The following is a 243844-nucleotide window of genomic DNA, read 5'->3' as shown; positions in this document are numbered from 1 at the left end:
ATCTTCTGACACTCACTTCAGTTTCACTCGTGCCTCGTGAAAGCTTCAGCACATGAACACGTAGGTAAACTTTTTTTTATTCACACTGTCGCTGGGCAGCATGGATGTGGTTAAGAGCATCGTGACATTAAAATGCATGTAACCTATTTGTTGTTTTACTTTACTGTAAAACTCAAACTTACTGCTCACTCCGGTCATGGCCTGGCAGGCCGCAGTTTACGCGCAGGGGCCAAATGAAACGATCATTGTTACAATGACTCCTAAAAAGTATTCTGTCTTTCTCGGGACACCTGGCTGCCAGTCAGTCACAAGAGAAGTAGAGCACGAGGTTCGCCAGGATCAGTGCTGTTGAAACAACGCGCTTAAAATCCCGGGGAATTGCCTCGGTGGTGACGTCATCGCTCATGCTTCTGAAAACGTGTTGTGCAAAAGTTTTTGAAAACCACAACAGTGTCTAAGAAGCCGGAATATGTACGAACACCTGCATGAGCTGTGGGCTCTCCGAAAGAGCGCTGACAACGGCTCAGCTGGTGTCCTTCTACATGTCTCTCAACAGTTTAAAAAACAAGCGATACCAGTCGCACTGTGACTGGAGCGTCTGCGAAGTGAATGAATGAAAGCGCTACGTAAAGGGGGGGGACAGCGAGAGAACGTGGGTTCGATCCGCGCTCAGTCTGTGTGGAGTCTGCATGTTCTCCGCGTGGGTTCCCTCCGGGTGCTCCGGTTTCCTCCCACACTCCAAAAACATGCTATTCAGGTTCCCCCATAGCGTGAGTCTCACAGAGAGAGTGTATTCCACTGGTGTATGGAGGAGTGACCCCTTAGACTAGTGTATGTAGCAGTGTAGTCACCTTGGTGAAGGTGTGTGTGTGTGGGCTAGTAACACTACATAGTATCTGTTGTAAGTCGCTTTGGACAAAAGCGTCTGCTAAGTGAATAAATGTTAAAAAGAGATGTAAACGCTTTCACTTTATCTGCACGACCGACTAGGCTGACGACGAGTCCCTTTTCCGCCACACTTGCGCTGCGCCTTTAAGAGCGAAGCCTCGTTCGCGGCGGGACCGGTTTCAAGTGACGTCACCGCTTTATTTTTGTCCCAATGACCTCATCTCTGGGTTGAAGTTTACTCTAGTCTTCGGGCTCCGTTTCTCGTCCCTCCTTGTTTTTTTTTTTTGCCTCTACTTTTCTGTAGCTTTTTTCCTACCGAAAACGTCACGGAGAGCGTCTCTGAGCGCCGGAGCGGCCCACGCGCTGCCGGGACCACCTTTGGGACCCTTCCGTTCCGTTCCGTTCCGTGACGTGACGTGACGAGACGAGACGAGAGTAAGTGTGGAAAGTGGCGCGTCGCGCTCGCTGCACCACTGGGCCGCGGAGCTCGAGCCGCCTCCAGACCAGGCGGCACCAGCGCGCTCACACGGAACTCATGAACACACACGAACACACACACACACACACACTTGTGTGAAATTGAGTCGCTCTCTGTCGGCGGAAGGGGGTCGGAGCGACGCCGAAAGGCACAGACAGAGACTGTTCTGGAAAGGGGGAAAAAAAAAAAAAAAAAAAAAAAAAGTTGTGCAGTGAGTGAGTGAGTGAACGCGTTTCATTGTAACATTAACACACAGACGCGCGCGCACTCTGTGCGGCACGAGAGGCGCGAGGCGGCGCGTGTGACGCTGCTCTCTGCACTCAACCACTGAGAGTCGAGGCGCTACGGGCGGCGCGCGCTGCGTTTCGTTCGTCGGGTCGGGGGGGGCTCTTACTGGACTGAGGAAAGAATTAAATTAATGTGTTAAATATATCGTCGTTTTAACGCCACTTTACACACTTGTGTAACAACAACAACGACCTTTTCTGCTGCTCAAACTCGTAACTCCAGTAAATCGATGATCAAAGGATTTTTCTCCTGTTGTAATTGTGTACAATTAATAAATACGCAGTCCAGTGACATTTAGTAGCTCCTGCCCCTTACATTTATTTCTTCATTTGTCACACACTTCTCTACATGTGGTAGAAAATACAGTGCTCATCATTACATCAGGAGGAAGAGACACACTTGGATACAGACGCGTCATTAAAGTACAGTTAGTTTGTTACTTTCCACCATATAAACCAACGTTCAGTTTCTTCAGCACGTAGGAGAGTGCTGCAGTTTGTGCAGCTGATCCAGAGAGAAATGATTCTGAAAGCTGAGAGGGACTCAGCAGTTCTGAGTAAAGAGGGGGAAATCACTGCACTGCACTGAGGCCAGAAGCGGGAACTTTGGGCTTTTCGTGCTGGAGCCCTTTTGCACGGAACCTCCGCGACTTGGGCAAGTGTGGCCGGGAATCGCCGACCTGCTACACGAGTACCGTCCATCGTTCCGCGTTCAGAGACGTCGAGTGCAACGGCGACGGGGTAAACGTGGAGTAAACTTAGCTAATGGGAATGTTGGTGAAAATTATTCAGTACAATAAGTTGATTTACCTGCAGTATGTAGAGTAACGTCATGTCTCGAACTCCAAACACTGTGGAAGAGCATCCTGTCATAGTGACCATCAGGGATTAACGTCAATATAGCAGCACAACTAAAAGAGTCTGGACTCTAGGCAGCGCGTCTCAGCTGAGCTGCACGTGTGTCCACACGCTCACACACGCGCACACACGCGCACTCTTGCCGAGTGTTTTGAGTGGCTACGCTGCTGCATCCCGCCAGGTGACAGCAAGCCTGTGCTCAGCTTCCCGGCTGCAGGAGACCTTCCCGTTTCAAGGATGGATGCAGCCGCTCCTGTTCTGTTACCGAGGACGGCGTGGTACCGGCGGGGCCTCTTCAGCGTCTCGTTGGGTCGTTATGTAAAGGTCTCACTGGAATTATTCTTTTAATGTCTCATTACCTTCCAGTAGTCATGAGCACTGCTCTGGTTAGGGTTCAGTGATATTTGTTGCTGTGTGTGAAGCGATTGCCCCATTTTGGGCACTCATCTATCCATCCATCCATCCATCCATTCATTCATTCACCTAAAATCTCTAAGGCATCCTGCAATGTTGGTTTGTACTGTTCTAGTTGCGGTTATTACTGGCGCACCTCGCTCAAGGGTACAACAGCAGGAGCTCAGGTCCTGTTCTGTATAATCAATGCATAGTTAAATTAAATAACAAAACAAGGGCTGTTTTTGCACGTGCTCTGATTTCCACAGCCATTAAAAGTGCAGCTTTATCACATACCTACTGAACACTTTGTGTAACGTCACTCAAGTTCTTCCGTGATTTAAGAGGCTCCGGCAAATTGAAAAGTGCACAATGTTCTGTGCCACACGTTCTCAGTGGGACACGGGTGCGCGCTGCAGGGATCTCGGTCCGGCGGCCGCGCCCTCGGACTGCCGCAAGACACGCCGAAGGTGGCTGGCCGTCGCCTCGCTGGAAAAGGTGTCGTCCGCACGGCGGCACCCGTCGCTCCGAAATGCGTTCGCCTCCTTCGGCTTAACGGTGCCGGTTGCCTGTCGTGCGGGCGCTAACACGCCCCCGTACACCTTGGACTTCGGCGCTGCTCGCAACGGGGATGATCTTTTCCCTCGTTGGCCTGGAGACACGACGTGCGTTTTGCCCAAAAACGAGCTGAAAGGGGCGTCAGTCCATCTCAGCTGAGCTTTTAGTCCAAAAAAGTCGGCGCCGTTTCTCCACCTTGCTGATGCGCGGCTTTGGCCTTGCGTCGTAGGTGGAGAGCCCAAGTGTGTTTGCGGACGGTGGTTTCCGAAGCACGGTGCTGGTTCCGCACACCAGCGTGTTGGAGTGACGCTACAGACCCGACGTGGTGAAACACCTCAGTCCCTTGTCCCGCGCTCGTGCCGTACGTAGGGAAGTGTCGGTTCGAAACGATTCGCTCGCGACGCAGCCCTTCCAAGACGCTCCTTTCGTAGCCAACGATGGGAGCGCCGGCCGCTCTCTTGCGTGCCGGCGGAAAGATCCGAACGGCTCTTTTAATAACACGTTCCGCGCGTAAACGGGGACCCAACTGCCCCGACTTCTGCGGGACGCGTCGCAGGCGTCGCAGGCGCAACGAGCTTCTCTTTACATGTTTATTTTCACTTTATGTGATCCAGCATCAACTATCTTGTCTCTCTGCTGTGTTCGGTGAAATCGGTACAGGAGGGTGTGGAAATAAGTGTCGCCTGCTTCTGTCTGCGTTCCACGTGCCGTGTCGACGTTCGGGGCCGCGCAGCTCGAGTACCTGATCTCGCCGGTTGCGTTCCCATGGCAACAAGGGCAGGTCAATAGAGAATGGGGGGGGGAAAGACCCCAAAAAGTGACTTGTACCACAGTACAAAAGGTAACGGGTCTTCCTTGCAAATTCCACAGATTAAGACCTTATGAACAGGAAGTTCATTCCTAACTCGCTTGAAGCTGGAGTCGTCTCGTGGGGAGAAACTGTGTCTTTGAGCCACTCGTTTGACTGAAATCGAGGGGGTTGAAGAGCTCATGTCCACGCGTGGATTGTCCAGCTGTCCAGCTGCGTGTGTCTCGCTGGGAAAGACACTCCTTGTGTACTCCTTCCACAATGCGGGGATTGATCGGAAAGGCGCCGGAAGGTTTGCTGTGTCAAGTTTCTTCTTTCCTTGTGAACAAATCCCGCGCAGACCTTCTTCCTGGAAGAAGTGAACGAAAAGAGTTGTGTTCAGCAGTAGCGCTGCTGTCTTCGGGGCCACCTGGTAGCGTAGTGGTGCCACTGGTGCCTTTGGGGCCCAGAGGTCGCAGGTTCGAGTCTCATCTCCAGCTGCGATACCCCTGAACAAGGTACTTACCCTGAAATTACTCCGCTTGGACTTGCCCAGCTTTGTTGAGTGATGTGGCTGTTTTTGGTTATTCTTTGATCATTTTTTGTCTGCATTTGGATTCCATATTTAGACGAGCTCTTCAGACGGGGGAACATGCTATGTAACGCAGTCCGACTGATGTGTGTACTTTTGTGCAACTTTTGTCTTTCAGATCAATAGAAGCTCATGAAAAACAGGATGTAATTAATCTTGAAGCCCAAGGGAAAAAAGCCTCGATTTGTGGCAAGTGCTCAAGAACCTGTGCTTCCTGTATGCGAGGCTCCCCAAACAGGGCGATTGGGACACTGGAAGGGCTCCTGTTCACGTGTATACACACACACACACACACACACACACAGCCTGGGGTGTGGAAAAGCCTAGAGCATCTCCTCCTTTGCAAGCGAGCCGTCTCGGCGTCGCTCTGGTGTCTGTGCTGTTAGTTGCCACCGGGATGACGACGCACTTGAGCATCTCCGTGCAGCGCTTCTTCTCCTGAGGGCCCTCGGGGGTCGCGTCCCCGCAGCGCGTCGTACCGGGAGCAGCCCGGGGGGTGGGGGGGCGGGGTCTCCGGGGTGGGGGAGATGTCGGCTCGGCCCTCCGCTAGAGGGGTGCGGCCCATGGGAGCGGAGGGCCTGGTGGCGCTCCTGGAGGGCGGGTTGGACCGAGTGCTGCTCATCGACAGCCGACCCTTCGTGGACTACAACACGTGGCACATCCTGGAAGCGGTCAACATCAACTGCTCCAAGCTGATGAAGAGGCGGCTGCAGCAAGACAAGGTGCAGATCACGGAGCTCATCCAGCACACGGCCAAGAAGAAGGTAGGGTGGGGGCGGGGGCGGGGGCGGGGGCGGCGGGAAGCGGGACGCGGGTGAGCAGGCGCACGCGAACGGTGCCGCGCACGCTGGAGCTTCCCGTGGGGCACCGGGCAGCGTAGTGGTCGGAGCCGCTGCCTTCGGAGCCCCAGCTTGCAGGTCTGAACCCCACCTCTGAGCAGGTACTTCCTGTAAAAGCTTTGGAGGAAAGAATCCGCTGAACTCGTCGTTCGTCTTGTAAACGTTAAGCGGCTCTTGAAACGTAACCCCGAGGAAAGACTGGGACGCGTGAGGTGCTCCGGGGCTCCGTCCGCCGTCTCACAGCGCAGGTTCCCCCCCCCCCCCCCCCCGTACTGCCCCGCTCTCTTCCCGGACGCGGTTCGTTTGCCGAGAACCTGTAAACCGGATCGACGGGGAAAATTCGGGTTTTTGCACAAACGGGGCTACGAGGCAGGATGGTGAGACCAAATGAGGGCAGAAAGAGTATTTGTGACTAAAGGAGTGTCACACGTTTGCGTCGCGTTCTTTCCGCTGAAAGACTTTCGGATGCGGACGGGCGATTGTTGACTAGGGCGCTAAACCGGCATACGGTACGTGAGCGTCGGCTTCTGCGGACATTCCCGTGGTCGAACACGTGGTTGTTAAGGATGACGAACGCGTGCCGTACGCCTCTGTTACGGAGCTCTTGCGAGGTCGGGAGGAGGGGGTGAGAAAGAGGTGAGTTTTGAGGGGTATTTACCGTTACTTTACCCAGCTGGGTGATGTAACTGGAGCAGTTTTAGGGTAAGTACTTTGCTCAAGGGTACTAGAGGCGGAGGTGGGGCTCGAACCTGCGACCTTGCGGTCCAAAGGCAGCAGCAGCTCTCGGCACCGCGCTACCGGCTGTCCCCTTACGCTGGAGAGGGACGTGACGAAGAAAGACGAAAAAGGAGAACGTTTCTGTAAACTCTAATAGAATGAGTAGAGAAAGGACGCCGTTCTCCATCAGCGGGGAAACGCGTGCGGCTCACGGGCGCGGGACTTGGACACGGTTGAGAAAAGTGTCCTCCGAACGCGGCCGACCGTCGCCTCCGTGGGGCCGCCGGTCCGTTCGCGCGGCCGTTGCCCTTTGAGCAAAGGGTCCGCTTCCTGCCGCCGCGTCAGCTTGTCGGCGTTACCCCGAAGGGCGTCGACGGGCGACGCGATGCGCCGAGGGTCCCCGTCGCGGGGGCCGGTCGAGCGTGGCGACTCGTTGCCCTCGTTTCACGGTGAAATCTTGTCCGCTTTTGTGCTCAGCTGGAGCCCCCGGGTGGGCAGGAGGTGGTCGTGTACGATCAGAGCTCCACGGACCCCAGGGCTCTGTCCTCGGAGGCCTTCCTCGCCGTCCTGTTGGCCAAACTGGAGCAGAGCTTCCCTTCCGTGCACCTGCTCTCAGGTGAGGCTCCCGCCGCGCCCCTCGCCCCTCTCAGGAAACCGGCCGGTCCTTCTCTGCTCACTCGCCTCCCTTTTCCCCTTCACGGATCTCCTTAGTGTTGCTTCATCATCGCAGCCAATTGGCTTTATATTGAGCGCAGAAGAGAACCCTGCGAGTTCTCCGTTTACACACACACACACACACGCACACACACACACATTTTCGGAACCGCTTGTCCCATAGGGGGTTGCGGGGAACCGGAGCCTAACCCGGCAACACAGGGCATAAGGCCGGAAGGGGAGGGGACACACCCAGGAGGGGACGCCGCTTCGTCGCAAGGCACCCCAAGCGGGACTCGAACCCCAGACCCAGCGGAGAGCGGGCCCGGGCCATATGAAGTAACGAGCAGGGGCCGCTGGAAGGGAACAAGAATAGATAAATGGGCAATATTAGTAAGGCGGAGCATTGCGCCGGACGCCCTCTAAAGCACTTGTACGTTCGAGGCGCTCTGCGCGTCAGCTAGAGTTCAGAAGGTGCCACCGGCTCCAGCTGATGGAGCGACGCTTTGGACCCCCGCGGTGCCCTCTGCTCACGGCCCTCAGGTAAGCACGGCAGGTAGGCGGGTAGACGGAGCACACCGTGCGCTCGTGTGCCCTGTGGAGCAGCGCGCTTCACCTCTGCGTGCGTACCTGCACCGTGACCGTGTGCCACACTGGAAAGCACCTTCGCTCGTGTTGCACGTGAGCGACCGTGCGGCAGTGTGGGGGCGAAGCCGAGGACGGCGACGCAGCTGCGGCGATTGGAAACTGCCAGGAGCGCGTCGGGCCGCTGGCTCTAAAGCCGTGCGATGACTTTGTGGGCGAGATCACGTGGCCGTCCGCTGAGGAGGGGATGTAGGCGACGAGCAGCATGGAGTGGACAAGTCGCGTGGGACGGATGGGCGTATCGATGGAGACGTTTCTTCGCACGCAACACGACGACGAGAGCAATAGCAGTAGGACAAGAGACCAACGGCACGGTGTTTTGCACCGTTATTTAGCGGTGGAGATGCAGAGGAAACCCTGTATGGTGAGGGGAAAGGGAACGATGGAAACATTAAAGGGAAAAAGAAGAAAAACGACAAAAACGCCTAAATGCAGAGTTGCTGAAACGGTTGGCTACGAGGGTGGCATCACGTTTTATTATTGTTGCGTGAAAAAGTAAACTTGCCGTGGTCATGTATGCGGACCGCCTTCGGAAAGGTGTACATCCCACGAAAATGAATAATATTCCATGTATTTACTTATTTTTATAGAGCTCTTCTCACGCAGTGACACAGAGCGCTTTAACACGGGCATAAGGCAAGAAAAACAAACACATCAGATAAAGAAAGAAAGAAATAAAGAAAAAGAAAGAAAGTCGACTAATGACTACCATAATCCAGTACTTTTATGGAGCTATAAATATAGCTACTGGCCACAGAGGAAAGGAGCAAAATCTCCCAACTGAAAATCGAGGGGGAAAAACCTCTGGGGGTCCAAGGGCCGGTGGCTGCCTCCCCCCCCTACCCCCCCTGGACATTCTAAGTCGAAGTATTAAGTAACAATTTTAAGCCACTTCAGCAAGTAATAACAATATTATTGCTGTAAGGTAACTTGAATCCCCAGCTCAGCATGGAACGTCTCGTCCATCATGGTAGCTGGTCATCATCCTCTGTCAGCTTGGGATTCGTCCGTCGCCACTGGCCGGCCTCCTCAGGTCTTATGTAGCGAGACGGCGCTCAACAAGAAGGAAGAACAGAGTTAGTAATTTGTCACTTAAACAAGTCAATTTAATATGCATTGGTACAGAGGTGGGGAAAACAAACACAGCCAAGCGGAATTACATTTCGAGGTGGAATGCCTGAGTGAACGTGTAAGTCTTAAGCCTGGATTTAAAGGCTGAGAGAGACGGGGCATTTCTGACAGTAACTGGCAGACTGTTCCACAGTTTACGTGCTGTATAACTAAAGGCTCGACCTCCTACTGAGGTCTTGTTGATGGCAGGTACTTTAATGTAACCTGCATCCAATGAACGGCGATATCGTCCTGGGTTATAAGAATCGATGATCTCACAAAGGTAAGCCGGAGCAATGCCACGTACTGCCTTATAGGTGGAAAGTAGGATTTTGTGACCGGGAGCCAATGCAGTGATTTCAGTACCGGTGTTGCATGGTTGTACTTCCTAGTTCTAGTGACAGTTCTCGCAGCAGCGTTTTGCACCAACTGTACCGGATACAGTCTGGTGCGGACATTCTCGGCTCAGTTTTCAGATGCGATCCCGCTGCATCGCAACAAATGTCGACCACCCGCGCTGGATGAGACGCCGTGCGAATGACAATCCGGTCCCATCAAGGACAACTGGTGTTAACAGTCTTGGACTGGATATGTGGACAAAGTGGGAACGGGACACGGGAACGGGCCAAATAACGGGCTAAAGCGAACTGTGGATGACTTTAATTGGATGACGCTCTGCTTTTTCCTCAGGTGGTTTCGCAGAGTTCTCCTATCTGTTCCCGGGCCTTTGCGAGGGCAAATCCGCCGCGGTTCCCTCTTGCATCTCCCAGCCGTGTCTGTCCGTGGCCAACGTTGGCCCGACCCGCATCCTGCCCCACCTTTATCTCGGCTGCCAGCGCGACGTGCTCAACAAGGTGAGCTGCCCCCCCGTGACTTTGGCAGCTTGGGCGTCGCGCTGCGTTCTCTCGGCTCGCGGCTCCTCCTCGCGTCGGCGCGCCGGACCGTTGGCGTCGAAACCCAGCGCTCATCGCGCGTTTCATTAGCGTTTGTCTCGTCACTGCAGGAACTGATGCGGCAGAATGACATTGCGTTTGTGCTCAATGCCAGCAACACCTGCCCGAAACCTGACTTCATCCCCGAGTCGCACTTCCTACGCGTGCCTGTTAGCGACAGCTTCTGTGAGAAGATCCTGCCATGGTTGGACAAATCGGTGGAATTCATAGGTGAGTCTGAGGGACCGGTGCTTTTATTGCCCCGTGCAAGCAAACGTAGAGACCTGCTGGGATTTGGTGGCCTTTGCTGTTTATGAAGGTTAAAAAAAAAAAAAAAAGAGAGAGAACTGACATAACATCATAAGCACGTGAGTAGACTTGTTAAAGCAGGTGCAGCTAAGGGAATTTAGTAAACCGTTCGCATGGTTCGTTCTGCACTCTCTTGTACACAGCCGTGCTTCTTTTGTTATTTGCTGGGGAAAACAAAATTAATGGGTAGCTCACTTCTTGCCGTTGCAGAGAAAGCGAAAGCCTCAGATGCCAGGGTCCTGGTCCACTGCCTGGCGGGAATCTCACGATCTGCCACTATTGCAATTGCCTACATTATGAAAAGGATGGACATGTCCTTGGACGAGGCATACAGGTACAGTCACAGCAGCGTCGCGACTCCCAGAACCTGCGGTAAATACGGGACGGCTTTGCTTGCGGACGGAATTCGGTTACGAGAGTCCGCGGTGTCCTCTTCGGATCGGGATACCACGGGAGAGGCGTCGGCTTCTCCTTGAGCCGATGAACTTCGGTTATGCCGACTTAACTCGAGCGTTTAGAAGGTCCAACAAACATATGTGTCACATGTCATGAATATTATCCAACAAATGTGTCATGAATTAATTCCCCTACAGATTTGTGAAGGAGAAAAGACCCACTATTTCCCCCAATTTCAACTTCCTAGGCCAGCTCCTAGACTTTGAGAAGAAGATCAAGTGTTCCCCAGGGCAGCTGACAGCTAAAGTTAAAGCGATGCGCCCGGACACGTTAGCAGAGTCTCTCTCGCCCTCGGAAGGAGGTATGCCGTGCAGATCCCCGGGACCCCCTCTGCTCTGGGGAGCTGTTAGAGAGGCCGGTGGCTTCTGTCAGGCAGATGCCCTGACTTTGCCCTGTGTGTTAACAGACGCCCAGCTGGTCAACAGGGCAGAGGAGGAGGTGCTGTCCCGAGAGCTGGGGGGTTTGCAGCTGGGCTTTGCTTCCGACAGTGCCAAACTCAAGCGCTCGTTCTCGCTGGACATCAAATCCTACGGAGGCGACGGCGGCAACCTGCCGGCCTTTGCTCCCGCCGAAGATGACGCGGAGTTCTACAAGCCCCCAGCCTTGAAGGAGCCGGCCAGTAAGCCCTGCCAGTTCTCCCCCGTGGAGGAGGTGTCCGAGCTGTCCACCCCGGAGCAGAGTCCTCACGGGGAGAAGGCGGGTTCCGTCACCCGGAGCGCAGCCGCCGCCGCCGCCACCGCTTCCAGCTCCGGTGCCGAGCCCAGCGGCTCGGCCGGCGGGTTCTCCGGCCTTAATCGGCCTCTCGCGCACTCTCAGCCGCACGCCCTTTACCGCAGCGGCAGCATGGAGGACAACCCCAGAGCTGCCAACTTCTTGTTCGGCCTCTCCAGCAGCCAGCAGCATCTGGCCAAGCCGGGCCTCGGAGCGGCGCTCAAGGGCTGGCATTCGGACATCCTGGCTCCAGCGGCTACCGCCGCCGCCGCCGCCTCCTCCTCCCTCGCGGGCGGTTGGTACTTCTCCGATTCGGCCTGCTTCTACTCCACCTCGGCCGTGTTCGGCGGCGCCGGCTTCTCCGCCTACGGCTGCGGCGTCGGGCTGGAGGCGGTGCGCCGGAGGCAGAAGAACGGCGACCGTGGCGACTCGCGGCGCAGCTGGCATGAGGAGAGCCCCTTCGAGAAGCAGCTCAAGCGGCGTAGCTGTCAGATGGAGTTCGGAGATGGCGTGGCGGAGAGCCGCTCGAGGGAAGAGCTGGGCAAGGTGGGAAGCCAGTCGAGCTTCTCTGGCAGCATGGAGATCATCGAGGTGTCCTGAGATGGACGAGGACCGCGGGGCTACGGCTCCTCCTCCTCGCGCTTTCTACTTGTGGAAGGCGAGGCCTTCGTCGGTCTGGACCGTTGGGTTCGACTTGTTCCGAAGCCGTTTTCCGCCTTGGCCTTTCGTGCAGAAGTGAAACGAAGAGGACGTGAGTGTGTGTGTGTGTGTGTGTGTGTGTGTGTGCGCGCGCGTACGTGTGTGCGTGCGCTGCGTAGGTCTCATCGTGTGCGTTGAAACTGAAGACTGAGCCCATTCTCGTGTTCTCTGCGGATCGGCGCGAGAAGCGCAACGGTCCTGCAGCCGAAGCGTTGTGCCGAACGCGACTCCCCACGCGGCCTTCGTCGGCCGCGCGGTTCTCTCTTAAGTAGCGGACCCGATACCTCGCGAGATCCGCAGACGTTGACGTTTGTTTCGTTTTCAACTCGCCGACAGCTCAATCTCAGGTTTCTGGTGTGAGCGGCGCAAGGAGATTATTGCAGGCGGACGGCGGATGTACCTAAGAGGACAGGAAGGGGTGGCAGAAGGACACCGATTTCTTCAGAGGTTTTCTTTTTTCTCCTTTTTTTTTTTTTTTTTTTGTAAACAATTTCAAAAAGAAAGCGCTGGAACTTCTGTCGCCGTTCGCTTCCACGATGATGGTTCCCACTTTTGCCTCGAACGGCAGAGGCGGCATATTGTTGAAGAACATAGAGAACGGAGGTCCCGCCTCAAGTTCCCGTGTCGTTTAATATTTGCGGCGTGCAGCGTATTGTAAACCTTTTTAAAGTAGTGTAACTATTAGGCGTTTGTCCTCAAAGCGCTGGGCAGCAGTTCTGGTTCACACATCCATGCGTGCTTGTGAGTGTGACAGCTGGGAGGGAAGGAATGAAGGAATGAATAAATGAATGAATGAATTGTGCTTTTGTTTTGGCCTTTCAAAATACCATCTGCTTTTAAAATAATCGCCAGTATTTGCAGTGTGAGAGCAGAAGCCGGTTCCTGCGCGATCGGAAAATACTGCGCTCGGTTCAATCTTAATGTGAGTTTATGGCGTAACGAACGAAAGCGAAGAAAGAGGTAAACGAGCGCCTGTCCGCCGCGGAAATGTACGTTTACGCTTTCGCCTCCCGTTTGAGAGACGAAGAGCAGCGACGCGACCCTCGTTGCGAGCGGAAGTAGAAATGTTGCAGCCGCGATGCGCGGAGGGAGATCGGCGCTACCGGTTCGGCGGCAAGCGCGTAACTGCGAGCCCGGCGCTCGCCGCTTTTGTACGGAGGGCAGGAGGAGCAGTCGGAGCCGCTGGCGCTGGATCTCTTCTGTAGCGGCACAAAAAAGTTCACCCTTAATAACGTTACGTGAAGCGGCGCTTCCGTTTCGTCCGTGCGGCGATTAACCGCGGTACGTTGTAGCCCGCTGCCAGGTGGCGCTTCCGTGAAACATCGGTGTTCTTGCACGGAGCGTACGGTCACGGCGATGCAAGTAGCTGGAGCTCAATGAATGAGGCTTTTAAGAAAGAGATGCTGGAGAAGATGGAGCCTCTGCGGACGCGGACGCGCGCGTTTATGCGAAGCGCGGAACGGGTCGGGCCGTCGCCCCTTGGACCGTCACGCAGGCGTCGTGCCGTTCTTGTATTTATTTCAGAAAGAAATAAGCATCATCGTACGACACGGCAGCGATGCGGTCGAGAAGCGGCGACGCCCCTCTAAGTTTTACCCTCGGAAGCCGATCTCATACAATAATACACAGGGAAAGATGTTCAACCCCTCGTGCCAAAAACCAAGGGGGCTAGACAAACCAACCATGCCACAATATACCATCCCTCCCAAAACCAACCAATTCCCTTCACAAAAAAATATCATGGGCAAACACCATCCTCCTTGCCGGGAGCCACCGCGTGCACTTCGTTGGGGTTGTCAAGTGGGCACCTTCCTTCATTGATGTTTCATTGAATTGAGCCCACTACACCTCCAGAAGGCTCAACGGCGAGATCTGGCGTCCCAGACCCACCCCCCTCCATGCCCACAGTGCCATCCCAGCGACTCCACCCACCAAAAAAAAACCCACCCCAACCACCAACAACCAACCAATACACCATACCAGCATATGGAGGTGACAACAAAACTCAAACCATTGACGTTCACCTAGGTGAGTACTCCCCACTCAAGTGTGCTTCCCCCAAACACCCTGGTGCCTTCTCATCCACAACCACTGACTAGATCTTTCTGCTACCTCTGACAAGCCTTTAATGGCTGCTCTTAACGACTGACCCCTAAAACCAAACTCCAACAGCAGCGACGTGGTTGATTTTGCAACAAACCCTCTAGTACCGATCTCCACTGGTCTAATAACGCACTGCCAGCCTCGCTCCCTCACCTCACCAGCCAACTCAGTGTACTTCAATTTCTTCCTCTCAAAGGCATCTTCCAATGAGTCTTCGAAAGGTATTGTTAATTCAATAAGTTTTACCCTCAGAAGCCGACCTCAAATCCTTCTCCCGAGACCTCGTGCCTTTTCTCTCGTTCCCTATTTGTGAATTTGTCGCTTTTTCTTTTCTTGGCGGCGGGCAAAAATTCGTCGAGCGAAAGGTTCGCCTCCAGAGAGCCGTGCAAACGTGCCGGAAAGCGTCGAGGGCGAAGGGCGACGCGCGGCTTCGCGAATGAAGGTGCGCGACCGGCCGCCTTAGTTTGAACCTGTGGGATATTGTGCGCAAAAAAAGTTCTTTTCTTTTCTTTTCTTTGTTTGTTTTTTAAAGAAAAGTTGCCAAAACGACAAAACCGAATCGCTCAGCCAGCGTGGTGCTGGTCGAAGAGCACAAATCGGGATGTTGGAAGCGAGACGACGTCCGAGAGCAAGAAGCGTTTCAACTGTTGGCTTCAATCGTTCCGTTCCGTTCCGTTGCTCATCTGCGAATGTTTTCAATATGGAGCTCCTGTAAAAGCACATCTTTTCTCTCTCTTGCGATATCGTAGTGTGATATTTATTCCGAATATGTACATATGAAACGAAACTCGATGCTTCCGCCCAATGATATGACGACGATCATCTTTCTTGTGTTGTAACTTCTCGACGCTTGAAACTTAAGTCATTTATTTGTCGTTTGCTAGTTTTTAATGGGAACTAAATGGACGTGATGATAATTCTCTCGGGGACATTTTTCCCAGGATGGCATAAGTAGAGCCTTGAAAATGAAATTTCCAAAGGCTTATCCAAGAGATACTATCGTCCTTCAAATATTCTGGGTGTAATTATTAACTCTAACCCTAACCCTCCATTAACCCTCCATTAACCCTTCATTAACCCTAACCCTTGACACATTCCCTTTCTGGCCTGGGCTTTGAGGAAAATAATTCATCCGGCACCGACCGGTTACACTGTAAATATTCAAATACGGAAGTTTCCGCACCACTGCTCATACTATGCTTTGTTGATTTCCCCCCCGAAAGCAAAATTTGACCTCTGCAGTGAACAAATAAACATATTTCTGTGACTGTTAATTCACACTTGGTATTTATTTGCTGAACTTAATAGGATAAAATAAAGCGCAAAATGTGACACGGGATCCTCGGGGTAACCCCTAACCCTAACCGTAACCCCTAATCGTAACCTTTTTTCGCTTGGAAAAGGAGCCGTGACGAATTTGGCGAGAGGTGCGCAAAGCTGAAAAAGCAAAAATAGCTCACTAATCACGCCCTTTATTTCTTGTGTAGTTTCTCATCAGATGTTGGATCCAGCACTAATAAAACATAAAACGTGTTCGCTCAAACTGAGCTCAAGTCTCTCCCCCCACGGCACCGTCTCTCCGTTTCACTTCCATCTCGGCGTTTTGCTTCCATCTAATGGCGCGAGCGGGAACGTGGCCCACGTTTCTTCGACGTTCTCCGGGAGGAACGGGAGAAGTGTCGGTAAGGGTGGCGCACCGTGGTAAATGCGCAACTAGGATAAGCTTAGCAGTGATTTTGTTCAGTGCCTTTTTTTTTTTTACAATTTGTACTCAATTTTTTTGTAGCAGCGTAATAATACAGCCTTTCCTCAGTCTGTTAGGTTCTATAAAAATCCTGCATACAGCTATAATAAAGAGAAATTATTTGTGAAGCTTTTAAGCCTTTTCGCAAGCCAAGCAACGTCGAAAGGGCGCGGATCTTCCGGCGCAGCGGTGATCGGGGAGCTCGAGTTGCGTGTGGGGACGATACGCTGGAGGTGGCTGTGGCTCCGGGTCCAAGGTCCGTAGAGCGGGTTCGGTTTCCGAGGCGTGATCCTGCATTTACAGGCACTTCTCTCCACAGCGACTTCCAAAGAACTCTATAGCGTCATCAGCCCACACGCCTTGTCCACCGCGGTGACTCACACTGCTAGATACACTACTTACACTGGGTCGCTCATCCATACATCAGTGGAGGGCGCACACACACACACACACACACACTCTCTCTCTCTCTCTGTCACTCACACACTATGGAAGAACCTGAACAGTAAGTCTTGGCACTGTGGGAGGAAACCAGAGCATCCGGAGGAAACCCACGCAGACACGGGGAGAACATGCAAACTCCACACAGACTGAGGGGGGATCAAACCCATGTCCTCTCACACCACGCAGATACTGGGAGACAGCAGTGCTACTCACTGTGCCACCCAACCTACTGCCCTAATAGTCTTGCTGGTGGTGCAAAGAGTAAAGGTTGTCATCCAAGGATCAAGGAGCGAAGGATGATCGCAAGGAAGGGCGTTGGTGTCCCGTTGAGACTCTGACCACCTAAAGTCCAGAGTGTACGTGTGGAGGAAACCAGAGGGAATCTGTGCCGCAGCTCGCTAAATCGGAACACGGACTTCCCGACTCGTGGGCGGCACGGCGCCTGGGTGGCGCGAAAGAACGGGGGTTCGATCCCCGCTCAGTCTGGGTGGAGTTTGCATGCTCTTCCCGCATCTGCGTGGGTTTCCTCCCACAGTCCAAAGACATGCTGTTCAGGTTCCCCCATAGAGCGCGAGTGGACAGCGGTGCGGAAGTGGAACGCGTGGAAGCCGGAGGCCGACGGGAAACGCCCGGCAGGGATCGATGAACGTGGAGCGACAGCAAAGGACACGCTCGACAGGACGGGGCGTTATTTATTGCATTTGTCGGTTCTCTGTTCGGAGCTCTGCTGAGCAATACGTGACGAGGAGCTTTGGGAAAACTCTCTGTACTCTAGTAGAGTTCGTTGAGCTCTAGCTTGGTGTAACCCTTCGGGTGGGACGATTCGGCAGCTTTCTTTCCCAGGTAAGTCGCAGCGAGAGCCAGCAGCACGAGTCCAACGAGAAGAAGCGCGGCCGCCGTTCCCGAGCCGCCGTCGGCCGGAGGGGCGTCCGTCACGCCTGCGGCGCCGGCCGCGCCGGCTCTCGGTAAGTTGGATGCGGCCCCGGCACTGGCGGAGGTTCCTGCTCCTCTACTTTCGCTTTGCCCAGTTGCTGAAGTTGCGGTGGGACGCTTTCGAGGACCATTTGTTCGTTCCGCGGCCGCCGTCGCCGCTTTTCTAACTGGACCCGTAGTCTTCCTGTTGACTCCCGCAGCGGTACTGGGGGTTCTGCTTCCGCTCGGTTTGGCAGCGGCACCCGGTGGGGGAGGCTTTCCGGCGGCGACTCTCGCGGTGGTGTCCACGCGCGTCGCTTCGCCGGCTCCGACGTCCATCGATCGAGTCGCATTGCTCTGCTGCCTGGCGCTCGGGGCTGTTTCAGCGGGGAGCTGTATCGCGGTGGCCGTTCCTTCCGCCCCGCTCGTTACTTCGGCGGTCCTCACCATTGTGCCAAAGGTCAGCGCCTTCGCGGCGCTCGCAAGTATTCCGCTTGCGCTGCTCACGCCGGGTGGCGCTCTTGTTCTAGAGCTGGAAGTCGGTTCCGCCGTCGACGCGGATGCCGTGGCGACTCTTACGCTACCGCTCGGCTCCGCTGTCGTTTTCCCTCCGTCCGGCTCCGTCGGACCTGCGAAACACAAAGTCCCCGTTGTTGCGCTTTGACGTCACGTAGCGATGCGTCCGCGGCATTATGGCAGCATGTGCGCAAGGGCGAGTTTGCACGTTCTCCACGTGTTCGCTCTGGTTTCCTCCCACAATCCAGAGACACGGACTTTACGTGAACTGGTGACTACATTACATTGTGTGTGTGTGTGTGTGTGTGTCAGGGAGAGAAAGTGTGTTGCTCAGGTGTCCAGATGAGACCGAGAATGTTCAAATATCCTCTTCGTGTGCTTAAAAGTGCGAAAAGTAGTTCGTACCGTAGTTCGCGGTAAAAGTTGTCGCCCCAGGAGACAACGTCAGCGGACACTCGTTGACCTTCTCGCAGCGAAGCAACCAGCAGTTTGGAGAATGAAGCGTTTCGGGGCTCTTGTGTACAGCCATGTTGCAGCTGATGCCTGTAAGAAAGTCACTTTTTCTTGTTGGACCCCAGGGCTTCGCTCCGTCCACTCGCACCGAATACTCATTAAATAAATAAGTTAATAATCAATATTTCAACTTTATGTGACGCAGACATGCAGTTAAACGGTGACGGAACGGAAAGCTTTTAGTCCCGACTGTATTGCAATCCATGTAGTGTTTTATGTGTAATTAATCGTTTTAATTTGCTGTGAATAAAGGAGGGAAAATATCCCGTACCTTTGGAGCAACATTCTCTGATGCAGTCCTGCTGGGACCCACTTGTGTACTTGATCCAGCGTGAAGAGTTTGTCTCCGTCACGTTCGCGGTCACGCCCTCGTGCTCCCGGACGCGACACGTCTGCGGTCGTGAGGCCGAGGTAAAAGCCCACGGCAGCACCACGGTAAACAGAAGGGTCGCGCAGGACCTGCGAGCGCACGAGTCCATCGGAACTCGTGCCGTGTTCCCGCCGAGCTCACGGGTCGATCTTCGGGCCTTTGCGGGAAAACGACACAAAGACATTCGGTTAGGGGTGGCGGCAGGGTGGTAAAGCACGGAAGGGCCTTGACGGGTAGAAGGGAGGGGCTGACGGTCGCCGGCGGAAAACGGAACGAGCGGTTCGCACGGAAGGAGCCCTTCTGAGCAACGAGCAGCGATTCTGCGAGAAAAGTGAGCCGCGCGTGAAGCGCAGCGGACGCAAAGAGCCCGGGAACGCGGTGAAATACCGTGGGAAGGAAAGGGCGCGAGTGACGCGAGAGGTGTTTCGACGGCTCCGAGGTAATGAGATCTGAGCTTTCGATCGCGCTCGCGGGGAAGAGGTCGCCGCTCTGTCCGGACCGTCCAGCCGCACCTCGTCCCAGCGGCGTCGCGAGACGGATGAGCCCCGATTCGTACGTCGCCGTCCTCGTTCTTTTCCTCGCGCTTCTCGGCAAACTCGCATCGTCTGCCCGCGTTTCATCCTCCGAAAGTCTTCGTCTTTTCCCGTCGCCGTGTTTCTCGGCGTCCCTCGGTGTCCCCGCGTGTCCCTTCGCGTCCCCGTGCGGGCGGTGGCGCGGCGGGTCGGACCTCGTCCCGCGGGTCCGGTGGGCCTGGGGTTCGAGTCCCGCTTGGGGTGCCTTGCGACGGCCCGGCGTCCCCTCCCCGGGCGCGTCCCCTCCCCCTCCGGCCCTACGCCCCGCGTTGCCGGGTTAGGCTCCGGTCCGCCGCGACCCCGTGCGGGACGAGCGGCTCAGATGGTGCGTGGCGTCCCTGAGTGTCCCTGCCGGCGACTGCCGTAACAAGTGCCGCGTCGGCTGCCCTGCCCTCCGTCGCCCCACTGCCTCTTGCAATATTTCAAGCTGTAACGGAAACATCCCCGGATAGCGGACCCCCCCCCCAGCACTCGGAGGGTTTTGCTGAGAACCGTAGAAAAACGCAGCGTCGTTACTGAGCTGCGGGTGAAAACGAAAGCCGTCGCAATATATATTTCCAGCGAGGCTCGCCGTGAACTTGTAGCTCTGCAATCGGCCGCGGCTCCAAAAGCCGCAATCGCTTCAAAACGACGTTCGTCCAGCAGCGAGCGGAGCGGCGCAGGAGGCGATACGCCACCTACCCGAGTTCGCCTCGAAGGGCTACGGGGAAAGTAGCTTTTCTTCCAGATGAGCTCGGTTCAGAGGGCGAACGTCCCCCGCGGGACGGCGGCCGAAGACGGCTTTTCGCGCGGCGACGAGGGACGAGTCCGCGGTCCGCGGCAGACTCTTCCTCGGCACCCGAGCCCGAGGAGGGAACTTTGACCTCCTTCCCAAGTGTCCTTTCCACATTTTGCGTTACTCATTCACTAGGGCTCCTTCTCCTTTCCGGCTCCTCCGACCGCTCGGCTTTTCTCGCTTTCTAGCTCCGCGGCCCACGTCGTTGCGGATGAGCGGCAGGGCGGAATCGTCCGAAAAATAGCGACAAAAACCCTCGAGAGGTAACGGGTGAACTTTGTAGAAAAATGACGTGTCGCAGGAGAGAGGAGTCGAGGGTCAATCAGGGGGGTCAAGGGGGGTCATTCGGGCTCGACCGTTACCGACGCGTTCGCACCGCGTGTCATTTTAGTATTTTATTGCAAATGCTGATGGTAATATCATACGATAATTATGTTACGGGGCAGATTACATGTGTTCCGTGTGATGGAGGTAATTGCCTGGTTACCTATTGTTAAAGTAATATTAATAATAATAATAATAATAATGATAAAAATTAAAATGACCTCTCAGTGCTCAGGCTCCTCTGCAGTGAGTGAGTGAGAGAGAGAGAGAGAGAGAGCGAGAGAGCGAGTGTGTGTGTGAGTGAGTGAGAAAGAGTGAGAGACTGGGTGAGTGAGAGGGCGATGAATGAAGTAGCTTATATATGAAGTAGCTAAACATTTTTTCCAAACACAGCCATTTGTTGTGGATTACAGTTGCCGTGTGGGTATATTTCCGTGTAAAATGAATGTCGCTTCAATGAACTAATACGCAAATATAATACGAAGAGACTTCCGTATTTCCGGACAGGAGCTCTCCTCGTTCGCACCGAGTCTACGATCGCGTACGTCGGAGATGAATAACGAAATTACAAAGAGAGAAAAGCGCGCCGCGGTCTTCTCGCGCACCGGATCGTCGTGTTGGACTCGGAGCGAGAAAGTGCGGGAATTCGAACGGAAGCGGGCATAATGAAGGAAGTTCGGTTCGCGCCCGACTCCAGAAGGCGAAGGTGCCGAAAACCTGCAAGTTACGCGAATCGCGGCGTCCGGCTCCCGGGTTCCTTTCCCCCATCGTGTCGTTGCGGCCTTTTTCTTTTTGACTCGCGCAACAACGGCGCTTCGTGCAACTGATACGTGGAAGATTACGTTTGCACAGGTGCATCATCCCGAGAGAGAGGGACGCCGGGGACGCCAGGGAGGCCCTGCCGCTCCAGGGAGGGAGCCGTCGGCCAGGGAATGTTTTCGCTCGAGGCGTTTCCTACATGGCCGCCGCCGCCTCCGCTCGCCAAAGTCAGCCGGGGCGGAGAAGCATAACAGATAAGCGAAAGGGGCAGCGTTACGTTCGTTACGAACGAAGGCGGGCGGATTTTCGGGAGCCTCGGAAGCGCGGGGTCAGGAGTCGTGCACGCGGCTCTCGGCGTCCGTTCCTCGCGCTCGCCGTTCGTTCTCTCCTCGCTCGGCGCTTCAAAGTGCGAAAAGCTTTTAAATGAGATCAACGCCCGGCCCGAGAAGGCGAACGAGCGAGGAAATGAGATCGGGCGCTATATCGCGGCATCGTGCGGTAACGCCGAAAAGGTGTCATTTCGAGACGCCACGTTGAGCCGGGGGCCCCGCGGCCTTCCGTCCGTCCGTCCGTCCGCCTGCCGCGCAGCGTCGGATCCGGCGGTGCCAAGGTGCCAAGGTGCGACCGTCATGCCGAAATCCGGCGGTACTTGGGGAGTAGCGAAGGGAAGCCATCGTGGCTCTTGTAGCCTCAGAGTTGTCCGGTAAAAACTTAAAATAAAATTAAAGAAAGTTTAATTAAGCTGAATTAAATTAAAATAAAATAAAATACCATGCTGGACAAAGTTATTTTGTATCAGAAAAAAATCTGGGAGGGAGAGAGGAATCCAGGATCTTTTTATTGCAAGTGTAGCTTGTAGGAGTGAAAACTCTGCAGCCTGTTGCCTTTCTTGTGCTGCACTTTCAAAAGCGAAAATAATAATAATAATAATAAGACATACACATATTTAACATAGACCGAGCTGCTGTACCCCACTGACTTAGTGCCCTACAAACCACGCAGGAGTCCACGGCAAAGCGCCGTCACAACAATCTACTGTCCTTGCTCTCACACACACACACACACACACACACACGGAGAGAATCCCTGAGACGCGGCGAGAGCGAAAACCACGAGCTCCACATGTGGATCAGGTCCATAAAGACGCGTCGTACAAATGGAATTGGTCTTTCGCTCCAGTGTAAGAACATGCGGCTGCTGTGAAGAACTTTCGCGTCTTCTGAGATCCTCCTGATCCAGGAGCTCCAGGAATCAGGTGCTTTTCCAATAAACTTTCATGAAATTCCCCAGTAACTCATGCTGCAGTGTTTATGTTTTTGTTTTTCTGGCGCAGCATCTGTGGCTCTTTGTTCAGCTGCCTGCCAGTGTGTGTGTGTGTGTGTGTGTGTGTGTGTGTGTGTGTGTGTGTGTGTGTGGGCAGCCCTGACAAAGTAAAATACCTTTTTCGTTCTGCTGAAAGTACAATCAATCAGTCGTTCAGATGTTTTACAACCCCCTTGAGGTAGGAATAAGCGTAGGAATGTAGAGTTTAGGAAAAGCCCCGAAAATGACACGCAAACACGTGTGTTTCTTTGACTGTATTTGCATGTGTGAGTAAAACGACGACACACGGTGTGAACACAAGTGTTTGCGTTCAGGAGAAACGTTCTGATCTCCACGGATGTACCTGCGCGCACATATTCATGGCACAATTGCGTGCCCCTGTTGGACTGGGCAAGCCTGTATCTCGGTGTGTTTGCTGAGGAGAAGGTGTGTGTGTGTGTGTGTGTGTGTGTGTGTGTGTGTGTGTGTGTGTGTGTGTGTGTGTGTGTGTTTACGCACGCCCATGCATGGGACACAGATTTGTGTGTTTGTGCAGCTCTGCGTGGGAGAGCAGCGCATGTGTGGTCAGGTCCCGTCCCGCTGCCTTTCAGCGTCGCTCTAAAGAGATCCCTGGAGCTCGAGCCGACGCCGGCCGTGCCGACGAGAACCTCGCGGGCGCGGACGGAATTAATTCCGGAATTTTCCGTGGCCCCGGAGCCTTGGCAGGTGTCCAGGGCTGTCGCTTCGCGCCTGGCCCGCCGAGGGTGCCGCCGCGACGCCCCCACTTAGCGAGGAACGAACGGGCCATTTACAAATTAAGCGCTTCTGCGTTTGGAGGGACGAGCGAAGGGTTTTCCGCGTGGATGAAACGCTCCGGTACATCTCCTCGTATCGGACGCTAACGGTGAGCGTTCGTCCTTCCTGGGCGACGCTTTCAAGGTTCGCCGTCAGCCTCTGAGAAGTGCGCTCACCTTCCTCCGGTCGCCGAGGTCACCTTGGTGCTGGACACTGAACATGAGTGGTGCGGAAGTGTCCGTACAGATTTGTGCTCATACAGTACAGTAACGTAAATATTACCCAAATTCTCAATATTACACACACGCGCAGTGTCTGAACCGCTTGTCCCGTACGGGGTCGCGGGGAGCCGGAGCCTAACCCGGCAACACAGGGCGGGGAGGGGACGCACCCGGGACGGGACGCCGGTCCGTCGCAAGGCACCCCGAGCGGGACTCGAACCCCAGACCCACCCGAGAGCAGGACCCGGTCCGACCCACCGCGCTACCGCACCCCCCGCAATATTTCACTCTTTCGGTGAAAATGAAACGTACAAAGGCGTGCTGCTGTTGCTTATGAAATGTTTTTAAAAATAAAAGAAATTACAAAGGGTCCAGCGAGCGTTGATCACCGTCTGCACGTCTCCCCACTGTTGTGTGTCTCCGGTGCCCTGCGGAGATTTTATAGCTCTTCTCTCCCACCTCAATAATCGCTTCTCTCTTTTTCTCCACCCACCAGAGCAGATGGTCAGGAATTTAGGGCCTTTTCACACGTTTGGCAGCCAGAACGCAGCTACAGGCCTACCGAAATGTGCGGGAGAAAGTCAGTCATTCTCGGAAGAGCAAATTGTGATGATAAGAGCAAAAAAGACCATGTCTGTAACGCTGTGTCCGGACGAGGCGGCGACCCGCGCGTCGTTTACCGTAAGAACGGAACGCGGATGAGTCGGGGGTGGGGGGGTGATCGCCACAGCAGAGTGAGATACAAGCGGACGGTGCGACCTGGCAAAGAAAGTGCCAGCGTGATGGAATAAACACGGAAGAAGGGGATGTAGCGAGGGATTATTCACAAGAACGTGAAATGAAAGAGAAGCGCAAGACGAAGACTTAGACACTTGCTGCATGATGACAACAGGACTAAAGGGAGGGAGCGGGAAGGGAGCGGGAGCGACTGGAGCGGACAAGACAGAAGGCCGGGACAAGAACAAGACAACCGGTATTAGAATTGGGGAAATAAGTAAGGGGGGGAGAAAGGAAGGAAGGAAATGAGAGATGGATGGAAGGAAGGAAGGAAGGGTGATACTATGTGTACTATGGTACTGTGCGCACTGTAAAAAAAGAGTGAAAAAGAAAGAGTGAGACGCTTCTCCGCCGATTGATTCCATCTGTGCTCCGCTCGCTTTTCTTCTTTCCTCTTCTGGTTTCCTTCTTCTAAGCCGCTAAGCCACAGTTTGCTGAGAAAAGCAGCTCTTCCTGACCCCCCGCTTTCAGGCCGATTCTCTCAAACGTATCGCTTACTTCGCACTTTGTAGCGATTACGGCGACTCCCTTCTATTCAAAGGTCGCAGGTTCCGATCCCTCCTCTGGCTGCGGTAGCCTTGAGCGAGGTACTTACCCTAAAGTGCTCCGGTAAAAGTACCGCGCTGCGTAAGTGGGTAAATAGCCGTAAGCGGATCGACGTGTGAAGTGGCTTCAAAGGAAAAGCGGAAGATAAAGGCGAACATTTATTTGTTCTCAAATTATTAAACGTTCTTCCATATCACAAAAAGTAACACTTTGGCTTTATTTGGAAAAGCAGGAAAAGACCGGAAATGTTTTCTCAGCTCGACTGCGGCGGTTCACCGAGGGCTTGTACCTTACTTTGTTTTTACTCTGCCCGCGTTTCCAGAGCCACTCAACATTTTGACACACGCCGCACGTTATAAGCGCGTTTAACCGCGTCTAACCACGTATAACGAAAAGGATGAAGCTGTGTTTTTGCGCAGGTGGTTTGTGGAGGAACAGAGAAACAAAGAGTAAGAAAACGCGATCCGAGCCAGAGTCCCTTCGGCCCGTTTTTAACAAAATCTTGCTGCAAAGTTTCTCGGAACTCAAAGAGAAATGAATATATCCGGCGTGACCCGAACCTCGAACGTCTGCGGAAGTCGTGTGCGGGTTAGTGATGGATCGTGTTTTTGTGGACCGAAACGAATGGATTGAGGAGAAGGACGGAGCAACAGCTGGGTGTGTGTGTGAGAGAGAGAAGGTTCAAGTTCAAGTTTATTGTCATAGATACAAGTACTATGTTACGTTCATGTACCATGAAAATCTTCCTGAATGCTTCTCCACAGACTATGGACAAGGACAATAGAAATACTGCACAAACGAAACGGTGTCAATGACAGTAAAGAACAATAAATAATGGTAACAGTCAGAGATGTTTCCCCAGTGAGGACAACGTCCACTCAAAGCATCCTGGTCCAACGGGACACAATGAGTGCCACGTGTCTACGTCTAAAGACACGGTGAGAGGGACTTCTGCACCCCCCCCCGCCAACCCCCCGCAGACCCACCCGGCCCCGGCGGTGGCCCTCGTTCTCCCGCTCGAGTCCGAGCTCGGGCGTCCCGTCCGCATCCCCAGAGGGACCAGGCCATCGAGAGGAGAGCGGAGCGGGTTGAGTCGCCCTTCCCGCTCCGTGCGGCGACGCGGCCGCTCGGGACGCTCTCGGCGGCGGCCCTGTCCGAGGTGTCGCGACCCCCGGGAATTTGGCGTACGGCAGAACCGTCGACGGTCGGAGGGGCGACGGGTACGAGCTCTCCTGAACTCCAGGACAAACCCCTTCGTTTCCCCCACGCCGAGGAGGGGACGGCAATAAAAACGGACGGCGGCAGATCTCATCGAGCAGATGAGCAGCGAAGTAATTACAGGAAAGTGGGAATTTGTCACAGCACATAGGAGCAGTGCAGGTGCTACCATTTACGCTCGGATGTTCTCTAATTTATTCTTACGAACAACATACGTTCATTATTAGTAATAGAAAGTGGTCTGCATTGTTTGTCTAGGTGTTTCTCGCTGAACTCAGTGACAGTGTTAAATACACTCCAGTACAGTGTAGCTTCCGTGGAACAAGAGATCAATGCGAACAATTTCCTGGAAACCGTATCACAGCGATGGGGGGTGCGGTGGCGCAGCGGTTTTGGCCGGGTCCTTCTCCATGGTAGGTCTGGGGTTCGAGGCCCGCTTGGGGTGCCTTGCGATGGACTGGCGTCCCGTCCTGGGTGTGTGTGTCCCCTCCCCCTCCGGCTTTGCGCCCTGTGTTGCCGGGTTAGGCTCCGGTTCCCCGCGACCCTGCATGGGACGAGCGGTTTCAGACAGTGTGTGTGTGTGTGTGTGTGTGCGCGCGCATATATCAATCACAGTGTGAACCTGTTCAACGTACTCTAGCTTCCGTGAGCAAAAGCCGAGTTTTATCGAAGAGTTATAGATGAGCTGGAACGTCACACACTTTCAGCAGAAAAGCCCCGTAAGATGCGAAAGGATCGGCGGGGAAACGCGTTCGGCCGTCGGAGCGGCGGAGCCACGAAGGGTTACGCGAAGAGGAGCGGAGCCACGTCGATCCTCCGTCGACATCACGGGCCGCACGGCACAAAAACGTTTTGTTTCCGAGCATCTGGTGACGGATAATTCCGGACCGCACCTAAAGGAGCTCGCGAGGCCCCCCCGCCCCGCCCCGCCCCGCCCCGCCCCACCCCACCCCACCCCACCCCACGCGCGTCTGTCCGGCGCGGCCGAAGCTTTGCCGCGCTCGGCTGTCGCTCGGCGTTTCCGGAGCCGCCCACGCGACTCGGGCCCCCGTGCTGCAGGAGGGCAACGAGCCCTGAATCACTGCACCCTTATTTTGTAGGCTTTTCGAAAAACAAACTTTTAAAGCTCGGTTCCCCCCACGCTCCTCGCTTGCTGGAGAAGCCATGAAAGCCGAGCCTTATGTAGCCCACCCTAAGCAAGGGCTTCGGCCGACCTGAGAGTGTGGGTGGTGCGGTGCCTATGGCGTCTCTCCAGCGTCTCCCCAGCGTCTCCCCAACGTCTCTCCAACGTCTCTCCAGCGTCTCTCCAACGTCTCTCCAGCGTCTCTCCAGCATCTCCCCAATGTCTCCCCAACGTCTCCCCAGCATCTCTCCAGCGTCTCCCCAGCGTCTCCCCAGCGTCTCTCCAGCGTCTCCCCAGTGTCTCCCTAGCACCTCTCCAATGTCTCTCCAGCGTCTCCCCAGAGTCTCCCCAGCATCTCCCCAGTGTCTCTCCAGCATCTCCCCAACGTCTCCCCAATGTCTCTCCAGCATCTCCCCAGCGTCTCCCCAACGCCTCCCCTGTCCTTCTCCAGCCTCACTTTCTCACGGAGATGAACATCCAAGACAAATGATGTGACGTGATGTTAATGACGTGAGCATCAAGTCACACACTAGTTAAGGAGGGAGAAGGAAATGCAATACATTCAATATCCTACAGCAAACAACTCTCGGCCACTTTATCCTTTACCTCAAGTGAACTTTTTTACTCAGAAAACAATTAGCTGACACATATTTAAAATCACCTGCCATAATCACGTTCCTTGTTTTGCTTCACCGATTTCGTTCCAGCGTTCGTGCCCAGTACGGGAAGTCACCTGCGTGCGAGGGTTTTCTTAGAAACTCGACAGCGATCGTCATTATTACCCAACAGCGAGTTTTATGGAAGAAGCGAAGCAGCCAAACGTTCACTTTTTCAGCTGAGAAGCACTAGACGCAAAGCAGCAGTAACATCTGAGACGTAACGAATTATAGCCAAAGTGTGCCAGAAAAGTGCTGCCCTGCCGTAGTTTTCAATTAAGTCCAGACATCTAATTGGAAAGTGAAATTCGGGGTTTGGGGAAGTCGGAACATGAAAGACCGGATGACATCCCGTACGAACTTTGGCTCGATCGTGTCTCATGGATGAAAGCAAAAATGTTGCTGCTCCACCACCAAAGCCTAATATAACAACTTTAAGCCCTTCCTGTTATAAAATTGCAATCTCACGTATTTCCAGACTGAGCGCCTTCGAGACGGGATATTTAGACCAAACATTAATGTAATTCCGCAGGATTTGTTTTGAACTTCATCAGAGGATGTGTGCTGGGCCCAGAATCCCCTAAACACTTATTAGCGCACATTCGGGAACTTTCCCCTTCGTCGGACTGTAGGAACACACGCTACTCGTCTGCTCTCCTCTTCTGGCCGCCGCCATCACACCCGTCCAGTTCGTACATAATCCCGCTGCGTCGGTTGTGTGTCGCCCACCGAAGCGTTCCCACGTCTCCCCCCCTCCCTCCGCCGGCTTCCTGCGGCCGCTCGCATCGCGTTCGACGCTCCGATTACGGCCCGCGGGATCGTCGACTCGCCCGCTCCCTGATACCCGTGACCCAACCGGGCCGCAGACTCACTCGCGCACGAAACCGCACCGGTGGCGTAGCGGTCGGAGCCGCCGCCTTCGGACCCGAGCAGACCTCCTTTTGGCCTCCGTGGACGGCGAACATCCGGAGCAACTCCTACGGCGGACGCAAGTCCGAAGGCGGGAGTCGAGGGACACCCTGACGGTCGCCCGGCACGCGAGGCCCTGGCCGCGACCGCGACCGCCAGCCTGACAAAGAGAGCCCGGCCGCGGCGGGGAACGGCGAGGCTGAGGGTGGCCCGAGAGGAGCGCCCTCCCGTTCGTTGCGCCTTCATCGAGATTGCTACTGTCGAGACATGTGAAGGTTCGGTAAAGAGCGCTGGTTTGGAACCGTAACTCCAGATCTTCTTTCAGGTAGTACTTCTGGAGAGTGGTGTACAATACACGCTGACCCTTTCGATAAACGCGCCCCCCCGAGGCGATATTTCGAGGCCCCTGCTGTATTCCTAGTCACGTACGACCGCGTGTTGAGACACGGCTCCAATAGCATCGTTAAATTTGCTCGCCACATCGGCATCACGATCCTCAGGGCAAACAACGAAGAGACGGTGTTCAGAGAGAAGATTTGCCTTCTGGAGCAGTGCTGCTAGGACGAGAATGACTCTCTCGACATCATCCAAGCATCCGGCATCCAGACTCACCGATGTCTTTACTTCCCGGGAAGTGTCAGCAAAGTCTTCATGTCTCTATATTTGCCGATCAACGCGTGTAGGTGCGCAGCGGAGTCCATCCTGAGTGGCTACATCGCATCCTGGAAGGGCATCTGCTGAGGCCGGGGCTGCGAAGCAATATGGGGGGTGGCGAGGTCGGGTGGGGTCGGGTGAGGTGACGTGAGGTTGGGTGGGGTCGGGTGAGGTCAGGTGAGGTCTGGTGGGGTCAGCCCATAATATCACTGGAACTCAGCTGTGCGTTATACAGCATGTCTATAGCACAGGCTGCCTTAGAAAGGTTTATTACAGTTTTACTAAAGATCACAGCTACTCTGCACAGGCATTTTCCTCCCTCCCCTCAATCTGGCAACTTACTTTCACACCACAAAACTCAGTGACAGCTTCTCTCCACAAGACAAAGGATGTCGAACAGCCCCCGTACTTGGAGCTGCGGAAAAACACGGCCTCGTGCGTGCGTGCGTGCGTGTCTGTGCGTGTTGTCTTCTTGTATGCAATGTTTCAGCGCTATGTTCGGTGTGTGTGTTTCTTGCTGTTGTGTTTAGTGCCCGTCAATTTATTTATTGCATAGCTGGTACAGTATTTATTACTTTTACTGTCTGCGGGAGGCGCAAGCAAGGGTTTCGGAGGTCGTCTATAGCCGCAGTGTGTACAAATGACAGTACGCTTATTATATATACAGTACGTATGTGCAGATACAAAAAAATAGCAGACTAATCCAAATATTTCTGTGGGGTTGTGGGCACGGAGGAGACCCAGCAACCTAATCCCCGGCAGGCCTCAAGAACCACAACAGCCCGCCTACCCCGGCTCCCTGGTCTAGAGGGAAACCCGTGCGGTTCGTCCGCGCGGGGTCCGTCCGAGACGCGGCCGAGAGCCGGGGGGGGGCGGCGCTCGCGATGCGCTCCGGTACCTTGCTTCCGCTGAGCGGCGATGCCGGGACTCTTCCGTGTTCGCCACGCTGAGGAGGCATAAGGAGGATCCCACACGTGGCACGAACCGTCCGACGTGAGACGGAGCGCTTTTCCTCGGTCGGCTCGTTACGTATAGAGCTCAGACGATGGCGGAGGACGCGAGACGAAAGCCGCTGCAGCGACTCCGGGATCATGGCAACTCGTGTCAGTTCGGCGCCGCTCATCCTGTACATAGAAACTTGCACTTCAAGTGAACATCTGAGTTGGGAACTTTTGGAGATACAAACATTTCCACTTTTAGTTGACAGCCAACCGCGCTCAGGAAGAATAGAAATGCGGACTTTGGTGGGGGGTACGGTGGGATGGAGCTTTACTGGATGCATTTCATTCAGTGTATTTTTAATTTACTGTAGTTGTATCCCAGGTAGGGGGGCACGATGGCGCAGTGGGTTCGAGTCCCGCTTGGGGTGCCTTGCGACGGAGCGGCGTCCCATCCTGGGTGCGTCCCCTCCCCCTCCGGCCCCACGCCCTGTGTTGCCGGGTTAGGCTCCGGTTCCCCGCGACACCGTATGGGACGAGCGGTTCAGAAAATGTGTGCGCGCGCGCGCGCGTGCATACCAGGTTTTATCGAACCTGCGACCTTGGGGTCCCAAGGCAGCAACTGTCATGCGAAGCTCCCCAGAAAGAGTCCCGACAAGGGAGGCCCACCGGGTGGCCGATGCGAGGTACGGCGAAGGACTACGGGCCGGGAAACCGCATCAGTTTGTGCCGAACGTCCGAATACTTGCCGTCCGAGAGAAGTTTCCGGAGCTGCGATAGAGCGAGCGGCAGGATGGACACGTCCGAAAGACATAAAGTTACATCGAGAAACGCTCAACCGTGAGATACAACGTCAAGGGTCAAGAGAGGCTTTATCGTCACCGGGGCCTCATGCAGGCGGTACAGTACGGTAACACGGTGCGCGAAACAATGTGTAACGCGGCGAAAGGAAACGACGCTCCTCCGGCACCCCGGGGCCACACGGAAAGGGCAGAGCGAGCGACGCACCGTGTGTACGCGACGTCTTTGAGTTCAATAAAAGAAGGTGAAATATTTTTTTTTACTATAGAGACAAAATGGATAAACGGTTCGCGGGCCTCAAAGGGACGTGTTTCCAGGCCAGAAGTGAGGGAAGTCCCAGCGGTACCGCGGTAGAGCTGTTCAAATAAGCACTTGAGTAAAACCCACGATGAATCACCAGTCAATTACTCTGCGTGAAAAGTCTCCGGGGCTTAATTTTCCCGACGTTGGGCAACGGCTTTCCTGTACAAAGAGCAAACAAATCCTCACTTACACACGTTTCCTTCGTTTGATTTCATAATTGTTGCTTTATATGAACTCCTGGCGATCCTTCGTGTTTTCTTCTGCGAGCGAAATATGCCAATTGTTATTTTCCCCTTTTGAATCTTCGCCGTCGAGAATAACGGCGCTTATTGTCCGCGGGAGACGAAGACGAACTGTGAGAGTCGAGATGAAAACCTCTCACGTAAATAGAAAGTGGGAATAATGCGGCCGCATAAAGAACATAAGAGCATAAGCATTATTTAAAAAAATGTTGTTAACCCCACACCGTTCCGAACGTTCGGCTCTTTTCTACTAGGACTTCTGATTAATGCCAGTAGGATTTTGTGCCGATTTTGATTAATGTCACGCAATTAACTCACTTCTGGCAAAACGGTCACGTTTCACGGCCTCCCCGTGTTGCCCGGAGCGGCCGGTCTGCACGAGAGCGCGGGGACCCCGCCGCTCGCCTTCCGGAATATCCGAGCGCACCGGCAGCGGCAGCGGCAGCGGCGGCGTTAGGGGATCGAAGCCCGCTCCCGCGTGGGACCGCGGGCCTCGTCGTGGCCCCGAGCCGGCTCCCCCGAGGCGCCTTCGCTCCCAATAAGCCACGGCAAGAAGAAATAAATAAATAGCCCGCGAGGAAAATAACGACGAGCAATTAACGGACTCGACCGAAACGCAGGCGGAGTAGCGGAAAAAGTGCACCGGGGCCATTTGTAGAGGCTGCGCTTTCATGACCCTTCCAGCGCTTGCTTGATTCTTCATACGGTTTGGGAAAGTTATCGGTGCGCAAAATGTCTTTCCGAGCGAGCGTCGTACCGCGTCGTTCCGCTAGCGTCGAGCACGATGACGGTAACCGAGGGCCGTGCGGGTCTCGCGTCGCGTGAACAAATACAGAAAATATGCAGGAGTCCGATGCTCTGCCGGAGGAGACGGGCGGAGGGAAGAAGCACATCCCGGAATCGGGCGCCTTTCTCTCATCGCCGCGTTCCCTCGGTCCTCGTTGCGGCAGCGATGCCGTCCGCGTCTCATCGTTGAAAAGAAGCCATGCGTTTCAATAGACTAAACTCCATATTTTCATAGATACATTTCCATGATCCTTAATGAAATCATGGAGTGTGAAAAGCTTGCGATGATTTACACCGCATTACATCAAAAAAACTTGTGCAGTGAGGAAACGGAAAGTACACTGCACAAACCACACACACACACACACACACACACACACACACACACACACTGGCCGAAACCGCTTGTCCCGAGCAGGATCGCTGCGAACCGGAGCCTAACCCGGCGAGGCTGGATGGGGAGGGTCACACCCCGGGCAGGACGCCAGTCCGTCGCAAGGCGCCCCGAGCGGGACTCGAACCCCAGACCCGCAGGACCCGGTAACCCCACCGCGGCCCCCGAGAGCCGTACGATCGAAGTTCCTTGGCATAATAGCGGGGGGCGCGACCCCCCGGCGTGAGGGAGGCGAGAGAGGAGAAGATTTCTATAAAGCCTGTTTACACACAAGCGTTTCTACAATGGGAGATGATACAAATAGAGTCCCGACCCGACGCCGAGCCTCTCTCGCTCTCCCATCACCTTGGGCACTGTGTTCGCTGGCAGCTGCTCCCTCTGATTTGTCACAACAATAAAACTGTATTCGAGCGAATAGGAGGCCAGCAGGAAATCTCTTCGCTGTACAGGAGCTTCGGAAATCTGAGAAAAGTAGTTCTGTGCGGGCAGCTCACAAAGACCCCATTGTTTCAGTTCAGTTCCGTTAATTCCGATCTCCTTGATCCCTCAAAATGTACTTTTCTACATCAACACGACTGCAAACTTACGCAGCAGGTAACACCCGGCTCAGCTCGGCACAGAATACCCCCCCCCCGTATCACCAGCCGCCCCTTTGACCACCGTGAGCGGCCGCTGGTCCCAAGCGGCGGGGTCATGGCGAACCGGAGCCTGGCGCGGGGCCGAGGGGGGGAGACGCACCCTGGACGGGACGGGACGGGACGGGACGGGACGCCAGTCCATCGCAGGGCACCCTAGGTGGGACTCGAACCCCAGACCCACCATACAGCGGGGGCACCGGCTGAATAGCGGGAGGGAGATTTTTGTTTGGAGAAATTGTTTCAATGTTGATTCTAAAACTTTTAATATCATTTGATATTTAATATTTTATGTGTCTGTTTACTGTGTTGGATGAAGGTTTGTGTGCTTTAATGTCACTGAAAACGACTGAGTCGTGTTGCAATGTTCATGTTCAGATAATGCTTGGCTACATATGGGTAAACGGCAATTTGTTACCGTTTTTCTCAAAACACTTTTAAAGGTACAGGGTTAAAAAGTCAAAGTTTTATTCTGATTGTGATTAATTATAATTGCTTTTCATCTCTGATGTTTTTCACTTTCCATATTTGGAAGTATGACTTTATGTCCAGATGACTGAATAATTTCTGCCATGTCTATGATGAGAGATTTTAGTGATGTATGATGTGGATGAGATTTTGTTTTTTCAATTTTGAAGTTTTTTAACTTTAATAAAGAAGAAGATAAAATACACACACACACACACACACACACGTTGTCTGAACCGCTTGTCCCATACGGGGTCACGGGGAGCCGGAGCCCAACCCGGCAACACAGGGCGTAAGGCCGGAGGGGGAGGGGACTCACCCAGGACGGGACGCCAGTCCATCGCAAGGAGAGAAAATACAGTGAAACGCAAATGAACGTGTTGCAGCCTTCTCCCTTCATGATAAACATGTTCGTTTTACCTGTTGAACAAGTTTAAAAAAAGCCCACATACAGCTACTTACCTGATGCTTTTTTCCAAAGCAACCTTACAGTGTTGAGGTTACAACTATTTACCTATTTGTACAGCTGGGTAATTTTATGGGAACAATTTAGGGTGAGTACCTCACTCAAGGGTACTACAGCTGGAGGTGAGGCTCAAACCTGCAACCTGTGGGTCCAAAGGCAGCAGCTCTAACCGCTGCACCGGTAGCTGTCACGGTCACCGGGCGGCCGCTTGCGTGAAGTGCACCGCTTGATTGTACCGTAGGACCGTACGCTACGTAACAAGTGGACCGAACCCAAGAACCACGTGTGTGCATTCAAATGTCTCCTTTTGCGACTCGAACGCACTTTGTCTCTTGTCCTTGGAGACGGGCGTCGCTTTGAAGAAAAGCGACTGCTAAAGGAGTAAATGTCAATGAAATGATGCCGGTTGCGCCGTGCGAGCAGTGGCTGAATAAACGTCCTCTATCTGAGGATGCGCCGAGCGGTCTCGAGAAGAGGTTGCAGGGCGGTCCAGTGTGAACGGGAGCGGTTATCGCACCATGGCGTGATGCGGTACATTCGGAGGCTCTCGAGTAAACCGCTCGTAGAAATTAGCAGCTCGGGGGGGCGGTTGACTCTCTTCAGCCTGAGCCTTAGAAAGAAGAGACGTCGCTGCGCTTTCCGAGGCGTTAAGGGACCGCAAGAGGTCTTCTGTCACGTGAACAGCGAGGAACTACAGGCCCTTTGAAAACCGGTGCGCTTGCAGGGTGTGCTTCTGTAAATGGAGCTAAGTTGTTCGTGAATACAGTCAGTCTACCCTTGGAGGTCTTATCCCATTATTTGAAATTAGACCAAAAATATTATGGACGCACCTAAATTTTTCCACAAACGCTCTCCAAAGGTTTTAAAAGTGCCCAAAGAAGCGTGAGCAGAGCCCGGCCGATAGGAGGGGATGTGGGTTCGGTCCCCATTCGCTGTGTGCGGAGTGTGTATGTTCTCCCTGTGTCCGTGTGTGTTTCCTCCTACGGTCCAAAGACACGGCGTTTCCGTGGATCGGCGGCTCTACATCACCCGCAGCGTGAGTAACGGAGAGGAAGAGTACTGTGTGAATGAGTGACTCATTGCTTCGCCACGGAGCAAAGGGACAAAAACTCTCAGGAGAAACGGAAGTGAAAATCCTCGACAAGAAAGAAATGGTTAGTAACTGATGACAAGAAGAGATTACAGAGTTTTATACGCTTACAAAAAACAACAGAGCAAACAGAAATTACATCAGTCGTGGATGTGCCGGAGCCAACGCATAAGTCTTAAGCCTGGATTTAAAGGCTGAGACAGATGGGGCATTCTTGACAGTTACTGGCAGACCGTTCCAAAATGTAGGCGCTCTGTGGCTAAAGGAAAGCCCTCCTACTGAGATCGTCTTGATCCCAGGTACTTTAAGGTAACCATCATGCAACATTCAGAGTTCTGGAACATAAAAATGAATAATCTCACGCAGGTAAGCTGGAGCGATGCCATTTATTGCCTTATAGGTGAAAAGTCTTTATAATCAGTTCTGAAAGTAAATGAATAATATTCTCTTTGTGTTTCCATATTTGTTCAGCTATCGCCCAAAGCAGAAACTGAAAATAGATTTTAAAAAAATCGATATTTTCAGTCAAAAATCATTCAGTAGATCTTCCCCTTCACGTTGGCACATTTTTCTGCCGACTTCTGGCCACGAATCAACGTGATGAAAATCTAAAGCAAACAGTCTCCGGAGACCCTGGAGATTTGGGCCAAGATTAGAATGAGGGAACTTCTCCTGTACAGCGTGTAATGGGATTTCCCAGAAATGAAATTAATTATATTTTATGATTTTAACTCTTTTGAGCACATTGCTGGACTCCAATATTTGGATTCCATCCGTAAGTTTAAATACGACAGGAGAAAAGAACGAGGCGCTTTGATATTTATCTTATTTTCTTACTATTTGTCTTACAAGAAGAAGTTACAGCTGTTCAAGGGGAAGGTGATCATTGATGTGCTACATTAGTCATCATGACAAGACGAAGTTTTCACGCTCGTTAAATTGTCTATTCGACAGAAATGAGGGAACGCACATAAGGTGGAGGAGCGCGCACCTCCGTGGAGTAAAAACAGTGTAACTTTGAACGACGGGAGCAGAAACACCGGTGAAACATTGGAGAATCACAGCACCCTCAAGTTGGACCACGGAGAAGCAGGTGAGTCCTGGACGACTCCCAGCAGGAGAACTCGGTACCTCTGCGTCTCAGAGGATCGTGTTGATCGTTAGTACTTGTAAGTACTTGAAAATAAGTACTTGTTTCATTCCCAGACAACAAATGCACGCACACGCGTGACGCGTGTTCCCAAACACAAGTCCTGTGAGGCAGAAATAACTGTAGTCTGCGGGACACAAAGAGCGAGGATTTCGCAGTGCGAAGACCCCCCCCCCCACCCCCACCCCCTCCGGGGTCACTCATGGGTCACTGATGGATCACTGCTCAGATCCAACGGAAGCTGGAGGACCCGTCAGTGCCAGTCCCACTTTACTGTAAATCCAAGGGAAACGTTTTCACTTTTACATTTTCGTGCTGTTTTTGCCGTGAAATACTTACTGTACCGTACTGTACCGCACTTACCGTCTCCCGCTGAAGTATTATACAAACTGGTGCTATAAGGCAGCTTCACTCGTATATGAGCAAAACTCATCACCGGTAATATTCTCTTTAAATACAATGAAATAGAAAGTAGCTCATTGCTACTGAAGATGAAAAACGTAGCCGCAGATACAAGTCCAAAGATACCACGGTAAAAGTCGTAACCGTGCTCTGCTGCACGTGTGGTCCCGTTGTTGCGGCCAAGCGCTGCCGAGTCAGTGTTGACCCTTTGCAGCTGCATAAACACATGAGCTCCAGAAAGTTCTGTCCTCCACTTATGATACACAGGTGACTTGGGGAGAAAATATGTGCGGAACCTTCTAAAAACACAGCAGCGACTTGTCAGCGAAAGGGCTGTAGAGCCTCAGTCTCGCAAGCGTCTCCTACTCGCAGGGGCTCATCAGCCAGCCTTTCACTGAACCTTCGTTCCAGGGAACATCGCGCACCTGAGGCCGCGTCGCCGTGCCCACGTCGGCCCCCTCGACGCGAGCCCTCCCGCGCCCCCCCGAAGCCCCGCTCGGCCGACCCCCTCCCGCACGCTGCTGCCGGGTGCCCCTTGGGCGCCACCTTCCTGCCGCCGCTGCCTCTCGGCAGTCGAGCGAGAGGCCGGGGGCAGCTGCGGGCTCCGTTTCATAAGGCTCCTGGCACCGGGGCCGAGCGCAGAGCGGCGCTCCGAGCCTCCCCATGACAACTGCTCCGGCTGCCGGAGCCGCAAGTCCCGCCGGCGAACTGCTGCCGCCGCACGCCCCGCTCGCTCCCCCCACCCGAGGCGCGCGCGCGGACGAGAAGGGAAACCTCGGCTGGAGACCTACTCGTTTTTCCGTGCTCTCTCGCCGCTTTTCTCCCGGGAGCTTTCGGGACGGTAAGTGGCTTCCTTCACGCGTCTGGAGACGAGGGGAGAAACGACCTTGGATTTATTGCTCTGCGCTTTTTCCCGCACTGATCTATGCATGAAATCACCTTGATTTATTTGTGCAGGGGAATAATGACCTGGAGTGACCTTCAGCACTCTTCTTGCGCCCCATGTCACCCCGGGGACTGATGCAGGCATTTTCTCTTACAGGAGCCGCAGGAGAGAACAAACCAAGCGTCCGCTGTGGAAAAGTAGGGTTTTTGCCTCCTTCTTCTTCCTTCTGCTCACTTTCTTCTTTGGCCGCACGTCTCGTACGATTCGGCTTCTTGCTGCGTGTCATACATCCGCACTTTTCCTTTCCTGATAAATGCGGTGGGCTTTGTTCCCTTTATCAATCACTGCGCTCATATTGTCTGGAGTGCCGTGGTACAACATGGTACAACGTGGTACAACGTGGTACGAGATTCTATGTGTCAGAGCATTTTCACCAGTCACTTATTTATGCATTTCCATGCTTATATGATCGGCTCTAAGTTATTTACTACACGGTTAAGAGCAGTCCAGTGTGGACGTTCCTCTTCCCGTGCTCCCTGTCCACTCGATACACTCAATACTTCCTCCGTACGCTCATATATTCACTATATACAGTATGTACTCTATATGCTACCTGATTATGAATTAATATACATATATATACAGTATGTATACACTATATACAGCATATACTCTTTATACTGTATACCTGAATTCATTCATTCCTCTGAAACTTTCGCAGCTGATCGACTGGCCTCAGGCATCAATTCTAGTAATAAATCAGTAATGAGTGAAATCGGAAGGAACGCAAACATGCTTTTTACTCTTATGACTCTCGATGAGTAACGTGACATTTTGTTCCCTCCTTGCAGAATGTTGTCGTCAAGAAGCTTCTTTCAACAGTGGGGTTTTGCCATTTTCCTACTCTGTTCCCCGGTGCCTCACTACGGGAAACCGGTCGCTTCTCTCACTAGCCGAACGTGAGTGAGTCTTACGGCAGCGCATCATTTACGCCGGCTCTTCTTTTTCTTCTTTCTTCACTCCGTGGTTCTGTAGTCGAACGAAGGAGCCTTTTGACGGTTGAACGGGTTATTCCGGTGCTGTCGAAAAAATAACGACTCGCTAACATCGGCTTCGTCATATTACTGCCGTGTCCAGTCATATTCGGTATTGTGATGTTACATCATCATGACACATGATACCCAAAGACAAGAGGAGGAAGAGAATTTCCTTCCCAACGAGACACGTGGCTGTGCGGATCGATACAGTTCACTTTAGTACCTGTGAATTTATTTTTGCAAAAAACGCTCGCAGAGGGTGGTGCGGTGGCACAGTGGGTTGGACCGGGTCCTGCTCTCCGGTGGGTCTGGGGTTCGAGTCCCGCTTGGGGTGCCTTGCGATGGACTGGCATCCCGTCCTGGGTGTGTTCTCACGCCCTGCGTTGCCGGGTTAGGCTCCGCGACCCCGTATGGGACAAGCGGTTCTGAAAGTGTGTGTGTGTACACTCACAGATGCTAAATAATTTTTGCAAAGCTTTATTACAGACAACTTCATCCTCCCGCAGTTTCATTCGTACTTAATGCCTTTCCTTTGTTCAAATGTATTGTGTTATATTGTATCACTTCAGCTGACCTTTCTTTCGGGCATCAGCCGGAAATCCTCCTGAAAAATGTACGTTTCCCCTCGAAATGCATTGGCCATTATTATGGGATGCTTATTATTTAGGGGCCCATCATCCTGTACTTTGCTTTGAAACAAGGAGAAGCAGCACAGCTGAACAGCAGACGGAGGGAAAGTTCAACACTAAAGCAGGGCGAGAGTTTTACGTCACGGACCGCGATGAAATGGAAATGTGTGAAAATCAGAAAGAGGAATAGAGAACAAATTGAGTTTGTTTTTATTTCTGAACACGCTCGCTTTTGGGCTTCACTGTCCCACTTGGGAAAGTGTTCGAGGTGCAGCGGTAAGTGCGGAGAGATGTGCTACAGCATCGATAGCCTCGAACGCCTCGACGGGGCTTTTCTGTTCGAGCGCATCGCTCCTCGACGCAGCGATGTGTTTTAGCGGAAAGATACGTGGAGGGACGTTTTGTGCCGACCGACACTCATATTGTGCATATTGCGCACGAGCTGGGAGCACATGGGTCTGCTGTGCGTCTCGGTGACGCTTCAAAGCGCACTTTGAATGCGCCTCTTTTGTACCGGCGGGTCCTTCATTCTCCTTCATCACCTTGCTGCACTCAAATACACCTACGAGCCATTAGACTGTCGAGACAAGAGAGACGGAAGAACGGGATTTGTTGTGAAACTGGTGAAAAGAGAGAAAAAAGTGAGTCTCAGCAAACGATTGAGAGTTTGACACCGTGGTGCAGACAAGTGAAAGTGACTGAAGGCGATGGTGTTGGACACCAGGACATGAGTAACGCAGCATAAGTCACAGTCTGGGAGCTTTGCGCCAATAAAAGCACGAACGACAGCTGCTAGGGATGCGGTGGCACGACAGGCGATGCAGGCGCCACCTGGCGCGCGTGGGCTTCGAACCCCGCTCGAGGTTCCCGAGTTCCTGCCCGTGTTTGCGCCTCTCAGACGTGCACAGAAGAAGGTGATGGGAAACGTCACTTTCTCCCTTAGCACGAGGACAAGGGCAGAAATACTACGTAATATTTACACTGCTATGTACTGCGGTACACTCACCACTTACCCTGGACATGCTTGCAGAGGTCCAGAGCCTATCCTGAGGCTGAGGGGGACACCCTGGACAGGATGTCAGTCCATCCTAGAGCAGCCACACATGCACACACTTGCTCATCCATTGAAACACAGCGCAAATGTAGCATCACCAGTTGCATGACTTCAGAGTGTGGGAAGAAACCAGAGCGCCCAGAGGAAACCCACAGAAACTACGTATGTAAATTGTGCAAACGCAGAGCTGTTATTATCTATCCATCCATCCATCCATCCATCCATCCATCCATCCATCCATCCATCACCAACAACCGCTTGTCTCCAGCGGGGTCGCAGCGAGCCGGAGCCCAACCCGGCAACACAGGGCATAAGGCCGGAGGGGCAGGGGACACACCCGGGACGGGACGCCGGTCCATCGCAAGGCACCCCGCGCAGGGCTCGAACCCCAGACCAGGGTACTGACTTTAGATGTTTCTGGAAAAATGTAAGAAGTGCATCTTTTTCTCGGAAACACTGACTAAGGGGACGTGACCAAACGCTCATGTTTGTCACATCGGACACAATACCGCAACGCATCCACTTTTCACGTCACCGTTCACGAGCAGCCAGCTCTTCGGTATCACGCGCACCTACTTACTGTATTTTACCACACGCGTGCAATGGGCGGCTAAGAGCCACAGTTCACCCGAAATCCGCGTCTCTGGACTGTGGTAGGAAACCAGAGCACCCAGAGGAAACGCGCACGGACACGAGGAGAACGTGCAAACCCCTCTCTGACTGACCGACCGGGAATGAAAGCTCTGCTCAACAGCTCTGCGAAGCTCTGTGAAGCACCTGCACTTCCTGCTGCGCCACTTAACTAAAAGCAGCGTGCAAGAAGCGAGCGCCGGCCACCACGAACAAATAAGACGTTCGAAGCGCCTGCAGCTGGAGGGCGAACAAACTAAAGGGGCCTTCAGAAACTCGCCATTTCCTCCCTAGGTGGCGAAGAGCAGCAGGTTTACTATTTCCAGAGTTGCGCTTTGCTAGGAATGAGAGCGGTGCGAGGGGATGCGACCCCTGGTGTTCCGGTAGAAAAGAGCGCAGAGAGGAAGAGCAGACGGAGGCGGGTTCGGCTCCAGGAGAGGCGTTCCCCGGGTGGCGCCGGGCCTTTCCCTCACGTCTCCGACGGCGCGCTCCTTCCAGAGCCGAGCCCCCTCTCGGTTTTTCGGGGACTGGAACGCAGCCCTCGGCGGAGGGATCGAACCTGCCGCCACGCGGTGCTCCCTGCCTTCCAGCTTGTCCGAGCGACAACCTGCATGTCGGCCGGCTCGCTCGAACACTTCTTGAAGTTGTATTGCTTTCCAAATAGTATGGAAATGAAGGAAACGATAATATATGGCGATGATGCTGCATTTCTTTCGCATGATGTTGCTTATAATATTGGCAGGAGCATCATCTGCCGAGCAGGTACGTCGTCGCTCCATTTGCCGACGCTGCAGATTCTGATGGGCGAGCGAGGAGTGTTGAAGAAAGAAAGTTCATATTATTTGCTTTGCTACTCGATTAATTCATACGGACCGGTCTTTATTTATCACTTTATTTATAGTCACGGGGGCAATCCCGCACACAGCCCGCATTCATTCACCGATTCATTGACGCGCCTCCTCGGACCGGAGGGCAAAGCGGACGAGCGAGACGACGGGCGAAACCGAAGCGAAGGCGGCGGCACGCGTTGCTCGGCCACCCGTTGCCAGCGTTGGTTCGCGACTCCAGGGTTTCGGGCCCCGCTAGGAAGCGGCCGGGCGAAAGAAAGGTGTCGAACGTCACGATTTTTCATCCCTGGGCCGGATTCGTTCGCCGTTGCCCGCAAACGCGATACCGATACCTCGCTCTGCTTTCTTGAGCTCGGACCACGTGACCTCGAACGCACTTTCCCCCCCCCGTGCCGAAGACGACGCGACTCGTGTCGGACTCGGAGATGTAGCAGACGAGACGTTGTTGAAAATGACGGGACATGATGATATTTCCACAGGGTTTGAAGAGAGAAGCGTAAACGCTGCGGTGCTGTGACAGCTGTGAGGGTCAGTGGCGCCGGCGGGGTTTCGGACTGTATGTATTTCACCGTTCGAGATGGACCATTTGCATTTGATTTGCCTCGACTGAGCGAGCGAGCGAACGAGCGCAAATTATGTTCGTGCCCAACGTCTGCAATTACTTTCCAAAACTAGTGTGACGAGCACTTGCTTTACTTACCGCAGTACGGCGCAAGAGCAGCGTAGTAAAATCTCACCCGGTGGGGCGGCGAGAGCCGAGAGCCGAGAGCGAGACACATCCCTGCTGCACCTGTAGCAGCTCCGCCGCTCGCACTTGTTCCGTCTTCTTCAGAACACTTTACTAGGTTTACCCGAGCTCAAACTGTCGGACGGCACAGCGCCGGGGGGGTGCGACAGGACATGGGTTCCACCCCCCCCCCCCCAGCTTGCGTGGAACTTGCATGGTTTCCTCTGGGTGCTCTGGTTTCCTCCCACAGTCCAAAGACATGCTGTTCAGGTTCCCCCACAGTGTGTGAGTGACAGATAGAGAGAGCGTATGTGTGTTCTACTGATGTATGGATGAGTGACCATTTGTAAAGTAGTGTATCTAGCAGTGTAAGTCTTTGGGTGCTCTGGTTTCCTCCCACAGTCCAAAAAACATGCTGTTCAGGTTCCCCCGTAGCGTGTCCGCGTGTTCCACTATGTACGAATGAGTGACCCAGTGTAAGTAGTGTATCTGGCAGCGTAAGTCACTGCGGTGAATAAGGAGTGTGGGCTGATGGTAACACTACGTAGAGTTCATTGGAAGTAAGTTTGGAGAAAAGCGTCTGCAAAATAAATACAAGCAAACTGTAGAAAGTTAAGTGAGCTGAGGTTCCCTTATTGCTTTGGGCAAATGACGCTGAACTAGATAGAAGAGACTTGTGCTCCACAGCTCGAGCGAACGCTGTTCCTACAAGGTGTCGCCGCTGCTCTGCCCACCGCAGGAAGCGCACCGTCACTCACGCTCAGCTGATGCACGACAAGGGCCGCGCGCTGCACGACTTCAAACGGCACGTGTGGCTTCAGGAGCTGCTGCACGGCCTGCACACGGCGGAGGAGCGGGACCTTCCCATCCAGAGCGGCTTCAGCAGCAGCAGCAGCAGCAGCAGCAGCAGCGGCGGCATCGCGAGCTCGAGCATCACTAGCAGCCTCCAGCCCAAGCCCACCGGCAGCACGAAAACGTACCCGAGGGGCTTCCCTCTGCAGGAGGAGGAGGAGGATGAGGATGAGGAGGATGAGGAGGAGGGTGGCGGGGGCACTAACCTGCCGCAGGAGACCGACAAGTTGCAGACGTACAAGGTGCCGGCGCCGAAGACGGCGAGCGGGAGGAAGAGGAAGGGGCGCTCCGGCAAGCGGCGCGACTGCGACAAGAGGAAGCCGAGGCTGCCGAGGCTCCGGTCCCTCGGGCTCCCGGGGCGCGAGAGGGGCCCGTGCCCGGAGCGGGGGCCGCACGGCAGGCCGCGGGGGGCGCCGCGCTAGGACGCCGTCGGCGTGCCGACGAGATGCGCGAGCGGCGTTAGGAGGGCAGGCGTCGCCGCGGAAACGGCGGACGCAATTCGACGCGTGCGTTGTCGAGCCACGTGAGGAAACGTACCCGCCGACTCGTCTCCTCGCGGATCCCCACAGACGCGGTAACAAGACGCCGAACGATTCGTGTCGCATGTACTTCGGAGAACGATATTTATTGTCTGTACATACAGTGCATGACGCAGCTGGGTAGCGAAAATAGTCAAGCATGATTCCACGCTCTGCGAAGCGTCACTTTCACTCTTGGTGAGGAGCACGACAATTGGAAATGGCAGAATAGCAATAATTTATTTTCTTTCAATGGTTATTTATTGTATTAATGTTTCACGGTGCTGCTGACTGGATTTTTTCTGACAATGATGCACTTTTCTATACTGTACACCTGTAACGGACTGTACGCATCGCGACGCTACCTATATGTATCTTGAACGGGCCCAATAAAGCGTTCTGTGGTCCATTTGGATGAAGAAAATGTTGTTGGCCTCTCGCTCACTTGTGCGCTGCACTGTTTTCAGCCCGCTCATCCATCCTTCCTGGGGGCGCTTTCTTCCTCGTCTACGACCGGGTCGAGCTGCGCGTGAAGAAAAAGGCAAAAGCTGCTCCTGGCGCCACCCGAGCCGACGGAACCGTCCGTTTCCAAACGGCTCCCGTTCGCCGACCCTTTCTCTCCAGCTTTTTTGTTTCATCACGTTTTTCTCGAGTCGCTTCGCTGTCCGTCGACAACATTCGCATCTTTTAAATCTCAGTCGCTCTTTGCCATCGCGATCCTCAGCCCGTGTTCTTTTCCTCCTGCGAGTCTCACTCCTACCGCGCGCCGGACACGCTGCGCGTGACATGAGCTCACGGACAGAGTCGTCCGAACTTGCGCAGAAACGTTTGTGTCTCGCGTGCTGCTTCGCCTTTTTCCGACCTATTTCTTACCAACGGTACGTGACTGACTACATGGACGGAGAGGAGACCCCACCTTGCCCGGGAGAAGCACGCGATATGAACGGTCGCGGTTCGGAAGGTGTGAAAGCAGCGCGGAGCCGATAAATGGTCCGTTACGAGAGGAGGGCAGAGCACAAGGGAGCAGTGCTTGGAAAGCAGAGTCTCAGTCTGTCAGATACAGCATCTGCAGGGAACAGAACGGCGGAGGGCAGGAAGATGAGTGGCAGAGTGCTGGTGTTTCAGTCTTTTAAGAACCTCTTATATTTTTGTAAGACAGGGGAATGATATCCATTTTCAAGACAAAATTTCCCCAGCTTTGTTAAAGTGCTCTGGTTTAACAGCACTTTGTACAGCTTGTTTTACTGCTGCCTCCTTTACCCACTGGCATTTACAGCACATGTCCTTCACCGAGTTCTCTAATCCACTCTGAAGGTATTACATTAGTATCGTTTTTACTGCTTTATTTGAAAATCTGCCCCGTTGGGTTTGCTTTAAATTGATACATATGCCAAACACATTTTCACCTCTAAAGAATCAAAACAAGTTTTTTTTTTATTATTCTGCAGCACATTTTGAAAAGGGCTGACACTTTTGTTTTTTTTTTTTTTTAGAAAAAGGTGTTGGGTCTCTTGGTGGTGAACCGGGGCTTGTGTTGACGGCGCAGGACTCTGTGTGGCAACGGGAACTTGATCTTGGAGTCCTAGAGAGAAAGACTTTACTCATAAGAAACGGAGACAATGGCAATTTCCACCTCTACACAGTACAGTATGAAATAATGTACTTAAACACTTGCTCAAAATCCAGCAATAAGGAAAACATTTAGAGTAACTTATGAACAATAAAGCACATACATTTAGAGCACTTTAATGCCACTGAACTGTAATATGAAGGTAACAGATTTAAATCTGCTTAAGTTTAACCCTAATGTACAAATCTAGTACACGGTGCAAAACCTAAGGTGTGAAAGTAAAAACAACAGTTTGTAAATATGCAAACCTTTAAATCACAAAAGATGTCGCCTAGGCAACAAATCATCAGCAACGATAAAGTTTTTTGAACGCACACAAGTTCACTCAACAAAAAGGAAAAAGTAATCGATATTGAAAATAGCCACGACTATAGATAATGCTTTTGAAACTGGAAGTACAGCATTAATCATCTGGTAGAGCAGAAATAACTAAGCAACAGGTACTAGTGCATTTAGCAAGATGGAAGTTCGGTGCCTTTAGACAGTACATTAGACACTGGAGAACTACAACTTCACCCGTTACAGAAAGCTACAAAATGAGTTGTGATTAACCTGCCACGGCATTCCCACATCTCTACACCCTCATCCCTCTCCATCCGCTTCTTGGAGCCGCCCACATCAAGTTCAGCACTGGTTATGGTCTATCACCAGGTACCCACAAAAGCTGATCCACCCCTACACCTCAGCAGGAATGCTGTGCTCCTCCACTTTTGGTTGCCAGCTAGTCCCACTCATAAGGGGCCCAAGGCCTAGACCAATGGTTCTCAATTTTAACCCCAATGTGGTGGAACAAATGTCCTATGCCCCTCAGAACTGCTGAATCCCTTCTAGGATTCAAGGGCATCTTCTGGACTCCATTTCCCTTCCAAGCTCCTGACACCTCAATTAGTTACTGCTTTTTAAAATCAATCCCTTTAGCAATGTTTGCCTAGGGCATCGTGTGATACTGCTGTACCGTGACATGGCACGTGCTCATGGTTAGAAACCACAGCAGCCAGTCTTAGAACTTACTGACTGCACCAGTTCTACATGTAGCTCTTGAATATGTGGTTTATGACAATGGTGATACAAGCTGTGCTTCAAGAATCATGCATGTCTGTAAACCCTTTATCTGTTATGAGAGCCACAGCTACTTTGGAGACTAACAAGCCAGGTGCATGAGTGTCAATATAAACATAAATCTGATGCCACTTACGTGGAACTGCTTGATGGCAGGTCTGCGACACTTGTTGGCAGCAATCTCCTGGACCTTCATGATCTGGATGGCATGAGCACGAGCACGGTGACGCGCTCCCATATCCCGGTCTGAGGAAAATCAAAATCCTTTTAATGAATATAAAAATATCAAACACTGGATTTCTATCCAAATTTCCCAATGTTTATATGCAAACATAGTCTCAGGACTAGAACAGAAGGGTTACACCCAAAGGGTCTTAACACATATTACAGGCCATCAAAATTAAGTCGGAAAAATAAATCTGGATTCCTTCCAGTCATTCACCATCCTACGACTGTTCTTTCGTCCATTTTAACCTATTTATGGCAATAAGATGCACTGAGCAGTAACAGCCGTTTTCAACATTACTCATGATGTCTTGGCTATATTTTTAACATTGATTCAATGGTATGTTGAATTTCTTTTTGGTAAGTCAGTATTATTTCAACCATGTAAAACTTGCTAGCCATAAAAACTGACAACTCAGAACACTAGAGATATACGCTTGAACTGAAGTGAACAAAAAAAACCTGTGGTATCCATTTTCAAATTAGGGTTCGTTTGAACAGCATTAAGCAAGAGAGCCAGTGCCCACGTAAACAGAACTTTTGGCATTCTTTTAAATAAAAACACTTTTTTTTTTTTTTTTTACACTGTGGAAGCCATAAGCCACGCACAAAAAATCTCCCAAAGAAGCAGGTGCAACCGGGGAAAATTTCAAAACCAGCAATAGTTCAAGTTTTTATTTGTCACATACACAAAAGGTCCACCTTCTCCAACCAATTGAACACCTTTTTTTTTTTTTTTTTACAAGAACAGCTGTGACTGAGCTGTGGGTTTTGGATGTGAGATTTAGTTTGTTGTCCGAAATTCTGTGTCTTTGTGTTAGATCTTAAATCTTCCAATTTTGCTACTCCTGCTGCGGTTTTATCCTTTCGTGGACTCAAAAGGCAACGTCATTAAAATCTTTCCAGGCCAGGCCTTCAGTTTCTTCTTCAGGATAGGGTTTCCTTGAGTATAGTAAATGTGGGCTCTAAATAGACGCTGTCAATCCAGTTGGTGCCACCCCATGACTAATGTGTTCAATGTGCCTTTGTCACACAAACGCCTGTTTAGCAAAGATTAACTGTTTATATATGTTCTTTATAAAACGCAATTTCATGCATTTCTACAATAAAGGAGGAAGTTGCCGTTTTTAAATCGCAGACAGTTTGACACACCACTCTTCATTGTAACAGATAAAGACGTAAGTACGTGGAAACCCCGTCGATATTTATACTCAACACACAGATTCTTCCATTTTGAGAGGAAACTGGCACAGCAACATTTCTTTCAGTCCTGTTCTGAGGAACACTTTTCCGTCCCTACGTGGTTTACACTTTGCTTGCTGAATTCAAGTGGTTGTATCTCTTTCATTTCTTTATTAGCAGTTCTTTTGGCCCTAGAAATTTTTCATGTTGGTCGTGTTTCTAAATCAGCTTTAAGCAACTGTTGAATTGAATTGAACAGATCTGACATACCCTGACTGAGGTCTGTACGCTGCAAAAAGTTGGAAAGGAGCAACTAGTAACGAAGAACCACTCAATGTCATGAGGAGGGTCACAGTGATCCAGACCCTATTCCAGAAGGACTGGGTATAAGGCTGAAGGTGGGTACACCATGGATGGGACAGCAGTCCATCGCAGGGTAGCCACACATGCCCACACTCACTTACCCATTTACACAATATGGACTATTTAGTCACCAATCCACCTGAATTGTGGGAGGAAACCAGAGCACCTGGTGGAAACCCAGGCAGGCACAGGGAGAACATGCAAACTGCACATAGAGTGAACATCAAAGATCAAACCCAGATTCCTCGCACCACTCAGGTAACCAAAGTTAAAAGGTGTGCTGCCTGTGGCCCAAAGTTAAGATTAACAGCGAGTTCAGGAAGCAGTTATATTATATGAGATTGAGTCAAAACGCTGCAGTCCGGTTAGAGTTAATGCTTCACTGAATGTGCCAAGGTACTTACAGCACTGAGTTACAGCCCCAGAGGTGCTCAGATCCCTATACTCCCTGTACATGTTGTGGGTACCGCTGCGGGAGTCGTAGCGCAGCCAGATGCCAAAGTTTTTCACCTTCAGCGGAGTCTTTTCGTGCACCTGCGGGAAACACGGTGCGTTCACAAGGCGTACAAGGTACAAATATGCAATCTCATTAAAAGACATTTCTCAGCAGCTAGCACTTAACGCGAGTCGTCTCGCTCTCTCTCAGCGCACACACGCATCGTCTCGGAAACGTTAAGCGTAACGACGAACGCAGCCGGAACGCATTATTGAAGCGGACCAGAGAGCTGCGTGCGTGCGTGCGCGTTTGTCCAACCAAACAAGTCCTCACCGCTCCACAATAGACGGTCTCCCCAGAGGCCTTCTTCATCTTCCTCAGCTGAGAGACAAAATACCAAAAGCGAGACTTGGCCACCACATGATTGGGAGCGAAGATCCTCATGCGGTAGAGCGGAGGGGCAGGGTTCTTGGCCGAGGGCAGGAGACGCCCCACTACTTTGTACTCCTTAAGCTGGGAAAAAACACGCGTTACATGCAGTTAATATGAGATAATCTCAGTGTCTGCTGACGGGTCCATCGTGCAAAAAAGACACGGTGATTCCAAATACCAACATTTGAAGCTGGCTAAGGAAGCAAAATTATTCTCTCAAATATGTATCATTATAATTAAAACACACACAGATAAAAACGGAGAGATAACGCAACGACACACACAGGCACAGCGTGAGAGCTGCTAAGTTCACCATCCATCGCTCATAAACATTACCAACTTGGCTTATTTAGCCTCTAAAAGACAACGCACGTGTGTGCATAAAGGTGGACATCTGAGCCCTTAAGCCCAAACCACATGATGATGATGATGATCATTATCATCATTATTATGGTGGTGATGCTTCTGCTATTCCTGACGCACGACACGATCGTGACATGATGATCATGATCATGATGATGTTACCATGATAGACTACTACTAGCAGCAGCTTTCATTTCAACAACAGCTACTTTTCACACAAAGGCTCTCGTAAAAGACTTTTGACGTTCTTAATCGCTGACATGAAAAGGGAAAGCAGCATCTGAAGCACTTATGTACGCCATGGACAACTTTAAATTAATTTAATCGACGCGTACGTACTGTACCGGACGCCTTCATGCCGCCGGCTCGCCGCCACAGCACAGAGGAAGTCGAACGGCGCTGCGTCGTGACATCACAGCGCAGACCGGAAACACGAGGGCGAGGCGTTTGTACTATTGGTGGCTGGCGCGCGGGGCTGAGCCTAATATGATGGTTCCGTGCAGCGTTTCTTTTACAGCTTGTAATAGTAGTAATATTAAAATTTTGCCTAATAAATGTTTAAAACATTCAAAATTGTGTAAGCTATATATTGCAATGGAATTAATGTAAATAATCGAATATTGTTCTGAACAGTTTGATACAAAGTTGAGCTCGCGTTGCATCTTATTATATATGTTAATATCAGTATATTTGCTAACCGTGCTTGTAGCCAGCTCATTAGGACGGACTGCCAACACTGTCGCGTAAAAACGTGCTGACTGAAGCGCCTGTGAGCGCTCGTTGGAATCACTTCCGGGGGTTGTGACCCCAGCGTGGCGTGTGCGTCTTCCACTTCCGGCCGCACCGGGACGACACGCAGCGCGAATTCATTCGGCACATGAATCCTGTGTCTCTGGGCTCGTGGTACGTCTGCGGATTCGCGCTTCGTTGCGTAGCGGCGGCGGGAAAAGCGGCACGATGACGAGCTAAAGCCCTAGGACCGCCAGGAAGGTACTGAGCGTCGTGTTTTAATAATTAATTCTCTCTCTCTGTGGCGGAGCTTAACTCAAGTCATTGAGCCTCAGCGGCCTGCCCTGTGTGTGTGTGTGTGTGTGTGTGTGTGTGTGTGTGTGTGTGTGTGTGTGTGTGTGTGTGTGTGTGTGTGTGTGTGTGGACGGACGGACGGACGTGGGTGGTGGAGCTGCTGTGGGGTCACAGTCAGTGTGGAGACACACTGACTGACTGACTGACTGACTGACTGAGTGTCACTTTCTCTCTCTCTGAGTGAGTAGCTGGAAGTTTTGGGGCTCGTACGGGTAGGCAGAGTTAGGCATCTCACTTCACCTCACCTCACCTCAGCTCACCTCACACCACCTGTACCTCACACCGGTACCTCACTCTCACGCCGTACGCGCTGCGCGGACACACGGTGACTGTGTGTGTGTGTGTGTGTGTGTGTGTGTGTGTGTGTGTGTGTGTGTGTGATGAGCACCGTTCGTTAGCCCAGAACTGATACCACTAACACCTAGCAGTAGCTGGTCAGTAGTAACGGGAAGATCCATGAACGTTGAACCTGTGTGTGTGTGAGTCACTCTCTCTCTCTCTCTCTCTCTCTCTCTGTGTGTGTGTGTGTGTGCGCGCGCGCGCAGAGTCAGTGCTGAGATTTGACCAGACTGGAGACTTTAAATTTATACTCTAAAAAAGAGACAGACAGTGAGTGGTGGTACCGTGGGTGGTAACAGTGTTATACCTGTGTACCTTGCTCTCACTGCCTTACTGTAGCTTTATGAGTAAACACGGTAGAATGTGTCGCACTTACGATTTACTCTTCTCTCCAAAGTGGTTTAGGGTTCAGTTACTTACTAAGATATTTACCCATTTATACAGCAGGGTAACTTTACTGGACCGATTCAGGGTACTACAGCTGGAGGGGGATCGAAGCTGCAACCTTTGTTTCCACCAACTGTCCCAATCTGTCATATTTCCGTGTGTGTGTGTAACCTTAACACCTTAAGTCGCTTTGGAGAAACATGTTAGCCAAGTAAATTGCTCCAATAAAATGACCTTTTCTCACTGTATAAACCAGTAAATAACCAAGTACCTTTTGAGGAAAGCATGTTGTCAATGCGAGTAGCGACCAATAAGTACAGAGATCCACAGATTATACTTGGAGCTTTAGGCACATGTGTTCGCTGCTCGTAGTATTGTGCTCGTTTGCTGAGGTAAGCGGGGCCATTGTTGGCGCGCGCCCTCGTCCCGCGCGCTCGTCCCCGAACGGTCACCCCGGGAGCTTGTCCGTTTGTTTCAGATGTGCAAAACCCCCAAGGGGAGAAGAGTGAGCGAAGCTACATCAGAAGAGACGTAACCCTTTGCTCCTGAGTCTAGGGCCACCATGGATGAGCAGGCCTTGTTGGGCTTGAACCCGAATGCCGATGCCAGTTACCAGCAAAGGGTAAGAACGCGGCCGCCGAACACATTTACGCCGCAGGCGTGATGCGATGCGAGATGATGCTTGGACAGAACACGGTGGTTTCTTTGTGGCTTTCAGAACGTGTTTGTTACAGGATTGTAGTGTCCTCCTGCTCTCTGTCGGGGTATGTAAATCATTCTGGGGCCTCTGAAAAATTAACAATTAATTAGTCCATTGTCAAGAGGAGCCTGCGATGGTGGCTATTTTAATATTGATTACAGCACTGTCTTCTGTGTTGATCGGTGTGTGATGGGCGTGTCACAGCTGGATGGGCTAATTTGGCCGTAGTGCGACGAACGTTTGAAAGCTGCGTTCTCTTTTTCGGCGATGATCAGATAGTGTGAGCTTGCAGGAAGTGAAGCTGCAAATGGGTCTCCTGTTCTTGTCGGGAGAATTTCTGAGGCTTTTGTAAAATGTCCTCCATCACTTTCAGGCACTGGCATATTTTGAGCAGTTGAAGGAGTCGCCGGATGCATGGCAGGTGTGTGCTGAGTCTCTGGCCAAAGGGCTCTACAGGTGAGTGATCAGTGGAACATGGTTACTTTTTTGTGTGTGTGTGTGTGTGTGTGTTGGGGAAAGACACCTTTTCCTTTACAGGTGCTCATAGGAATCTAACTTAATTTATTTAATTTCTATTAAAATGTAGTTTAGTAGGAAGTCTTTACTTGTTGTCATTTGTTTTTTCACATTGCAGTTTTTGTCACGGCACATTTCTTTAGCCTAGTAAACCTTTTTACATTGTTTTGGTTTTACACTTCCACTAATCTCTTAACACTTCTTCTCAGCGATGACCATGTGAAATTCTTTTGCTTTCAAGTTCTGGAGCATCAGATCAAGTTCAGGTAGGGAGCAAACTGAAGTCCATGGGGGGGCCCTGTTTCTTCTCAATTACTGTATCATTCTATCTTTGGTCTATGACACATTTATAAGGGATCACATCCATGTGAAAACTCTGCTTACATTTTTCAGGGCAAAATTTGCTTTTGGTTGATGCAAGTTCGGTTATGTTAAATCCAAAGCAAGTTGGTAACCTTTTGCAAATTTCCCAGCCGTGTGCTAGCAGTTAACATACAGCGCACCCATGGGTGGTATAAAACTGTGGAAGCTGTTGGTATTAATGTATCCTTTTTAAAGAAGTGACCATTTTAAGGGTCTTCATTGTTGCGCTGACAGATGTTTTGGATTTTGTGCCTGTTTAGAGGGAGACTGCTGCTAATGCTGAGTGAATGTGTCTTGCAGACATGGGGCCCTCAGCGCAGCTCAGCAGCAGCTCTTCAGAGAAACCCTCATGAAATGGCTGCAGACACAGGTGTGTGTGTTGTGTGTGTGCTTTTTTTGCTATGTTTAATGCATGCCTGCATTACCCTGTGTGCTTTGTTTGGCTTCCCGTCCAGTTTCTTGTTGTGATTGTTTTACCCTTGGAGCACCGCAGTTCCCTTGTTCACTTCTCATTCATACTTGTGGTACTTGCTTCACACCTGTAACACTTCGCAGTGATGTTGCTGTGTTATGTCTTATTCATAGAAGCAATTGACCCTTATGTGACCTTTAACTTTGTTGTAGATGATGAACTCCCAGCCAGAGAAAGCCTTCATCCGCAACAAGGCAGCCCAAGTGTTTGCGTTGACCTTTGTGGCTGAGTATCTTACTCAGTGGCCCAAGTTCTTCTTCGACATCCTGTCACTTATTGGTCTGAATCCCCGCGGTGTGGACTTGTACTTGCGCATGCTCATGGCCATCGACGCTGAGGTGGTGGACCGTGACATACACCACTCTTCTGAGGCAAGGCCAACCTTTAAAGTCAGTCTGTTTCCATTGACCCAGTCCAAGTCATTATGTAAACAAGACCAAGTAACTGCTTGACATGTAAACAATTTCTTTCACAGAATTTCACTTTATTACGTCCACGTGTTGGCCAGGTGTGTTGAACATAATGCTGTGCTTGAACGTAGTATGATTTTCATGGAGGATAAAGCATTGAGTGGGTTTTTTGTGTTGAGGCTTGAAGGACCTGAGCCTCTTGGGATCTTCTGTCACTATCAAATCTGTTGGGTTTCATTAAGCATCCTATTCAAGGTGAACGCACGTTGGTGTTTGCTACGGGATCCTCCGCCAAGCCCCAAAGGAGCTTGAGAACTGGTTGCCTGTGTGACCTGGGCCCTTCGAACCCTTTCTATCCTCAGGAAACGCGCCGAAACACCCTGATCAAGGACACCATGCGGGAGCAGTGCATCCCGAGCCTGGTGGAGTCCTGGTACCGGATCCTGCACACATACCAGCACACCCACTCTGAGCTCACCTGCCAATGTCTGGAGGTGGTGGGGGCCTATGTGTCTTGGATTGACCTGAGTCTCATTGCCAATGACAGGTTGGTGCTCATGAAGGAACGGGGCCTCTCAACCATGTCGGTTCAGCTACCAGTAACATGGGGTAACGTCTCTACTGACCTTTTGAATGAACAAAATGGGAAAACTAATTGTGTCTGTTCATTCAAACAGTTAATGCACATACAAAATTGGGGTTTGCTCACTTTTGGGGCAGTGGCTATTTCTTTAGTGCTTCAGTGTTTCACTTTAAAATTTCACCTTGAGACCAGTTGCGGGGGGGGGGACCTGCTTTTTGATCACTGCATGTTTATACTGGCAGGTTTGTCAATTTACTCCTGAGTCACATGTCTGTGGAGGTGTTGAGAGAAGAAGCCTGTGATTGCTTGTTTGAGATTGTCAACAAAGGGATGGACCCTGTTGACAAAACCAAGCTGGTGGAGTCCCTGTGTCAGGTGCTGCAGTCTGCTGGGTTCTTCAATGTGGAGCAGGTACTGCGGGCGTTCTCTTGTATCCTCAGACACGCTGAAATCCTACACTTCATTTTGCACTTATGCGCCATGGACATATCCGCTCGTCAGCTGGGTCCTATTCAGACATATCTCTCTCTGCACATTACATTTTATTCAGTTTAATTGTGACACTTACATTTTTCAGTCTTGAGACCCTTTTTGTTCTTAATATTACCTGTGTTCCTAGCAGTATGATAAATTTTCAGGGTCCTGTGTTGTACAGCTAGGCTAGAGCGTGGGAATGATCTGTGTATCTAACTAAGGATGATGTAGGTAATCTAAATAATTGCTCAAGTATCTAAGGGTCTGCCGTAAAACTAGTGTTTCTGATTAGATTTTTGTTTTGGGACATTTTCTCCTAAAGCCATTTTCCATATTAGCCATAGTGGTGCCGTGAACAAGACTGGTTCTTCTCGTTATTCAGATGTTAATTTTAGTAGTCTTTGGTAGTCCGGCACTTTCTGCTGTGTGATGTGTTCCGTTATCAAGTAAGAAAATACCTTACTCGGGCTTATGTTCAGTAGAAGCGTGTCCAGCGCAGTGTCTTCGTAGTGGCATCTGGGTGAGGTGGACTTCTGTGCTATCTGTGTACAGCTGCATCTTCCTTCTCCAAACTGACTCGGTGTTCATTCTGACCTTCATTCCCAGGAGGATGACGTGGACTTTGTTGCCAAGTTCTCAAAGCTGGTGAATGGCATGGGTCAGTCGCTCATCACCAGCTGGACCAAGCTAGCTAAGGCAGGTGACATGAAGAACAGCCAGGAGACACTGCGAGCCCTGGAGACCAAGGTGCCCCTCATGCTGCAGCTCCTGGTGCATGAGGACGATGACATCTCTGCCAACATTGTGGGTTTCTGCTACGACTACCTGCATGTCCTTAAGCAGGTAGGTGGTCTTAATAGTTCAGCATCCTGGATGGCCTATCCCAGTATAGAGGGATTACAGACTGAGGCCCAAACTTTGAGCACACTGCTAGGTTGGGCTGTGCCTTTTCTAAGCTTGTTCTCACTTCTGCGCACTGCTTGTACTTCCAGCTTCCACTTCTAACTGACCATCAGAAAGCTAACGTAGAGGTAAGTGATCTGTCATTGAATAAGTGTACTTGCCTAAGATGAACCTGTGGTTTTATGACATTTACTGAAATACCCTGTTATTCATGTGAAATGCCCTTCTGTATGCCCTGAATTGTGTATCATTTAAAAAGTGTCTGCCAAAAAAAGTAAATGTATTATTTGATCCTTTTTTTACATTAGGCAATCATGCTAGCTGTAATGAAGAAGTTAACTTATGATGATGAGTACAACTTTGAAAATGAGGTAAAATTTTTTTTTATTATTATTTATTTATAAATAAAACTTAATGCTGTCCCTGGTGCTCCTTTTAGTGCTCATTTTCGCTCCTTCTAACCGGGATTGCACCGTTTCATATCTCCATATCACTCAAACTCACCAGTAGAGAGCTGCTTACTTTCACCCTGCTGCTCTGTGCTACAGGGGGAGGATGAGGCTATGTTTGTGGAGTACAGGAAGCAGCTGAAGCTACTGCTGGACCGGCTGGCACAGGTGTCTCCAGAGCTGCTCTTGGAAGCTGTGCGCAGAGTCTTCACATCCACCATGCAGTAAGCCCCCCCCTCCTAATCCTTTTCATGCAGAATTCCAAGGATCACAGCATCTTCACCACCATGAAGCACGTGTGTCACATTACCTACGACCAAACATGTTGGCAATGTACTACCCACTCTGGATAGAGGCCACCTGTTGGTACTTGGAAATTTTATAGAAACCTTTCCTGAATAAAGAAATGAAAAAGTTCCCCTTCTTACATTTCTTCATTGAGCTGAAGCTTTTCTCCAAAGCAATTTACGATGTCACCCTACTTAAAATGATTCACCCATTTATACAGCTGGGTAATGTTACTGGAGCAATCTGGGGTAAGTACCTTGCTCAAGGGTACTACAGCTGGAAGTGGGGATCGAACCTGCGATCTTTGGGTCCAAAGGTAGTAGGCAGGATCTCTAACCACTTTGCTACCAGCTGCTCTTCTGCAGTGCAAAGTATCATAAAACATTCTTTATGATCATGCTGAAAAGTTTTTGGCTCTGAATCGCAGGCCCATTCAACAGCTGTGGCTCTGCTCTGATTCACCGGTAAGAGCTCATGGTTATACCACAGTTACCATGCCTGTGAACAGTATGCACCCTCTTGGACCTGTTCCATCATTTATTGTTTCGCAGCTTAGAATCACAGTGCAGTCGTGTTCAATAATTGCAATTTAAATCAGTTTGTAGAGATTTGTTTTCACTTCGACATATAATAGTCTTCTGATGATCAGCTGGAGAGCAAATGTCTGAAATTATGTTCTTTTGCCAAATAGTTCTGGAAAGCGTTGAATACTTTGTCTGCATGTTCACCCAGAAGCTGGCAGACGGCACCGTTTATGGAGGTGGAGGTGGCAATCCGGCTCTTGTACATGTTGGGAGAGGCCCTTCCAGCCTCTCAAGGGGCTCACTTCTCTGGGGATGGGGCCAAAGCTAGTGCTCTGCAAGACATGATGAGGATGGTGGGTATTCTGTCGTGGTGCTGGTGCTGCTGCTTGGCAGTGGCTGCAGACTAGAATGACACATTACTACTGTAAATATGTGACAATATTTATGTATAAAATTGAAACAGACCACACTTTAAGTATAGCATGTCTGCATCGTCTCCATGTGTTCGCGAAATGTACTTGTTTTCACCGAGTTGCGCAGCATTTGCTAAATGAATAAATGTAAAATGAGCAGCAGCACTACTAATGATCTGGCAATGAAGCAACATCTCAAATTTTATATAATTGAAGATTTATGTCCATCAGCAGTGGTTCATGGCAACTCACTTTCATTTATATACACTCAGCAGTACATTGATGCAATAAATATGGCATTAAAATTGGCCTCCAGTTTGTGTGTTGTGGTTTGTTTTGGAATAATTTTCAACATGATAAACATCAGACTTGGACTTAAATGGGAGTATTCTGTTTGGCTCATACTCGGTTTGGTATCTCAGAGCATGTGAAAGTGAGACAAGTAGTTGAAAAGCTTGTGTTAATCTTCAAGTGTAACTTTGTCATTGCAGCTGGTCACCTGTGGCGTAAGCGAGTACCAACATACGTCTGTGACGCTTGAGTTCTTTGAGACGGTTGTTCGCTATGACAAGTTCTTCATTGTGGAGCCTCAGCACATCCCAAATGTCCTGGTGAGAGCGATTCTCTCCTGTTTTTGCACAGGCTGCCATTTTGCTTGGATTTCGTACATTTTGGTTATTTCTCTTCCACCTTCCCAGATGGCATTTTTGGACCACCGGGGCCTGAGGCACAGTAGCCCAAAAGTGAGGAGCAGGGTGGCATACCTCTTCTCCAGATATGTCAAGACCCTCCAGTAAGTGTTGGCCGCAGGGGGGGTGAACATCCTGGATCATTTTGTGGTCTAACTCATCTGAAAAATGAACCTTTTGCTCTCTGCATGTAGCAAACACATGAATGCCTTCATAGAAGACATCCTCAGCCAGTTACAGGACCTCCTGGACCTTTCACCGCCAGTAAGCATAAGTGGCCCAACATTTACTTTTTTTTATTAAAAGATTTGCAAAGGATTTATTGGGTGCTTGTTCAGTACATTCCAATGCTAGCGTTGGTTCTTCTGGTAACTTTTACTGCACACAGTGTATAGAACGAACGACACATGCAAACAAAAGAAGGGAAAAAAATTTTTTTTTTTTTTTTTTTTTTTTTTAAAAATCCAGGCAATGAAAAAGCAAATCGCATAACTTGTGTAGACATCTTATAAACACAGTTGGTTTGAAATCTGTTCATAACTCATTTTGTTTATTGCGCTGTAATTTTTACATCAAAATATTTCATGCAGATTTCCTTTATTCATAGTTCAGGTTGTATACAAGTCTCAGGCATCTGTAATACTCTTACAGAATGCACCCACTCATCATATTAGTTCAAGTTTATTGTCATAGGTACAAGTACCATGTACAAGTATCATGAAATTCTTCCTGAATGCTTCTCTACAGACTTTGGACAAAGACAATAGAAATACAGCACAAACAACACAATGACAGTGAGTAGTGCAACAGCAATAGCAATAAATAATGGTAACAGTAATAACAATAATGCCAATAGACAGCCAGAGAACTCGGAATGAGAGGATGAGAATACTTAAAGTGGCAGTGTAATTTACCAATGTGCTTGGGTGGAGCAGTTCAACTCTAGTTACTAAAGGTGGCACATTGGTTAGTGTTGTATAGTCTTACAGCAGTGGGGTAAAAGCTGTTCTTGTACCTAGCAGTGCGGGTTCGAATAGACCTAAGCCGTTTTGCAGATGGCAGGGAAGAGAAAAGTGCCCGTGCGGGGTGACTGTGATCTCTCATGATGCGCAGCGTGTGGTATAGGTGTCCTGGACTGCTCGTAGCTATGTCTCCGTGATTTCCTGAGCCGTTTTGACCACCCTCTGTAGGGCTTTCTTGTCCTGTACGGAGCAGCTGCCACCCCAGGATGTAATGCACCCTGTGAGGACGGACTCCACAGCACACCTGTAGAAAGTGGTGAGGACTGTAGTGGACATCCTGGCTTTCTTCAGACGTCCGAGGAAGTGGAGACGTCGATGGGCCTTTTTGGTGGTCGATGCTGCGTGCTCAGTCCATGTGAGTTTGGCAGTGAGGGTGAAACCTAGGAATCTGAAGCTGTTGACTCTCTCTACAATGTCCCCTCCTATGTAGATGGGTGCATGAACCGTATCCTGTTTCCTGAAGTCAATCACCAGCTCCTTAGTTTTACTGACATTGAGAGACAGGTTGTTGTCCTGACACCGCTCTGCCAGGAGCCTCACCTCCTCTCTGTAGGCCATCTCATCGTTGTTGGCGATCAGACCCACAACAGTGGTATCGTCGGCAAATTTCACGATGGTGTTGGAGCTGTGCCTGGCCACACAGTCATGTGTGAACAAGGAATATAGCACTGGGCTCAGGACACTTCCCTGTGGATTGCCAGTGTTGAGGGTCAGTGGGGAGGAGGTATTACTGCCAATCCGCACACGCTGGGGTCTGTTGGTGAGGAAATCCAGGATCCAATTGTACAATGCGGCACTCAGTCCCAACCCTAGTAGTTTGTGGATCAGCTTGGTTGGGATGACAGTGTTAAATGCTGAGCTATAGTCTACAAACAATAGCTTTGCATAGCAGTTTTTATTATCCAGGTGAGACAGAATGGTATGAAGTGTGTGTGATATTGCGTCTTCGGTGGATCCGTTGTGGCAGTAGGCAAACTGCAGTGGGTCCAAAGTGTCTGGGATGGTGTCTTTAATGTGTCCCAGCACCAGCCTCTCAAAGCATTTCGTTGCAATGGGGGTCAGTGCCACTGGGCGATAGTCATTAAGGCAGCTCACTTTGTTTTTCTTAGGAACGATAATAGTGGTGTTTTCGAAACAGGTGGGTAGAGTTGAGCTTTTTAAGGAGGTGTTGAATATGTCTGTGAACACAGCAGCCAGTTGCTCACTGCATGTTTTTAAAACTCACCCTGAAATTCTGTCCGGACCAGCAGCTTTGCGGATGTTGACACGGCTAAAGGTTTTTCTCACTTGTGCTACAGAGACGGTGAGACTGGCGTTATCATGTAGCACCATGGGAATTCACACCGGGGGGTCTTTGTTCGCGATCTCGAAGTGACCGTAAAACACGTTCAGTTCGTCAGGGAGAGATGCAGCAGCACCTGTCAATGTCCGCGTCTGTGGTTTATAGTCTGTTAAAGTTTTGGATTCCCTGCCAGAACCTACGTGCGTCTTGAGTGCAGTTTAACTCTGATTCTGCCTTCCTGCTGTATTCCCGTTTCTTGGTGACGATGGCTTTGCGGAGCTCGTACTTACTGTTCTTGTCCGTGTCTCTGGACTGAAACGCGCAGGTTCGTGCACGGATCTTATTTTGGATTTTGGCGGTAATCCACGGTTTTTGGTTGGGGAATGAGCGGACTGTTTTATGTGGTATGCAGACACTAACACAGTACCGGATGAAGTCCGTGACCACTGTGGCATACTCGTCCAGATTGGAGGATGAGTTTCTGAACATGTCCCAGTCTACGGAGCCGAAGCAGTCCTGCAGCCTTTCCTCCGCTTCTGGTGTCCAGCGCTGCACGGTGCGCGTCACAGGCTCCTCTCGCTTCAGTTTGTGCTTGTAGACTGGAAGCAGTAGAATAGAGGTGTGATCTGACTGCCCAAGGTGTGGATGCAGCAGGGACCGGTACGCACCTTTGTGTGGAGTGTAGCCCTGGTCGAGGGTGTTTGAGCCTCTAGTGGGGCAGGAGATGTGCTGATGGTACTTTGGGTACATATTCCCAAAGTTGGCTTGGTTAAAGTACAGAATTACAGGGTGTAATTCTTCTGTTACATATCCCTGTTTGTCAAAGTGTCACTGTGCGGGGGGTCAGATATAATTAGGGACAAAAATGAATGGATTTCCACATGGAAAATGTCACCTAAAATTGTGATACAAAGTAACCCTGGATAGAGACTTTCTGATGTTTATAGTACAGAACTGAGACCTATCAGCTCTCCTTGTAAATACAGGTTGCATTTTAGACTTTAAGAAAAGAGATGCATTTAAAAATAAACCAGAAGATATTCTCAATGTTACAGAGATGTTAATCTTCTCAAATTTGTAATGTAATTTGATCCAAATGTAGTTTCCAAAGTTTGTGACCATTTGTAAGATGAAGACCCGGTGAATTGCGTAAACATTTTGAAGGTGAGGTACAAAACTGAGTAAACTGTAAAATTTTGAAAGTTGTCCTGCATGTTTTTCCACACAAGTCATTGTACTGTGTTGATGTAGACTGACATGGCATGTAGTGTTCTGTAGCGTTTTGGCTTTTTTAAAGATTAATTGCTGTAGCAAAAAAAAATTTTATCTCCTTGGGTCATGCATATACTGCTTTTCCAGAAGAACATTCAACTCATACAGACCACAACAGCAAAACATTACTGCATCAGTAAAGCTAAAGGAAAGGAAATCAGTGTTGAATTCCTCCCATGTTCAGTTATGGTAACATCCCAAGTAGTAATTTTAAAATGAAACGCAAATGATTAAACGGTAAAACAACGTCACCCCAGTAATAGTCTGTGACATTAACAAAAGAAAATAAGACATTTCTGGGAAAAGTTTCTTAAAGCATTGTTCCTGCAGATGGAATGACTGTGGGTTCTTCATGCTTTTTTTTTTTTTTAAATTCTTGTGAAAGTGTCCTTTGTTACCAAGCATTCAGAGTTTAGTGTCTTAATTAGGATTTTTTTGTTCTTTTCATGCTGGAGCTACTGGGAAGGGTAGACAGGGCTGTTTTTTCATGCTGTGGTTGCTGTACGCTGATGTGTCCCTCTCTGCCTGCAGGAGAATGGCTATCCTCCACTGCTGACCAGCGACGATCAGCTTTTTGTGTTTGAGACGGTCGGTGTGCTGATTGTAAACAGTGAGTACACGGCACAGAGGAAGCAGGCCTTGATGAGGAACCTCTTGGACCCTCTAATGGGCACTTTCAAGCTGTTGCTGGGGAAGCTGCTTCTGGAGCAGGACGAGGAGCGGCAGTCTGCTCTCGCTGACTGTCTCAACCATGCCGTGGGCTTTGCCAGGTAGCCCCATTCGTAGCTATATCCATATCTTTCCTCATATCTTACATCCCAGGCGCTACAAAGGGCCACCCCTGCTATGAACCTGGGAGTTTATCTTGTTGGGTATCAAGCAGTAGCTTATAGACCCACCTTGGTTTACTTCAAGTTTTACAGTGCTGCACACACATGTTTCTGAAGCATTTAAAATACAGGCTGCCTTTACTTATATATATATACACACACACACACACACACACAGAGGCTGAAGCCACTTGTCCCATACTGGGTCGTGGTGAGCTGGAGCCTAACCCAGCAACACAGAGCGCAAGGCTGGAGGGGAAGGGGACACACCCAGGACGAGTGCCTTTACATAATGAACACAGATTGTTTCTGGAAATCTGTTTTTAAGGTGAAGGTAAAAAACACACCTACCTACCTATAATTTAAATAGGGGAAAATGTGTTCCTGTGTCATAAAAAGTTTTAAATTATTCACCAACCATTCAAAATTCCTGCCTTTGCTTAAACAGAGAAAATCTTTCAAACCCAAGTCCAGAATATCAGAACACTACCCATCCATGCATTATCAGTGCTTGTCCAGGGCAGGGTCACGGTGGTCTGGGAGCTATCCCAGAAAGACAGGGTTTGAAGTAAGGTGACCCTGGAAGGGATATTAGTCACACCTATGTACAAACAATTGGGCAGCTCGGTGTCATAAATTCTTGTTAAACTTGTTTTCTTACGTTGTTGTTGTATTTCGCTCACCCCTTTGTCCAAGGCAGCTTAATAATAGTAGATACACTACGGTAAGTTGCTTGGCTGTCTACCTATGTGCACAACAGCAGTTTAACACGCATGCTCACTCTAGCTATTTAGATTGTCGTTCAGCTCAAACACATATTTGGGCTGTGGAGAGGAGCAGAGTAAACCCTTATAAACACAGGGAGCTTCTGTAAACCTCACACAGTCTGAGCCAGAGTGTAACTCGTAAACAGCGAGTTGTGAGGTACTAGTGGTACGTACCCCCATGACACTACCTAACGAGGCAGTTCTTGTAATTACTGCAATCGCTCTTAACGCTCTCAACCCCTCTGCTGAGTTATTCATGCAATATTAATGAAACTTAAATCAAATCAAATAGTAAACCAAATCAATCTGTCCATCCAATTTCAGTAAGCACTTGTCCTGACAAGGGTTGCGGTGATGCAGAACACCTATCCTGGAAGCATTAGGCAGAATGCTGGGGGGGTTCTACCCTGGAGTGGACACGAGTCCATCGCGTGGTAGCCATTGACACGCAGTCGCCCATTTGCACACTACAGGCAATTTAATGTCAGGAATCCACTTGAACTGCATGTCTTTGGATTGTGGGAAGAAAGTGGAGCACCCAGAGGAAACCTTTGCAGACTCCACACAGGCTGAGCAGGGATGAAACCCACATTCTCTTGCTGCAGCAATCATGCTGTCGTAAATCAAACCATGTGTGTAACATCATTGCCTTTCAAGAGAATACATGATTTGTCCAGTGTGTACAACATAAAGCTTCAGTGTTGTCACAAGCACAGGCAGACCTGAGTAAATGCTTTCTTTTTGTCTGCCGGCACAGTCGCACTAGCAAGGCCTTCAGCAACAAACAGACAGTGAAGCAGTGCGGCTGCTCTGAGGTCTACCTCGATTGTCTGCAGACCTTCCTGCCTGCCCTCAGCTGCCCTGTCCAGAAGGAAGTGCTACGGAGTGGCGTGCGCACGTTCCTGCACCGCATGATCATCTGTCTGGAAGAGGAGGTGCTGCCCTTTATCCCTTCAGCCTCAGAGCACATGCTAAAGGATTGTGAGGCTAAGGACCTGCAGGAGTTCATCCCGCTCATCAACCAGATCACAGCAAAGTTCAAGGTACGGTTCTGCACAACTGGCTAGTTGCACGTTATGCTTGTCGTCATATTCAAAGAATTGTAGAACTAGTTTTTGGGCACATTTACATATTAGTTATAACCAATAAGATTCTACAGCAGGTTTTTCTGACTGGATCACCGACATGCTTAATATTTGAAGCCTAAAGTCAGCATATGTTCTGCTTCCTAAGGAAGCACTGCCCAAACATCTCCCCTACTGCTATTGTTCCTTGGTCCCTATAGGGCCAGGTGTCCCCATTTCTGCAGCAGGTGTTCATGCCGCTGGTCCAGGCCATCTTTGAGGTGCTGGCTCGGCCAGCTGAGGAAAATGATCAAACTGCAGCTCTTGAGAAGCAGATGCTGCGCAGGAGCTACTTTGGCTTCATCCAGACCATCACTGGCAGTGGCATGAATGAGGTCATGGGCAGCCAGGGTGAGCATGATATGAAACATTTAATGTGGTCATTAATGGCTGTGTTTCTAGGCAGTATGTTTTGGAAGCAAATAGCGTTCCTTGTATTTACATTTATATTCATTTAGTAGACTCTTCTTTAAAGTGATATACATCTCAGGGAAACAATACAAAACTGCATTGACCTGTTCATTCTTGTCTTACATTTATTTAAGACACTTTTCTCCAAAGCAACTTCTAATGAACTCTATGTAGTGTTATCAGCCCACACACCTTATTCACCACGGTGACTTACACTGCTAGATACACTACTTCCCATGGGTCACTCATCCATACATCAGTGGAACACACACACACACACACACACACACACACACACACACACACACACACTCTCTGTCACTCACACACTATGGGGGAACCTGAACAGCATGTCTTTGGACTGTGAGAGGAAACCAGAGCACCTGGAGGAAACCCACACAGACAAGGGGAGAACATGCAAACTCCATGCGGACTGAGTGGAGATCGAACCCACGCCCTCTCACACCACCCAGGTGCTGTGAGACGGCAGCGCTACTCACTGTGCCACCGTGCCACCCCGCTTTGTCTTGCTTCAAGATTGTGGCTCGAAAACTCAGGGTAGTTTTCTGTCTCACCAACTCTGATTCTTCCTCAAGTTGTTCAGTTCTCTGCAGGATGAGCAATAAACCAGGCTGGGACCCACTGGACACATTGTGTTTGTGAACAGCTTTCAAAAATTGTCCATATATATCCAAAAATCCATCAGCTAGACGTTGATCGCAATACTCTATTTTTGAAACTCATGCGTGCACTCTTTTATAGAGAGTCGTGATTAGTTTAGCCTCACATGGTGCTCATTTTCCTGTTAATGAGCTGTTTTCATCATGAGCTGTCAGTTTTGAAGACTGGGCATCACCAGGCTGGAACATGTTAGAAAGGCATGAATGTTAGCAGCAAAAGCACACAAAGGTGCTCCTTGACAGATTGTGAGTTCCAAATGGGATATCAAAACCAGATGAAATTATTTTTTAATCGGTCAATAAAATTGGCATAGAATACATTTCTGGTGACAAGATACATTTTATTTTGAATAATTTTTAAATTAGTTTTAATTATTATGTAGCTGAAATTTAATAATGTTCTTACAGTATTTTTTTATATTATAGATATATCCAAGACTTTTACAGAATCTACCCAGCAAATAAATTGAGGTATATTTCTATGACACTCTTTATTGTTCAGATAATGAAGCAAAATAGCAGGTTGTGGAGGGTTTTTTTTTGAATCCAACACATTTCGGATCTGCCAAAACCTTTCAAGTTGGGCAGGCCCGAAATCGAGCTTCGTCTCATCTCTAGAAAAGTTTTATCTCTTCGCTGGCTAATAAGTCTGACCTTGTGTGCTTTTATTTTCACGTATTTCCCCAGGGGTGGAGAACATTGAACAAGTGCTTTTCACCATTATCCAGGGAGCAGTTGACTTCCCTGATCCTATAGCACAAAAAACCTGCTTCATCATCCTCTCTAAACTGGTGGAGCTGTGGGGTGAGTCCCCTTTCCTGTGTGTGTGTGTGTGTGTGTGTGTGTGTGTGTGTGTGTGTGCGCGTGCGTGTGTGTGTGCGCGCGTGCGTGTGTGTGCGCGCGTGCGTGTGTGTGTGCGCGTGCGTGTGTGTGTGCGCGTGCGTGTGTGTGTGCGCGTGCGTGTGTGTGTGCGCGTGCGTGTGTGTGTGCGCGTGCGTGTGTGTGTGCGTGTGTGTGTGCGCGTGCGTGTGCGCGTGCGTGTGCGCGTGCGTGTGTGTGTGTGTGTGTGTGTGTGTGTGGTTTTTTCTTTTTAATTCAATCACAGCAGTTACTTTTTAAGACTGAAACCAAAACCATAATATAACATTCTGTACTGTACTTCATATAGTACCTAAGAAATCATTTGAAAGCTTATACAGTTCAGTCATTCTAGCCAATGTCAAAGTAACCTCAGACAATGGGTCACACACACAAGTGTTAGAATGTTTTCTGGACAACCAGGATTCTGATTTGAATAAGTAGAATGATGCACTGCCCAGCCAGAAAAAAAGGTCATCACCTGGATTTAACTAAGCAAATAGGTAAGAGCCTTCCGTTGGATAATTACTGCAGTGATTAATATGTTTCAGCTGGCAACAAGTTATTTAACCCTAACTGATGCAGTGAGTAGCTTCTCATTTCTGAAACAACCATGTCGGAAGACATATCTTGTGGTCGTGGAAAAGATGTTACTCTGTTTCAGAAGGGTCAAATTCCTGGCCTCCATCAAGCAAAGAAAACAACTAAGGAGATTGCTGAAACTACTAAAATTGGGTTAAGAACTGTCCAACGCATTATTTAAACCTAGAAGGATAGCGGTGAACCATCATCTTCGAGGAAGAAATTTGGTCGGAAAAAAATCTTGAATGATCGTGATGGGCGATCACTTAAACATTTGCTGAAATCAAATCGTAAAAAAACAACAGTAGAGCTCATGGCTATGTTTAATAGTGAAAGTAAGAGCATTTCCACATGCACAATGCAAAGAGAACTCAAGGGATTGGGATTAAACAGCTGTGTAGCCTTAGGAAGACTACTCATCAGTGAGGCTAATCGGGGGGGAGAAAAAGGCTTCAGTTTTCTAGGGAGCATAAAGATTGGACTCTAGAGCGATGGAAAAAGGTCATGTGGTCTAAGTCTAGATTTACCCTATTCCAGAGTGATGGGCGCATCAGGGTAAGAAGAGAGGCGGATGAAGCGATGCACCCATCGTGCCTAGTGCCTACCGTACAAGCCTGTGGGGACAGTGTCATGATCCGGGGTTGCTTCAGTTGGTCAGGTCTAGGTTCAGCAACGTTGTGTGCCCAAAAAATGAGGTCAGTTGACTACCTGAATATACTGAATGACCAGGTTTTTCCATCAATGGATTTTTTTCTTCCCTGATGGCACGGGCATATTCCAAGATGGCAATGCCAGGATTCATTGGGCTCAAATTCTGAAAGAGTGGTTCGGGGAGCATGAGACATCATTTTCACACATGGATTGGCCACCAGAGTCCAGACCTTAACCCCACTGAGAATCTTTGGGATGTGCTGGAGAAGACTACGCAGCGGTCCGACTCTCCCATCATCAATACGAGATCTTGACAAGAAATTAATCCAGCTCTGGAAGGAAATAAATGTTGCGACATTGCATAAGCTTATCGAAACGATGCCACGGCGAATGCGTGCCGTAATCAAAGCAAAAGGCGGTCCAACAAAATATTAGTCTGTGCCTTTTTTTGGCCAGGCAGTGTATATTAATTTAATCACCTCTCCCTTGCACTTAATTCAAATAATTATTACAGGAGGCCAGCAGTGAGCATTTAAACTTAAGATGTTTATCCAAACAGTATTTCCTGTTTCCTGTTTACAGGTGGAAAGGACGGCCTTGTGGGATTCCCTGACTTCATCTATAAACACATTGTACCAGCCTGCTTTTTGACTCCCCTCAAGCCAACCTTTGACTTGTCAGATGCCCAGACTGTATTGGTATATAGTCAGTTTGTCATGCAATTGTTGTCGTCGTCGTCGTCGTCATCACAAAACCTCTCATTCTAACCTTTGACCTTTTCTCCTCCAGACGCTGTCTGAGTGCGCTTTAACGTTAAAGATGATCCACCTGAAAAGGGTAAGTTTTCTTGCTAACTTAATTGAAAATGTGCACAATTTGCACAAATAAGTTATTAGCCAAATTTGTGATTGAAGTGATCTAGGTCTGTTTTCACAAGTTTGGGCAAACATCTCCTTCAGAATTGTGTTCCAAGTATGTAAGAACGTGTCTTGAGACAGTTTATATTTATACGCTTGAATGTTTTCTGTTCAGCTTCATTGTTGATGCTGGGAAATGGAAAAGGGAGAAAACGGCACCTAATTCAACTGTTTCTGTGAACTTTGCAGGGACCAGAGTTTATTCATTATCTACAACAGGAGTACTTGCCCTCCTTGCAAGTTTCACCAGATATTATACAGGTATGATGAGTACCAGGATGAGCTATTTTTGTCCAAAGCAATAAATACATTCCCTCTCCCAACAATCTTTTCTGTAACTTGCAGGAACTTTGCCAAGTGCTGCAGCAGCCAGATTCAAAGGTCCTTAAAAGTTATTTAAAGGTATGCTTGTAGATCACAACTTTGCATATCATGCTCCGCAACTGTAAACTGTTCTTTAACCATGTTCCTTCTTTTTCGCCTCTCTGTACCAACAGGCATTTTTTCAAAGAGCAAAACTATAGAACTGGAATTTCAAGGATGGAGGAGAAGAGTATGCAAGAATAAACACGGTTGTCAGTGCCATTTTAAAAAAAAAAAAAAAAAAAGCAAGACGGAAAAGCTTAGCATAGGAGATGCTTTTTGCACTTAAACTTTTGCATAACAAAGCCCATCCTGTCGAAGTGTAGGTGAGCACCACAAAGGACTTATGCTAAGGACCTTCCTCAGCACCATATTCACGCACGCAGTGGGGTTTTGCCATCTGGTTGCAGCCATGTGGGCTGGACTCTCATTTGGTTTTACTCCCTTGATAGGACTACAGTCCTTGAAGACTACAGGAAGAATGAGTGGGAATTTGGCAAAGGAGGAAATTCTGTGTGTTCTGTCAGGAATTGTACCTGTTGCCTATCCTTTTTTTTTTTTTTTTTTTTAAATAAAGAGAACAGCTTGATTGTTCAAAATTAGTTTGCGGGGGAGGGGGGATTGGAAATAGTTCGGTTTGAGTATTGGAAGGCAGGCAGGTAGGTAGAAAGGCTGCTATCGAAGATGACCTTGCAGCCTGGTGTTACGAGAGAGTCAATTTTGAGAACTTATTTAATGATTATATGGATTTTATGTTTAAAATTTTTGTAATTTTTTTGTTGCATTTGTCATGAATGACAAGAATGGAGTGCTTCTGGCTATGGCATATAGTTAAATTTGCCTTGAGTATTCTGTCATCCAGGGTGTAGACTGCATGTTCCTCCCTTACAAGTCCATCATAATTATTGGAAATTACCTTTTTTCCTGAATAAACAACTAGATTTGTTTATGAAATATGGTGTTCTTACACTGTCTAGGAGTAAAAGGGCAGTCTTTCATTGTTCACAGCTGTACAATTGTCATTTATATTCTTGTTCCTAATGGAACATCTTGGCTTGTACAGTGAGTAGATAAGTTCAAACTGACTTTGCAGGTAGGAACTGTCGAAGTCCCATTTCCAAATGGAAATGAGTATTTTTAATAACCAAGAGAAAAGGGGTGTTAGTCCCAAGGCAGCTTATTTCAAGCTGCAGTTAGTCTTAAAACATTCCTCTTAAATGTTAAAATACAGTGGTGCAAATTTTTCAATGCTCGTGTAGTTAGTGAAATCCAAAGGATGCATAACATGAATTCTTCCAGCTTTTGTTCCATCTGTGATTATACAAATTTTAGCTTTTTTGCTGCATCAGTAAATCAGTGCTATTAAATTCAGCCAGATCTCAAACATGTAGCTTTGTCATTGTCTTGGTTGATTTCAGAGTTTTAATTTCATTTCCTTCTCCAGTAGACAGACATTCCTGCTGTAATGTACAGATGAAGATTCACACTTTTGCTTAATAGTTAGGATTGTCAGCTGCTAATATTAAACAGCTTTTTGTTTGAGTTAGTATTCTAGAAGGGTTATATGAGTGTGGGCCATGACAATTAGGAAGCAAGTGAAACCAATGTGTTTGCAACCTCCTTTCATATGTATAAACAATGTGATTTTATGTCATAGCACAGACTTTTCCTTAGTCAGGTAATTGCTGGGAATTTTGTGAAATGATTTTATTCAGATTACACACAGTCTTCAGTTGCTGGTCCCAAGTGGGGTCACGGCAAGCCAGAGCCTAACCCGGCAACACAAGGCACAAGGTTGGAGGAGGAGGGGACATCCGTCACAAGGGACCCCACGGAGGACTCGAAGCACAGACCCACCAGAGAGCAGGACCAGGTGAAACCCGCCATGCCAGCAGGTCATTGAGATTCCAAGGGTCCAAAATATTGCCTACTATAAATCCTCAATTTGAAGTGGACATTGTCAGTGAGTCAGATAACACCTTTGTTTGTGTAACTTATTAATATTGCCCACTTGCTAGTGCAGGTAAAACATCACCTTATCACACAAAATTTAGCCAGTCTTGAATTTACTCAGCAGTAACTAAAAGGTTTGAGAATGACAAATGGGTACCAAACATTTTACACTGAAAAACTATGGTATTTTAAAATGATATATGGAAGCCTGGGCCATGCGCTTTTCACAATTTATAAAAGCCAGTTTTACTCTTCCATAAGGAAATCACTGCAAACAATACATTAGAACATTCCTTGAACCGGAGTACTCTATTTTGCCTCTTTCTACAGCAGTTTACTCTGATGCACAAACCTTGGATTGAACATTGTGGCTACGGTAACATGTCTTAACTTTAAATGTTTAAAATGGGGGAAAATGTAGTCAGCAATCTGTTTACCAACATGTGGAATCTTTGTCTGAAACAAGTGACCATGAAGAGCTGGTGTGGTTTCACGCCTACCCACATTTTGTGGATAAACCATTCAAAAAGACTGCAAAACAGAATCAATCTGTATTGAAATAGTGGAAATAGGTGTCAATTGAAGCTCACACACTTAGGACTGAAACTGTAAGTCTCTCATGTCACACTCAAAATCTCACTACAGCTTGATGATCACACTTGTCATTATCTGTTCATTTTCAGTTTCCGGTCTAAAAACATGACAGCCTACCTATTTCTATAGTAGTTTCTGTAAAAGTCTTGCATGTAGCTATAATACATAAAAATAAGCTTGGTGCAGTAACACCTGCCCAGCTCTGAGCCACTGCACCCCCTAGTGCTGTCAGTTTCTATTTTGAGTGTGTTTTGTACTTAAATGGCAGAAAGAGGAAATTTATATTTAGTCTGCAGAGCAATTTTAAAAATAAAAACAAGGAAAAAAATGCTATCAAATATAAACCAGAAACTGATCATATCTTCAATTTCATAACTTGGATTTTCATACTGTACAACCTTACAGTATAACCAAAGGTTCAGTACACTGATTTTAAAAAAAGCTACAGCCACTACTAAGAGTATAAATTAGGAAAATTAACTTTTCTCTTGAAATATTAGCAATTTCAGTTTTGTGCCCTACGAATAAAAATTTAGAATGATGGAGGAAAAAATTAATACTTGCAGTAGCTACATATATAAAATCTTATTTTCGAGAGCCCTGTGGTCGCATTGCTCTAGTCTGACCCCACCCTCCAGTGAAGGTCCCTGGGTTTCTTGGTTTTGTTTACTTGGGTGAAGTGCCTTTTGTGCGTCATCCTTCGAGGAGCTTTAACCTTTAATCACCGCGATGGGCCTCAGCTTGATGGCTTTCTTACTGATTCCAGCATCATGGCAAGTGTCGACTACATCGGTCACGTTTTTGTATGATTCAGGTGCCTGTAGTAAACGAAAAAAAACTGCATGATTATTCCGACTTTTGCATTCTTACTAAGTAATGTCTAGTAATTTTACCAAATTTAGCTCAGTAAATATGTGAAGTGTTAAGGTGAAAGAAGAGCTTTTAATGCCTACTTTTAGTGAAAGGTTAAGTAACCGTAAGGAGGACTTTGTTTTAACCCCAAGATTGCTCAAGTTGCATAGTTATGAAACGTGCCGAGGAGCCGTTGCTAAAATAGGCCCTCCACCGTGTGCCCACAAACCTCTTCCATGACCAGTTTGGGTGATGCGACCCTGATGGCAATTCCCATATCTGCCAGTCTATCGAGAACATCCTGAAAGTCTAGGTTGCGGCGAGACTTGGCCCGGGACAAGGCACGACCCTGGAGGCAGGGAAAGAAGAGAGTTGAGCTCTGGCGAATCTGAGAAATCGGTGCAAGAATTAGAGTACCAGTGACTTGCAGGGAGAGGCCACGCTTACCGCGCCATGGCAGGTGGTGCCGAAGGTCTCCGTCATACCCTGCTCAGTGCCCGTTAGGACGTAGCTGCAGGTGCCCATAGTGCCCCCAATCAATACAGGCTGTCCAGTCAGCTAGTTAGAGGAGAGGACCGACACAACATACTGCTGAGACAAGTACCTTTTCGCTACCCAGCAACGTTTATAAACGACCAGTTCGAGTGGGGGAAAACGCCCAATTCCCCAGAGCCTCTCAATACACTGGATTTCTCTTGCCTTCCTCTGTTTACATTTGCACTGAGGCTTTGCTCTGAAGCAGCTTACGATAACCTATTTACAGTGTTTTACCCAATTTTACTGCAGCAATTTAGGGCGAGTACATTGCTCAACAGTACTAGAGAGACCTGGAATTTGAACCTGCTGCCGTTAAAACAATCATACACAGAGATAAACTCGCTCGAGTTACAAGGGTTCAGCCGTACCTGGACTTTTACACCCCTAACCCACCTCACGAGGCCTTTTCTTCACATTTACCAGAACCAAAACTGGACTTCACACGTCTTCGAACTGTTGAGCGGCATCTACTCTGTAGGTATAGTTCAGCTTGTGCTCAACTTGTCCATCTCTATATTCTGTTTTCAGTGCGTGTCGTAGCTACGAAAGAGTTGAACGACCGCAAGTAGACAGCTATACGACATCATAGCGTAATGAAAGGATTTATGTCCTTTAATGCCTTAAGTTGTATTATGATAACTAATGTTCCCCATGTAAACATCCACTTTAACTGGATTTGACTATATTTTTGCATAAATAGGTGTCAATTTTGGGACTCAGGAATGTATTCAAATTTTTCCTGTTGAAACAAATGCCTTTGTGTGTGAATTCACCTTAAAAAGAGATGTTTAGGGGGAGGGGGAAAAAAAAAAAAAAAACCTTCATAGTATATTTGGATAATATTTTACCTGGTATTTCAAATAGATCAGGCACCACATTAACTATTTTCAAAAAAACTTCTGAAAATGCAGCCTTTGAGGACTGCTGAGAAATTTAAGAAAAAAAAAAGGACCATTGGTTCTTAATCTGTAGATAAACATTTGAGTGTCTCATCTAAAAGACTGAAGTGATTTTAAAATGTCAATGTTAAAGTGCAGTAAAATAGTATTTCACACTGAGTTTGATAAAGTCAGTTCATTATAAAACAGTAAAAGCACAAATGGAAATAACGTCAAGAGTTCTGTGATGTTGAATGAGAAGCTTGGCGGAATGTAGAAATCTTCAACTTGAACAAATAAGCTTTTGGTATCGGACAATATGTAATGGAGCTGTGAAAATGGTAACTAACAGGTGTAAAATGAGATGTGCCTGGGGGTCTGGGAATTGCTGCTCTCATGAGATACCTGGTAGTCAACAGGGATAAGTGGATGGTGAGGAGGGAAGGCACGGGTGGAGCCCTTGCGGTGCACCAGCAAGGTCTTCTGTTTGCCATCCACCATGTGTTCTTCCACCTTGGCGATGTTGTGGGACACATCGTAAATCACGTGCATGTCAAGGTCATCCGGAGTGGTGCCAAACACCTTAGAGAAGGCCTGTGGAACAAATACAGGGATGCAAGAAGTGAGAGAGCTTCAGGAGAACTGCGCTATGCTACTGCCTATGGGTGCAGCTCTCAGTGTTGGGGAACAAGCATCCAAACCTTCTTCAGGGAAGGATCTGAAATCCTTGTCCATCTCTGTGAGAAACACGTCCACACTGCATTCACATTTATCCATTTAGCAGATGCTTTTCCCCAAAGTGATGTACAGTGATTAAATTCATATTTGACCACCACTTCTCTCCAAGGTGACAACTACTAGAGAAACTATAAATGCCCTACAATCATTCAGCCTTTTGCACAGTACAGCTGCATAACACATTCCGCACACATCTCTGCATGGATGTCTGATCACCACCTCCAACTCAACCTCTCCAAAACAGCGATCCTTCACCTCCCAGCTGGCCCGTCCTCCTGTCACGATCTATCGATCAAACTGAACGGCTCACTCATTTCGCCTGTCTCCTCAGCTAAGAGTCTGGGAGTGATAATTGACTCAAGTGTATCTTTCTCTCAGCAAATCGAATCCACAACCCGGTCCTATAGATACATCCTGCAAAAAATCTGCAGGATCCATCCTTACCTCACAACTGACTCTGCACAACTACTTCTCCAGGCCATGGTGACATTCCGTCTGGACGCTGCAACTTTTTCCTGTGTGGCCTTCCTGCTACTGCTGATACAGAATACCATGGTACAAGTTGTGTTTACCCTGCCAAAGGATTCCCATGTATCTCTTGTACTCGTTTCTCTGCACTGGTTTCCTATAGCTGTCCAAATGAAATTCAAGACCCTGGTTATTGTGTACAAATGTATCAACAGAACTGCTCCCAGATATCCACAGGACTTGATCAACTGCTACACCCCAGGCAGACCACTTCGCTCGTCCACATCTGCCCCCTTGCTGGTCCTCCGCACGAGAAGCAAGGTTCTCAGTTCTGGCTCCATTGTGGTGGAATGGCCTCCCCCTCTCACTCAGAACTGCTGAAAATCTGTCCACATTTAAAAAGGGTCTGAAAACTCATCTCTTCTGGACTCACTTCAGCCATGATCTAAGTTCATGTAAGGTATAAATGTTCATGATGATGCTCAGATCAGTCCTTTATAGAGCCACTTCTGCAATGCAACGTGAATGTTTATATGCATCTCACAAAAAAAAAAAAAAAAAAAAAAAGGCTACTAGGAAGGTGATCAGGATTCAGGGAAATTCTGGTAAAGTTTTATGCAGCTACTTGTGTGATGAACATCAATTCATATGGTGAAGGAAACTAACTGTACTTTAGAATCACGCATCTAAGTGTCTTTCTCATGTAATGAACACATTGTATTTCCTATGAGATGTACATCACTTTGGAGAAAAGTGTCTGACAAATGAATACATGTAAATGTAACACACCACAGACCATTTGGAAAGAAAGCCACACGAACAGGGGGAGAAATGTCGCTACACATGGATGGAGCCCGATTTGAAGCAGCAACTGTCTATCCAAGGTACGGCGAGATACCAGCGCCACCTACTGAATGACCGTGCTGCCCCATCAAGCATCGTCCAAAGAACAAGGCAACTTCAACCTTACAGCAGTAATTCCAAAAACGTGTAGGACACAAACATTCTGAATTGTGATATATTGATGTAACACACTCTTCGGTGGCCTCACCACCTGCCAGAGAGACCGTAAGGGGCCGGTGCATTGTGATTTGGGCGGTGGTTGGGGCCGAGTGCCCGGCTGACCCAAACCTCGGGCGCCAACTATGGTTTTTGCGACTTGGAATGTCACTTCACTGGCGGGGAAGGAGCCTGAGCTAGTGCAGGAGGTTGAGAGATACCGTCTAGATGTAGTCGGGCTCACTTCCACTCACAGCTTGGGTTCTGGAACCACTCTTCTCGACCAAGGGTGGACTCTCCACTATTCTGGCGTTGCCCAGGGTGAGAGGCGGCGGGCGGGTGTGGGCTTATTAACAGCCCCCCAGTTTAGCCGCCATGTGTTGGAGTCTACCCCGGTGAATGAGAGGGTCATCTCCCTGCACCTTTGGGTCAGGGAACGGTCTCTCACTGTCGTTTGTGCTTATGCGCCTAGCGGCAGTGTAGAGTACCCGGCCTTCTTGGAGTCCCTGGAGGGCGTGCTGGAAAGCGCTCCCAGTGGGGACGCTGTCGTTCTACTGGGGGACTTTAACGCCTACGGGGGGCAGCGACAGTGACACCTGGAGGGGCGTGATTGGGAGGAATGGCCTCCCTGATCTGAACCCGAGCGGTGAGTTGTTATTGGATTTCTGTGCTAGTCACGGTTTGTCCATAACAAACACCATGTTCATGCATAAGGGTGTCCATCAGTGCACTTGGCACCAGGACACCCTAGGTCGGAGGTCGATGATCGACTTTGTAGTCGTTTCTTCTGACCTTCGGCCATATGTCTTGGACACTTGGGTGAAGAGAGGGGCTGAGCTGTCAACTGATCACCACCTGGTGGTGAGTTGGATTCAATGGCGGGGGAAAAAGCTGGACAGACCTGGCAGGCCCAAACGCATAGTGAGGGTCTATTGGGAACGTCTGGCGGAGGCCCCTGTCGGAGAGGTCTTCAACTCCCACCTCCGACAGAGCTTCAACCAGGTCCCGAGGGAGACTGGGGACACTGAGTCCGAATGGATTATGTTCCACACCTCCATTGTCGGGATGGCGGTTCGAAGCTGCGGCCATAAAGTCTCCGGCACCTGTCGCGGCGGCAATCCCCGAACACGGTGGTGGACACCGGAGGTAAGGGATGCTGTCAAGCTGAAGAAGGAGTTCTATCAGGTCGGGCTGGCTCATGGGACTCCTGAAGCAGCTGACGGGTACCGGCGGGCCAGATGTAACGCGGCTCTGGCAGTCGCCGTGGCAAAAACTCGGGCCTGGGAGGAGTTCGGTGAGGCCATGGAGGAAGACTTTCAGTTGGCCTCAAAGAGATTTTGGCAAACCGTCCGGCGAGTCAGAAGGGGGAAGCAGTGTTCCGCCAACACTGTTTACAGTGGAAGTGGTGCGCTGCTGACAACTGAGGATGTTCTCAGGTGGTGGAAGGAGTACTTTGAGGATCTCCTCAATCCCTCCAACACGCCTTCCGTAGAGGAAGCTGAGGCTGGGGACTCGGAGGGGGACTCGTCCATTACCCTGGCTGAAGTTGCTGAGGTAGTCAAAAAACTCCTCGGTGGCAAGGCTTTGGGGGTGGATGAGATCCGCCCCGAGTTTCTCAAGTCTCTGGATGTTGTGGGGCTGTCTTGGCTGACACGCCTCTGCAGCATTGCGTGGGGCTTGGGAACGGTGCCTCTGGACTGGCAGACCAGGGTGGTGGTCCCTCTTTTTAAGAAGGGGGACCGGAGATTGTGTTCCAACTACCGGGGGATCACACTCCTTAGCCTCCCTGGGGAAGTCTATGCCGGGGTACTGGAGAGGAGAATCCGACCGATAGTCGAACCTCAGATTCAGGAGAAGCAATGCGGTTTTCGCCCTGGCCGTGGAACACTGGACCAGCTCTATACCCTCACTAGGGTGTTGGAGGGTTCATGGGAGTTTGCCCAACCAGTCCATATGTGTTTTGTGGACCTGGAGAAGGCATTCGACCGTGTCCCTCGTGGCATCCTGTGGGAGGTGCTTCGGGATTATGGGGTTCGGGGCTCGCTGTTACGGGCTGTTCGTTCCCTGTATGACCGGAGCAGGAGCTTGGTTCGCATTGCCGGCAGTAAGTCAGATCTGTTCCCGGTGCATGTTGGACTCCGCCAGGGCTGCCCTTTGTCACCGATTCTGTTCATTATCTTCATGGACAGAATTTCTAGGCGCAGCCAAGGAATGGAGGGTGTCTGTTTTGGTGGCCGCAGGATCTCGTCTCTGCTTTTCGCGGACGATGTGGTCCTGCTGGCTTCATCAAGTCAAGACTTGCAGCATGCACTGGGGAGGTTTGCAGCCGAGTGCGAAGCGGCGGGGATGAGAATCAGCACCTCCAAATCCGAGACCATGGTCCTCAGTCGGAAAAAGGTGGATTGCCCCCTCCGGGTTAGGGGGGAGTTGCTCCCTCAAGTGGAGGAGTTTAAGTATCTCGGGGTCTTGTTCACGAGTGAGGGAAAAATGGAGCGGCAGGTCGACAGACGGATCGGTGCGGCGTCCGCAGTAATGCGGTCATTGTACCGGTCTGTTGTGGTGAAGAGGGAGCTGAGTCGTAAGGGGAAGCTCTCAATTTACCGGTCGATCTACGTTTCTACCCTTACCTATGGTCATGAACTCTGGATCATGACCGAAAGAATGAGATCGCGGATACAAGCGGCAGAAATGAGTTTCCTCCGCAGAGTGGCTGGGCGCACCCTTAGGGATAGGGTGAGGAGCTCAGTCACCCGGGAGGAGCTCGGAGTAGAGCCGCTGCTCCTCCGCATCGAGAGGAGCCAGTTGAGGTGGCTCGGGCATCTGTTCTGGACGCCTCCCTGGGGAGGTGTTCCGGGCATGTCCCACTGGGAGGAGGCCTCGGGGCAGACCCAGGACACGTTGGAGAGACTACGTCTCCCGGTTGGTCTGGGAACGCCTTGGGGTTCCCCCAGAGGAACTGGAGGAGGTGTGCGGGGAGAGGGAAGTCTGGAGGACTCTGCTCGGACTGCTGCCCCCGCGACCCAGCCCCCGCTAGCGGAGGAAGATGAATGAATGAATGAATGAATGATGTAACACAGGCAAAGAGCAGAGTAAAGCTGCCCCCTGGGTCATGCTGTTCATATTCAATAATAAAAGATGTTCCAATTTGTTCCTGTACCTCTGAAATCTGACCAATCCAATTAAAGGTTCATTTCTTTTTTGACGTTTCTATAAATACATGGCTCCTGCCTTTCATGTTCCAACTAAGTTTATGCAGACAAATAAAATATTAAAAATTAAATATTGTGCATATGGGTCAGAATACACTTGTACCACATTGCTTTTACAGTTCCCCCTGCTTTTTCCATTTTAAACAGCAGCATTTATATATTAATTTTTAACAGCCAAATATCAATGCTTTTCACATTCATTAAACAAGTTTTTCAAGTTGTAAACTGTGGAGAGGAAAGCTCTCTGTTCAAAATACTTCTTTGCTTTTCACAATTTAATGAAACATTTTAAGATGTCGGCAAAATAAAAAAAATTTTAAAGAAATCTTACATTACACATTAAACAATAAGAAGAGAAACGACCGTGTCAGAACACTGAGGATATTCTGAACGGGATGTCTGTTGCGCAGCGATACGTTGCTAAAACCCTGCAGGACCGACCACCCACCCACCTGTCTGGTGAGGAAAGTCATGGAGGAGCGGTTCACCCAGGCATAGTTCCCAGCAGCAGCCATGCCCTTTAGGTAGTCCTGACCCTCGGGGGAGGTGATGCGAGCACAGGCCAGCTGCCTGTCGTTCACTGTGATATTGTCCCTCTTCATTGCCTTCTCCATGGCAACCAAGGCATCTATAAACAAGGCAGTTCGTGAGAATCCCTGCACGGCCAGCAGCCGGCTTTCTGTTGGACGACAGCGCAAAGCTTTCCTCCAAACTCTTTGCGTCTTAAAGTACACAGGATGTACGCAGAGTACCGCCTCGGATGCTTCTGGCACCACATGCTAAGTTCATGCGGCAATGACACATGTGACAATTATTCCACGGCAGGATTACGTCCAAGTCGCCATCCCTGGGGAAGCGCTCCTGACTGACGAAAATGCTCACGCTGATTGCCGACACCTGTCGTGACTTTGGCTTCCCAAAAAGAGAGGGGAAACAGAGCACCCATTAAGCACCTAAACAGTAAGAGGCTGCGGGGCGGCTCACCTGTGGCAACTTGATGGCCCAGGCCTCGGCTCCCGCTGTGGATCATCACGCACACTTGGCCCTTGTGATCGATGCCCATCTTCTTAGCGGCATAGTCATTATAGATCTCGTCCACGACCTGAATCTCTGCATAGTGGTTTCCTGCACCTAATGTTCCCAGCTGGTAAAATTTGAAGAAGAAAAAAAAAAAAAAAAAGGGCAGCAGCCAGGTTTATAATACAAATTTCTTTTTCACAGGCAGGCAGAACAAGAAGCGGCACTGAAAACATCTGGATGTTAAGTAGAAGAAAGGACACACCCGATGCATCAGACCACTGTGGATTCAGCGTATTGCGGACGGGACAGTGTCTAATTTGGCCGTCAGTGTTGCAGAGGGCCCGCAGTCATTGCCCTCATTGTTAGCCAGGGTCGGTGTGACGCCATCAGCAGGTGAGCTGCTGGATCGCGCTGTAGGTGCAACGTTACCGCTTCCCCGGGTAGCTCCCGCTGTGGGACAGGCATCATGCATATCTGTGCAAGTGCCTACAAGGGACTGGTGTGACTGCGAAGGCCACAGCAGCACGTTTACCTGGGGCAGCCCTCGCTTTTTTGCCTTGGAGGAGACCTTTGTGGGGTCAGCTTGCAGCATGCGGCCATATTCCTCGCAGTGCTCTTTATCCTCTGCCCAAGCATAGCCCTCCCTCAGAGACCAGTCCACACCCATCTCGAGGGCCTCCTCCAGGTCCCTGCGCAACAGCGTACACCACGTGCGTGAAGTAAGACGGCGAAGGGATGAAAGAAAGGTAAAATGAGCACGATGGAGAAATCAAGTGATGCGTTTCAATTCTCGCAAGTTCTTGCTGACAAGATAACGTGTGAAAGTGGTGAATGTGCTGCACGTGGGTAATTCACCACACACACACACAGCGACAGCGGTCTGCGACAATGCCGATGATGTCGCCGGGAGGCTCCCCTTACTCACTTAGCCCCCATGGGGATGACGCCCTTGGATCCCACCCCCACAGGAATGTGGTCGAAGAGGGACTGGGCCAGCTGCTCCTTCACCGGCTGCACATCCCCCTCGTCCAGGTTGGTCCGCAGGAGCCGCACCCCGCAGTTGATGTCGAAGCCGACGCCGCCTGCGCACAACGATTCGCTCGGTGCTTGTCGTTTAACAGCAGAGCGTCCGCTGGATTCGTGAGCCGCTGTTGAGCTCTCACCACACGCACGCACGCACGCACTCAGGTGACAAAAAACGTGCAATAATGTCGACCGACACTCAACGTCGCCTAGTTCCGGAGCTCTTCCTACTTGCGACAAATCCTAACGGATGTTCTTCCGGACACCTGAGAGAACAAACGAGAGACGGTTGCCGGGGCGACGGGACGTACCTGGAGACACGACCGCGGCAGGATTGTTCATGTCGAAGGCAGCCATGTTTCCAATAGCAAAACCGTATCCGGAGTGGACGTCGGGGAGGCCGATGGATTTCTACAGCAGCAGGCAGCAGCAGAAGAAAGCTCTCATTTAACCAAATGTGAACCTTCCTGAGAATTTATGGCAGTGCAACCTGAAAACGTGGACTAAATGCTTCCTGAACAGCGCGCATGCGCACACACAGTGACAGACAGAGAGAGAGAGAGAGAGAGAGAGAGAGAGAGACTCACGTGCACGATCCCAGGGAGAGCAGCAACGTTGCCAATTTGCTTCATGGCGGGAAGAAATCCACCGAACCCTGGAATTTGGAAAGACACGATTTTTCCTTCATTTCGATTCATAAGCGAGAGTTGCTGTGGAACCACGTCGAGGGAGGGAGGAGAGTAAATCAATCAAGTAAGTTAATTAATAATTACCTCCCCCTCGACACGCGTTTCGAAGCTCCTCAAACATCAACTTCTCCAGCGGCTCGTTCACGTAGAAAAGTCCCTCGACCTGCAGGAGGAAGCAGCAGTAGCAGCAGAGTACTTTACCATAGTTTACCACACTACTAGTGTGACGTACAGCCCGGAAAGAATCTGGGGTGGCGCGCGCGCGTGTGTGTGTGTGTGTGTGTGTGTGTGTGTGTGACCGATGACAGAGAGAGAGTCAGTTAGAGAGAGTGACGAGTTACTTACACTGAGTGAGTGTGATTCGCCTACCTACCTGCATGTTGGGAACAAATCCTTCCCGAATTCTCCAGCAGTTCGTGTTCAGTTTATCCAGAAACTGTAACTCGTCATTGTAAGTCCGACTCATTTTGAAAGATCTTTTCTCCCTGTTAATTCGAGCAATAAAACGCGCTCTAACTGCTCCTCCGTCCCCAGTCGATGCACACTACTGTGACCTATGACCTGTGACGTGTCCGGGCTACGACCGCACTACGGGAGCCTCCATGTGTCAATTTGTGCGACCAAAACTCAAAGGCGTTTGCACAAACACTACTGAACGTAGTGTTTCATTTAGAAGAGAAACAAAAAAAAAAATTTTTTTTTTTTTAGTATACATCACCTGTATTTGTAAACGTAATCCGTTATCTTGCTAGGATTTTCTCTCGTATTTTGGCCTTTACAGTGGGAAGCGGTCTTTCCGGTGCCGGTGCCGTTTGTCCCTCGTCCCGTCCCGTCCGCAGTACGTCCATGATCAGTGGCGCAGCGGTGTCGCATTTTTATTTGTAACAAACAAGTTTAATTGTTTCAACAAACGATCTCGTGCTTTGACGCGACAGCATGTTGATCATGTTCTTCCAGTTGTGCTGAATCTTTTCGTAGCGACGCTTCTTACTACTTGGGTAAGTAGTGTGTTACACACACTGACTGACGCGCTAAAATTATTATTATTATTATTATTATTATTATTATTTATCTTTTATTACTGATTATTTACATTTTCCTACACGGGACGGACAATAAACAACAATAATAATTTGCACAAACCGATAATTTCTGCATGTCGCACTTAACGTTCAGCTGACATTGGTTGGTTGGAGGCAGAAAAACCGAAAATGAAAGTTTTAGTTTATCAGCTTCGCGAATCTTTCTCTAGTAACGACGTTATAAAATCATCATCATGTACAATGATTAGTAATGGAAATATGTGTCGAATGATGAGAAATATTCCTTTAGCCCTGTCTGTCTGTGCAGCCCTGGGACTCGTGATTTGATTGATTGATTCACCTGGCTGAATTCAGACACGTTGAGGCTGCAGCCACTTTTCCTTTTGTTTTCAATGATTAATAATAAATGTATTAAATTAGTGCAGGACACTTTCCTCCTGCGGCCTTAAACAGTTGTTTACATGATTTGCATTTAATATTAATGTAACGCCGGAGTCCACTGGTGCTGCTGTCAAGAGTTTTTAAATCCTACTCAAAAAGCCTTGGAATCAGTCGTCCACCTCCGGTCATTCGCCTGCATCACTTTCCGGGGATCGATAAGTGATCAATAGAGTGATCGATAGTCATCATCTGTAGTAGCTGTCTCCTTTGTTTCCTACTCTGATATATTTGTTTCTTTATTTACATGTATTCATTTATCAGACACTTTTCTCCAAAGCGACGTGCATCTCAACAAAAATACAAATTTGCGCATCACATTAGGAGAAAGAGACACGGCTGCAGCCGCCATTCTTAAGTAAACCCACCCAGTTTGCTTCTTTCCACCTGATGCATGATCTGATCATCATGTAGGTGCACAAAACTCGGGTCGGGACGGACCGGCCCCGATCACCTTCCTACAACATTTTTTTTTTTTTTTTTTTGAGATACACAAACATTAACATACAATACAGGAGTAGCGGCTGCGTAAAAGGTTATCTGGGGACGATCGTGAAGTTACGTGCGGTGCGTGAACCTTCACGCCATATATGAGCTGGAGAGATCATGTGGGAAGTGAATCCGGAAAAGGGGAGTTTTCAGACCCTTCTTGAATGTAGGCAGAGATTCAGCAGTTCTGAGGGAGAGGGGGAGGTCGTTCCACAGCAACGGAGCCGGAACCGAGAACCTCCGCGCTTTGCTTTTTCTGTGCGGGACCAGCAAGCGACCAGAAGCAGATGAGCGAAGGGGTCCGGTTGGGTGTAGCAGTTGATCAAGTCCTGTAGATACCTGGGAGCAGTTCTACTGATACATTTGTAGGCGATAGCCAGGGTCTTGAATCTGATCCGAGCAGCTGTAGGAAACCAGTGCGGAGAAACAAGTAGAGGAGATATATGGGAGCGCTTTGGCAAATCAAACACAACCTGTGTAGCAGCAACATTCTGTATCAGCTGTAGAGGTTTGATGGCAGTAGCAGGAAGGCCACACAGGAGAAAGTTGCAGTATCCAGACAGGATGTCACTATGTCCTGGAGAAGTAGTTGTGCAGAGTCAGTTCTGAGGTAAGGACGGATCCTGCGGATGTTATGCAGGCTGTGTCTGCAGGACCGGGTTGTGGCTTCGATGTGCTGAGAAAAAGACAGACTCGAGTCAATCGTCACTCTCAGACTCTTAGCCGAGGAGGTAGGAAAATGAGTGAGTTGTCCAGGTTGATCAATAGATCGTGACAGGAGGACAGGCCAGCTGGGAGGTGAAGAATCTCTGTTTGGAAAGGATGAGTTGTAGGTGGTGATCAGACATCCACGCAGAGATGTTCGACAGGCAGGCAGCAATGCGCGGAAATGTCTGATGCTCCAGGTGGAAAGGAGAGGAAGAGCTGGGTATCGTCAGCGTAGCAGTGCTATTTGAATCCACGGGAGGCTATGAACAGGCTGAGGGAGGAAGTGTAGATCGAGAAGAGCAGAGGACCCAGTACCGAGCCCTGCGGGACACCGGTTGAGAGAGGCAGAGGAGAACAGGAGCTCTGCCGGACCACTTGATAGGATCTGTCAGATAGGTAGGACTGAAACCGTCTTAGTCCTGCTCCTTTGATCCCAAGCTGACGAAGAGAGGAGAGTAGAATCCGGTGGTTGACTGTGTTCAAGTGCTCTGTGTCACTGCGTGAGAAGAGCTCCATAAAAATACATTGAATTGAAATTGAATCGAATGAGTGCGGTGATCAATACAATGATGTATACAGTGATCAATATAGCGATCGATGGCTTGTGTTGGCTGAAATGTGGTGGAATAAACTCTCACTCCCATCATTTAAGAAGGGTCTCTGAGCAAAACTCACCTTTTGCGCCATTTCTGTCCCGATCTTCCAATAAGTACTTAAATGCACCCGACACCATCTGCTATGATTATATGTTTATTTACAGTCTGGATCTTGAGTCTCTAAGCGGCTCCTTAAGTAGCGTGCGCCAGCGGTATGACACGGACATGCTCTGGTACTCGTGTTCTCTCTCTCCCCGAAGCGCTTTGCTACTCGCTTCTCGTTCGTATGCTCTAAATCGTACTTTGCTTTGGAGGAAGGAATCTGATCGCTGAACACGTGTCAAATATAACTGAAAAACATCCATTTCCCTCACTGCCTGCTGCTCTCCGGCTTAGTTCAGAAAGCATGAGGCTGCGAGTGAGACTGCATAAACACACGAGTCGCCTGGAGCTGGACGGAGACGCGCCCTCGCTGACGGATCTCGCCATCCACGTCAAGGAAATCATCCTGCCATCCTGCGGCCTTAGGTCAGCCCCCCCCCCTCGCGCAGCGGGATGCCGCAAGGCTTTGTAGGGTGTTAACTTGTCAGGCGTCTGTCATTGGCATTATTGTCCACAAGCATTATGGCAGAATTACTTTCGACCTTTAAAATGTCAATTCAAGACTGTTGACCGAATATACTGTCTTTACTGTATACGTATGGACCGTTGTCAGGATTTTATGACGGCAGCAGTCAGCTTTCAACCGCTAGACAGGAGAAAATGAACTTTAAACCTTGTTTACCCCACCTGAAGATATTCGCTTTCCGCTTTGCTTTCATCTTTACAAAGTTACAGACTCACTGATTTGATTCTATCGTCATCCACAGCCCGGAGACAGAGTTTAGCCTCTCCCTGAATGGCAACGAGCCTCTCATCGATTCGGGCCAAAGTCTGTCCTCGTGTGGAATTGTTTCAGGGGACCTGATCTGCGTGATTCTAGCCCAGGTGGACAGACCAGCCCCATCCGTCGTTTCTAGCCGCGGGAGCAACAGTGATGCTTCACCAACGAGGCAGTGTGAGAAGCAACCCCTGGCAGCTAAGCATTCCGCCGAGGTGAGCAATATTTGTCATGGGCCCGTCTGGCCTGCCCAAAATAATAGCACTGCGGGTAAAATAAAAAAAAAAAAAAAAAAGAGTCCAGTAACTTAAAAAACTAAATGTGAGTGTGAACATTTAGGTTCTGCAGTGAGGAAATGGTTTTACTTCTCTTGAAGCTCATATTATGCACGAAAGTGAGTTGACAGGAGGGGCCAGAAATGATCTCTGAAGCTTCTAATGTCTCCATCCACTTCATTATTTGCAAGCTGAAATGTTACGAAGTGACTTACTGGAAGAAGTGCTGCCGTTTTTAACTTACTCTTTACTTTCGGTACTCAACTTACGAGCACAACTAAGACTGGAATTCTGCGTGTAACTCAGTTTGTAAATCCAAACATCCCAGTCGATAGAAGCTTAATATAGGCATCCGTTAATTCGTTCGGGTTCTGTAAAAACCTCCGGTAAAAGTGTAATGAGGAAAGATTCTCCGTGGGACCTCTGTTTTGAGCCTGTCCTGGAAACGGAGCTTGAGGAAGGGTACGCATTGAAAGGCTCATTTTGTTACCTTTTATAAGCCTCACAACTCCCAAGCTTCTTCTCCGATACGTCCCATAAACATATGCATTGTTTGTCAGCATTTCACCACTTTCGCTTATCTGGCTACTTTTTACTGTTTATTTTTTACACAATCGGTGACACCTAAATAAGAGTGACGTACATGATGTTCTCATTACCAGCATAAGTAACGTTATTGATCACCTTAGAGCCCATGACACTGTCGCCACCATCCCTTGACAGAACATGATCTACTTTGATCGAGTGCCACACAGTATGAAACTGGCCTTCAGACACAAGGTGTGACAGTTTCAACCTGCTCCATCCCTCACCAACTCGGTGAAAGGGGGGTCATATCGAGGGGAACGCTGCTCTACGGAGAAGGATTATCTGATTTGTTCACCACGCTTTCAGAGAGGGAATAAAACTAAAGCAGGTACCGACACTGAGAAAAGGTACCACCAACTTATTCCTTTGAAACGACACAGGTGAAAAAGGTTGCTATGGAAACACTGGTAGCTTTTGACGAAGAAGTGGAGACCAAGGATTTGGCTGCTCGTTCCACCGCCGGTCGTGCCACTTCCCCTTCGGGGGTTCGTTTGGTTGCGCGGACGAGAAAGATATCATCCCGTATGACAGTTGCGAATGAGATATTCAGTCGACTGCTTATCTTGGACACTCAGCTGGACGCTGTCGGTGCCAAATTAGAGAAGATCTGCACTTTTGGAAACGAGACTCTCCAGTCTAACTGATCGCATGACCAGCGCTGCAGCGTGCTGTGACCAGGCTGAATACAGGAACTCTGAATGTGAGGAGATGATGGAATCACAAGTGAAATCAGTAGATGCCCTGGAGCTGAAATCTGAGCTGAATCGAGCCCAACTGGTGGAAAGAGAATATAAAAGCCGTCGTAGTAATTTGAAGATTGTGGAAGTGCCGGAGAATACCGAAGGAAACGTTCCTCTTAAACGGTCTCTGCAGAACGAGCTACGTTCTCGGGTGGAGCTGCTGGTCACTTCGCCTCCTAATGAGCTTCGTTTTGCATACGGACTCCCCGGCCGTTCTCTTTACCCGAACGCCAGTCCGAGGAGCATTCTTGGCCGATTTTTGCAACTCTCCAGCAAAGACGGCATCGGAAAAGCCGCATCAAAGCAACACGTCATCATCTTTCAAGACCCTCGTCTGCAATTCTAGGCTTAAGTAGGTTCTTCTTTCACGATAAACGACCAGGCGGCCAGCTGGACAGCATAACGGTGGACAACGAACAGCCCGACAGTGACCGTGATAGCACGGTGGTCAATTACTTTTGTGGTTGTAACCGTGGTAACAGCAATACAGTGGGCAAGGAACTTTCTGGTGGTGACATCATATGGGTTGGACTCTGGTAAACAGTGTCCGCAGCGAGCGGGACGAACAGGGAAGCGGCCGCAGAGCTGGTGCTGTCCGGCCGAGTGAAATATGGTGACCCTTTCAGTACCGTTTGTAACATTTTGTCATTGTGCCGACTTACTACGCCGGTATTGTCACTGCGAATGTACTGTACTGCGGTAAGTGGTGTCCTGTGTCATGTAACGCAGGCTGGCGCCAGCAGCGCTCACGTCCACGTAAGAGAGGAGGACCGAGGCCCGGAAGCGGAGCAGGACTCGGACCTTGGTCTCTTCAGCCCGGAGCCCATGCTGTGCAGCGAGGCGGAGGAGGGGAAGGTGCCCCACTCGCTGGATGTCCTGTACCACAGGGCGCAGAGTCGGAGCCCCTGCGACTCTGTCGTGGTGGCCGCTCACTGCCTCATGCTGGAGACGGGCTTTGTGCCCCTGGTAGGAGCTTAGAGGAGGTGGCCGAGAGACGCGTTATAAGTAGGCGAGACTTACTTTGGGGATTGTGATTTAAAGGGACAAACGCTGTCAAATACAACTGTATCTATGAGGCCAATTCCACTTTTACCATGGAAATACCTCTTTGTGTTGGAACCTTTCATCGTTACCGAACTTACTGCAAGCAGTTCGATGCGTGAGATATGATCCGCTTCCAACGCGTAATGTCATGTTCTGCGTGCGTCTGTGTGCGTCTGTGTGTATGGTGAAGGGGTCTGAAGGGAGACCTGGCGAGATGCCCCCGGGATGGAGAGAAGAAGGGGGTGTGTACAGGCTGCAGTACTCTCATGTGCTGTGTGAGCACGGCCTGACTGCGATCGTCGCTGTACCCATGGGGGTCATGCTTGTCATCAATGGTAATTGCTGTCACTGTCCTAGTGTGTGTGTGCGTGCGTGCGTGCCTGCGTGCGTGCCTGCGTGCGTGCCTGCGTGCGTGCCTGCGTGCGTGCCTGCGTGTGTGCCTGCGTGTGTGCGCGCACCATAGCCATGTGGAACTGGACTGTCTTTCTGCACATGGCTTCCAGACCTCAGTATGTGACAGAGCTGCTGGTTGTACTTAATTTGACCTGAATAAAGGTGAAAATGTGCAAAATGTTAAATGTTTGTTTTTAGTCACCTCGTGGGTGGTCCCATCACCTAATAGTTTGATGTTTTCTTTAGCGATTATGAAAATAAATGAGACTGTGGAAAACGCACAGAAGCTGCTGCTCAGACCATCTGCATACGTGACTGAGAGATGGGCAGGTGAGCCTTCTTGCAAAATGCATTTTTCAGCTGTGCTGCATGAGCCGCGTGTTTTGTCCCTTCAGCAAAGCGCCGTTGATGACGTCACGTTGACATTTTGTACAAGCTCGGTGCATGTCGCTAAATCCCAACTGATGTAATGCGCTGCTTTTTAGAGGAACTTTAGACCACCTTTGCTGCCCTTCGTGTCAGTGTTACGTGTGTGTCAGTAACTGATCGCGTCACGGACTTTTGTTCAGATGGAAGAATATTTCAGTTGTGCGTATAATAAAAATCATAGGGTACAGTCAACCAGCCCTTGAAGCAGCTTTAAAAAAGATAAACTGGACAATTAACAATGGATAAATACTGTTATAATGTGATCATGTGGTGCCAGTGTGCCTTTTGCACTGATACTTTTTTATTTGTTTATTTTTATAGGTGAAAGCGCTGCTGTTGTCTACAGAGATTTAAAGAAACTGTCCCGCATTTTCAAAGATCAGCTTGTTTATCCGCTCATAGCAACTGCTAGACAAGGTGTGTACGTAGCCTCCTTTTGGTCCAAACACGCTGCATTCTCCGTCTACTTTTTCTCTTTGCGACGTCTGCTTACCATCTTTGTTGTAAATACAAGAAAGTTGGTTATTTGCAATGTAGTTTCTTTGAAACACTTCAGTTACAGTAGCTTTCCACAACTAAGCATTTGCACAACTTTACTACGCTTTACCTGCGCTGTTCCCTGCGCTGTTCGGATGCGGAGGGGAGTCATGCGAGTTCTCTGTACCCCGGTGTATGCAGCCATGAATTTGCCGGCAGCGTTTGGCCCGACGGCTCTCCCCCCCGAGCTCTTACTGCGGGTTTTGAGGCTGTTGGATGTGGCGTCTGTCGTGGCCCTTTCGGCCGTGAACCACGAGCTCCACGTCGCCGCTGCCGACCCCTCCCTATGGAGACACCTGTACCACAGAGACTTCAGGGGTAAGGATTTAGCGGAGACATGCAGCTTCAGAGCTGCACGCCGACGTGCCAGGTGTGCTTTTCTCTAGGCTCATTAGAGCCTCTAGCTGCTTTGGCGAAGAGTTTTTTTTTGTAAGACGTCTGACCCAGAGCTGCCTTATCATTCCAGATTCCAGCAGCCGACCAAGAGACACTGACTGGAAGGATGTAAGCGAGCGTTCGTAGTGTTGACGTTACGAGTTGCTGCGGTGCACCGTGACTTGCTGGTACTCACCATTGTTACTGGATGTTGCTTGCAGCTCTACAAAAAGAAATACAAGCAACGGAGGGAGGAACGTCTTTTCCGGCACCCCCGGCTGTTCCATCCAGTTCCCCCGCAGCCCTTGCCTTTCAGCCCCTTCCCCTACAGCCCCTACAGCCCCAACCCTATTTACCCCCCTGGTATTATTGGTGGAGAATATGACCAGCGGCCTGGGATGCCATATTCTCTTTTGCCCCGTCCTCGCATTGACCCTGTTGGCCCCCAGCCTGCGCCTGGACCTAACCCTGGTCTCGTGGGCTCCGTTGGCCAGAGGTCCCTGAGGCCATCCGGTAACCGGGCATCAGACATCAGGCGAGGTTTTGTATAACCTATTCATTAAAGAGGATGCTTTTCACGATATTTAATTATGTTGGGGCCCAGAAGAGAACGTCTTTGTTGGTATTGCAAGTTTCTGCATTTTTTAAACACCAAAATGTAACTCTGAGCTTGATGCATTCTACTATCCTAGGGTCTTAGCACCTTCTTACAGAGTCATGCAATAAGTTCCCCTCCTCCCATTTTCATCAACTACTTGTCTTACAGAAGGTCACAGCAGTCTACTTTCCATCCTGGAAGCATAGGGCACAAGACGGTGTTGAACAATAACAAGTGTCTTGTTGAGAGGGCAAAAGTAGATGAGTCTAAGATCACTTTGATACAACGCCATAATGTCTGTTTTGCAATATTCATTTGATCTCACTTTGAGATGAGAGTTTACAACTAACCAAATGTACAAGAGATTTTTTTTTCTTTTTGCTCTGTACAGTTGCTCTTCATATAAAGGCATTCAGTAAATTTCAGAATGGCTAAATGATTGATATTTTGTGTTTATGGATTATTTCTCATTTTTGCAACATCAGCACTATGTCAGTGCCATCTGTATTTCTTTCATTCATTCATTCATTCATTCATTATCTATATTTTATGTGTATGCACTGAAGAAATCTGAAGTTATATAACAGCATTCCATTTCAAGGCTTCCAAAGTGTTCGCTTGGCTACGCTGATCAGCAGCCACGTCCGGGCGACTGCTGCCTTCTGAGCGCCAGACCAAGAATTTTGTATCTGCTGCCAAAAATCCACAGAAATCCCGAAACGTGGACAGATCCATATGCTGCCTCCACCGGACGCCATCGTCTCTGACTGCAACAGTGAATCATCCAGAATTGCAGAATGCACACTATTTCCTGAAGCCCCTCTCTACAAAACATGGCAGCTACATAAAGAGCATGTATGACTTTGTGGACAAAATCACATTTACCTGACACTTTTCTCCAAAGCTACTTACAATGTTAATTTATTTACGATTATTTACCTATTTGTACGGCTGGGGAACGTTACTGCAGCAATTTTAGGGTCAGTACTTTGCTCAAGGGTACTACAGCTGGAAACAAGATTCAAACCTGTGACCTTTGGGGCCAAAGGCAGCAGCTCTAACCCCTACGCTACCCGCTTCCCGCGCATGTGATGCTTAAAAGCGATGTGATTCTCTTCACTGCGGACATTGACAGTTTGCAGACAAACATGGACCTGGACGACAGCGGACCCAACACAGAAGCCTTGGAGCTACTGAAGATTAATTAGCCTGATGACTTTCAATTCAGTGGTGAAACTTTCCTCCAAATAAAAGGAATGGCGATGGGGGGGGGGAATGTGCTCCATCATTTGCCAACATTTACACTTGCACGCATTCGTTTATCAGACACTTTTCTCCAGTGCGACGAACATCTCACAGGAGATACTATGTGTTCGTTACATTAGGAGAAAGAGGCACTTAGATGAGTGATTCTACAATACAGTTAGTTTCTTTCCACCATATGAAACGATGTTCATCACACAAGTAGCTGCATAAAACTTTCTTGTTTTATCATTTTTACTTCTCAATGTTCAGAATATTGCCGATTCCCTCAGTGTTCTTTGTTTCAACAAAGTTCTGTGTGTCGTTTCTTTTTGCACCGGTAACTTCTCCTTTATTCTCACAAAAGAGAACGAAAAGTTAATCAGGTTTCATTAATTCATTCGTTGATCTCTGTGCCCCCCCCACCCCCTACCCCCCAGTTGTCATTGTTGTGGCGGTGGATCCTCTCAGTAACTCCAGGAACACAACATGGTTCACTGTCCTTTATTCGTTCCCCAAGAACGTGTACTGCAAGCTCATCACCTTCGTATTGTAATCACACGACACATCATGATGCACCAAGTTTACTACAACTACGTCAATGTTTACAGAGAAGCAGCATACACACAGTAGCACAAAAACATCGAGTTTATCCCATTGCACTTACAACAGTGAATGTAACTGTTTACAATTTTCTGAGTTTTCTGTTTTTTCCTTTTGATTTTTTCGCGCACTTCTCCAATAGCGCTGTGGAACCGGGAGAAGTCTGTGTGTACGTTTGCTTATTTTACAAACACCACATACAGTATAGAAATTGTACACAAATCGATACGTTTCCGAACACAAGCTCTTTTTGCTGGGAACAGTCAGTGTGATCGGCCACGTGGTTTCCTTCGTACGTAAAAGCAGAAAGTTGGCAGGTGATTCAGCGCGAGCCCACGGCCTCCGCATACAGACAACATGTAGCCGACGGGTACGCGCGCCTGCACGAGTCGGGTATCTACGGCTATAGGTGTCAGGGACCAAGGCCTATGACATTCGGGTAAATAAATACACCTACAAAGTTCAGGTTGGACTGAGTTCTACTTTGGTTCATATGTACAGGGCGGCTGCAGTGGTCCAGTGCTGTGAATCGGTGGAGCCGCCCGCCCGCCTGCCCGCCTGCCTTCAAACACCTGCTATAGAACCGTGGAGCGGAGGCGCTCAAGGTGAGCGTTACGGGGATGCTCCGGTGGCTCTGCAGGAGGCCCCAGCATCCAAACTAAGCCTTGTGATGAACGAGCCCGGAAGACGCCTCGCCGTGAGACGCGCGGCAGCGTCTGACGCGAGCGGAAGAAGCTTCCCGTCGGGCGCACGGCCACTCGGAGGGCTTTGCTATAGGCAAGCGTGACGCGAGACGGCGATTCCAAGGCTCACAGGTACTCCGTGGGATTTTGAAATCTGACGCTGGCGGAAAACCTCCTAAAGAAAATGAATTTAAAAAAGATGCCAGTGAAAAGTGTGTGAAGAGCAGGTGGCTGAGAGCAGCGCTGAGCCAGAGCAGCGGGGGAGTGACTTGGAGCCAGGAGCTGGAGGACATTCATACACACTGTGTACGGACCCCTTTGGCAATGAGTCCCACGGGACTGCACAGGAGCATGCTACAGAAATAAATAAATAAATCAATAAATAAATATATATATATATATATATATATATATATACACATATATTTATGTTGAGAAATGTAAATTCATACATAAAAGTACTGTACTGAAATACAAACATTCATATCCATTCCATTTATTAAATTCTTTAATATCACAAGTTGTGTTCTTAAACATAATATTGACAATGTTATTAAACGTGACGCGGTTTTACCTCTTCCATTTCACAATCAATATTTGCATAGACATTAGAAATGATAACTGGGTGGGGCACCTGCAACACCGCAACAAAACAACAAGTAGAGGCAGATGTGTGGTTTCCACGACGACCATCAACGGCGCGTTCGGGTTTGCGCTACAGGAGCTTGGCGATGTTGCCAACAGGGTTACAGGGTTACAGGGTTACTGCTGCAGCAAATGTCTGGAATGAGCGTCTACACACAACGCCTCACACCCCACACACACACACACGCTGTTCCACTGCCTGCACAGGCACGGTGTGTGTTTGTGTGTGCGTGCGTGCGTGTGCGTGTGCGTGTGTGCGCGCGCGCACTCCTGATGTAAATGGCTATTTTGCAGGGGGGGGCAGTCGCAGGAGACACGGTGTGTCATCCGGGCCCCTGAGCACAGCAAGGTGCACAGAAGATGGTTGCGTGGACAAGCTGCTGCGGTCCCCTCCCGAGCGGAGCCCTCTGTCACTCTGCCGCTGCGTCCTGACGTTGGAAACGATGTTCTGCGAAGGAATGACCGTATTTTGGACAGCGGACCTCTTGGACTCAGTCGCACTCTTCTCTTACCGTGCGTCGTTTGTGGCCCGGAGCAGCCGGCGTGAGGAGCACAGCGCGGGCAGAGGGGGGTTCGCACGGAAAAGCCCAACAACGCAGCGGGGCTGCTGTTCAGAGCCCCACGTTCACACGACACCAATTGTGCTCTTGTCGCCTTTCAGCAAACTATTGCTTTTTTCACATGAAAAAGAAAAAAGTGTGATAAATGATATACTTGTAACACATGAAAAATATGAATAGAAAAAAACAAACAAAACGACATCCCACAAAAAAGTAGAAAGAAATATGACAATGTGTATTTAATGAGGAGTTATATACAGTAGTATTGACTGGGAAGCAATCGAGTGGGGTCACATGGGCGTGAAGACGTGAGGTATGTACATCGATACGAAATGGTTAAGGCTGTTTCTTCCCGCTGAGAAAGAAAACCAGGCAAACAATAACAAACAATGAGAGAGTGTTTGACCAGTTTAACCGGAGACCCCACAACCACATGGACCCGTGTTGGCAATGGCTTCGACGGGCTGGCTGCACGCCGCCTACCCCGGGTCTGGGACGGGCCGCATTCTGTGCCCGTTTCTCTTTGTCATCCGGGGTCAGAGCCTCCAGGTTAGAGGTGCTGGACGGTGTTCGGCCCAGACCGATGTGTGTTCGGGCCCCAGGTCCGGCATGCGACACACAACAGGGTAACAGACATCGAGGGAGGTCCTTGCTCACAGCAGAGATTGTTTTCCTTCTTTGTTCTGCAAGAAGACGTGCTTTGTGTCCTTGTTCTGTCAAGTCCAAATGGAAACGGTCAGAAGTACTAGAAAGACGTAGGACTGTTGCCCCCCTGCAGAGCAGAACCTGGAAGGAAAGCAGAGGGAACAGGGCTTCAAGGTAAGTACAGCCGGAGTGAATCATCGCGGAGGAAGCCGAAACCAGAGCGGACCGATCAGGGTGGCAGCGGGAGGTCATCGGTCACCCTGGAAGCAAGTGGCCCTTGGTGCAGCACAGGGACGTATCCACAGGAGCGTACTGCGGGGCACGTGCAGCGGCTCACTTCCTCCAGCCCTTCCTCCTAGGTCACACAGTCATCTTACAGTCATCCTGTCAATGATGACTGACAGTAGAGTACAGTAGAGCAACCCTGTGGTCTGTACCACGGCCAGACAGCTCTCCTGCAAAGCGTGCCCCTTCCGCTCTTGAAACCAGCGGTAATATTCAGGTAAAGGCTGAAGTAAAACAGGAGTCAACAGCAGAAGCAAAGAGAAAGAGCTGCTGCGCAGACAGTCTATGGAGGCTCTGCATTCAGTCATCTCTTCCTCCCTCCCTCCCTCCCTTTCTCTCCGTCCTTCATCTGCACCAGCCCTTCTTCACACTTGCCCTCAGCTCCTTCCTTCCTTCCTTCTTACAAACTCGCTTCTTTCATTCTTCCTCCGACTAAAGAACCGACTCATTAACGAAGCGACAACGAAGGCGTGAAGGTGCGAAGCGGTCCACGCCCACTCAACTCCTCTTCGCCGGCATCGCGACCGCTGATGCTTCCCACGCCATAATCGCACGAGTTGCTCTGAATAACGGATGGACGGTCGGTCCGACTCGCGGCGACCTCTTGCGCGGTTCGCAAGACAAGGGAGCGACACGAATCGTCGCTGCGGTCGTCTTCGCTGCATGTGCGAGGGTGCGGCCGTGGGGAGAAACGCAAGCGCTCGACGCTCCCCGATCCAGGCCAAACCCCACGGCCACGGAGCGGCTCAGGAGCCGCGAAGTACCAGCTTTGCCCGCTGCGTCACACGCCTCCGCTCGGCGCCATCGAAACGGATAATGGACGCATGAGGAGTTCCGTTCCGAGCACGGAGCGCACGCTGACTAACAAAGGATAATAACGAATGACGAGTGGAGAGCGGATCTCCCCGAAGCTCCTCTCACCTACAGTACGTGACCGTGACTGCTGGGCAGCAGTGACCACAGCTCAGCTTAAGAGCAGTAGGTTAAGAGGCCCAGTGATTCTGCTGCCCAGAATAGGAGCTCTTGCTGCTCTAGTTGGACTGAGAGCAAACGAAGTCAAAGGCTGAACAAGGGCAGCTAAGCACTGGAGCAACCTTGTGATCTGGGATTGACCTTTGACCTTGTGCTCCTCAGCGTTCGGGGTGTGAAAGGATGGAGCGGAAGCGAACGCCCAACCCGACGCGGGAGAGCTCGTCGCCCCGCCTTGGACACGTGCGTGCGAGAAGCGCCGCGGTGCCGCCTCTGGGAGCTCTACGCGTAGCCGTGGAAACGTCACACATGCGTGCGGTTTGCCACATCCGGCTCTTAGGATAGCTACGTCTCACAGAACCCGACAAACGACAGAAATTAAAGGCGGAAAGTTCTAATAGGGAGAAAAAAGCACACCAGCATCCACCTCCAGGGAAAGTGTGACTTTTATATTTCTTAAGTATATCTTTTGCCTGCTGACCGATCACGCGATGAAATGGCCGGCCGCTTATCCGTAATACGCTTAAGTGCTCGGAATAAGGTGCCGGACGGCGGAGCCGCTCGCCGGCACCGAGCCGCTGCCCCTCCGCTCCTCCCTACAGGGCGACGCGAAGGGCTCACTGCCGCAGCTTTTTCTAGCATCTGGAGTCTCGGTCCTGCGGCACACAAAGGAGCTGAAAAGTTGCTCCTGGCCTAAATGGACTTTGAGCCAGAACACACGCTCTCCTACCTTTCGCACCGTCGTCGTCTTGCTGGAACACGCCTGCGACACGCGCTCCGCTACACTGGGTACCACCGTAATACCGCAGTAATGACCTTTGCAAGGTAGTGACACGCAGAGATATGCTGTAGACCTAATAATTATTTCAAGAGCCTACTTATTCTGTTCTCTCGTTCCATGTGCTCCGAAACGGGGGTCTAGGTCCTCTTATTTTTCTTGCCTGTGTCCAACAAACAAATCAAAGTCCTTCCAAGCAAGGAATCTCGTGGCCGGGGGGCGGGAGCTCGTCTCAGCACAACCCCACCGCTTATACCCACTTTCTTGACAGACTCTGAGAGATTTGGGTTCAGGAATTGTTTTAATTGTTGAATCGCCCTTAAATGTCCTTCTCCGCACACCTGCGCAATATGTCCTCTTCCACGGGCTGTGGCACCTGCAACAAATCACACTCATCCTTTTGTTGCACTGGTTCATCCTCTTTTCATCAGCAGATGGCACAGCAGTCAGCACCTGGGTTTCAATCCCACCTCCTGCCGTATTACCTTCATCGAGGACTTCCAGAGTATACGTCGACATTTACATTTATTTATTCATTTAACAGAGCGAAAATACAATGTGTTCATTACATTAGGAGAAAGAGACGTGGCCTCAGACGTGATTCTTAAGTAAACTTAGTTCGTCACTTTCCACTTCATGCATCGATGTTCATCACTCGAGCAGCTGCATAAAACTCAACAGACGATTCTTGACCACCTTCCGACAATTTATTTTTTGAGATACGCAAAGTGAGTGACTATACAGTATTTCTTACATTGCTCTTTAACTCAGTTACTATTGCAAGTCACCAGACAACTGCTTACAGGAGCCCATGACTTTTAAGAGCAGAAAGAATGTAAAACTGTAACCTGAAATACATAACTTCTCATTTACAGCCTTACAGTAACCCTTGCTAAAATTTTAAATTGCACTTTCTTCATTTATCTGCTCTACTCATTTATTTCCCAAATCCGCTTGTCCAAGTCAGGGTAGCAGCAGTCCGTAGTCTATACTAGAAGCATGGAGCGCAAGGTTACTTAAAAATGTGTTTTCAAACATTTCTACTGGTTATTGAAATTGGAGGGATGGTAAAAGCAACCTGGGAGTTGCAAACTAAACGAGTTATGAACAGGCTTCAGGTGCCAGTTGTGTTCATACAGTAAGTCGAGGAGCCAGTGTACTGTGGTGTACTCTGGAGTCCTCAATGATGTACTGTCACGTATATAAAGATCACCTGCACAAGTTCACATTTACTCCTTTTGTCTCTCTCTCTCTCTCTCTCTCTCTCTCACACACACACACACACACACACACACACTGTAAATACCTGTTTTGGAGAAGTGCTGTGTGTCACCTTCATGCTGCTCACCAAAAGGAGGTGAATTTCTTGCCGAGGGCAGATACGGCTGCCAGACACAAACAGATAGCAATGAGGATTTGGGAGGATTTACAGCTGTTATTACTAACTGTCATTATATTTATTATTATTATTATTATTAGTATTATTATTATTGTTGTTGTTGTTGTTGTGTTTACTACTCTATCTTTACATAAAAAATGTGCATATTAAGTATTAAAAAATCACTGCAGAGCTCTGGTTTGGTCCGTTTGTCATATAACACTTGTTCAACAGGTGGAAATGTAGCTCTGTATGAAGGTTTGTTGTTTAGTTTAACTCAGTATTACCCTTTTTTCCTGTTTTCCACCACTTCTCCGAGTACACGGGTACTGTGAGACTCCAGTGCCGTTCCTGAGCTCATACTGTGCTGTGCTTTTCTCTTCCTTCAGCTGGGTGTTCTGTGCCCATGACGTGTCCATGATGTGCCCATTCCTTGCCCTAACCCTTTCTGTTCTGCTGTGCCATTCTGTTCTTCTGCTATTATTACCTTTATAATTTAGTATTACAGCTGATCCACCCACGGTTGGTTTCTTTATTCAGATGTTATATTTGAATGAGTTGGCTTCCTCCATGGAGGGTCAGGGTTAGGAACCCAATGTGAAACCTTCACTAAACTACCTGATGTGTATTGAATAAAATGTGCAATAATAACATGTGCAATAACCATCAGAGCATTAATATTATTATTATTAACATTAACCATTAGCCTGTTAGTATTACTATTAACAGTATTATTGTAGTCTTTACTGTGTATTTCACTGTGCATGGGATATTTTACTGTGTACTTTGTGTGTGCTTTGTGTGTATTGTGTTTTATTCCTGCCCCCCCTTCTTAAAGTATTTGCTCCCCTCCTTTTTTTAATAGTATTTCATCCTTTTTTTAGTATTTATTCCCTCTTTTACTGTAGTTATTGTATTTATTGTATTATTTTAGCTTTATTTATTGAAGTTTTAGAGTATTTATTGTGTACACGTTGTTTTTACATTTGACTCTCTCAGCATCGCTCAAGAATTCCTATGTGCCCGGACCATGTGTACATGTACAAATGGCAAATAAAGTTCTATTCTATTCTATTCTATTCTATGAATATTGTGAAAACTCGGGGATAAGTGTTAATAGGCCACTCTTACTAGTACCATGGGTTAGAGTCTCGTTGGCCAGGTAATATGTACAGAAAGTGTAGAAGAGTTATGGCTGCATGTGGTTCAGTAAAGAAAGAGAAAACATAATCCATCGTGTCTTATCTTTATTCGTGTTCGAGTGTAGTTAATACACCTGTAAGACACGACACTACCCCCAATTGTGTACAGGGCTGCGTTCGGGTGCGTTCTCCCATTTCTACCCCTGTGCCGTGCTATGGGTTTGTGTCATGCTGTGAAGTGTTTTGGTCTTACTATGATGCGTTTGCTCCATGCTGTTGAGTATGTTTGTTTTATTGCTCTCTTGTTTTCCTTTATCACTCTTTACTGTGCGCTCTTACCATCTCCAAGTTTCCCAGCTTGCTCTGCTGCCCCTCCTGGCAGGATTTTAGAAAAGACACTATCGCCATCAGCTGCTGGCTGCCCTGCTATCGTACTGCCAACCCCCCCAGGCTTCGGTGCTGCCTTTGAACCTGTAGAACCAGCAAAAGACCAGTTTTTACTAGCGAATCCACATTAAGTGCTTTACTAGTTTTGACTGGCGATCATCATCGTTAGACAGTTGTTTACTCAGAACTCTTGTTTTCCTTTCCTAGAGAAGCTGGGTTGGGCAGCGACTCACCAATGCCGGAAGTTGGTGCTTTGGCAGGCTGAGATCCTGCTGATTTCATCCCCAGTGCGGAATTGTCATCAGCCAGGTCTGTCTTCACCTGCCATCCAAAAGGAAACGAAACACGATTCTTGACACCTTTGATTATTTTGAAGCTCCTTTATGACACAGAAATCATCCTTTTGTATTTTGTTGTACACCCCAGCACTTGCAGGAAACCAGTGCAAACACAGGGAGGAACTACACACAGATGGAATTTGTTTGATTTTTTTCTATTGCTCTTTCTCTGATGATGTGGAGTTTTATTTCATTCTGGGTTTATTTTGGGTTGATCATGGGTAAAAATAACAATGAAGCCCAAATTACCCATCAACAGTGTTATGTATGGCCTGACAGACCCAGTTATGATACGAGAACTCTTTTTAATAGATTGTCATACATACTGTCTGTCTCTATCAACCTTTGTCACAATTTTGCTTTTGTCTGTGAACAAATGTTTCATTATTCCTAACTTATTAATAAATGTAATTATACACAATATGCCACTAAAAAGTGAAATACGGGGGTGGGAACTCACTGCTGTAGCAGGCTGAGGACCAGCTTGAAGTTGATTCGGGCCCTGGCTCTGGGCTGGGGACTGGGTCTGGGTCAGACCTGGAGTTTGACTCTGTCCAGGTTTGGTCTGCTGTTCCTGGGTTGTACTGGACCCGGCGCCTTCCCCTGCCCCAGCCAGTGGCTGCCCTTCTTGTTGCCTTTCAGGTGTTGCCCCGCCGGTCAATCGTTGTTGCTGACTTGAGGGTTGCTGTCTGGGAGCAGCAGAGGGTGGGCCCTGTGGGTCTTGTCTCCTGGAGGATGAGGATGGTAGCTGCTTCTGCGTCCTCTGCCCAGCTGAGCTGTGACTGTGGCTGGAGGAATCTCGGGAGTAATCAGACGAGTGATAGCCTTGTGTGGATCTAGACTCAGAGGTCCCTCTCTTCTGTGTGGAGGATGACCCACGAGAATCGTGCCGCATTGATGGGTCCTTGTGGTGTCCCCGGGATGTCCTGGAGGGTCTTGGGTCATCAGCAGAGTGCCGAGAAGAGGAGTGCCTTCCTGAGCTGGTGCCATGGTGTCTGTGATCTCGAGATGTAGTTGAGGAAGGGCGTTGGTGACTGTAGTCATCCTGAGACCAGTTGTCTTCTTCCGGTGGCTCATCATAGTCATGATATGTCTGTTTGGCGTGACTCCTCCTGTGCGTGGACGAATGGCTGCTTCCACCGTAATGCTTTGAACGATCAGAGCGAACCTCTCGCGGCTTCTCAAACCAGTCTGTCTCCTCCTGCCCCAAATGATATGCTTTGGAAAGCGAACACGAATCAAAGTCAGTCTTCTTGAGCATGAGCAAGAAAGGCATGCAGACTGAATCCATGCATTGAGAGTTAGAGGAAAGCATGCAACATCAAATATGCAAAAGAAAATCCTTATTTGATATATGCAAATGAAAGTACCGCAGGCCAAAAAAGAATGAATAAATGTAGCAAAAAATAAACATAAAATTCTGCATTACATGACCATACGTTATTGAGCACAAACATCCATTTTGAAAAACATCTCAAATGGCACTGTTCAAAACATGCAGAAAAGAAGACTGAGCGGTGTTTGGCACATGTGTCTTCACCCTTGGGGACGGTATTCATGCATTACAGTAATTTGAAACAGAGCAGCATTCAGGTGCATCATGGAAAAGTGAACAGGTAGCAGAAGCTGAGACATTCTTCAAAATTCAGCACCAGTTACCTTCACTATCAGAGACAGCACAATGCATGTCATCTACCAGGTAAGGGTCATCAGGCTTGTAAATATGGCTCCTCTGTGAGTCCTTCATGTGCTCCTGCACGTCAGGCAGGGAATGGCTTGAGCCATATTGATTGTGGCTATCATGCAACTCTGGCCCCACGGGGCCTCGGCCAGCACCCATTGGTTTCCCCACGGGACTCAGGGGGCTCTCCTCCTCCAAGTTTTGAGCTCGTGCAGAAGGTCTGCTGCGATGTCCCCTTTGAGAACGCTCCACAATGTCCCTCTCATACGACTTGCTCCGACAGCTATTTGAATCTCTCGAAGTGACCTTGTCCATTCCATAGCCAGTTGACCTTGATCTTCCAGAGCTATATACTCGATCATCTTCCTCAAGGCCCTCCCGACTGGAAAGACCATAATATTTCTGTTGGTCGTAGACATTCTTCTTCAGTCCATATGTGATGTCATCCTGAAGCTTCCTTGCCCTAGATGCAACAGTGCTGCTATTGCTAGCGGATGTTGGGATGCTGTATGAGGCCAAGTCTGACTCAACATCCCTTGCCTCTTCAATGGGTGAAAATTTGGAGATCTTCTGCTCCGTGCCTGGTTTCCTGTGTTTACTGCGTTTAGAGGACACCGTTGGCGCCATGTTCTTAGATGACTGTTTCTGGGGTGGCCCTGATCCAGACCCTGTGCGAGTAGAAAACTTGTAATCATCACAGTAATATGATGACCCAATGCCTACTGTGCTGCTGCTGCTCATTTGACTGTTACTGTCCTTACCTTGTGGGTGATAGCTACTTCTGGCCTTAACGCTACCGTGGGGGTCATACAGGTCTTCAGTCACTTCATCAACCCTGCCATATGAAGCCATCCTCATAGAAGGGCTTTCACTCCCATAACGACCATTCCCATTAGTTCTCTGCATATCTGAGGATGTGTTCATGTTCTCCTTTGTTAACTCACTGATGTCTTCTATCATCACATAATTCCGTGGAATGTTGTGCTCAAGGTTTGAATAAAGGCCCTCCGAAGTATAAGTTGATGTTGGACTGACATCAGAGTGGATACAATCGGAAAGGCTCTGCTCTGGTGGTTTATACTGCCCACAAGTGCCAGCCATAGTTGTTGAGGAATAACCGGCATTACAGGTACCATCTTGACCGGTGGTGGTGACCATCACAGTGGGGTTGCTTATAACTTCATAGTTAGTAGGAATCTTCTGCTCCAGATCAGCCAGTGAGGTCTGTCTGGGCTTCTGGTGTGCAGTGAGCATATCTGCCTGTGGCTGGAAAGAAATGCTCTGACCCGTGTGGTATGGGGTTTGGCCTGCATATGGGTATGGCAATGTCTGTGATGCATAAGAAGTTGGGCCAGGAGAATGCTGGAAGCCTGGATGGCTCTGTTGTACCCTTAAGTCTGTCTGGTAAGAAGATGGTTGAGGCAAACTGTGTGTTGGAAAAGCACCTGAAGCCTGTGCTTGTTGGGTTGATGGTGCAGCAAGTTGGGGCTGAAAAGTGCCAGGTTGTGGTTGGGACTGAGAGTCTGCAGGGTACTGGGGAGGCTGGAACCCTATCTGCTGGTAGACAGGGGTGCTCTGGGGCACAGGTGCAGGTTGGCTCTGGGGATACTGATAGTTAAGGAAGGGTGAAGTGGAGATCATCTGGTCTGTGGTGAACTGGTTCATTGGTGCTGTGCTCGGTTTTACAAGGAGCCCACTTCCATCAAAGGTTGTTCCCACCATATGCAAGTTGCTGAGGTCACTGTCTGACACGTAGTCCCTAGTATCCCCTATGGAGCGCATGTAGGCTAACTCCCTCCGCTCCCGCTCCTTGATCATAGTCTCTTTGCGCTGGGTGATACCCAATTCTAGGTAGCGTAGCTTGGCATCAATTTCCTTCTCCTCCTCCTCCAGCTCAGCCTGCTGCATTCGCAACTTGCTGGACTCCTGCTCTACGACCTTCAGTTCGTTCAAAAGCCCTGTCTTGGGGTCATCTGACGCTGGCCTGGGGAGCACTCTCTGGGGAGTGCTGGGAGAGGAGTAAATTTTGGGGAGAGCAGGGGTCATGATGGGAAGAGGGGTCTCCTCAGGGGGTGGACTGGGCAGAGTCCTCTTCACTTTCCGTATAGGTGAGCTCTGCTGCAACGTGCCAAGCTGGAAAACATTAAATCAAGACTGTTTGTACAGGGGACAGCCTGTAGCGTAGTGGTTAGAACAACTGCCTTTGGACCCCAAGGTTGCAGGCTCAAGCCTCAACTCTGGCTGTAGTACCTTTGAGCAAGGTACTTACCCTCAATTGCTCCAGTAAAAAATTACCCAGCTGTATAAATGGGTAAGTAACTGTTAACCTTAACATTCTACAGTAAGTTGCTTTGGAGAAAAGTGTCAGCTAAATGAATAAATGTAAAAGCAATCATACAGCTTTTTTTAAGGTATATCAGCAGCTTTAATGACAAGTGCAGGTTGGTAGAGTGGTCAAAAATAATTACCCAAGTAATAGTGGTCATAGTAATAGTACACACAAAAACACACACACTGTCTGAACCACTTGTTCCATACAGGGTCACAGGGAGACAGAGCCTAACCCGGCAACACAGGGCATAAGGCCGCAGGGGGAGGGGACACACCCAGGACAGGACACCAGCCCGCCGCAAGGCACCCCCAGCGGGACTCAAACCCAGACCCACCGGAGAGCAGGACCCAGTTCAACCCACTGCGCCACTGCACCCCCCTCAGTAGTAATAGTAGTCATTCAAAAATCTAACTGAATAAAAGTTTTAAGAAAGTATAAGGTCACAAAAGTACTTGTATTGAATTACTTTGATTCGAATTGTGCTTTTCAATATTCTGAGTCACAAGCAATGTCAGGGTGAATGCAGCCTCATGTACCTTTTGTGACACAGTAGATGTGTAGTCAGTTAAATCCACTTGTTACAATTAATAGCGAAAATTTAGTACTTGTTATAACTTTACACTGAGTGAAGCCTTTCTTAAACCAAAGGAAATAGATAGCAAAAACAGTGACACTGGACAAACTGATGGTGGTTCCACAGTCACGTGTTTGTAGCTGTTAAGTGTTCATCAGCAGGTGAAATGCACTTTTGTTTACACTTATTTTTATGTTGCTTTGAAGAAAGTATCTGCTAATGGAATACATGTAAAAGTAAATGAAAAGGCAAATGTAAATGTAAATGTTTTCACAGCCTTTCCCTACCTGGCTGTTTTGGAGCGCTTGATGGTGATACAAGGAGAACCTGGTCCGCGAAGGGTCTTCTGATGTGGGGCTTAGAGGCTTGGGATCAGACATTGAACGCTGCACACACTTGACTGGACGAGGCAGAGACTGATGGCGCTGTGGAGACTCGGCTGTGAAGTGCTTCTGCGGAGTGACGTGAGCTTTGTTCAGCCGCTCACTGGAGGAGAAGGAATTCTCCAGCAAGCGGTGGGGAGAAAGCGGGGACACGGGAGAGTACAAAACCTGGGGGGACTTAGGAGGCTGGCGAACCAGGTTAGACAGAGATTCGCTGTGCATATGGTTCTGGTAACTGATATCTAGAGGATCAGGCTTCCTCCGCTCAAACTTAGTCATCCCTGGAATTCGTGAAGAGAGAGCATCTGCAGCGCCAGGTCCAGCCAGTTGCGTGTTGGAAGAATAAGGACTGACCGTAGTGGGCACATTGAGCTGGGGCATCACTACCCCCTGGGACTGAGCCTCAGGTTCTGTCTGGCAGGCAAGGCTTTCACCTTTCAGGGTCCTCTCTGGTGCAGAAATGTAGTGCAAAAACTCCACCTTGCTTTCTGCTGTACTTATGTGTATTGCTGGGGAAACTCTACCCAGCTGATCTGGTTCAGTCTGGCATGAAGAATCGTTAGTTGTCTGAATGGCCACACTCTGGGAGGCCACCTTGGACATGTCGGCCTTACTCTCTGAGCTTGACTCTGAGTGCTTGGAAAAGCGAGATCTTCTGCGCCGGATCGGCTGCTCCCACTCATCCTGGTCCTCATCATCTGTCTGGACGCTACTGTCAACAATGCGCCTGGTCCTCCTTCGTCGAGACACAATTAACCTCTCCTCTCCATCCTCATCATCAGTCTGCACACTACTGTCAGCAATCCTCTTTACCGTTGGCTGGCTGTCGTTACCTTCCACCCCATCTCTCAAACGGGGCATTGAGTTTCGTTTTTTTATCACCTTTGACTCCAGAAGCTCATCATTATTCTTCAGAGACCTTTCAGAGGCAGAGCTGGGCAAAGATCTGGAAGGGATCACACCCTGGACAACCTGTCCATCAACATAAGGTTGCCAAAACTGCACATTCGGCCCAAGTGTCCTCTGAAATTCGGGTGGCATGTCTTTCTGAATTACTCTACCAGTTTTGTCACAAACAATAGAAAATGACTGAGGGGGAGCCCCACCAACAATGGCCACCCCTTGCAGAGCACTTTGAGCACTTGTTGCAGCTGCAGCAGCTGCAGAAGCAGCAGCTGCTTCTGCAGCAGCAGTCTTCTGCCTTTTCTGCTCTTCCAGCTGTTGCTGGAGCTGTTGTTGCAGTGACTGGATCTGATCTAGCTGCAACCTCTGCTGCGCTAACTGCTCCCTCTGCAGAATCAGCTGAGTTTCCCTCTCAGCCTGCTGTTGCTGCAAGACCTGCTGCTTTATAGTTTGCAATTCCTGAATCTCACGCTGAACTAACATCTGTTCTTTCTCTCTGTGTCTCTGAAGTTCCAGACGATCTCTTTCCAGCTCTTCTTGCAAGCGCAACTGTCGCAGTTTCTCCAGTTCCACACGTTCCCTTTCTAACTGCAACAACTGCTCGTGCTGCTGGCGCAGTCGCTCCTCTTCCTTCGCCGTCTCCGGATTACTTGTGCTCGTACTGACTGTTAGAGGTTTTGCAGCCTGGGAGACTGTTTCACATTGAGTTTGGGGTTGTGTTTGTTGGAGAGGCTGAGTCTGAGTCTGAGGGAGCACCTGAGCCTGAACTGCACCTTGAGGAACAGCTTGTGGTTGAATTTTGGCCTGAGCTTGCAGTTCAGTCTGTTGCTGAATGTGTGGTTGGATCTGAGGCTCAGAGTGTGTTTGTAATTGTGTTTGTATATGAGCTTGTCTTATGGGTTCTACTTGGGGCAACAGCTGTGATGGAATTTGAGGAATGGTTTGAGGTTGCATCTGAATCTGTGGCTGAGTGTGCTGCTTCTGTACATTTCCCATCTCAGGATGTGGCTGGAGTTGGAGTTGTTGACTGGTAGGTATCCCAGCAGATGAAGATGTTGCTACTGCTGTGGTACACACACTTCCTATTGCTGCACTATGTGCAGGTAGGTGACTATATGGTGGTGAAACTGTGTGCATGGTACCGGGTACTGTAGGAGTCACAGATGGCTTCCCCAGGTAGACTGGAGTCTCCAGTGCTGTGCCTGCGGCAGATGCACTAGCAGGAATGGAGGCCATAGGGAAACGGCAGGGCGGAGGATAACGGTAAGGTCTCTGTGCAGATAGAGGCATTCTTGGGGCTATTAGAGGCAACCTGGTGAGACTAGCCAAAGGTACTGTGGTCATGTTTCCAGCTGGGTAAGGTCTATAAACTCCCCGCTGCATGGGTCGCAGGACAGAGGCAGGCTGAGTAGTAATTGGCAACGTGGAAGCTATTGGAGTATTGATGGTGGAGTAGATCATGCCATCTGCAGCTCTCACAGCAGAGGGATACAGTGCCCTTAAACTGGCCTGTCTTGCATTGAATAAATTTGCACAGGCTTGACCATGAGGAGTCTGCCTGCCATCAGAGCTGTACATGATATTTGGCCTCATCGATGGCAAACCTTGCTGTAAACTGAGTCTGCCTCTTAGACCATATACATCTGTAGTGCTGTACTGAAGATGCTCAGGGTTACTGCCAGATCTCCCACCAAACTGGTCCATAGAATTTAAATCTGCACACATTCTACTGATTTCCCTGGCAGTGGTGGCACTATATTGAGCTAAGTTGGACTCCTGGAAACTGGATGGATCACGTGAAGAGCAGCGGTAGTCTGTGTTAATATTTGACATGGATCCATACCTCCGTATAGGGAATGTCTGACCTATAATGTCACTCTGCTGCCGTAAATCTGTGTAGGATCCATACTGCACACCCACCCCACCAAAGTAGCTTCCTTCATAGGCCTCCTTCATGGTGCTTAAATCCACTGCCAGGTCAGGGGGGTTAGATTTTGTAATACAGTGATGAATCCCGACAACTGAAAGATTAGTGTCAGACATAGATGGCTGCAACCTTCCAGAGGCAGGCAAGGACTGAGGTTTATGGTCTTCCCTTACACTTATCTTGCTTTCTACATGTCGTTGATATTGGAAGTCTTCTTGATCGGATTCATGCACATGAGTTCCACTATACTGAGAATCAGAAGCAAACTGTCTACTCTGTGAGGGCTCCGTAGTAGAACTATTGTCAGTACCCTTTGGTTTCTGTGCAAAGGGTCCCTTGCAAGTTCCAGTAAATGGTAATTTGTAGACTACATCACAGCAGGCCACCTGGGCCTCTGGTTTAATTTGTCCAGTTAAATCCAGGACCTCCTGGGGAGGTGGTTCTGCTGCTTTAACCAGCTGAGTCACTGCTGCCCCTTGTGAGGCACCACCTTCCAGTTCCACCATCATTACGTGAGATTTACTGGTTGACAGATTCATGGCAGTGGGTTTATTTTTCAGCTCAAGAGGAACCCCACAAAAGATATCACGAGGTGCTGGGGAAGAATCCAGTATTGGAAGAGGAACAGCGGATGCCCTGGGGATTACACTAATACTAACTGTAGTCTGTGGGTTGCTGGTCTGGCTCACCAGCATGTCTTTTTTCTGCATTGGCTGGACCTGATTTGCTAAATTATACCTGGCAAAAGAAGTTGCTTGCAGCTGCTGCTCAAGCTGCTGCTGCTGCTGTTGTAACTTTTGTTGCTGTAACTGTAGTTGTTGTTGCTGAATACCCAAGTCTTCCAGACATGCATCTATCTTTGGGATGGATGGGTCAATGGGTGGTGCTTTGCTCTGAATGAGACATACTGCTGATCCCATTCCTTGACCTAAGTCTACTCTATTCTGGAGAGGATCTCCATAAACCACAGGTTGTTTTGGCTGGGATATAAACATAGATGATGCTACTGTAATGCTTACAGTTGTTGGTGTTGACACAGACACATGTGGATGTTCTTGCGCATTCAGGTTCATAATGAGTGGCTGAACAGCTGTAATATGACGACTCGAACTGGCCTCATTTCCAATGGAATATTTTCGTGTTTCTGTAGCTACAGATGTTAAATCCATACCCTGCTCTGTCATAATAACGGGGGTTGGCTTCAGGGGAGTCCTAAGATCGACAACGTTACTACTTTGCATTTTACCTTGTTCAACAACTCTGGATGTCCCTGGAACAGTTGATATTCTACAGAGAGATATATTTTCCACTGGCAATGATCCTCTGCTGCATGTGCCTGCTGTGCTGGTCCCAGTGATAACTCTCTCCCCAGTCTGTGTCTTGTATGAGCTATGCTGAGGAGGAGACTGATGTAAATGTGGATGTGGAGAAGTTGGTGTACTGGTCTCAAATGTTGGCTGACGTCGCAGCCTTGTTGGTGAAGAGAGGGGAGAGGTAGAAGAATTGACAGTCACTGGCTTACTGGGGCTGACAGGCTCCGACCCCAAGGTGACCACCATAAAGGGTGATTCCTGGGAGGACTGCTGTCGGGAAAGACGTGGTGGAGCATTTCTGTTTGGTGTCTGTGCTGGGGTGGTAGCACCATGGTCAGCACGGTGTACTGGCTTGCTGCCTGTCTCAGTGCCCCTAGTGGAGCTGTCAGCAGTACTTGCTCTGGATGTAGAACGGGATGGACTCTGTGTGGGAGATGTAGAGGGGGAAGCAGTAGGGCTGGTTCCTTTGAAATAAGAGAAGACCTTTGATGTGAGTGATGAACTGACTGGCTCAGAAGATGTCTTCTGTGTGTTAGCTGGAATGCACTTCCTGGCAGTACCATCTCGCTGGTTGTACCCTTGAGTCACCTCTGCTGTCTTGCCAGAGATACTTGAACTAGCAGCTGGGCTTCCTCTTTGGTGAAAATGAGGTGATGTTTGATTTGTGGTAAGCATCTGATTTCCTTGACTCGCAACCGCAGGATTCATACTGTGTGCTCCTCTAGCTCCAGTTTCACCTCCAGAGGAGAACGACACTGGCGCTGAAACCTGCGTGGGGCTTGTTCCAGGTGTCAGAGGAGGATTGTTTTGCTCCAGTAATTTGGTCGAAGATGAGCCAGCTTCCAAAAGTTGTTTTCCTACAGTTTCAAAGCGGTTTGTTGTGATCTGTTGCATGTCATATGTGGAAAACTGCTGTTGATGTCCACTTCGCAGATTCTTCTGCTGTGTCTGCTGCTTCTGAAGTGTTTCAGCTTTTCTCACCATTTCTTCATAGACCTGTTCCGCTGTTTTCAGAGGTTTTTCAGCAGAAGGTGAGGCAACTGTTGGTTTTTCGGTAGGGGAGTACAGTGACATGAATTTTGGCAAATTACCAGTTTTGTATGGCTGTGAAGCCATTATTTCAAACCCCTCAGCCTCTGAGTCAATGGATGGAGAATATTCTGAGCAGGAAGATCTGTGAAGCTCCTCCATTTCAGCTGCTTGTCGAAGCTCCTCCGTAGGAGATGCATCCTCAATGGGTGAGAGGTTGCTAGGAGGGGTTTTGGATCGCTCCCTCCGTCTTTGAGCCCTCAACTCATCTTTATCCCTTTTTGGTTTCCTGGCAGTACTTCGAATCTTCTGTTGCTCCACTTCCCTCATCTTCTCCTGTTCTCTTAGGAGTTCTTCCTCCTCCCTTAATTCATCCTCTTCAGATGAGTCTTCAATGGTGGGAAGAAGTGGACCGTGAGAGCGATGGCGAGCCTTCCGCTGCTGCTTGGCCTCCTCCAACTTTTGCCTGCGGCTGGGGCTGCTGTCACTGTCTTCCTCCATAGATGACACAGAAGTGGGAGATGTGCCAGAAGTGTAGCTAGGTGTAGTTGCAGGGAGAGTAGATGAATATTCTCCCCTTGAACGCTCATCCGGTGAGCCTGTCAAACTCTCCATCTCAAGCTCAGGTTCTCGGTCCAAGCTGAGATCATTGTCATTGCTGAGCTCCATATCACGATTGTAGCTGTTTGCAGTATTCAGTTCGATAGTTTTAAATCGGCGCAGACCTCCTTGTGAAGTCAACAAATCATCATCTTCATCTTCTGCAGTACCTTTGAAGGCTCTGGTGGCTCCTTTTCTCTCCTCCTCGTAGCTGTTTGAGTGATGACTCAGGCGCCGTTTTTCTTTCCCTAAATCACCACCGTGCTTTGGGCTCTTTTTCAGCTTTTGGTAGCTGTACTCTTTATCCTCATTGTTTTCTTCCTCATCAGCACTCATTTCCAAAATGTGCCTTCTCATGATGTCTTCATCTGTCAGGTCTTTTGGTGGCTTTCTGTGGTTATGCCGTCTTTCCCAGTCTGGTAAACTGTTGTCCTCCTCTCTAATGTCACCCAACTCCTCATCCAAGCCACAGCCATCTTGGCTGATGGACAAAGACCGTGGCCGTGTCTTCTTATCATCACCATCACTGGGTCTATGCTCCCTGCTCAATTCTTGCCTTGGGTCAGATTTAGACTGGAGCAATGACTCTTTGGAGCTTTCAAGCTTGGGGACCTCAGAGTGGGTTGGGAGGCTGTGCTCATGGACCTCACCCTTGGTTAGCTTCATCTCCTCCTCTTGGACCAGGCCTGTGATCTCACTGTGGGAGCTTGAGATACCATCAGAGGAATAACCTGTATCACTCAAGCTCTGTGTGCTTGACTTAGTCTCCTGGGAAAGAAAAAACTTGAATATCAGTCATATTTCACATTTCATTCTAAGTGTTGTAGCTAAAAGCACAGTTCATCCTATTTATAAAATCCTGCACATTCATGTACTTCTCAAAGTAGAGACTGCACCAGGGACCGACAGTACTGCACAGATTCCAAAAGTATGACCAATAATAAAGTATCTCAGCATCTTGCATTTTTAACGGCAGGATAGGGGTGGCATGCATGTGCAGAGAAATCAACTGGGTAGGAGGTGATCTGATATTGCCTACTCTCTCATGGATCCATTTACATAAAGGTCCCTAGGATACATTTCATATAGTGTTTTGATATAGTATCTCTATGCAAAAAACCTAACCCTTTATGAATACAAGCATCCCTAAATTTGCAAACTCTCTTTGAAATTTTCTCTCTCTGAAATTTTAGCAAAAACAGCTTTTGGCCTTTGATACCCAATTTTTGATTTACAGGAAGCCAGTGGAAAGAGACGAGAATGGAAGACACATAGGAATGTCTTGGCAAGTCAGTTGAACTCCTACAGTGGTATCCAAGATTAGTTTGACAATTGATTGTTACTCCCAGGCTCTTGGCCGTCCAGTGTGATAGAGAGCTCTTAACGGGTGGCAGGAGCTGCTGAGAAACTGAGGATCTCAGTTTTAGAAAAACTGAGATGTACAGAGAGAGAACAAGAAAGGGTTATTCAAAGAGAAGTGTTTTGCTAAGGTGGCCAAGGTTTCAACCCACATGAACTTTCCACAGTGTTCCACAGTCATCCAGGCAAAGATGTCAAACAGAAAAACTTCAGTGCATGAGGATTTGTCTGTGTTGGTTGGGGGAAAAAGACAAAGAGCTCTGTGTTATCTCCAAAGCAGTGGTAGGACAACCTGTGACAGGCAATGACAGAGCCAATGGAAGCTGTGTAAATTAAAGGGCCAAGTACTGAGCCCTGTGGAACACCTGTTGAGAAAGACTCAAGGGCAGAGAGGGAGCTACTCCAAACAACCCAGTAAGATTTAGAAGAGAGGGAGAGGCAGATTTACATGGAAGAGACCATTATTGGAGATTCTGACTGAATGAACATGCTGTGCACGTAAGCGAATGAAGGATATTTGTACAAAGTGCTCCTGTCATAGGTTATTACAAATAACCAGCAGCAGCAGGTGGCACAGTGGTTAGTGTCATCACCACGCAATAAGAAACCTCTAGTTCCAATACCTGCTACTGGTACCCTTGATCACACTACTTACCTTGAACTAATATTGTATAAATTCCCCACTGTGTAAATGGGTAAATAATTCTAAGTACCTTATTATACATACCTAACAATGTTAAACTGCTTTGAAGAAAAGCTTTAAATTAAGGAATAAATAATAACAAAAACGGATAAAATTGCAACCCTTTATAAGCTTTAACTTATAAAAAGCATTAAAGATAGACATTTCATTATTGTTGGGGAATGAACCGCTTACTGATAACTAACAAACAAAAAAACAAGACGAAAAAGATATTGAGATGCTGTATTGATGAAAAAGATGTTTACAGACACAAGGAAAAGGATCATCCACTCAGTGTAATTTCTAAATCGCTGAGCCTCTTTGGCACGCTTCTCATCTCTTGTTAATGTGGCATTAATCAAGCAGTAGCACTTGCTTGGAGACAGTTTTAATTAAGTCTCCTTCTCCATTTTGAGCATGTTTCTGTGCTTTTCCCTGACCAGCTGCCTCTCTCTCAGTCTCACTGCTCACCTTGCAGAATAACTGGACAAAGTATGACACCGAGGAGCAGTACCTGGCTGCTTTGCTGGGGGAAGTAGTCCTCCTACCTGAAATTCTGGAGGCTTCTGCTGCAGCTGCTGACCTGTTAACCTGGAGTCAGCGTGCTGACCTTGGCCCTTCTTCTGTAACGGCTGCTCTTGACTGGCAGGTGTTTGGTGCTGGGGAGAACCTGTTTTCTGGAGCACTGCAGATGGAGGCAGAACAGGAAGGGGTTCCTCCAGGGCTCCACACATTAGCCTTTGAGTCTGACAGTTTAAGCAGAGCCATTCTTTCTTCTGAAAAATACAGAACAAAATCAATTAACAAACAGGTCACACAAAAATGTATTTTTTTAAATAATCATTTTGTAATTGTATTTTTTAGGCATCATAACAACAACATAAGAGACAGAAGCAGCAAACAAGAAAATACATAGAGTATACATACATAATACAATGCAAGGGCAAAGGTTCCAAAACACATAGTCATTATTCCAAAATTCATTTGAATTATCATGCACTTCAGATGTTAACCTTTCAATCTGAAGAAAGTTAAACACTTAAGACACAAGACATTTGCAAAAGCAGTTTCTGGTGTGGACCATATAAAAAAGATGCAATTTCTTGCCAAATATGTCCATATAATTACGAGAATCTTGGTGGTAATTAGGGGGTGCGGTGGCACGGTGAGTTGGACCACAGCCCTGCTTTCCGGTGGGTCTGGGGTTCAAGTCCCGCTTGGGGTGCCTTGCGACGGACCGGCGTCCCGTCCTGGGTGTGTCCCCTCCCCCTCCGGCCTTATGCCCTGTGTTACTGGGAAGGCTCCGGTTCCCTGCAACCCCGTATGGGACAAGCGGTTCTGAAAATGTGTGTGTGTGTGTGTAATTAGGAGGGGATGGTGCAGTGCTGTGGTGGGGCACGGTTCTGTTCTCTGGTGGGTTTGGGGTTTGAGTCCTGCCTGGAGTGCCCTTTGATGGACTGGCATCCTGTCCTGGGTGTGGCTTCCCCTCCAGTCCTGTGCCCTGTGTTGCTGGTTTAGGCTCAGGTTTGCGGCAACCCTGCTTAGGCCAAGTGGTTTCAGGCAGTGTGTGTGGTTGTAATTTAATAAGAATATGGAGGGGGGGGCAAATCAAACTCTTTGCTAAAGATCCCTTCAGATAACAGACAAATGACCACCAATCCAATAAAAGTGTATTCTTATCACGTTGCCAGAATAGATTTACATTTACATTTACAGACGGTGCCTAAGAAATTCACATATTCAGTATGATGTGTAATGAAGTTCACTGTATAAGGAATGTAGCTTTTATTTAACTCAGAGCACGTTAAAGAATGTCTTGTATATAGTCTGTACCGAGTAAAAGTGTGAAAATGATGTAAATGTGGGCTGTCCAAGGGCTCTGTGACAGTAATTTTGGCAAAGTGGATTCCAGTGCTTCTGTGAATACTAGAAAACAACAAATATGTTCTATTTGTTGAACTATATGTTTAGGAACTTCGTGCCCCAGGAAATATTGCTTTTTTGACAGCCTAGCCAACATATAAAAGCATTGCTTCTGAGTTCATTGGAGAAAATCCCTGAACTCCCAGAGTGAAGGAAGCAAGGATTCTCCATAAAGAAGGTCCAGGCTGGACTAGGATGGGCCGGTCGGGTTGGCTGCAGGTTTGGGTTGCCGCTGACCGCTATCTTTCTGAATGAGCACTCATGAGCTGAATTACTGTCACACAGTGACAGCCAGGCATCAAAACAGCGAGCAGATGGCACCTCCTGCAGGTTATTCCTTCCTGCAGGCCACAAAGTCCTGCCCTGTTCCCAAACGGCCCAATCCATTCCGCTGTACCTCCATTACAGTAAAAGATTCCATAGTTGCTTGGAAAAGGAGTAGTAATTGTAATAAATATTATTGTAATAATGAGAGCAGAAACAACATTGATGTCTGCTATTAAAAGAGTACAGAAATCTGCAGAAGAGAAAGAGTGTCTTGACTGAGCAGGGTGAGCTCACTATAGAGTGATATGACTGTGATCCTAAAGAATCAAGGGTGAACTGAACAGCTTCGGAATCCCTTCCACATCCAAGAAGGGTCTCCAACTCATCCATTTGCTACTCGATCCTCACTTCTCCAGGCAGCTACTTGAGGAATGTGAACCAGCAACGTGGTCGTACCAGACACACACAAACGCAAACTGTGCATTGACCACCCTGTGTCTGCGTCTGTCTTTCTGGAGAAAAGTTTCTGCTCAATGGAGAAATGTAAAATGTAAATTTAAGGGAGAGCTCAGATGTATGTGTGAACTAATGTGACCACCCAACTGTCTCTAATTCAAAGTTTGTAACCTCTTGTGGGGGACTGAAGCAACAAGACATATTAATGGATTTACCCGCCGGAAGTGGGACATCAGGGCTCTGTAAGGCAGTTATTTGGCCCAGGGTAAAGGTCAAGCTTCCGACGGATTAAGGTCAAAAGTCATGAAAACGTGCTACTTCCTATTAATGGAACGAACTGCTGATCATACTCTCCTTGTCACAATGTGCTGCAAGGACAGGACTACACAGCTAACCTGCCTACACTCTCATGGACAACCTGTCAGTCCTTTGCACTTTTTTTTTGCAACAAGACATCTCTCTGCCTCCCTTCGTTCAGATGGAGCTCCATATTTGCACTGAAATAAACTGCAGGATGACGAAGGGAAGACAGCAGCCCCCCCTGCAGAGAGTGTTTGCGCTGCTCCGGGACTACACGAGGCCCACCTCATGAGTTTGTCATGAGTTCGTGTTTCATCAGGTTTCACAGACCAGCAGGCAAACAATAAGTTAGTGATGCTCCTCATTATCCAGGGCACTTTCTTAATGAAGAGCACTTGTAAAAACAGAGCTGGTACAATGAAAATTGCTGCAAAAATGTGAAACACTACAATTTACTGTGAGTCAGTACTCACGTGTTTTATGTTTTAAATGAATCTGTGTCCTTACCTGTAAATGGTCCATTAATGTGCAGGTGTGTAATATGAAAGGTGGATAATCTATGCGTCCGTTTGTTTTAACTGCTCTATTAGTGTGTGATGATGTCTAAAACTGTCACCACTGGTGGCAGGAAGGGAAGAAATGAGCAACACTTGCAGTATAATGGAGACATATTTCCTCCAGAGACTGTGAAAAAGAGAATGTCACTAGAAATTATTCATTTTGCTTTTCTCAAAAGAACTTACAGTATTAAGCTACAGACAATTATTTAGGTCATTAACACAGCAGAGAATTTTTCACTGGAACAATTTAGGGTAGATTCTGATGGGCTACAATTTGGACGGGCTGGGAATGCATCATTATTTTTCCCATTTATAGTAACAGGAAATAGGCTTCCGGTCCCTGAAATTTCGATACGCAGACCGTTTTCAGGAACAGATAAATGTCATAAATGGAGGCATGCCTGTGTATCAAATGAGGGTTTCTCTGTTATTCAAAGTGTCACCTTCCACCACTGCTCCTTCCAGACAGAGCAAACAGGACTCTGTGCTGCAAATGCAGACAAAACCCTACAGATCCTCGAAATGACAGAGGGCTTCTGCATGCCACCGGGAACATGTAAGACTTGAGTAAGAGACAAGTAAGACCTGAGTAAGAAACGAAGCACAAAAAGGTGTGGTTAAAAACAAAGGCGTAAGTGGCATTGAGAACTCGACCTGCTCCCTCTCGAGCTCCTGCTCTGAAGATACGATGTGGTGTACGCACTTACCTCCACCAGGTGAGGCATGGGGTTGAAGCCACACATGTTGCACACCTGGGCATGGCACTGTGTACATGAGTTGTAGTTCGGTGGCTCAGAGGTGCTCTGGATGTTCAGCTCTGTCTTGCAGAGTGGGCAGTTGGCCTTGGTCTTCTCCGGTCCCTTTGGCATAGGAGCAGGTTGCTTCTTAGGGGGAGCATGAAGGCCTGGGGCAGATCCTGATGCGGGGACATGGGGCCCCTTGGCAGAGGACGGCTGGGGCTGGGACGGCGCCAGCGCTTCTGCAGATATTAAAGTGCTGGCCTGATTCAGGAGGGACGCCCCAAACCCAAAGAGCTTTCCAAATGGTTGCTCCTGGCTCTGCCTGGAGGGGGAGCTGCCAGCACTTCGTGCCTGCTCAGGCTGGTGGGTTGTGGAGGAACGGGACAGGTCAGGCTGAGAAGGGGCCTTGACCAGGGGCTGACTGCTCCGGCCACCTCGTTCCTGCCGCTCCTGGGTCTGGGTGTCCGACTTGCTCGGCTGAAGCGTGGGCCTGACATGCATCTCTGTGCCCGGCGACAGCTCCGTTTCCTGCTGGCCCTTGGCGCGGGGAGTCGTCATGTCCATTCCCAAGGCTCTTTGCATCTGGCAGTTCAGACACAGCCACTCCTGGACCTGGCAAGCAAATATATTTTACAATGTTAGTGCTCAATCCATAAATTAAGATGAAGGTTTTATAAGCTACCAGCAGGCCTTTTATTTGGTTCCCTTTCTTGCACTGTGCCTCACCCACGCTTCCTTCCACACAGCAGGGATTTTCTCAGGAGACACCGACAGGTCCTTACAGCAGCCACTTACCACAGCGAACACCTATTCAGCTGTAAAGGCCTGCATGTGCTGCCACATTTCTGAGAGCTCAGAGAGCTCAGAGCCCCTGGACGTTCGTGCCTGAGTGTCTGTGATCAATAAGATGATGATGAGCGCTGCGCATGTTCATGGACTGAATCAGCCAACAATCAGATCCCAACAGGAAGTTGCAGTTTCAGTCATTTTGAATTGGCTTTAATATTAATGCGGCTAGAAGTGATAAAAAATTAAAAATTAATATTGTTGCGTATCGGCCTCTGTCAAGTGCCACATTCAGGAAAAGAAGCAAAGCAGCTCTTGTGGCCATAGTGATTGTTCAATTTTCAGACACATCAACACATCCAGTGGAAGAATGCAGTGACCAGAAAAAGGCAGCAACACTTCAGTCGTCTCTTCCAGGAACTGCCGCCCGCTCCCTCCACTGCTCTTATTCCTCTTAGACGCTCTGACAATTTCTCCATCTTCTTCAAGCCTTCAGTCAGCTCTCCAAGCGCACCTTCCTCCTCTGTACCCTCTGTCACAGCCTCCCCCGGCGCCCTCTTCCCTCCCCTGTGCTATAGTAACCCAAACACTAACCCTAAATTCCCACATTTGACCACAGATGATGCCATCGGTGTCTTATCAACCCTCTCCTGCTCCGTGTGGCACAAGGCAGTAACAGCTATACAGTACTTGCTGTTTTCATGTTACTAAATGTCCCATTCTGATTCTGTGAGCTAAAAACAGGACAGAGCCTACAGGGGCAAAGAGTAAGAAAAGAAAGGACTGAAAAGAGAAGGCAAACATATTCTGCAATACATGATATCAATCCTGAACCAAACACAACCACTGAGTCCCACTCCAGACCCATTCAATCCCTCTCCAGATCCAAGGAGTCCAACTCCCTACCCATTTCTGAGGCTCACTTAAGGTCTATTGGCTGCACTCGTCAGTCCCCGAGATGGTGGTGTGGCCCAGGGCGCCTGCCACACACTTTTTGTGTTTTGTGTGTACGCTGGATATACACCTGCAATTCAGACTGTAGCCCCAAACAGAAAGAAGGCAGCCACTGAAAACTGGATTTCTCAGCAAGCAACCGTTCTCCTTAAATATCACGGTTATTAAGTTCTATTTAATACAGTTAAAATGCTAATGAAGCCACGAAAGCGTACCATTTGAAGCACGTTTTAAATTTTAAAACAAGTCATACGAATTTTATTGACATTACATGTGAGAAGACTTTTTTTTCCCCCAAAAACATGTATTTACTCTAACAAAAGATGTTACTCTGTGGTTCACTGCAGCAGTGAGGTTTGCCTTCTTCACGAGGCCACTGGCAGCAGTACATGGTATTTCAACTCTTGTCCTTGTTCATGATGGATGATCACTGTGAAGAACTGAAACTAGAGTCAATTCATTAAGCATTACATAGTACGGAGGCTTTGATAAAACAAATGTCAGTTGTTCTTCAGTCTGATACAACCCTGTATGAATGAGACTGAAGGAAACAGGTCAGAAATAGATGACGCCTCTGGCTAAACGGGTTGCGTTTTGCTATTTGCAGCTCAGTTTATGCTGCTGTTCTTCAAGTCACGGATAAATTACTACCAAGACTGAGCGAGTAGGAAATCAGTCTAGGGTTTGAATAATTTCTTTGTGGACGTCTTAAAAGGATAAAGGATTCCTGCTGACCATCAAGTCGGCGATGCCAGACAAACAGTAACTGCATTGTGCTCAAGGAATAACACAGGTCCTACCAGCAGAAAAGATCTCTCTCTCTCTCTCTCTCTCTCTCTTTCTCACACACACACACACACACACACACACACACACACACACACAGTCCAAGGGTGCTTGTCCCAGTGAGCTGGAGCCTAGCCCAGTTGCACAAGGGGAAGGGACACACCCAGGACAGGATGCTGGTCCATTGCAGGGCATCCCAAGCAGGACTCGAACGCCAGACCCACCAGAGAGCGGGACCCGGCCAAACCCGCTGTGCCACCACACCCCCTGGAAAAGGACTGTCTTCAGAAAATCTACACTTGTGTCTAAGAACAGCACGTGTGTGTTCATTATGAGTTTATTATGCCTCCGAACAAGAGCCTCATCGAAGAGTGTACATGACATCCATTCACTATTGTACTCCCCTTCCACGGTCAAAGTCTGGTATTTTACAGCCTCTGCAATCCACAACCCTTCAGCATTATGAAGCTAAATCAAGAAATGCAGCGTCAGCAGACCTGCACAAGTTCTCCTGTCAAATAAATAGAAGAGAATAAAAATGTATAGTATGTGCGCAATATAGATGTGGGCATGCCTTGTATCAATCAAAAAGGCAACATCAGAAATCACACAGTTTGTCCCAAGCAGGGTTGCGGCAAATCGGACCCTAACCCGGCAGCACAGGGAGCAAGGCCGGGGGGCAACGCACCCAGGATGGGATGCCAGTCCATTGCAAGGCACCCCAAGCAGGACTCGAACCCCAGACCCACCAGAGAGCAGGCACAGGCCAATATCAGGCATCCATTGTGTAAAATAAACATAAGTCTACAGAGAGATTTGCTTGTCCCTGTTGCCCCAGGATGGGGTAGGATTCTGGTTTAGAGTTATGGGTTAGGGTTAGTGTTAGGGTTAGGGATTCTGGTTTACGCTTGGGTTATGGTTAGGGATTCTGGTTTAGGGTTAAGATTAGGTATTCTGGTTTACGGTTAGAGGTTAGGGTTAGGGTTAAGCATTCTGGTTTAGGGTTAGGGATTCTGGTTTCAAGATTTGGTAAGGCTTACTGTAATCAACAGAGGACCATATGTGGGAGCATTCCTTGAAAGTGTATCCTGAACAAATGAAGATGGAGTTTACTATATGTGTACTGGACTGGGCTCTTGAGCAGAGGACAGGGTGTCACTCCCTGTTCTCAATGGATGGATTGCTCTCTGTGGTGGGTACTGGGTGGTGCTCTTGTGCGTCAACATCTGCCCATTGTACAATCCTGGCACAAGTTCTCCTGTCAAATAAATAGAAGAGAATAAAAATGTATAGTATGTGCGCAATATAGATGTGGGCATGCCTTGTATCAATCAAAAAGGCAACATCAGAAATCACACAGTTTGTCCCAAGCAGGGTTGCGGCAAATCGGACCCTAACCCGGCAGCACAGGGAGCAAGGCCGGGGGGCAACGCACCCAGGATGGGATGCCAGTCCATTGCAAGGCACCCCAAGCAGGACTCGAACCCCAGACCCACCAGAGAGCAGGCACAGGCCAATATCAGGCATCCATTGTGTAAAATAAACATAAGTCTACAGAGAGATTTGCTTGTCCCTGTTGCCCCAGGATGGGGTAGGATTCTGGTTTAGAGTTATGGGTTAGGGTTAGTGTTAGGGTTAGGGATTCTGGTTTACGCTTGGGTTATGGTTAGGGATTCTGGTTTAGGGTTAAGATTAGGTATTCTGGTTTACGGTTAGAGGTTAGGGTTAGGGTTAAGCATTCTGGTTTAGGGTTAGGGATTCTGGTTTCAAGATTTGGTAAGGCTTACTGTAATCAACAGAGGACCATATGTGGGAGCATTCCTTGAAAGTGTATCCTGAACAAATGAAGATGGAGTTTACTATATGTGTACTGGACTGGGCTCTTGAGCAGAGGACAGGGTGTCACTCCCTGTTCTCAATGGATGGATTGCTCTCTGTGGTGGGTACTGGGTGGTGCTCTTGTGCGTCAACATCTGCCCATTGTACAATCCTGGCAACAGACCTGAAAGTGGGTTTCAACTTGAACTAGAGGTTCACCATGAGAGTTATCAAGACCACTGAAGAGCTGCCCTGTAAACCACAAATAAGACCCATCGTGCAGTCATCTACTGTGAAAGAACACACTGTCCAATCCAAAAGTGCTTTCATTAACATACATGTTTTACATACTGTCACATGAGAAACATTCCAGTCTAACCTACATTAATCAATGCTAGTGTTTGCCAGGAGAGGAAGGAGAAGATGTTTCATATTCCGTCACCGAAAAGCCGAGAGGACAGCCTTTCCATAGCTGTGAAATACAGGACACCACCCAACTTAACAGCTGTAATAAGACCCCTCCACCTTCTAGCAGTAGATGATTTGAAGCTGATGGCCTTTTTCAAGACACAGTTCCATTGCCAAGGAGTACAAGGGTACAATGGGAGCACCCCATTAGGTAACTGTCAACAGTTCAGCTGTGTATGGTTCAGTTTCCTGTGTTTCAAGGGTCCACCAGCAGCATTCAGCAAGGCTGCTGCCTACAACTGGAACCACGAGCAGTACCCGAGTGGTTCACCGATTCAGGTCTGAAGACACAGAAGTGCCATTTTGTTTCACAAGGCACATCCCTCTTCAGATTAAAAGACATGTTGATGTAAAAGGAAACCAAGGAACTCTGTTAATGTCAAAGGCTGAGACAACATTAACTTCGTCCCACAGCTCCAACACCATTTCAACATGACCCTGAGACAATCTGTCCATTAGTGCCTAGTTATCCCTGTCGGGTCTCCTGCTGGGCAGCTGGAGCTTCCCCGAGTTTCCCTTGTACGGCCTCTGGCTCCTGGCCAAGCAGAGACTTTGCTCACTCAGCTTCTGCACCAGCGAGGTACCGACGGCGCTCATTGAGCCATCTTCCTCTACAACGTGCCACGTCTGGCCTAAAGGACAATCCGACGCCACAGGACCCAATATGTTCGGCCTCACAAGTCCTTAACTGGCTATCTCTACGTGGCTCTCAGGTCTACAAGTGAGATTAAAAAAATACATTGAAAAGTAGCACTTGGCAGAGCTGCAACAGAAGATCTGGAAAAGGTCCTCAAATGTGGTGATGTTTGCACAACAATGGACATTAGCAGCAGAAACTTATTAGCAATAAGTTGTAGTAGTATTAATACTTGTAGTAATAGTGTATGGATGTGAAATCAGGACACTGCAGAAGCAGGAAGAAAAAACATGAACTCCTTTGAATTGTGGAGCTTGAGAAGACATTTAAGGACACATGGACAATCTGGACAACAAGCAGATGGCTCTTGGCCCCCAATCAAAGGACAGCTGGTAGCGTAGTGGTTAGAGCTACTGCCTTTGAATCCAAAGGCTGCAGGTTCCATTCCTACCTCCTGCTGTAGTAACCTTGAACAAGGTACTTACCTTAAATTGTTCCAGTAAAATTACCCAGCTGTACAAATAGGTAAATAATTGTAACCTCAACACTGTAAGTCACTTTGGAGAAGAGTGTCTGCTAAATGCATAAATGTAACTCAAACCAGAAGTGTCATCTGAAGCAGAAAGGATGAGATTGAGGCTATCATACTATGGAAACTTCATGAGAAGACTGGATTCTCTCAAAAAGACTAGTGCTTGACAAAGCCAGACAAAGCAGAAGGAAAGAACAAGCAGAAACCAGATCCATGGAATCAATCACAGTAAGAAAACACACATCCCTTTCAGCATGGAGGACATTGTGGAGAAGCTCCATATGTGTGGCCTGCAAGGGTCAAAGACATTGACTCAATGGCTCTGAGCAACAAGGCCACTGATGAGATAGAAACAAGAACCAGTATTTAAATGAGCAAGAGCTCACCCCTATGAGGGGCAGCCTGACCATAAACACAGGAAGAGCCCACCTGTGTGTGACAAATGCTAAGTGCAAAAACAGGAATTACTCACCTCTGTGAGGTGCGGGTTAGGGTTGAAGCCACACTGGTTGCACACAGTGGAGCGGCACTGTGTGCAGGTGTTGCAGCTGGAACGGTCCTGGGAAGCACTCAAGTCCGTGGTCTTGCACACGGGGCACAGCGTGCTGCTGGGCATGGGGGCGATCTGGGGAAGCGAATACGGGGACGTGGGAGCGCTGCCATGGACAGGGGTTGCTGATGGGGACTTCCCAGCTTTGACATCCACCTGGAGCTCCTGCCTGGAGGAAGGACCCTGCGCTTGGTTTTGGGAATGGCCTGGGCTCCCAGCGGGCAGCTCTTGGCCCCGCCCTGGCGGCCCTGTTCGGCCGTCCCCGGGACCAGGCCGGGCTCCCGTCTTCTCATCAAGGCTGCAAGGCCAAAATGAAATTTTACCTACGGAGTCAAACATTCTAATGTCTTACATTTTTTTATTTATCTAGAGGACACTTTTCTGCAAACCAATTTGTTAAACATGTTAACGTACCGTATGCTTATTAAAGGATAAATCCATACATTTGAACCACACTTGCAAAAGCCTGTTCATCCACATAAAGTATGTGTCCATATGTCCTACCAGTCATTATGAAGTTAACAAGGGTTCGACTCATGGCTCCAAATAAGCTAAATGAAGACACGTAAATGTAGCATTCACGGTAAAAGGGAATAAGTTACATAATAAATAACATGGTTTTATGGCATAACACGACAACATAATAACTGCAGCCCCAGGGAACGCATGGAGCAATATGTCAGAAATGTAGTAAATGTAATAATGTTACACACTCTGCTTCTCTGCAGCTTCATGTAACACTTGGAATGAGTGAATTATCAACCATCTTATTAATATCATTTTCATATGGGGTTATGAATGAGAGATTACCAGGATTAACGGACGTGGTTACACACAAAAGGGACACTTCTTTCACCAAACCTTGGTCTGTTTGCCATTTGTCTGCCAAATACATACATTTCAACACTTCTTTCCTCATACTTTTCCATTTTGGTGATAAATAAGAAGGGTGTGAATATAAAAATGACTCACAGCAGAATCTCTGTGCTGCACAGAGCTGCTTTGTTTTCAGAGCAGACACCTAATTTTAGCAACCCATCACTGAGGATCTTAGACATTCAGCACCTCCAAGCAGAAGAAGCCAGACAGGAGAAACTGCAGAAAATTTAGAATGAAATTACATGAAATTCAAATTCAGTTCATTCACAGGAGCTAACAAACAATTAAATGTACTAATATCACAAGAAGGCACTCCGAACACCTACTAAGGGCTGATGTGTCAAATATGAGCCCAGATGTTTTGGAAATGTTTGGTAATATCTGTCCTGTTGTGTCATGGAGTGACAAACCCCAGATACATCACTGACTGGTTTCAGGCCCCTGAAGCCACACGTCCTGCCTGTCACTGCCATGTCAAAATTGTAACTGCGAAGTTCGAAATGCGAATGGAAAAGCCGTTTTATTATCACAAACAAAAATTCATGTTTTTTCACCACGGAGTGTGAGCAGACCCCCCCGCAGTGAGAGAGGGATAAACCATTCAGAGCCCACACACACACACACACACACACACAGAGTCTGAAGCCACTTGTCCCGAGCAGGGTCACGGTGAGCCAGAGCCTAACCCGGCAACACGGGGCATGAGGTCGGAGGGGGAGGAGGCACATCCAGGACAGGACACCAGTCTGTCACGAGGCACCCCAAGCAGGACTCGAAAACCAGACCTACCAGAGAGCAGGACCCGGCCAAACCCTCTGCGCCACCGTTCCACTAAAGGATAAGCCACTTCGCTGAGGAAATGACCGTCCGCTTGTGAAGCGTCTGTTCATCTACAGCACATCGTGGTACAATCCTCTGTTTAGTCAGCATGGTAAAAGCACCATTTCGCCCTGTTCTGTCCACTTTCACAGCTATGCATCACACTCAAGATCCTGGATTAATTATCCTCCATTGATCTGTAGATTCCAGAGTGAGTTCAGGTTCCACGTGGTCTTTCGTCAAGTGAACCTGAGATTTGCGGACTCTCGGTTCAGCGGTCCTCTACAACAGCGTGCTGTCACTTGGTATAAATCACGGTTTGGTTCCTCAGAGAAAACAAAAAGAATGATGCTATCATCTTCATGCCGCCTTCATACTGTGTGGCTCAGCTTTAGTGTCCAAATCTCCCAGATCCTGATCACTCTCCAGCTTGCAGCCATTGACACTCTCACACATTGACACTCCCGCACACACGCTCCACCTCAACTCCCACACCAACATCGTCCTGGCAGAGGATCTCGAGCGGAAGGTCAAGACAAGAGAAGCTGAGAGCAATCCCATGGGAGCTCGTGCCTCAAACTGAGACTCCAGTGATGGTTTCCACCAGAAATCACTTGGTGGAAAAATATTTAGGTTTGCACTCCACTTTACTGTCACTCTTCATCAGCGAAGGTACGGCACGAGTTTCACTGTTCTTTTACGAGACACCATGAATAAAGTGACGCCGGCACGCAAGTCAAAAGGAAAGATGTCATCAGGCAGGCTCGACATCTCTGACCATCATGTCTACGCACTCATTTTTCAAGGAACACGGAGAAGTACTTCTGAATTCTCTTACTGCAGATGACATTCTAAGGCAGCAGACAGAAGCCAAGAACTTCTTAGAGAGGGATGCTAAGATTCACTTGTGATTTTATTTGGGCTCAAACTATTCTATCTATCTATCTATCCATCTTGTTAAGGTTACACATCACTGTGGGGCAGCAAAGAGCGAAGCCCATGAACAGTAGTTCCCGCTGCACCAAAGACCCGATGCTGTCAACGCAATCAGACAGCACAGGTAAAGGGATGGAGGATTTTTGAAGGTGTGCACCTCCCACATCTCCACTCCACACTGCAGTCCAGTTGGAGGTTGTAATGCTCCTTTCGTTGGTCAATATTCTCTTGTGTTGTTCTGACCTTCTAAGGCATTGGGTTTTGCATCCTAAAAATGGCAGAAACCCACCTTAACACACCTTAGTATTCACTGAAACGACTTGCCCCTGTAAGGCCTACATTATTCCTAAGCTGTGCTTATAACTTGTACTTTGGAAATTTGTTAAACGATTTCTACTGTAAATACCATTAGGAATGACAGAATATGCAAAGCAATTTTGACTATTTTTATTTGTTTTACTTTACTTATGTCTTGGTTTTTCGTGGTACCTTGGAAAGTAAATTGAAATATATTTTTGGTTATTTATTGGATTTCTGTAAAAATGTTTTCTTTGAAATTCAAGGTGTAATTAATAAAACAGTTAATGGCTATAAAGGTTTAGCCTGAACTTGATATGTGATATTTTTTCATTTAAACATGCCAGTTAAAAAACAAAAATTCTGATTTTTAACAAATGAAACAAAGTACTTGTTAATTTTCAGAAACTTGCCACAATTTTTCCTCTCCTTTATATTTTATTTTGCCGTTTAATAAAATGTAAAAGCATCTTTCGAGGAATCATCAGGATAATCGTTATAATACTAGATTATTAAAATAATCAATAGTAGCAGCCCTCAGTTTTCCTACATGTAAAAACACATTTGCAGCTAAAGTGTTACAGAGAGTGTGGGCAGTGATCTGCTGAGTGGTGAGAAAAGTAATGTGATCAGAGGAGTCGTCCTTCACCTTATTACACCTTAGGTCCTTACCTTATTCACCTTATACAGTAAATACAAAAGCAGTTCTGAGTGTTCCTTTTCATCCTGTGGTGAAGCAATTCCATCGTGAAGGTTCTTCCAGAAGGACAGTGCAAACCCTAACCCTAACCCTAACCCTATCACATTCCCATTCCAGTCATCAGTTCTCAGACAAAGTAAGTACTTTGAAGTGGTGGTGAAAGAGCATTTCCCATCTACAGTATTACATATGTCTCCCTATGGAGCATAACTTTCGCCAGGAATCTTCTCTTCATTTGAACAATCTTTATACACTCAACCATCTCCCTATGATTCTCTCTTCTGAGAAATGGTCTCTCCAAGACAGTTTGCCCACAGTTGAACTGTGGACCATCTACATTCACACACCGTACTCAGACTCGGTTTAAGGAAATATTCATTTTTGTTTCTGCTTGTCTTTGAATGGTTTGCATAACTGGAGACAACTGGCACTGGAGTGATTACAGCTGCAGCCTTTGGATCTGAAGGTTGTCACTTCAAACACCCTGCTGCTGTAGTACCCTTGAGCAAGGTTCTTACCCTAAATTGCTCCACTAAAAATGACCAGATGGGTACATAATTGTAAGTACCTTAACGTTGTAAGTCACTCTGGAGAAAGTGTGAGCTGAACAAAAAAATGTAATGCTTTTTTCCAAACTACTGACTAATTTCAAATGTACTAGAATGATTTTTTGAAAGGCTATGAATCACAGGTATGTTTCTAAAGTCTATGGGATGTACAGTATATGACAGTAACATGAAGCAAAAAACTGAGCTTTTGGGAATTAATAAAACTTGGGTTATTGACACAATCAGATACACATTTCCTACTGTTACATGTCGTCTTAAAGCTGCTTTGTGCTAAATAAATTCCAGGAAATTTCTTCATTCCCTGCAGTTAAAAATTGCGCCAGGAAAAGAACTAAACTCATCACAACATCATGCAGGATTGTGAGCGTTATTGATGCAACCAGGAGTCAACCCTCTGTTGACTTTGTTGTTTTTATATGCAGTGTAGATGCTGTGATGTAATGAAAAATTTCCCGCGTTAAGCCACAGCAAACTAAATGGTCCAATGGAGATGATAACATCAATCAATGTGCAGCATGTGAGATGAACTAGTGAGCTGAGCACACACCTGAGGAATATGATGGACCTTCAAACCGACCAGCTGGGTTCATAGAGTACATTGTATAATAGCGCGCTCATTAATTAGTTTTCTCATGTCTGCTCATTACAGCTCTCTTGGGGCTCTGCAAAGGGTTAACAAATCAATTTACCTATTTATAATGCAGAAATCAATAACCTGAAAGTACTGCTCTCACACAGACTCTTGCACATTATGTCCTGCTGCCCTTTTCCCTTGACCTTCATGAGAGTTGAGGGTCCCTAGGCTGCAGAAGCCCTGCCGGCAGTAAAAATCCAAATGGTAAATGTTGGGAGTTATTATCATCTCGGAGGTAAAGAACCGAAGCAGAGATGCTCCTCACCTGAGATATGAAAGAGCAAAGTGGTGTGTCACATCTGTGCTGTGGTTTAACGTTGAGTCATTACACGGCACCGCATGGAGACGCTCGGACAAGTTCCTACCACGACGACAAGCTCTGCAGCTTATCAGCTCATCAGTTCTTACTGCGAAATGGCTGGACGTTTGGGTGCTATGAAGAAAAAAGCGACAAACATCCTTCGTGCATCTGCGTGGAGGCTTCGTAAAGCGCCATAACAAATATGAATTCTACAGGGTTCGTATGTTCCATAAGTCGGCTCATCCTGGTCTTTCCTCCTACATTTACATTTATTTATTTAGCAGATGCTTTTCGCCAAAGCGACTTCCAGTGAACTCTATGTAGTGTTATCAGCCCACACACCTTATTCACCGCGGTGACTTACACTGCTTACAATGGGACACTCATTCATACATCAGTGGAACACACACACACTCTCTCTGTCACTCACACACTATGGGGGAACCCGAACAGCACGTCTTTGGACTGTGGGAGGAAACCCATGCAGACATGGGGAGAACATGCAAACTCCACACAGACTGGGTGGAGATCGGACTCATGTCCTCTCACACCACCCAGGCGATGATGATGGTGGTGATGGTGATGATGGTGGTGGTGGTGATGATGATGATGTTGATGGTGGTGGTGATAATGCTGGTGGTGATGATGATGATGTTGATGGTGGTGGTGGGGGTGATGGTGGTGGTGATGATGATGATGGTGGTGATGATGATGATGATGATGATGATGGTGGTGATGATGGTGGTGGTGATGATGATGATGATGGTGGTGGTGATGATGATGATGGTGGGAGTGATGGTGGTGATGATGATGATGTTGATGGTGGTGGTGATGATGGTGGTGGTGGTGATGATGGTGGTGGGGGTGGTGATGGTGGCGATGATGATAATGTTGATGGTGGTGGTGATGATGATGGTGATGCTGATGGTGGTGGTGGTGATGATGATGATGGTGGGGGTGATGGTGATGATGATGATGATGTTGATGGTGGTGGTGGGGGTGATGGTGGTGGTGATGATGATGATGGTGGTGGTGATGGTGATGATGATGGTGGGGGTGATGGTGGTGATGCTGATGATGTTGATGGTGGTGGTGGGGGTGATGGTGGTGGTGATGATGATGATGGTGGTGGTGATGGTGGTGATGATGATGATGTTGATGGTGGTGGTGATGATGGTGGTGGTGATGATGATGATGTTGATGGTGGTGGTGATGATGGTGGTGGTGATGATGATGGTGATGCTGATGGTGGTGGTGGTGATGATGATGATGGTGGTGGTGATGATGATGATGGTGGTGGTGATGCTGATGGTGGTGGTGGTGATGATGATGATGGTGGTGATGGTGGTGGTGATGGTGATGATGATGATGATGGTGGTGGTGATGATGGTGATGATGGTGGTGGTGATGATGATGGTGATGATGATGATGATGATGGTGGGGTTCAATGGCATTTTAATGTTTATAAGAAACGAGCAGCAATGACTGAGCCCACCCGCCTCATGATGGAGAACAGCAGGTCACCCGGCAAAGCGGCGTCGACGGGCTGCTCTTCATGCCATGGTGGAGACGGAAACGAGCTGGAAAGACAGAGGGACGGACGGAGGGACGGACGGAGGGACGGACGGAGCAGCCCTGCTCCGGACTCCGGGTTCTCGACTCGAGCGTGAACTCGATTGCTCCTCGCTTCATCATTCTTTATTACTTATTATTTTATCATCGTTATGGTTCAGAGCTCCTTTTTTTTCCTCACTTCCCATATATATATAATGAAGGAGCTGCAGCTTCCCCCCCCCGAGCAGCATCACACAGCACACACACACACAGAGCTCAGAGACGCCGGGGCAAAAACGCGGATGATAATGATGGACACGTAGGTCGGAACGAACGTTAACAAACACACACGACTCGCACACACACGATGATGAATAAAATAATAATATAAGGACGCGCGTTACTAGACTAAGTCTAAGGGCTCACCCGCGGCCGCCGCCGGGCCCTCGAGCCGCCGCCGCTCCTCCTCCGCCTCCTCCGCCGCCGCCGCCGCCGCCGCCGCCGGCCGGCGCCCCGTTGCTCGCTTTCGGCCGCTCTCCGCCGCCCGGTGGTGCTGAAAGGGCTCCAGGGGCTCCGGGCTCCGCTCCTGGGCCCCCGCCGCCCTCCGCGCTCGCCTCGTTGCCCATTTCGGAGCGCGGCTGCGGTCTCTGCGAACGCTTCGCACGAGTAAAATGAGGGTAAAACAAAGGAGCCTAGCGAGGTCCGCGGCGCCCCGCTTCCGCCATCGTCGCCTACACTCTTCAGCTACAGTCCGGCAGCCTGCGCCGGGCACGCGCACACGCGGGGACGCCGCCGCCGCCCGGCCGGGAGCGCGCACGCCGACGTAGTGACGCCGGAGAGCGCGCCCGTGCCCGTGCCCGTGCCCGTGCCCTACATTCCGTTCCGCTCGCGCGCGGCCTCACTCGCTGCAGATACACGTACAGGGGCGCGAAATAAAGGATTTAAATTATTATATGAATGACTAAAAAGAAGAAAAGGAAAATGTGTCAGCTTTGTGCTTTGTAGCCCGCAGCCTGTAGCACAAGATTCACTTGTTCCGTTAGCTGATGGGGCACAAAGGTCACCGGAGGTCATTCGCACCTGGGACCAGGTGATGCGCGCGGGGTGGGGGAAGGGGACGGTCCATACATGAACTGGGAGACGGAACAGTGAGAACATGTGAGAGTTTACAGAAGCGCATTTACGCGTACGCTTTAGTCCACCGCTCCCGCTCCTCCCTCCTCCGCGACGGCCGTGAGCTCCAGTCACTCACACGGCAGGTCGCTGGTGAAACACGACCCAAGGGTCGCCCTTTCAGTCTCACGCTGTACTGAGTCGCGTGCTTGTCGAATTCAGTGAAAATTCTCACACAGTGACGCGGAGCGCCGAGCAAAGGAGATATAATTAAATAGAAGGTTGGCTATACGTGAAATTACAACAATTATATTAGGGATTAAAGCTATAAATACAACTGACCATGGAAGAAATCAAACAACTCAACTGAAAAGCAAGGGAGGGGAGTTCGACTACCAGTTCCACTTCCCCCAGGGTACTATAGACAGAAAAATTATTGATAAAAGATGAAAGGATGAATGAATATACCTCAAATAAGTGCTGAGACAATGTTTTTACTTTACAGTTTTATTGAAAACGGTCTTATTTCTCCTCATGTCACTTGTGTTGGACTATATTCCACAAGCCAGTCTAGCACTGTAAGCGGGTACAGAAAAAATGCACAAAGGGACAGAACTGCACACGTCCACCCACTGAGGAAACGATAAAATGATAATCAGAGGGTACTCTTTCTTGACATGCTGCGCGTATTTAAAGAACAACAACGTCAACTTCAGAAACTCCTTGGAAACAGGAGAAAAGGGGAACATTGTCACCATGGGGATGTGCACAGGTCCATAAGGCTAAGAATGTCCCGGTCCACAGTTCCAGACATCGATCACCATGGCAATGTTCTTCTGCACACTTTCACACTTGAACTTGAATCGCGACAACCAGTGATTTTATGTTGATTATTCAGCTCAGTGTAGTTAAGGAAACATTATACTGAACTTCAAGAGCCACTGGACATTGATGTTTCTAACATGGATCAATTTCTAAAAATTATTTTCACTCGGAAGACAAACAGCCATTTAATCTATCACATTATTTAATGGTATTCACACAATAAATTGGCACCAACATAAAGAAATGTCAAAAAATACTCAAAGTCAGCTCATACCGTTTGAAAGAAATCAGATATAGCTGTACATCAATGCAACATTGCTGGCGGTGAGCAGCTCATGTTTCATTAGAATCATTAACAGTTAACTGGAACAAATGTACTCGAAAAACTACGAAAGAAAATCAACACTGGACAACGGCTTGCTTTTTGTGTCACTGTCGCTTGGCCTTGTACGGACGGGAACGTTTCCGTCTGTCTGGTTTCCTCTGCTTGTGCAGGCGGCCGATGCTCACACCCTGACGCCGACGTACAGAGATGTTCTGCTCCACCAGGCTGGCCAGCATACCTGGACAACATGCAGCACAGGAGAAGGTGTAATGCAGAGAGCACAGAGCTGTGAACACAGCACACAAAAAAAAAAAAAAAACACAACAACACACTGGCTCCTGAATTTAAGAACTGGGACAAGAAGTCTGTTCATAATTAAAAAAAGTTAAGCCCAAAGCTACAGTGAAGAAAAAAATTACACCTCCCGATTGAATGGGGGGTCAGTGGCACAGCGGGTTTGGCTGTGTCTACTTTCTGGCGGGTCTGGGGCTCGAGTCCCACTTGGGGTGCCTTGCGGCAGACTGGCATCCCATCCTGGGTGTGTCCCCTCCCCCTCCAGCCCTGCGCCCTGTGTTGCCGGGTTAGGCTCCAGTTTGCCGCGACCCCGCTCGGGACAAGCGGCTTCAGCCTGTGTGTGTGCGTGCGCGCGGTACCACAGTCCCTTTCTGTTTGCCAAGCAGGAAAGAACTCTGAGAGCGGCTATGAAAATGTAGTTAAACTATCAAGTTGGTGTCTTTGAAATTTTGTAAATCAACTGTTCGTAAAACGAGGAGCCAGTATACAGACAGCCCAGCGCACATGGCTGAAAGCAGAATGAGGACCAGGGAGCTGAGCCTGGCACACGGTGCAGAGAGTCGGCGATGCGACAGAGAGCAGCGCTCTGCACCGTGCAGTGTTTGGGAGCAGAAAAAAAGTCAAGGCCGTTACCTTCCTGAGCCAACATGGAGATGAACGTACAGATGAACTCATCGTAGTTATGGGTCCGTCTCTGATCATCAATCTGGTCAAACAGGGAGCCATAAACCATAATACCATTAGGTACCAAGGACCAGACTGACAAATCAAGTATCATGACAATGTAAACAGTTTAAAATATATATATATATACACAATAATAATACACAATAACAGTTTAACATTAGTTTAGATAAGAAATCTGTAATGACAGAAGTTACTTTCAGATCCCGTTCCCTTTAAAACTGGAACTTCCATCACCTTGTATCGCTTCCTCTTCTCCACCTCCTCCTTGAGGCTGACCTCAGAGTTGGCGATATCAGACTCTACACACTTCAGTAAAGCCAGCAGCTCCTGTGTGAAGGAAAAATCTCAACGTGATGCTTTTCTTTTCTTCTGCAGGAGACAGGAAGCATCATTCCCGGGGCAGGGGGCACTCACAATGCACCATTTAGTAAGATGGACTACTAACTCTGTCCTGCTGCAAGACACGCAGTGATGAGAGACCCATCCTGTTCTCACCTTGGGAGAGTACTTCTCTCCAACCAGTTTGCTGCTGGTGGCACTGCTCTCTGACACATCAGCTCTCTCCTTAACCACTCTGGCCTCAGCGCCATCTTCTGCTTGACCTTTTGCAGGCCTGCCCTCCGTCTCCTCCTCCTTTATTTCCTCTTGTAGTTCTGGTGTGGCCACATGCCTTGTGTTCTCCAGTGGAGCATCTCCTAAACAAAGAGCAACATGGATTCAGTCCAGAGTTGCACAAATCCTTAATACACTGGTTTCTTGTGTTAAAAATGTTTGAGTTCCAAATTTTCTAAAAACTTAGGACTATTTCCTTCCCTTATCCATTAGCTACCTTTCTTTAAGCTGTAGACCAAACGTGTGACCAAAACCTGTGTTTACTGATGGAGTCAATAGATGGCAGTAAAAGACACCCAAGCCAGAAGAGTGCAGTGTACCATAATTCACCTTAGTTTCAGTGTTTACAGTTCCTATTTGATATTCCCAAGTGTCTGATCAATAAGAGGAAGAATGCTACATATGTTCACAGGATGCTTCAGTCAAAAACTGGGAGTGGACAGGAGATTGTGGCGACAATGGTGCATTGAGAAGGGTTTCAAAACATCTTTCTTCAACTCACTTGTCTCTAGATTTCCTGTCTACTCAATACATTTAACATTATACCATTTGTCACATATACCCTTGTATTCTTTATGAAACGCATTTGCTGCTACTCAGTTAAGGCTATATTAATGTTACTGGTTTTAAAATGTATTCTCTGCCAATTCTATATGCAACTAAGCATGGAAAACATGCTGGTTTAAACAGTGACAAACAAACTGTACTTCAAGAATCTCCTGCCTGCATCATCATCTCTGAAGGAGAAAAGGACTTTCGTTTTTCTCTAAAGCAAAGTACAACTCAGTGGAAGCATCTACTACATGAATAAATACAAGTGTAAGGTGTGGAGCCTTTAAAAATATTTTTTAAGAAGTATTTGCAGGGGCCCATCTGTCAAACACCTGCAAATGTAACAGAATTCCTGTTTCACCTGTGGTGCCAAGCGTGCAGAGCACACCGTCCTCCTGGAGGTGAAGCAGCGCGGAGCCTATGGTCCCGCCCAGTTCCCGCACAGCCCGATTGTAGCGCAGGCAGTCAACCCGCAGAAACCCATCCTCCTCCCCAAAAAGCACCTTGGAGAGGTGGGAGGTAACGGGGCTGGAGGGGCGTGTGGCCGCAGCCGAGCGCAGCGGAGAGCGCAGCGGCGAGTTGAAGGCGCTCCCGATCTCTGAGGCCGTGTCTGTACTCTCGTTGCTAGGTGTAGGTGAGGGCTGCGAGGGGGCCGTGATGCAGATGCCCCCGGTCCTGCCCTCTGTTCGCACCGACAGCGGTGTGGACACATCTTTCCTCTGCGATTCCTTCGTCAGCTTCTCTGCCAAAACATTCAGGACCAACTGTCCCTCCAAGCCTCGGCCCCCAGCTCTAAGTCCCACTTTCCTCCTGTACCTGAAGTCAATGTGAAGAGCAGTCAATCTCTTTACAGAGGCCCTGACAGTTATTTAATTTACTGCAAATGATACTTAACGTATTTCTCAGAGACAGGTTTGAGTGTTAAGCGATTACAGTTATTACATTATGTGTATTGCCATATTAGGTTATCACCCACTACAGGCATCTCTCAATTTACAAACCCTCTTTATCCATAATTTCGGTATAATTGCTCCTGGGTTTTTTAAATCAATTCTTTTGATTTGTGGAAAAGAAAAGAGAATAGGGAAATATAAAATGTAAATTTGCAGTAATCTGCAGTTAATTTTAATGTTTAAGAGTAAAATGTGCTCATTATGTGAGAGAAGGATGCAATCTTTTTAGGGAGGGGATAATGATCCTAAAAACAAAAGTATCGATGTTGTATAAATAAAATCAAGTTGGACCACAAGATGACTGGTGACAGATCTCAGAGGAGCCAGAAAATCCTGACCTGCTGGATGTGTCCGAGTTGCCGCAGTCATCATACTCTTCATCCTCATAATCATCTTCATCATCAGAGTAGGAGGGGTTGGGAGGGATAGATGGCCTGGAGCGATTTACTCCTGCCGCCAGGTCCTCCTCCTCCTATTGATCACAACAGCATATACAGCAGACATATGAACACACGGCCCTCGTCGGGCTGTACAAGGAAGCAGGCCTCCGTAGTGCTTCCACTTCCACTAGGCCTGTATGCAAAGCAGTAGCACTAACCTGCATTGGTGACTTGGCGTAATTGTGGTTATCCAGGAAGGCGGGAAGACGCTGGACGATGGGATTAGGGCTGCTGACTGATGGGGCATTACCTGATGGAATGGACTGTTTTACTGGGGCTTTACCTCTACCTGGAGCTCCCTGGGGTAGAGTGCGGACACTGGCGGTGTCTGAGCAATCTGAAACCCCAGAGGGAAAGCAGCATGAACCCAGAGAGGCTGGACTGAAATACACACTGTCCTAAGGGTGGAGCCACAGGGGAAGCACAGTCTGACCTGTAGGAGGAGCTTGCTCAGGTGTGGCTGTTGTCCTGGATTCAGTGTCCAGCTCTTTCTTCACAACGGTGGACATGTCCTCCGGTGATGAGACATCCTGCTGCTTGCGGTCCTGGACCAACTCCGGCTGGGTCACCCGGATCAGCTGCGGACATGACAATGTGGCTCTCACTCCACCTTTCATTCACATCATAAATAAGAGGCTTGACATTGATCTTTGGGTTGACAGAAAAAAAAAAGACTAGCCCTTATTTTACAGGTTGACAGTAAAAATTGGGACGTCTTAAACCTCTGTGTCTGTAGGTCTTGTGTTTACAGCCCAAAGGTTATTCGGGTCCTGGATAGAGAGTTTGACAGCAGGTTTCTTCCAAGGAGGTGGAGGAAGCACCCTGAAGTGCAGTGTTTGCGGTGTTCCCTACCTGCTGAAGGCCTTCCAGCACTGTCTGCCTGTTCTTCTTGAGTATTTCCAGTTTGGACTCGTACTTCATCCTCCGGTCAGGGACCACAGCCATCAGGTTGAAGCGGATATCATGATAAGGTTCCCTGAGGTGCAGCCGTGGCAAAACATCAGGAAAATGTGATCACCACTCATCTTCCAGATATCACTTGTCCTCACCAATTAAACACTCCTACTGAACGGGAGTCAAAAACGGATTGGAACCGGCCGGCACAATAATCTAAAAGCACAAACTGCTCAAACTCTGCTCTAATGTCACAGAGAGGAAGCGAGCATCTCTCAGCCTCACCCAGCCGTGGCGAGTCCAATCCTCTCCATGATCACACGGCGTGCTTTGTCTGTCCACTCCTCCTCCTCTGCCCAGGGGCCTGGAGAGAGAGCCACACCTTCACTGCTTCTGCTACCGCCACTATTCACTCATTCCGCTAACTTTGTCCAGAGTGAGAAACAAAGTGAGATCAGTGAAAATTCCAGTTTTCTTTACCCCTTTTAATACATGCGGAAACAGAGAACAATCTGACATTGCTATGGAAAAACAGGAAGGGAGTCGCGCGCTCGCTCTCCGTTTTTTTCCGATTGCAGCAGCATGGTCACGGTGCAAACTTACCATGGTCTATGGGGTAGGCCTTCAGTCCATCCAGCTCAAAGAGCCGGTCCTTGATGGGCACGTAGCTGACAAAGTGGAAGGCCTCCATGGTCCTCACAGCGCTGATGCCGTTCTGCTTCTCCGGCAGGTGTCTGGGCTCAGGCCTAGAAAAGCAGGAACATAACCGTGTCCAGAGCTGACAGGAGGGAGGGTTTCAAAGCCATCACTTTTCAACTATTGATGACTCAGAGCCTCAGAGACCGGTAATTACAGCTCTTACCTGGCATGGCTGTTGTGTGCTTTGGCCAGTTCAGGAGCATTTCCAATTGCATACCCTTTACTCTGAAAAACAGCCCAACATCCTTACTGTAAATAAGTGTATTTGCACAACACCAATAGCAGCATTACCATTTCTTGCATCACATTCCCCGCAAGAAAACACGTCTGCCATTTGTACTGTGAAGGAGTATTTAATGCTCAATGTGATGGAAACCGCTGCCGTGTGAACTAATGAAGTGTGCAGAGAGTTCTAATGACCCAGTATAACGTTGGCTGAAGCGCATAACTAATTCAGTTAAATGCAACATACAGCATTAAGCAAATTTAAATTCAGGTATTTGTGTTCTTATCCAGTTACATTTTCTTATACAGCACAGTCAGCAGGGGAAACTTTACCAGCATCAATTTTTAAACGTGTCATTCAACGGAATTAAAGGAAACTAAAGAGCACAAAAAGAGAATGTACCGGTGGTCCCCGACTTACATTTACTCCTTTAGCAGATGCTTTTCTCCAAAGCGACGTACATCTTATTTAAAGACTTGCAACACAAGCGAATTATGACACCGGCACTTACAACGGCCGTCCTGTCAACCTTAAATTCCTCGAGTCCCAATGTTTGAGCAATCTCACCAGAGGAATGCCGTTTATAATACTATGATTATCTCAACAGGTGTTTTAGCGGTGAACAAGGTATTTAACCTGAACTGATAGAGTATAAGTCAACCTGCCATGTAAATGAGTGAGTTACTGTAAGTAGAATGAGACTAATTCAATTTGGAGGACAGCGTCAGCTAAACGAACAAAATACACGCAAACCTTGACCAAATATTAAAAAGTAACAGGATCATTAAACATCTTTTACGGATTCAGAGACGGAAAGTGTGTCACGTCACAACAGAACACTCGTTTTTTTGTTCTGCCTTTCATCACTCGATTTGAAGCTGACTGAAAGTTTGCGTTTCTGCAGCTGGATAACAGAAAGCTGCGCAAAAGTCTTACGCGTTCACTGATGTCGGGTGAGCTGAAGCGCACAGTACCGTGCGCGCGTACTCGTCGAGGGCGCTCACCTCTGGACTGAAGCCCTTAGTGAAGGCCTTCATGCGGCTGAGCGAAGGACCGAGCTCCACGCCGCTGCAGTTGAGGAGCACGCTCAGGAGGGCATGGGTAGCGCACGAATTGGGAATGAGCTGCGTGGAGCAAGTACCGTGAGCGAATTTACATTTACGTTTGTTTATTTATTTATGTAGCAGATTACGATCAAATGAAAAATCGATTGGCTAGAAAAGTGAGAGGCAGGACTATAGAACCACGAAGCACTGAAACGTTCACCTGGTGGGCAAAGAACATGTCATTGACGATCTCCTCATCGATGACGGACGTCTCGTCCACCTGCGTGGACACCTTCCTCCTGGAGCGCCGCTCCTCGATCCACTTGAAGAGGAAGATGAAGCCGTAAACCGGGCTGCGGAAGGGACGCGGTCATAAAGGAAGGAACGCTCTTTGGGCAAAAGCAACAGTTAGTACGGAGCAGGCAAGGAGCAGGCAAAACCAAGAGCGGCAGCGATGACGGGCGAGACAAAAGCAAGGCAGGGCATGATGCGGGAGAGAGCGGACGACACCCGGTAACAACGCGGATCACGGACCGCTCGACGGGACCTTCCGACCGTAGCCGAGGTCACGTGGCCGCCGGTTACCTTTGACATTTGCTCTGCAGGTCATAGATCTCCTCGACCTGGACGCCTTTGACACCTGAGGATCGGATGTCATTATTAGGGCAAAACAAAGAAACAAAGAGGGAGATGAAGCGCAGCGTGAAGCGCGGCGCTCCATTGCTGCGGGACAACAACTCACCAAAGTCCTCCACCAGGAGCGTGAAGAGTCCTGTGCAAACAGAGACAGAGCACAGCAGCACTTAATATATGAATTAATCGGCGACGCCACCGCACCGGCACTGCACTCACTCAACAACACACACAGAGAGAGAGAGAGAGAGAGAGAGAGAGCCCAGGCAGGGCTGAGTCGGGGTGGACGGGGCGGGAGGAGGAGGAGCGAGTGGCTGGAGGAGTCGTGTGTCGCACCGCTCGCGCAATATATATATTATATATAATACATAGTGGCGCGCAGCGCCGTGGGTTTGGACGGGGCGAAGAAGGACGCGGAGGCAGCGTTCATAACGAACAATTTATTTGAACACCAGCACAAAGGAAATAATGCTCTCGGTCCAAGGACCCTTTTCCTCCAGGACCTGCGCTTACAGCCAGCCTGCCTTAGCGCCCTTAAGTTATCCCACACACCGCGAGACACGGTCACCCTACCATTTTCCCCTAAAGTGCCCCCAGTGGTTACACACATTTAACATTATTTCCCATAATGCAACTATCTACATTTAAACAGTAACGCGAGTCGTTACATAGCCCCCCGTCAAAAAGAAAAACAGCGTCCCCGCTGCTGCCTGCCCCACAAGTGTCCTAACGTCCAGCGCTGTTCTCACACGCATCGGGAGTACAGGTCCCAGACGCTCACCGCTGGTGGTTGGGGCGGGGAAACCTGCAAGAGACCCCCATGGCAGCGTGCTTGGGGGTCGGGGTGGCCATCCTCGTCCCCTGTCCGCCCGGCCTCGGTCCCTGCAGGACTCCCTCACTCGCACGTGGCGCGTCCCAAACATGGCGGCGCCCACGTGGCTTTCGCTAACCAGCTTCCGTGGGACCTTCGCGACGGCTCCCCACAGCCGCTCCGCGTCGTCCCCGCTCCGTTGTCGGGGGCGAACATCTTTCTCGCGCCCCCCGTCGTCTCGCCGCGCGCCTCGCCGCTCGGCCATCTTTCGGCGAAGGACTCGGCGAAGCCGCCCTGCTTGCCGCTCTCGCCTCCGCCGATTCGCCGCACGCTGAGCCCGCCGCGACGCTCGCAAAACTGGCCGCCTCTTGCTACGCAGCCCTCCTCCTTCTGCGGCGCCTGCTCCGCCGCGCCGCTCCTCAACAACGCCCGCCTGGGCTTCAGGCAGGCTGGGCGCTTTTTCCCCGAAAGTGCCGGACTCCCGTTCCGCGGGAGAATTCGCGTCGGCGGTTCCGCTCCTCTCCGACACAGAGCTCTGCCTGTCCACAGACGAGGCACACTGCTCCGCGTCGCCCAGCACGGCATCCGTCCCGCTCGGGAAAGCGGCGCTCTTCGCGGGGCGACTTTCCTCCGCGGTCGACGGCGGTTCGCTGCCTCTTCCTGCCGCTCTTTCTCTGGGCGCAGGGAGACCCCACTCGACCTGCTCGCCCATCTCCAGCGGCACCTCGCAGCTCTTCTCCGCCGTCCTCGCCCTTGCGCACGCTTCCCCAGCGTCCCCCTGGACACCCGTGCTCCGCCACGGCTCGTCCGCCTCGACCTCCACCGTCATAGGCACTTCTCCCGCCGGACACTGTTCTTCCGTCTTCGTCTTCTCTCTTTCCCGCTGCTTGGTGGTTAGCTGCTTCCTGATCCAGCCTCTCATCGTCCTGCCCCATCCCACTTCTGACACCAATGTGGCGCGCAGTGCCGTGGATTTGGATGAGGTGAAGAAGGACGCAGAGACAGCGTTCATAACGAACGGTTTATTTGAACAGCAGCACAAAGGAAATAATGCGCTCGGTCCAGGGACCCTTTTCCTCCAGGACCTGCGTTTACAGCCAGCCTGCCTTAGTGCCCTTAACTTAAGGCTTAAGTTCTCCCACACACTGCGAGACACGGTCACCCTACCATTTTCCCCTAAAGTGCCCCCAGTGGTTACACACATTTAACATTATTTCCCATAATGCAACTATCTACATTTAAACAGTAACGCGGGTCGTTACAATATATATATATAATATATATTATATATAATATATAATGAAGCGGCACTTGCGACACACACACAGCACAACACAACAGCAGCCCACACCTGTACATCCAGGCGCCTCCACACATTGAATTTTTCCTCACAAACAAAAACATGCATGATATGTCTTTTGTTTTTGTTTTTTTTTTTTCTAAAGAAAGAAAAGAAAAAAACGGGCTGCGTGCGGCCAGGTTTTTTTTTTTCGGTTACTCACCCGGGTCGCTCTCGAGCTCGAGCCACCCTTTGTTCATGGTCGGTGTTCGTGGAGCCACGGGACCCCGAAGGCCCACTCGTGTCCCTGCGACATCAACGTGGAAGAGAAAGGGCAAGACGAAACGATCCCGCGAAGAAGCTCCTCCGCATCCCGACAATAAAGAGCGTCAACGGAGCCAACTTGTCTCTGCGTCATCAAATTGCGACCACCCACCACCGCGTCATGCACGGCGCGCGGGCTGCGCGGTGGAGCGTGTCCCCAAACGCTCGTAGCGCGAGATCGTTCGAGTTCAAGCGTTGCAATAGTTCGCCCGAAACAGGACAACGAGCGTCCGTGTGTACAGTACAGTGTGGCAGCGTCTCGAAGTGAAGCGAAAGGTGGCGCTCTTTTTCGTCAATGCAACACACAAAGCAAATATACAAATCAGTGCACAAGAAAAATAATAGAAAAAAAGAGGGAAAGACGATTAGAAGAAGGGCAGTCCTGGCGATGCTTCCGGCGGGAGAAGTGACGTCAAACAATGCGCCGGAAAACCGGTTGTACCACCCACCAAAAGCTCTGACACGATCCCTGCAAAACGAAAAGCGTTTTTTGTCTTTAAAAAGCACTACTGTTAGTATTGAAGATGCCACCATGAGTGACTACTGAAATGACCCCAACAATAAATATGACAAAACATACGAAAAATACATTAAACGTCCACAACTTGAAATAACGCATATTGGTACTAGTGGCTTTTACAACCTTAAGTGTTGTGCAGTATGGCTTGTTTCGGGCCTTTTTATCTATGTATTAAAGCTGTAAGCTTCAATTAATTAAACCAAAGTCTTCCAAATGTATTTCTTTTTAGGTATGCATTACATTTTGTATCCATAAAGAATGTTTAGTGGAAAAAATTGGGGCAACCAGCAACTTTGGCGTTATAAAAAGATGTATCACGAGGACAGTCTCATTCCATGCTTGAGGGCACGGTGCGAAACCCCACTTTTGCCGCAGTTCCACGACTTGATCAATTTACTTCGGCCGCACTGATACAGTAGAATCTACAAAGTCATACTGCTGATCATCATTGTCAACGCGATTATCTTACATTTTATGCTGCCTTAGAAAAGTGTTGTCTTAACGAGACTAATGCACGTGAGCTGTGTCGTCTCAGTGATACATCTTCCCAGAGTATGCTGTGGTGGGATTTGACCCTAGAACCTCCTGCAACCAAAGCAGGCGAAGCAGAGCCCTGCTGTGCTCACGCTTTCTGAGAGCAGTCGCGCACTGAGGGCTTCTTGTCTTGATGGATCTCCTCCACCGTTCTGTTAATAAGCGCGAGAGCACACAAGTACGCTTTCCGCAACCGCAGCTCTAAGTCCAGAGTCCAGGACATCTGCGATACGGAGGGGCGTTAATTCTGCTCTGCAGGGGTGTCATTTCAGATCTGAGCGGCTCTGCTGGCACGGACCGCGAGGCACACAAAGTGGATGTAGCTGACGGAAACGGCAAGGCCAGATCCTGCTCGCCAAGAAGCTCAAATGATGCAACGGAGCGCTCGCGATGGAATGGGACCGTCCTGTTTCATTTCGTCTAAGGTAGTTTATTGTGGCACGCAGCGCCGGGGGTTTGGATGGGGCAAAGAAGGACGCAGAGGCAGCGTTCGTGACGAACGATTTACTAGAACACCAGTGCCAGAGAAATAACGTTATCGGTCTAAGGAACCCATTTCCTCTAGAACCTGCACTTACAACCCCTCTTCCCAGCCTGTCTAGCACCCCCCCGTCTCTTCTCTCAAGACACCGGGAAACACGTCACCGCATCATTTCCCCCAACGTGCCCCCAGTGGTTACCCACGTTATTTATAGATTTCCCAGAATGCATCTATTTACACAAAACGAGTAAATGAAAATGAAACAATCTTGGATGTCTGCTACAAAAATGAAGAGAAAGAGCAGGAAAATAATTGTCATTTTGCTGTTATTTCTGACATTAGATGCTGCTTGAAAAAGAGTATCTGTTTTATTGTTCAGCATCTCAAGTTCATGTTCCAGGTTTATTGTCATAAGTACAAGTACCGTGTACAAAGTACGACGAAATTCTTGCTTGAGTGCTTCTCCACAGACTATAGAGAATACAAGGTACAATAGCTAGAACTAGGAAAAAAACAGTAAATAATACCAATAGCAATGCCAGTAAATGGCCAAAATAATTAAAAGTGACAATGCAAGTGATGCTCTTGGAGGGATCAGTGCAAATTCCAGTTGCAAAAAGTGCCAGTAAAAAGTCCAGTGTCGTTGTTGATATGGCACAACGGTGAGTGTTGAACGCTCCTACAGCAGTGGGGTAAAAGCTGTTCCTGTACCTAGCTGTGCGGGTTCGAATAGACCTAAGCCCTTTTGCAGATGGCAGGGTGACTATGATCTCTCATGATGCGCATCATCTTTTTGAGGCAGCGTGTGGTGTAGGTGTCCTCGACTGCTGGTAGCTGTGTGTCCGTGACTGCCATCTTACGAAGAGCTTCAAACACAGGATGATCAAAAGCCAGCTTGTTTATTTATACCAGCATGTTGCAGGTTCACATTTTTAAGGAAGTTTCCTGCAGGAATGACATTCAAAACAGCAAATATATAAACATGGTGCTGGACTCATTTCTGGAGCGGTGGAGAGATCAGGAGAGAAGTGTCCTTGGTGAATAAGGTGCGTGGGATGATAACACTACATAGAGTTCAGTGGAAGTCGCTTTGGAGAAAAGCGTATCATAAATAAATAAGTAAATGTAAATGAAAGTGGCTCTCCAAGGATGTGTTTAAGACCCTTCTTGAGTGCTGGGAGGGATTCAGCAGCTCTGAGGGACATATGGAGCTCGTTCCAACACATCGGGGCCTACGCTGATGTTATTTTCAAACTGTGAAAATATATACATGTATTTTGAACATGGGGGTGCGATGGCACAGCAGGTTTGACCAGGTCCTGCTCTCTGGTGGGTCTGGGGTTCGAGTCCCTCTCGGGGTGCTCTGCAATGGACTGGTGTCCCATCCTGGGTGTGTCCCTTGCACCCTGTGTTGCCGGGTTAGGCTCCAGTTCGCTGTGACCCCCTGCTCGGGACAAGTGGTTTTGGGCTCTGTGTGTGTGTGTGTGTGTGTGTGTGTGTGTGTGTGTGTGTGTGTGTGTGTGTGTTTTGAATGTATGAAGGACATGTTAGTACAGTGAGGGAAATGTGTATTCCCATTGCTCTAACAAAACAAAGTAAGTGTCCAGTACAAGCAATGTGCTATGCCTTTTACAATCATATCAGCCACACTCGGTGTGTGTCCGGTGTGGACTGGATGTGCGTCCAACGTGGACTCGGTGTGCCTCTGGTGTGGACTGGATGTGTCTCCAGTGTGGACTGGATGTGTGTCCAACGTGGACTCGGTGTGCCTCTGGTGTGGACTGGATGTGTCTCCAGTGTGGACTGGATGTGTGTCCAACGTGGACTCGGTGTGCCTCCGGTGTGGACTAGATGTGCGTCCAATGTGGATTTGGTGTGCCTCCAACGTGGACTGGATGTGCGTCCAACATGGACTCGGTGTGTGTCCGGTGTGGACTGGATGAGCATCCAACGTGGACTCGGTGTGCGTCCGGTGTGGACTGGATGTGCGTCCAACGTGGACTGAATGTGCGTCCAACGTGGACTCGGTGTGCGTCCGGTGTGGACTGGATGTGCGTCCAACGTGGACTGGATGTGCGTCCAACGTGGACTCGGTATGTGTCCGGTGTGGACTCAGCGCTCTGCCCTCTGAAGACTGAATAAGACGGAAGTGGGACTCGAAGCCGCGCATCTTCAGAAACGAGCCGCTACTCAGCAAGTGGCAATTTGCGTAGCGCGACACCGCGATGATGATGATCATCATCATCATGTGCACATGATTAGCAGAGAAAAAGAGCAGCGTCGCGACGCAGCCGGATCTCCGGGGCTCTGGGGCTCCTCGCCATCCGCCGTCGCTCCGCGACCGTCCCGGCGTCCGCCTCCGAGGAGACAAGTGAAGGGAGGCGCGCGACACGACAGGAGAGACGCGCGACAGGCGCGCTCACCTGCCCGTCGCCGAACTGCCTCCATCCGGCCGCGAGGGCTCGTCCGCGGTCCAATGATCGGGCAGGTCGAGGATGCTGGGATGCTGCGATCGGTGAGCAGGGGGCGGCCGGCAGGGATGCGGGATGCGCGATGCGCGCGGGATGCGGGATGCGGGATCACGCGCGACTCTGGAACGGCGATCGCGGGGCGGAATTAGGATCATGGAGGAGGTACGTGATCGACGACGGTCATCATCATGTGCAGCGGCAGCCTTTTTCCTTCCATGATGAAGCTGGGCTCTTCTTGCTGCTCTCGCTGGTCGTGGCGAACTGCACTGCACTGCACTGCACGGTCACCGCAGACGCACTCGGTCGGTCAGTCAGTCAGTCAGTCAGTCAGTGAGTGAGTGAGTGAGTGTTCGTTCGTTTCGGCCCGGGGAGTGACGGTAAAGAGCCGCTGTCGTCGATGCGGGGGGCTGCGGTAAGAAGCCGTTACCGAGCGTGCGCGGCCGGAATTATCAGGGACCCGACTCTCCGGGACCACCTTGGCTTGCGCAGCTGCTTTGCCTCGCCCTCGTTATAAGGTTCAAGTGTCGTTCTGTTACTGCAAGCGATGCGTCTGAAATTGTTCGAAATGAATCGTGTACACAATCTGTTTGCATGATGATGAAGCGGAATCTTCAAATTATAGGAACCGGTCAATCAATGTGAGCCGTAGCCGTTGCCCCGAGGCGCAGTCGATTACGGCTCAAACACACCCACGCACGCACGCACGCACGCACGCAGGTTACGGATAATTGCACCGGCGTTGCAATTAATTAAATGCATCGGCAGCCACGTAATAAAATTATACTCAATACTGTATTATTATCACAGCTAATCGGCGTATCTAGCGAACCGAACGTGACCACAAAGGACGGTCCCATGATGAACACGAATGAGCATCATTAGTCGTCGGCCGTGTCTCGTGCTTGGATTCACATCTGTAATATTTCAAGAACGCGAACGATGGACGCAGCTGCGCTCGTGTCAAACGGCGCTTCTCGGCGCTTTTGTGCGCTACCGACCTTAATGTATCATTAGAGCCGGAGGATTTAATACTGGAAGCGCCGCGCCAATGTGCCCCCTAATTGGTCAGCATTTGGACTTTCGTGGTAACTGACGGCTTTTCCACCAATCGACATCAGAGATATTTCTACTTCGCGCTGTCAGCCAATCAGAGTGACGTGGGGGCGTTGACGACACTCGCTGGGTGCCGACTCGTATCTGGGCTGCGATCGGCGGGCGGTACGTGTCCTATTTCGGGAGAGCCGTTCGCCACCTTTCTCAAATGTCCTTTTCCAAACGGTTGTGCCGTCACAGGTCCCGTGCCTTATACCCGCAAGACGCGCCTTCGCTGCGCCGTTATACTGCCAGGAGAGTGGGTGGCGGGGCGTGGCGGGGCGGGGCGGGGCGGGGGGTGTTTCCGAGTGGAAGGAGGATACATTGTAACCATTCCGTGTAACAGTCCAACGGAAGAGCACCATGGAACGGCTCGTCGATTCGATGCAATATGTGGATACCTACTGTATGGCACATCGGTGCTTTGCCAACCTTCCTCCGTCTTGGCAGCGGCACCGACCACAGTGTCCAGTGTGGTCATCAGTGTCCATCGCCGGTCATCGTTTAACTCTGCAGGCACACGACTGCTCCGTATCACACAATCATGTGCGTCGCCGTGCGTCACCGTGAAGGTGGCGACGTTCAGGCTCCTGTGAGTTTGAGTTTGTGCTGCTCGTGTGTTGGAGGTGCGATGGAGAACCTCCCCGCCAGGTTCGGTTGGGCTCGTAGCCCCGGTCAGGCTCCGTGCAGTAATCCGTCAAGGGTACCATTATGGAGTGTGCAGCGGTGTGGTGGCGCAAGCGGGTTTCCCTGCGCCTGCTCTCCGGCAGGTCTGGGGGTTCGAGCCCTGCTCGGGGTGCCTTGCGATGGATGGGCGTCCCATCCCGGGTGTGTCCCCTCCCCCTCCAGCCCTGCACCCCATGCTGCTGGGTCGGGCCCTGGTTCGCCACGACCCCGCTCGGAATAACTGGTTTCAGTCAGCGTGTGTGAGTTCAACACACGGTCGTACATCGAGCAGCGTGCTCACGTACTCTTTTCTCTCACTTTCTGAGCAGAAGAACAAGCCCCAGTTTACTTTGCACCTCTCGTGTCCCTCCATTTTTGTCTCTTCAATTCTGAGCTCTTGTGTTGGATTACAGTCCTCACGGAGAACGTCGGGGACACTGAAACACAAGACAGAGTCACTGATGACTTCTTCAAAGAGAGCATTAAGAAATGTGATCGATGTCCACAATCCTTCATGGCTGTAAGGAAACGCTCAATGTAATAGCACCTGCAAGACAAAATAGGTAACTTTGCGTCGTCCTGCTCGGTACAAGTCAAGAAGGTTGAGATACCGGCAGACACAGAGTCATCTTGGTCCCTTTGAGAAGTACTTCATCCCCAGGTTTAATCATCCTGTGCAGCGTTACTCAATCCCACTGCGTGTCGCACCCCCCCCCCGTGCATCCCACCCACCTCCAGTGCCACGCTCTGTGCCATTTTCATCCCAGTCAGAGCTCTGACCAGAGTCATGCTGGCGAGCTGCTGTCTCTCAGTGTTGGTTGTTCGGGGCTCCTTCACCATGAACCTTTAGTATTCATGGGGCCTCCTACTCATACACTGGCATGTTGCAACTTCTTCTCCATGAGCAGCCCACAGACCTTAAGAGGATCCTGTAGACTGCTGTAGACTGTCAGGAGCTGGTGTTTTGACTCTTTCTCTTTCGCCGCTTCCTCATGCAGGCCCAGGCCTCTTCGCGTCCCAAGGGCTACAACGCACTAATCCATTCCTCCGAGAAGCGAGACAACTGAGGAGACGCTCGTTTCGGAGATGTACGGGAGCACGAGAGCTGTGGCCAATGTTGAGGGGAGCCCTTCACGGTCCCCCCGCTTGCCCAGGTCGCCCCGTCTGGGCCACCGAAGGGCTGCCAGCAGCGGGGGAGGCGGCAAGACGTTGTCTATGGAGAACATCCAGTCCCTGAATGCCGCCTACGCCACCTCTGGACCCATGTACCTGAGCGACCACGAGGGCATCGGGTCCACCACGTACCCCAAGGCCGTGGTGACGGTGGGCCGGGCCGCCAGCCGCGCCCTGCACGGGGGTCGCGTCACCGCTATGGGCAGCAGCCCCAACATCGCAACCCTGGGGCTGCCGCACGCTGACCTCTTGTCCTACGGTGACCTGGGGTCACTCTCCATGCTTCAACAGCACCAGCAGGGGGTGCCCTCGGGGCTGCGGCACACCCGCGACACCACCATGCTGGACCTGCAGCTGCAGCTGAGGGACCTGCAGAGGGACAACGAGCTGCTGCGCCGCGAACTGGATGCGAAGGAGGGCAAAATGGGCTCTTCGGCTGCTGGAGCACGCAGCTTCTGGAGCCCGGAGCTCAAGAGGGAGCGAGGCGTGCGCAAGGAGGAGGTGGCCCGGACCTCCCTGCTAAGGGAGCAGATGAGGGTGGCTCATGAGGAGAACCAGGTGTGTGTTGCCATCGTTTTCACCATGTTTCGCCTTCTGCAGGCACACGTGTGGAAAAGCACCTGTATGCAGGTATATTTTAGAACCCACGTGCAGCAATGAGACGGCACCCGAGGGATCCTTGGCCCGTGGGGCTCAGCTGAAAAGGGCGGTTGCGTGGACCGATACGGCTGCGTGCGAACCGTCGCCGCCATCACGGCAGCCTCTCGCCAGATAGGGTGCGAGAGCGGGCCTGAGCAGGTAGGAAGCCCCGGAAGAGGTCGCCACGCCTTCGTGTTCCAGAACACGAAGGGTACGTTAGTTTCGTTGATGTTGGCAGGGAAACAGAAACATATATCGCAAACGTTCTTTTTTTGCGACGTGAAGCTCACTCTTAACGCTACGGTTCTCAAAAAACGCTCGGGCTCCGCCTCCAAAATGAGCATCATGCTCACCGAGCTCTCTGACCCGGTCAAAAGCGCGCAATGTGAGCAACGCGAGGCTGCCGGGTAGCGTGGGGCCGCCAATTCGGAGACCAGGGACAACGCACACTAAAGCGGCTGGCAGCTGCACGCAGCTGCACGCGGTGGACCTGTCAAGGGATGGACGACCATCTCATGGGCCTCCGATGTCCATAAAGGCATTCGTGCAGACGGCATGAACCCAGCGCTGGAAACGGTGCTCTCGTGATGCTCTCCTATTGCGAGATGGTGACACCGATACAGAGACAGCTACGTCACCTTCCGTTGGATCTCTGTTCATCGGAGTTAAACTTAGCGGAGATTGTGGGAAGTCTTGGGGCGCAATGAGTAGATTCCCACGTCCTCCATCCCTCCGAGAACCGGCACATTCCGCCGAAGGACAGTCCGGCGTCCCACTGCACACACTTAAAGAGGTGTGACAGCGTTCAAGAAGCACTTGAGCGTTTCTGACACATTCGGTCACCCCATCACTTACGCATCTCACCACAAAACAGTTTCTTTACACTTTCTGTAATGAACATCTTGGGCGCAGATGGCTCAGTGTTGTGGCATCTTCTCCCCACAGCAGCGTTCATGAATCAGCGCGGGTCTGCGTGTGAGTCACATCGGCAGGTGATCACTTTGTTGTAAGAGCAGGGTGTCTCTCCGTGTCCCTCCGTGTCCTTCCATGTTTCCGTGTCCCTCTGTGTCCCTCCTTGTCCATCCGTGTCTTTCCGTGTCTGTGTGCCCCTCTGTTTCCCTCCGTGTCCCTCTGTGTCCCTCCTTGTCCATCCGTCTCTTTCCATGTCTGTGTGCCCCTCCGTGTCCCTCTGTGTCCTTCCGTGTTTCCGTGTCCCTCCGTGTCCCTCCTTGTCCCTCTGTTTCCTCAGCTTGGTTCCTCTGGTGTCATGCTTGGGCACACACGTTATGCGGTTCGGTGTGTGCGGTGCCAGAGGTGCCAGACGTGCTCATGACACGAACATGTCGTCCCAGCTGCGTGAAGCCCCCACTTTGTCCTCATTAAAGTGCAAAAACTTGGCAACGTCTCATTTCCCAGCCTCTGGATCAACGTTGTCTGTCGTAACTCCTCACCTCATGACCCCCCAAAGCAAAGAGTAACGGACGAGTGGCTCCGCCGAGACACTGTCTCCAGGTCGGCCTTCGCCGTGAAGCTCAACGCCCCCCCACCCCCAGCGGATGGGCTCCCGGACGGGACGAGCAGAGGAGTAGAGACGAGTAGATGGCGGCTCTCGCCTCCTTTCATCAGAGAAGGGAGGCAGGATATAAATGATGAGTTCATCGTAACGCTGAACCGATTCGGTCACTTTCTCGTGCTATTTTGGTGCGGCTCTTTGCCGGCGGGGACGTCTCCATGTCGCTCGAAAGCTGGCAGGCAGGAAGGCCGCGGCTCCAGGAAGCACGGCGTCGCTTACGGTCGGACGTCCGTCCGAAACGTTCTCGAGTTTCCGCCGAAACGAAGCAATTCGATTTCGTTCTGGGCTGAGCTCGCGTTTCACCGGCACTCGTTTCTGTTTCTCTTCATCTCCTCTTTTGGCGCCACTCACCTGAAACGCACCGCGTGTCCCACCCGGACAGCTGCTGAGCCGCACTGTGACGCACAGCAGTTGCTTCACGCTGGAGCCACTTGCTATAAACGCACGTCGTCTGGTGTAAACGCGGTGAGTCGGGGTGCGTCGGGGTGCGTCGCCTTCGCGCTCCGGAGCCTCGCTGCTGCGGGACGTTTAGTCTTATGAGTGGTACAGCGAGAGGTTCTTTGTTCGTTCGTTCGTTCGTTCGTTCGTTCTCTTTTCCTCACTTGTCTGTTTTCTCACATTTCTGTCTGCGGTGCACAAATTGCCCCCTGCGGTTATGCCGAGAGCTACAGACGGCAGTAAAGAGACTCGCTTTCCATACCCTTTTCGTTCTTGTCAGGGTCAGGGTGGTCTGGAGCCTATCCCAGAATAACTGGGCGTTAGGCTGGGACGGGTGCGCTCTGGATGGCGCTCGGTCCATCACGGGGTAGCAATAGAGAGCACCCAGACACCTTCTCCATGTGGGGGTTCTTCACTGTCAGCTGCTCGCTCGGTGGACAAACACTCGTCTTTTCCACTTCGACACTTTGACGAAAAAGTCGATATGCAGAGAAGATCGTGGGCAACTGCTGAAAAAAACGGAAGTGCAAGAGACCGAGAGACGGTTACAAAAATGATGACATGGTTCTTCCTGCCAAGTGGGGTAACACATGGTATTTAATATAAGGGCATGTTAATTTTTCCAATTGCAGGAAATTTCCACATTTCATTAAAGAAGCAATTGGAAAGGAGAAGCTTCCACTGCGATTTGCTAAATGGGTGCACGCGCGCGCACACACACACACACACACACGCACACACGCAGTCACAGTCAGAAATTGCTGATCCCAAGCGGGGCTGTGGCGAGCCGGAGCCTAACCCGGCAACTCAGGGCGTAAGGCCGGAGGGGAGGGGACACACCCAGGACGGGACACCGGTCCAACACAAGGCACCCCAAGCGGGACTCGAACCCCAGACCCACCGGAGAGCAGGACTCGCTCAAACATGTTGCGTCACCGCGCCCCCCGAAATGCGCTCACCGTAACACATTAATAGCATTTATATGAAAATCAGACGCCCACATGACTTATTATGTTCAAAATGACTGAGTGTTTCAGGGTCGCGCACTCACGTTTTCACCGAACTCTACACGTTACCATGCGCGGCAGGAGACGGAAGCGTAAGTGTATTCGGCAGCGGTGCCGGTGCGTGTAGGTGACGTGCTGCACGGCGTAGCGCGCTGATGCCACACGTGTCACATTGGGCCGCCGCATCTGAATTTCCCTGCAGAACCCAGGGCGTTTTTTCCGGCCCTGTCTCGTCCTACATGCAGCGCTGACCCACGATCCGCGGCGCCCTAAGACACACACGCACACACATCTCCTTTCTCCCACCCGCAGCATCTCCAGATGACCATACAAGCCTTGCAGGACGAGCTACGCACCCAGCGAGACCTGAACCTGCTGCTCCAGCAGGAGAGCGTCGGTCGCGGGGTCGAGCATGCCACCATCGAGCTCAACGAAGACAACTTCCGCCGCCTGCAAGCAGAGCACGAGCGGCAAGCCAAAGAGCTTTTCCTCCTGAGGAAGACGCTTGAGGAGATGGAGCTGCGCATCGAGACGCAGAAGCAGACGCTGGGGGCACGCGATGAGTCCATCAAGAAGCTGCTGGAGATGCTGCAAAGCAAGGGGCTGGGATGCGACAGCGAACGCTCCCGCCGCCTGGCCGACGCCGACTCGCAGCTCAGCCACCTCGAAGTGATCCTGGACCAGAGGGAGAAGGAGAACCTGCAGCTTCGAGAGGTGCGTGCCGGCGCCGGCGCCGAGCGGAGCGCTGCGCGAACGATGACTGTACGATGCGCGTCGGGGTCTGGGGTGACCGGAACGGTCCCGGCGAGTCCAGTAGGAGTTCTGTTACCGAAAGGGACTCCAGAACTCGACTGAAAAGTTTCAGGTCAGAAAACGATTCAAGTATCAAGTTACTTTGATTCAAATCTGGCTTCTTAATGTTCTGGACCGCTGTCAAGTGGTACCAGTTTCAGTCCAACCGCGCTCTCTCTCTCTCCCTCTCTCTCTCTCTCTCTCTCTCTCTCTCTCTCTCTCTCTCTCTCTCTCTCTCTCTCGCTCTCGCTCTCTCACTACTGATGTGCGCTTGCTGCGTCCTAAGGCAGGTTCCCGGTGCTCTGGAGCCTATCCCGGAGGCACAGCTCAGAAGACCAGAGCAGCATTTAACGCGACTGCTTAGAACTGTTTCAAATTGCGCAAAGTGGCTCTTTCGCACATCGGTGCCCCAACTCCGCTCGTATTCATCTCGCTCGATGAGTGACGTTAGTGACGAGCGACTGGTTTGCGTTCACTTGCTTCCCTGTGTCACGCACGGTCTGTCACGTATCTCCACGCATCCATAAGATGACACGCGCTGGGTTCTGCCCGCAGGAGCTCCACCGGCGAAACCAGCTCCATCAGGATCCGGCCAAGACCAAAGCCCTGCAGACTGTCCTGGAGATGAAGGTACGACGTTCCACGCTCGGCCGGGAGGTGCCGGAGACAGAAGAGACGGTCCAGCTCCTAAAACGTGCGAGAGAGGACAAAGTGGGAAAGCGTGAGGCCATCAGTTAGGTGCGAGGGTCAAGAGCCAAGTACTTGTTGTGAAAGCTGGACGAACCTTCGGGTCACCCGTGACTCGTGGTGCGTGTTAGTGGGGAAGCAGCGCTTGGTCCTGCTGGCCTTCGTCGCTGTGACCGGGTCATCTGCGTCCCCGAGCGGTGCACGGAGCGCGGCTGAGCGTCTGTGGCGTGGAAGCGGCTTCCCGCGCCCGTCGGGTACAGACCCGACAGGCGACCTCACCTCCTCGCCGCTCATCATCACCGAGGTGCGTCGCCAACGCGCTTCTCTGCCGCGTCGCACGAAGCGGCTGCGTGTAGGCGGAGGGACGAGGCCGGAGTCCCGGGAGACTGCGGCGAAAGGGTTCGGTGCTCCGCCTGAAGTCGTGTCGCAGTCGCTGCGTGGAGGACGTTTGCGCGCAATGGGACGTTGACGGCGAACACGGTACCGCGGTACAACTCGAGAGGCGTGTAATAAGGGTGTGTGCCGAGGGCAGTCGGCTCAGTGTCCGGGGCCCTGATTGCGGACCACCCTGACCCTCACGGTGGTGGTGGTGGGGGGGCTCAGCTGGGGAGATCCAAGCAGCGGTGTACACGTGCGTCGTGGTGCCAGGGCTAAAGGTCCTCCTGCGTGTGGCAGGTTACCTCATGAAATCTGCTTCGTAGAGGGAACATCTGTTGCCCAGTCAGACGGGAGCCGGCCTTCTCCGTATCTCTGCCCTTTTCCCAGCGGTACATTGAGAACGTCGTGGAGATGTGGCCTTCCCTGGCCTGCGGGCTCTCTCCCGGGGCCGCGTGAGCCACTGGCCGAGTGCAGCGTGTGGAAAAGCGACGTGAACTTTGCCTCACGCTTCACGAGGCTGGGAGGTGGAGCATGTCTAACACGAGGGACAGGGTATTATTTATTCAAAGAGCTGCGTGGAGAGTGCGGTGAGACGGTGCCGAACGGAGCGTCGCCGTCGTCTACGGCTACGGCTCTGATCCCGACGCACAAAGGGGCGCTGGGGACCCTTAGCCAAATGGTGATCGGATCTCGGTTTCAGCGCTCGAGTTTTTCGTCCCGGAGTTGTCCGCATAAACCGTGTTTCACGTCGTCGCTCGCTGTGCTCACGCTTGCAGCTCATTTTGTCGTGTTTTCACGTTCTCTTGCTAGTCAGTAATTCCTTTGCCTTTCTGTTGTCCAGGATACTAAAATTGCGTCCCTGGAGAGGAATATTCGGGACCTGGAGGATGAGATCCAGATGCTGAAGGCAAACGGCTTGTTGAACACAGAGGACCGCGAAGAGGAGATCAAACAGATGGAGGTCTACAAGAACCATTCCAAGTTCATGAAAAGCAAGGTAAAGCATCCTGGTTTTACACTCTGAGAATCCAGCTACTTCTGCCGGTCTAACGCACCTTCTGTACTGGTTTGTACTGAGATGTGCAGAATTAACTTGACTTTCTATCTTTCCCGTTTGGCAGATCGATCAGCTGAAGCTGGAGGTGTCAAAGAAGGAGTCCGAGCTTCTGGCCTTACAAACAAAGCTTGAGACCGTGAACAATCAAAATTCCGACTGCAAGCAACACATCGAGGTGCTAAAAGAGTCTCTCACTGCCAAAGAACAGCGAGCAGCTATTCTTCAGACGGAGGTGAGGCCGGCCTTCAGCCTTCAGCCAGACGCTTGCTTTAGGTTCACCTGCTGCTCTGGTTGCCGAAAGCCCATAGCTGCGCTCCACGTGGCGTCCAGGTACATGGGAGCATTTCTCTCTGGAGGACACTCCAGTCCTGCAGACACATCATTGATAACCCGACCTCACGAGAAAGCAGTTGAAGAATCCTGCAATACAGGAAACGTAGAGTCACCGGTTCACCTGAAACACATCTTCGAGCTGCGGCAGGAAACCTGGAAGAGCTGGAGGAAACCCCATGCAGACATAGGGAGAAGAAGCCGAGTTAGATTCGCAGCCACATCCAAAGGCACAACGAACGCTTATAATCACGCTTGTTTTTGTGCAGGTGGACGCCTTGAGGCTGCGCTTAGAGGAAAAAGAGTCCTTCCTGAACAAGAAGACCAAGCAGCTTCAGGACCTCACTGAGGAAAAGGGCACATTGGCTGGAGAGATCAGGGACATGAAGGACATGCTTGAAGTGAAGGAGCGGAAGATCAACGTCCTTCAGAAGAAGGTGGGCCGTAAAGCACGGTGAACCCAGTTTCTCGTAATCCGGTCCTTCGTGTTCCTCCGCTCTCGTCCTCCTTCACGTGGTTTTCTGACTGACGGGAAGAGAGGCTTTCGAAACATTGTCTAGGCTGTGATCTCTAGGCTAGTATATCTTACAATCTGACGCTACAGTACATCCAGGCATTGCACTAAAGTCACAGGTCGTTGTACAGCATGACTTTGGTACTTTTCCTGTTTCACGCCTGTTCCGCTCCAAGATCGAGAATCTCCAAGAGCAACTTCGAGACAAGGACAAGCAGCTGAGTAACCTGAAAGACAGGGTGAAGTCACTGCAGACTGACTCCAGCAACACTGACACTGCGCTGGCCACCCTGGAGGAGGCGCTGGCCCAGAAGGTACAACCTGTCCCGGTCCGCATACCGAGAAATCGACACGCATTTATCACTTGGGAACACATCACCCGAGACCACGTTATGTAGACCCTGCTATCGAGACTCGGACATGGATAGGAGCACCTGCAGCTTCCTGGTGCCTTGATGTTTCGGTAGGACCACACACAGCTTCGTCCTGTCTCGGTATTCGAATAGGACCACCCACAGTTTCCCGCTGACTCATTATTTTGGTGGGACCATTCGGTGACGCCGACCGGTTCGGTTTTTGACTCGAAACACACACACACACACAACTGCAGCTGAAGTTTGGGGGGGCTGACTCCTGTGCTCTGCCATGAACGGCATCAGGAGCGAATCATTGAACGTCTGAAAGAACAAAGGGAGCGTGAGGATCGAGAGAGACTGGAGGAGGCGGAGTCATACAGGCAGGAAAACAAGGAGCTGAAGGAGAAGGTCAACGCTCTGCAGGTAGAGCTCACAGAAAAGGAGGTCAGTTAGCATGGGGACCAGTGGTGTCTCTCAGCATGGAGGAGGGTCTCCCTCTCAGTCTGCATGTCTGTCTTGAAGTTGACGTCGGGGCCTTGGGGAAAGCCTGCCTGTCCAAGTGCATGGTGGACAGCTTGTCCGTCAGTCAACACGGACAGTTTGTCTGTCCAGATGCATGGAGTAGGACAAGTGTACTGCTCTGCATGGGGCGGGCGGGGGGGGGCATGCTGCCGTTGTAAATGTCCACTTGGCTCCGAGCTGAAATCCCTGCGTTATTCTGCTCGACTAGCTCTAAAGTAGCATTCGTGTGCCGGGGCTGCAGTGGGAATTGAGCTCTAGTGCTGCACAAACTGCTTCAACGTGCTTCGTGGTTAAAGGGATTATTACTAAAATGCACAAGAAAACAGGTCATCCTCGTTTCTTATTATTTCAGTCAAATTTAATAGACCTGAAGGAACATGCTTCATCCCTGGCTTCCGCTGGCCTGAAGAAGGACTCGAGACTGAAGTCCTTGGAGATAGCCATTGAGCAGAAGAAGGAGGAATGCAGTAAGTTAGAGACACAGTTACAGAAGGTGGGTACAAGAGCGGCGCTGCCGTGAACGTCCGTGTCCGTCGGTAACCAGCGTCGCGGAGCCCTAAGAAACAAGGCTTTACGCGTCTTTTCCTCGTAGCTGCTGCTTCTCCCAACCACCTGCCTCCAGGCTTAGAACGTTGTTCCCCATTCGTGTACCAGTGATATGGCTGCTGTCCGCTTTGTGCTCCCTGTCCGCTGTGCTGCAGTCGCCCGTAAATTCTGCAAGTCTCTCCATCAGTCGCTGGATGGATGGATGGATGGATGGATAGATGGATGGATGGATGGGTGGATGGATGGATGGATGGGTGGATGGATGGATGGATGGATGGATGGATGGATGGATGGGTGGGTGGGTGGATGCATGAGTCCTATTTGTTTCACAAGGAAGTCCTCAACATGAATCTCAGACCACTTTCCCCGACCTTCTGCAAACAGGCGACTGAGGAGAAACTCCTGGGAAACACGAGTTAAATAAGAGATTAGTTTCTCAGGTGGAAACGGAGAGAATGATGCTGAGTCTGAGTCCCAGATGACTGGATGGCTGCTGGCCACACACCAAAGTGGTGACCTGGTGTGGAGAACTTGTCCCAGGTCTGTCAACGAACCATTTCGCTGCTGCCACAACCGAGAACTCGGATTCACCCATAAGTTCCGCCACATTATTGACGAAATCGATAACAGACAAATTAGCTCTGCAACACAATCGCTTTGTCAACACGTTATCCGGGCTCTCAAGATATGTCAGCTTTTTTTGTTAACCTGATTGAGTGATGTTGGCGATTGATGCCGCATTGCTGGGACACGCAGAGACACACACACACACATGTCCTGCACTCAGACACACGCTAAGCAAACACGTGTTTTACGTTCGCTCATTCAGCAGACTCTTTTCTGCAAAGCGACTTCCAGTGAACATCTCAAACACTTGCATTTACTGCCCCCCCCCACGAGGCAGCCTGGTGACACACGTCCTGCACCCTGTTGCTCTACTGCTCTCACTGCTGCTCTTGTCCCCACGTGCCTGTGTCTCCATAACATTCTCCTCTTGCTCTTCCCTGCCTTCTCCTAACTTTGTCCCTTAACCATGTTTGCATCACCCTTCCCTTGGGCCCCTGCTCCTGCTCCTGCTCCTGCACCCCCTCGCAATCCCTTCTAAACCACGTACTTCAGCAAGCAGAGCAGCTTCTGAGCCGCATCAGCAGCAGCGTAAGAGCTCAGCGTTGTACCGGACGCATGAAAACGCTTCCGTTTTTGCTCCGAAACCCTTTGTATATAACATTCTTCACCTAAAGTTCCTACACGTTGCCGTTCCCGTCCGTTCGCCCGTCACAGCGGGACCCGTGGGAATTTTCAGGCCGCTTTGGACTGTATTGCGTCAGGAGTCGAGCGGCGTGAGGCCCGTCGAGAGCTCGGTGTAGGAGGAGGTCGAGGACGAGCGCCGTACCATTCTGTACGTCTGGGACTGCTTCCGTGTGTTTGTACGCGTGCTTTTTTTCAAAAAATTCATCCATTTAGAATAAAAGACACGGTTGTGTTGAAAGACGCCACGTTCGGATCTCGCTCGAGTCGGGAGGCGAAGGCGCTGCGCTGACGCTGTAATGATGACGTATCATGGTGGAGACTAAGGGGTTGCTCCGCCCCCTCGATGCTGGCTCCCGGGCGCGCAGGCTGATATACGTGGCCGTGTACACCTTTTGTGCCTCGCACGTTTTGGAGATTGCTTTAATGTTGGTTATTTTATTGTAAGGACAGCTGTGTGAAATATGTTATCCATAGTTTCCCACAAGATATTAAAAAGAAGAGCGTCCTTTTGTCTGTGTCCATCTGGATTTATATAATTTTACGCCTTTCTGGAATCCACGTGAGGATCTGGGCTAACTCATTAGCTTAGCCGGATCGTTACAACGCGCAGAGCGGTGTGTCATCGCAGGCCGTCACGCTCGTCACACCGAACCATCGGTACGTGTTCGCACGCCTCCGCGCGGTGCGCCGAGCAGCAGGACGTGGTTTCGGCACCCGGTCCCTCGTGCGGTCGGAGGGATCCCCCCCGAGGGCCGCGGCGGTTGCAGGACGCGCTTCGGCGAAGCGCCGGCTGAACGGACACAAAGAATTATCCGATGAGAAAGCTGTCGATTCTTGGAGTAATCTTCAAAATGACATCGCGCTTTCCCAAAAGGGACTCGTTTTCGCGAGTCTCGCACGTTCTCATGGTCACGCAATCGGGCATCTTGAGCGTTTTCGGTGTCAGAGACCTCACGTTGGCTAAAGCTGCCGCTGAACGTCGGCTCGTGCGTCACAGGAACCGCTCGTTGTCACTCTTTGCGTCTCATCGGTGTGAAATACGAACGTGGGAAGCAGGGCCCCGGAGCACGAATACGCTGATCTCGCCTCTAGTGGCTCTCGAGGAAAAATGAGCCTTTCGCCCCTAAAGCTCCACCCGAGATGCACGTCCGTCCAAGGACGGTAGCCTCGACCTGCTGTCCGCGTCCCCGAGCCCGCGTCACCTCTGTCCGCAGCTCCGCGGGTCCTGCGTGCGTCTTTCCTCGCACATTTAGCCTTGGTCTGTCGTCCCTGCCCGACTGCTACTGCAGCGCAGCTCGGCAACACGAAATGTCAGGGAGCACGCAGCAGCGCGCGCACGTCCAAGGGTTTCCCTCGAGCAGACGATAAACCATGCGCTCCTGCCGTTTTCCCTGTCGGATGCTGTCCGTCGCCGACCGAGGCAGGCGCTGGAGGCGGAGCCGGGGAGGACTCACCCTGAGCTCGTGGACAAGGCCAAGCTCATGGAAAAGGAGGTTTCCTTCTACAAGGAGGAGTCGCGCAAGGCTCAGGCTGAGGTGGAGCGCCTGCTGGAGATCCTGCGCGAGGTGGAAACGGAGAAGACCGACAAGGACAAGAAGATTGCTGAGCTGGAAAGGTAGCAGCCTTCCTCTTTCCCGCACACTTCCCGCACACTTCCCGCACACTTCCCGCACAGCCGCTCGTCCTGATTTCCCACCATTTCCCTGATTTTCTGTGTCCGGTGGACGGGGGACCGGCTGTCCGACCCTCCTACAGCCACCGGTCCGCTTGGCTCCGGTCAATGTTGAAACAAGTCCCCCCCCAACATGATGCCCCCAAACACAGTCCATCCTTGAGGAGTCGTGTCTGTTCCTGCTCTCCTCTGCCCCCGACCTCCTTTCCCTACGTGAGCACATGAGCCCTGAGAGCTCAGAGTGGCCTTGGACACGGCAAGAAAGGGGCCGGGGGACAGCAAACGTGAATAAAAGAGCTCATCTGTACGGGAACACGGGTTACCGCGGTACTTGAATTGTGTCAGAAATGGTACGTTCTGCACCCGATCCATAGTTGGAGTGCCAACGGTAGACTGCTGATAGAATGCATTTCCCACTCGCACGCACGCACGCACGCACACTAGTCCCAGGAGGATCTCTGTACCTCCTGGAGCCTGAAAAAAGGCTCTTTATTCTCACACCTGCAGTGATCGTTGGCGACTGTTTACTTAACTGTGCTCTTTACCCCCAAACCCCCCCCCCCCCCCAGCCCCCCCCACGCTGCTCCTCGCTCCGGTGGCAGAGCCCCCCCCGAACGGCACAGCTCAGTGTCGGCGTCCCCGCAGCAGATAGGGGGGATCATGTGGGATTTCTTGGGAAAGTGAGTGCTCTGCCCTAGCGAAGCAGTTGGCTGCGCAGCTCAGCTCCGTTTGCGACCGTTTGACACCTGCGTCTGCAGCACATCTCAGTCATCATCAGCGCCTTCATTTCTCACCGCTCTGCCACTTGTTTCCACACCTACATCTTCATCATGACTATTGCAGCGCCTTTCCGAAGCGACATGTGCAACGACCTCAGCATGTCAGCACACGCACCTACGAACGCGTGCGAACACCCGATCCTCCCGGATCTGCATCTGCGCCGACACCTTTGGCTGCTTCCGCTCGCATTTCTTCAGTCTGACTTGCTAGCTGTTCTGTCCGCCATCAGTCCTTTGCCCACCGAGGTCCATCGTCCTTCAGCCCCCTTGCAGTCCTCCGTACTTCCTCCATCGCGTCTCCTCGCACCTCCGGCATTTTCCCCTCCATCAGTCTTCCGTTTGCCCTCCAGACTTAATGCGTCGCTCCTCCGTCTGTCCTGCGTGTTGCTGTCATCACTGTGCCCTCACGTCGCACGTCCCTCCTTCAGCGGCCTTCCAGTTACCCTGCATTTTCCTGTTGCCGGCGTGTCCAAATGCAGCGGTTCCGCACACGGACTTGAAATGGCTTTATTTGAAGGGTTTGCTGTGTGTCGACTCCCTTTCCGTTCTTCCATTGACCCTGAAGCTCGCGGCGTGCATCGCCCCCCACCCCCCCACACAGCTGTCCTCGCCAGCCTTTGTCTTGCCAACTGGAGCTCTTGCTTTTAAGGGCACAAAGCTGAGCCTGTTGGTCTTGCCACACAATTTATATAGTGCTTGAGGTCCTGTCCTCCAGACTTGTGTATTTCTGCAGCCATACGAAGAGGATGTTTCTGCGCCTCGTGTCCCGAGTGGCCGCATGTCCCACTGGAGGCTGCTGTCCTCCCCGCATGTCCATCCTCAGGGAGCAACCTGCCTCCCTTCCACAACAGCTTGGGAATGCTGAGAGAAGTGCACTGGCCGTTGGATGGTCATGGCTGCTGGGATTTTTAGGACTTTGACCATGTTTATTTGTTTCTTCTCCCTCTTCTCCCTCTTCTCCTTTGCCGTTGTGCTGGTTGTTCCGCTGCAGCCTCGCTCCAAGGTCAGTGCTTTGTCCCTGTTTGCTGGTCACCCACCCTTGTACACATGGCTCTGACTGCATCCTCTCCGATTTCACAGTGCTTAAATGGGAAGAGGGACGGCCTTTCCGTCCTTCCCAACGTTAAGGTCCTCACAACCTTCATTCTCCTCCTCCGTAGACTGTGTGGGGTTTCAGGGAATGTCTGTTCTCCCCACATTAGTTCGGGATGGATCTATGCATGCTGGGTCATTAGTGACTCGCACACACAGTCCAGCTCACACACTCAGTCCAGCTCCTGTCTGAGTCCGACTGCGCGTGAATGTGCGGCCCCGAGTCTACAACAGAATGTCAGCTGCTTCGGTGCCAGACAGACAGGGCCTTGCTGCTCACTTCTTGGGTCTCTAAAGAGTCAATCGCTGTCCTCTGGGTCTCCTCCATCCGTTTTTTGCACGCTGACCTGCTTCTGTACCGCGTGCTTCCGGGCTCGCCGTGGGGACGGGGTCCGTAAGACATGCGCCTACAAGGGCTCCGTCTGTTTTACATGTGTCGTTCCTTCCATGGTCTTGAAGCACGTGTCTCTTGTGTGGGCAGACCTGCCAAGGAGCAAACGAAGAAGGGTGCCAACTTCAAGCACAACCAGCAAGGGGAGAAGAAGAGCAATGCCCAGATCGTACCGGAATGTCGAAAGGACAACGTTACCGATAACTCCCAGCAAACAAAGGTTAGATTTTAGCAAAGAGTCTGTGGATTTTTCTTCTGCAGGCCTCGGTTTCCTCCCAAGCTCACACACAAGTGTTTCAGGGGAACCGTGATCCTGACTGATGAATTAGTCAAGTGAGGGGAATCGGTGTCTCCGTGTGAAGCCACTCGGGGCTCCTACTGCACGGCGAGGCGTGGGGGGCTGGTGCAATGCCAGTCAGCGGAAGGACATAAAGAGGACAGACCTACATGTCAGACCATTGCAGTGAACACTGACTGTTAGGACGTGGAACCTCAGCGCACTGGTAGGGCAGGAGTAGGAGCTGGAGCTGGAGCTGGAGCTGGAGCTTGTGTTCAGCCTTAAAGTAGACTCAATGTAGCAGCTCTTACCTCACACACATTACTGGCTTTGCTACTACTACTGGTTTCTCTCCTCCCTGGAGTTGCCCCAAGTGAGGCCCTAGGTAACTGTGGAGATACTAGATTCTGACTGCATTTAGAGGCCAGCTGAAGCACTTTGGGCGAGTAGTTTGAATGCCCCCTGTGCGCCCCTCACGGAAACTCTACCAGACACGTAGCAGCTTGTTCAGCTCTTAAAGCTCCGTCTCTCGGCAGCTGGAAGATCTGACGGCAGCGCTGGAGAAGACCAGGCAGGAGCTGGATGCCACCAAGCACCGGCTGAGCTCAACTCAGCAGTCTCTGGCTGAAAAGGACAGCCACCTGATGAGTCTCAGGCAAGAGCGCAGGAAGCAGTTGGAGGAGATTCTAGAAATGAAGTAAGCCTTCGATGTTCTAAGTGTTTCTGTGTCTTCGTACCTCACTGCACACTTTGTGTATGTTTGTGTGGACTTGGGACCGAACACTGTTACCCCATCCGTTCCCCCATATCGCATGAACCCCTTGCTCAGGCAGCAAGCTCTTCTGGCAGCCATTAGTGAGAAGGATGCCAACATTGCACTTTTGGAGCTTTCTGCATCCAACAAGAAGAAGACTCAAGAAGAGGTGATGACTCTGAAAAGGGAGAAGGACAGGCTAGTGCACCAGCTCAAACAGCAGGTATGGGCACCTGTGGGGAACCACCAAGGGATCCACAACAAATGGTATTGATGATGTTGTCGCCGTCTTCTGCATTGTCACGTTTATTCTGTCTTGCCTTCACGTTCGTCCTTCCAGTCGTACCCTCTGTGACTTTACCCTTCCTGTCGACACCCACCAGGAAAGCGACTTTCTCAGCCATAGATGCACCCGTGAAGCCATACGTGGCACAGCAGCCACTGCGTAACTGATCACTCATGAGCTTCACGCTTCTCTTTTTGTTTATGCAGACGCAAAGTCGGATGAAGCTAATTGCAGACAACTATGATGAAGACCATCATCTTCCCCAGCAGCCTCACCTTCAGCCTCACCTGAACCCCAATCCCAATCCGCAACACCCCCATCCACAACTTCACCCCCATCACCCTCTCCCTCCACCCCAACAACCTTACCCTCCGCACCCACCACCTCAGCCACAGCACCTCAATCCCCAACCTCTTCACAGCCACCCTCAGCCTCCACACCCCCACCCACAACCACAGCATTCTGGGCCTCAGCCTCAACACCCTCCACACCCTCCACACCCTCAACACCCTCCACACCCTCAACACCCTCAGCACCCTCAACCTGCACACCCCCACCCTCAACCTCAACCTCAACATTCCAGCCCCCAACCCCTTCATCCCCACCCTCAGCCGCAACATCCCTACCCCCCTCAACTTCAGCCACAACTCCCTTATCCGCCACAACCTCAACCACAGCACCCTTATCCCCCACATCACCCCCAAGCCCAGTATTCTCACCCGCCACATTCGCAGCACCCCTCACCTCACCACCCTCAGCATCCCCAAACTCAACCACAGCATCCCCACCTTCACCATTCCCAGCCTCAACACCCTCACCCAACTCAGCATGCACCCCCCCTTCACCGTGGCCACAGCCGTGCTCCGCCCCACGCCGGCCTTCGCCCTTCTCCTGATCAGGTCAGCGTTACGCATTCTGCTGTGCTCTCTTCTGCCCTTCTTTTAATACATGATCTTGTCTTCCCCTCATCAAGGGATTCTGTACACGATTTGGTCTCCCTTTTGCCTTGATACTGACATTGCGTGTATTTTTACCTTTCAACCTATAGGATGATGAAGAAGGAATTTGGGCATAACCGATTCCAAGAAAACAAGCCTCTGGGGGTGAGAAGATCTTCATTATTATTCATTGTTTTCTTCACGCAAGTGTGACACACAGAAGTGCACATGGTGAGGCTGTGGCAGTGACAGCCAGGAGCCACAGGAACATCCCCACGCACCTCCGCACACCCGGAACAGAGATTTCTTGGTGTCAGCTGTGGGCAGTGAAGGAGGATGTGGCGACGGTTTGAAAGGGGCTCGGAGCGAATCGGACATTTGGAATGCGCCGGAACCTCCTTCGGCTCTCGCTGGTAGAGTCTGATCTGTGTTGAAACGTTCAGAGGAGCTTTAGAGAGAGATCATTTGAGTTTAGTGAAATGTGATAAATTTCCTTCGGTACAAAGTCTCTCACATCGTCTGTTCTGTCCAGGAGTCCCTCTGCTTAGGCTGGACAGACAGACAGACAGACAGACAGACAGACAGACAGACAGACACTCATTGGAAACGCGTGTTGTTGCTGGAAGATGAATTTATTCCACAACATCAATTCAACAAGTGATGCAGCTGGAACAAATTAATACTGAAATAAGTAGAAAAGGAAACAGCAGGACAACAGTATAACATTTTGCAAAATATGGCAATATAAATACATGCATGCAAATTACTAAAATTATTACTGAAATTATTACAGTTAAAAAAGGTAAAAGATGCGCAGACCTTAAACTAAGAAGCCATATTTCATGCGGGTTTGACTCAGGCTGACAGCAGTCGAAAGGAACAAGTTCAGTACCAACGACGGGCAGCACATCTAGTGTCCTCCACAGGTCACTGCAAAAATGTGATTCGGTGCTCAGGGAGGCAACCGAGAACCTGAGAATGAGAACTGTGGATGTGCAGATGTCTCTTGGACTCGATCATGTCTTTGTTCACTAGTGAATCCACGATAAGAAAAACCCTGAATAAGAGTGGTGTTCACGGGAGGCTACCATGAAGGAAATCACTGCTCACAAAAAAAAAAAAAAAAAAAAACATAGCTGCCCCTCTCTCTAGTTAGCTAAAAAACACATGGATGTTCGACAGCACCACTGGAACAATGCTCTACGGACAGCTTTAGGTTTGATAGAAACACAACCCTACACGGCAGCATGAAACCATCCTAGCTGTGAAGCGCGGTGGCGGGAGCATCATGCTGTGGGTCTTCGAGGAAAGCAACAATTTCAGGTTGTACGTGCAGTTTCTCCAGGAGAATATCCAGGACCGGTCAGTGTTCTCAAGCTCAGGAGTCGTCGTCTCATGCGGCAAAGAAAATGACCCAAAACACAGCAGAAAATCTCCAACAGAAAGGTTTCAACAGACACTTTGCATTTTCAAACCGCTGAATCGGCATCGGGATCTCGGTCACATTGGAACGCTGCGGCGTGTTCCGAAGCAGGCTGTTCAAGCACGACACCTTAGAAGTGCGGTGACCTGAAAGAGCTGTGGTGCAAGAACCTCCTTGTGCAGCTACAGGGTCAGCTGCTTGGTTGAGCTTATTCCCGCACAAGGAGGTTCTGACTCTTCTTCACAGCGGAGGCTCCTCAGCTTCCCCCCGAATGTTAAAGCACTATAGTCAGCGATGTCAACGGCAGCCTTGTGTGTCTTGTTCCTCTAATCGCACTGTCTTTGTCTATTGATACGACATGGTTGAAGATCAGATCAGATCAGATACTAGAACGCATCCAAACGGAAATCCGGAAAGTTCCAAAGAATTCACAGATTTTCCTCACAGAATGTAAAGAGATCCTCGGGGAAAATTCATTCCATCCGTGGCCTACGTTCCACAGTAAATTCCTCAGTTCTGGTTTTCGCCCATGTAATTGTCGTGTTTTTTTTTAGGGAGTCTGCTTGAAACGGACATGGGGAAGAGCTGATGGATTGCGAAGAGAAAGGTTTACCGTTTGTGTTTCCGCAGGCGAAGGAGGAAGACTGAGACTCGTCCCAAACCCTCATCCTAGAGCTGAGTCAACCCACCTCCTCACACCGGAGACCCTCACGCACCGCCACCATCGCGGACACATTAACGCTCAGACTGCTGCTGTAACGTTGTTTCCCAGAAGCCCGTGCGGCGCGACCGTCTCCTTGACGGTCACCACGAGTACACAGAGAGAACGGCGACAAGAGGCGGAGACACAATCGACCCTGAGAAGCACAACTCTTACACCGACGCGCACGCTGACCCGGACGGGCCCCGGACCTACAGACGAGGCTCCATTTGACAGCTTCTCGCACCAACAGCTCGGACGCTCGGAGCTGCAGACGCGCAGAGACGAAGACTGACAGAAACTGCTCAAATGGACAGAAAGAGGGACAAACGTCATCAGTGCATCTCTGTAGCACACACCTCTGTGCTCTGTCCCTGTACACACAATGTCCTCTGCTTCTTCAGCGGTGTCCGTTTCAGCGTACATGTAGTACCTTTAAAGAGCGTCTCTCGTCTTGCGCTCGGCTCACGTTACAAACATCTGCAGGACTGATGGGGGGGGGGGTTTATCTCCCAGCTCAATTTACACTTGCAACCTGTACAGTTTTTCCCTTCTTCTGTGCAGCATGTCATACATTAGTAGCACATCTGAGGAGAGGAGAGGAGAGGAGAGAAGGAGAGGAGAAGAGAGGAGAGGAGAGGAGGAGAGGAGCGCAGTAACAGTTACTTCACTTGCTTCGTGAGCCTTGTCTTCTGCTTACAGTCTATGCACATGCTTTAAGGAATGCGTTTTTCCACCAGTTTTTGCTGAAGAAACCTTGAGTTTTGATGCATTGACAAGCTCTCCAAAGTCACATCGTTGCCCTTTTCTGTAGCACTTTGTTCCATTTCAGCTTTGGCCACAGTTTCTTCGGAACTTCCGCTCAAGACGGCTTTTCTTACGCGTAAGACTGACTTGCGCCAATCAAAACGTTTCCTCTGCGGTTTCAGGGTATCTCAATCGTGGTGCTGCTGCCGCCGCCGCTGCCGCCGCTCGGAGAGTCAGAGTTTCTGCGGATATGACATGAAATAAGCCATATTGTGACTCGTCATCACCTAGACGCGTTCTTGTGCTTTGCCGAAGGATCTCTCTGACCGAGGAGCACGCGTCCTGACTGCTGTCAACGGAATCGGAACGAATGCGAGCCCCAGCCTAGATAATCCGCAACCCTTCGTAGACCTTCGTGATCCGAACAAACTGCTCGACAGCGTGTGTTGCCGAAACCTTAAATAACCCTCAGCTTTTCCCCCGTCTTGCAAACCTCCAGCAGGAAACTCTGGCGAACTTTGTATCGTATCCTTGGCTCTGCTTGGAGCTCCTTCTAGCGTCTCGCAAAAAGTTGCACCTGTAGAACCCGTGAGGAGCAACGGAAGGAACGTTCTTATTTTGCGTTGCGAACGAGAGTAACGACGGCGGGTGCAGGCGTAGTCCCTTCCGTGTCACGAGCTGCTGTCCGACGGGAGGCCGAGGGAACTCGCGGCGCCCGAGGGACGAGGGACTCCGGGTGGAGAGCGGCTGCACCTGGGACCCGGCCTTTCCGGCTCCTTTGCGGCCACCTTTCGCTTTGCGGTGCGCTCTCGAGCGGGAACCATCGCGGCGGAGGGGTGGCGCGCGCAGACCTGAGGGCACGCAAACCTCCCGGGGTTCGGACGCTGGGAGCCGCGACACGCGGGAGAAAGGCCGCTCGAAGAGAGTCCTCGTAGCGGCAGCCCGTCTCCTTACATATGCAGTGGCGAGTCTTTTCTAGTGCGTCGTCGTCGTCGTCGTCGTCGTCATCGTCGTCGTCCAAGTGTCCGGTACAGTGGTGACTTTTGTACGGATGGTGCTGGAGATATTTTACCGTCACAACCAACCCACTGAACTTGTGTACGTCCTCAATTTTGGCCGTCGTAGTGCTGTTACTATTGTCCGCTGGTGTTCGGGTGTACCGTTAGATCTGACCGAGTGTGAATAGCGTCCTCCCTTCTATACGTCTTTGGTACTGTTAGAGAAAAAAATGCCGACGAGCTGAACGTGAGCGATTTAGGTTAGTTTACAGCGTTATGTTTTCAAGGAGCATCAGAGTAACGATGTAAAGAGCGGGAAGACGGTGCCGACTGAGGAGCACAAAGCATTCGCCTGGACGCCGTGCCGGAGACCGGTGTCCCGAGTGCTCGAACACAATATCAGGTCCTTAATGTTACTGCTGAATACTTGAAGTAGGGATCTCCTACCACAGAAAGCCCGTACATGTAGTGAGACCATCAACACATAGCAACGCTCCGATCCAGACTCCCCGCGTGCGACGTGCCAATTCCACGGGCGCCGGATCGCCGTTGCGCTCTATGCATGGGGGACGAGTGCAGTTGAGCTCTTACGAGATGTACGCACCGATCTGTGGAGTCACAAAGGCGCCCGAAGACCTGGCAGAAAGCCTTCTTACTTCTCGTGCTCATATGTAAGAACATTTTCTCTTGGGCAATTTATTGATCGATGCAAAACTGGGCTAAATAAACACTGTGAGAAATGCAAGAAACATTTTTAGTAAATATACGTACGTGACTTTTTAAACCTTTTCTTTCTATAATTTACAGAGAGTGATATTTATGTTTGCTGCTCTACTACAGGATGTCTACTTGTATATATGTATCTGTTTCGCTGTACAGTCAGTATCCGGAAAGGTCTAGTGTGTGCGTGCGTGCGTGCGTGCGTGCGCGTGTGTGTGTGTGTGTGGCCACAGTCCTCCTGGCCTCCCCGTGCCACCACCTCACGTGTGTAGCATGTTCTGGTGTGTTGTGTTGGACTTCAGTACAGAGTGGAACATGTGCGGCATGTCGTAGGCAGTAAGTGTAACCGTGGTAATTGTTCTCCAGTGTAAAACGAGCAGGATAGAACGCTCAAACTGCTTTTGTGTGTGTGTGTTGTGTCAGAAACCTCCGTGTTGACTGTCTTGTTTTTATTCATTCAATAAAGGTGATCTTTTTTACGTGAGCGGATTTCCTCTCCTAGAGCCTCCTTCCGTGGAGCTCTGATATTTCGTCTCGATCGCTGTCGTCGCTGTTACTGTGCTGCCCGTCTGACATCTTCGCACCACTGCTGGTTTTTACTGCGCTTGCACTTCTGGACAGTACCTCGCTCTTCGCTACGACAGCAGGAGTCCTTTACGTTCCAAGTCCGAGTCCATAACTACTGTTCCAGCCGAGGGTCCGATGGGCGGCAGATGTCCGGTACAGGAGAAAATAAGGAGACTAATGAATAGATGGTACGGCACAACTCTTCACGCGAGCGCTGAAGCAGAACGTCACATTTCAACGTAAAGGACCTGTTGGAAGAGGACACCACACGTGCAGTGCAGGAACTAGTAGTTCCATTATGATTTCACACTCGAATGAAAAAAAGAGACCCTGCGGCAGTGTGAAGAGCTGTGTGGTCTCTAGGGTGTAAAGTGTGTAAGAACCATACATTTGAGTATCTCCTGCACGCTCTATAGTGTGTAAGAGCTGTGGAAGCGGGGCGGTACGGTGGCACAGCGAGTAGCGCTGCTGTCTCACAGCGCCTGGGTGGTGCGAGGAGGACGTGGGTTCGATCCCCGCTCAGCCTGTGTGGAGTTCGCACGTTCTGGCTGCGTGGGTTTCCTCTGGGTGCTCTGGTTTCCTCCCACACTCCAAAGACATGCTCTTCAAGTTCCCCCAGAGTATGTAAGTGACAGAGTGTGTGTGTTCCACTGATGTGTGGATGAGTGACCCAGTGTAAGTAGTGTATGTAGCAGTGTAAGTCACCGCGATGAGTAAGGTGTGTGGGTTGATGGTAACACTACACAGAGTTCACTGGAAGTCGCTTTGGAGTAAAGTGTCTGATAGATAAATACATGTAAATGGAAGCTACATGAGCTCTGCACTGTAATCAAGATGTAGAGGAACTACACAGACTGTATAGGGATTGACAGCTACATGTGGGCTCTAGGGTTACTACTCTCTCAGTCCAGCGAGTACTGGGTTTGTTAAGCTGCTTACAGCTGTTTACTCCTTTACACGTCGGAGTACTCCAACTGCTTAAATTCAGCGTGAGCACCTTGTCCAAAGGTTGGAGGGCAGCAGCAGGGATTCAGATCTGGGTCCTTTGAGTACAAGGTGGAGGCTCTTACTACTACACCACCCCGTGCCGTTCGGTTTCCCAACTCGTCGCACAACGCGTTCTGCTCCGAATAATCCTGTCCATTTCGACGTGTCGAAGCCTTCCTGGGGGGTCCGCAGGTCAGCTGGTGAGCAGAGGCACAGCTGGGGCGAGAAGCAGGGCGAGCGAGGTCAGCAGCGGCATGGGAGACAGGCCGAGGGCGCTGCCGCAGTCCAGCGCGTCCTCCTGCGGCGAGAAACGGTGGGACAGACACCAGAATGAGCACCTGGATGGTACGCTGGACCTACCCCACCTCGGCGTCATTTAGCGCGCGCGCGCACACACGTCTCCTTGCTCTCTCACACGTGGACCGCGCCGAGCTGTACCTCAGGGTGGAACGGGTGGCAGGAATCTGGCCGTCTCCTGTCATTCGGCGATTTCAGGCGGTCACATCTGAGAGATCCGTTGTGTTTGCAGGACTTAAAGAAAACGACGGCGCTTCGAGAGCCGCTGCCCTCAGAGGCGTTCGCTGAAATGAGCTTCGCCGTCAGCCGAGCCCGGATCTCGAGCGACGCTCATCGCGACACTTGTGTTGTCTGGCAGCCGAACTCGACAAATTCTGTTGCTTTACGTAATAATCGTCAACCATCTGCCACGGGCTGTGTGCGCTGGCTCACTGCGCTGCAAACAGTCGCACTATGATCTCTCAGAGATATAAACACAGTTTTATTTACAGTCACGGTGAATGAGCCTTAATGTAGCGCATTGGCTGCAGTGTTAACAAAACAAAGGAAAGCGTTGCGGTCCCAGATGGACCCGCGTGTGTCGCATTCATCTTTCACACACAATGACACTACACACGCGCACACACACACACGTAACAGCCCTGACGTTGGTCATGTTGCTGTCAGCCAAACCACCCTTAAAGCCAGAGGGTTTGCAGAATTAGGAGGTTGGATCAGCGCTGCCCAGGCCAAAAGCACAGCTAAGACAGGAAGCTCTGCATAAACATGAGTCTGAGATCATTTCAGATGTTACGCAACATCTTGAGTGGATATAAATGAGCTGAGTGGGTTCCAAGGTTACCGGTGGGGTGGCGCTGCAGTCACACTGGTCCTCCACCACCACCAGGTAGAGGTTGCTGCTGGGAATGCGCTGAACGATGAAGGATCTGGGGGAGAAGGACAGAATCCCAGCTGAGTAGAGTTTTGCAGGTGCATGTAAAACCCATTTAATACCTTTTCTTTCTAATCCCTCACGTGTGGGAATGTGTGGGAACGTGCGGGAACGTGCGAACTGTGCTACGGGCCGTGGAGCTCGGAGGTGTAACCGCAGTCCAGGCCCGTGCGGGAGTGTGCGAGCAGTACGAAAGCCGCCTATTACGGTACGCTCATCGTACGCGTATTACACACAAAAGCGCGAGAGCCGCCGTCCGAACCTCCCGCAGCCGTCGCACTCAGCGGTGCCGGTCGTCTCCTCGACGGCGCACTCGGACACAAAGGCAGGGTGCTCCACGTCACAGGGCACCAGCGTCGTTTTACTCTTCGCCAGCCTTTGTGCTAAAGCAAGCGATCCATCCAGAATCAGTCGGGACTCTTTCACAGCTTGTATTCTGTATTTTATCAGACTGGGTAACGAGACACACCTACGTGAAGCAGGTTCATCCATTTAGATGCACAGTTAGTTTCAAGCGTCGCAACCGGTTACCTTTGGCTGTGAGATGAGGATGCCACCAGCCGTGCAGGGAAAACTCCAGGAGGGATCTAAGGGGAACGGATGTTCGTGACCCAACTTTAACCCTGTCCCTAACATCACCTCTAGCGAAGCTGCTGAGGATGAGTAGAGGCAAAGCTTCACAGCGTAACCGGTTAAACTGGGAACTGAGCAAAATGTACTTTTTTCTGCATCTCAGCCAGCAGGTTTCCAAGTCAAGCATTTCCACATTATAGGCTCATCAATTATTAATACTTTCACAGCACAAGGGGGCACAGTTTAAAATTCCTCATCACTTATTCGGTGTTTAGGAATAATTTCTGAAAATGCTTGAAAGTCACTGAAACTGTGCTCACACGACGAGTTCACCAAGCAGCCACTTCACGGTACCCAAGACAGCGAAATAGGGCTAAAAGAGAAAAGAGTCAGCAAGAGCCTCTTGAAGCACCGAAAAATCACATCAAATGTCAGAAAGAGCAATGTGGTCACGGATCAGACAAATGACGTGTTGTTGGATGGATCAAACTACCAATTAGACCAAAACCGACCGTCCCTCCATCCGCCAAAGCAGTGGAGAGGGCAGAGAAAAGCTGAAATGAAATGAGATGAGGAAAAACAGGAGGAACAAACAATGAGAAGAGACACATGAAGCTGTAGAGTGACGAGTGAGCCTTAAACACCCAAACCCGGAAATACTTACGTCGAAGAAACTTCGTGGGCCGTCGCTGCTTTCAGAAGTTATTTTACACATCGCCTGACGGTTGTGCAGCGCGATCCTGAAGAGACGATAAGTCACCGAGAATCTGATGCTTGTGTCTGTACTGAGAGACGTTTCCTCCCGGCCCTAGCGCCAACACAGCGCCGGTGTTCGCTCTCGGTTCAAACCCCAGTTTCCGGCCTAGTTCCCGTTGAGTTCACTGGGAGTTCGCATATTTTCCAGCGGCTCTCAATGTACAGTTGTCCTTGTGAGCTCTCGGGAACTTGTCTGAATGATTCCGGTGCAAAAGCAAATTAACCACTTTCCACTATGAACTTCTCCAGTCTGTACCCTTAGTTTACTGGAAAAAACATGTGGATCGATGAGAAAGGACCCGGCACCGCAGAGACGCTTAGGCCTAAAACTGACCCAGGACTAGAACCTAGGACCCGAGAAGCACAGCAGCCCTGAGAACGTGACGAGGGACCGGGCTTAAGAGCATCCGGGTCCCCTCAGCTGCCCCACCGAGTGGCCCTGCGGCAGAAATTTGCACAAACCAACTTAATGAAAGACTTAACAAAAGAAACGAGAAGAGTTTTTCTAGCAATATCTTTTCCTTCGGCCCGAGGCAGAGCCCCGCTCTGAGGGCAGAGATTAGGGAGTCTCCTCGAACAACAAAAACTCTTAGAATCATAGGAAACGTCATGCATGTTGAGCGCATGACCAGTTCACGGTATACGTTCCAGTGGCTATAAGGCTCCTGACCCGTTTCCCATCGGTTACATTTAACTTCCGCAGGCAGCTCTGGGTACGGAAGGCGCTCCTTTCCTTAGGACTGCTGTCGTCTCCAACCCCGAGGCCCTTTCCCTGTTCTGCTGAGCCGGCACTCCGTCTTGCAGGGAGTTACATCCCTGAGTAACAACATCCTGCCCTGCAGTCATCTTGCTCAGCACAATTGTGTGTAGCCACACACATTCCTCACGAAGTACTTCTCCACAGTCGAAACACAAACGCAATTCAATTTTTCCTACACACCCCTAACCCGCACTCAGGATCGCAGTGGACTCAACGGGTCCGGACGATGCCCACCTTTTGAAGGAGCCCGTGAGGAGTAGCTGGTTCATCACGGCTGCCTCGACCTCCCCGAAGAACAAGCCGGTCTAGGAGGAAGAGGCGGAGCTTGGAGTTGCCCGGGCGTAACTAGATCTTCATGAGGAAAGAAGGGAAAAGTCTCAAGGAGACAGGGAAGGGCTGCAGAGGAGAGGCCTCCTACCCGGGACGGGTGTCGCGACACGAGGACGAAGCCGTTGTTGTCGATGACATAGCAGCTGAGACTCTGTAGGAGGAAGAAGCAGGCAGCTGAGAATCCAGGTGTTCGGAGACGTACAAGGTGTCAAAGGCTTATTGCACTGCGGCAAGTGCAAGCGGAGCTCACCGGGCTGTCGCAGCTGACAGAGCACTTTCCATCCAGAGCAGCACACTGGAAGAGCAAGAGTCCAAGTCAAAGAGCTGCAAGAGCCACGCGCACCATCCGCAACTTCAGTTTCCCCACCGAGCGCATGCTGTATATGTGCTTCCGTGTCGCCTGTGGGTCTTACCTGTCGGCAGGCCGTCCAGAACTTTCTTTGGAAGAATCCCAGGTTCATCTGAATTCCCAGAGCTGTGTCCGGGAGGAGACCACAGAACCACAGAACCACAGCAATGTGTCGTAGCGCAGCGGGGACAACGGCTAGAAGAGCGAACCCCTCCAGCTCATTATAGTGGAGCACTGCTCTCGTCCGTTGCGGATGCGGAACTTACCAGCGACGGTTGGGGACTTTGTGCCGTCATGGAGCTGGATGGCGGTGCTCGCTAGGACAGTAGTGCTGGGGCCCGACCCTAAGAAGAGTAAGAGCGAAGTATGTACTGTCACATCTACATGAAGTGAAAAAACGTCTCCAGCAGCTCGACTGAAGCAGCCAGAACACAGCGAGATTCCGTCATGAATAAGAAGAACATAAATCCTTTTCGCTCGCTGGGATCCTCTCTCCGTTGTCACACACGGAACCCTTGCTATGTATTCGGCGAACTGGCCAACGTCAAATAACTCAAACTTGTTGCTAGCAGATTTCATGGATTTTGACGCTCGGCACATTCCCGGAGCTCAGAGCTTCCGACTGACAAAGAGCAGATTTCCCTCCAAAAAGCTGCGTACCTGTGTGCGCTTACAGAGGAGGGTGTTTTCAGCGGTCCAGTTCACGGTAAGCGCAGTGCTCACGGGCAGGAGCGTAGCGGCAGGAGCGCGAACAGAACCAGTGACCTTCGAGCCAATAGTCGTACCGGCTACCTACAGACCGGAGTACCCGAGAGTATCCCCGAGTACCCGCGAGTACCCGAGAGGAGTACCCTTGTCCTGGAGTACTCCTGCGCGGAGCAGACCACGCCCCAACACTAACCCTGAAGAGTTAGAGGTGCGCCGTCATTTTTGCGCACCACAGGACACCAGAGCTCAGCATCCAGTCCGAAAAGGCGCTACTACAGGTTTAATTGCTCGTAAACTGGGCAAAAAGCTCTGCGAGATTTGTGGACGGAAATTCAAGGTCGACACTGGCAGCGGAATATCACCGTGTTCACTTCTCCAGTGTAGTGGAGGAAAACATCAGCTGAAGAAATTAATGTAAAAGATGCCCCGAATGAATCATTGTGGAGCTACTGCCAAACTATCAGTTACATAGAGGAAAAAAACTTTTTTCTCAATGACGTTTACGAGATGAACCATGCTCAGCTGGGGATTCAAGATACCTTATAGCAATAATATTGTTATTACTTGTTGAAGTGGCTTAAAATTATTACTTAATCTAGAATGTCCAGGTGGGGGGGGGGGCAGCCACTGGCCCTTGGACCCCCAGAGGTTTTTTTCTCCCTCAACATTCAGCTGGGAGTTTTTCTTCCTTTCCCCGGTGGCCAGTAGGGATACTCATAGCTCTATAAAAGTACTTTACTATGGTAGCCATTAGTCGACTGTCCTCTTTCTTTCGTTATCTGATGTGTTGCTTTTTCTTGCCTTATGCCTGTGTTAAAGCGCTCTGTGTCACCGCCTGAGAAGAGCTCTATAAAAATAAATTGAATTTATTTATCAGACACTTTTCTCCAAAGAGACTTCCAACAAACTCTATGTAGTGTCATCAGCCCACACACCTTATTCACCATGTGACTTACACTGCTAGATACACTACTTACAATGGGTCACTCATCCAAACATTAGTGGAACACACACACTCTGTCACTTACATACTCTGGGGGAACTTGAAGAGCATGTCTTTGGACTGTGGGAGGAAACCAGAGCACCCGGAGGAAACCTATGAAAACGCAGACAGAACATGCAAACTCCACACAGACTGAGTAGGGATCGAACCCACGTCCTCTCGCTCCCCCAGGAGCTGTGAGACAGCAGCGCTACTCGCTGTGCCACCGTGCCACTTGAAACTATATATTTATACATTTTCTACCGGTTTAAAACATTAAAAAACTTAATGTGGGCAGTGGTGCAGCAGCCGGCACTGTCGCCTCACACTACCAGTGCTGTCTGGCCGTAGCTTCACATCTGGATCAGAAGTTTGCATATTCTTCCTGCCTCTGCATGGGTTTCCTCTGGATGCTCTGGTTTCCCCCCACAGTCCTCAACTGCCCATAGTGTATAATCGGGGGAGTGTGTGTGTGTGTGTGTGTGTGTGTGTGTGTGTGTGTGTGAGTGACTGTCCGGCGATGGACTGGCATACCCCCCAGACTTGCACCCGGTGGTTCTGGGATAGGTTGCGGACCCCCATGACCCTGGTCCCGACAAGCAGTTAGCGAAAGAAAGCGATAAAGGCTTCATCTGAGTCAAAGTGAACGGAGTAAATGTTTTTTAAACTGATGCTTTTTTATTTTTTCCCAAGTTGATCTTTGGATGAGTAGTGAATATTTTTTAATGCTCCAACCATTTCTTGTGTCAGGAAGCGAGGCCTCGCAGCACATGAAGGTGTAACTCGTTACCTGTGCTGAAGGGGATGGAGTAGGTGAAGGTACCGGGGAGCTGCTCGGCGGCTCTCCTGTACCACAGCGGAAAGCGGTCGGCGCTGAAGGCGTCCTCCTCGTCGTCCGCTGCCAGAAATTCTCTTTTGACGCATGAAAGGTGAGGAAAGAGAAACAAGTGACTTCCATCTCAGCTGAACCTTGTGTGTTTGCGAGAGAACATAACGGAGGAGCCCGTGCGTCACGCCGCTCTTCGTACCGACTGCTCAGCTGCTCCGGAAGCACCAAGAGGCCGGTCCTGCGCAGTCCCGTGCGAGTCGCCAGGAAGGCGATCTCGACGCCCCCCTCCGAGTTCCTGCACACGCACGCGGTGGGCGGAGCAGAGAGAAGAGGCCACCGGCGCCCGGTGAAGAACGACGCCAACACTAAAGACTACAAGAATGTGACTGAATGTGACCCAAGAGTGGTGCAATGGATGGACTGCAGCAGGTTGGGTGTGATGCGCACAGTGTGCCAGGGGAGCTGGCAGAAGAGAAGGGCCTTGCTGGGCGCAATGGGATTGTGTGCCGTGCTGCGCCGCGTCGTGCTGCGCCGCGCCGTGCTGCGCCGTCCTGGGCAACCACTCACTGAGACTTGTTGAGGGCCACGCTGGTCCAGTACGCCTCCAGAGGGGCCGTCACCACAGCGTCGAAGAGCACTTCCTGAACGAGCTCCCTGTCACCTGTAACACAGCGGGCGGCTGCTGAGCTCACGGCGAGCGGCACGAAGCGCCCATCGCGCTCGGCACAGTCCGCACTCGAGCCGCTGCTGACGCCAGGGACGAGAGCGAACGTAGTCAGCGACGTGGAAAAGGACGCTGGTGGACTCTGCCGGAAACGCCGACACACCGAGGGGCTCGGCGGGGGGGACTCACACTTGAGGCGCGGCTGGGGTTCGCTCAGGAACAAGCGGACGGCTTCCATCTGGGACAGGTGTCGATGCTCTTGGCTCTCGGAGGTGTCGCAGTACGTCCTGTGCGTGACACACAAAGGTACGCTGACACGCAAGCCGGCGCGAGCCGTGGACACGCACACCCAGGTGGCAGGCGAACGGCGTTACCAGCCACGCGCCAGCGCCACGTCGGGATGCTCCAGGTCATGCAGACCTGTTGGGCCAACAGTAAATCAGAGATCAGCGGCAGCGTTGCCTTTCGGGACACGGAGACACTCGTGGCAGCGTCACATGGGCAAAACTGTTATGGTCGAGGGAAACACGGGAGAGTTACGGCATGAGGTGCATCTTCCACAAGACAGAAAACGGAGACAATGGAGACAATAACAATGGAGCCAATAATAATAATAACAACAGTAATAATAATGATCTAGAACTGACAAAAAGACCTAAGAACATTCAATTCACTTTTGAAAAGCTGCAAAAAAATTGAAAGGGGCCTCAGTACTTTCTCCTCACTCTATAACGTGCAGATGATTGTGAACACAAATAAATGAACAGCAAGGCAAACGTGCCGCGCACCTTCTTCCCGAGTCGCATTTCCTCGGAGGACGTACTTGCCGCGTCCCCTGGAGAGCACCACACCTAGACTGAACACAGAGTCACCACAGCATCCGCTGCAGCTCGCAGGGTCACGTGCGACAAGCGCTGGTACAGGAGCACAGCCACCTGCGGGGTCCTACCTGAACGGTGTCCCTTCAATGTGTGTGTAGTAGTAGTCGTTGTGCAGAGACAAGAGGCGCTTCTGAAAAGAAAAATCTCAGTTTGTTGCAGAGCCAGTGTCCTGTGCTTCCCCTCCGAACTCACGGATGGCAGCGAAGTGCGGAACCACTTTAATCCAACTCACTTCCATCTGCTTTTAATTTCAATGGAGCTGTCACTTTAACCTCTACAGCTGATACAGAATACCGCGGTACAGTTGTGTTTGACTTGCCGAAGCGTTCGCATGTATCTCCTGTACTCGTTTCTCTGCTCTGGTTTCCTGTAGCTGCCCGGATCAAATTCAACACCCTGGTTACTGTCTACAAATACATGAGTACTGTCAATTACTGTCCAACTGCTCCCAGATATCTACAAGACCTGATCATCCGCTACACCCCAACCAGACTGCTACGCTCTTCCACGTCTGCCCACTTGGCGGTCCTGCACATGAAAAGTAAAGCGCGGAGGTTCCCGATTCTGGCTCCGTTGTGGTGGAACGACCTTCCCCTGTCACTCAGAACTGCTGAAACTCTGTCTACATTCAAGAAGGGTCTGAAATCTCACCTCTTCCAGATTCACTTTGCCCAGTATCTCTCCAGCTCATGTTCATGCCTTATAACTTTGAGATCATAACTGTTGAATGATGGACAAAGTACTTGTGTAATGTTTGTTTTAAAAAAAAATTGTGATTAGGAATTGTTGACTCTTTCAATAAACCTTTATGCAGCTACTTGTGTGATGAAACAAACTGCACTGTAAAATCACTAATCTAAGTGTCTCTTTCTCCTGATGTAATGAAAACAGTATTTCCTATGAGATGTTTGTTGCTTTTGGAGAAAAGTGTCTGTGAATGAACACATGTACATGTAATGTTCATGTAAATGTAAACGGAAGACAGTCCAGAACTAATATACCTGGTATTACTCAGCTTTTGCTACCTGTGACTTGGAGCGGTAAAAGTGACTTTGGAGTAACAAGACAACAAGATATGAACAGCCTTCTGCTCCCAGTTGTGTTGACGAGTTGAGGAGTCAGTGAACTGTTAATTAAATTAAACGAAGACCAAGTGGGAGCACAGCAGAACTTGTCACTGAGCTACAGCGTACAGGCTACGTTGAGCTCTCCGTGATCCATCATCAGCTTAGCGACTGAGCAAAATCTCCGCAAACTGCATGCTGTCAATAAAACGACTGTAACTGCAACATCACAGTAATGTAACGACCTGCGTTACTTAGAGTTTGAGCGGAAAAAGTGTTTATTGTGAATAGTTGCATTATGGGAAAAATCTAAGTAAGTGTGCAACCGCTGGGGGGACGTATGGGGAGTATAAGGGGGGTAACTGTGTTTGTCACTGAGGAAAGAGGGAGAGCCTGGTGGCGCTAAGGAGGCTGGGAAGGCGGGTTTGCGGCGCAGGTCCTGGAGGAAATGGGCTCCTCGAACCGACAGCATCATTTCCCTGTGTGCTGGTGGTCCAACAAACGATCGTAATGAATGTTGCCCGCGTGTCCTTCTTCACCCCATCCGAACCCACAGCGCTGTGTGCCACAGTATGTCTGAGGTCAAATATATGATATTATAATAACAATAACAACATAAGAGAGCACTAAATGTTCCTGTTTCAACATGGAAAAGAAATAATGCACCAATGAAAATATACTGTAGCTCTAGAAGAGTAACATGAGGCTCTTACCCCTTTATCCACCATCTGCTTCACCTCCATGGAAAAAGTTCCAGTGCTCCTGTTAACCATAGCAGTGCGGAGCTGGAAAAACACACACAATAAACACAGTGAATCTCAAGGCTGTTTAAACAGTATTCACTAGAAAGCCCTTCTTACAAAGTGCTCTTTGTCGTCTCTCTCCACTTCAGAAAGGTCCACACTGCTGTAGTCTGGCTTCCTGCTCTTCTTCCCATTTTGGAACTACAAGGAGAAACCCAGGGCAGGGCCACACACACGCACACTAGAGTCAGTCAGTCAGTCACTTATTTCAGCCCTTTATCGCGGTCAATCAGAGCGTGCGGATGGTGTTTACCAGCGGCCGCAGCTCTGGGTGGGTCAGGACGTACCCGTTGTTGGTGACAGCAAACACGTACCCATGAACCCCCAGCTGAAAGAGGCACCAACAGAACACACTGACACACAGTTGCTCACAGCACCTTTTGGTCATTGGCTGCACTCTGTTCCTAACTGTGTGTGTGTGTGTGTGTGTGTGTGTTTTCAGAGCGGACTCTACTAACTAGCGAGGCACGGAGCACAGTACACAATGAGCCGAAGGGATGACGTAGACACAGCGGTGTAAATTTCACTGCAGTGCATTTTTCCTCTCTCTGAGCCACTGAACGTACAGACTAGTGGGTGTGGGGAGGGACGGACACACACACACACACACACACACACACACACACACACACACACACACACACACACACTCATTAACACCCTGGGTACCTTGTGCTTGGGAAAAGCCCTCAGAAGGTCCTGCACAGGTACATCTGTGCCGGCCACGCCCACGAGGACACCCTGCTTCTTCTGCAGAGAAAGTGGCGATGTCAGGTGTCTCAAACACACACACACACACACACACACACACACACACACACACACACACACTCAGTGTCCAAGGGCAGTCCAGGTGGCCCAAAGGTACTCATGCGCACCGTCTCCTTCTTAGTGCTGAATACAGGCATGGCCACCGTTGTCACGAGGACTGGACTGTGGTTCTCCTCGGGCTGCGGGACCAGTAAGAAGAAAAGAGAGAACCCAGCGGTGTTCTACGCAATGATCTCAGCTCACACAAACTGTGTTCATATTCATACATCTCCAATTATGGATCATCCCTCAAAGCAGTGAGAAGCGCAGCGGCTCAGGATACAGAATTATCAGCCCGTACTATTGCTGTACCCTCGAGCAGGGCACCTACCCTGAACTACTCAGAAGTTTCTCTGAACTGGGGAGTAACATTGTCAGTATAAAGGTATCGTGGCAGCAATGATGTGATGATAATAACAACAATAATAATAATAATAATAATAATAATAATAATAATAATAATAATAGATAATCACGGCGAGCTAGTGGTGTAAAACTGCGAGGCAGGACATCAGCAGCCATGAAAGCTGTTACCTTCTGTGCCTGTGGGAGCTGCAGGGAGAGACAAGAACCACGAACAGCTTGAAAGCCCAATAAACTTAGAGGTGAACTGCCATTTACAGCAGTACATAACAGTACCTTCATGTGTGTCAGCACTCAATACTCATACGACACTTTCAGCACCCAAACCCTAACCAAGGACACATGGGGAACATAAAGACATCGAAATAACAATACAAGGGACAGCCAAAACCAAACAGAACACAAAGTAAAAATCAGACATAAAATACTTGCTTTGGTGTGGGGCTGAAAATAATCAATCAGATCACAACGTTAGGGTTAGGGGTCGGGGTCAGGGGTCAGCCTTAGGGTTAGGAGTCAGGGGTCAGGATTTGCTGCGCTGGCACTGAAATGTTGCACACCAAGTTGCAGATTAGCACAAGGGTCACATGTTTCGGCACCAGCTGTTCTGAAGCCTCTTCCACATCCTCGTGGGTAAAATACTTGACGTGCTCTCCTTCGTTTCTGGAGTTCTCTCTAAATGTTCCCGCACTCTATATTACCGAGTGACAACGGGCAAAGAGTGGAAGAAAGTGCTGAGGCTGAACGCTTAAGTGTTTCCCCCAGGAAGGGACGAGCACTCACAATGCTGTCCACGTAGGCCTCCGTCCACACGGCGTCGCGCTCCTCGTCGATGACTTTGGGCCGACTCAGCACGTGCAGGTACTTCATGACGTTCTCTTGCACATCCGCCAGAGTGCTTATCTGGGTGAAGTAGCCTGTGGGCAAGTAGGGAACAAACAAAGTGGCACACGTGATCAAAGTAGTAAAAAAGTACATTTTACGGACACAAGCACATCAGCAGAAGTTTTCCAACTGTGTGTTTTCAACACCAGTTTCATAGAGGAGCATGAGAGGGTTGAGTGACGTTTGACATTTTCAGCTCACGCTTTTCTCCAGCGCCTTACAGGGTTAAGCTGCTTACAGCTACTCAGCCATTTATAGAGCTGGGTAATTTTACTGGAGTAATTTAGGGTGAGTACTTTGTTCAAGACACACACACACACACACACACACACATTGTCTGAACCGCCTATCCGTTACGGTGTCGCGGGGAGCCGGAGCCTAACGCGGTAACTCAGGGCGTAAGGCCGGAGGGGGAGGGGACACACCCAGGAGGGGACACACCCGGGACGGGACGCCGGGCCGTCGCAAGACTCCCCAACCCACTGAGCCACCGCACCCCCACTTTGTTTAAGAGTATGGCAATTTGAACCTGTAACCTTTGGGTCCACAGGCAGCTGCTCTGACCACTACGCTACCAGCTGTCCCAATGTCCCACCTAACTCTGTTTACTATGGTGAGAGCAGCCCCGTGTGCAGAATTTAACAAACACCAACATGTGAGACAGAGGTGCAGCCTGCAGATACAGGAGTGCGCGGTTCTCTCTGCTGTGCTCATCCTCACAAGTGTCTCTTTATCTACAGATGGGCGTCAGGAGAGATCTGCAGCTTCCTTCTGCTCAAAGGTACACTCTAGGGAGGGTGGGAAGAGCTTCCGTAGAACCCTGTAGAATCAGTGTTTCAGCCCCATGTAACGACAGTGGATTTGTGTGTGTGTGTGTGTGTGTGTGTGTGTATGTATGTGTGTGTTCCACAGTGTGCTGTGTGCGAAAAGGCAGCGAAACTGCAGTTGAAAAAGTAAACTGTGGATTTCCTGTCCAGCGGCCCACAGTACAAGAGTGGGGACCCCATTCTACCCACAATCCATTTGCCTTCCAGAAGTCAGTCGGCCGAAAAGTCAGCGAGTGCTCCCATCGGCACCATGTTCCCATGGCAACGCAACTCCTACCAGCACGTGGGGTCCGGCCCCCGACTAGCGCCGAGGGCTGGACATTGCGCACGTTGCTGCGCGGGTCCCAGAGCTCAGGGCTGCATGCCGACTGCTTACCCCGAGCTCTCCTAAGTTCCCACCTTTATTCGCACAGGCCATCCGCTTGAGGTTGTCGGCGAAGGCCGCCTCCCGTCCAATGAGATACGGGAAGACGCGAACCTGCGGGGGAACACAAAAAGGCGTCTGTGTGCCACCGTCTCTGACTGCTCAACCGAAATACGCAGAAATACGGCTCTTGCGAGTCCCTGGAACAGCAGATGCAAAACTGTCTAAACCCAGACAATACATTTCTAAAAAAGTACTTTTGTACGTGTGAAATTTACATGTATTCACTGAGCCGATGCTTTTCTCCAAAGCGACGTACGGCGATTTACCCATTTACACAGCTGGGGAAACCTACTGCAGTGCTTGAGGGTAAGTACCTTCCTCAAGGATCCTGCAGCTGGAGATCGAACCCGCGACCTGCAGTTGTAACCACTACGCTACCAGCTGCCCCCCCATGGGCTTCTCAACGTTCAACAAACATTCAAGCTCCAAATTCTCAGAAACGAGCACACTTCCCACTTTTTTTTCCCTTGCTGTTCCGTTTTCTGAAATGTGTCCGGTGCAGAGCGAAAAATTACTTGCGTTTCTGCTTTCAGCAAGTCGATGGCAGCAAAATGCACTCGGACACAATGGAAAATCACGGCGCTGCGGGGCGGCCTTTCGTTCAGAATATCGTTTAGTTTTGTCATGTCCAAAAGTTTTACACAAACTGCGCAGCAAATAAATTGAGGTGTTTCTATCAAAGCACTTTTTGACTGCAAACTCAACCAAACGTTAACATGTTTGAGGGCACCGAGTCGAATAGGACCCATAGCGACCACCCGTGTGGTTTTCAGGGCAGGTCGAGGGAGGAAAGAAGGTGGGTTAGCGGGCGCGGGAAGGGGCACGGAGCCACCGCGCACCCCAGGAGGGGCTCGAACCCAGACACCGTCGTAAAAAAAGTTTGGCGTGGAGATGCTCACCGACGGAACATTCGGACAAAGATGTAAAAGTGACCTTTGGGTTTTTCTTTGCCTCCCAAACATCACCGAAGCTCCGCACTTTCTACACGAAGCACGTTTGCCACAGGAGCCTGGATACCGAGCTCACCTTCCGCAGAGCGAGTCTCTCGCCGACACACGTACCGGTACTTCGTCACGGACACGTCCACACTGGTCCCCAGCCTCCACACCACAGAGCCCAGGAGGGCGACACTCGGTGCCATTTGGACCCCCAGAGGTTTACTTTCTCCCCTCCTTTTCAGAGAGGCTTTCAACGTTCCGCTTCTCAGCTGCCAGCTGCCGTCCCCTAAAGGTGAGCTATAACTGCTGCTGCTCCGTACTGAACCCGCATTGTTTCTTCATTGTGTCCTGATCTCTGCTCAGCTCAGCTCAGAGTGCCCTTGGTGAGAAGAGCGTGCCGCCGAAATGATCGGACTTGTACAGGGACAGGGGGACTCACCTTTCTCTGAGGCCAGTTGAACTTCTCAAAAACCGTGTCATACGTTTCCGTCGCCCCGTCTGTGACCAGCATGACGGCCTGAGTGCAGCAGGTCCCTCGACCGCTCTGGTGGAACTGGAAATGCAAAGACACGTTTACTGCGTTCACTGTGCAATTGAAAAAGTGAAAAAAAACATTATGACAGACCTTCCAAATCATAACAGCAAAGGACAGCTATTTATTCAAAGGGTTCGAGAATATTTCAGCTGAAAAAAAATCCAGTCGGTGAAGCTTAATCGTGAAGAATTTTATTATATGGACAGCTCAAAGCAACTTTGTGTGTTACACAGCGTACAATGAACACTGGAGGAAAACACACGGTTGTGTGAAACTGCACGATGTCTAGAAGCAGGTCCAATAGTGTGTCTGGCCTGAAGACCCCACGCGGGGGGCCCACTGAGAAGACCTGCGGAAGATGCTGGCGGGTCACAAAGCAGCAGACGGCCGGTGAAAAGGTCCAAATAATTTACAGAATTTAGAGAAGCATCTTAAGAAGTTTAAGAGGCCAAACAACCCAGTAACCCAAAGAAGCGGAGCTTACGGAAGGAAACAAGCGGAAGGGAGCGCACCTCCTTGAGCAGAGCGAAGGCCTCCCTTAAGGCATCGCCCAGCCGACCAGTGCCTTTAGCAGACAGCTTGTCCAGAAGCTCACGGAAGTGCTGCTTCAAACAAAACCAGAAATGCACTGGAAACACGGTAAATCAAAGCACCGCCAGCCAGGGTGGAGCCTGAGTGGGTAAATGAGTGAAAGAAGCGTTATGGGTCCAGGAGGGAAAGTGATGACTAGCTGAGGAGAGCTGGTGGTGCAGAGGTGAGAGCTGCTGTCTGTGGACCCAGATGCTGTAGGGTTGAATCTCAACCACAGTAGCTGTAGTAGCCTTGAACAAGGTACTTACCCTAAGATTACTCAGCTGTGCAAAGGGGTAAATAATACCGTAGGGAGATTAACACTCTAAGTTTCTTTGGGGAAAAGTGCAAGATAAATGAATAAAAGCAAATGACTGGCAGGAGGGGGCCTGAGAGGGTATCTGAGGTGTTCTTTATGGGATATGCAGATCTTACTTTTATCAAAAAACAGACACAATTATTTATCCACCTGGGTCATTTCACAGGAACAGTTTAGGGTTAGTACCTTTGGCTCAAGAGCCCTGCAGCTGGAGGTGGGATTTGAACTGATGAACATGAGGGCCGGAGGCTCCAACACTCAAAAAGTCCCAAAAGCATCTTATTATAGGGCACAATTCAAAACTCACATCTTTATTTGTCTTGTGAGCCTGTACCAGCGTCCCATTGAGACATGGCTCCACGTAGTGAATCTCGTGGTTGTACTGTGGACAGACAGACACACACACACACACACACACACACACACAGGTTATTAGGAAGCTTACAGAATAACACTGGGGAGTGTGTAAGCTGAATACGTGTCATATTTGTCAATAACAAGTGTTGCTGCTGTTATTCTGGCACCTGAATGAGCTCCAACTCACCTGGACCAGGTGACTGAACTACCCAGCATCAGCTCTCTCTTCACTCCCGTTTTCACCTCCCTCATCCTGTAACACTCACTGTGAGGATGTTGAAAAAGTCGTCATCGCCAAGGGTGTCCAGGATGGAGGAGACGGTGTGCCGAGCCATGGTCAGATGCAGTCCCTTCATGCTCCCGCTGACGTCCACCAGCACCACGACATCCTTCGGGGATGCGGCCGCCTGGATGTACCTGCACAGGAGGGCGTTGGATGGGAAGGTTATGGCCATAGACTGTAGAAAGAAATACAATGGTATGGAATAACAAAAACAAACAGGGTCTAGTACCTTCTCTGTATAGATCCTGCTGAACATTAATTACAACGAATGAAACAGATTTTCTACAAAAAATGCAAAGCGTACTAAAAGCACGGACTCGCCTTGTGAAATTTCGAAAGCTGATCATTTAATAGCACTACGCTAGTCTGCAGTGTCTTCTTCTTTGTTTCTGTGTCTTATACCTGTGTTCAAGCGCTCTGTGCCGCTGCATGAGAAGAGCTCTATAAAAATACACCGAACTGAATTGACCTGAACAGCAGGAACTTGATAAAACTGGAAAAGTACACAAGGTGTAGAAGGTCTCCAGTGATGAGATGAAACCCGATGAAACCCGATGGCGCCTGATGGTATCTGCCACTGTCCCCCAAAATGCCAGGTCAGGTTAATGAGGGGCAGCTGCTGGAAACTGCTCCGAGGCCTTGGATTAGAGGAGTGGTGGGACAGGGTGCGAGGGCTGCCGGGGGAGCAGAGCCGGTGTGAATCCAGACTTCAGGAGACTGCAGTTCCGCCTTTGCTCTTTGCTGACTTGGGGGTGCAGCGTGTGTGCCCCGAGGACGCCCATCCCTGCTTCAGCGTTTTGCTTTAGTCGAGAAACCTGCTGTTCGGGCCTTGGGCCACCCACCTACTCCCTGCACGCTTCTTTATTACGAGTGTCCAGCAGTAAGAGGTTCGCACCATTTGCGGTTCCTGCAGTCAAAGTCGATGAGTCCGTTCTCGTCCGGATGCCACTTCACACCTGAGCAAAAGAAACAAAAAGGACGACGTCACACGTCCGACACACGGAGGTCGCCGTCCGTGCGTCGGCGCACGGCGCGAGCCTCGTCTCGTCGTCCGCTCACCCGGATACTGTCTGAAGAATCCCTTCGCGCTCCCGAAGTACTGCCAGCCGAGCGACGGGTCCCGCCCAAAATTATCCACAAACACCTTGTTGAGCGCCTCTGACCAGAAGACGCCGTTCAGTACGGCCGAGTCTGAGAAACACGGGGGACATACAGTGAGAGTCCGCGATCCTGGTGCACCTGTGAAAAATGTCGTGTGTGTGTGTGTGTGTGTGTGAAGCTACTCAGTCGTTTACACACACCCGTCTCCTGTGTCCGGTGGCCTAATGCGTCAAGCGTGTATGTGCTGTAGTAGTACCGCTGAGAAATCACACAGCTGACAGTAACGCTGCCAAGTCATAAGATTTATGACACGTTTACGAAAAGCAGAAGGCCAGATGAGGACGTTAGTGCCACAGCGAAGAGGTGAGCTGCGGCAGCTTCATGTGAACAGGTGCGACGCGGTAAGAAGGGACACCTGGAGGACGGCGGACTGAGCGCACCGATCTCGCCGTGAACCCATGAGGCCACGTGGCGCCCTGCTCAAGATCGGCATCAGCACATTGCCTGTGAAAAAGCAGGACTACATGGCGCCAGACCGTTCGCTGGAGCACTGCGGCACCGCCGGCACCGTAGCGGTCAGAGCTGCTGCCTTTGCACCGAGAGGTTGTACATTCATATCCCACCTGCAGCAACGTACTCACTCTAAATTGCTCCAGTAAAATTGCCCAGATTTTGTACGAACAGGTGAATAATTGTGAGTTCCGCCACGAAGAGAGACCGAGAAGATGCTTGTCGGGTTCCTGCTCACCTTTGTTGTACGTATTGGTGGGGACTTGAACCACACTCAGACTGAAGTTCACCGCTAGGTTGTGGAAATGTTCACTGGGTTGAAGAATGAGCTCCTGACTGAGTTCCAGGTTTTTCCCCTCATTGACGAGCGCAGCATTGAAGTAGTCAAACTGAAGAGGAAGAAGGAGCAGAACGAAAGCGGAGAGATGAGCGAGCGAGCGAGGGAGCGGCACTGGAGGGGAGAACAGAAAGCGTGTGGAACAACACAACTGCGGTAAACACGAATGAGTAGACAGGTCAACAAACAACGGTGCCTCCTTCCGGCGGGAGGCACCATCGGGCCTCTCCGGCTACCCATCCCGCGGACGAGCCAGTTGCGTCGGACGTGCCGAAGCGTCCGCACGCGTCCCCCACCGGACCCATTCGCATCCCCACACGGTCACGTCTCTGCTTCCGTGTCTGCTGTGAAATGCGTCTTTGTTTATTCTGGGTTGCACAGCTTTTTGGAGAAAAGTTTCTGCTGAGCACCAACGTAACATAAACGTGCCCTAAGTCTGCCTTCGGGCCTCCGTCCACCTTCCTCCCGGCTCCAAAGTGCCGAGTGCCGGAGATCACGGTTCAGTAAGGTCAACGAGATCATGTCATCTACTGGTGGTAGCGATGCAGCCTTAGCGTCTCCAGCACGGATACCCTGCAGACCCTGAGCGTGTCCGGACATCCTGTGGAGAAAGAGCGAAAAGAAAAGAGGAGACGGGGGCCCCTCGGCAAAGGTGAATCGGCACAATGAGAAGGCAGACTAACCTCCGTCAGCAGCTCCCTGAGAAACGCCAGGGCGCAGGGTCACAAGCCTTGTCGAGGTCCACAGACACACGTGGACCAAACTGAGAAATGGCTTCTAGCACCTCGTCAGACAGAGACCGAGTCCCCGAAGCCCGAAGTAAACTGTTCCTCCTGATTAAACACTTACTGTGTTTTACCGTGACTGTATTCGCGCTTTTGTCCAAAGTGCCGTACTTCTCAGGGAAAAAGAGGAAAGAGCTCATCACATCAGCAACACCGGTCTACAAGGCGTCCAGGGTGTTTGCAGCAGGTCTGCGCTCTGCAGCTCGTCGGTTCACATCCTCAATTTGAGGCTCCTGCGATCATCATTATACAATCGAGAAAATACAGTTCCGGTTTCTGTACGTGCTGCATTTGCCACATTTCATCTACAGCATAAATGATCTGATGTCCATGAACTACGAGGATAAGCGTAAAGTATCTGCAGTGTTTCAGCTTTTCATAACTACGTTTTAGACATTTTTACTAACCCTGGTGTAAATGCTTTGGTGATACAGAAATAAAAGAGTCTCTTTTGTGGCGCTGAAAACAGAGCACGGGGCTACGAACGGCATCGTACTTCTACTATTGTAGCTCCCGCATATTATTGCAAAATCAAGCATATCGTTGAGGTCATGAAACCAGGCAGTCTTAGCAAATGAGGCAAAGAGACCCTTCATGTGGCCACATGTCCTGATACAAGTCAGCGAAAATACCACGGCTCTGAATAAAGATCGCAAGAAAGAGGAAGCAAAGGTATTAATATTAGTACCGCTACTTCCTCCACTACTAGTACTATTTATTATTATTATTATTATAAGGCATAGGCTTCCCTCGAAAAATGTGCCCAAGTTGTTTGAGAAAGTCTTACCCTTGAGCCCTTACGACGAATTCTCATAAAGCTCTAATTAATTTAAACAGGTAAAATTAAGTGCATCCCGAGTGACATCATGTTGAGTTACACACACACACACACACACGCACGCACACACCATCTGAAACCGTTTGTCCCATACGGGGTCGCGGGGAGCCGGAGCCTAACCCGGCAGCACAGGGCGCAAGGCTGGAGGGGGAAGGGGACACACCCAGGACGGGACGCCGGTCCGCTGCAAGGCACCCCACGCGGGACTCGAACCCCAGACCAACCCGTTACGCCACCGCACCTCCCTCGTCACGCAAAACCAGTGCTTTTAAACACAAAGAAAATCTAACTGAAAAGCCAGTGTAGAATACTGGCACTGCTCCGGGCCCCTCGAAATCCAGGCTTAAGATATTCAAAATGTCTTTTACCTAAAGCACCAGGAAGGTATTTGTTCTATTCCCTTTCCACCAGTCCTTTGCATAATTTATCTCTTACCTCCCTTTTTTTCTTTTTTTGTCATTCTCGCGCTGCACTGCTCCACGGCTTAGGTAGAGTTCAGACAATAACAGCAGTAACCTATTTTACACACAGCGTCTCAAAGCGCTTTACAATGAACGAGATACGTTGGAGCTGCGAAGCACACAAGCTGACAGTAAACGAGCTGTTAAAAGAAACACTGTGCTCTGAGCGTGAGAACACACGCCGAGCTTTGTTCGAGAGCTACTGCTGCCCACAGCCACGTGGGAGCAGGATGAGCCGTGTGGACACCTGGGCACGGATGTGAACGGGCAGCGAGGACGCAGAGCTGGAAGTGGAGCAGATGGCAGCCACTGCAGTCCCGAAGGAGGAGAGAGATCCAAAAAAATGAGAGAACAAATGCAAAGCTGAAAGCTGGGCGGTTCTCAAAGGGAGGGGCGGCCGAGGGAGCCGGTCAGGATGCCCTGCCGCACCGCAGATGATGCACGGCCTTCACGCTTGCCTGCTCCGTGCGGGGACGTGCAGAAGGCGTCCAGATTGAGCCAAGCGCGATCCGATAACAAAGATCAACCTGAGTTGTGTCTGGGCAGAGGGTAGCAGCTGTGAAACAGTGTGTGTGTGCTGCGCCTCCATCTAACAGGTACCGGCAGTGTTGAGCTCAGCTTCTTCAGCTATTCTGCAAGGGCGTAAAGGCCGACGATGGAGCCAAACTGGAAGTTCTTTAAAACGGCTCTCGCCAAAAATTCCCACCACGTCTCCATGAAGCACCCGTGTGTGAAGAGTGGCTAAAGTGTGTCCGTGAGGATACGTTGTCTGAAAAAATACTAAGTGCTTTGCCTCAGGGTGCGTGAACACCTTGTGGAGCATCAACGGTCAGGCCTGAGGTGCCAACTCCATGTTCTTAGCTACCAACTGGAGGTTTTGTTCTTCTGGATTAAACCGCGTATGGGACATTGGTTCCGACGTTTCGCTTTTCTCGCTGGAAGCGTCGTCAGGTTGCGAGCGCATCTTGTGGAGGTTAAATGTTAAATGTTAAATGTTACAGGTTAAACGTTAACCTCCACAAGATGCGGTCACACCCTGACGACGCTTGCAGCAAGAGAAGCGAAACGTCGGAACCAATGTCCCATACGCGGTTTAATCCAGAAGAACAAAACCTCCGGTCAGTTGACTCAAACCGCGGAAGCCTACGGTTTTTGATAATCTCACCTGCAGACCAGGATCCTCCTCATGCCATAGATGGGCGTCCTCAGCAGCTTTCACCAGGCGCTGGAGGGGCCACAGTCACAGTGAGAACACGACCCACATCATACGGTGGGATCATCACGCAAGCTGGATGAGCAGCGTGGTGGGAACGATGGTGAAGAGCAGCACACGAACCCGCACAGCTTCTGCTTTTCTGTGGAACATCTTCGCCATGTTTCCTGCCAACTGATCGACAAGCTTCGCACCATCCATTTCTTCAACACAAACGGATTTCTCACGCTCCTTGTATTTCTGTGGAGAAAAGACAATTTAAAAACCCTACGAGCGCCGAAGCCTCAAAGACGGGTAGCGGTAAACGACAGCAGGTGAAGCAGCGGTTGGCGCTGCTCTGTTGCCATCTATTCCCGAGTGGAGCGTGCAAATGGCAACCTGGGCAACGCACCTGGACGACACCTGATGCGTGTGTATTTTCTGAGGAATTCACAAGGTCTTGACAGGTCAAATGCCACTCGTCGCGGCAGACATAAGCAGGAAACTCTTCAACGCGTCCATGAATAATCGATACGACAATAGCAGTCAAAGGCACAGCTCCCATACAAAGAGGGGCGGAGAGATGTGACACAGACACGCACCTGGCGCAGGAGGTGGGAGCCTGAGAATTTCACCGCGATGGATCTGATTTCGCCTCCAAAAGCTGCGGCCCACAGCCTGACTCTGCAGACAGAAGCAGGAGCAAAGAGGAATGACGTGTGTGTGTGTGTGTGTGTGTGTGTGTCTGTGTGTGAGAGAGAGAAGTGCAGCTCAGGGTCGCGGCATTGCGTGAGCGCGCACACACACATACAGCATGAGCTGGACGATGGACTCGCACAGAAATGACAACATCTATTGAGAGGACAACGCAGCTCACAAAGGGATGAAAATAACGAAGGGAAAACAGTTACTATTTAATGGATTTTCAAAGAATTTACAACAGGTAAAAAATACAGGGTAAAAAGAGATACAAATAGGACCGAGCACTCGTGTTCCCTTCACTTGAATGTGAAAATGTGGCACATTTATCTACAGAGCAACACTTAGTGAGTGTCGGTTCAAGTGCCATGTCACAGAACACTGAGAAAGAGAAAGCTTACACACACACACGCACACACACACGCACACGCAGGTCACTGTTAACCTTCTTCAGAACGAGAGAGGGGAGAGAAGCACCGAACACTTACTGGGAGGGAGGGATCGCCGGCTGGGAGCTCGCTGCACCGGGTGCCGACAGGCTCAAAATGGGCCAAAAGAGCAAGGAAGCGACATTCGACACGTTCCAGTGAGAGAAGCTCGACTTTCCCCGCATGTCGGCGTCCAGCCAGTCGGTCCTCAGCCTCTCACCGTCCCGCCTCTTCAGCACAATGAACAGCGCGAGCAACATTCGCCAGTCGTCCTTCCGTCCCCTTCGCACACGGTCCCGCGTATTGTGAGTAAACACCACACAAGGACCACGGGGGGGGGGGGAGAGGAGGGGGAGGGGGAGGAGACCTGGTGAGGGTGTTGGGTCAAACACAATGTTTTTGTTTCTAATAAAACTCTGTCAATTTGATGTTTACAATAAGATCACTTACACTGTGGTCCATATGGCTGTTTACTCACCTTGCATATCCTCTGATAGGTGTACACGTTTACATAAGTGAGTGGCAGCCAAGAGTCGACTGGCTCAATAACCCTGACAACGACCTTGACCCTGACCCTAACCCTAACCCTGATCCTAACCCTGACCCTAAACCCTAACCCTAACCGCTTTCCATAATGTACATAATGTGAGATTCCCAAATTTAGCGGGAGCATTTCAGAGCGGTAACACAGCGACATGTGAGCTCACTGGGTCCAAGGCAGCAGGAGCTACCGGTAAGTCATAGGCTGCTGCAGCAACTCACGTCATCAGAATGTGACCAATCACAAGACAGCACCACCCACTGGCTGCTGGGACGCCTCAGCTGGCAAAATCACCACGGTGGAGCTTCGCGGCCTCAGCTGGCAAGTAGCGATCCCTCAGAGGAACTGACCGGAGCCGCACCGCCTCGCTGCCTCGGCTAGCGGTGCAGAAGACTGACTTGTTCATCCGCCCCGAACTCAGCAGACAATCTCTGGACGGTCAAGAGCTCAGTTAGTATCAAACAATGAACATGAATACACGATGGTTCTACAAAATGCCCGGTTTCAAAAAAGGAGGAGAAAAGTAACCCTCTGGTGGCACAAGACGCAGCGGTTGCACACCCTTCCTGGGGATCCTACTGTGGTGACGAGGGACCTGGGCAGATATGTGTAGTACGTCGAGTCAAGCTAGAGCTGTAGGATGCTGGAGACATTGTCCAGGCCCACGGTTGCCGATCCCTTTGTCGCTGGCAGCCGGGAGCCGGTGCTGGTTGGCAGCCGTGAGATACAGACGGTGGGTGGGTGCTCAGGGGGCAGCGCTACGATGGCGCCACTGCAGGCCTTGCTGACGAGCCGCCGCTCTTCAGGGAAAGAGAGGGAAAAGAGAACACTTGCGAGGGCATCAATCAGGATCAATTACTGAAATACAAGGTTGAAGCAGCGGGTTTTAAACGTTACTTTAAATGCAGAAAGAGAATTTGTGTGCTTTACCATGGTAGGCACTCCACAACTGCACGATTTAGGGGATGCATGTCGAAACTTTCTGCCACCCGCAGTCTTCATGCGGATCTTTGGGACCACGAGGAAGTCGGCGTCCTGCAAACGGAGAATGCAAAAACTTGCCTCATAGCTGGTAAGGAAACTGGAAACGTAAGGCGGTGCGAAACCCTCGAGCGCCTAAGCTCCAGCACAGTCTCTCCAAGTTGTCTTCAGACGTGATGGGTGCGGAGGGTCTGCGTTCCTGGATTCACGGCGTGTTCACGCTGCGTTCATGGGACCCCAAACTTTATTTCCCTTCCTTTAAACAAAGATAGTGAGTTCTGTACGCTTCACGGTTCTCTTCTACGGTCACGGGAGCAGCCGCTGTGGCCGCTCGAGACAAACACTGCAACCAGAGAGAGAGCTGGAGAGCTGATCTCTCTCCACGGTTGCGTGCCGTCGGTCACAGGACCGCGCTGCGTTTGAGGTCCTTTTCCGTTCGGCCTCACGGCCCATTTCCTTTGCGGCTTTTCCACAGAGCTCTGCGTTTTCACTTTTCACAAGCGTGTCTCCTTCCCTAAAACTGGGCATGTTTGTAAGTACAGATTCACTTTTTCACTGTCAGTGTGGCCCCCATGAAATAGCCCCCCAACTAACGAGGGACACAGGACATGTAGGTGATTGATATTCGCTAACGATAATGCACACAGAGAACGACAAAAATTCATAACATTTCAAAGTCAAACAATCTAATTGTCCATATATACACAATTTATCGTGCTTTATTCATAAAGTAGTTGGATAATAATGCATCGTGGTACAATGAAAACATTTGGTACACGCAAAGGAAACTTTGAAGTCCAGTTTAAATTTATTCAGTAATGATCTTTAGAAAATAATCTCAGTATCGATTAAGAGCAAGGCCAGAATAAAATGAAAAAAAAAAACATTAAAAAACAAAAAGAATTTACTTATACAAAACCAAGAAGGTGGTAAGCTGCTACAAAGAAAAAAAGTGTTTACCAATTAAAAACACTAAAGAGCAAATATTTTCAAGTAGAATAAATGACGACAGATCTTTCCATATTTTTAATATTTTCATTGCATGTTCAAATACGTTTTACAACTATATAGCTTTAATAAAGTGATGAAAATCTTTAAATTACCAGATGAGTATCTGTAAACTCTTTCGTGACTTTTTAGAAACGGTATTTGTCAACCTGCAAACTGGTTTCACAGCTGAGATAAAGACCAGTGCATCTCGTTCCTTTGCTGCCGCGCATCCCAGCATCGTAAAGTGACAGACACACACAGACACACAGACACACACACACACACACAACGAGTAATTCCACTACAGCACACACAGTCACAGGGAAGTACAAAATCGGCGCACCCAATTACATATAGATCTCAAATGTATAGAAAAGGAGAAACAATAGCACTACACAATATGTTGTGCAAAGACATACAGCTATGTGCTAATAATTAAATACCATTGGTATAGAATGAAACCCTTTGTTTTTTTTCCTCAGGATTCCCTGACATGAGGTAAAAGTAACGGTTTCAGTTTCATCTTTAGTTTCACACCATTTACGAGTGTTTAGAAAAGTATGCATATTTATCGATTCTCGGTATTTGCTACGTACAGTACAATGTGCCCGGCTGTGAGGGGTCCGCTCGGACACGTACAAAAGACCGCGCTCACCTCACACACGCATCGGAGCCCTTTCAGTGCAACGTCCGGCGGGGTGCGAACCCCCTTGTGGAGAGCGTGAGACCCTCCAGTCTGTGCTGAGCAGAGTTCACCTCGTCATCAGCGATGTTCAGCAAACGGCCTCAAGTGGCCTAGCGACCCGTGTGCGGAGCAGGGAGGGGTGCCGCCGCACGTCTCGACCGCTCACTTGCCGGCCCTGCTGTTTGGAGGTATGTGTAGAGGACTGCGGAAAGAGTGGGCGAGGGGTAATATTGCTTTTTCGTTCAGTAGTGAGGCGCATGTACCTGTCACACCTTTCAAAGAGTCCCAGAAGTGCGGAGCGCCGCCTCGCTCGCCCGCACTACTATACTGCGCACAGCTGAGCAGGAAGGGGCAACGGATTCCCTCCTCACCCTGCTGGGAACCAGGAGCGTCCTTTTCGCCTTCGGGAAATACTTGAGTTATCAATAATGATAGTTCAGAACCTGTGTCAGCAGAGAGGAGGCACGGACCGTGCGGGCGGCCCACCGAGGGTTCGGCTAGAGCTCCGCCTCCTCTCAGACTGCAGCACGGTCGCCCAAATGCACCTGCGCACCTCGTTCTGCACAAGGTATGCAAAATGCCCTCGCCTCTGTGCCACGCAGCCATGTGAGATGGCAGTCAAATGCACTCATGCGCGCGCGCACGCACACACAGAGTTTGCCGAACACGGTTCACGGCAAACCCGACATGAGTCACACGCAGACATGGGTCACGCTTACACACAGCTGCCAGAAAGCATGTCTGAACACGTCATGCCACAGGCAAGCACGCGTGTGCAAAACGGACAAACGCGTGTCAGGAGTGTAATACATAAACACACACTGCTTGCGTCACACACGACCACGTGTGTGTGCCACATGTCGGAGTAAAGGCAGGTCAAACACACAGCTGAAAAACATCATGCGTCAAACATGCTATGAGTCACGCTCACTGTACAACAAACACGTAACAAACATTTCACAAGGTAAAACAGCATGAGTCAAAGGGCCCCTTTGGCCAAACACACACACACACACACACACACACACACACACACAGGTGAGAAGCACAGTGAGTCAGTGAGGGAGCAGGTGGCTCGGGCCTCCCTTTGGTGTGCCGTTGGCCTTCTTCAACCTGGCGCTGCTCTACATGCAGCAGTACATTTAAAAGCAATAATTTTGCATAACTTGTGCAAAAGTATATTCATATTTACGTAACTTCCTAGAAAAAACACTTGCAGACAGATCGAGTTCATTTAAGCTAAAAAGAAAAGGCAAAACTGTTGTACAGTACATCATAAAATAACATCAATCTATTTTTAAATATAACATTAATTAGGAACCATATTGCTGTTTTATGTACGGTACATAATTACAAAATATAGAAGATCTCTTTACAAAGTCTTTCCGGTAATATATTACAGTAACTGTACAGTTCATCTACTAGGAAATATTAAACAGGCTGTTGTAAAATTCCAGAAGAACTGGCTGCTAGTGCATAAATGCTGTATGTCCAGTGGGAATCTTCCATGGGCTGCGGCCGCGTAGCCGTGTAGCCGCGTAGCCGTGTAGCGTGTGGTGCGGCAGCACTAGCGTCACACAGTGATATCTGTGTAATCGGGCGCTTCTGTCTCTTGTGTTGTTGGCCACAGTTTTGGAAGTAACATAGCAGTTCGGTGTTTGCCTCTCCGTCAGGGATATGCCTGCGCTGCTGTGCCTGATATGCATTTCGGTGCGACCGACCGCTACCCACACGCACGGTCCCCCAGCCGGGGGGCAGGCATGCGGCTGGGGCCGGAGCACCTCTGCTCTCTCGTCCACCTTCCGGTGCCTTCCGCGCTCCGTCAGAAAAAGGCACTTCTGTAGATAGCTGAGCGACAGCATGCATGTTGCCTGCTTGTGCCGTGTTTCGCTTCTCCTCTTCCTGTCATCGGCTGGGCTGCCGCTACAACGTTGTAATGCATATCATTTCGTCAGCCAAGTCCTCCTCGTACTTCCCGGGTGCCTCGTGCTCCACCTCCTCGTCGCTGTACCCAGGGGAGATGTCCTGGACCTCGTACTCCCTGTGCCCCAGGATGGGGAAGAGGTCGCCACTGCCCCCCGGCGACAGGCTGCCGTTAAGCAGGTGGCTCGCCGCGCTCTCCATCTCGTCTATGGTCATCTCGCAAGCATCTGCTATCTCGTGTTTTGTCGCTGCAACAAACTTTGGATCCTTTGCATACCTGCCCAGGCCCTCGGATATGAGCACCTGAAGGGAAGAGGCGTCGCAATGAGTGACTCAGATGACACGTGCACGCACACACACACACACACACACACACACACGAGTCACTCGACTCATCGGCGGTCATTGAGCAGGAACAAGGAGATGACAAGTGGTTCGCGAGGACTCACCGCCTCCACCAGGCTTGTGGCGCTGCCTCTCTTCTGGTGGTACTGGGGTCGGTACTCAGTGGGTACCTGCAGGTGTACTGGTGCGTACATCTTGTGCTGGTGGTCCGTGTCGTCCGTGTACCATGAACTCTTGCGCATGGATGACTGGTGGCTGCTCGCGCTGCCTCGGCTCGGGCGGCCGAACCGCACCAGGGGTGTGTAGTAGGGCGAGCAGTCCTTACTAAGAGGAGTGGCAGGAGGCGTGGCCCACGAACGTGTCGACCGTGCTGGGGAGAGTCTCTGGGCTCGGTTGGAGTCCAGTCCAGCCACAGCCATCACCTAGCAAGCAGGACACACACGAAGGCACAACGCAGACTTCTGAGTGTGAGCAGGTGCACCACCTAGAAGATTACAGGTGTGAGCTGGGGTTCATTAGCAGTACCTGGTGCTGCATCAGATGCAAAGGCAGCGCCGTGCGTTGGTGGAATGCTGGGGACCGTGGGAGGTCATCCTGGCTGTTCTGTCTGCGCAGACACTCAAAATTGAATGATGGCCGTCTGTTGGCTAAGAACGTGAGGCCTTCAGTTAGGACACAAGTCAGGAATCACACAACAAAGAATGTGCATCACACCGAAACCACAAAATACTGAGGTGTCTCTCACAATAAACTGCTGACTAAGCACCCATTTGGTTTGGCCTAACATTTTGATACAATATTTCTCAATCTCTAGAAATGTAATGAGATGTATGTGGCTTGAGGGGGCGTGGTGGCGCAGCGGGTTTGGCCAGGTCCCGCTGTCTGGCGGGTCTGGGGTTCGAGTCCCCGCTTGGGGTGCCTTGGGACGGACTGGCGTCCCATCCTGGGTGTCGCCCCCCCATTTCCGGGTTAAGCTCCGGTTTGCCGCAATCCCGCTTAGGAGAAGTGGTTTCAGACAATGTGTGTTTGTATGTACCTTACCTTGTGGTGTGGGGGGGAGAAGTCGTCTTTTTGGTGACCTTCTGGAGTCACGGTAGAGTGGCTGCTCGTCATCGTCATAGTAACCGTCAAGGTGATGGTAGCCTCTAGGAGTATCATAGTCCACATCTTGGTTACTATATTTGTCTGGGGTCCCTCTGAAACCCCTTCTGCTTGCCAAGTAAGAACATACTGGCAAACTACTGCCCACTTTAGTATCCATATAGAATTCCCCCGAGACTTCAGGAATTTCTTTAGCTGTTCACCAATGCTGCCAGCATCTCAGATGCACTGGTTCCAGTGATGTTACCTGTCTCCTGACAGCATGCTGTCATTCTCATAGAACTCGTCTCCGCTGTAGTACTCCCCAGAGTAGCGGTCATCCTCGCTGTTGTCATCCTCTCTGCGAATGGTTGGCCGTCGGTCGTCCCCTGCGTGGGCTCTATGAGTGGAGGGAAGCCCATAGAAATGGGGGAGGGTCATGCCCTGTGCCATCAAGGCTGGGGCTGTTGTGTCATGCATTGCCATGCAGATGAAGACCTCCAGGGGGCACCATAATACAGCTACTGTGCACAAAGGTACAGCCAGCATGTAGTTTGTAGTGGCTCACTTTGAGGTTAAAGCTGCAGTCCATTGTTCACTGTCAACAGCAGTACCACTCTTTAAACCCATGCACTGGCTAAGGTCCTGTGGAGCTTCACTGTGACCCCCTGCCCCCATTTTTGGGTAATAGGTACACATTCACCATTCCTGATTGGCTCATCACACAAAGATTCAACTGAAATGGATTACTGGAGGGAACAAGTGACTGCTCACCACCACCCTGAATAAGGATCTTCTTTTAACTGCTTAGGAATGACAATAAAATGCTTTATGCATGTGCTTCAGCAGACATACCTAATATAGGTCTCATAGTAGCGTGTCCTATTCCAGAAGGCAGAGAAACGGTTGAGAGAAAGTTACTTGGTTAAAAGAAGGATAAGGAAAAACAATGAAAACAAGGTTCAGTCTGACATATATAATCATTCAGTAGTTTTCTTTTTTTTTTTTTTTAATACTGAATTCTTATATATGGAGGGATGGTTTTCACTGCATGTCGGCAGGTATAAGAGATTAGAGCTTTGGAAAGACATAAAATATAGAATTTTCCCTTGCATTACACAAATGCTCATATTATGGCAACTCATGTTTACAAGTACATTTCATATACTCACATCTGCAGGCTATCAAGTCACACAAGAAATGTGAAGCTTCTCTTGCACATCTGAGTAATCTTGTAGCATTGAGCCGCTTGCAAGTACCTCTCAAATCTCACGTCACTTTATCATAGTGTAACACCATTATCAATCATAAAAATAAGGCCTAAAGCAAAAATGTTTTGAAGAAAGTTTAATAGAAGTAAGATGAAAAGGCAAAGGAAAACCTTACCTATTACCTTAACTATTACCTCGTTTAGCACTTGAAGTGATAAAACTCAAATATTTAAAAGATAAGGCAGGGATTTTGCATGCTTAGTGAAAAATGTCTGAAACTTTTGTGGCTGAGGAACAAACTGCACTTTTTATAAAGGGAGGCCTTTATTTTTTTAGATATTGACCTGGTGTTTGTCACTTGTGGAATAGACTGTGTCCTGGGCAAGTAATAGGTGGAGCTGGTCATGAGTTCAGCATAGTCCAGGACACTTCACACCTCTAGGAATGGTTCTCTATGCTGAAGTAATGCTGCCGTGTGTAATTGGCTCTAGACAAAACCACTTGCCTGACAATGACATAAATGACTCGACTGCATCTGCATTTGGTACCTTTGGATGTGGGGGTTCCTGGGCTTGTCGTAGTCCCCTGGGTAGTAGGAGCTGTGGCTTCCAGGGTAGCCATTTGAAGGAGCATACTCGTAGTAGCCATGATGCTTCCCATTAGGTATGTTGGCATTGTTGAGGTTGATGTTAGTGGACTTCGGTGACTTGTGGTACGTGTTGTGATGGTGGTGGTGGTTGTGGGAGAGGGCATGGCTCATCCTGCCCAGTCTGCCCACAGGGTGCTCCATGTAGGCATAGTGTGGTGGTGGGTGGACCTGCAGTGGGCGCTGGGTAGCATTGGTCTGATGTAAGGAGCTCCTGTGATCCCCATTGATATGATTGATGTGATTGCCAAAAAGTCCACCATTTCGCTGTAAGCAAAAGATTGAGTCAAATTGACAGAATGGACCAACACCTCTCATGACAGGTGAGGCACAGAGCTGAAACCAGAGGCAGGCAACCCACTGAAGCACAAGAGCTGCACCACCCTAGCCTGGACTTCAGCTGTTCACATGCTTGGGAGATATTGCGTTACAATGAGCAGAAGGGTTAAAAGCAGAATTAATGGCACGTGGCATGTTTAAAATGGACCTCCTTGCACTGCTTCTTCATTTATGCAAAAAGCTACTTAAACTAGTATAACAAAAACACCAAATCAACAAAATAAAAGAGCAAACCTGGAAATGGGAGAAGGAAGTAGGCTTTTGTATTTATGTTCATTGGGATCTCCTGGTTTTCTACCAAAATGAGGTAATTAAACCCTTGGAGCAAATGGACATAAACCCACCTGACCTTCCTCATAGCACTTGATGTTATAAATATGAAAGTTCACTTTGCAAACATTCTGGAGAAAGAAATGTGCTGCTGTCATTCTCTCTCTGTATGCTCTTCCTTGTTACTGGGAAAGGTATAAACATGACTGTTTACCCTGTAAAACTCCTCGTCCTCCTCAGGAATAAAGTCTATAAGCTCCTCGTCTTGCAGGTCACATGATATTGCTCTTCGAATTTCTGGCCCGATATCATGTAGCGTGCGGAGCCCAGCCTGCAGCCAATGAGAAGACGTGAGCTGAGAAAGGGCATCTCAAAGGTCTGTCCACGCCCAACACATAACCGCCGAGAGTGCAAAAGTCAACTACAGGCAAGCAGCATCCTTCCAGCCGCGTGTCGAATCCTTACAGTGGAGCACTTAGTGGCCCAGTCAGCTTGGAGCGTGACTGCACCGCTGTTTGTGGGTCCAATGAACCACAAACAAATAAGGAGCTTCCGTGTAAACAAACAACACAGCTTCCACTTTGTGCAATGTGAACCATACAGTAAAGCTGAATGGCATGGTATATAGTAAATGGTAAACATGTGACTGGACCATTTTCAACTGAAGTCTCCAAGTGGAGCTCTGCTGTTGTGCCCTTCAGTTCATACACACGGAGTACGTTTAACTCAATTGAGCATTCATACAGGCAGGGTTCGGTGCCAGTGCAAGTTCTAATAATACTGGTGTGTTTATGAATGCAACAACGGAAATGATTTTTTTGAACAGGGAGAAAAAAGATGGAATTTTTAACTGGATATTGGAGCCATGTGTCTTTATAAATATGTGGATGTTACATGAGATAGATAGATAGATATTTCCACTATAGTTTTCATACAACAAAAGTACCACTGGGCTCATTGGAACACATACAATATTCATGCTTTGCACAAAAACAGCCTGGTCCCGACTGAAATCCACACCCTGTTTGCACGCTGTCCACCATACGTGACCTTCACTAGCCACCAGTAGAGGGTTAATGGCATGCGATCGTCCTCAAGAACAGCCTAAAATGTGTAAAATACACAGTGCCAATCCCTTTTTCAAAAGATGTGGATAGTGGCTATACAGTCACCATACCCTAAAGGATATACACTCATCCCCCACTATTTGGTCTCCCAGTGAACTATGTAGAACTAATTTCTACATTTATTTACAGTGCAAACAAAATAAAACCAAATAAAAATATTTAAAGATGAAGGCCTCAGCTTTTTTCCCCCCATATGAGATGAGGCATAAATTAGAATGACTTTGAGCTTGGAATGAACTGGAATTTCTCCTCAAGAAATAACTGAAAAAGTCATTAAATTATATAGTTTTGCAAGTTTTGCAAAATGTGGTCCATTTTCAAGAACAAATTCAGTCGAACGGCGGATAAGTGTACCAGCTACACACTGTGAACTAGTGGCTACGCCTGACCAGTAACTAACTGGGTGTTACTGGGTGCAGCTTCCGTTCAGTCCTTCTCAGCCTAAGATGTCTTTGCCTGAGTTCTGCTCAGCACATAGTGTGCAAAAGGGAACAACTTATTTCTCCTTTAAATTAGATCAGCAGCTGCAGGAAGTAGCGAATGCCCACAGAGCTCTTCACAAGGAGAGGTACGAATGGCACAGGAGGGAATCTGGGGAGAAAACAGCACAAGGAGCACAAAGGCAGAAGCCTGCCTCTTACCTGCAGAGCGATGGCCGTGTTGTTCTGAGATGCGTGCACACCCACCAAGCCTTCCTCTTTGCGTTTCTTGAATTTCCTAAAGTAGTCCTGTATCAGGAAGGTGGCATAGAACTTCCCCACGGTCACCTCATCATCTGAATGGACAGACCACACAAACCCTCGCTCTGTGAGCACCATGGCCCTCAGGTGCCCATACCAGCCTAACGCCGGTGAGCTGTAACCGTGCTACCATCAATGTATCATCAATGATTTTGCAGTCAGTGTTCCATCAGTGTACTGGAGCTCTGCCACGCTGCCAGAGACTGGGTGAGACAAGTGGGCTTTCAGCGTACAGCCTGCCAGGATGGGAATCACTTCTTTCTCAAGTTCTCAAGAACTGGAAAAGTGCAGAACATATCATCTTTGGAGAACAACTTCTACATCAAAGGAACAAAATGGCCATGAAAATGGAGTTGTGTTTTTCCAATTTTCATACAAGTGACAGGTGACGAAATGCCCAGCCTGGCTGTCTGTTTATTCGGTATTAAGTGTGAGAAACAAAACAGCACACTGGTCTAGTGCTCATTCACATGTAACTGAGGATGACACATTAGTGGACGAGCACCTGGCCGAAGATGAAGACAAAGCTCATCCATGAGACAGTGAATATATTCAATTGTATTTACCTTGGTGTGACCAACTCTCAATAATCCCTGTGTGTGTGTGTGTGTGTGTGTGTGTCTTACATGACTCAATTGGAGACTTGTTCTCCAAGTGGAACACTGTACAATAGATGAGCTACACTTGGCTATAAAACACTATGAAACAGGACAAAAAATTGAGACCAGCACAAAGCAGACTGGCCCCTCAACCCTCGATCCCCAAGTTGCAGATGGAGGTGTGAAAAGCAGAAATAGGATGCTAAGTAGAAGGAAAGGATCAAAATCCCTTTTTTAAAATCCACAAAGAGAGGTTAAGCCTTCAAATGGTTACTTTTGTAGTTTCAGGAGCACATTGGAAAAACAGTTAAGTAAGAATGACATGGACTTGAACCCAAGTGTTTACCTTGTTGTTTCCTTCAGTGACTTTGCAGTTCTTAGACTAATGAATATCATCATCATCATCATCATCATCGTTATCACTGCCATTATAGCTCATTAGTTCTGTAAACATTTTAGGTCAAGGGTGTCCCACATACATTTACATTATTCATTTAGCTGATGGCAAGTTTGCACGCACACGACATGCAGCCACATTCCATCGTTCTTCCTTGTTCGTCCCGATTTGGGCAATAATCTAGCACTGTCACGTCACCAATGGTTGGAATTTTTAAAAACTACATTTTTCAGTCAGTAACAGTCATTTATGTGAATTTGCTGTACAAACAGTTCCAAAGAGCCCATTATGCTCATGAACTTAAGTTGGGGGGGATTCACATTTTCTTTCATTGTGGACATGAACAAAGCACGTGTATACCTGCGAGCAAAGCTGAGAGAGGCACTGTCACACAGCACTCACTCATCCAGAGTCACACAGAAACATGGAAATGACCTTACTGCCCTGTACAAGGACACGGGCCTTACCGTGTTCTGCTATTCCACATTGCTATCTCATCACCTCTGGCTGAGCAGTGTGCCGTCACTTGATCCACATGCACCTCCAGGACCTATTTGAACTTCCATATCTGAGAAGAAGCTGTGTACCCTCATGTAGACACTCTGTAGCACCCTTGGCCTACAGTTCAATCCACTTTGAACTGGTTACGAAGGAGAACGTGTTAACTGCACTCAGACAGGGTGTACACGCACAGTACCCAGAGGGCACTGCCTCTACCCTCCAGGGAGCCCATGCAACAAGCGACGCGAGGAAGGGGTTGATCTGAAGCAGGGTCCATGTTGCCTTAGTAAAGTGGCGGGGACAGAGATAGGCGAGAGGCGACGCCAGTTCCATGCCACCACCCTAAAACAGAACTGCTTCAGAATATTCGGCCGCACTCAGACTAGGCGCAGACAACGGAAGCTGCAGAAAAGCTCAAGCAGAAAGACAAAGTTTAGTGTGGACAAGAATGACTGGCCATGCAAGCTTTCGGAGACGGCCCTCACGCGGACACGCGTGTTCGTACGGCACGGCACAGCACAGCACATACGTACAACGCAGTACGCAGTCTCTGTGCTGGAGTGTCACACCACTGGGATGCAGTCTATTACTGGGCTGCATTGCACACTGTAAAATGGACGACAGCTACGTGTCATTATAGGTTAAAAAACTGCTAATTGATTATGAATAGTTATTGATTACTGAAAATATGCAGGTGTAATTCCTAATTCCTAATATAAGCACATAAATCAAGGTAAGAATATAGTGTGTCCACTGTCCCAGGGCACTGAGCTGCCGGTCTGGAAAACGGCTACCCTCAGTCTCAAAGCCTTTTCAGCAACTGTATGTCTGTGTGCGTGCACGTTTGGCCCAGTGAGTGGCCGTGGAGCAAGGAGACTGACCGCCAGCTGGGGGAACCACTTGGTCCAGAAGCTTCATGCTTGTACGTTTCCATATCTTCTTGATGACAGCGCGCAGCTCTTCATTGGCCTGCTCCAGGTTTCCTGCAGGATACAAACGCATCTCCTCATGCGCTCTGCTGGGCCACATTTCACTCGTTACTGGTGCACTACAGGTAAACAGTTAGTAAACTGTGACCAATAACGGATTTGTCCGCACTGGAAAATGAATATGTTCTGAGAAGCAGGTTTCACAGCAGGTGTGTCTCACCCTCGGTCTTAATCTTGAGGGCCGTGCGCACCAACGCAAACAGTGTTGCGTTGAACATGACGGTGCCATCGCTGTTGAGCGGCATGTTCATCGCTACAAGCCTCTGCAATACAAAGCAGGGCTTAGACACACAACACACTGACAAGTTTTGTGTGTGTGTGTGTGTGCGTGCACGTGTGTTTACCTTGCAGGCAACTCTGTGAGGACACAGTTTACCGAAGCCCAGCGGGGGCTGTATGCGGCGCAGCAGTGTCACCACATCCAGATGCTTGATCCGGCCCCTGGACAGCAGGACACAAAGAGATGGGTTAAACATGAGGACGCTGGTGCGTTCTTGCTGTTGATTCCTACTGTCGTCCGTCTCCCGCTGTCGATTCCTAGTGCCGTCCTTCTCCTGCTGTTGATTCCTACTGCCATCCATCTCCTGCTGCCGCCCGTTTCCCACTGACGATTCCTACTGCCGTCCATCTCCCACTTTTGATTCATACTGCCGCCTGTCTCCCATTGTCAATTCCTACTGCCGTCCATCTCCTGCTCCCATCCGTCTCCCACTGTCAATTCCTACTGCCGTCTGTATCCCACTGCTTGCGGAGCTGCCCCATCTCCCTCCCTGTAAGCATTGTCCCCATACACTTACTTGGCCTCTGGGTCATACTCTGACCATATCCTCTTAAACTCATCCAAGTGATGGGGACCAAGAATAGACCAATCACGTGTCAGATAGTCAAAGTTGTCCATGATGACAGCCACAAACAAGTTAATTATCTAAAAAAAATGCAACATGCACAAGTTAACAACAAGGCACTTAACATCTGTGTTTCTATGATTCTTTAATGTCGTATGCATATATTGTGTGTGTGGTACGGTTCGAGGGGGACACACCAGGAAGGCACACAGCATGTAGAAGGTGATGAAATAGACTATGGCGAAACCGCTGCCGCAACTCTTCTCCTCGCCAGGGTTGTAGTCTGACTCGGGGTCACACAGCTTCCCAGGCATGCAAGCCAGCATGATCTCTTGCCACGCTTCACCTGTGGCACACCTGAGGACACGGGGCCAATCGACAGGCATCACGCAAACGGCCACACACAGTCACGGGTGTGCCATAGAGCACCTCATACACACAGGACCATACACTCATACAGGTGTCACACATTGGACCACACATGACACCAGGCTGCAATGGAAGCAAATGCCACTGACCTGAAGAGCAGCAAAACAGCCTGTGGGAAAGTCTGGAAATTGTTGTTCCGGTTGATGTGTGTTCCGTCAACCATGGCGATCTTTCCGAACATCTGCAAAATACCCAGCGTCTGCTCACCTGTCCTCATCATCTTCAGACATGTGAAACGTTCAGATGAACACAACTCACTTTAAAATCATGTGTGCAATACAGTGTCTAATGAGCAGAGGTGTACAGACCTGCATCCCAATGACGGCGTAGATGAAGAAAAGCATGGCGATGAGGAGAGCGACGTATGGCAGAGCCTGGAAGCGAACATACCACAGAGGCCAAGGCAGTCAGTCTCTAAAACACAAGTTATATACAAATCTTGGATGTATCTATAATAAACAAAAAATTCTATAATACTAACAAATAATTTAAAAATTCTATACTTATATAATTTTTAAAGCATGTTAATCGCACACACACAGAGACTGAAACCACTTATCCCGAGCGGTGTCGCGGCGAGCCAGAGCCTAACCCAGCAACACAGGGTGCAGGGCTGAGGGGGAGGGGACACACCCAGGACAGGACACCAAGCCCGTCAAAAGTCACCCCAAGCAGGACTCAAACCCCAGACTCACCAGAGAGCGGGACCCGACCAAACTCACCACACCTCCCAAGTATGATAAAATAAATTTGAAATAACAGGAAATAAAAACATTTATGTATCCAGTGTCCTAAACCTCAGACCAATAATGTGACGCTAAGGTTCACCTGGAAGGACTTGATGAAGGTCCAGAGGAGAGTACGAATGCCTTCTCCCCTGCTGAGCAGCTTCACCAATCGCATGACTCGGAAGAGACGGAAGAAGGTGATGGAGATTCTGGCGCTGTCCTCCGTGTTCTGCGGATGACAAGGCTTCATGAGCGCACCGGGTGGGGGTGACTTTGCGCACAGAGTGCCGGCAGTGCTTCCATAAAGACCCCAGCAGCTGAGGCCAGTCTCGCTGAGAGAGGCCCCACTGCTGGCCACCCTCTGGCATGGCGCTGACCTTACCTGGGCTACGGCCACTCAACTAGTCTGACAGGAATTCTTAGCCTCGTACCTCAGCACGTCTAGCTGTATTGATGTGTGTGGTTATGTTTTCGGGATCAAATTACAGATATGTACAGAAGGAGTCATTTGTGGGTTTGGTCTGAAGCACTGCCAGGCGCTGCACTTAAGAGCGAGTCGCTGGGGGAGGACAGGAGCGTGAGGAAGCATGCCGGGCCCCAGGACATACAGGGAGTCATGTCTCAGCCCCAGCATGGCTTCCTCTGTCCAGAGTGGCGCATGCGGAGTTAGAGTGGGACGCAGCTCCCGATCATGCAGCCGGCGTGAGGAGCTGTCCACACTGCTGACCAACTGGATGGGGTGACAACGTTGCGGGACACCCTCCTTCAGACCCAGAAACACAACTAAAACCTCAACGTGGAAAGCAAACAAACAGAAAAACCAAAGGAAACGAAAGCCAAAGAAAGACCGACAAACAAGTGAGGATATAAGAGGTGACAGATTCCAGTAGCTAACAGAGAACAACAGAAAGCAGAGTAGAGATGGGGCAGGAGCCCCCAGGGAGCCGAGCGTCTTACCCCAGACTCATCCACCTGGGGAGCCTCTGTGGGCTTTAAAACCAAAGAGCTGCATTAATGCCTCGTACACAAGCTCACCAAACATGTCCAGCTCTAAGAGAAGTTACAGCACAAGTTACAGCACAGCAGGATTAGAGCGGTGTCTCCTTGAAGAGCAATGGCCAAACACTGGCACATGTCCCACCGTGATGTGGTATGATGACCAGGGGGCCCAGCTGACGCACAGCTCAGACAGGTTTTTGTACGATTAGTAACTACACTGAACGTGTTTCGGCACACACACCGTCACAACCTCTTTGCTGTGTTTACGACGGGTCAAGTGGGAAACACCCCTCAATGCAAAACATCCTTTCTCTCCTGATGTAAATATTTCCACTGGCGTGTATCTCCATCATGTCCATCTTCCACATATACCTGAGAGTACAGTGAGAGCACCTTCCACTCTCAGTGTGTCCAGTGAAAGTACAAATAATCGCAGAAATTCAGATGGCCAACATCCACAGCACGATGGTGATCAGGATGGTAGAACTTGTGACCTCATCACTGAGGTCCTTGGCTACCGTCACACTATACACCAGTGGCAGCAGCATTAACAGCGCTCTGTACATAAAACAGGACCACGCTTAAAAGCACAGGTATAAAGAGTTGTTAGACAGGAAACATGAAAAATAAACTGGAACTGAAAAGTTAGAGATGGTTAGGAGCCAAATACAAACACAAAGCTGGCTTAGAAGGCAGGACATACAATCCTGAAACTCCCTCCTTGCTGTCCTGTTTGAGCTTCTGGACACTCACAGCCCTTCAGATGGCATGGTGATGAGCACAAAGCCTTGTCCGGACTCAGAGAGCTTCCGTCAAACAGCTACAGCACCAATGGAACATGCGTCGGCATCAGATTGGGCACGCAAGCACTCCAGCAAGACATGTGGGACATGGGCAGCTTTTGGCTTCGTTCTTGCATTGCAGCAACCCATGCAGTTACAGTAGACAACGAGTACACACGACAGAGGAGCAGACAGAGACAAGGAAAGAAAGCCGAAAGATCAAAATGAGGATCATCATGAAACAGAGACAGAGGCGAGAGGTGAAAAGCCCAAGGGAGGAAAGTGGAAAACGTGGTCAGGAGACAGAGAAGGGCCAAAGGAGAGCAGAGCGAGAAGACTGGACAGATGAGAGACAAACACAGAGAGCTGCAGGAGCTGGCAGGTCCATGCACCTGACTGAGGTCTACACACCTGCTCCCTACACCTGAGTTCCGCCCTGAGCTACCCGGGCTAACAGCAGGAAACAGAACAAAGCACAGACAGGTATTCCCATTAAAAGAGCACAGGACGTCCAGAGGCAGAGATGCTCATCACCGGTATTCCCGCTAGAGCAGAAGTTCACGTCCATCTCTTTAGTCCACCTGGTCTGCAGGGACCTTCTGCTGAGTATCTATGTGCCGCAGGCTGGATCTACTGCTTCCCTGAGATGGAAAAGTCTGGAAGATGGAACCTAAAGAGTGAGCTCCACTGGCCTGTAAGATTCCCAGCTGTGCCCGTCTTCCTTCCGCGCGCGTCGTCTTCAATCGGCATTCAAAGGATTCAGGTGCTATATGTCAACTGCATGTTATGGAATGCAGATCTTTCTGCTAGCCCACTGAGAATGGAGAGTTGTTCAGTGAGACGCGCGCACACACACACACACACACACACACACACACACACACACACACACACACACACACACACACACACACCAGCTCTGAAATCCGGACGCATTGTGCCTGAAAGCAGGAGGAGCTGAGAGGCGATGAAAGTCAAACGCACACGAGCGGCTACAGGGGACTGACCGGAGCGTTGTGGAGCGGGTGACCCAGAGCCATCTGTGGGGGCAGGATGCAGTGGGGGGTGACATGAGGCAGAGATTAGGGGTGCCATGGGGCACTGGGGCCACAGCCCATTATGGTGAATGTCAATCAACACAGACACACGTCACTGAGACACACAAGTACAGGGCTAGAGCTCTGAACACTTGTGCAGTGTTTGGGACGCTCTGCCTTTTTGCATGAAAGGCTCCTAAAATGTGACGTGATCTTCATCTATGTGATGACAGCTCAAGATAGCATGATTAGAGAAACAGCACACACACGCCTGTGCCTTTACTGCACATGTTGCTGAAAGAGTCGAAGGACGACAAGTGACAAAGTGTGTACCTCGAAGGAAAAGGGACTCTGCAGCCAAGAAGAGGTGACAGCGAGGTGCTGGAGGTTCACTGCCCCAGTGGGGACTCCCATAGACTGGTTCCCTCACCCTTCGTCACAGATGTGCTGAAGCCCAGCATGGGCCCATCATTTACATTTCAGAGCACATGAGAACTGTGTGTGTGTGTGTGTGTGTGTGTGTGTGTGTGTGTGTGTGTGTGTGTGTGTGCTACTTTTGCAGTCTGATGTGTCCGTCACATTTATCTCACCCTTTAGAAGCCATTCATGCAGAAATCCGGACAACTCTGCATAGTTCACAAACCTTTTTTGACAACAAAGAACAGCAGCACTGCAGTGTCAGACCCTGTCATTGTATGTCTGTGAATGAGGGCGCACAAACACACACACACACACACACACACACACACACACGGAGTCAGTGGAGGAGACGTGCTGCTCAGCAACTCACTTCTCCCCATTGACATTTATTGCTCAAACTGCATACGCAGCATGGACTGCAAATGATGACTGAGACACACTGCACACACAAACAGCACTGTGGCTCACACAGTCATCCAGGGAGAAGGTCACTACACTCCTGAAAAGATGGTGCTGGTGGGTCTGTGCATTTTGGCTTTTGTGAGGTAAGAAAATCATTTCGTCAGTCTCTTCATGGCTGTTTGACCCTAAATGTGTGACATGTAGTGAAGGAATCAATTGAAGTTACTCATTTATCTGATTCTTTCCTCCAAAGAGACTTACATTGTACCGGCTACAGGCTTATAATTATTTACCCAATTATATAATGTAGTAATTTTACTAGGGGACTTCAGGGTAAGTACCTTGCTCAAGGGTACTACAGCTAGAGGTGGGATTCGAACCTTGTGGGTCAAAAGGCAGCAGCTCTAAGCACTACGGTACCTGCTGCCCTCACTGTGAGACAGACCTGTCACACCGTCGTTCCTTCATTCCATGTTTATTTCAAAATCAATATCATGACAATATCAAGATCAATATAATTTCTTATTAATTACCCCTTGCTGTGGACTGCAACTCCAAATGGATCAAAATCACAATTCACAAAGACAAGGTTTTGATCCAGACGACCAGGTAATTTGTTTCTGTCAGTGTGGTACAGCAACCTTCTCTCTCTTCCACTCACTCTCACACACACACACACACAATTGTTATACTTGCCTCGACAATTTTCTAGGGAAAAGAATTATTGGGAACCGTGATTAGACATATAACTGACACACAGAGCTCAGGGCTGCAGTGCCTCCACACACACACAACCTGTGACATACAAACAGGTGCAACAATCTGGTGCTCAACCTGAGTGACAACACATTTGAAAAATTAGGAAACATCACCACCTGTCCACACAGTGCTGAAGGGACCCGTGTTTCTGTGGACATAAGTTTTCAGTGTGTGTATGTGTGTGCACGCGAAATCGTGGTTACATGTAAATGCTTAGATGAACGATGTCTGTTGTTCCAAGACGACTGCACACCTGATGGAAGAATGTTAGATTAATTATGAAACGAGACATAAGTATCACAAAACACACACACGCAGTTTAGCACAGAAGATGCCGAAGCGTCACAGTGTCAGTAAAGTCAGTAAAATTTACTGCGGTGAAGCAAAAGACCAACACTGAGAGAAAGAGAGAAAGTCCTACTTACATTGACTTCGGTGATGGCAATGTCAACGACGCTGCCCACCACGATTAAGGCATCGAAAGTGTTCCATGCATCAGTGAAATAGTGCTGAAGAAGAGCAGCAGCAGCAGCAGGAGAAGGAAGAGGAAGAGGAAGAGAGACATAGTGACACTGTAAGAGCTCCAGTATCACCATGGGCCTGGTCCTGTGACAAGTGTGTCCACCCAGCAGCCTTACACAAGGCCACAGCAAGAGGCCCACATGGAGAGGACGGGGACAGGAACAAGGACAAGGACAGGGACTCAGGGACGAGGACCAGGCAGGAGAGGCACACGGAGACAGCAGCCATACTCACATCTATCTCACTGAGCACGATGTCTACGATGCTGCCAATGACCACCAGGGCATCAAACACGTTCCAGGCGTCCCCAAAATAACCCTGAGTATCACCAGAAGACGACCACACAGACAGCGTGGCCCACAGGGGTCACAGACACGTTTCCAGGCAACCGACACCGTGCAAACAGCACCATGAAATGGCACTCAGTTCACGTTTCCTTTACATGTATTCGGCAGTCTGAGCAACTTCCCCTCAGTAAACCTACAGTTATTTTGCTGTACAGTCATCAGTACAGCGTGGTAATTTTGCTGGAGCAGTTCAGGGTAAGTACCTTGCTCAAGGGTACTATAGCTGGAGGGGGGAATCGAATGTGCAACCTTCGGGTCTAAAGGCAGCAGCTTTAACCACTACGCTACCGGCTGTTCGGTGCTGCTTTTTTTATCATATGTTTTTAAATATGAAACCATTTTCAGACACTTGACACTGCCACAGCAGCAGCTCCAGTTTTTCTGGCTAGCTGAACCACACACACACACACACACACACACACACACAGATGTGGGGGAATCTGCTGCCGTCTCCTCATGGTCACTGTGCTCATGGTTCGGCATCAGCCATAGTTTATTTGTTTGTTTACTGTTGCACACAGTGGTGAAAACATGGCTTCTTTACACACAAATGCTGCACTTAAAAAATGTCATCATCCTGGCACCATGTGTTTCCGTGTCATCCAGTAAAGAGAGCAGCAGGGCCCACTCACAGCACAGCGTGTGTTTTACCCTGATTTACCATGTGGATGAGAGTGTCCCTATGCTGTGGCTGCATGCACTGCACAGAGCTGCACACACAGGGAAGGGGAGGAGGTAGTGGAGCCAAGCACAGCATCTGGGACACAGGAAGGGGAGTGATGGACACACACACACACACACACACACACACACACACACACACAAAACTGCACTCCATGGACTTACAAGCATTCTGTCCTTCTTGGGCACGCAGAGCTGTTGCACAATTTTACACCCATTTACTGTCTGTCACAAATCGCCCTCTGCGGTCACATTACACAGCGAATGGAAAGGACGGAACAAATGGGAACTAAACAGGAACCAATCAAAACTGTGTGTGTCTAGGTGGAATGACTATAGCCAATGTTTGTGTCCCGTGTCGGCCGCCATACCCTGGGCTTGAAGGCGATGAGCTTAAGGACCATCTCCACGGTGAAGACAGCTGTGAAGACCATGTTGAGGATGTCCATGACATAGTTGAAGAGCGGCGACTGGCCATAGTGCTGTGGGGAGAGGGTGTGCAGTCACTGCGTTATCACACACGCACACATGCACATACACACACACACACACGCGTGCATGCACGCACGCACACAGACACACACCGTTTCGAAAACGGCTTCATGCGGCAGGACAAGGCGTGAGCCAGATGGGGGCCGCAAGGAAGAGCACAGGCTGAGAGGGTAGAGCTTACCTGTACAGCCAGGCACAGCGTGTTGAGCATGATGAGTACGAACATGATGTACTCGAAGCCCGTAGAGTTCACGACATACCAGAACTTGTACTGATATGGGTTCTTGGGGATGTACCTGCGCAGGGGGCGTGCCTTCAGGGCATATTCCACGCACTGCCGCTGTGGGGGATGGCAACGTGAAGTTAGATCACACACACACACACACACACACACACACACACACACACACACACACACACACATAGAGCCGGCTGGAGTCACTTCTCACCTGGTTTTTGTCCAGCTCGCAGTTCTTGTACTCCTTCTCCCCCTGCTCCTGGAAAGTGACGATGACAAAACCCACAAAGATGTTCATCATGAAGAAGGCGATGATGATGATGTAGATGATGAAGAAGATGGAGATCTCCACACGGTAGTTATATATTGGGCCCAGGTTCTCCCGGTTGGAATCGATGGCCTTGTAGAGCAGCCTGAGGAAGCAGGTGGGAGAACGATGAGGTCCGTCAGCAGGCTGCAGGAGAAAGCCTGCACACTGTCTGTCTGTGTGTGTGTGTGTGCGCGCGCGCGCGCGCGTGCTCTCAAGGCTTACGCTGGCCAGCCCTCGAAGGTGGACACGGTGAAGAGCGCCATCATGGCCATGAGCACGTTGTCGAAGTTGAACTCACTGTTGAGCCACTGTCTCTCGCGGATCACCGGCTGGTTCACGTCACCGTCTTTGTACAGGATGTAGGTTCCCCTGCGAAGACGGAGAGCCGTGAACCGGACCGCTCTCGGGTCAAGTGGTTGCTTGAGTGCAGCCTGGGCAGCCCTGCAGTGCAGCTCAAGCCTTAGACACACACACACACACACACACACACACACACACACACACACACACACAGTGCATGTCTCCGGTGGAAGCGGCTCTCGCGCTCGGCGCACTCACTTGCACTCCTCTGGACTGGACTTGGCCTCATCCGAGCAGCGGTAGAACTTGCCCTGCGGTCCCGAGACACACACAGCAGCGGGTTCATTCGTTTGCTTGCTCACTCACATTAAAAAGCTCGGCAACACTTTAGATTTCGACATCGTCGACGCTTTTGCGGCCTCAAGCTGCAAACGCGAGCTGGAAACACTGTGGAAACTCAGACGCTCTTTACTGCCGCATGAAAACAGCTCCGGAGAATTTGTGCCTGTAGGGCGACGCAACGGCACTCCGACTGTGGCCTCCTCACACACTTCTCCTCTGAGGCTGCGAGTGCCACGCAAACACAGAAGCGCGCACACACACACACACACACACACACACACACACACACACACACACACACACACACACTGAAAGTGTCACTGACCTTGAAGAGCTGTACTCCTATGCAAGCAAACATGAACTGCAGAAGTGTGGTGACGATCATGATGTTGCCGATGGTCCTGATGGCCACAAACACACACTGCACCACGTGCTGCAGGCACCGTGGGCAGCGAAGGGCAAAGGTCAGAGGCCCAGAGGCCCGGGGTCCCGCACAGAGAGCACAGCTATCTTTGGGCTTCCGTCACACTGCTTTCTGAGCTCACCTTGAGGCCCTTGGCGCGGTTGATGGCCCTCAGGGGACGCAGCACACGCAGAACTCGCAGGATCTTCACCACGGAGATGGCAGAAGACCTGCGGGGGAGAAGAGCGGTCGGCTGTGGCCTTCAGGGCGACCACGACAGCAGCTCTTTCTGTGCCGCCAGTGTTCATTCCGTCCTCTATGTCCTCTTTGTCCACCTTCTCCGATCTGTCCTCTTTGTCCGCTACATCTTATCCGCTCTCCCAGCTCCTTCCTCTTTGTCCACCTTTTCTAAACTGTCCTCCTTGTCCACACCATCAGGTGCCTGGAAGGTACTTACTGAATGCCAAAGGACACCAGTGACACGCCGACCACCAGCAGGTCCAACAGGTTGAAATAATTACGACAGAATGCGCCTTTGTGCAGGAAAGCCCCGTACGTGGTCATCTGCAGGAGAAGGAGAACAGTTCAACAGCACACACAAACACACATAGACACACACACTCGCACGCACACATGCACGCACACACACGGAGCCTGCGAGTGCCTTCCACACGAAGCGTGTCATTAGGTGTCTCCTGGCCGTTCGGCCCCCACTCCACGAATGCAGCAGAACATTCGCCGCTGCGCCTTGTGCCATCGAGAGCCGGGCTCTCGGCAATAAAGCATGCGGTTTGTTGCCGAGACGACGCGTCTGACACATACTGACACATTCATGGGGGCCACCTGAAGCGCATTGCAAAGTTCCGAGAGAGGAAACGCACACGCGTCCCCAGTGCATGTGGAGAGGGAGAGCGGGCGAGTAGCGCCGAGCATCAGCCGCTCCCCGGGATGCCGCGACGCCCATGCGCTCATGCACTGACCGAGCGAGCGCAAAGGGCCAAGCACTGGAGCCCATGCTGTAACCCTGGAGTCAGGTGCGCGCCCCCTCTTTTACACTTTTACACATGGACGGCTGCCTGGCGTGGTATCGCAGTCGTACCGCGGCGCGGCATTAGCGGCGCGAGAGTTGTGCAGCCGCACCGCGGTCGAAGTGCGATGAGAGCCACGCTCCACTTTTTAAACTTCCAAACATGGGCGCCGCCAAGTGTGCAGAAGTGGCCGCGGTGCTTAGTCGGCTGCAATCTGCAGACCGCGCCCCTCGGTCCGAGCATGCGGCCAGCAGGGGGCGCTCACGTGCTCTCTTAAAAGAGGTGCCATGGCAACGAGAGAGAAGAGACAAGCTAGGTGGCACTGAGAGGCAGGAGACACACGAGGGGTATGCGATAGGGCTCTCGCTGTCAGTAGGGGGTTACCTTCAAAATGATCTCAAACGTAAACATACTAGTGAAGACATAATCTGCATAGCCTAGGACCTGGAAGGCAACGAGACGGTTCGAGGTTACTGCACGAGCACTGGCACAAGCACACAGAGGCACGGAGAGGGCATTTACCTTCAAGAGGATCTCAACAGTAAAGATTGCCGTGAAGGCATAATCAAGGTAACCAAGTATCTGCAAAAGCAACACACACATTTAGTGGCAGAAACAGGAAAGTGAAGAACGAACACGGCTGCATGGCATCCGGGCTGTTGAGGAGACACGGAGTTAGTCCATCCGTCACACAGGCTCTGGGGCAGTTATGAAGGAACAGCTACAGTTGAAGAGTTTCACACAGTGCCCCGAACAACCCCCCCCACCCGCCATTCCATCAACGAGGACACAAAGTCCTGCTGAGACACGGGGGAAAACGACAACAGCCCCGTGACGCGGCGGCTCCTCCGCTTATGAGCGCAACCGCGGCCCAAATCACACACTTCATTTGCGCTCGGGGCAGCGAACGTTTGCATGTCACCGAGCTGAGAGGTCAAGTTTACATTTATTCGTGAAGCTGGACGTTTTCCCCAAAGTGATTTACAGTGTTAATCCACGTACAAGTTTATACCCATCTATACAGCTGGGTCATGTTACTGGGGTAATTCAGGGTAAGTACCTTGCTCAAGGCGACTACAGCAGAAGGTGAGATTTGAACCAACAACCTTTGGGCCCAAAGGCAGCAGTTCTAACCTCTGACGTTCTGGAAACATGTGGACACACACAAGGCAGAAGGTTCATGCTGCAAGACAAAGAGCTGCTGTCCTAGAGAAGGATTTTATGTCTTAAGTGGCCCTGCGTGTAAAACAGGGTGAACTGATGGGAGACATTCGCTCACTGAAAGAGTTTGTGTCTCTCTTACTGCCATCAGCGCACGGTTAGGATTCACTACGAGGAGAGCAGCGTGACAACGTCTCACACACACACACACACACACACACACACACAGCTCGTGCTTACGATGTTCCTCGCAGAGAAGTTGCGGATGGGGTCCTCTGCAGCCAGGGAGACGGAGCTCAGCATGATGAAGACGAGGATGAGGTTCGTGAAGATATGGTGGTTGATGAGCCTGTGACAGGCCACTCGAACCCTGCACACCAAACACACACCACCGTCAGCACACAGACCGTTCTTGCAGCTTGTGCCAGTTGCCGCCCTCTTTATGCCCCAAATGTTACTGGTTCAGGTGGCGATGCGCCTGTTTCAACGTCTCCTTGGCAAATGCGCGAACCTGTCAGGTACTCCACGGTACTACGGTACAACAAGGTGAACAAGCACATGAGCCACGGAGCCTGTAATGAATGACTAATGAAGGAAATATGACGAGTGAATCCAGTGCACTTGTGCCCTGAGGTAACGGCACGTCACAAACACCTGGCACATACACACTCACTCTCTTTCTCTCTCACACACACACACACACACACACACACACACACACACACACTGGTAATGTTCCTGTGCACATGCTCACGGGTTCGTGTTGCTGAAGATGAAGAAGGCGCTGCCTTCAGGGATCGGTGTGATTTTCTCCTTCTTCACAAGCTCCGAAATGGGGGGCCGGGGTCCTGCGGGGACGTCAGGCTCGTCCTCGTCGTCCTCTGCTGGAGGGGGGAGCAGGGAGCCCCCATCAGCACCAGCGTCCGAAACACACTTGTGACACACACTTGGTCCCACCCCTCTTCTAGCATCCTACCTGCTTCTGGGTACGACTCTTTCTCGAGCTCCTCCTCATCCACTGGCACCTGCACAGAGGTGCCATCAGTCCCTGTCTCACACACACACACACACACACACACACACACACACACACACACACACACACACATACACTTTTGACCCCCAAGGATCCCACTGACATACCTTGGTGTCACTGTCACCTTTCTCATCCTCTTTTTTGTCCCCGGATCTGTGGCAAAAAGAAACACCTTCATCGGTGACACAGGCCAAGTACTTGGGACACACAGACGTCACACGCAAACAGGTGTCACGCGCAGGTATCCTGAGAGACTGCCTCCACCTGGCGCTCTTCTTCTTTTCCTTTTCGTCGGCCTCCTCTTGCTGCACCGTGTTCAGGCTCTCTGCATCTGCTAGGTTGTCCACAGCGATGGCCAGAAACACGTTCAACAGAATGTCTGTTTACGATGTCTTTGAGGAAAACCACACCCACTGGCTGGCCCTCGTATCCGAATCCTGTCTCCCTTGTCCCTCCCCGTCCCCACAGCTCAGGGCGTAGGATACAGTTTCCACAAATGAAGAGGATGATGAAATAGATGCAGACGATCATCCCGGACGAGGACGGACCTCCGTAAGCCATGATCCCATCGTACATGACGGCATTCCAATCTTCACCTGTCAAAATCTGAGCACAGCACAGTATTGAGCGACCGAGCGACTGAGCACCTGGGGAAGCTGGCGAAGCTGCACCCCCTGCACTGTTTCTCACGTGAAGTGGAGCGACAAACGAAACGGGAAAAGAAGGTTTCAATAGCTTTCCGCTGCTCTAGTTATTGAGCGCTGTGAAAATAACTTCATTGGCTGCACTTCTTTCCACTGGTCCACTTTCGAGTTTTCATACATACAAATACTATTATCTGATTTATTATCCTTCATTTGTTCAGTACAATCTGCCAGGAGCGGAGCAAACATGAGCTGCATTTACCCTCCAAGCCACCAGGTGGCAGTAAAGAGTCCTTGGGCAGAACAGCAGTTTGGCACCACGTTAATTCAACTCACTCCCACAGTGTTTACAGTTCCTGTCTGCCGTCCCGAGTGTCGGCGATCAGTGACTGCATGATGAACGCTACATATCTTCATGGCATGGATCGCTCAAGTTGCTACTCAACAGGAGTTTACACCAATTAATTTTTATTTTCAGTTTATTTTTCATTTTAAATTAGTTTAAATTTTAACATTACTCAAAGTTATATAAGTATTATGTAAAATATTAACATAAATCATATGCAACCTATATCTGATTCAAATGAGATTTGCATAATTTTACCCATGGACTTTGGAACAACAAATAAAACTGGTGACAGACTTCTGGCTCCAGTGTTGCTGTAAGTTGAGACCTTAGCCTGTAATTCTTGAGAGGCCAAACCTATTAAAAAAAACACTTTGTCATGCTGTGTGGGCAAAACCTAAACCAAACTTTTGTAGAGCTGCACAAGCAAACCATTTTCTAATAATTCCTGATGTGTCATTGCACACAGCTCTGCACACCAACACTCTCCCTTTGTGCACTGCAATGGAAAATAAGCTAAGTTCAGGTATTCAGCCAAATCACGACACCCTCATCAGGTGGACAAATGGCCTCATTCTGCCATTCCTGTCCACTGCTCTTCCTTTTCACCTTCAAGGAATTTAAGGATTTTAGGTGTCATTTTCTACACCCGTGGCTCAGCTGAAGTCACCTGCCACATTCACACCACACCTGTCTGTCGATGTTGTCACATGAAGCATCGGCACTACACTTGCCCAACATCTCAGCTGGGATACGCTCAACACACCCGTCGCCAAACTCAGCTGGAAGACCCAGAGCAGCTAGATGGGTGAGCTCACCTGGAATACGGTGAGAAGGGCCTGTGGAAAGTTATCAAAGGTGCTCCTCTTGGTCTGAGTCTCATCAAAGTTGAACTTGCCTCCAAACACCTGCATGCCCAACAGGGAGAAGATGATGATGAAGAGGAAGAGCAGCAGCAGCAGGGAGGCGATGGACTTCATGGAGTTGAGTAGTGATGCCACCAAGTTGCTGAGAGACGCCCAGTGACTGCAGGAGATGGGACAGAGGAGCAGTAAGAGAAGCTTCAAGAACACACAACGGAACCATGGCACCGCTCCCCCCCGGTTCCCCCCCAGTCCACCCCGACGACGCACCGAGTGACTTTGAAGATACGCAGCAAGCGTACGCAGCGGAACACAGAGATGCCCAGTGGGGACATGATCTCCAGCTCCACCAGGATGGTCTCGGTGATGCCGCCGCACACCACGAAGCAGTCGAAGCGGTTGAAGAGCGACACAAAGTAGGCCTGCAGGCCCAGGCTATACATCTTCACGAGCATCTCGCACGTGAAGAGAGCCAGAAGCACCTTGTTGGCCACGTCTGCAGAACAGGAGAGCACATGCTGAGCACACATTGTTCGTGCCATGCGAGTGCCCCCGACCACCCTCCCCCACGCAGCCCGTGCCATCCTCACCCTGCACCTGCGTGAGCCACCGGGGCTGGTTGTAGTGCTCCGAGGAGATGGTAAGCGTGTTGAGAAAGACCAGGATGATGACGAGCCAGTAGAAGGTGACGGACTTTACCGCGAGTCTGCACTTCCTGCGACAGAATCTGTTCCAGCGACGCCAGCGCCGACTGCAGGACACAGAACTCGGTTAGTGGTCGTGAGCGTGGTGGAAACACACGAGTGTCTGCGCTGCAAAGGTACGATGAGGAGAAGAAGGTTCACTGACCTGAACTTTGACTTTGAAATCTTCTGACTGCCAAGGTGAAGACAAGTCAGTGTTAGGAAGGACATCCTACACACAGCAACACACACACATTTTCTGAACCGCTTGCCCCATACGGGGTCACAGGGAGCCAGAGCCTAAGCCAGCAACACAGGGCGTAAGGCCGGAGGGGGAGGGGACACACCCAGGACGGGACGCCAGTCCGTCGCAAGGCACCCCAAGCGGGACTCGAACCCCAGACCCACCAGAGAGCAGGACCCGGTCCAACCCACTGCGCCACTGCGCCACCGTGCCCCCTCACAGCAACACAGTTACACACAACTACACACAGCAACACAGTTACACACAGCTACAGTCGTGCGGCATGCACCGTAGGAGTCGGTAGAACGCGGCGCTCCTCACCAAAGTGGTGCACAGCACGGCATCTTCTCGTCCTCGCTGTTCACATTCTCTGTATTCACCGACTCCGTCTCGCTCGCCGGCACGCTAGCTGTGGGGCAAAGGGGCCGTTAGGTCTCACACAGCACTGGGTCAACAGAGCCATACATACAGTACGTATCTGCATCAGCAGGTGGCATAGTAGAGCTCCAAAGCAGTACACTTGAACGAGGTACAACTTACCAGGTTAGCTCTTTACACTAAGTTACTTACAATGATTTACCCACTTTCACTGCATCCACCATCAGAGGCACCACAGGAGGAGAGAGATTCAAACCCAGGAGCATCAGTCTGCAGGGCACTGGTCCGACACACCTCACCACCCACTGGTCCCAGGACCGTGTTGCAGCAGTCAAGAGACAGTCACACACAAGGCCAGGAGAGCCACACACAAGTGTGAAAAATCCTAATGCTCCCCTGAGCCTCACGTGTTCTTAGAGCTCAGGATATGAGTACATTCCCATCATGGACCCGAACATTTTATCAAAGCCAGGACTCACGTTCCTTAGTCACAGTGAGTTTCGTGGAGACTCCCCGCAGAGACCCAGGTGAGTGGCAGTGACCACAAATGACACGGGTGGGGAGTGCATGTCCTTCCCACATCCTACATGTGCAGCCTGCCAAACGGCCCCGCCAACGTCACGGGGAGAGCCCGAAGCCGAGCACAGCCCCGGTGTCGTGTGTGCGACTGCACCTGCAGACCAGTGACCTTCACGCTCTGCGGTTGAGGAGCAGAAGGATGACGTGTCACGAGGGGAGAGTGACAGGAGGCACTTCCCTTCCCAGCTACAGCTCAGTGACACAGGCAAATGCCACCCACCTCCTTTTCTCTGTCAGCAGAAAACAGTACACTCATCACTCCTTATCTTACAAGCGGTCGAGTTACGATTGTTTCATGACACAATGTTTTCACGTTTATGAATTGTATTTGTTTAAATACTCTGTTACATTTTCTTTGCGTCTCTCTTTTCGAAAATTTTGTTCTGTAGTGGAGTGAAAGCACGGTGCGTTTTCCTTACAAGCCAACAGACGCCAGTAAAGAGCAGCCAAGCAGAAAACGTGTGGGACCGCCTTCGTTCAACTCACTCCCCCAGTGTTTACAGCTCCCGCCTGCTGTTTCCGAGCGTCACTGATCAATGACAAGATGTAGGAGGGACAGTGATCGTATTTATGGGACGAATCCGTCAAAAAGTTTTTTCTATACTAGCTGAATGTGAGATTTTTACAGAAACTAGGGATGGTAAATGGAGGGACACCTATATTATTAACCTTTTACCGATTGTGACTTAGTGGTAAAAGTGAGCGTCAGTAAAGTGCCACCAGTCCATGACCCTCCAGGTGTGTATAACACTTCTGGCTCCAAGTCAGCGAGCTTCCAGGTATGCAAAAGAGAATGTATACACACAGAATCAGAGAGAGACAGAGAAAGAGAGCAACAGAGAGATAGAGAGAGAACAAGACAGAGAGAGAGAGAGAGAGAGAGAGAGAGAGAGAAACAGAGAGAGAGACAGACACAGAGAGAGGGACAGAGAGAGCGAGACAGAGAGAGCCCGTCTGCTGCTGCGTTTCAGTCCGGAAGTGCTCTGTCGCGACGGCACTGCCACCTACCCCCCACCCCCCCACGTTGCTGACATGTACCCTTATTCATAATTCCTCCTTGTTTCTTCAGCGCACCTCCTACAGACGGAGAGTCACAGAAAGGGGCCGCAGACATGTGACACTCCAGTCCAGGCAAGGTTTGTTTATCCACAGCCACCATCTTAGCTGGCAGACACCTACAGGAGAGCTGTACGCAAAGCTGGCAAGAAGCTCCCGGGCCAAGTGACGGAGGCCTAACTCTGGGGCCCAACGACGTTTCTGTGTAGGGCACCGTTGTAAAGTACTCAGGCGGAGACGCAGTAAAGCTCCGCAGCAGACAAACATGCAAAGCGCTCAGAAAGTCACAGTAGACACACATGCAGCACACATACTCAGAACAATGTAAACAGTCCGATATTCAAAATGACACGACGTTTCCGTACCAGTTACCAAAACACCAATTCAGTTCAACTGCATGAATGTTTCTAGAACATTATTGTCACACAGTGACACCTGAGTCACCCTCAGGATCCTGGGACATAATAAGAAATAAACGGTTCGCTACACATCAGATGACCACAACATCTGTACAAGCTGTTAAAGCTATAAAGGAAGGTAACCATAGGAAACATAGGAAAGGAAAACAAAAACATTCCCAAGGGAAAGGCAAAGGAGAAGAGTAAACCTCTGAGGTTCCCCCCACCGACTGCCACTGCACACCGAAACTCACCATATACACCGAGCAGTGGAGCACAGTGAAACACGGTACTCAAGGGAAAATACTGCTACACCAGTAAAAGAACAAACAATGGAACTCGTTACCTGAATGAAAAGTTTTGGGTGGAAGAAGAGCTAATGAAACATGTGACTACGAGGGCTCTGCTATCGGTCCGTGGTTGAAAGGACTTCGCTTTGCGATGATGTTGAACATTTAATGTAAACGACTCAGACGACAAGAGACGAGAGTAAGTGAAGTGTAACGAAGTTAAAGTGGATTTCTCCATGTACAAGTGCCTTTGAGGATAGAAGGTAAAAAGTACCTAGCAGATACCCTGGAAAGTACAACTTGTCCTGAGAGTGTCACACGGTAACAGGCAGACAAAGTGTGAAAGTCACACACGGCACATGTAGCGCACACATGCAGCACACACACGCTGGAGAGCAGAGAGCAGAGCAAGTGCAATGACACACTCATTTACCATGTGTGTCAGAGGACTGGCTGAACCACCCGAAGCGTCCTTTCTTCTTCTCCATCAAGTCGGCCACAGTTGGCCCTTGGTGCCATGCGGAGGGACACCGAGGGGGGGGGGAGAATGAGTGACAACACGAAACACAGAACACAGGAACGCAGAGCTTGCAGAAAGGGCTGCAACACAACAGCCGCACTGTGGATGCACGATGACGCGATTCCATGGGACATGTGAGTGCAGGTGGGCGCCCTGGACGACGTCCATATGGAATGGACGGAAGCAGACAGAAGAGGAAAGGCGCAGCATCCGAGTCATGGAGAGCGCCTCGGGAGACCAAGGACAGTGTGCTTTAACATGCCCGACTCCCAGGAAGATGCGTTGCGGCCCCTAGGGGGCGTGTGGCCCGACTACAGCAACACGGAGTGCCTTGCCAAACAAACTGTGCGTTCAGGGACACTCACGGTTGCGCTTGCCATCATCATCGCCGTCCTCCTCGTTGTCCGGGTCGATGTCCTCCGCCTGAGTGATCCAGTCCAGGTAGCCTTTGAGGTCCTCCTCCAGCTGCTGTTTCTCCCGCAGCTTCTGAAAGTCTCCGCGTGCTTTCGCCTTCTCCCTCTCCTTGGAAAACTCCCTATTTGAGGACAGGCTGGGTCAGCGATGCATTGCGTTTCTGCCTTAAAGCCATTGATCGTTTTGAAGAACAGAACAGAGATGTGAGAAAATCAAGAATAAAACGGTTCAACCTGATTATTACTCATTTGGGAAACGTTTACGTGATGCCCAGGCTGGTTCTTTACAAAGCAGACTATTAGGCACAAACAGTAACAGAAACACACACACACACACAAAACAGGCACAGAAAGGTCACGAGAAGGTAACATGAGAAGAGCAGCTCTGAGGCTGCAGCCCACGAGATTCCGAGTCTGTGGCGCTGATGCCCCGGGGGACTTGGACACGGCCGACCGCACAGCAGGGACACTTACATCACACTGACTGACTGCTGTGACCCAAGAACCAGGTGCGGCTCTCGTCACTCATCCAGCAAACTGAGCATGTGATGTAAGAGCAGTGTAAGAGCAGTGTAAGGGCAGTGTAAGAGAGAGCTGCCAGCAGATGAGTCAAACGCAGAGGAGCACTGCACTCGTAGGGCCACACTTCACGCCGCCCGCTTACCCACTCAACACACCCAGAACCAGGTTGAGCACAAAAAAGGAGCCCAGGATGATGAGACTAACAAAGTAGATCCAGGGCGTTTCCCACCCAATGGCATCATTGACCTGCGGATGCCAGAGCGGCACGTTAACTCTTCGACGCAGGGGCTGCGGTCCTCTATCTCCAGCAGGGGGCAGGACAATGGAAGGAGACACGGCCGGGGGGGTGGGACAGGGACAGAGAGAGAGAGAGAGAGAGAGAGAGAGAGAGAGAGAGGGAGGAAGCGCTTACCCGCTCAACACACCAAGAACGAGATTTAGAACGAAAAAGGATCCAAAGATGACGAGACTGACAAAGTAGACCCAGGGCAGCTCAAGCCCCATGGCGTCGTTCATCTGCAGCGATAAGCAGCGCCAAGGACAGGCGTGCGGGGGGGGAGGGAGAGAGAGAGAGAGAGAGAGAGAGAGAGAGAGAGAGAGAGAGAGGGAGGGAGAAACGGAAAGAGACGAGCAGAGAGTTACACCTTTAAAACACGCTACATCAACATCATACGCTTTCAGCTGTCATTCATTACACACAGAGCAGTGCCACATCGCATCTCCCCCGCGGTCGTAAAGTCACAATCCACCCTCTTCACACTTCGATACACCAACTGCAGCACTCTGGCAGCACAACTGTTTTGTTGGAATGCGACACAAGGGCTACGTCACGCAACACGCTGGAGCACGGGGCCGAAGAGGGACCCCCACAGAGGGCCAGAGAGGAGCAAGTGCAACATGTTCCCGCAAGACATAGAGCGCACGGAGCCTCATGGGGGGCTGGAGGAGGAGGAGGGCGCAGTGGATGGTGAGGGCTGTGTGTCTGGCTGAAAGTCTAGCTGTGAGCCATCCCAGCATGCAACAGCACCGCAAACAGAACCCGTAGCCCTGGGGAAAAATCTAGAGACGGGCTCTTGGAAGGCCGGACGCGTGTAGACAGAGGTGCGTTACGATGATGCAGATGAGGACGACGAAAGTAAGAGCAGTCACAGTAATAGAGTGCGGAAGTAAACGCTGAATGAGAGCAGCAGTAACAATCAAAAGAGGCTTTTCCTCTTTGCACAAACATTTACTTTTCTTCATGGCGCTGATACCGCGGTAGAGCAAGGCCCCGGCCCGGTGCCACTCACCCAGTAGAGCACGTCGGTCCAGCCCTCCATGGTGATGCACTGAAACACAGTGAGCATGGCGAAGGCAAAATTGTCGAAGTTGGTGATGCCGCCGTTGGGGCCGTGCCAGCCCTCCCTGCATACAGTACCGTTGACGGGGCATTGGCGCCCATGACCTGAGATTGCACACGGTGCAGGTTCCTCCTCCGCAATGATGTCTGCGGGAGAAAGGGACACACACACACACACACACAGAGTCGTTTCCCTCATCATTATTATCCCTCCTACTACCATTGGTGGTATTACTGTAGTTAGTTACACCGTTACTGTACTCAGTCATAACTATTGGGGTGAAAGGCCTGACGCGTCACCAGGATGCTCTCTCCACAGACTCAGTGTATGAAAGAGGTGGGACAAGAGGGACATGTGACGACATTTAGTGAGCAACAGGCAACACCCCAAACAGAAAGCATTATGTGTCACAACAAGTATCTTTTCAGTCGCATGGAATAGGATAAAAAGTGAAATGAACATAAGAAACAGAGGTACTTGGCAAGGCCAGTGTAAAGAGGGTAAACATATCTCATAACATTTTATACAAGGAACACACACTTATTCTAGTACACTGACATACACTGGTTCCTCATGTTAGGAATGCAGCCGAGACTGGAAATTAACCTGTACTTCAGTGACGCCAGCCGCTACATCAACAAATCGCGGTAAAAGGCTAATAATAAAATATCACATATACATATATGTGTGTGTGTGTTTGTAATAAAGAACATAATAAAATAAGTTGTAATAGAGAGTACTTTTTTTCACAATTTGTTATAAACTTTGAGCTACATTAAACTTAAAACGTTACACTGATGGAAAATGACATCTCCGTACTCTTGTGTTTCATGCCCTTTTTGCCTGATTTCCAGTCCCGTTAACATGTGAAATGCTCCTCATCCTTTCACTGGTGAGAGACACGCAAGAGCACCACAATCGGTGAGCACGGAACACCGTGGAAGAGTGCTGAACGAAGGTGGCGCAGTCCCGAAGGCTCTCCTACTCTGTGTGGCGGCTCTTTACTGCCACCTGCAGGCTGCCGACGGGACGGTGCTCACAGCTGACCTGTGCCGGCAACGAAGCAAGTCGCGTGCATCTTCCCGATGAAGAGCTCCAGTCCGATGATGGCGTATATGATGATCACGAAGAGAACGAGGAGGGCGATGTGGAGGAGGGGCACCATGGCTTTTATGATGGAGTTGAGCACAACCTGTAAACCTGGGCAGAAAGAGGAGGTGCGTTGGCAAGAGCACGTTCACGCAGGTTCGATGAGCACTTTCCAGATGCCGGCAGGCTGGCACCGCGGTACGCACTGGGAACTCCTGAGACGAGCCGCAGGGGGCGCAGCACACGGAACGCTCGCAGCGCTTTCACATCAAAGCCCCCTGGTTTCCCCCCGTGGCCATGTGCCGCCGAGTTGCTTCCTGCTGTGTCCGACTCCTTGTCTTTGGTAAGAAACTCCAAGACAACACTAAACAACCTGCAGCAGAGCGGAACACACACACTCTTAATGCAGCACACACACACACGCACGCACGCACGCACGCACACACACGCAGCACGGCATACTTACCCTATGACTACAATGACAAAATCCAGCATGTTCCAGCCATTGCGCACATATGCATTCTGGTGCATTACTAATCCATACGCTATAATCTTCAAAAATGTTTCAATTGTAAAAATGATAAGGAAGGCATATTCCACTGTTTCCTGGGGAGGAGAGAGACATTGGGGGGAACACGTTAATCATCAGACATCTGCAACACTTTACTATGCACACACATCTAACCCCGGCATGGAGCTGAGCAAATTCGGGTCTGTCGGGTTTGCACTCTGGACAAGCAGAAGTGAGGTCACACACACACACACACACACACACACACACACACACACACACACACACACACAGGTAGTAGCTGTTCACACACAATCACGAGCTCCCATGTAGAGCCACAGGGCAGGACGTGAATGTGATTCCTTTGTGGAAACAATGGACATGGAGGTGCGGAAGAAGCCATTGCTGTTTCTCTCATGGAAGATCTACAGTCCACTCAGCAATGACCCTGTGAGGTGGAGGAGCTCGGTGCTCCTGATGGGGTGATGGGAGCGACCGGGTCCAGTAAAGAGAGACAGACCAGTAGGACCTGTAGGGTCCTGTTAACGACATCTCTCTGCACTCTACGAAGTACTTTGTCCCCATCAAACCTGTGTCCCTTTGGCTGAGCAGCAGAGTGACGCAAGCAGCTCTTACACCGTCCTGTATCGCAGTACCGGCAAAATGGCAGATGTACACCGAATTCGTTCATCTTTACCATGTGGCTTACAGTGTGAGGCCTCCACACTGAGTGACTTACAGAGCACGGTAAGCTTTACCATAGGATGCCACCGCCGGAGGGGACTCAAACTTTACTCTTTCGACTACAACCGAGAGTCGCGAGCACTCCAGTAGGAAAGCTCGCTTTCTTCTCGGCATCTCGTTTCTGCAGAGTCCCTGCTCAGCGGCGTTGGGCCCACAAGACAAACCAAAGACGCAAACAGGAGGGAAACGAAGCGGCCGATTCGACAAAAAAACGAGACGGAGCTCTCGAGGAGCCGGCGTGGGGTCCGTTCCCAGCATGCTTGGCACGTCTGCGGCAACACCTCGCAGGTTGGAACGGCGGTGCTACGCCGGGGGTGCTGGAACCCGTGCCAACGCTCTTCGCTGTTTAATGAAGCGGCTCGGGGCCAAAGCACAGGAACCAAGCACACCGTAATTGAGTGTAATTCATGTTGTCACATGCACTGTTTGAGGGAGCGGTTAACGGGCTACGCACGACTCACAGTAATCGGTGCTGTCATTCAGCACGACCCCCTCCCCCACCCCCTTGCGTGCACACATACATGCACACCCTGCATGCTCTAAGAGGGGGATCGCATGACTTTTGACCTAGGCATCCACAGGAGACACCACCTGTGTCCCCACGCTACCTGTAAGAGCTCCTTGTGGCTGAGCTCCTTTTACCACAGTAATTACTGTACAGAACCTATGAAATGCAGCAATTTGCTCATAAAAGGGTCTCGCTGTGCTCCTGCGCGATGAAACCCTCCCACTCGGACGCACACGCCTCTTCACACATGAGTGGAGCGCCAGCCGCAGGGCACTCCGCAAATATCTCTGAGTCAGTGGCACAGCGCAGTCCTCTGTGGGTTTGCGAGGCCACGCCCCCTCCCCCAACAGCGCTCCCCAGCCTCACGCACCAGGGTACCACAAAACAAAAAAGAAGCGGTGTTATATTGGGTGTAGTGGCAGGACGAAACACACTGACATTGCTTTTATTATTTGTTTTTCATGAATAATAACACACACGTGTGTGTGTGAGACCCATTCAATGGACACGTGGATTGTTCGCCACCTTCTCCAGATCACCAGCGCACAGGAACACCAGACGGAAGCCGCAGATACTGTGAAAAAGAGTCCGATTAAGGACGTCTGCACTATTTGGGAGCTCTTTGCTGCCATCTACTTGCTCGGAGGGTAAACACGGTAACCTGACAGTAACCTGTAAGAGGGTGTGTGACTGTTGCACTCACATGAGCATGAAGGGACTGACTCATCATAACGGAACACTCAGCATCACGAATGGATTTTATCCAATTTAATGTACAACATTTCTACATACACGGACAGTGACACAGAGAGAGAGAGAAAAATACTGCGCTATTTGTAAACACGCAGGAGGCTGATAAAGTGGAGCATCTCTGAAAATGTGAACCTAGTACCTTACATGAGTCTGGACGCGTGTGTGTGTGTGTGTGTGTCTCCCGCACCCCGGTCCATCCTATCACTTCATTAGAGTGAAGAGCTGTGATTAATTTGGCTCAGGGCACAAATGAGCGGTTATGTCCTCGTAAAGCCCCTATTTAGTCCATTGGCTGGTGCCAGTCAAAGAGGCCTTTAGCGCTGCTCCGTCCTGGTCTCCAGGGCACGTCCCACCCGGCGCCCGAAACGTGCAGAGGGGCCTTCTTCACAGGCACTTCCACTGTGCCACCGCGCAAATCTTCCCTCCTTTCTAATCCCTGCACACAGTGTTAGTCTGAGCAGGAAAGAGGTTGTTAATGGGCCAACAGGCTGAGACTGGGGAGGTGCTCTGCTCTGCTTGGCGTGTGCGTGTGTACAGCGCTGCATTTACAGCGTGAGGATGAGTGACATAATTATCAAAAAGTTGCTGACTAACCCATAAGCCCCAGTGGTGTCCAGCACAGCACCCCTGATGGACAGGGCACCACAGCCCCACCGAGCGCAACGCAAACAGCAGTACGTATGTGGGCAGCAGGTGGCGTCAACCTGCAATTGGCCCACATATGTACTGCTAGGCCCCAGGTTCGAATCCCCCTGCTGCTGTAGGGCCCTTGATTGAGGTACTTACCCTGAACTGATACAGTAAAAATTACCCTGCTGTATTGATAGGTCATTCAGTGTGTATAACAGTGTATAAACGTCACTGTCAGTCAGATTAATGAAGAGTAATAACTGTATGTGTGTGTGAGAATTAATACTCATGTGCCACTCACAACTCCTTAAAAAAACGCAGGTTTATTGTTATATTTCCTCTTTTCTCTGCGTCGACCGTTCCACTGGTTCTCCATCAGCTGAAAGATTCACGTTGCACTTTGCCCAGGAAACGCATTGGCTCCGTCACTGCGCTCGTTTTGGAGCTGGACACTCCTGGTCTCCATGCCAAGTGATCCTAACGCTGCCACCACTAGCAGTACCTCTCTGGTCTGCTCGGTCCACCTTTTATTTTCAAATTACTGTTACTATTATTATTATTACTATGATGGTTACTACTGTTGTTATTAAGCAGAGCCCTTTGTCCACGGCAATGCGCAGCGCCCTTCACAAGGTCACGGTACGGCACTCAGGAGCACGGGGCCGATTAAGAAGCCGCAGCGAAGACGCAGGAGGCCTCGTTCTGGGGAGTCGAGCTGCGGGGGGCCGAGAGCAGACGCTGCTCTCGCCTGCTTCTTCATCTCACTCCCGCATAAGCAGCTATTTTTAGTGCCATCATTTTCCGGGAAATAATCGCGTTTCGAGCCCGAGTGGCGCGGCGGCCTGCATGTGGCGATAGTGCGCAGACGCAGTGGGAAATTGATACGATGCACAATGTGACGCGACATGCTGCACGTGTCTCACATGTGTCCTCTGTCACAGAAGACGTCACTTAGTGTTCGCACAGTCGACACACACCACTGCCACACCGGTGAAATGGGCGGGGCCACATTAACTGGAGCACTGCAGAGCCTCATGATAGCGTTTTGCCTCGTTTCATAACCATTCAGACACTGATCTGTTCATTGTGCTCCCGCAACAAGAAACAACAAGAATAATCGCTATTAAGAAAATGAAATTAATAATGAAAGAGAGACAATACAAAAATAATCTACACCTCACTGTTTCAGCTCATAAAGTGCCTCCAAAAGACAGCCTGACACTCTCAGGACGTCCCTCCCGAGTGTGTGCGTGTGTGTGTGTGTGTGTGTGTGTGTGAGCGTGTGTCAGTGCAGGGCCAGGACCACAAGTCACCACACACGCGTGCAGAGAACAACATCAGAAGCTCCACCAGGTGAGCAGATGGTCCACAAGTGGTCAGAACTGTAATGCAGGTCGAACGTGAACTTTCCTAGAAGAGGACGGGGACACACTACGTAGGAGCAGCACTGAGCGAACGCACTTCCGTTTGATGTGTAATACAGAAGGGGACACATCCAGTGAGCCCGCGTCTCTCTCAGTACACCATGAGCACAGGTCCGAGCGGAACGGCCTCTGGCGCTGGGACCGCTGGTCACTTCCTCTGACTCTAGCGCACTCCCCTTCTCTGGGTTCAAGCGAAAGGTCTCAGCACGTGTGAAAATGGCACAGTTTCTTCTCCCGGTCAAAGGTCGTCATCAGCACCTCTCCTATAACTAGACACAATGCCCCCGGTGGCTTTCGGTCACCCCCTCGTGGAGCACAGCGTGTCTCCGTTACAGCCGCAGGACACAGCAAGGAGAGTGCAGTCCAAGTCATTGCCTCCTTCCCATTTTCTTGCCGTTTACCTGTACTTTACCCCCGCAGGGCAGTAAAGAGCTGGTACAAACAGCCTCACGACGCACTGTTGGTCCACGCACTGCTGGCCACGGGAGGCGTGTGTCAGCTGCCCCCCTGGGCTCCAGCAAAAATCAAACCAAATCACCATGACGACAATACCGAGCTCTTGCTTTACTGCTCTCAGAGTGCAGAGCAGAGCAGAGGAAGCGCAGTACGGCCCGCGAGCTACCGTGTTTGTGGAGGTAGACGCAGGGACTAGTGTCAAAGCACGTGCATCAGCCTCTGCGTGTGTGTGTGCATGCGTGTGGATGACAGGAGAGAGAGCTGTGTGGAGAGCTGGCGGCGGCGCGGGGCTCAGGTCGGTGGCCCACATTGGTCAGGTGGCCCAGAGACACATCAGTGTGTATTAGTAATTAGAGCCGTATTTAATGAAGCTTTAACTGCTCCGCATGGGGGGGGGGTGGGGTAAACGGCGCTGCAACACTAACCGGGACCTCGAGGGTGTGTCGGCACATGGCGCTCACACACTGGTGCTGCTCACGCATAAGCCAGGTGTGCAGACAGCATGTTACGACGACACCCGCCCGACCCCCGGGACATGACACCTGCACCGCGCGCATACCCACAGTGCACTGCATTTACACTGTACGGCCTTTCCCCCAGGTGGTGCTGTACTGCCTCCTAAACACTACCAGGACACTGCACACACATACTGCAGTATAAAGACAGTTTGGTGAGAAATCTCTACAGCCTCTGGCCATTTCGGGATGTGACCTCAGGCAGGTGTGTGCCGACAGCACCTCCTCGGGGCGCTGTTCTCAGGTGTCGATCCCCTGCTGTCACAGCTTCTCTTCAGAAGGGTCCCAGTGTGAGAGGGCACATCGAATGGCCATACTGATCGCTGTACACCCGACCGCTGCTCACCAGTCTCACCACACTCAGAGGAGACGGTCGAACGACAATCACTGAGGTGGGAGCGCAGAAGTAGGACAAAGATTACATTCAAGGACCAGGAGAGTAAAAACACAGTGAAAACAGGACCATGTGTTGGGCACAGAAAACAAGCAGCAGTAAGACGGTACCAGAGAGGACAGGTAGAGACCACATCCTGTACCATGCAGTGCAGACGGAGACACAGAATGGGACACGAGACAGAAACAGGATGGTCTCAGGACAGCGGACCATGATACCATTTGTTGTCCCACCAGCACTAGATCCCCTGACTGCACTCTGAAGCAGAACTCCTGCGCATCAATGCCCTTTCTCACAAGTTCTCACAAATGATAAAGGCTGTAAGTTTATTGGTCAGAGTGCTCCCCCCCTCCCCGTGGACCTTATCCTCGTCGACCTGCGTGCAGCATTTAACACTTTCGACCATGGGTTCCTGCTATCCTCAAAGGAACAGCACTGGAATGGTTTCAGTCCCACCTATAAGATAGATCCTATCATCCTATCAAGTGGTCCGGCAGAGCTCCTGTTCTCCTCTGCCTCTCTCAACCGGTGTCCCGCAGGGCTCGGTACTGGGTCCTCTGCTCTTCTCGATCTACACTTCCTCCCTCAGCCTGTTCATAGCCTCCCGTGGATTCAAATAGCACTGCTACGCTGACGATACCCAGCTCTTCCTCTCCTTTCCACCTGGAGCATCAGACATTTCCGCGCATTGCTGCCTGCCTGTCGAACATCTCTGCGTGGATGTCTGATCACCACCTACAACTCATCCTTTCCAAACAGAGATTCTTCACCTCCCAGCTGGCCTGTCCTCCTGTCACGATCTATTGATCAACCTGGACAACTCACTCATTTTCCTACCTCCTCGGCTAAGAGTCTGAGAGTGACGATTGACTCGAGTCTGTCTTTTTCTCAGCACATCGAAGCCACAACCCGGTCCTGCAGACACAGCCTGCATAACATCCGCAGGATCCGTCCTTACCTCAGAACTGACTCTGCACAACTACTTCTCCAGGACATAGTGACATCCTGTCTGGATACTGCAACTTTCTCCTGTGTGGCCTTCCTGCTACTGCCATCAAACCTCTACAGCTGATACAGAATACCATGGTACGAGTTGTGTTTGCCCTGCCAAAGGATTCCCATGTATCCCCCTCCTCGTCTCTCTCCAAAGGTTTCCTGCAGCTGTCTGTGTCAAACCCCCCTCTCTGCTCCCTGATATCTACAAGACCTGATTACTCACTACACCCCAGTCAGACTGCTATGATCCTCCATGTCTGCCCACTTTGGGCCCACCCATGTGTGGTCCAAAACTGAAAGCGTCTAGGTTCTCAGTTTTAGCCTCAGTGTGGTGGAATGAGCTGCCTGTGTCCCTCAGAGCTCCTGAATCCCTCCCACACTTAAGAAGGGTCTCAAACCCATCTCGTTGAGAGCCACTTCTCACGTGATCTCCTGACAGCTCCATCAATGAGTCCAACACCATCTGCTATGTATTTGGATGTCACTTGTATAAGAGCTACTGGAGGAATGTGAACCAGCAACATGACGGAGTCACACACACAAGCTGTGTGTCCATGTGTGTGTATAAAGGTCTTTGTCTGTTGGAGATGTACTGTTTACTCTCAGCTGTGCATCACCATGGAGATGCACAGATGAATGAATGATTATAATGTCAATTTTCTAGTCCAAAGTGGAATCGGTCACTTGTGCTTCTCAGTGAAATCGCCCATAAGCCACGAAGACATTCGAACCCATCGTTGTTTCACGCACACTCAAACATGTTCCCTTTCCAAGTGGGAAAAGCAGCTGTTAGTCAATAGCCGATTCGGTGTGACATGTTCTCAAAAGACGAACTGCTCCCCCCAGGACCCCAGGATAGGCACATAAACATAGAACACGTTCTTGGGCAAAGTTGTCATTTCAGTGCAGAGCGAACATTCGCTCACTTCCCCACACTCATTTGTAGCCAGATGGCGACTAGGTCCTCCGCGAAGGCAGCAGGACGCCGTGCTGCAGTACAGGCGTCACACATGGACAGACCTTTCGGCCGAACAGCGAAAGACCATTTATTCCCCAGTGTGCTCAGCGCTCACATTGCATCTTTTTCCAGAAAATGTGTTTTAACCTTTTTCACTGTACAAGTTAGACCATGAAGCTATTTCTTTACTAAATTTTGAATACTTTTCTGTCAGCTAATGTGCAAGTACATCCTTTAGGAGAGAGCTACAGGAAGTTCATGGCTTGGCATTTCATAACCCTTCGAGCCAGTGGCATTTATCCTTGTCCCCAACCTTCCTGGGGGTGCTGGACTGACCCAGAGCACGGCGTCCGGAGAAGCAACAGCGCACACAGCTGAAACGACCAATCAAAGCATAGTGACAGTGACAGCTGACCCAGTCCACCAATGAGAGGACTGGGAAACAAACACCTCTGGTTAAACAGCCAATCAAACTTCTGACAGAGTGGTTTCATCATCGGTCAGGGACTCGGAGTCCAGGGGGAGAAACCGTAACCCTCAGAAATGACTGTTAAAGGAAGCGCTTAAATAAAAACTTATTAATACTAATAATAACTAACAATAGTAATAATAATAATAACAAAGCAATATCCGCAGATCCGACTAACCATTCCCTTCACACAAGGCCCCGTGCACAGAAGATCGTCGCCAGATGAGGAACCGCAGCTGCACTCACCAAGTCATGGTTCGTCGAGTTCGAGTCGTCCTCAGGAAAGGGGATATAAACAGCCAGGGCCATGCAGTTGGCAAAAATAGCTATTAGTATGAAGATATCAAATGGCCTGCAATATCTCATTAAGGAAAACAGACAAAACGTGACAAGAGCTCCGCGAAACATGGCCAGCAGAGGTGCATCATGGGAATGCTCATTATTGAGACACGAACAGTTACTAAATTATGTTTTTTATTCCCAGCCCCACCCTGGGCCAGCACCGGACACAAAGTAAAGGCCCAGTAACACTCCGAGGTGACGCGAACGCCCTGAGGGACCCACACCGCATCACTCCCCGCAGTGCAGACAGCGCCCCCAGAGGCGACAGAAGGATACTTCCACTCGACGAGGCTGATGCAGGCTCTCCGGAGAGGGTTGTTCAGGGTCAGGCAGAAGAGGGCGCGCGGAGGCCGGCTGTTAGCCGAGCTGCCCTGCTTCTTGCTCTTGGCGTACTGCTGCCTCTTCCTCTGGGCGAGCGAGCTGGCAGGCGTGGGGGTGGGAGCGGGTGCGGGAACCGGGCCGGCGGGGGCGGGGCCAGTGGCACTCATGGCCTGGGCTGCAGCACGGAGCGGGGCCTGCCAGGGGAGCTCTTTCGGTGCAGGGGCCGAGGGGCACGCTGAGCCGGGGGCTGGGACGCTGGTGCTGATGGCATAATTTGCCTCTTGGGGAAGAGAAGGGGGTGGCAGATGGTCACACCACGGACGGGACGGGGAAGGGTTGTGGCAACGGGACAGGTGAGAAGTCAGTGCTCTTTGTCACAAGTTATCTACGTGTGTGTGTGTGTGTGTGTGTGTGTCTCTGTGCTATATTTGTATGGAGACAAAAAAAGAATGACATACAGTCATCCCCCTCTTGTGAACCTGCAATAACCTAGACAGCAACACTGAGGTTTTTCAGCACCTCAGCACTGTGGCTCACTGTCCAAATGTAAGATAATACTAAAAATAATAATAATAAATGCACTTGAAATCTTACAGCACGAGGTTCATGCACTGAGTTACTTGCAATGATTTTCCCATCTGAAGAGCAGGATGACTTTGAGCATGTGTGCATTTAGCGAATGTTGACAGCTCTAACTACTGCGCCACCTACTGGTGCACTGTGTAGAAATTCCAGATAACATCCATTACAAACTGCTTTGCTCTGGTGCAACATTCATCGTTTTAAGAAATTAGCTCATAGCTATCCTGCATTCATACAGCAAGTACTCAGAGGACAGGTCCTTCGTACCTGGACCCTCCCCCTGCCTCCCCATCAAAATGTTCAGGGCACACATGGCACCCAAGGTCATGTGCAGGTTTTCAGATGAGAGGAAGGTGAGTGCATGGAAGTCACTAAATCACTCAGGTAACGCATACTAAATTATTTACATGACAGAACCCTTCACAGGGAATCAAATATCAATCCAGAATAGCCTAGAAACTTCTAGTGACCACCTGACAGAACCACTGATGAGCATGTGCGCATTACTGGGATGAGATGGAGATCGTTACAGGGACGAGCAGGACACTGTTACACGGATGAACAGAAGACTGGTACAGAGATGAGCAAGAGATGTTTTGACCAGTTCTCCGTTCTCCTCTCAGCTCCTCAGTCCCACACACCACTGAAATTCTCACCCATCTGTGCCATCACCAGCACCCACAGTCCCAGTACCCATGTCATTCCCCAGGGGCCTCAGTGGCCAAAGAGTCACACCCAGTGTTATAAGTCCAACTGCTGAGCCCCTCTCTCCTGCTATAGACTCACTGAGAGCCTCGCAGCTGACAGGTAATCGGAGCAAATACTGCGACTCCTTGGCTTCTTTATCAGGACTTTAACCGCACGCCTAAGCAAAGGATGGATTGCGCTTTAAGACTCGTTACACAACCCTTTACCCTTGCGTGAGTCAGTCACGCTTGTTTCCTCTTTGAGACGGTGGCACAGCCAGGTATATTGATGTCCATGTTTCTGCTAATTGGACAGAAAGTTGGAGGCTTGTCAGATGCCACAATGTCCCACAGAGATCCATTTAAAGACACCTGGGCAGTCACAGATGGACCCATGAAGAAGCCGCTCTACGGTCTGTCGCTGAACGCTCTCTGGTGATCTCAGGTTTGTTTCATGGGTGAAAACAGGAAAGGTAAATATCCCCAGGTTTGCTGAAAGAAGTGAGAGGATTCCCCCCCCAAAAAAAAGGGGACATCAGTAAGTGCCCAAGATCTCCATCCTCCAGCAAGAGCAACGTTGCACCGAGGCGTCAACCGGGCTGTACTGCCGAATGACTCTCAGCCAAAACACAGACGAAAGAAGAAAGAGATCAATTCGGCTTTGGCTGCGGCAGGGGAGGGGGGTGCGACGGAGGCGGTGCCGGCGCTGAGGACGAGGATGGGAAGAGAGGTGCGGGTGCGGCGTGCCTCTGGATGGGGATGGGATGGGATGGAGCGGACGCTGGGGCCGCCCGTCAACGAGCAACGAATTCCCGGCCGTCGCTCCGATTCCTCGCTGCGCCGCCGAAGTCCTTGACCTCCCCGGCCCCTCGGGAGGACGTTGTCACGAGGACGTGGACAACGACGCGACCAACCCGGTGACATTAACGCAGCCGAGTCCAAGCGACCGCCAATATGAACCCAAACCGACCGACCAGCCCAACACAGGCGTAATAAGGGGGTAAAATGGAGCAGTTACTACATCACCTGCTACACAAGGACTGAGGGCTGACAAGAGAGACGCTCATGTGTCACGGGTGACATTCATGTTGTCCTTGTTCACTTCCAGCCAGCCAGTGTGTGTGTGTGTGTGCGCGCGCGCGCTGAAAAGGAGAAACACATGATCATGATGATGATGATGATGCAAAGACTACAGCTCGAGCAATAATAAAATGATTAATAAAAACGTTGACGATGATGATGGCGAGCGCAGCGGTGCGTTAAGCGGGTCGGACTGCGGCTCCTCAATGTGGGACACGCGCTGCTCCGTGTTCCTCACATCCCTGCGCCCTATCCGATCGTATGTGTATGTCAGTGCGCCCGCCCGGTTCCCCGCGCTCGCTCTCTCTCTCCCGCTCCGGTCCGGTCCGGTCCGGTCCGTTTTGTCCCCGTTCGCGACCCGCAATCATGAGCTCGCTGACCGCCCGGCTTAATGCAAGTCAAGAAGACGAAAGAAGAAGAGCCGAGCGAGTCGAGGAGGGAGTCGAGGGACGCGTCGTTCGTTCGTTCGCTCAGCGGTTTCTTTCCGAGCGGCGGCCGCTGGCTGGCTGGCTGGCTGGCTCGTCCATATATATTCTTTATTTATTTATTTATTTATTTATTTATTATCGGCTTCATTTCCCATTTAGTTACGGTACGTGCGTCCCCGCGGCTAAGATAGCATGTTGCTAGCGGGCTCACCTCGCCTCAGACTCAGCGCCCGGCGACGACCGACCGACCGGCGGGAGAAAAGCGCCGGCGGAGCCCGTGACTGAGGCGGTACCAACCTGGGCCGAAGACGCTGCTGCTCCCGGCAGGTGTGACTCCCTCGTTCCCGGTAAAATCAGGAGGAAGAAGAAGAAGAGGAAGGAGAGACTAGTCTAGAGGGAAAAGGAAAGAAAAAAAAAAAAAAAAAGAAAGAAAAAGAAACACCTCCAGCGCTTCGGGGGCCCGAATCCCGCACGTCCGCGCGCTCCGCTCCGCACGCCAATCAACACTCTCCGGCTCGAGGGCACGCGGCACGCGCGCGCGCGCTCATGCTCAGCCGCACCGTTTGGCGCGAGCCGAGACGGAGAGGGAGAGATGGCGGTGGGAGACGAGCGCGCACGAGCGCGTCCTCGCGGGGAGTCCGCCGCCGGGCAGCGCAGGAACGAGCACGTGGCTCGCGCAGCCCCGCTACGAGTGACGTGTTTCTCCGAGGAGGACGGTGTTTACCGCGGTAATGCGTGCGCTGTACTGTGGTAACAAGGTGCTCCCGTCGGCCGGGCCCGTGAGACACAGCCGAAGCGGCACAGTTTCCCATGAAGGTCATTACTGTTCACTTACTGTGTTATTACTGTTCTCACACACGTCGATTCCGTGTTCGTAACTGTGTCGCTGATACACCTCTCAATTTTAATAAGAGAGGGGGGTGCAGCGGGTTTGGCCGGGTCCTGCTCTCCGGTGGGTCTCGGGTTCGAGTCCCGCTCGGGGTGCCTGGGTGCCTGGGTGTGTCCCCTCCGGGCTAGGCTCCGGCTTGGAACGAGCGGTTTCAGACAGCGTGTTTCTAGAGCGCTGTTGTCACACAGTGACACCTGAGTCACCCTCAGGATCCTGGGACATAATAAGAAATAAACGGTTCGCTACACATCAGATGACCACAACATCCGTACAAGCTGTTAAAGCTATAAAGGAAGGCAGCCGTAGGAAACGTAGGAAAGGAAAACAAAAGCGTCCCCAAGCGAAAGGCAAGGAGAAGAGTAAACCTCTGGGGGTCTGAGCGTCAGTGGCCGACTCCACCTCCCACCCCCCACCCTAGATGGGCGCTGTGGGCAGAAAAAGAAGAAGAGTGCCAGTAGGAACAG

General features: G+C 50.1%; 11 protein-coding genes across 29 annotated transcripts; 5 read left to right on the top strand and 6 right to left on the bottom strand.

Moving 5' to 3' along the window:
• The first annotated feature begins 5376 nt into the window (after positions 1-5376).
• dusp16 (dual specificity phosphatase 16) lies at positions 5377-13588 on the top strand. Of its 2 annotated transcripts, XM_018748075.2 has the most exons (7): positions 5377-5605; positions 6875-7013; positions 9497-9660; positions 9810-9969; positions 10258-10381; positions 10641-10804; positions 10910-13588. In XM_018748075.2, the coding sequence occupies exons 1-7, from the start codon at positions 5405-5407 to the stop codon at positions 11812-11814; spliced, it is 1857 nt and encodes a 618-aa protein (XP_018603591.2). In that variant the 5' UTR covers positions 5377-5404; the 3' UTR covers positions 11815-13588. The 2 variants fall into 2 exon arrangements, with proteins under 2 accessions (XP_018603591.2, XP_029108168.1); XM_029252335.1 differs by having other exon boundaries at positions 10641-13588.
• Positions 13589-38539: 24951 nt separating this feature from the next.
• Positions 38540-45234, top strand: pthlha (parathyroid hormone-like hormone a). The gene is made up of 2 exons (XM_029252200.1): positions 38540-38666; positions 43372-45234. The coding sequence occupies exons 1-2, from the start codon at positions 38560-38562 to the stop codon at positions 43904-43906; spliced, it is 642 nt and encodes a 213-aa protein (XP_029108033.1). The 5' UTR covers positions 38540-38559; the 3' UTR covers positions 43907-45234.
• A 94-nt stretch (positions 45235-45328) lies between these two features.
• rpl18a (ribosomal protein L18a) lies at positions 45329-50100 on the bottom strand. The gene is made up of 5 exons (XM_018748104.2): positions 50032-50100; positions 49231-49410; positions 48866-48995; positions 46828-46937; positions 45329-45584 (listed from the first exon to the last, which is right to left on the bottom strand). Exons 1-5 carry the CDS (start codon positions 50047-50049, stop codon positions 45492-45494), a joined length of 531 nt encoding a protein of 176 aa, XP_018603620.1. The 5' UTR covers positions 50050-50100; the 3' UTR covers positions 45329-45491.
• Positions 50101-50501: 401 nt separating this feature from the next.
• Positions 50502-69289, top strand: xpot (exportin, tRNA (nuclear export receptor for tRNAs)). Of its 3 annotated transcripts, none has more exons than XM_029252199.1 (25): positions 50502-50682; positions 51980-52123; positions 52575-52657; positions 52927-52983; positions 53381-53450; positions 53705-53923; positions 54325-54509; positions 54788-54956; positions 55626-55862; positions 56012-56050; positions 56231-56293; positions 56471-56595; positions 57392-57536; positions 58088-58207; positions 58295-58389; positions 58480-58549; positions 62393-62631; positions 64216-64501; positions 64744-64933; positions 66361-66477; positions 68347-68462; positions 68554-68601; positions 68871-68942; positions 69027-69083; positions 69179-69289. In XM_029252199.1, the coding sequence occupies exons 2-25, from the start codon at positions 52064-52066 to the stop codon at positions 69203-69205; spliced, it is 2889 nt and encodes a 962-aa protein (XP_029108032.1). In that variant the 5' UTR covers positions 50502-50682; positions 51980-52063; the 3' UTR covers positions 69206-69289. The 3 variants fall into 3 exon arrangements, with proteins under 3 accessions (XP_029108032.1, XP_029108031.1, XP_018603612.1); XM_029252198.1 differs by having other exon boundaries at positions 53705-53941; positions 57395-57536; XM_018748096.2 differs by having other exon boundaries at positions 53705-53941.
• A 1564-nt stretch (positions 69290-70853) lies between these two features.
• On the bottom strand, positions 70854-82563 carry rtcb (RNA 2',3'-cyclic phosphate and 5'-OH ligase). The gene is made up of 12 exons (XM_018748099.2): positions 82378-82563; positions 82089-82167; positions 81903-81970; positions 81627-81726; positions 81218-81374; positions 80825-80981; positions 80257-80416; positions 79725-79900; positions 74264-74452; positions 72891-73001; positions 72673-72792; positions 70854-72409 (listed from the first exon to the last, which is right to left on the bottom strand). The coding sequence occupies exons 1-12, from the start codon at positions 82468-82470 to the stop codon at positions 72302-72304; spliced, it is 1518 nt and encodes a 505-aa protein (XP_018603615.1). The 5' UTR covers positions 82471-82563; the 3' UTR covers positions 70854-72301.
• Positions 81998-91577, top strand: fbxo7 (F-box protein 7). 3 transcript variants are annotated; one of them, XM_018748101.2, is made up of 10 exons: positions 81998-82068; positions 85675-85806; positions 86148-86373; positions 88491-88727; positions 88996-89140; positions 89445-89528; positions 89949-90044; positions 90306-90482; positions 90631-90668; positions 90761-91577. In XM_018748101.2, the coding sequence occupies exons 2-10, from the start codon at positions 85685-85687 to the stop codon at positions 91088-91090; spliced, it is 1455 nt and encodes a 484-aa protein (XP_018603617.1). In that variant the 5' UTR covers positions 81998-82068; positions 85675-85684; the 3' UTR covers positions 91091-91577. The 3 variants fall into 3 exon arrangements, with proteins under 3 accessions (XP_018603617.1, XP_018603619.1, XP_018603616.1); XM_018748103.1 differs by lacking the exon at positions 81998-82068 and adding an exon at positions 82796-83002 and having other exon boundaries at positions 90306-90534; positions 90761-90842; XM_018748100.2 differs by lacking the exon at positions 81998-82068 and adding an exon at positions 82804-83002.
• A 2592-nt stretch (positions 91578-94169) lies between these two features.
• LOC108931982 (protein bassoon-like) lies at positions 94170-131820 on the bottom strand. Of its 2 annotated transcripts, XM_029251985.1 has the most exons (12): positions 131468-131820; positions 124275-124650; positions 117789-118433; positions 114124-114351; positions 105667-112302; positions 103235-104606; positions 102452-103141; positions 101253-102010; positions 100688-100775; positions 100407-100538; positions 98854-98932; positions 94170-95656 (listed from the first exon to the last, which is right to left on the bottom strand). In XM_029251985.1, the coding sequence occupies exons 1-11, from the start codon at positions 131665-131667 to the stop codon at positions 98892-98894; spliced, it is 11166 nt and encodes a 3721-aa protein (XP_029107818.1). In that variant the 5' UTR covers positions 131668-131820; the 3' UTR covers positions 94170-95656; positions 98854-98891. The 2 variants fall into 2 exon arrangements, with proteins under 2 accessions (XP_029107818.1, XP_018603623.2); XM_018748107.2 differs by having other exon boundaries at positions 94171-95656; positions 102452-104606.
• Positions 131821-132677: 857 nt separating this feature from the next.
• Positions 132678-143147, bottom strand: bap1 (BRCA1 associated deubiquitinase 1). The gene is made up of 17 exons (XM_029252523.1): positions 142654-143147; positions 140450-140479; positions 140293-140347; positions 139928-140060; positions 139666-139785; positions 138599-138660; positions 138340-138482; positions 138022-138100; positions 137695-137818; positions 137276-137420; positions 137001-137179; positions 136741-136874; positions 135811-136265; positions 134781-134980; positions 134520-134612; positions 134232-134304; positions 132678-133542 (listed from the first exon to the last, which is right to left on the bottom strand). The coding sequence occupies exons 1-17, from the start codon at positions 142688-142690 to the stop codon at positions 133409-133411; spliced, it is 2196 nt and encodes a 731-aa protein (XP_029108356.1). The 5' UTR covers positions 142691-143147; the 3' UTR covers positions 132678-133408.
• Positions 143148-146420: 3273 nt separating this feature from the next.
• On the top strand, positions 146421-168099 carry LOC108933839 (ERC protein 2-like). Of its 4 annotated transcripts, none has more exons than XM_029251729.1 (18): positions 146421-146804; positions 149517-150249; positions 153661-154062; positions 154696-154770; positions 156047-156202; positions 156327-156494; positions 156862-157029; positions 157283-157420; positions 157766-157906; positions 158337-158477; positions 161206-161396; positions 163224-163235; positions 163806-163935; positions 164529-164689; positions 164822-164969; positions 165239-165931; positions 166081-166135; positions 168024-168099. In XM_029251729.1, the coding sequence occupies exons 2-17, from the start codon at positions 149605-149607 to the stop codon at positions 166105-166107; spliced, it is 3396 nt and encodes a 1131-aa protein (XP_029107562.1). In that variant the 5' UTR covers positions 146421-146804; positions 149517-149604; the 3' UTR covers positions 166108-166135; positions 168024-168099. The 4 variants fall into 4 exon arrangements, with proteins under 4 accessions (XP_029107562.1, XP_029107561.1, XP_018606712.2 ...); XM_029251728.1 differs by having other exon boundaries at positions 146421-146922; XM_018751196.2 differs by lacking the exon at positions 168024-168099 and adding an exon at positions 167948-168018 and having other exon boundaries at positions 146421-146922.
• Positions 168100-171864: 3765 nt separating this feature from the next.
• Positions 171865-194996, bottom strand: LOC108933830 (voltage-dependent calcium channel subunit alpha-2/delta-3-like). Of its 2 annotated transcripts, XM_029251732.1 has the most exons (38): positions 194765-194996; positions 194180-194261; positions 193722-193838; positions 193551-193610; positions 190203-190353; positions 189413-189544; positions 189249-189309; positions 188337-188487; positions 188021-188095; positions 187337-187426; positions 186729-186842; positions 185324-185402; positions 183996-184129; positions 183384-183401; positions 182918-182989; positions 182709-182789; positions 182293-182367; positions 182097-182180; positions 181950-182021; positions 180241-180302; positions 180080-180147; positions 179666-179711; positions 179481-179578; positions 179195-179288; positions 178827-178922; positions 178589-178710; positions 176375-176452; positions 176173-176234; positions 176010-176054; positions 175848-175910; positions 175664-175734; positions 174578-174653; positions 174234-174286; positions 173872-173927; positions 173603-173723; positions 173223-173335; positions 172551-172633; positions 171865-172410 (listed from the first exon to the last, which is right to left on the bottom strand). In XM_029251732.1, exons 1-38 carry the CDS (start codon positions 194962-194964, stop codon positions 172306-172308), a joined length of 3360 nt encoding a protein of 1119 aa, XP_029107565.1. In that variant the 5' UTR covers positions 194965-194996; the 3' UTR covers positions 171865-172305. The 2 variants fall into 2 exon arrangements, with proteins under 2 accessions (XP_029107565.1, XP_029107564.1); XM_029251731.1 differs by lacking the exons at positions 182097-182180; positions 182293-182367; positions 182709-182789; positions 182918-182989; positions 183384-183401 and having other exon boundaries at positions 187337-187429.
• Positions 194997-199067: 4071 nt separating this feature from the next.
• Positions 199068-243036, bottom strand: LOC108933838 (voltage-dependent L-type calcium channel subunit alpha-1D-like). Of its 9 annotated transcripts, none has more exons than XM_029251720.1 (48): positions 242789-243036; positions 239671-239995; positions 239299-239404; positions 231161-231300; positions 230901-231067; positions 230653-230805; positions 229555-229751; positions 228678-228781; positions 227696-227865; positions 224431-224518; positions 224032-224058; positions 223773-223933; positions 223453-223678; positions 223138-223345; positions 221815-221935; positions 221594-221708; positions 221437-221482; positions 221270-221318; positions 221048-221174; positions 220534-220663; positions 219517-219714; positions 218562-218668; positions 218247-218334; positions 218027-218134; positions 217618-217670; positions 217282-217428; positions 216961-217162; positions 216693-216851; positions 216391-216501; positions 214895-214978; positions 211028-211060; positions 210171-210299; positions 209651-209716; positions 209432-209523; positions 209111-209270; positions 208866-208993; positions 208413-208509; positions 208229-208331; positions 207961-208062; positions 205484-205617; positions 203930-204046; positions 203009-203373; positions 202105-202131; positions 201518-201649; positions 201211-201314; positions 200695-200816; positions 200274-200591; positions 199068-200127 (listed from the first exon to the last, which is right to left on the bottom strand). In XM_029251720.1, the coding sequence occupies exons 2-48, from the start codon at positions 239880-239882 to the stop codon at positions 199825-199827; spliced, it is 6336 nt and encodes a 2111-aa protein (XP_029107553.1). In that variant the 5' UTR covers positions 239883-239995; positions 242789-243036; the 3' UTR covers positions 199068-199824. The 9 variants fall into 9 exon arrangements, with proteins under 9 accessions (XP_029107553.1, XP_029107552.1, XP_029107557.1 ...); XM_029251719.1 differs by having other exon boundaries at positions 221048-221177; positions 242789-243035; XM_029251724.1 differs by having other exon boundaries at positions 219655-219714; positions 221048-221177; positions 242789-243035.
• Positions 243037-243844: the final 808 nt, after the last annotated feature.

The sequence above is a fragment of the Scleropages formosus genome, chromosome 5, assembly GCF_900964775.1.
Source record: "Scleropages formosus chromosome 5, fSclFor1.1, whole genome shotgun sequence".
Classification (NCBI taxonomy): domain Eukaryota; kingdom Metazoa; phylum Chordata; class Actinopteri; order Osteoglossiformes; family Osteoglossidae; genus Scleropages; species Scleropages formosus.
This window is presented reverse-complemented; position numbering and strand designations above follow the sequence as displayed.

Coding starts and splice junctions, on each gene's coding strand:
- rpl18a (XM_018748104.2), bottom strand. Junction 48,996..49,230: donor AGACCGTCTATTGTGGAGCG/GTGAGGACTTGT, acceptor TGTTTCCCGCAG/GTGCACGAAAAGACTCCGCT. Junction 46,938..48,865: donor TGGGGCTGTAACTCAGTGCT/GTAAGTACCTTG, acceptor GATTTTCCTCAG/ACCGGGATATGGGAGCGCGT.
- LOC108933838 (XM_029251719.1), bottom strand. CDS start 239,882: ATGAGTGCCACTGGCCCCGCCCCCGCCGGCCCGGTTCCCGCACCCGCT. Junction 220,664..221,047: donor ATCTTCAGCAACACGAACCC/GTGAGCATGTGC, acceptor TTTGGTGTGCAG/GGTTCGAGTGGCCTGTCACA. Junction 218,335..218,561: donor CTGGTGTCCTTTGGCATTCA/GTAAGTACCTTC, acceptor TCTCCCCCGCAG/GTCTTCTGCCATCTCCGTGG.
- rtcb (XM_018748099.2), bottom strand. CDS start 82,470: ATGAGTCGGACTTACAATGACGAGTTACAGTTTCTGGATAAACTGAAC. Junction 81,727..81,902: donor CTCTCCCTGGGATCGTGCAC/GTGAGTCTCTCT, acceptor CTGCTGCTGTAG/AAATCCATCGGCCTCCCCGA. Junction 81,375..81,626: donor TGCCGCGGTCGTGTCTCCAG/GTACGTCCCGTC, acceptor CGTTGTGCGCAG/GCGGCGTCGGCTTCGACATC.
- dusp16 (XM_029252335.1), top strand. CDS start 5,405: ATGGGAGCGGAGGGCCTGGTGGCGCTCCTGGAGGGCGGGTTGGACCGA. Junction 9,970..10,257: donor CAAATCGGTGGAATTCATAG/GTGAGTCTGAGG, acceptor TTGCCGTTGCAG/AGAAAGCGAAAGCCTCAGAT. Junction 10,382..10,640: donor TCCTTGGACGAGGCATACAG/GTACAGTCACAG, acceptor ATTCCCCTACAG/ATTTGTGAAGGAGAAAAGAC.
- fbxo7 (XM_018748101.2), top strand. CDS start 85,685: ATGAGGCTGCGAGTGAGACTGCATAAACACACGAGTCGCCTGGAGCTG. Junction 86,374..88,490: donor CAGCTAAGCATTCCGCCGAG/GTGAGCAATATT, acceptor CATGTAACGCAG/GCTGGCGCCAGCAGCGCTCA. Junction 90,669..90,760: donor GAGACACTGACTGGAAGGAT/GTAAGCGAGCGT, acceptor TGTTGCTTGCAG/CTCTACAAAAAGAAATACAA.
- LOC108933830 (XM_029251732.1), bottom strand. CDS start 194,964: ATGTTGCTCGCGCTGTTCATTGTGCTGAAGAGGCGGGACGGTGAGAGG. Junction 182,022..182,096: donor GAGACGACAAAGAGCACTTT/GTAAGAAGGGCT, acceptor GTGTTTTTCCAG/CTCCGCACTGCTATGGTTAA. Junction 173,724..173,871: donor TCCTCATCTCACAGCCAAAG/GTAACCGGTTGC, acceptor CGCTTGCTTTAG/CACAAAGGCTGGCGAAGAGT.
- LOC108931982 (XM_018748107.2), bottom strand. CDS start 131,667: ATGGGCAACGAGGCGAGCGCGGAGGGCGGCGGGGGCCCAGGAGCGGAG. Junction 102,011..102,451: donor TGCTGTCTCTGATAGTGAAG/GTAACTGGTGCT, acceptor CGCTTTCCAAAG/CATATCATTTGGGGCAGGAG. Junction 98,933..100,406: donor AGCTGGGAAACTTGGAGATG/GTAAGAGCGCAC, acceptor TGTGTCTGGCAG/CCGTATCTGCCCTCGGCAAG.
- xpot (XM_018748096.2), top strand. CDS start 52,064: ATGGATGAGCAGGCCTTGTTGGGCTTGAACCCGAATGCCGATGCCAGT. Junction 52,658..52,926: donor CTGGCCAAAGGGCTCTACAG/GTGAGTGATCAG, acceptor ACTTCTTCTCAG/CGATGACCATGTGAAATTCT. Junction 68,602..68,870: donor AGATGATCCACCTGAAAAGG/GTAAGTTTTCTT, acceptor TGAACTTTGCAG/GGACCAGAGTTTATTCATTA.
- LOC108933839 (XM_029251729.1), top strand. CDS start 149,605: ATGTACGGGAGCACGAGAGCTGTGGCCAATGTTGAGGGGAGCCCTTCA. Junction 156,203..156,326: donor CCAAGTTCATGAAAAGCAAG/GTAAAGCATCCT, acceptor CCCGTTTGGCAG/ATCGATCAGCTGAAGCTGGA. Junction 158,478..161,205: donor TAGAGACACAGTTACAGAAG/GTGGGTACAAGA, acceptor CGACCGAGGCAG/GCGCTGGAGGCGGAGCCGGG.
- bap1 (XM_029252523.1), bottom strand. CDS start 142,690: ATGAACAAAGGGTGGCTCGAGCTCGAGAGCGACCCGG. Junction 139,786..139,927: donor ACATGTTCTTTGCCCACCAG/GTGAACGTTTCA, acceptor TGCTCCACGCAG/CTCATTCCCAATTCGTGCGC. Junction 134,981..135,810: donor CTGCACGCTTGGCACCACAG/GTGAAACAGGAA, acceptor CTCTTTGTTTAG/GAGATGCTCCACTGGAGAAC.
- pthlha (XM_029252200.1), top strand. CDS start 38,560: ATGTTGTCGTCAAGAAGCTTCTTTCAACAGTGGGGTTTTGCCATTTTC. Junction 38,667..43,371: donor GCTTCTCTCACTAGCCGAAC/GTGAGTGAGTCT, acceptor TGCCCACCGCAG/GAAGCGCACCGTCACTCACG.